The sequence below is a fragment of the Eurosta solidaginis genome, chromosome 1 (assembly GCF_040869045.1).
Source record: "Eurosta solidaginis isolate ZX-2024a chromosome 1, ASM4086904v1, whole genome shotgun sequence".
NCBI classification, from domain to species: Eukaryota; Metazoa; Arthropoda; class Insecta; order Diptera; family Tephritidae; genus Eurosta; species Eurosta solidaginis.
The window spans coordinates 167,714,057-168,002,414 of NC_090319.1; the positions used below are offsets into that span (position 1 = coordinate 167,714,057).

Sequence of the window (288,358 nt, forward strand, 5' to 3'; positions counted from 1 at the left end):
ATGACCAGCTAATCACTGAAACTCAAAAGTGGAAAGACATTTATATGGAATTTTGGACACTATTTTATTTTTGGGTGAAAGAGGCGTAGCTTTCAAAGGCGAAAGTATATATTTTGGTGAACGAAACGATGGAAATTTTTTGGGCATCTAAGATCTCATAAGCCAATATGATCCGATACTTAGAGATCATTTGGAGAAGGTTAGGATTCCACAACAGCAGCACAAACGTTTACAAGTTCACTATCTTTCCCTAGACATTCAGAACGAGTTTATAGAAATTTGTGCAAAGCACGTGAGGGAAACTATATTAGATCAAAGCAAGAAAGCCAAGTATTTTGCTATTATCCTTGATGCTATGTCTGATGCTAGTAACGTTGACTACGTTCATTTGTGCTAAATCCATTTCAATTCGAAAAAACAAATTTTACAATTCAAGAACTGTTTTGGCTTTCGTGAATTGTAACCAAAAAACTGGTCAGAGAATCGCTGATCTAATTTGCCATATTTGATTGAAGATTGTCGTGCACAAGGGTACGATAACGGTCCCAATATGAAAGGAGCTTACAACGGAGCACTGCGTCACATTCTCGACAAAAACTCGAATGCTGATTACTCGTCTTGTGCAACCCACAGTCTCAATTTATGTGGTGTTGATGCTGCAGAATGTTGTACGGCTGCAATTACTTTCTTCGGAGTTGTACACAAATGTTTTACTATTTTCAGCAGCACTCCACAATGATTGGATATCCTCAAAAAAAATGTACGGAGCTCTCTTCATAGTCTTTCAGCCAAAAGCCAAATTTGACTGCGCAAGCAACTTGTTGTGTACCGGCATTCTCAAATACATCAACAAGTTCGAAAGTATCTTGCTGTCCTCAATTTGGTTCAAAATACTGACTACCGTTAATGAAAGAAACGTGGTCCTCCAAGCTAGAAACGCCACCATAGATGTTGAGGTCCGACATATAGATGACTTATTAGCTGATTTGAAGTTGATCAGGAACCAATGGGAAACAATTTTAAACGAATGCAAAGCAGTTGCTATTCAATTGAACATCTCGCTAAAGTTTCCGGACATTCGAAAGATAAAACCCAAAAGACGTTCTGAAGATAATTTAAATTAGATGGTTACGAATGATTCAGAGTCTGATTTTAAAAACAATACATTCCTGGTGATCGTTGATTCGGTAATCACTGGCATTACTGATCGATTTGTAGCTATGAGAAAGTTGAGCGAGACGTTTTCCTTTTTGTGGCAATTTGAAGATATGGATGAAATTACGGCTCGGGAAGCTTAGAATGCAAAACAATTCACTTCAAACACATTTACGAAGTAAATTTTGATAAAGGCCTGTCACCATTGGAATTGCTATATGCCTTCTATGTTCAAAATCTGTATACGATTTTCCCCAACATTTGTGTTGCTTTACGTATCTTTTGCACTATACCTGTCACTGTAGCTAGTGCAGAACGTTCTTTCAGCGTCCTTGCAAGAATCAAAAACTCTCATAGATCGTGTTCATCTCAAGAGCGAATTTCAGGACTTGCCATGCTTTGTGTTGAATCTGTTTTGGCAAGACAGTTAAATTTTGATATTATTATAAAAAAATTTGCAGCGAAAAACGCAAGAAAAGGCACTCATTGATATCCGAACCTTCTATATTCAATAATTAAAATTTATAGTCATCATTATATTTATCACAAATGTACTAAAATGTTACCAAATAACTAGAAAAGATTATTTGAAGCAATATGTGACTGTTAAAAGAGAATTTTATTTCTACGTTACAATAAAACAGTTTAAATAGTAAATATTCTGTGCTAATTTTATTTTCGGCTCTTAGTCCAAAAATCATTTAGTTGATGTGGCAAAAATTTTGTTTGATGTAATCCAAATTAATCAAATGTATTGGTGGAATTTTTACAGGGGGCCCGTAAATTGTTTAGTCCCAGGCCCGGATTTTCTCTCTACGACCCTGGCCAGGACTGGGCTTTTTACTAACCTAGACTTAAGCTCGTGAAAGGCATCGATGCATTTTTCGTCAAAGTCAAAGTTTGAATTTCTTCTAAGCAGGTTTTGCAATGGCGATCTGAGAGAAGGACGGCACAAAGCGACGGAAGTATGAAAATAAGCCAATACATGATTGCAGTTGTTTTGGATTAGTAGGTATCGGGAAATTCTGTATGCTTCTTATATAGGAGCCATTTGGTAGTATTACCGTACGAGTCACAGTATACCCTAAGTAGTCGATTTCATCGTATCCGAATTTGCATTTCTCTACATTGAGTTTCAAGTACAGATTTCAATAAATCTTTGTGGTTTTCAGTTGCAAGAAGAATGTCGTCCATGTAGATGATGATCTTTTTATCGTCGATTATATCTCGAAAAATGCTATTTATGAAACGTTGGAATACTGCGGGTGAGTTTTTCAGGCCCAAAAGCCATTTTTAGATACTCGTATTGGCCATTTGGAGTCACGAATGTGGTGAGCTTGATTGACTCAGGGGCCATCTTCACCTGGTGGAATCCGCTCTTCAGATCGAGTAGCGAGAAGAACTTCTTGTTCTCCAAGTAGTCGATGCAGTCGTCTATCAGAGGTAATGGGTAGTTATCCCTCACGGTTACTTTATTTAATGCACGATGGTCCACACACAATTGTATTTTGCCGTCCTTCTTTTTGACTAGTGCAATAGCCGAAGCGTATGGCGAGTCACTGGGTCTTATTATCCCATCGTGGCGCAATTCGTCTACGATAGATTGTACCTGGCTTCGCTCGGCGTAAGAGAGCCTACGGGGGCGCAATGAAAGGGAACATCACTAGTCAAATGTATTTTCATTTCATAGTTCAGTGGCTCAGGTATTAAGTTATTGTTAAGGTAAATATCGTCAATGATTCGTATTAACTCATCCCGCTGACATTTGGGCAGCTTGGTGTCTATGTCAACGTCTTTAGCATCGTGGGAAATGTCGATGCTGAAAATATCGTACACTTCAAAAGCTGTGAAGTCAGTTGGCTCCTGAGGTTTATAGGAATTTGGTTTACTTTGGTGGAGTTCATCGACAGGATGTATCGGTATAACGGCAGGGTGTACATCGGAACTAATTGCGAATTGAGCTATCATAGATTTACTAGGTTCATAACTACCTCTTATTTCTAATAATTTTTCCTTGGTATATTTCCTTACGCTAGTTTTTAATTTAATATTGAAAATATACAGAAAGTCACGTCCCAAATTACTGGTATGTTCATACTCTCATTTGGTATAATATTTAATTCAATTTCGTTTAATTTATTTAAAAACCGTATTTTACATTTCACCTTTTTTTATAATTAAATTATTTCCTCCAATGCCTTTGTAATTGGATATTACTCTATCGGAATGCTCTCCTATCAACTCTTTTGGGACAAGTGACGCCTTTATAAAGCTAACCGGACTGCCGGTGTCAAATAAAGAAAGTACTTTATCACATCTTGTTTCCTTAGCCAATTTAAATGTTATACTTACAGAATTAAATGCGCTAATTGCCCTCTAGGTCTGCTTCGTCTGCAACAAAAGCCACGTCATCACGTGGTTTCAAAACTTTAGCCGGATTCGGGCAAGAACGATGGTCATGGCTCATGTGCCAACAGCGGAAGCATGCCCCATCTGGGCGTAATGGATACGGGCAGTTGGGCTTTATGTGCCCACGTCGCGAGCAATTAAAACATAGCGTCGAATCTACCTTCGGTTTCGTTGTTCGTTGTCCAGTGTATATTGTTGATTGTTGTTTTAAGTTTGCTGTGATGGGCTGCTTGGGAGTAATTCCAGTGACGTTGGTCGCAGTAAATTCGTCAAGGGTGCGTGCCGTCATCAAGAGCTGAATGTTCAGAATCGAGTTTCCCATACCGTCGATGATGAGATCTATTAGCTCAGTTTCGGCAATATTGGCATGCTTTGCCAAAGATTGCATGTGTGGTATATGGCACTGAATTGACTCGTCTTTTCTCTTCCACGTGCGCTGTGCTAACATCCTATAAATGTCCTGCCGGGTATTGCTTTGTCAAATTCGGCAGTCAGCGCCTTCTTTAGGGTGTCGTAATTTGGTGCAGTTGTTATTGATAGAAAGACTCGTGCTGTCCCTGTTAGCGAACGGCGGAGAGCCAGAAGCTTGAAGCTCCTGAGGAATCCATAATTTCCTCGAAGTAACGTAAGAAATTAAGTACTGAGTATGACACGTCATCTCCGTTGAATTTAGGGAGAGCGTGCTCGATATCTCCAAAGTCTAGACAGCGCTTATTCTTGATGGGGACCCGACCTTCAAGATCTTCGATTCTCTTGATTAGTGTCAAAATTTCAAGCCTCTTCTTTAATGCTACGACCTCTTCGTCTAGGTCCCTAATGCTTGGTATGGCTCGTTGGCCTCTAGCACTGTTGATAGTAGTGGCTGTAGCTGCTGTAGCGGCATTTTGGGGGTATTATTGATATTGGCGGCATCGGCAGTAAGAGTGGCGTTGTAATACTAGAATCGGAAATGACAGTATTAGTATCTGCTATATTGGCGGCACCGGCAACATTAGCGTCTACTATATTCCCAGCATCGGCAGTGAGACTGGCGTTAGTTATACTAGAATCGGCAACGGCAGTATTAGCATCTGCTATATTGGTGGCATCGGCAGCATTAGTGGCATCAATATCGAAGGCATCGCTAGTTTCGTTAGAATCTGTAGCGTTTCCAGGGGAAGAGGCTATTATATTTGCTCCAACTCTCACTGCGCTCTGCAATAAGTTGCGCAACTGTTGCGTCGTAGCTGATGGGGGATACTCCACCCGGCTTCTTTTAATGCATTCGTCAATTTTTGTTTTGGGTCGGCCATTTTAGTTGTACAATAATGGGTATGTGGTTGAACCCCACACAACCTCCAAATTTATGAGTATTGTTATGGTAACGCATTTACGATGGAAGCAGTAAGGAAGGCGGTCGGCATGATGTGTTGGTGCACAGTGGCTAGTCATTGTCGGCTGGGGCGGGTCCTTGCCAACCTTACTGTTCCTGCGCCATAAACAGAAAAAAAATTCCTATCATGCCTATCAAAACGAACAGCTGTCAAATTCAAAAAAAACCTGGCAGAAGCGCAGAGACCGACTCAAAACGGTTATAAATTCAAACTGAAACGACATCCGGGATGCCACGGACAGACCGATAACATTCAAAAAATTCAAAAATCTAAATTCAAAAACTGACGCAAGAAAAATTACCGAACCGGACATGACTGGTTACCAAACGATAAAATCAAAGAGAAAAAAATGCTGAAATTAAAATAAAAGAACCAAAAGGGAAATAAACAAAAAGGGCCGAATATATAGAGGGGCGCCGCGGAGGATGTTGCGACGCCCGGTGCTATGCCCACCCTCAAAATCCATGGCCACCGACGCACCTATTTTTCGGTGGCCCCTTTCCTGTTCACCCTACGTGCCTTCTAAATCAATAATGATGCCAGCATTCCCATATTGTTAACAAATTTATTCAATATTCATTATTACCAACATAGCTTTCTTTTTCTGTTCTTACTGCAAGGTTTTTGAATATGTTTAAGCTTATAAATAATTTTATAAAAAAAATATAGCAATCGAAAATGCGAGCCTAATTAAAGAGGAACTCTATTCCTGTTTGTAAGTTTTTAGAAAAATTTATTGTGAGCCGCGTTTTGCGACGGTCCATTGAAAGTAATAATAATTGGTTTGTTTTATAATCTACTATACTATATGTGTAATAAAAAAAATCCTTTTTTTGTAGAAATTTGGTTAAATGCCCCTTTCTCTTTTTTTTTCACAAATCTATTTTAGGGCTATACAGTTTGGATACAACTTCTGATAATTGGGGCCCCCTTACAAAATTAGTAGGTTGTTGTATTAGATTTACTTTGAGTTTAACAGAACATCAATTTGGTATTACACATAGTATAAGGACATTTATTATAAACGCAACTAGGACTAAACTTGGGGTAAATCCTACCCCTCAAAAAATATTGTTTCACAAGTTCAAGTAAAACGTATGCTTTTAAATTCATGGAAAAATTACGGGAGTCATACACCTGTTCAGGTAGAACGTGAGCTTTTAAATTTATTGTGAACTCAACGAAATTGTTTTACAGGTTCTGGTAAAGAATGAACCTTTTAAACTTATAGTACAATTAATGAGATCGTTTTACTTGTTCAAGTGAAACGTAAACTGTTTTACATGTAACAGTCAGGGTTGGTATTGTTTCGGGCTTAGTTCAACTCAGTCAACAAAAAATGTATACAAAAGAAGTTTTTGTTTTGATAATGCAAGCTAATCCGCATTACTTGTTATTTGCGTCTCTTAATATAGATTAATGCATTTTAGCTGATAATGCAACTGAACTTGAATTACCAATAAAACTTTATTCCTTACCGAAACAATATCAACACTTTTGCTCATTCCAAAATCATATTCGCAACGATTGCATCAATTAAAAAAAAATGTAATGGTAAAATTCTACCGTAACGCAAAGCAAATTTTAGTACCTGAAACACCTTTTTTTCTTGTTTCACAGGCAGTATAAATGGCACACCTATGAACATTAAAATATGCTTTGTTTTTTTGTTGGGTAATTTTTTTTTTGTATGCAACAATTTTGAACGTACAACAAGAATTGCTTTTTTTTTCTAAACTTTTCATTTCCTTTGGTCATTGTGCATATTGCATTCGTATTCACATTCGCTTTAATTCTACACTAGGGTGATAGCCTTAAACTTGAGTATGTTGGTATATTGACATTATATAATGTTGCGGAGTCAAAAATATAATTTTAAAAGACAAGGTTAAGGCTACAAATACATAATTTTAGTTCAGTATTGGAACGAACTCACCGCTTTAACCGCTGATGTTCGTTGTCGCAATTGGAATCGCCGCAGGCCTATATTCGCTGCCCTGTGGTTGTCATTGTAGCTGGTTTATTGTAGCCCATATGGTCGTAGCGGATAAGGGTTGCGCTAGTATGGTTATAGCCGGTATGGACGCAGCTAATAAGGGTGCGCTAGTAGTATTATTGTCGGTATGGACGCAGTTAATAAAGATGCGCTAGTAGTATTATCGCCGGTATGGACGCAGTTAATAAAGATGCGCTAGTAGTATTATCGCCGGTATGGACGCATCTAATAAAGATGCGTTAGTGGTATTATCGCCGGTATGAAAGCAGCCGATAAAGATGCGGCTAGTATTGCGGTCGGTGGTACCGCCTGTTGTTGGTGTTAACATTAATGGCCGCAGGCCTATTATACGTGGCCCCGCTACGTGCGTTGCAACTGGTGTGGCGGTACGTCTGGTGGTTGTTGCGCTCGTGGTTGGCGCTTATGAAGGATTTGGGGGAGGTACTACCGATGGTGATGCCCGTGGTAATAGTAGGCGCCGTTGGTGGTGGTTGGCGCTTTGGTCCGAGGTAACCAAATGACCCGGGTGGCGATAAAGCTTCGTGCTGGCCTTTACGCCGGTGGTAGTGTCCTTAGTAAATGTAGAGGAAAAGGTTTATCTCGCTAAGTATGCTGCAAACGCCGGCCTGCTTCCATTGGATCTTGTGTCCACTCAACATAACCTGTACGCGTTTATGATCACCACAAAAAATAGCCGTGCAAAGCGAGATTTGTCGCAAAGAACTGTTTCGGTGCTTTGCGCTATTGACTCTTTCCTCGCTTTTTTTTACAGATCCTCGGGTAAGTGCACCGCCGGCGAGGATGTTTTCCGATTTTTTTTTTTTTTTTGTAAAAAAATTGTACGTACCTCCACACCTGTTCTTGCCGGAAACTTAATTGCCTTCTTTTCTTCTTCCTCTAGTGATGGCCGGTGTGTTTTTTCCTTGTTTTCGATATTTTTTTATCGCAACTTTCGCCACATCGCTAGGTGTGTTCGCGTGAACACGCTCCCAGGTGGATGTTAGCCGTAGACCGTAGCGGCAGACCGTAACAGTATTCAACGTGGACTATGAGGGATATTATTCCTTTCTTAAATGAAAGACGTGTCACTCTGTTAAACGTTCAACCGGAAGTGACTCTTCCTCTTTTCTTTTATTGCTCATCCTCATCACTTGTCAAGTTGGCTGTGGTTATCGATACTTATTATCTATGAATGTAATACAATATTTAGCTTTTGTTAGAGCTACCATATGTTTACAGTACGTTTACAATTTGCTATCTTTACAATATTAAAGCAAAGGCCACCTTAGCTGCACTGCGCAGCACTGCGCTTCACTGCAAAATATTCTTTACATATGCACTACCTGACACAGTGCGTCAAATTTGATCAAATAAGCAAAAAAAGCAGCTGCTGTCGCTAGGTTTGAATTACTTCGCTACATTACCCCGCGCGGCAAAATATATTTGAGTGACTATAACAACGCGGAACACACCAAAATTTGCTGTCCAGCAATTTTTATGTGTGCGCGTCAGGTGCTTGACGTTGGCCGCAAACGTTAATGCAAAACAATGACGTGCGCCATTTGTATTGATTGTTCGTAGCGTGCGCGAGTTATATTATTATGTTAATTTTCAATTATTGTTGATTTCTACTATAAATTGTTAAACAACTTTGTACCAAAAAGATATTTCTTGTATCAAAAGAAAAACTTATTTCATATATCAATTCAATACATCAGAAATTTTCATTCTAAGAAATATTCTTGTAACATACGTATCAACACTTTTCTAAATAAAAAAGAAATATATCTTTGTTAAAAATAAATTGAATATCGGCTAGTTTTACATATGAATATGTAAATTATTTAAAAACATATTTGGCGCAGTCTATTCGAACCGATGCGAATTTTAAACCGAAGTTTAAATATAACAAAATAAACGCGAATTTTTATATTTTCAAGAATATAAAAAGTGAATATCAATGTTAAAATCCAAAACTAAAAGGATTGGTTTTTAAACCTTTACATCGGAAGGAGTACAACAAAAAATAACCAGCAATAAAAATTAAGGACGAAATAGAACGATCTCTTCAATCAAATAAAATATAATAAAGCTGCAACAAAACAATTAGACAAGAGAGAAATTTAAGGAAATAAATTGGCAACAAAAAAAAAGCTACAACAATAATTAACAACAACAAGGTAACTAACAAGGTACCCCTGCGAAGACAGGCGCTTTGTAGTGGTGCAGGGGCTTACGCCGATCTTAAGTTGTTGCCAGCCGGCCGGATAGGGGCAGCCTGGCTACTAACATCCGGCTGATTCGTCGCGCATGCGAGCGGTAACCAGGAACTGTCACCTCCTAATCCAGGGTGTTATACGACACCGTGCCCATTGGACTGGTTCGCAGCCAGGAGGTTTACAACACTGGCTGTATTATATCGGCGCCTCCCTGACACCGGGCCCCCTTGGGGAGTAACTATGGCCTTACCGCGTCAAGGGGGTCTGCCGCGGTGGACGGACCGACTTCCCCTATATATTAAAATAGATCACTACGCTTGCCAAGTCAAGCATGTGATCGTACGAACAAGATGATGAATACAAACACGAACAACAAAAACCAACAACAAAAAAAAATTGAAGGGAAAGAAATGAGGTTAAATGCTAAAAGCTGCGGTAACAACAAGCGCCGAAGAGAGAAACAGGGCGAGAGAACTTACTCCCTGAGTCATCTAAACCTGACGGTGGAACAACTTGCACTTTTCGAGGAGCATGCCAGAGACGACGATGACCAAACGTCCGGGAGCGAGACGGTTAAAAAGGTAAAGAAGGACACGGCAGCCAGACTCCAGCGACAGAGTGGGCAGAGCACCACCAAGACGGTCAGCGAGGACAAACAACACCACGGTGGGTCAACCACACCGTGAATGCTATTGCCAGCAAAATTGAACAACACAGTGGGCATAGCACCACGAAACTAGAGAGCAGCGCCAAACCACACCATGGTGGGTTAATCAGTGGCCTAAGCCGAGCAGAGGCTAGGAAAATCGACAGGAGCCGGGAAAAGGGGCACTCATCGGTTTTGGCACCGGTCCTATTTAACATATATATAAATGATATATCTTCGGCGCTAAAACATAGTAAAATAAGGCTGTTTGCGGATGACGCACTGCTCGAAGTAAGTGAACTTGATATCATGTTAGCTAGGAGCAAAATGCAGGAAGACTTGAACACCCTATACAGGTGGCTTTGTAACAATAAGCTTAAACTTAATGTTAATAAACCCCATTTTATGGTCATATCTAGAGCGATGAATAAGGAATCTTGTAATATCGAGCTAAAAATAATGAACTCAAACATTAACGAAGTTAAAACTTTCAAGTACTTAGGGGTTCAGATTTATAATAAATTAAAATTTAATGATCATATTGATTATATAGTTGCCAAAATAGGCAAGAAAATTGGTTTTTGGAAAAGGTCATGCAAATTTATCAGTAGAAAATACAAACTGAAAGTGTATAAATCCATCATAGAGCCGCATTTCATATATTGTCCCACAATATTCTTTATGGCCAATGTAACTCAGGTAGATAAGCTAGAAGTTATGAAAAATAAAGCTATGAGATTTATATTAAACATGAGGTATGATACTCCCATTAATAACATGATAGAAGCACTAAACTGGTTTGTATTTAATATTAAGCACGGTAAATTACCAACATACCTCAGCGAAAAGCTTAGATATGTCAATGATGCACATTCATACGTAATCAGAGAAAACAATAATTTTAGATTAACTCCTTTCAAAACAGAAGTGGACAAGCAAAATATTTTTTATAAGGGCCTGAAATATTTCAATGAACTTCCTAATCACATAAAAAGTAGTAATAACTTCAATACCTTTAAAAAAGTTTATTGGAGCATTGTAAAACCCTTCCAATAAGATAAAGTTTTTTTTCTTTTATTTTTTACATGACATACCGATACTGGAGCGCGAAAAGGGAATGGTAATACTGGTAGCTGCAAAATACAATGCACCCGGCCCTATGGAAAAGAAAATCAGTCGCCACCTGTAACTCCAGACAGTTCCAACAACAAATTTCGCTGGAATTCGGTATTTTCAGCCTATATTTACTGTTGCTAATCGGGATCACTCGCATTCCGACAGCATTAATATAACAATAAAATTATATGATGTGTAACCAAAATAAGTTCAAACAAAAGTTGGAGCAGGGGGGATTGGAAACACGTCCTTTTCAACCTCCCAATATATTTTGAGATGTGCTGATCGGAATCTTCATGCGTCTTTACTAAACAAAGTTGAGGGGTGATTGGGTACACTTCAATTTCCAACATCCAAAGACATGTTTAGCTGTGTTGATCGGAGACCAATACATTCCGACAGCTTAAAATACAAATATAATTGAAAAATATAAGTTCCAAATTTTGTTGCCTTAAGCTGGGAGCCCTGGATGATTGGAAACGCGTCCTTTCCAACCTTCCTTAAATGACTGGCTCCCAGACTCGTCCGTTTGTTACGCCAGTAAATATGCTGATCGGAATCACATGGCATTCCAACAGCATATTCAATACAAATAAATGATATAATAATGAATTGTACTTAGTAGTTTAAGTTTTAGGCCTAAACAGCCGTAATAATAAATAAATTAAATTTAAAAAAAATTTCATCCAAGAAAAAAGCGCACTCACCTACAGCCATTGCGTAAACCGGCAAAGGAGACCCCGAGGGGATATGGAAGAGCGGCGGGAGAGTCGCAAACGCTCACCCTCAAGAGAGAGGCATCGACACAGCATCAGAGAATCAGCGGCCAAAAGACATCTGGACGAAGAATATGACCGCGAGTACCCAGGAGGACGAAGACGATCCAATCCAAGGGACGGCAAGGCCGAGCGAGACAGAGGAAGGAAGAGGTTATACTCGGGACATGAAAGACGATCGCCGAATAAGAACGCAAATGTCAGAGCAAGATCATCGTCGTTCGAGGACTCTGGCACAGAGCAGCATCATGGTGCAAGCTGGCCCGAACTGGGAGAGCCAGGTGGCTTTCACGACCCTAGAAGAATCGGGCTAAGTGGAGCAGGTAAGAAGTGGTAATTTCGGTACCTGAACAGGGAAGGACTCCGGACAGTGCACGCGAGAAAGCTATGCAGCACATGAGGCCGAGCAAGAAAAACCCACCCGCCTGGAAATCAAGGCGTGGCGAGCGAGAAACGGCGAGGGGCGATCATGCATCGCATCACCGCGGGTCACATAACAGCGGGCACCAACAAAGCCGTAACAGCAAACAGAGCATCCCCCTGACAACCTGAGAGGAGATCAGGCAAGACGGAAGGACGCACTACAGTCCAGGAGACAGAGGGCCCACCCCACACCGTCTACCTCGAGGAGGGCGAATGCCCCGCCGTCAGCAGCTGGTGCATCAACCTCGCAAGTGAGGCCAAGAATGCAAGGCTACTCGGATGCCTTAAAGGGCATACGAATGGCGGTGTTTCCAAGGCAATATCCGGCGGAGGTCCTGAGCCAGGAAGAGCGGCTGCAGGATACCATAATGATTGAGGTATCGAAGGGTTGGGGAAAGAAATCTCTAGCCTTCTGCGGTGTATATTTTAGACCAGGATTACTCCTTGTAGACTGCAAGGATGAGCAAACAGCCGAATGACTGACCAATATCACACCAACTCTACAGGGTTGGGAGGGCCTGCCCTTATTACGAGGAAAGGGGATGATATACCGGCGACGCATACCGTCACTATGAATCTCCCCAGGAGCAATGACCAGGAATTCGCGCTTGAACTGCTGAAGGCACAGAACACATTCTTAAATGTCGCGTTGTGGCGTATAATCAGCAGCAGTGCGGAGGAGGGAGGCTTACGGGTAAACGTAGCTATCGACGAGGCATCGTTTATCAAAATAAAGGAAGCTGGTTTCAAGGTGAACTACCGGTTTAGCTTTGTCCCGGTGAGACCCTGGAAAAAAAACGCCCCAGCTAGTGTGGAACAAACCCACTCACAATCGCAGAGCACTGGGGAGCAAATCGCAAAGGCAGCAACAACATCCACCCAGTGCCCAGCCAGCGTATACTCAGCCACAGGCGCAACACCCGGATTAATCACCGGTCAGCAGCCTACGCAAGCTCCCTTAACACTTCCAGAAGAAGGGCAAAATTTAGAGAACCTACGGTTGGAGGAAAAAGGAGAGGAAACCCTGCGGCTGTCCGGTGAGGGCGAGCCGTTAAGATTTCAGCTCTGACCGACCCACACACAAAGGTTGCCCAGATCAACCTGCACCATGCTAAAGCTGCTTCGGCAGTAATAGTACGCAGGTTCGCCTCGGAAGATCTGGGCATAGTACTCATCCAAGAACCATGGGTGTATAAGGGTCAGGTGATGGGCCTAAAAGGGAGAAATAATAAGGTAATTTGGGAAAGACCAAGAGCGTGTGTAGTGCTTAACAATTCCATTAACTACTTATGCATTACAGCGTTTATGAGTCAAGACCTCGTAGCAGTTCAGACGATGATGGAAATACAAGAAGAGTCAAGGAACATCGTCTTCGCAGCGGCCTATATTGCAGGAAATAGCCACGAGGTCCCTCCAGAGGGTGTGAAGAAACTGGCGGAATATTGTACACGGGCAAAATTACCGTTAATCATGGGATGCGGCGCCAATGCGCACCACGAGGTATGGAACAGCTCAGACACCAATTCAAGGGGTGAGTCCATTCTTGAATTTATTATTAGTAATGACCTAAGTATGTACAACGTTGGGAATTCACCAACCTTCATCACTAGATCTAGAGAGGAAGTCCTGGATATAACCCTGGGTAACGATCTGGCTGATGAGCTAGTCTCTGAATGGGGGGTTTCCTCTGTCATCGGGGCTATACCTCTAGAAGAACCACCAAAGCGAAATCCCAGGAACACAAACTGGGATATGTTCAGAAATACAATACAGGAAAATCTTGCTACTTTAGAGAGTAGGAACAGAGGAACAAGTTATATGGAATTAGAGACCAGGATTAATAACTTCAACAGTGTGATTATTGAAGCGTACAACTCTAGCTGTCGTGAATCAAAGGGCCCAGGGAATAAAACCCCCTGGTGGTCGAGGAAGCTCTCCGAAATGAGGAAAACCGTGCTGAAGAGTTTAACCAAGCGAGACGGACGGGAAACTGGGAGCAGTACACAGCAACTGTAACAATATATAACAAAGAGATTAGGAAAGCTAAAAGAGAGAGTTTCAGGAAATTTTGCGAGGGTATAACAGAAGTTCGAGAGGCAGCAAGGCTTCACAAAGCCCTAGCCAAGGACCAAAGGTGACGCGATTATCGATGAAACTCCCCGATGGAACCTATACAAGGACAGAGGAGGAAAGAGCACATGCCCTGCTTGCAGCACATTTCCCGGACGCATCCTCGGAAACATCGCCGGAGGTGGTTCGAGAGGTAAGACCGACACCCACAGATTGGAACCTCGTCCAGAGCTACAAATCTCCGGGAATGGATGGCATATATCCAGCCTTTCTTCAGCAGAGAGAGGAGTTGCTCCCACACCTGGCCAGGATTATGAGAGATAGCCTCGCACTGGCATACATCCCAATAGTGTGGAGAAGAGCAAAAGTGGTCTTTATACCTAAGGAGGCAAAAAAGAACTACTCTAGTCCAAAGTCCTTTAGGCCTATAAGCCTGACATCCTTTGCTCTGAAAGCAATGGAGAAAATTGCAGACGACGAGATTAGATCAAAGGCTCTCGATAGAATGCCACTACATAGATATCAGCATGCATATAGGACAGGCAGGTCGACAGAAACTGCATTGTATCAACTGTCCACAGAAATCCAAAGTGCGTTCGAGTGCGGGGAGATAAAGCTATGCGCATTTTTGGACATAGAGGGAGCTTTCGACAACACGACACACGAAAGTGTGAATCGGGCACTCGAGAGAATAGAGGTACAACGTCCAATCCGTGTGTGGATAAACGCCTTATTGCGTACGAAGATTGCCGAAACCTCAAGTGGGGACGGTACAGTAGAGATCAAAACAACGAAAGGATGTCCACAAGGGGGCGTCCTGTCACCCCTACTGTGGAGCCTGGTAGTAGATGAACTTCTACAGAGGCTCTCAGGAAACGGAATCCGATGTCAGGGGTACGAGGATGATATTGTTATCATTGTAAGGGGCAAATTTGAGAGCACCCTTTGCGACATAATGCAAAGGGCATTGAGGTTAACGAAAGAATGGTGTAATGAGGGTCAGCCCTAACAAGACATCCATTGTGCCCTTCACCAGGAAAAGAAAACTGGAAGGGATTAGGCAAATCACAATGGATGGAGTATAGATGGAGTACACGACTGAGGTGAAATACTTAGGAGTCACGCTTGATTCTAAGCTGTTATGGAAGAAAAACGTCGACAATACCATATCAAAGGCTACAAGAACAATAATAGTGTGCAGACGTATTGCAGGAAGATCCTGGGGATGCAGCCCAAAGCTCCTATGATAGTGAGACCTATCATAGTGTACGGAGCAGTTGCGTGGGCATCAAGGACAACCATGGTGACCGTACAAAAATCACTCACGAAGCTTCAACGCTTAGCGTGTGTCTGCATTACGGGAGCCATGAACATGCCCGACGGCAGCAATAGAGGTGCTGCTTGAGTTAACGCCTCTACATATAATAATTGAGCAGGCAGCCAGGAGAGCTTTAGTAAACATAGCTAAAGAGGGATGTGGAAGAGGCAAAGTGATACAGTCACTTCCCAGAGATGATACGAGGAAGATAATTAAGTTTGTGAAGCGCTTCAAAATAGAGCTGGGGAACAAATGTACGTGGGACAACTCCAGGATTGAAGCCTTCGCCAGGAACATACTATAATATGGTACACCGATGGCTCGAAGACACCGGAGGGCATAGGAGCGGGGATCTTCGGCCCGAACCAAAATATCCCTACCCCTCGGAAAATATACGAGCATCTTCCAAGCCGAAGTTGTCGCCATAAGCCGGTGTGCAGAAATAATTTTACAGCGGAGATATACCAACGAGAAAATCAAATCGCTACTCGCGACAGTCAAACTGGACTCAAGGCATTATCTTCAATTGAGATTAAATCATCAACAGTCCTTGAGTGCGTAGAGAGGTTAAACAGTCTAGGAGTTAATAACACCATCCGCTTAGCATGGGTACTGGACACAGAGAAGTAGATGGTAACGAGTGAGCGGACGAGCTTGCCAGGTTGGCAGTGGCCAGAAAGCCAATAGGTCACGAGCCTATGGTCCCAATAGGGTCATATACAATAAGGGAAGAATTTAGACAAAAGGAGGCGTGCCTCAGAGAACAACACTGGCGTGAAAGTCCAGGACTTCGGCAAGCAAAGGCACTAATAGGAGGGTACAACTCAAAGCGATATAAGGCTATGATTAATCTCCCAAAAAGTAGCCTTAGGATTTTAACAGGTATACTCACAGGTCACTGTAGGCTAAAGAGCCATATGCATAAATTGGGCATATCGGCTAGTAGCCTCTGTCGATTCTGTGATGCCGAAGATGAGTTTGCAGAACACATCCTGAAGGAATGTGATGCAGTCGCGAGACGAAGGCTTAGGATCCTAGGGTCATCCAAATTAGAAAATAGTCACATACACTCTTTGAAGCCGAGAACCATTCTGGATTTTCTCAGAGAACTCGGCTTGGATGAAGTGTTGTAAAGAGAATGAGGGCACAATAGACCAATAGGTCGCAGTGCTTAACCTCACAACATCTATCTATGTATCTAACAACTAGGTGCAACAACAACGAGCTACTACAATTAGCATCAAAAACAAAGCACAGTAATTAATAACAACAACAAGATACAACAATTAAGAACAAAAACAAGCTACAAAAAACATCAGGCAACAACAAAAAATTTAAATATAAGGGTAATATTATAAATTGAGGAATATTTATTGAAATGTGATAAAATTTCAAATAAATCCGATTTAAAAAATGGCAATTCTACTAACATTTAAGGACATTGTGAAAGATGCCCAACATATAAAAGAATTTAGAGGTGATGTTTCTTATGCACTAACATCTTTTATTCGAGAAGTCGAATCTGTTTAACATTTGACAAAAAGTGAGCAACAATTTCAGGATTATATTCACCATAGGGTAATTTTAAATAGAGTTCAATAATCAGCCTTGAATACGATAAGGACATTAGGGCCAACCCCATCTTGGGATGCTACTAAAAAAATTTTAATAAATAATTTCGGTGTAAAAGAATCTTATTATAATTTATACCTACAAGCGCTTTCTTTAAAAAATTACGGGATAGCTAACTATTTTAATAAACTTTGCGAAATTTTATGTAAAATAAATGAAAAATATGAATTTGATGAGGCTAAACTTATTGAATTTAGTACAGTTAATGTAGAAAAAATTATTTTAAAAACATTTTTTAAAAAAGATATATTTAAGTTTGGCATCTATTATAGTTAATAATAAATTTACTAGTTTAAGGGATGCTTTCAATTTTCTTGATAAAGAGAGTTTAATAAGAAATGAAAATAAAATTAACTATAATTTTATAAATAATTCAAATTTTTTAAGCAAAGGAGTGAATAATAATTATACTAGTAGTAATAGTAATCTAAATATAGCCGTGTTTTTTTACACGCTTATATCCGTTTACGCTTAAGACTGCTTAGAGACAAGTTTTTTTTGTCGCTTATGAAATAGTAGAATATAAAATCAGTACTTCCAAGTTACAATAAGTAGTTTTTATCGACTTTTTTAGTCTGTTTTAACATCCCTAATTAAAAAACAAAATGTCATCATGAGAAATGTAAGTATTTTTGTGTAAATATTATAAAAAATTTTAAATAATTCATATTTACTAAATTTTTTCAGAAAAGAATCATGGAAACGTTGGACGAGGGAGGAGACGCTTCTTTTGTTGCAGTGCTATAGTGCCCGAAAGGACTAGTTTAAGCATAGCAGGAAAAATAAGTATACTTGCGTGAACGTGGTGGAAGATATGTTTGCACGAGGCTTTTTGGTATGTTTATTTTACTAAATTTTGTATTCAAAAGGTTGATTATGTTTTATATTGATTTTGTAGGATACCACTGTAACAATAAAGGCGTTGGAGGCGAAGATGCGCACGCTTTTGATCGCTTATAAAAGCGCCAAAGACAACAACAGCCAGACCGGTTCAACATTGCCAAGCTCCATTTATGGAAGAAATGGATGAGATTTTTGGCGTGAGCCAATAATCTCAAATTCTCACACCCTCAATTTAGGCTCAAGAATGCAAAGGCCATTATCTGAGAGGTGTTCGTTGGCTGCTGTTGGTAAATATTTCACTAATTGGTCACCTATTAGTTTCTCTTAAATACAATATTTGTTTATATTTATTGATAGAATCATGTTTACTTCCTGATACCCTGTTGTTCAGTCAAAACTCATCATCGAACACAGAGTCTCTGTGCAATATGGCTTCCATGTCAAGGGGTTTGTCGAATTGCAATCGCGATCCTTTAGGAGATGTACCATCATCCAGTGGAAACTCATTTTTCAGCCCAGAGTCATTGTGCTATGTAGCCTGCAACCAAGTACCTTTGAATATTGGAACAAGCAATCCCCGAAAAAGAAAGAGTACAAACAAGAATTATTATGAAAAAATGTTGGAGTTGAAAAAACAATTTTACGAAGATATAAAAAGTATGATTTCGGAGAAATTAAATGCTCATTAAGCCAAGGATCTCACGCTTTTGTGTACTCAGTGCATCTGTTGTATAAACTTGGGAGAGCGTGAGCCTAACGTGTTGTGAAGCACCTGAAAAATGCTGAAATACATTGAATCAAATTCATTTGCTTAAATGTATTAGTATACAACTTGTACGTATGTTATGTATGATTGAATTGAGGAATTTAATTTTGTGGTACTTAGACAAATATATTTTGAATCTGATAATTTAATTTTGTTACAAAAAACAAGACTATATATAGACTACTGAGTGGAATACCTCGACTGCTAGTTCTAAAACGACCTGTTTCAGAATTTGTTTGGAAGATGCCATGCTTCTGAAATAGGGCGCTTTCGAACTGGCAGCCGATGTATTCCACTCAGCAGTCGATATACTAATAAATAAATGTATATACATGAAGTCAGCAAATTTAAATGAATCATATGAATTAATTTTAATTTTTGTTAATCGTGTAACACAGTACCTGTTTTAAGACAGCATACAAAACAGTTAATTTAATAAAGTATACAAGTTTAATTTTATTTCTGTTATAGCATTCAGCGCTGTATCAATGTTACCGGGGCCATTGGGAAACCATTCTATTTTGCGATAGGTCGTTTTTGGGCCTTAATACAAAGATCCATCAGCTAAAAATGACTACATTAGGAATGGTATTTTCGAATGAAGTTAAAGACAATGGTGGATAGGGTAGATGTGTTTGTTCAATATTACAGCTTTTGTTTCTAGATGGCGACCGCATCGGAAATTCGCCAGGCCTGCTTTTGAATCCGTAATAGGGACGTTACCCTGACGTTAATATTTTCTGTCTCCCTCCATCACACTAATGTCTTGTTACCCTTTTCCTTTCTAGGTTTGCCTAAGTTCCTACTGTTGCCCTTACCATCTACGTCTACCTTTAATCTCGACCCCAGTTGAGGCCAATACCTCCAGAGCAGAATAAGATATTGAAATAAACACCATCATTTGTTCATATCTTTCGTTTGAAACCCATATCGTTAAAACAAAACAAAAATTCTTGGTGGAACATCTGGTTTATATATAGCTTTCTATCTCCAGAGCAGAGCAAGGGTATATAAAGCCTCGCTGTATGGTCTTCGAGATCCATATTTAGGTAGATATCGCAAGCCTCTGGTTGTGGCAGTATGAAATATATTTAGCTACGTTCTCGCATAAAAAAAATAAAAAAAAAATAAATGTAAGGCGCGATAACCTCCGAAGAGATCTAAGGCCGAGCTTCTCTTCCAATTTGCGTCGTGCTGCTCTTGATTTTTCCCTACAAATTGGCCGGACGGGACCTACATGTTTTATGCCGACTCCGAACGGCATCTGCAAGGCAGATGATTTTTCACTGAGAGCTTTTCATGGCAGAAATACAATCGGAGCGCTTGCCAGACACTGCCGAGGGGCGACCCCGCTTAGAAAAATTTTCTACTAATTGAAAAATCTTATTTCTAAAATTTTGATGTTGCTTTGCCGGGAGTTGAACCCAGGGCATACGGTGTGATAGGCGGAGCACGCTACCATCACACCACGGTGGCCACGCATACCTACCATATATACATACAAAATTCGGTTCAGTAATTTCTGAAGGAGTTGTTCCAGTAAAACCATGACACGAGATTATTATATATAATAAATACATTTGAATTCTGATTTTTAATCATATATTAAGCCAGTAATGTATATTATTTATGGCATTCAAAGGTTTTTAGTGTAGTAAGGAAGTCTCATGTTGGGTCTCTTGTTCTCTAAAACTCCAGGCAACGGAATCATTGTGTCCTTAGCGATTAGCTTATATTCCATTCCCGGATGAACATTCCTTCGAGACTCCCTACAAGGGATATTTATTGCTTTCGTCATATCTTTATCGCTTCAACGTACTGGTAGGGGATACACGTATTGAATTATAACTATTGTTACGGTGATGTTGTAATAGACAAAAAAAACTTATTAAAATAACAATATGGTAATGAGTGGTAGTTTTGACTTTAGGGCACTATTAACTTTGTTGTTTTCAACATCAATTAAAACAAGGAAGGACGGCACATACCTTTCATGAACGTAGCTGAACTAAAGAAGCGAATTTTTAGATAAAAATTAAATTAAAAGTAGGTAATTTGTGTGAGAATACAAAGTTTCACGTTTCTTGTGGTCTGCATGACATAGCTATGAATCACTTATCTGAAGAACATATGACGTATACGTAAGTATTTGATGAAATTTTAAACTTGTAGCTTTTAAAATGGGGCGGAAATGACGTAAAGCTTCTTATCTGAACCATCGGTTAATATGGGGCATAGACTATATCACCATCACAGGGCGGTGCTCGCGGCACTTTACTTGTCAAAAGCTTTCGACACAGTCAAACACAGCACGCTACTCCAAGACATACATATATATTAGGCTCACACATGTCCCCCTTTCTAAAGAGATGGACTGCTAATTATCTGAATGATTAGCAAGCGTCGGTTCAATTTAGCAACGAAATCTCAAAGCTAAGGAAAATTAAAAAGAGGGTTGTTGTTGTAGAGATAAGGTTGCTCCCCGAAGGCTTTGTGGAGTGTTATCGATGTGATGGTCCATTGCCGGATACAGATTCTGTACGCTCCGGTAACACAGCACCATTAAGGTGCTAGCCCGATCATCTCGGGAACGATTTATGTGGCCACGTTAAGCCATCAGGCCATCCTTCCCTCCCCACCCCTAAGTTCCATGAGGAGCTTGGGGTTGCCAGAGCCTCGTCTGTTTGTGAAACAGGATTCGCCGCGGATAGGTGGGGTTGACAATTGGGTTGGGAGAAGCTATATATTGCGCTGGCAACCTGAAGGCTTGCGCTGTACAGCCCCTTGAATCTGGTATTTTAGTCGCCTCTTACGACAGGCATACCTACCGCGGGTATATTCTGACCCCCTGGGGGTCCCGCTGGGAGTCCCACAGAATGGTGTCCAATCCCCGCCTAATCTCATTTCTACATATCAAGGTTCCCTTCCCACCAGAAGGAGTTACAATCATTTCCTATGCCGGCGACTGCACGATTATGGCAATGGAACCTGGCCCTTCAATGGATGAATTAGTTTCTGCGGTAAATAGCTATCTCCTCGATCTTTCTAGTTTCGATCAGGATCTATATTTTGATGAGCATGCAGCCGCAATTGTACCGAAAATCCAGAGCCGTAATAAAACGTCAAATCCCTAGCTGGTAGTACTTGGGGAAAATACAAAGAAACGCTCATTACCACATACAAAGCAATTGGCCAGCCAATTGCATGTTACGCGTCCCCTATATGGTCGCCAAGCCTAAAAAATACTCACTGGAAGAAGCTACAGGCCTGCCAAAATACTGCTTTTAGAACCGCAACGGGCTATCTTCTTATGTCCCCAGAACACCATCTACATAATGAGGCGAGAATACTCCCCATTAGAGAGGGAATTGAAATGCTAACCAAGCAAACCCAGAAACCTGGAAATCCCAACAGACATCTGATTGATGAGCCTACACCGCCAAGTGACTTAAGGAGGCATCTCCGTAAGCATTATGAGGAAATACGGCATCTGAGAACGCAGCCGTAGGAAGCGAAAAAACACAAGCAGGTCCTCAGTGAAATCCACAAATAGGCGTCGGACACCTATGACAGGAATTGTCCATTGAATCATGTACTCAAAAAACAATACCCAAAACTAGCAGAGGAAACGCGCGTCACTCTAGCTCAGCTTCGATCTGGGTACTGTAACAGGTTGAACTCTTACCTATCCAGAATCAACCCTGACATACAAAACATATGTCCTGCTTGTAACGTGTCCCCACATGACACCGACCATCTCTTCAAATGTATTGTGGAACCAACGCCTCTAACACCCCTCTCATTATAGTCCACCCTGTTGAAACAGAAAGTTTCCTTGGACATTGATGACAATTTGTGATCGGCCGCACCTATTGGATGGGGCGAAGCACAGCTATAACAAAAACAGCAGGCGGACAACCCGGAAAGAGAGACAGCAACTGGGCGGACAGTAGGGGTGAGATCTTGGCGGATCAAATAGAAGAAACGACGTTTTGCACAATAAACGGAGACGCCCCCCACACGTATGGTAGGAAGCTGTCACAGTTCGCCGGATATTTCAATCGTGAGCGCAGAACTCGTAAACTGCGTCAACTGGCAGCCGATGGTAACATTGGCATACGACCACCTGCCTATACTTATTTCGCTCGAGCGTCCTGCCGACTTCATCGTCACAGAAAAACGCACTTTCATTAACTTTAAAAAAGGAAAGTGGGACGAATCCAAATCCTTTACAGACAACCGCTTTGCTGCCCGCCAAGGGGAGCGTGCTTTCCGCAAAGTCATTGAATACGCCTCGGCTCGTTTCATTCACGCCGGTAGAATTCCCGAAATTCGGCCCCACTTCCCGGCGGAGGCCGCAAGTTTAGCGAGAGAACGTGACCTTATAAGACAGCTCGATCCCGGCGACCCCAAATAAGGGATTGTTTGTGGATGAACACAAGCGGGCGAAATGGGAGGAGCACCTAAGCGGTTGTAACCTCTCTGCCGGTGTAGGTAAAGTTTGGTTCACCTTAAGTCCCTATCGAATCCGTCTAGGCACAATGACAAAGTTTCCATCGCCTTTGGCGATAAAGTGCTGTCGGATGCAAAAAAATGCGCGAGCGCTTTCTGCCGACAATATATAGTGCATTCCACGGTCGACAAAGATAGACGAAGGGCCAACAGATACGCACATAAACATAATTTCAGCGCGTCACCAATTACCATCACCGCCAAAGAGGTTCAGGATGCCATCGGTCAGGCTAAACCATCCAAAGCAGTCGGCAAGGACGGCATAGCCATGCCGGTGCTTAAAAGCCTAGGGAAAGAGGGTTTCAAATATTTAGCACATGTCTTCAGCCTGTCTCTTTCCACCCTTGTCATACCCGAAAAATGGAAAATGGCCAAGGTAGTCCTGCTACTAAATCCTGGGAAACCAGCTAACATAGGAGAGTCAAATCGCCCGATATCTCTCCTATCGCCAATAGCCAAGACGCTTGACGCCATTTTGCTCCCCTACTTCAAAGCAAATTTGCAGCTAGCCTGTCATCAGCATGGCTTCATAAAACTCCATAGCACCACCACTGCGCTAAATGTCATCGGCACCCAGATAAATTGCGGTTTAAATCAAAACCCCCACCATAGAACAATACTCGTTGCGCTAGACCTATCAAAAGCTTTTGATACGGTCAACCATGGCACATTACTGCAAGACCTGGAAAAGTCTACTTTTCCCCTATGACTTAAAAGGTGGACCGTAAATTATCTGGGTGGTCGGCAGGCATCGGTGCAATTTAAAAATGAAACATCTAAACCAAGAAGAATTAAACAGGGGTGCCTCAGGGTGGTGTCCTATCCCTACTTTTGTTTAATTTCTACATATCTAAGCTACCTTCGCCACCAGAAGGAGTTACTATCGTTTCCTACGCCGATGACTGCACAATAATGGCCACAGGCCCAGGGCCACAGATTGATGAGCTATGCAACACAATACTCGTTTACTGCTAAACCCTTTCTCTAAACTGAAGTTAAGTGGCACATCCTTGTTCTTATAGCGCATAATCCTTTTTTTGTATGTCGATCCTAATCCCATGGTCAACTAAGAAGTCCACTCCCAATATGACTTCATCAACGATCTCCGCCACAACGAATTTGTGTAGCACGGTGATCTTTCAATCAAGACTTCACATAACAATTCTCCCTGTACTTGGTTGTACTCGCCAGTGACCGTAGGCAATCTTGCTCCATGTAATGGCTTTACCCTCCTGTTAACCAAATTAGATCGAATTATGGAATGAGATCCGCCCGTATCTACAGTCGGTAAGCGCTCCTTGCCATCCATATTTCCTCTGACAGTAAGACTGCTCGATTTTCTTCCGATTTGCGATACAGATATCATAGGACGTTCAATAGCTGGAGCAAGTACTCGATCTTTACATCTGGATCGCTCCTACTCATCTCCTCCAGATTCGTATTTAAGACCACCCATGCTGTTGGAACCGCTAGGGTCAAGCCCGCAATGACGTGCAATGTGACCTGGCTTCCCGCATTTGAAGCATTTGATAACTCTTTCAATCCGCTTTTGCGATCCTTTCAGTGCCTCCAATATTGTGTGGACTTCTACTTCCACACGGCGTGCTTTGAAAGCTGGCTTACACAGTAGCGATGCTGTTTCCTCAATCAGAGCATGTGATACTGTTTCTGCGAATGAAGGTTTTGGGTTAGCGTATGTCGCTCGCTTCGTTTCGACATCCCGTATTCCATTATAAAGCTCTGAATTTTTACCCTTTTGGTGTATTCCACGGGTGCGTCCGCATTCGCTGAATGTGCTAGCCTTTCAACATCCGACGCAAACTCTTGCAATGTTTCACCAGCCCTCTGGAAGTAGTTCAGTAACTTCATTTGGTATATCTGTTTCCTATGCTCGGTTTCGTATCGCCTGTCTAAAGAACTCATCAATGTTTCGTAGTTGTTCCGCTATCCCTCGGGCATAGTCTGTATGATTTCAGCGGCAGATCCTTTCAATGCCACGAATAGTGCAGCAACTTTATCTTAAGCATTCCAGTAGTTCACTGTTTCAGTCTTCTCAAACTGAAGCTTAAACAACTGGAAAGGAACATAACCGTCAAAGGATGGTATTTTTACCTTTGGGTTAGTCGCTGAAACTGCTAGGCGATTTAGTTTCAACTCCTGTATATCACCCCTCAATGTTTCAATCGCGACATCGATTGTAATATTTTTGGATCCTGTGCCTCCAAATTCGAGGAAATACGCCCTTCTTCCTCTTCCAGTTACGCAGAGATCTGCGATGATATTTGTGCTGAAATTTGCGATGACGTATCGGATATTCGTGCCTCTTGTGCTTCAATCTTGTATTTTGTACGGTTCTCCTGCTATTCCAGTTGGGATCTTATATTTGTCTTTTGTTCTCCCATCTTGGATATTAAACGTGTCTCCTGCAATTCGAGCTGTGCTGACATATCGGTTGATATTTGTGACGACATTTGCTTAAGCACTGCTAGTATCGCGTTAGTATCCGTGTTCCTTTTACACGTATATAAAAAAAAATTGCTCATCGTCACTTAGATAATGCTTAGGAGACCCATCTAGCGGCAACTAGCTAAAGAACATGGTACACCGAAAAGGGCAGACATAAACCCCTGGTGGCCATAATGTATAACATATATCTGAAACGGTTGCGATGGATAGTGGATACACACCGTTTATAGAGGTGATACATAGAATTAGTGTAGAAGTGAAACATATACACATATTTCAGTTGCATCTGAGTATAATGCGTTGTGATATTTAGTAGTACTAATTTTATGCGCAGCAATTTCAGAAGAGTGGATAAAGTTTGACGCTTAGCATTCCTTATAAAGTTGAAGCGTAAACGTCTATAGATGTAAAAAAAAACACAGCTAATGTCCACACTTGCCAATGGATTCGGAGTCTCTATTTTCTCCTCCATTTTAGTCGCCGACTCTTCCACATCAGGATAAAAAGTGTGTTCATCAACGTCGATTCCTTCCGATTCCATAAACTCTCGTCGTCGTTCCTGAAGTTCGGATTTATTGTCGGTTGTATTCAATCCACGGCTCTGCAGCTCCTTCTTCAGTTGCTGGATTTTCAATTCACTCAACTTTGCCATGTCCTTGTTGTGCTCTGCAACTCTGGAATTTATTCATCAATTCCCCTTCTGACACCAACTGTAACGAATTCTGGGGAAATCGTGGTTATTATGCACAATCTGCTAACGTTCGTATTGATGAACTGTTGAATAAATAACTCCAATATTCAGTATTGCAATATGATATTTATTTAGTCTACTTTGGGAGTAGTACAATTATACTTCGATATCACGTACTTCACAACTGCGTCTTTAAATCAAACTGATTAGTCATTCCTCCGTTTGCGCTGCTTTTATACTCTCTGTTGCCTCGTCCGCATATTTCTCCTAAGGTCTAGACGTTTCACCTTCTAGAACTGTTGTATACCCTGCTTGGTAATTGAGATATATGCGTGTGTATGTGTGAGTAACAACTTTGGCTCATAACTACATGTGTGTGTGAGATATCTCTTCACTTCGAGCTGCTGGTTATGTGTGTGCATGTACATTAGTTTGGCTGCTTGTTGTTGTGATTATTTACTAACAGCATAGTGATGCTAATATTCGCCACAATATTAAACTATTAAAGTACCAAACTCTATGTCGTCCATTTTGCGAACAAAAATAAGCACAAACTTCTGCGGCAATGTAACGCTCGATTGCCGCTTAATGTGTTTTCCCACTGGTTTGTTTTGGGTGAAAGTTCCAATGTAGCGTGATCCAGATACGAATAGAAATTCAACATGCAAATTCAACAACAAATTGATCCACATGTCTGTCAAGATTGTTATAAAAATAAAAAAAATGAATGTAAGGCGCGATAACCTTCCAAGAGATTTTAGGCCGAGCTTCTATTCCAATTTGCGTCGTGCTCCTTTTTAATTTTTCCTGCAAATTGGCGGGACGGGACATATTTTCTTTATGCCGTCTCGGAACGGAATCTGCAGGGCAGATGAGTTTTCACTGAAAGCTTTTCATGGCAGAAATACACTCGGAGTGCTTGCCAAACAGTGCCGAGGGCCGGCCCCGCTAGACAAATTTTCGTGTAATTAAAAAACCTTATTTCTAAAATTTTGATGTTGCTTTGCACGGGACGTGAATCCAAGGGTAGTAGTGCTGGGCCCGTATTACGTGTTACGATCAGTGACTGAAAACTATTTTCACTCAGGCTATAACTATGCACCTGTCAAACTATTTCTAAAAATTATAAAAAGTTATGGATCTTACGTGTACTATTTGCCGCTAGTTCGCATATGGCATTAATCCGATCCACCATTTCAGAGCTATTGTTATTTAAAAAATTAGTTTCGATCACGGATCGTAACCCGTAATACGGGCCCTGTTTATGGTACCCACCGAAATTTGGGCCAAAATTTTCGAGTGAGGTATCAAAAGACGCGTATTCACGTCTAGATTAAGAATCCGAAATCGGAAGTTGACTTTTTTACCCGTTTAAAAGTTATCCGCGAAAAACCGGTTTATGTGATACATATTGTTCCCGCAAGTTTACAATCTTTTAAGCGCACATATTACTTTACTTTTTATATTTAGTATATTAACATAATCTAACTTATAAAATATCAAAACAATTATTGCAACAAATTTCTGTCCAAATGAAAACACATAAAAGTGAACAGTGTTGCCAGCTCAGCAACGCTGGTGATTACTTTTGTTGTTCTCTGTTAGGATTAATACAAGGCGGTTGCGGCTCAACATAAATTTAAATAAACATAAAATTACATTGATTTTGTAATTTACTGATTATGTTGCAATTTAATAAATCAAAATAGAAGAGAATACGTCTTCAATTTATCGAAATAAAGAGATGCTGGCAAATATTTGGATTTTCATTTTGGAACAAGTGCAGAATACATACATTTGTCAAAAAAAAAAAAAATGCATGGCGTAGCCGGTGTTGGATCGGCTAAGGGTTATTTTTTTAAAGTGCGGCCAAAGGCCGTCTACGCAGAAAGGTGGAAGTGAAGAAGGACATCATATACCACACACCCGGACTTGGCATGGCGTATCCCAGGGTTATTTTTTATAAGCGCGGCCGAAGGCCGCCTATGCAGAAAAGTGTTCTACGCAGAATTACTGTGCATGGCCACCAAAAAAGAGCTTTTTCAAATTTTTGGTAAATAAAGACTAGAAAAGTTAAAGATATAAATACATCAGATGAAAGGTATTTTTATAAGTTATTTTTCATTTTTTTAATTTTATTCTAAAATCCATCCACTAGTTTCGGAGATATTTTGATTTAAAAAATTCATAATTTCGCCGTTAGACATGGAATTACCCCCAAACCTTTCATTTGCACCAAAAAAGAAATGTACCGTTGGAATCAGCATAAAAATATCTATAAAGTCCGATTTTTTATTTTTTTGACAAATGAAAATTCCAAATATTTGCCAGCATCTCTTTATTTCGATAAATTGAAGACGTATTCTCTTCTATTTTAATATATTGTAACGATTTAACTTGCAAATCCTTTTATTCGCAACCCTCTGCTAAGTTCGTATCGCTAAACTGTTGAATAAATAACTCCAATATTGAATAATTGAAAAACGGCCTTTATTACAGTACTTCACAATAACACTTATACTTTGCAACGAATAGCAAGCTTAATAACCAAACTGATTGATATCTCAAATGAAACTCTACTATTCAAAATAATTCTGCTATAGCTCGCTAGATAGCGCTTAATCGAAATCTCAAATCAAACTGAATTACAGCGCCTCTTCATCTGTTGCCTTTTATACCCTTTGGTTTCCTCGTTCGCAGTTTTCCAGAATGTACTAGAATTGTCCATGAGCTCTCAAACTTCTCAGCTATAACTAAAATTGCACAATTTTATACATTTTTTAGGCGCTTCCAGAATCTACTAGTCCAGTAGCTCTCAAACTTCTCAGATATATGCATGTGTTTGCGCATTGACTCTCCGCTGCTCGTATTCGTACATGGTACATATGTGTAGACGCAATTATTTATTCGTTTATGTAGATACATAAAGATTGAATTATTGATGTGAATGTTTGTAGTTTACAGTCTCTCGCGCGCACATAGGTGTATAAGTAAATGCATCTGTGTGTGACATCTCTCTGGGCTGCCTTATATATGTGTATACTTGATTTGATTATTAACGTAAATACTGCTTGGCATGGCCTTAGCATCGCCTTAGTGATGGGATAACTTAGTGCTGCTAATATCCGTGACAATATTAAATTGCAACATATTCAGTAAATTACAAAAACAATGAAATTGTATGTTTATTTAAATTTATGTTGAGCCATCACCGCCTTGTATTCATCCTAACAGAGAACAACAAAAGTAATTACCAGCGTTGCTGAGCTGGCAACACTCTTCACTTTCAAGTGTTTTCATTTCGACAGTAATTTGTTGCAATATTTGTTTTGATATTTTATAGGTAAATTAGTGAAATAATATAATTTTTTCGTTGTTTCGTACAAGTTAGATTATATTAATATACTAAATATAAAAAGTAAAGTGATGTGTGCGTTTAAAAGGTTGTAAAGTGCGGGAACAATATGTATCACACAAACCTGTTTTTCGCGGATAACTTTAAAACGGTTGAAAAAAAGTTAACTTCCCCTTTCGGATTCTTAACCTAGACGTGAATACGCGTCTTTTGGTACCGCACTCGAAAAAAAGGCCCTAATTTCGGTGGATACCATTAACTGCTCATTTACCAATCCAAGGTATTAGGTGAGGTAGGCGGAGCACGCTAACATGACGCAAGGGTGGGGCTATTTGATTTAGAGCGCAGATTGTTTTAAAAGTACAACAATATTTATTGCACGTATATCTTTGCCCTCAGGGTGTGGTAATATTTCTTGTTTATGCAAACGCATTAGTGCTTTTGAGATAAAACTTGTATCTCTAAAAGGTTTTCCTTTTCCGGTGATATTCCTCTATTAAGTAGTACGTGTCTGTCCGTAACAATATTGCAAGCGAGGATTAAAAATGGGTCGAAGACCAGCTAGATGGTAAGCAAAATTCTTGTATATGACTCATTTCGTTAAATCGATTCATATTGTTGCAGTTACCGCTATTGTAAAAATAAGCCTTACCCTAAGTCAAGATTTTGCCGTGGTGTCCCAGACCCCAAAATTCGTATATTTGATCTTGGTAGAAAAAAGGCATCGGTTGAAGATTTTCCACTATGTGTTCATTTAGTATCGGATGAATATGAACAATTAAGTAGTGAAGCTTTAGAGGCTGGTCGGATTTGTTGCAACAAATATTTGGTAAAGTATTGTGGAAAAGATCAATTCCACATACGAATGCGTCTTCATCCCTTCCACGTTATACGCATTAATAAAATGTTATCATGTGCTGGTGCTGATCGGTAAGAAACAATTTTTGGTGACGTTTTACAAGACTGTGCACAGAATTGATTCCGGGAGAGTCCAAAACCGTTGGCCCGATCCATATAGTTATTTTACCCAGAGGGGGTGATCCCCCGATCCTATATACGGTAATAGTCTAGTTGAGGGGTCGACTGCTAATACGCTACCAAAAATTTTGCGAGAGGTGTCAAACGACGCGTCTTGACATCAGTATTAATAATTCGAAGGCGCAAAATAAAAATTTTAACTCGTTCAAAAGCTATTAACGAAAAACCGAAAAAAGACCCGTGTGTACCTCCGAAACAGGGGTGGGATCCATAGTATTTTTGCGGGTAATAGTGCAGTTTACGGTACCCATCGAAATTTGGGCCAAAGTTTTTGAGTGAGGTATCAAAAGGCGCGTATTCACGTCTAGATCAAGAATCCGAAAGCGGAAGTTAACTTTTTTTTTACCCGTTCAAAAGATATTAACGAAAATCCGAAAAAAGACCCGCGGGACCCTCCGAAACCGGGGGTGGGATCCATAGTATTTTTGCGCAGATCACCTTTCTGCGTTGGCGGCCTTTGGCCGCGCTTATAAAAAATAACCCTGGGCTACGCCATGCCAAGTCCGGGTGTGTGGTATAACCGTGGCTACCGCCACGGTGATGCACAATTTTTTTTTTGTGGGTACAAACACAACACAACCACATTAAAATCGCCAACTTCGACTGCAAATATCTCCGGACTGAGATACAATTTTTCTTTGCCGCCTTCGCATTATTGATCTCGAGATTAATACGCGTCTTTTGATACCTCACTAGAAAATCTTGCCCAACTTTAGGGTGGGTACCGTAAACTGCACTACTACCTTTTTGCGGAGACCATCTCTCTGCGTTGGCGGCTACAGCCACGGTGATGCACAATTTTTTTGTGGGTACAAACACAACAACAACCACATGAAAATCGCCAACTTCAACTGCAAATATCTCCGGACACAGATACCGTAAACTGCACTATTACCGCTACGGTTATACCACACACCCGGACTTGGCATGGCGTAGCCCAGGGTTATTTTTTATAAGCGCGGCCGAAGGCCGCCAACACAGAAAGGTGTTCTGCGTAAAAATACTATGAATCCCACCCCCGATTTCGGAGGTACCCGCGGGTCTTTTTTCGGTTTTTCGTTAATATCTTTTGAACGAGCTAAAATTTTTATTTTCCGCCTTCGGATTATTATTACTGATGTCAAGACGCGTCGTTTGATACCTCTCGACATTTTTGGACGCGTATTAGCAGTCCCTTGCAATCGTAAAGAATTACCAAATTGTGAACATAAGTGTTTTGCGCGGATATAGTTTTGGTCTCCAAACCGTTGTTGGACCTACCCAGGATAATTTTGGTAATTCTATACGACAGCGTGGCACTGCTAATACGCGTCCAAAAATATCGAGAGGTGTCAAAAGACGCGTATCCGCGCCGGAAAAGAAAAATTGTGTCTGTCCGGAGATATTTGCAGTTGAAGTTGGCGAATTTCATGCGGTTGTTGTAAAGTTGGTGTACCCACAAAAAAAAAAATGAACATAAGTGTTTTGCGCGGATATAGTTTTGATCTCCAAACCGGTGTTGGACCCACTCTGGGTAATTTTTTTATAAGCGAGGCCGAAGGCCGCCAATGCAACAGGTGTTCTGCGCAAAAATACTGTGGATCCCACCCCCGGTTTCGGAGAGACCAGCTGGTCCTTTTGCGATTTTTCGTTAATATCTTTTGAACGACTTAAAATTTGTCTTTTCCGGTTGCGGGGTATTAATACTGATGACAAGACACGTAGTTTGACACCTTTCGATATTTTTGAACGCGTATTAGCAGCGTCATGCTGTCGTATAGAATTACCTAAAATTTTTCTTTTGACACCTTTCGATATTTTTGGTAGCGTATTAGCAGTCGACCCCTCAAGTAAACTTTTACCAAAGTTACCAAAAAATACAAGAAAACGCAGTGAATTGATCAAAATATGTATAAATAAAAACGAGTATGTGTTTAATTGCGCGACTTTTTATTACAAATTTTGCGCAGATTTGTTAAATTTGTATTAGCATTAGTAATCAATTAATTAGATGCCTATTTTAAAGGCACATAATTATTTCAATTGTTTTCCGAAAAAAGCTATTACTAATTGATTACCATTAGAAAAAAAATCAATATTTCCAATTATTGAAAAAAATCAAAAGTAATCTAAATTATTAATTTTTATTTTTGAATTTTTCGATTTTTTCGATTATTTTAGATTTTTTTTGATTATTTTTATTTTTTTTTTTATTTTTCCGCTTGGTTGAAAGAAAAATTCTCGTTTGTTGCATGCACGGGATAATTTCTACATACAAGTACATTTTAGGATGCAATAGTAAATCGTAAGCGCTTATTTATTTATTTATTTATTTGTTAGTCTACAAATTTTACAATTAATCAGACTAAATATGAATGAATGAATGAATATAAATGCGGATTACAGTGTAAAATTAACAAGCATACATAGTGAGCAAAATTATATTATAAAATATGTATATACATATATTATTGAATCAGTTATCGGGATGGACTGTGATGCCGAGCAACAGAATTGATTATCAGTGCTGTCGGAATAGAGCTGATGTATATTTAACACACAATAGTAGAGCTGCGATGTGTGGGAGGTTGGAAAGGACGTGATTCCAAGCCACCCGCCCAAAGTAACTGGAGCAGGTAACATATTTAGTTTAACATGTGACTTTGAAACAGTTATGAGTTCAAGGCAGTGAGTATATATTTATTTATACTGTAAAGTGTGTCGCAAGTATCAATATTATTGCAGTGATTATTGAAATCTTGACACAGACAACGAAGATGTTCATGCATTTGAAAATTCGATCTACATGTATTTAAATATAGCGGTTGGAAATACCGAGAGGGCTTAAAAGGGACATTAAACATCACCTCGCCAAGCAGAAATGGATTGTTTATCATCCCCCTTAATAGTTTTACCATAAGTAAAACGCCAAGCATCTCCCTACGTCTCTGTAGTGAAGGCAGCTGTAAAAGTTTTAACCGGCTGCAATAGGGCGGCAGGTTCCTTGATGGATCCCAGGCCAAATGATTTAAAGCAAAGAGCAAAAATTGCTTCTGGACCGATTCCAATTTTTCGCTATGAACCTGATAACGCGGGTTCCAGATAATGGAAGCATATTCCAATATAGGTCTTACTAACGATAAAAAAAAGAGTTTTAGTGACATAGGGGTCATTGAATTCCTTTGACCACCTTTTTACGAAAGCCAAAGTGCCTCTAGCCCTATTCACACACGATTCGATATGTAATTTGAAGTCCAGTTTAAGGTCCATTATAACGCCAAGATCAGTAAAGTTTGTGACTTGCTTAATGATATAATCGCCTATCATGTAGTGAGAGGTTTTAAAAGATTTCCTCGTAAAACACATAAACTTGCACTTCGGTAAATTTAGTGACATGACGTTCACGTCACACCACTCAACCCGGTTATTCAGATCCGATTGAAGAAGTGCCCTATCTTCAGGTGAGCGAATGGGCATAACCAGTTTGACATCGTCAGCGTATATCAGCGGTATGCAGCGCTTCAAAACATTTGGGAGGTCATTAATGAAGAGCAGAAACAACACTGGACCAAGGTGAATGCCCTGTGGAACTCCAGAAGATACATTGATGAATTCAGACCAGCAATTGTTAAACACAACTGTTTGCTTTCTACCTACCAAGTACGAAGAGGCCCAAGAGAGAAGCCGTGATCGCTTCCCAAGGCAGTCGGTTCTATGTACCGGAGCGACTCGGGATTTTTCCCGCCAAGGACTGTCATTTCAGTGTGACCGCATTTAATTTGTTGCGTCCCTCCCACAAATTGTCATCCTCCCAGTAGCTCCTTGCAGCAGGACTGCTCCATATTCTCTTACTACGGGAAGGCATCGAATCCAATCCGGGTCCGTCTCCTGACCCCGGTCCTGAGAAATGGTTTTGTTGCTTCTGCCGGAAAAGAATCTTTTTAGGACGGTCATACTCTGTTCAGTGTGTCTCGTGTAAGGGATGGTTGCATCGGACAGGTTGTTCTGGGCTTGATCCCAAAACCCGACGTCCACGTAACTTTTATAAATCTTTTGTGGCTCCTTGCTGCTCACGCCCAAGGGCGTCCCGTAGTCCTATCGCCAGTAGCAAAGACGCTTGAAGTCATTTTGCTTCCTTATTTCCAAGCAAATTTGTAGCTAGCCTCTCATCAGCATGGCTTCAGAAAACTCCATAACACTACCACCGCGCTAAATGCCATTAACACCCAGATAAATTGCGGTGTAAATCAATACCCCCACCATACAACAGTACTCGTAGCGCTAGACCTATCAAAAGCTTTTGATACGGTCAACCATGGCTCGTTACTGCAAGACCTGGAAGGGTCTACCCTTCCCCCATGTCTTAAAAGGTGGACCGCAAATTATCTGGGTGGTCGGCAGGCATCGGTGAAATTTAGAAACGAAACATCAAAAACAAGGAGAATTAAACAAGAGGTGCCACAGGGTGGTGTCCTATCCCCACTTTTGTTTAGTTTCTACATATCTAAGCTAACTTCAACACCGGAAGAGTCACAACAACTGATTCAAATAGCTTTGGAATAGCACAAAGTGTTTGTGACGCAAGATCTACTCCCACTTTTATAAAGTGGTATTATAAACGACTTCCACTTCTTAGGGAATATCCCTTGCCTCAAAGAGGCATTAAATAAGCAGGTAAAGGGTTGACAAAGAAATTGAGCGCAAGTTCTCAGCACAACAGATGGTATTTCATCAGGTCCACTGGAGTAGGAAATTTTCAGACTTTCCAGATGCCTTAGTACCTCATCTGTATGAACATATGGGATACCTACTGAGTTAAGCGAAGGTAACATGTATTGATAATCGAGCGGAGGGAAGTCAGGGATAGTCGAGTAATTGGATTTAAAAAAGTCAGCAAACATATTTGCAATCTCGGAGTCAATACTAGAAATCCGATCGTTATACTTCATTACAGAAGGAAACCCTTTTTAGAGCCAGATAATTTGAAACGCTTGAAGAAGCGTGTTTTTTGTTTTTTTTAGATAATTAAGTTCTTTAGAGCTCCAAGAAGTAGCTGGAGATGCTGAGGAGGTTTTGGAAAAAGGCACACATTTTAGGAATATCGCATGTAAAACGTTGGTGAAATGGACGGAGCCCGCTTCAATATCTCCGTCGTACTCAGGCCACTTTATTTTAGAGACTTCGTCGATTAGTAAAGACAAATTGGCCTTTCTAAACAGAAACCGGCGCGAAGACGCATTCGGATTGGTAGTGTTCCGCACCGGTAAGCTAAGACAATCCAGGTAAATTGAAAGTGCTGGATGATAAACATCCTCAGGCAATACCACTGGATCACATCGAGTAACAGAACAATTCGATGTGTCGTCTGAAAAAATCAAATCAAGATATTTGCCAAATTTATTATGAATTCTGTTAGGTTGATAAAGACCAATGTCTGCAAGGTCATTTAAAAACTCGTAGAACACAACATTACAAGCAGTGGGAACTAGCATTCCGTCAATAAAATTCCACGACACAAAGGGCAGATTAAAATCGCCAGCCACTAAGACAGAATCAACAGACCTTGACATAGCAAATATAAATTACAATTGGGAAGAATGTTTTAAGTATACAGAAATGTCTGACTGGGGCGGAATATAAGACGCAACAAAATATTTATAAGATAAAAGTTTAACTCGCACGCAGAGGATTTCAACATCAGAAGAATCATCGAAGTACACTTCCTCAGCAGAGAACCTGGTATGTACGGCGATTAACACGCCTCCACCAACTCTGTTTCGTCGGTCTTTTCTAAAGATCTCATAAGAATCTGCTAATATCTCAGAGTTAAACAAAGTTGGTTTCAACCACGTCTCAGTAAAAACCAAAACGTCATAACAGAGTTCATGACTACGGAGAAAAAGATCAACTAGTTTAGTATTTATACCCCTAACATGACGTTGAGGCCATTATGAAAGGTGTCGGACAAATCTATGACTCCGCGGGAATTTCTACATCTTTTCGAAAAAAACGGAAGGGCTTAATTTATACGTTACTGGGCCAAAGAGGAGCATTGAAAAGTTTGCTATATTCACTTTCAATCACTCGAACTTTAGAAGCGACTCTCACTAAAGTGTTAATGTCGACATCTCTCTTTACTAACTTAAAACAAGCGACATTAGAAGCACCAATACCAAATTGATCAGAGATGTATTTAACAATACTCTCCTAAGTGACCGATGGCTTAAATGAGGACAAATGAATCCATTTATACCGCACAAACACATCTAATTCAGCATTGTCATTGCTACCACTACCAACACGCGATTTTTGCGTAATTTCTTTTGATGCACTCTTTCGTTGTCTGTCGGAAACATCAACAGATGGCACATTTGCATTAACTAGCTAGCTGCAGCATCTGCATACGATACAGTGCCAGCAGAGCGCGACACTGCACTAGTATTTGTCACATTGTTGACAACCATTTGAGCATCAGACTTATTGGAATTATCAGAAAGCAAATTTGAATTATTTTTATGATTGTTAGCTTTAGTTGATTTAGATGTGGATGCAGTAGATTTAGTTTTAGATGTAGAATTGGAACTAATTGATGTTGATGTATTTCCAGATGTAGACGTAGTTTTAGACGAATGAGAGACTGTAGAAGATGAGCCGTTTTTAAATATAGATATAGATCCAGGCAAAGTAGAAGTTGTCTTTGTAGTAGAACTAGTAGAGAGAATTATCGATGTTTGCGGCTGAGTAATACCCTGCAAAAATCGCGAGTACTCCATGCATGCATGTATGGAGTACTCGCTATGGACCAACCGAGTACTCCAAAATTATCCACAATTCATACAAAAAATATGGTCCAATTAACATTGCGATGTCCTAGGACTGGACCATATACTCCAGCTTCGCATTACATCAGTGTAATCCATGGAGTACCCACAGTCCAATAAACATCGTGTAGTGATTACAATCGTTAAAAACGAGCAATGATCGGCTTAGAATGTGTTCGTGTAGAAACATGAGTTGGTCCATTGCTGCATTACAGTGGAGTATAATGGTAAGTACTCCAGTGGACCACATGATCCAACGATTTTTGCAGGGTAATAGCAGCAGGTTTAGATGTAAGAGTAGTAGTAGGTGCAGGTGATGAAGCATTAGCTCTCAGATTATCGATAGGGGAATTAGAGAACTCCGTGCCAAGCGGGGTAGCGGGAAAATCCATTAGGTTGCTTTGTATTAAGTTGTTGTTATTGGATGCCATGGGGAGACCAGAAATAAATAGCGCACTATTTCTGACATTCGGACAACCGTATTACTCAGCAACATTTAAGTTTTTGTTGGATGACTTCAAAGAGTCCATTATATGATTTTTTAAATCATCGAATTTTTTAGACACAGCATTGGAAATTATGTCAAAACCTTGTTTTTGAGCCACAAGAATTGCGATCAAAATATTAGATAGCTTGTCCGGCATGTTCACACACTTTTCACACAAGTAAAGCAAATGCGGGTTAGCCTTGATTAGCTTTACTTCATAGTCCGATATACCCTCACTACAGGCTCTGTGGAAAATCCTCTTGCAGAACCCATTACACGGCACTAGACTATAGTCACCAGATCTGGAAATAGTTTATTACACTTTCCACAATATTCATCCATTTTGGCAATTTAAAGTAAAAGAAAATATAAGAATACGTGAAAATATGAGAGCGATTAAAAACACGTCCGTACGCGGCGAGAGAATGATCTATGTATCGAGGCGAATATATACATGCAACCTATAGGGCGAATAGTATGTGAGCGTTGATGTAAATTCTCCGGTAAGTATACACACGTGCATATTTTACTACACTCATTAGGTATATAAAATAATGTGGGATCGAAACGGCGGTTTTTCTAATTGCCCAGACAATATGTAAAAAAATGTTGGATTCATAGGTTGGCATCCAAAAGCTTTTATTTAGCAACGATCCTTTATGGTTTCATCCTTAAGTCTAGCCAATTTTGTTATATTCAAAATAAATATATCCACTATTTTGGATTACGTTATGGCTATGCACTGATTATTTTGTACATACAAGAACATTGGTGGATGTAACGGTAACGGTAGGAGTCTTTCGAGTGCTTTAAGCAGAAAAGAAGATAAGCTTATAGCCCTATAAACATTTGGTTTAGAGGGGGAGGTTTTCCCTGCCTATACGTAATTGAGCCTAAGACAACCTATAAACATCCCTATTATCCAGGGCCTTATAAGTTCGGCAATATACTGTAGATGAGCGGGGAAAATTCCATCCGGCCCGGCGATTTATAGGGCTTGAAGGTCTGTAAAGCCCAATCAATCCCTTTATCATCTTTGATTTCGCTTATTAGCTGATCATTAGGTGAACCTCCGCTAACAATATTTGAAGACACGCCCGCGCTTGCTGGGAAGTGTGTATCCATAAGCAAGTTTATGGTTTCAGCGCTGGAGTCCGTCCAGTGCCCATCCTGCTTTTGAACGTAACTTAGCTGAGTTGGAGATTTCGATAGCACCTTCCTTAAGCGGTAGGCCGCGAATGTGGATTCACTCTTGCCGCAGAAATCCCTCCGGGAGGATCGCTTTTCGTTTCGGATTGCTTTTTTATATATATTTGTTTTCGTTTTATAAGCAGCCCATGAGGATTCGTGTCCGTCATGCTTTGCTTTATTAAAGGCCGCCTTACATGACTTCCTAAGCTTATCAAGATCGGACGACCACCATGGTGGTTTGTGAGTTTTTTAGTCGGGCAAGCGCTATCTAAAGCATTCCTACATTTTTGACTGAAATTATTTACAAGCACGTCCAGCTCCTCCTCGCTCCAGTTCGTTCTTATAATATTTTGTATGTACTTAGGACCTGTGTGCGCCTGCGGTATAGAAAAGCTTAAATATCTATGGTCAGAAAAGGAGTGCTCCTTTAGAACTCTCCATGAAACGATCAGGTTACTGAAAGAATCTGTGACAAGGGTTATGTCAAGGACCTCTTCGCGGTTCCTCGTAATGAAGGTGGGGTCATTTCCCCTATTACATATACTTAGATTAGTGCCTAAACGATAGTTAAATAAAGACTCACCTCGTTCATTTGTATCAATGCTGCCCCACTGGGCATGGTGAGCATTGGCATCGCCTCCGAGTAGGATGAAGTCATTTCGTGGAATTGCTGCTCTCACGAACTCTCTGAAATTCAGCACCTGATGACAGGTGCAGTATGAGTGCAGCTGATGCTGCTTTACAATGATGCTGGTTAATTTGGAGGACCCTGATCATAAAACGTTTGCGCTTTCTTCCGTGAGCAACGCATCCGGTTCGCCATCCCCCAGAAGCTTACCCTCATAGTACAACCTCCTGAGAGCCAAGCTTCCAGCCGAGCCTGACGAAGCGTAGCCACTACCTTCCTCGCCCTCGTCTACCTCCATCTCGTCTTCACTGGGGGGGGGGGGGGGGGGGGGGGGGGGTAGTTCAACCACCTCCGTGGGAGACTGAAGGTTGACCAAGGCTTCGACATCAGTCTTATAAACCTTAAGGCTTATATTTTTGAAGCCGTAGCTTACTTTGAAGTTCTGCTTTTTCAGCGCTTCGACTCTAGCGCTGTCGAGCAACAGGACTATCTGCATCGTGGCTCGTTCAGATTTCTCCACGTTGACCACCTTCCAGTTCTTGGTCGGTAGATTCGGGTTGTACTCTTGGAGCAGCCCCAGGATGTCAGCTGGATCCGTTGGCGTCACTGGAATCCAGGCTCGAGCCCTTGGTCGTGAGGGGATATCACGCGCCTCCACTACCTTGAGGCGCGCGCCCGGATATACCTCCCCTATCAGAGTGACGGCGGCCTGGCGTCGTCACAGGCAATTAGCTTGACATTGCCCTGGAACCATCCTGCATCGGTATAAGATGGCGGTGGACCAGGGTTGTCTCTCTTAACCTTAACGGCCACCGTAGCGAGCGCGGCCTCGATCCACTTACACTGTTGTTTCGGGATCCTGCCATGTTGTTTTGTAGCGATAAGATTGCTCCCCGAAGGCTTTGGGGAGTGTTATCGCTGTGATGGTTCTTTGCCGGATACAGATCCGGTACGCTCCGGTAACACAGCGCCATTAAAGTGCTAGCCCGATCATCTCGGGAACGATTTATATGGCCACATTAAACCTTCAGGCCATCCCTCCCTCCCCACCCACAAGTTCCATGAGGAGCTTGGGGTCGCCAGAGCCTCGTCTGTTAGTGAAACAGGATTCGCCTCGGATAGGTGAGGTTGACAATTGGGTTTGGAGAAGCTGTATATTGCGCTGGCAACCTGAAGAGTTGCGCTACACATCCCCTTGAATCTGGTATTTCAGTCGCCTCTTACGACAGGCATACCTACCGCGGGTATATTCTGACCTCCTAACCCGCTGGGGGAGGGATCCTGCCATCTTTGCTGCTCTCGTCTATAATGCCAATGAACTGCGGACCCTTGGCAATTGCGGCGTCCGTAATCCGCGTCCAGCCTCCCATTGTCTTGGCCCTTTTCGGTGCCGTGGGGTTGGATTCATCCATGGACCTTTCGAGGTTTCATCAGTCCGGCAACATTTGTCTCGCCGAAGCAAGATCACGCTGCGGCTTCGCCCAGTCCTCCGCAGACACTTCCCCCCTACCTAATCGGCGAGGAGGCATTCCTGCGCAGGATGGGCATCCCAGCGCTTGTCTTGGTGACTGGGCTTTTTAAGTCCCTTGGCCCTAGAGCCGGCCATGAATGGGAAACTATATCAAACGCCTTACTGACATCAGTGTAAATGACATCAACTTCGCAGTTCGTCCTAAAGTTATTGGATACAAGGGTAGTGAACTCCAGCAAGTTAGACACAGTGGACTTACCCTTGCAAAAGCAATGTTGTGACAGGTCCACTGCTGAAGATACTGTAAAAGCCAGTTATTTTGTGACAATTGATTCAAATAGTTTTGGAATAGCACAAAGTTTGGCTATTCCTCTATAGTTTGTGACACAAGATCTACTCCCACTTTTATAAAGTGGTATTATAAATGACTCCTTCCACATCGTAGGGAATATCCCTTGCCTCAAAGAGGCATTAAATACAGGTAAGGGGTTCACAAAGAAATTGAGCGCAAGTTCTTAGCTCAACAGATGGTATTTCATCAGGTCCACTGGAGTAGGAAATTTTCAGACTTTCCAGATGCCTTAGTACCTCATCTGTATGAGTATATGGGATACCTACTGAGTTAAATGAAGGTAACATATATTGTTAATCCACCAGAGGGGAGTCAGGGATAGTCGAATAATTAGATTTAAAAAATTCAGCAAACATATTTGCAATCTCGGAGTCATTACTAGAAATCTGATCGTTATACTTCATTACAGAAGGAAACACTATTTTTTCTTTTGGAGTTGACGAAGGAATAAAATGATTTTGGATTGGAAGAGATCCTGTGCTTAATCTTCATCAGATAATTCTTATAGCATCTTATCTGTAGCGTGTTGTACTTAAAGCGCAAGATGGAATATGCAGCATAATCACTATTAGAACCAGATAATTTGAAACGCTTGAAGAAGCGTGTTTTTTTGATAGCTAAGTTCTCTAGAGCTCCAAGCAGTATCTGGAGGTGCTGAAGAGGTTTTGGAAAAAGGCACACATTTGAGAAATGGTGCATGTAAAACGTTGGTGAAATGAATGGAGCTCGCTTCAATATCTCCGTCGTACTCAGGCCACATTATTTTAGAGCCTTCATCGATTAGTAAAGACCAATTGACCTTCCTAAACAGAAACAGGCGAGAAGATACATGCGAATCAGTAGTATTCCGCACCGGTAAACTGAGGCAATCCAGGTATATTGAAAGTGCTGGATGATAAACATCCTCAGGCAACACCACTGGATCACTGATAATAGACGTTGAGGTCATTATGAAAGGGAGGGGGGGGGGGGGGGGGGGAGACGCGCTGAATTTATGTTTATGTGCGTGTCTGTTGGCCCCCCGTCTATCTTTGTCGACCGTAGAATGCATTATATATTGCCAGCAGAAATCGCTCGCGAATCACATCCGACAGCACTTTATCGCCGAAGGCGATGGAAATTTTGTCATTGTGCTTAGACGGATTCGATAGGGACTTTACGGTGGACCAAAGCTTACCTACACCGGCAGAGGGGTTACAACCGCTTAAGTGCTCCTCCCATTTCGCCCGCTTGTGCTCATCCACAAGCAATCTGATGCGTTGGTTTATATCCCTTATTTGGGGGTCGCTGGGATCGAGTTGTCTTATAAGGTCACGTTCTCTCGCTAAACTTGCGGCCTCCGCCGGGAAGCAGGGTGGAATTTCGGGAATTCTACCGGCGGGAATTAAACGAGCCGGGGCGGATTAAATGACCTTGTGGAAAGCACGCTCCCCTTGGCGGGCATCAGTTGGGATAGGGAGGGCAGCATAGCTGCTGTCTGTAAGGGATTTGCATTCGTCCCACTTTCCTTTTTTAAAGTTAATGAAAGTGCGTTTTTCTGCTACGATGAAGTCGGCGGGACGCTCGAGCGAAATAGGTATAGGCAGGTGGTCGGATGCCAATGTTACCATCGGCTGCCAGTTGACGCAGTTTACGAGTTCTGCGCTCACGATTGAAGTATCCGGCGAGCTGTGACAGCGTCCTACCATACGTGTGGGGGCGTCTCCGTTTATAGTGCAGAACGTCGTTTCTTCTATTTGATCCGCTAACATCTCACCCCTACTGTCCACCCGCAAGTTTGAATGCCATAGATCATGATGGGCATTGAAATCGCCTAAGATAATGCGATTGTTTCCAGTGAGTACGCCGCTGATATCAGGGCGGTATCCACTGGGCCAACAGGTGACAGGAGGGATGTAGATGTTGATGATTTCTAGATTTGCATCGCCTGACCGGATAGATAATCCTTGTCGTTCTAAGACACTGTCCCTGCGGCCGATGTCGGTATCAAATAAATGATATTGCACAGAGTGATATATGATAAACGCCAGGCCACCTCCATTTCCGCTCTCGCGATCTTTTCTGTGGACATTATACCCAGAACAAATCTGCAGAGCAGATCTTGCTGTGAGTTTGGTCTCTTGAATCACAGCAATGCGGATGTTGTGCCGCTTCATGAAATCGACTATATCCGTGATCTTCCCAGTTAATCCATTACAGTTTAACTGCCGAATTCTGAAGTGCAACGGGGAAGACGTCGCTACTCTAGGAGTAGATAGATAATTAATTGAGGATCGCACTGCGACTATTGGTCTATTGTGCCCTCAACTGCTTCACAGCACCTCATCCAAGCCGACTTCTCTGATGAACCCTAGCAGTTCACCTGGCTTGAGGGATTTGATGTGAGAGTGCTCTGGCCATGGTGAGCCCAAAAACTTAGCCCTACGTCTTGAGATTGCGTCACATTCCAGGAGTATATGTTCCGCCGTCTCCGCTGATCGATCACAAAATCGGCATGTGTTGTTCGATAGGATGCCCAGCTTCTGCATGTGGCTGTTCAGTCTGCAGTGCCCTGTAAGAATAGCTGTTAGGATCCTCAGGTTATCTTTCGACAGACCCATTAATGCTCTATATCGAGTTGTGTTGTAGCCCCCCAGCAGTAACTTAGATTGCCTCAAGCCTGGCATATTGCGCCAGTGTTCTTATCCCTTTCTTCTAATAGTAGATGCCCTCTGATTTCCTGCGGGCCTACTGGCAGGAACGGCTCAGGACCAATAGGTCGTGTCATTGCTGCCTCCTTTGCCAGGCTGTCCGCTTGCTAATTGCCCTCCACTCCCCGGTGGCCAGGAACCCAGGCCAACAACAGTTTTTTTGTGTGCTCCTAGTCGATTTAGCTTTTCAACGCACTCAAGTACTAGTGCTGATTTTATTTCAGACGCCGAGATCGCCTTGAGGGCGGCCTGACTGTCACTGAGTATGGCAATTGTTTCGTTGGAGTATTCGCTTGAAAAATGCTCGGGTGTGCTCCCAGAGGCGTTGATATCTTGGCTCTGGGTCCAATGACTCCAGATCCAATCCCCTCTGGCGTCTTCGAGCCATCTGTGTACCATACTATTTTATTTAGCTGATGAATGTACACAATTCTGCTTTCCTCCCACGTACCCTTGTCTCCCAATTCTACTTTGTACCTTCTCTCATAGACTATCTGCCTGATATCATCCCTCGGGAGTTGAGAGATTGGGATCTTCTCTCTCAATTCCTCCATGTTTCGGGACGATATAACTTTACCTATGCCCGAGCCCTTCTTAGCAATATTCAGGAGGGTTCTCTTGGCTGACTGCTCTATTGATATATGCAGCGGGGTCAGATCAAGGATAGCCTCCAGCGCTGCTGTAGGGCATGTGCGCATAGCTCCCGTGATGCATACACATGCCAGTCGCTGAAGTTTTGACAGCACTTGCCTCGTCGTCGCCCGAGTTGTTTTCGATGCCCAGGCTATCGAACCGTATGTTATCATAGGTTTTACTATCATGGTATACATCCATCTTAGCACATGCGGGCTACAGCCCCATGATTTGCCTGCTAGACGTTTGCATATCATGATGGACCTCGTGGCCTTAGCTCTCATGGAGTCGAAGTGCTGTTTCCATAGGAGCTTGGTGTCAAAAGTGACCCCCAAGTATTTCACCGCGGTTCCCTGTTCTAGTGCCACGCCATTTATTGTAATTGCTCTCAGGGCCGGTAGGGCCCTTCTTCTGGTGAAAGGGATGATGGTCGTTTTAGATGGGTTGATGTTCAGCCCCACACTGGCACACCATCCCTTCGTAATATTCAGTGCTCTCTGTATTATGTCACAGAACGTACTCTCGAACTTACCCCTTGCAATTATGACGATGTCGTCAGCGTATCCCTGGCATCTTATGCCACTGTCAGATAGCTTTTGCAGGAGTTCGTCCACTACTAGGCTCCACAGAAGGGGTGATAGAACACCTCCTTGAGGGCACCCCCTCGTGGTATTAACCTTAACTGCGCTGTTGCCTACATGGACTTCAGCGATTCTTGTGCGGAGTAGATTGTCAATCCATCTCTGGATAGGCATCTGAATTCCTCTTCTCTGCAGTGCTATATTTACGCTTTCATGAGATGTGTTGTCAAAGGCACCCTCAATGTCAAGGAAAGCGCAAATCACTGTTTCCTCTGTTTCGAATGCTCTCTGTATTTCAGATGTTAATTGGTACAGAGCTGTGTCCGTGGACCTACCCGCTCTGTACGCATGCTGGCTATGATGTAAGGGCCAGCTCTTGAGGGCGTTCGACCTGATTTCTTGGTCCAATATCTTTTCCATTGCCTTCAAGACAAAGGAAGTTAGACTTATTGGTCTGAAGGACTTTGCCTGCGAATAGTCCTTTTTTCCTACTTTTGGTATGAAAACCACTTTTGCTCTTCTCCACATCATGGGTATGTATCCCAGTGCCAGACTATCTCTCATGATCCTGGCCAGATGTGGGATGATCTGTGTCCCTTGCTGCATTAGCACCGGGTAGATGCCATCCACCCCCGGAGATTTGTATTTCTCAAAGGATTCCACTGCCCATCTGTCTCTGGCCTCAATGAAGAGGGAGTTGGCCAGTTGCCAGTCTGATGGGGTTGGTTTCACTCTGGGGAACACAGGTTCCGATACTTGCGGAGAGGCACCCGGAAAATGCGTGTGTAGCAGGGCCCTCGCTCGCTCCTCCACCGTTCCGGTATAGGTACCGTCTGGAAGCCTAATCGCTAAGTTAATCTCCCTCTGCTCTTTGGCTAGGGCCTTGTGGAGCCTTGCCGCTGCAGGTGTGCTAGAAATTCCCTCGCAGAAATTTCTGAAAATTTCTTTCCCTCTTAGCTTTCCTTATCTCTTTATTGTACTTTGTTAGATTCTGAGTGTATTCCTCCCAGTTGCCGGTTCTTCTTGCCCCGTTAAAGAGTTTCCTGACTTTCTTCCTTAGTAGTGTCAGGTCATGCGACCACCAGGGGGTTGCCTTCTTACCCTTAACTAAGGAGACTCGGCAACTGGAGTTGTAGGCATCTATCATTATCTGATTTGCCCTATCTACCCTGCCCTCTAACTCAGTACAGTTAGTGCTTCTGCTCTTATTTCTGAGACTATCCGTGTTAGCCTCTATGATACTTTTATAGCTGCCCCAGTCTGTTTTCCTGGGATTTCTTTTAGGGCTGTATTGCCCCGATACAGCACCCAGCTCAAACCTTATGATCCTATGATCCGATAGGGAGGGTTCTTCTGAGACTCTCCATTTCGAGATCATATTCTCAGTCAGGTTGTTGCCAAGTGTTATATCTAGGACCTCTGCCCTGACTCTCGTGACAAACGTCGGTTTGCTCCCGACGTTATATATATTCAAATCGTTGCTGACTATACATATATTCTAGTAAACACTCACCCCTTTGGTTGGTATCATTGCTGCCCCACTCCGTGTTGTGGGAGTTAGCATCGCTTCCTATGACCAACGGAAGTTTCGCTCTTCTGCAGTGTTCCACTAGCTTCTGCACGTTAACTGGAGGGACTGTGCTGTCGTCCCCCGGGAAGTAGGCTGCGGCCAGCACAATGCTGGTGTTGTCTCCATTCACCTTTGCCTCGATCTGCACCGCCACCAGATCCCGGCTTAAAAATTCTGTAATGCAAAAATAGTTAATGTTTGACTTAAGCATTACACATGCTCTTGGTCTCTGCTGTGAGAGATCCCAAATAACTTTGTTATTACTTACATTAAGGCCCCTCACCTGTCCCTTGTAAGCCCAATGTTCTTGTATGAGGGCGATGCCCAGATCATCCGAGGCGAACCTCCTCACCAGTACAGCCGAGGCTGCAATGGCGTGATGGAGGTTGATCTGGGCTATTTTTATGCTTGTGCCGGTAATTTTGGCCCGGCCGGCCTCATCGGATCATCTTCATCCGATAATCCGCTCTCGCTTTCGTCCCGCCTATTCAGCTCCAGCTCCTGGAGGTCGAGGCCCTCGAGCTCTTGTGTGGTGGGGATTTCTTTTTCATCCCCAGGCTGCACGATTTTGTCCTTGCTTGCTGCGGTGGGAGGGTTTGTGGTCTCGCGAGCTCTGATGGTATCGGTGCTCGCGTCCGTCATGTTTTCGTCCGACAGCTCGCCTCTGTCGGTGCCCTCTGCCTCCGCCTTGTCTTCCGGCTGCACACTATTCCCTGGTTGCCTCTGCCTCCAGGGTCTCACTAGGACGAGGACGTACCTATAGTGCAGCTTAAGCCCGTTCCTGCGTATGATTTGATACGATTCCTCGTCTATGCCTACGTCGAGACGTAGGCCTCTTTCCTCTGCGCTACAATTTATGACGCGCCATCTCTGCGTCCTGAGGCCCTCATTTTGGTTGGCGAGGAGCCGTAACGCAAACTCTTTTGGGCGTTCCGCACTTCTGGGGAGGAACATAGTCACATTATGCGTTGGCGGTATTTCATCCCCGCGTCTCGTGCATAATTGTGGCCCTGTCCACTCCTCAAGCGTCGGTATTACTTCAACGAGCCATTTAACTGTTTTTTCGTCCTCGCAGTCCACGAGGAGCAGCCCTGCTCGGAAGTATACCCCGCAAAAAACTAGGGCATGCCCACATCCCCTGAACACTCCGTCCATTATGAGCTCTTGGATATTCGTCAGGTCTTCTTGACTTAGGGCCTCCGCCGGGTAGTTACTGGGCAGAACAGCCATTCGGATACCCCTAAGGGCTTCCGAATAGCTCTGCTGCCTTGGTGCCATCCCAGCAGGTACCCCAGTCGACCTGGCTTGAATCTCCCTGCCCGTGGGTGCAGTGTTCCTGGGAGCGTGGGCCCGTTGCCTTTTTGAGCTCGGAGTTTCCTCCGGCGTAATTTGCCCAATCCTGCGCTTTTCAGCGGGAGCGGGCGCATGCTGGTCAGCTGCCGCTGGCTGTGCTCTCCTTCCTTCTTTGCTTCCACTTTGAGCATTGGCTTTTCTCTGCCCGTGGTCTAGCTCATGCCTGCGCTCATCTGCCCTGGCTCTTGCCTCCCTGGGCGACAGGCCTTCCTCTAGATATCGGAGGTATCTTTTTACCCCAGCCCCACTAAGTCCAAAGCGTCTCTTGTCATCCAGCGCTCCTGGACTGCCCCGTGGTGGAAGTGCAGGTTGCTTGCCTCTGTTGTGCCTTCTGTTAGGCCGCTTCCACTCCTCCGGGTTCCGCTCTGTATTTTTCCCTTCGTGGGACCTTTCATAGGTGCTCTGTGAGCTGCTATTGGAGTCATGCTCCGACGGTGAACGCCTAGACTTACTCGTTCCTCTAGAGGGACTGCTAGGGTGGTGGTTTTCGTGCTTGGATGCACCGTCGTAGCCTCTCTTTGTCAGCTTTTCTCGCTCTCTTGCAGTTAACTCTGTTGTTTTCTCTTTCGGCCCGCGCTGCGCAATGGAGGTACTGCGCCCTCCATGGATCGCGGGTTTGTTTCCTGCCGCCGCCTTCTGCTCACCTTGTTTGACTTGCCCGCGCTGCTCACCAGTGGATAGGGGTCCACTGGGGATCGCGGGTTTCTCTGCTTCCTGGTTGGAGTGCTCTTCGGGGTTCGCGGTTTTGAGAGCCGGTTCCCTGTATACTCCAGTGCTAGTGGAGGGAGATTCGTCCCTCTGATGCTCTAAGAAGAGCATTGCCTACTCTCTCGTGAGGCTTTCCAGGAATTGCCTGGAGTACGTGCGTGGCCTGCTGCTTCTCTGCCCGCTGCTCTTCCTGGAGCCCGTTTTTTTTGTTGTGCTTTTTTGTTATTGTTGTTGTTGGTTTTTTTGTTGTTGTTGTCCATCATCTTTTCCTTACGACAACTTGCTTGACATGGCAAGCGTTGTTGTCTCTGCTTTAGTTTGGGGAACTGGGTTGGTCCGCCGCGGCAGAGCCCCTTGACGCGGTAAGGCCATGGTTACTCCCCAAGGTGGCCCGGTGTTGGGGAGGCGCCGTTATAATACAGCCGGTGTTGTGGACCTCCTGGCTGCAAACCAGTCCAATGGGCACGGTGACGCATGACACCCTGGATTAGGAGGTGACAGTTCCTGGTTACCGATCGCATTCGACCACATCTGTCAGGTGAGCGCGGTTGACCCGCTCCCGTCTGACCAATTAGTATCGAATGCGATCGGCGTAAGCCCCTGCACCGCTACAAGGTGACTGTCTTCGCTAGGAGTAAGTGACGGACTACGCCTGGGTTGTGAAAGGCTAGGCCGCGGCTGCTGTTGTGGGCCTGGGACTCTACTCCTTGGGTAAGCATTGGAGTACCCGGTGTATTTGGCTTTGCGGCCTGGCAACATGGCGCTATGAAACCCGTCGGGGGTTGTCGTCGCGGAGACCAGAACATCTAGGAAAGTTGCACCGTCCAAGGAAGGAGCTGCATTGGGCGGATGTCGCAAACATATATATTCTGTGCTGGCAAACGGTGCAAAAGGAGGTAGGGACCAAGAATCTGTTCCCTGACCTACACGATTGCTGCCGGAAAAGAAGGGGAAGAAGACGGGGGCAGGGGCTGATGCTCGGCATTGCTCTCGACTATACTACGGAGGTTGTAGGTATGAGTGGGAGCGGCCGTTTGAGTTGGTGGTGCCGTGGGGTGCGGGTAGCAGTGGGTACTTGTGGCTTGCTGAGCAGTGGGGCTGCTGGAAGGTAGGGGGCGCTGAGGCGCAGACTACGGGACGTCCTAGGACGTGAACAGCAAGGAGCCACAAAAGATTTATAAAAGTTACGTGGACGTATGGTTTTGGGGTCTAGCCCAGAACAACCTGTCCGATGCAACAATCCCTTACACGAGACACACTGATCGGTCGAGCTTTTTGTTCGCGTAAATGTATTCGCTAGTGTGGAGTTGGATGTGTATGCTAGGGCTATGTTTTGGTTATTTTTTGTTACTGCTTTGCTGATGTTTTGAGAGAGTTTGCGAAGTTAAGTTACACCGAAATATTGCATAATTTGATTTTCTCTATATAGGGGTGGAGTTTAAGCCCAGCTCTCTGGCCAACAACACACACTTTGCTATCGTGGAGGGTTGCCTTAGTTACCTCTTTCTTTTGGCTTCGGCTGCTGATAAATTGTAAATCAAACAGTTATTGCCGTACAGTACTTTCGGGATGAGTATTAGCGTGCTGTGCTTTACTCGCTCACTTATAGATGGAAGTCCTGCTTCTGTCAGTATGCAGTTTAGTGGTGACGTAGGAAAAGCAGGGATACTTCTTCGAGGTGCTGTGTGGTACGGTGGTGTATCTAGTTTTAGGTTACTTTTTGTGCAATGTCCGTAAATGGCTAGTCCGTAGTCTAAGATTAGTGCCTTTGTGATATTTATTAGTGTTGCAGTGTGTACCAAGCAGTGCTTGGACGAAATATATTTTATAATATTGAGACGTACTGTTAGACATTCTTTTAGATATTTACAATGGTCCTTAAACGTAAGCTTTTTATCAAAAATAACTCCAAGGCATTTTAGACTAGAACTATTGGAAATATTTACATTATTTAAGCTTAAAGTTATAGATGGGCAGATGTGCTTTCTACAAATGTGGAATATCTTACATTTTCATGTGCAAGAGAGGCACCTGACGACTTTGACCAGATGGAATTGTCTACAAGGATGTCATTAAAATCTTTCTGTACTAGAGAGTGTTCTTTGCATTTTGTGAATAAAAGCACATCATCAGCGTAGATGACGTGAGATATCATTTTGTAATTAGTGAATATACTATTAATTTCATCAAATGCTATAACACATTAAACAACGGATAGGGAAGAGAGTGAAAACATGATTTTTGGTTGATACACCGTTAGAGATAAAGTTGTCAAAAACAAGGAGTGCGTCCATTGTTCCTTGCTTTTCTTTGAACGCGGTCTGGTGTGAGCTAATGCACTTATTTCTAAGTGCAAACCACATAATCCGCTTCGGGATGACTCGTTCTAGCACCTTGCTTAAACAGGCAAGGATCGGTCTATATCCAGAAACCTTCGTGACGCAGTCCTTTTTTTTGAGTATTGATATTACAACTGCATGTTTCCACATCTGATTGATCGATTATACTATTGTAGAGGTCGACAACTCTTTCTTTGACCTGGATAGGGAGGTTTTTGAGCATAGGGTAAGATATTCTATCTCTGCCAGGTGCTTTACCAGACATGGTGGCAATTGTGAGGTCATATTCAAAAGTTGTTACAGGACATTCAATTTGTTTATTAATTGATGAATAAGGCATATGATATTTTCGTTTACAACAACATATTTCTGGTCCGTGAAATCTTTGTGAAAGTTCGAGTCTTTCGAATAATCTGACCATAAAGTTGAGAAATGGTTTGCAATCTTATCTGATTCGTAAATGGGCCCACTGTTAGTTTCTATAAATTTGATGAAGTGTGAATCTGTAGACTTTTCGAGGCTTTTGCGCTTGGCTTCTTTCATTTTTCTTTTAAATAGAGCATTGGCTCTTTTATAGTTCAACAAGTTGGCTTCTGTTCGGCTTTTACGATAAATGTACCACATATTCTTTTTTTGTTCCCTTAGTGTGGAGAGGGTGCTAGACCAGTATGGGACAATCTTTTTAAGAGGCTTTGAATGTGTTTGCGGAATTGAAAAGTGCGCAGCTGTACGAATGGCTCTGTGCAGAGTAGCGGCTTCTTTGTTGACGTTATTCGACTTTTTAGCTTCGACAATGGTTTGGCAGGCTATTGTTTGAAATTTGGACAAGTCTGCTTTATCCGTTTGGAATTTCGGTTTGGGGCGAGCAGAGGTTGAGCTGCCGACCATACATTTTGTGATTACAGGGAAGTGGTCACTACCGTGTAAGCACTCTAGTGTTGATGAAGTGAATTTTGGGACAATTGCGGCCGAGCACATTGTAACATCTACGTTAGTTAGAGTTTTGTGCGACGAGAAGTGGGTTGGCGCATTGTCGTTCAGGACGACGAGGTTCTCTGTGAGAATTAGATCCTCTAGTATCCTTCCCCTCTGATTTGCTACATCTGAACCCCATAGCGGACTCCACGAGTTAAAATCACCTGTTATAATGACGTGGGTGTTGAAAGTAGGAACTAATCCCCTTAAGTCATCTAGATTGAACGTTTGCTGTGGAGGGATGTATACACACACCATAGTAAATCTGAAGCCGAAATCGATTTCAATGGCGATTGAACAAAGTCGCGATTGAACAGGGATATATTTGTGTGGGATGCCTTTTTTGACAAGAACCGCGATACCTTGTTTGACAGAGGTGTTATAGGGTAAATTGTGGAAATAGTGTGTATACGAATTCGAGATATTTGCGGTTTTGTTGCATGGTAGGTGCGTTTCCTGCAGCGCTATGAATGATGGGGAGTGCTCTTTGATTAAGAGTTGTAATTCGTGTGAGCTATTGAAAAGTCCTTTGATATTCTATTGCAGTATGCCAAAGTGCATTTGGTAAAAATGAGCAAAGGTTTTAACTAAAAGTAAAAAAGAAAAAGAGGGGAGGAGGGGGTTATTTCGACATCTCAACATCCGAGTCCGAAGATCCCGGGTATGTTGAGTAATAGTCGTTTTGATCTACAAGTTGTTTAGTGAGGTTTGTGATGGGAGAGAAAGTAGATGGTGCTGACTGAGCCCAACTAGCTTCGTTGTTTGCCGTTGTTGATATTGAGGGTGAGTTTGTGGAGGTAGTTGTGGTGGTTTTGTCTCGTTCGGACAGTGATAGTGCGGTTGTTAAGGTTATGCTTTCATTCGAGATGATGTTAGCTGTTGTTGGTTTTCTAATATATTGGGAGGTTTGTGCTGCCGAGGTGTTGGAGAAGGTGGTGGTTGTGGTGTTGCTGCTATCGGATGATAATGGAGCTTCTGTTTCGTTGGATTTCAGATTAGTAAAGGAGAGCCTCTTGTTTTCTTTAGATAGGGTGCTAGAGGTACCTGGCTTATCTTTGAGAGTCGAGGTTACTGGAGGAGTTCTAGTTTTATTTGCGGATGATGGGTTTAATTTTGTAGGGTGGTTTTTGATTGCTCCAGCATAAGAAGTGGGTGATGAAGTTTGTGGGAATTGTGCGAGTTACTGTGACCTTGCCTGCTTTAGTGTGCATTTTTGTCGAATTTTTATTTTCAGAATTTCTTTCTGTTGTATAAATTTGGAACACTTGTTTGAATTGGAGGGGTGCTCCTCTTCACAGTTGGCGCACTTTGTGCGTGAGCAATTCTTGTCGCTATCGAGAGGTAAACTGCAATTTACACATAAGGGATCGTCTTTACAGTACTTTGCTGTATGTCCTAATAACTGGCATGTTTTGCAGCGCATGGGGCTGGGGATGTACTCCCTAACTTTCACTTTATGCCACGTGACATCGATAGACTGGTAATTTATACAAATCAAAGGTTAGTAACACCACACCACTTTCTTTTGACTTATCGTCGAACTTTCTAAGATTGTAAACAGAGACCCCTTGGGGCTCCAAGTTTTTCACAATTTCATCTTTTGGCACGTGGCTTAGGTAAGGAGCATGACTGTACCTTTTACGAAGTTAAGTTCTCGTGATATTTACATTTTATTTCACAAATTCCTGCTAATTGTTTAGCTGCTAGGAATTTTTGGGCTACCTGTATATTTTCCACAAGGAGCAGGAGACTTCTGTCTCTAAGCTCTGATACGCTGATGATATCTTTGCTTATGATTTGGGGCGATTTTTCAACTGCAAAGCATGAGAAATCCGTAAGTGGTTTGTTTGTTTTCGTTTATTGCGGATACCACAATGTATTTCGGATTTTTTCTAGCCTGAACTGGATCAGGTAGAGAGGAAAATTCGCTAAATTTTTCTCGCTTTTTTCAGAAGGGGGACTATTTGCCAACAGGGAAAACCTGTTGTCCCCCAGGTTAGAGGCCCGGCGGGCCATGACGATAAATCTTACACCAGCACTTGATACCCTTAGCACGTGTAACTTGAAAAGTTATGTGAAAGAGAATAGAGATAACTGTTACCTATGTGTGTTAATGCACTAGTGTACATAGGTCAAACGAATTGAGAGCACAGAAAAAATTAACAACCGTTCACGCTGAAAGCTAGTCAGAGACTGATAACTTCTCTTATATTTTTCTTTTACTCCACAAAATTTTAATTCTTCAGTTTGAATATTGAAATCTTTTACGTACTTGACCTCGTCGGTGGTGTTGATAACTTTTATAATTGGGTTTTTTGTATCAACGATACATTTTGCTGTGAAAACACCGTTACAAATTTCATGCGAATCCACGAAAACTGAACTTGCAGAATTTTTAAAACTAAAAACACGAAAAACTTCGCATCTTGGTGGAATTACAAGAGTATTTGTTGAAGTGCTATGCAAAATTTAAATATTTACCTTTTCTGTCACTTGTCCGAATGTAATTGTGTCATTAGCATAATTGATTATGCATTTCTTCGTTTTTAGAAAGTCTTTCCCGATTATACCGTCCGAAGGAATATTGAAGTTGTCATTGAAACGTGAAGAGTCAGAGGAAAAAAATGTATTTGATGCTATTATACTCGTACTAACTGTGCCTAGTGTTGTTACCGTGTCTGTTGTTACGCCTGTTATATTTATTACGTTACTGTCGTCTACTATTACATCGTTTGCCAAACTGGAAATATTTATTAATGAAATGTCTGTCTGTGAGTCTACTAGAAAAGAACATATTTTATAAGAATCGCTACAAGCGACTTCGACGAAATCGGAAAAATTTAAATGTAGACAATATATTGACTGAGAAGTATTTAGTCGAATTACTCCTGCTCCCTCAGCGTTCGAACCTGAGGGGCTTCGGCATTTAAAGAATGAACATTGGCTGAATTTCTAGAATTTGAACCATGATAATTGGAATTTCTGTTATTTACGGACCGATTATTATTGTTATTGTTGGAATTGCTATTGCCTCTATTGTAATTGCGATTATTGCCTCTGTTGTTGTTGTAGCAATGTTTCGCCCCACCTAATAGCTGCGACCGATCACAAATTGTCATCAATATCCTCTAACGGGAGTCCAAGGAAACTTGCTGGTTCGACAGGGGTGGACCATAATGAAAGGGGTGTTAGAGGCGTTGGTTCCACATTACAATTAAAGAGATGGTTGGTGTCATGTGAGGACACATTGCAAGCGGGGCATACATTTTGTATGTCGGGGTTGATTCTGGATAGGTAAGAGTTTAACCTGTTACAGTATCCAGAACGAAGTTGAGCTAGAGTGACTCGCGTTTCCCTGGGGAGTATGCGTTCCTCTTCCGCAAGTTTTGGGTACTGTTCTTTGAGTACTGGTTTCACCGGGCAATTTCTGGCATAAAGGTCCGACGCCTGTTTGTGGAGTTCACCAAGGACCTGCTTGTGTTTTTTTTTGCTTCATACGGCTGAGTTCTCAGGTGCCGTATTTCCTCAAAGATGACTCCTTAAGCCCTAGGCGGTGCTGGCTCATCAATCAGATGTCTGTTGGGAGGCCCAGGTTTCTGGGTATTCAACAGGAACTGTTTGGTTAGCATCTCATTTCTCTCCCCGATGGGGAGTATTCTCGCCTCATTATGTAGATGGGGACCATATAGGGGACGCGTAGCACGCAAACGGCTGGCCAATTGCTTTGTATGTGGTAATGAGCGTTTCTTTGTATTTTCCCCAAGTACTGCCAGCAAGGGATTTCAGGATTTTATTACGGCTCTGGATTTTCGGAACAATTGCGGCTGCGTGCTCACCAAAATGTAGATCCTGATCAAACGTCACATCCAAGATTTTGGGGTGTAGGGCAGTCGGTAGCGTAGTGCCATCGACGTGGATGTTCAAAATGGTCGACATTTGGGTCGTCCAGGTTGTAAATAGGGTCGCGGATGATTTAGCCCGTGATAATGCCAGGTTTCGCGAGGCGAAAAAACTGGAGAGATCAGGGAGGTAGCCGTTTATTTAATTGTCTGATCAACGCCCTAGATTGATAAGGAGTGTGATGACTAGTACCTAGGACCTACCTAATTATTTTCTAGCTTTTCGTATTATTATTATTTCATGTAAGTATTGTTTTCAATAAAACCGTTTAACTTAAACATTTTTTTTAAATTATTTTATTTTCACGTTTTTAGTCTTTATTTAATTGCCTATTATTTCTCATTCTATTTAGTTCATTTAGTGACTCATTATTACAAGGACTCTTTCCTGACAATTTGTTACAACCTAAGACCTAAATACATAATCCTTCCAAAGACTTTACTCGACTCTGCGCCACGTATGCTTGTCCCTCCTCCAACTCCAAAATATTTTGATTTCACTTCTACTGGACTGTATGCAATATTTGTTCCAAATATGAGCCAAATCGGGCATCATAGGTCGCTTTCTATTCATGTATGTATTATGTGTTCCAAATATGGACCAAATCAAATCGGACCACAAATACGATTTTTGTGAATATCTCGATCCTTGCGCCACCTAGCGGCGATTTTTCTTCACAGGTCGCTTTCTATTCTTGTATGTATTATGTGTTCCAAGCATGAGCCAAGTCGGACCACAAATGCGAATTTTGCGAATATCTCGATCCTTGCGCCACCTAGCGGCGATTTTTTTCTTATTATTGCATTGTCATCGGGTTCTGAACTATATTCCAAGTTTCAAGCTTGTAGCTTATCGGGAAGTTACTTAAATTTCAATTACAAGATTCGTCACAACGGCCATGTGGCCGTGCATGCGGCCTGCCTGTCAACCAGGCATGCTTAACGAACGAAACGATATCATTTCGTTACGATAATCAACGCTAATAAACGAAACGAAGTCATTTCGTTTCGTGTATTAACGTCAAGAACGTCAAATTAACGTTAATTTGACGATCTTAACGTTAATAAACGAAACGAAGTGACTTCGTTTCGTTTATTAGCGTTGATTATCGTAACGAAATGATATCGTTTCGTTCGTTAAGCATGCCTGCTGTCAACTCAAGCTAAATAAAACCGTTTAAAAATTAAACAAAAGTGGGGATAGGACACCACCCTGAGACACCCCTTGTTTAATTCTTCTTGGCTTTGATATTTCGTTTCTGAATTGCACCGATGCCTGCGGACCACCCAGATAATTTGCGGTCCACCTTTTAAGACATGGGGGAAGGGTAGACCCTTCCAAGTCTTGCAGTACCGTGCCATGGTTGACCGTACAAAAGCTTTTGATAGGTCTAGCGCTACGAGTACTGTTCTATGGTGGGGCTTCTGATTTAAACCACAATTTATCTGGGTGCTAATGGCATTCAGCGCGGTGGTGGTGCTATGGAGCTTTCTAAAGCCATGCTGATGACAGGCAAGCTGCAAATTTGCTTTGAAGTGGGGGAGCAAAATGGCTTCAAGCGTCTTGGCTACTGGCGATAGGAGAGATATCGGGCGATATGACTCTTATGTTAGCTGGTTTCCCAGGCTTTAGTAGCGGGACCACCTTGGCCATTTTCCATTTTTCGGGTATGACAAAGGTGGAAAGAAACAGGTTGTAGACATGTGCTAAATATTTGAAACCCTCTTTCCCTAGGCTTTTAAGCATCGGCATGGCTATGCCGTCTGGGCCCACTACTTTGGATAGTTTAGCATGACCGATGGCATCCTCAACTTCTTTGGCGGTGATGGTAATTGGTGACGCGCTGAACTTTGTTTACGTGCGTGTCTGTTGGCCCTCCGTATATTTTTGTCGGCCGTATAATGCATTATGTATTGTCGGCAGATAGCGCTCGCACATTTTTTCGCATCCGACAGCACTTTGTCGCCGAAGGCGATGGAAACTTTGTCATTGTGCCTAGACGGATTCGATAGGGACTTTACAGTGGACCAAAGTTTACCTACAGCGGCAGAAGGGTTACAACCGCTTAGGTGCTTCTCCCATTTCGCCCGCTTGTGCTCATCCACAAGCAATCTGATGCGTTGGTTTATATCCCTTATTTGGGGGTCGCCGGGATCGAGTTGTTTTATAAGGTCACGTTCTCTCGCTAAACTTGCGGCCTCCGCCGGGAAGTGGGGTCGAATTTCGGGAACTCTACCGGCGGGAATGAAACGAGCCGAGGCGGATTCAATGACCTTGTGGAAAGCACGCTCCCCTTGGCGGGCATCAGTTGGGATAGGGAGGGCAGCATAACGGCTGTCTGTAAGGGATTTGCATTCGTCCCACTTTCCTTTTTTAAAGTTAATGAAAGTGCGTTTTTCTGCTACGATGAAGTCGGCGGGACGCTCGAGCGAAATAGGTATAGGCAGGTGGTCGGATGCCAATGTTACCATCGACTGCCACTTGACGCAGTTTACGAGTTCTGCGCTCACGATTGAAATATCCGGCGAGCTGTGACAGCTTCCTACCATACGTGTGGGAGCGTCTCCGTTTATAGTGCAGAACGTCGTTTCTTCTATTTGATCCGCTAACATCTCACCCCTACTGTCCACCCGCAAGTTTGAATGCCATAGATCATGATGGGCATTGAAATCGCCTAAGATAATGCGATTGTTTCCAGTGAGTACGCCGCTGATATCAGGGCGGTATCCACTGGGCCAACAGGTGACAGGAGGGATGTAAATGTTGATGATTTCTAGATTTCCATCGCCTGACCGGATAGATAATCCTTGACGTTCTAAGACACTGTCCCTGCGGGCGATGTCGGGATCAAATATATGATATTGCACAGTGTGGTGTATGATAAACGCGAGGCTGCCTCCATTTCCGCTCTCGCGATCTTTTCTGTGGACATTATACCCAGAACAGGTCTGCAATGCAGATCTTGCTGTGAGTTTAGTCTCTTGAATCGCAGCAATGCGGATTTTGTGCCGCTTCATGAAGTCGACTATCTCCTTGATCTTCCCAGTTATTCCATTACAGTTTAACTGCAGAATTCTGAAGTGCATAGGGGGAGACGTCGTCATTCTGGGAGTAAGTGACGGGTGACTACGCCTGGGTTGTGGAAGGCCAGTGGGGCGCGTGCAACAGCGGGTACTTGTTGGGGCTTGCAGAGCAGCGGGGCTGCTGGAAGGTAGGGGGCGCTGAGGCGCAGACTACGGGACGTCCTAGGACGTGAACAGCAAGGAGCCACAAAAGATTTATAAAAGTTACGTGGACGTATGGTTTTGGGGTCTAGCCCAGAACTACCTGTCCGATGCAACAATCCCTTACACGAGACACACTGACAAGAGTATGACCGTCCTAAAGATTATTTTCCGGCAGATGCAGCAAAACCATTTCTCAGGACCGGGGGTTCGATACCTTCCCGGAGCAAGAGAATATGGAGCATTCCCGCTGCAAGGAGCTGCTGGGAGGATGACAATTTGTGGAAGGGACGTAACAAATTAAATGGGGTTACACTGAAATGGCAGTCCTTGGTCGGGAAAAATCCCGGGTCGCTCCGGTACATAGAACCGACGGCCTTGGGAAGCGATTATTGCCTCTCTTTAGTTGTTATTTCGGAAATTTGTATTATTGTGTTGCATATTTGCATTACCGTTAAATCGAAAGTTACTATTGTTGTTATATCTGAAATTACTGTTACCTCTGGAATTTCCACGGAAATTACTGTATCTTATCGGACGTGACCGAAACGCTAACACTTGCCGCTCTTTAACTTCCTGTTCTCGCTCTATAATCATTTTCGCTACAACGTCCTTTGAATCTTCGAAGGTTGTTGACACAAGGATTGATTTCACCATATCTGACCTACTATTTAATCTACAAACGCTAATGGTTTGCTCAACCGCCATCTCATGGGCTTTTGCCTGCGTCATACGTTCAATGATTAAAGAGCGCTCTAACGAGTCAGAAAGCTCTTCTACCTGCTTGGAAAATTCTGAAAAATTGTTATTGGTTACTAGTAAGGCTGCAATTTTACCCGCGACAACTTTCGAGTTGTCTGGCCTAATTTTACTACATAGCGCTTCTTTAATTTGGCTAACTGATTATATATGCGTTGGTAAGGCTTCGCGAGCTTTGCCTTCGAGCTTTGATTTTATAAAAGCGATAAAAGTATTGGTTAATGTTTCATCGGAGACCTCTTCTATTAGGTTAATTTTATCAATAAATGCGGCAAGTGATAACGGATCGCCGCTGTAATTTTCTTGCCTAATCGAGGCACAACTATTAATAAATGATTTCTTTTGCTCAGCTGTAGCCATTTTTGGATTGCTAATGTTTAAATTGGGACTAACCGTTAAATTAAAATTTGAATCAGAGTCTCAATTAGAATGAGAAGTTGGAATTTGTGATGAATTGGTGGGAGTGCCAAATCCTAAAAACTCTTCAAGCGAGGAATATCTAGGCTTAGGAGATTTTATTGTGGCAACTGAAGAATTAGAAGAACTATCCTAATCTGACATATATAGGGGAGTGAGGCGAAAAATTTAACTAACGCTGTATTTTAGAAAAAAATATGTGAAATCTAATTTGAATGGAAGGGTATTAGATTATGCCAGTATTCGTTGAAAAATGATTTTACTTAGCTGTATATATATCTGAAAGCCTTTAGATTTTATAATTATACAATTGGTCAGCGAATACTTATTGAAAAAAACTTTAGTTAGTGAATTTTATTGAAATGCAAAAGTTAGTGATTAGTTATGAAAGGTTAGGTTAGGTTGAACTGGCCGGTCCATGAGGACCTCACATAGACTGAATAAGTCCATAGTGTTACCAGAAGTTTGTTTTAACGACCAAACTGAAAAACCCTATCAAAAACCAGGAACTATGTCATAAAATAACTCCGTCCTCTTGGCAAATACTAGAAGCTTTCTAGGATTTAAGCCACTTGCTGCTTCTAGATCTGACAGCTGTATCACTCCTAATAGCTGGAGTCTTAGCCTGGGAAGCGCAGGGCACGATCACAGAACGTGCTCGATCGTTTCCTCCTCCAGCCCGCACTTCCTACATCTGCTATCACTGACCAAGCCTAATTTAAAGGCATGTGACGCCAGAAGGCAGTATCCAGTCAGAATAGCCATCATGAGTCTACAGTCCTCTCTTTTTAATGATAGAAGCAAACTTTGTTAGTCTAAGGTTGTAAGACCTATACATAATCTTCGACACTTTACAGCCCCGCGTTTGAACCCGCGCTTTTCCCGCTTGGTCGCCTTCGCTTAATCCCGCCCAGTCTAATTGGGACGTCTACGGAGCAAGCTTCAAGGGATGCCCCCTTTTTAGCTAGTTCGTCCGCTTTTTCATTCCCATATGCCCTGGGACCCAATATAGATGTATGCTTCTCCCTGTCCCGATTCTCTCCAGAGACACTCTAACACGCATTTAGATGTTGTGCTATGCGAGATTATTGCCTTAATTGCTGCTTGACTGTCAATATAAAAGTTAACACCGTTGCAGCTTAAGCTATTCTCTTCCAGAGTTTCTACCTCTTTGGTTACGGCTAATATTTCTTGTAGGATCTGCTTATTTCCGGATCAGCACAGTATACCGCAGACCCTACTCCTTCCACTACTTTGGAACCATCTGTGTACACATGTATGGCCTCGTCCGCCATTTGCGCACCCTTGCGCCAACCGTCCACCTCTATTGTGGCCTTAAGATCGCCCTCGAAGCGCAGATAGGGAATCAGGTAGTCTGTTCGTCTTGTAATTGATGACGCTATACTACTATGGCCGTATGATCGGTGCTCAAGCTGCCCCGAGGCACCGAGCCTGGTTGCAGTTGTTAACGCTATGTTCTTTGCTACCAGGTCTACAGGTGGAATGTGCAGAATGGCATACAGTGCAGCTGTCGGTGCATCGTATCGGCATACGAGTTCATGATGGCTGGCAACCTTATATGTATTATATTTCTTAATAAACCTAGTATGGCAATACTGCGCTTGCCAGACTAGAAGTTGACATGTTCATATTGACTTTAGATGTGAAAGAATCCTGTTGTGATTTGAGTGATAGAGAAAGAATTGATTGTGACAGTTTCTGATTAAAGTGAATAAAGAGTTGGCTTTTTTTGTAACCATTTTTTCCCAACTATAAACGTTGGCATTTATATTCTTTATTGTGAGAAAGGGTAAGTTCCAAAATATACAGTCGGGGTTGTTTTCAGGGCTCCCGTAGTGCTAAGCATTGATAGTTTGCATACCCCCTCTAATTTTTTGAGGTAGGTTGCTTTTTGTGTGGCTTTCCACCAAACAAGAACTCCATAGTATAGGATAGGACTTACAATCGCTGTAAAAACCCAATGAGAAAGAGAGGGCGATAAGCCCCACGTACACCCCAGCATTCTTTTACATGCATAAAGTGCCGTTGAAGCCTTCTTCACCATCTCCTCCACGTTGAGCTTCCATGACAGCTTACTGTCTAGGATGATTCCTAGATACTTTGTGCAGGATTTCTCCTGTAGGGTCACCCTTCCTAACTGATCCAATTTGGGACCTTGTACCTCTTTGTAAACAAGACCATATCCGTCTTCTCCGCATTGACTTTCAACCCGACATTTGATGCCCAGGTATGAATATCCTGAAGCGCCCGATCCATCATAGAGTTAATGAAAAGAAAGATTCAAAAATATTTACTTTACGCTGTTGTTGTCCGCAAATCCAAGCCCAATGATTGGAATTAAATGAAAAATTTCCATGCAAACGGGAAGTGAGAATTGGGATTCGCATGCAATTTAAAAGATGTTGAATACTGTTTATGAATATATTTATTGAGATTTAAGAAGTAAAATTTTTGGTAATTTTTATAGCCTTATGGGTTTATGTTATGTTAATAATAATGAGCTTAAAGGCCGTGGTTAAATAAAACACAATGTTTAAAATTTCATTTCTACCTTAGAGAAATACATTAGAATTCGATTCGCCTACTAATCGTTTTCTAACCTAAATGTTTGTTGGGAAAGGACAGAATTCCAAAGGATGAGAAATGAGGGGGATTCAAGGGGTTGTGTAGCGCAATATATAGCTTCTCCAACCCAATTGTCAACCTCACCTTCGAGCGGCGAATCCCGTTTCACTAACAGACGAGGCTCTGGCGACCCCAAGCTCCTCATGGAACTTGGGGGTGGGGAGGGAGGGATGGCCTGAAGGTTTAATGTGGCCATATAAATCGTTCCCGAGATGGTCGGGCCAGCACCTTAATGGTGCTGTGTTACCGGAGCGTATCGGATCTGTATCCGACAAAGGACCATCACATCGATAACACTCCCCAAAGCCTTCGGGGAGTAACTAATCGCTACAACAACAACAACAACAACATGAGAAATCCAACGTAATATACAGAATCCCATGCAACGGTGACGGGTCTCACTTATGCGAGAAGATATATGTGGGGACAACAAAATTAAAATTAAAGACAAGGACTTACGGCCATAAGTCCAATATTAAACTTAGGAACAACGCTTCGGAAAATAAAACGGACCTACGGCCCACTGTAAGGATACGGGCCACTATCCCGATTTCCACAATGTTACTATATTGGACATAGAGAAACAATATAATAAGCGCTTCACTATGGAAATGTTCCACATTATGAACACGCCTAATGATAAGAGAATTAATTTTAAAAACGACACAGACCAATGCGCATATGCATATCGCAATTTATTGCTTAAGCAACAACACAAAATGCAAGTCTCACGGCGCACATGAAAGAAAGCAGCGTACAGAAATTATTCCGCTAGCAGCATATTTAGGATCAACAAATCATAATGTTGGATGACGACGTATTCTTTGTTCTATTGTTTGTATCCCTACATATTTGTTTGTGCATATTTTTGTTAACACTTCCTGTACTTTAAAATTGTATACATTTTTGATGTTTATTTTACTTTTGTTTTCCGAACATATGATCAGTCGATCAAGAATAACCACAAGTGTAAGTTGTGTCTCGTTTATATGTATACCTAGTTGCAAAACGTAAATTTTAATGACCATGTATCTGAAATGAATGTCCCCTTTTTATACATTTGTGTTTACTTACAGTCCTGAAGATGGATTCAGACTGAAGCCGAAATATTGACAAATTAAAAAAACCAATGAAATTTTAAACATTGTGTTTTATTTAACCACGGCCTTTAAGCTCATTATTATTAACGTAAAGTAAAATTTTTAGTTTTACAAAATGTGAAAAATATTTGAATTTGAATTTTTGATGGTTTGAATTTGAAACGTATGGCAAAAATTATAATTTTAATTGAATTTAAATGCAAAAGTTATAGAATGACAAATGTTTTTGCATAGGCTTCAAACGGCCGCACCGCTTTTTATTAAAATTGTATGGTTTTATTTTTATAGATACGGGCGCACCGCAAACTTGTAATATAAGTATCCTCACATGCACCGGGATTAAAAAATATTTATATTTTTATTAATATTTATTCACGGACGCACCGCTTTAAGGAAAAATTGTAATTATTGGTTTTTAACCGTTTTAACGCGGAAAAGTATGAAACAAAAATTTTTTTTGTATATATATTTTTTTTTTGATGGAGCCCACTGTAGGGCAGAGTGGGACTAAAACCAAAAAATTTTATTCAAACTGTTAATAATTAATTTTCTCAACTTTTTTTTTGAAATGACCAAATAATAAAGCTTAAAAAAATGTTTCCGTTTTGGTCCGACCCTTTCCCACAGTGCCTACCTGTAAACTTACGCATATACCTATTAGAGGTTTACGCCGATCACTTTATCGGCGGCGGCGGCGTAAGCTCTATTATATACGCCGGTGTTCTTACTTTAAAATCTTGATTTTTCTATTTAGAAAAATAATATTTAGGAAGGGTTTTGTTTATATGTATTTAAGGAAATCAACGTGTTGGCCATTTCGGAAAGATCCGGGGTTTTTGCATCAAAAGACCGTTCAAAATAATCGTCGCGAACACAATTTCTTTAAATCATTTGTCGCTCCTTAGCGGTCACGCATAAAGGCGACTTAGGGTTGCTATTAATGGTCTATTAATACTCATGACTCTCGTGGCACAGGGTGCTTCCAGTTTTTTCGGCTCTTTTTAAGAGCTATAATTCCCGATGTGCGAACAGTAGGGATCCCTACCACCAGTCGCTACCACGCCTCCTGAGCCTCACACCATATGCCAGCACAGAAGCTATAGCACTGCGGCTTCGAACTCATACCTTCGCCGACATCACTTTCCTAGAAGCTCTAAGCGTAGCTCCGAAGACTCCAACGGATGCTTTTGTCGAGCTATGCTTCCGAGCTACACCACAGAAGGACCTTGAAACATTAGGGAGTGACTATTCGGCCAAGGATGCCGCCCTCGTCTAAGTGTATGTCATTGCGGAATGGGTGAAAATCGTATAATCGTATTACAAAGACCCTGGATAAAATTTTTAAAATGTAGACCAAAGATTGCAGTTGTTTGTGTTCACAACATTGACTTCAATAGTCTTCGTTAAATCAAATTTAGAATGAAAGTCGACGGATTTTAAGTTGAAAGTTGTTAACTACTGTTTTCCGGCCTTACGATATAGGAGGTCATTATGGATGACCGCGTAGCTTCAGTTTTCAGACAAGTTCGACTGTCCACTACGTTAGGGTAGTATCACACACGGTCATTAGTTCCACTGTCTTGGGAAAGCTTTTGCTTCACCCCTTTGAGTGTTCTTGCGAAGGACAAAGCCTCACCTGATAGATATATGTGCCTACGTATTGACATTTGTAAAAGGAACCGTAACGTGTAGGTGATATTTAAACTTGGTTGATAGGCTATAATCAATGCGATTTACTCCAAGGGACTAGTATATCATATAATTATCTTAACTAGACTAACGTATTCTAAACTAGTTATATCTATGTGCTACTGAGACCTCCGAATCATGCCAACAATATTTTGATGCCAGTTATCTCTGGTATGAATGCCATTTACGCATAAGCACGAAGGCGACATCCGAGCGACGATGCACTGATATGGTCGAGCGATGCGCTGCAGTATGTGCTTCGGCGACTTATTGTATACGCACTAGAGCTTGGAAGGCGCTTCATATCAGAATATTTAACATACATCCATTTGTATTGATGTTATGGAAGCCTGCCTGTACAGTACTCAATTGGCAGTGTTTTACAATGCATATAAAATTTTTTTGAACCTATTGGCATTACATGATTTGATATCATTAGGTAGCTCGTTATAGCATTTTAATCCCTTATAGTACAAGTTACATTTATCTGCTTCGATTTTATAAGCAGCTAGATTGAAGTTATTTTTGCTTCGAGTATTTACAGAATGCATATCTTTTACATATTTGATGTTACTCTTTAAGTACGCAGGCAAATTACCGTCTGTTATGTTCTTAATAAATTTCATAGTAAAAGAAAAAAGTTGCTGTTTAATGCTTAGCCAATTTAGAGCAGAGAGCATGTCTCTGATAGGTGTGTCATAGCGTTTTTTGAGAATGAATCTCATAGCTCGGTTCTGTTGCTTTTGTAGCTTATATATCTGGCTATCTCGTAATATGAAAAATATAGGCGGGCAGTAAATAAAATGTGGCTCGATTATTGATATGTAAACCATTACCTTGTATTTATTATTTAAATATTTGCAAATTCTTTGTGTAAAATATATTTTTTTAGCTATTTTTCCTACTGTATAATCAAAGTGCTCATTGAAATAGAGTTTCTCATCTATTTTTATTCCCGAATATTTGATGGTGTTGACTTTTTCGATTAGTTCGCGGTTAATATTTAAATTTTGCGGGTCGCTATTACGGAAATTTCGTCTGGAAATTACCATAAATTTGGTTTTGTTGACATTCAATTTAAGTCTGTTCACGTGTAACCAATCATAAACACTATTTAGATCTACTTACAACTTAGTAAATATTTCATTTATATTTTCTCCAGTAAGCATCACTAGTGTATCATCCGCGAAGAGTTCAATATCACAGTACTTTATGGAGTTAGTTATGTCATTGATATAAATATTGAACAGTATTGGTGCCAGCACCGATCCTTGCGGAAGGCCAACCGGAACCTCTCTTTTCTCCGATAAGGATTTTCCAACTATTGTTCTTTGATTTCTATTAATGAGGAAGTCTTCAAACCATTTGGATTCATTACCAATGACACCTATGTTGGCTAGCTTTTTTATTAGTAGCTTTTGGTCTATCGTCTCAAATGCAAGTTTTAAAGCTAAAAATACCGTTAATATATGTTTATTACTACTTAAATCTTCTTTCCAGTTCGCTACAATTAAATTCAAAGCACTTTCACATGACTGCTTCTTCCGAAAAACAGATTGCTGGGGGATAATAATTTCATTATCTTCTAAGGATTTTAAAAGCTGCTTTTTTACGACTTTCTAGAATTTTCTCGTCACATTGTAACGTATTATTGGGTCTGATCTCATCCGCTCTAATGGTATTTTTAACCTTTTCTATCGGCACTACTACGGAAGATTTCCATAAATTAGGAACTATACCTGTTTCTAAGCTTTCATTAACAATTTGAGGGTAAAAAACCCTGTATAGGTTATGGAGTCTTCAATAAATCCTTCCGAAAGGAGATTTTTCCCTCCAATTTTTTTTTTGAACCTGCTAACTATTTGAAGTACGTGAGTTGTAGAAACTTTTTGAAACTTAAAAACATTGGTGCCATTTTGCACACTTCGAGTACTAATTAACGGAGATAACCGGGATATGCAGGCTGATCTCCTATATAATGTCAATAAAGTACATAAGCTTAACACTGACTCCTTTAGAATATGTCAGTGTGGCCATTGCATTAGACAGGGTATTATGTAGCAAGGTAGCTTTATTTTCAATGCTCAAGTTTTCAAAGTCAGTGAAGTTGAACTGTCGTAATTGGTTAATAAGACTGTCACATGTACAATTTTCCCAAGAAATTATCGTTTTCCTAGTTCTCATTTGAAGTAATGTATCTAACTTGATTTTAAATTGATTAGTTTCATGATCTGAAATCTGATATTCTTCTAGTTTTGCGCATGATATTGAGCTACTATCTGTAAATAATAGGTCTATCAATGTTTCGGTGTTATCGCTCTTTCGTGTATAAAAATCTATTTTTTGTTCCATAAAAAAGGATCGAAATAAGTCAACTAACTGTCTAGTATAGATAGTGCTCTAAAAGAGGTTTATGTTGAAATCGCCGACAACGATAGTATTATCCTGTGTTAAGCAACTATTATTTAAAATATCCTGCAAATACGTAATAAAGTCCCCATCACTCGAGCTTGGTGAGTGATAGATCACAGCTATTTTATATTGAGGAAAAATATTTTTTACTTTTATAATAATGCACCAGATATTTTTGTTCAATGATTTGTTGTAGCCTATTGCGTATTCAAATGAGTCTTTTGCATATATTAAACCTCCACCCGTGTGCCTCCTATGTGAATCGCACCGTATAAGTTTATATGATTGTATTTCCAACTCTTGATTTGTGATTTCATCAGTGGAACAAGTCTCCGAGCAAAAGATAAAATGAGGATTTTGTGATTCTATCAGACACTCTAGTTCAGATTTGTTAGCGACGATACTACTAGTATTCAAATATATACAACTCCGTTCCTTAACTATTCGTTGCTAGACTTGTGTCTTATTTTTCGACTGCGTGTGTTTAGCATCGACGTCAATAACTTTTTTTTACTAATTCGCTACAATTAACACATTTGGTTATGTTTGAGGTGCATTCTTTGCTGTCATGGGCTCCAGCACATTTTCTACACGCTACTTTATTTGTACACTCATTGGCTTTGTGCTTATATCCCGAGCATTTAAAACATCTCAAAACGCTTACATGCTCGTAAGCGATACAAGTGTCCCACTCTATATACAATTTTCTTGTAAAACATGCTCAGATGTTACTGCATCTGTTTCTACCATCGCAATATAACTTTCTTCTCTACGATTTGTGTTTTCATACAGCTTTAAAACTTTAAAATCTTTTCCAGCGTATGAATCGTTGTGCTTAACTAAACATTCTACCAAACGTTCATTGCTAATTTTGTCTGTGATCCCAACTATTTTAATAATTTTCTTTAATTCATTCTTATTTTTAGTCTTCTCTGTATCATAATCATTTCCAATCGCTTCCCTTGCTTTTAATTGAACTTTCTCACAAGCATCTTTATTTCTCATTCTACTATTATGGCTCCACTATTTATTTCTTTAACATTTCTTACTAGACCATCAGTATGCTCAACAACTTTAAAATATATAATATAAAAACCTATTCTACCGTGGTGGCAGCACTGGTACGTAATTTATTTATCTTTGTGTGCCTTTCACTTTGCTTCTTCTATCATTCGCTAGTATCAATAGATTAGGTATTTACAGGCGCTAATATTTTGCGAGAAAAAGCAAAAAACAAAATAGAGAGGGAAATTATCGCGACAGCGCAGCAAGAAAGTCGTTTGACAACCTTTGGTGTTCTCACCCGTGCTCAGCTTATCTGCAGGCGTCTGTGTGTATGTAGGAAGGATAATTTTGTAACATTTTTTTTAATTTTATTTTTTGTTTAATATTAAAAGGGACTGAGTACTTTAATTGAAAAACAAAGGAAAAAAATATGTTTAAGTTTTTTGATAAAAATTACGTTATTATGCAGCCTCGGTTTTGAAGTCCCCGCGTTCTTCCCCCAACTCATTGAAGATATTATATTATTTGATCCGAACTACGAAGAGTCCCCTTTGTTGGATGCCCAGCTTTTAATCGCAAAAAAGAGTCTTAGTAATTTCTCGATTTCGCTGCAAAAAGCCCGTTGTTTTACGAACTCCTCCACAATTTCGAGCAGTGGCGTGGCTGCCATGGCGTGAATGTGCCTATTCCGTCCTTACAGTAGCTACTCTGTTTTGCGGTCGTTAATCGCAATACTCACTTTTTCTGCCTCTTCATCTAGGCCAGAAAAGCCAAACCTTACGTCGCGTTTGTTAAGCCTAGTGATATTTCTAACGTCAGACTACGCCAGGAGTTTTAAATATAATGCGTCATTGTGGTTTAGATCTGCAGCTGGAAGTATGGCCTTGTGTGGTTTCCTCGCTGGGTTTTATTTGACTCGGAAAGATCTCCGTCAATCCTTACTATACTGATGCCGTTGCTCAACGTCATTTGGCAAAGACGTTTACGTTTTGCAGGAAACACAAACTCAGTTAACTTATATCAGCATATATAAAAAGTTTTAAAAATTAAGCCTAGCCCATGTTACGACAAGTTGGGTAAATATTTCCATTTAAGAACAAAATGTTATGGTTTGGATCAATACAGCGTTAATAAGCTTGCATGTGTCGGAAAAGAATTTACCTTAGATGGTCATATTCTTGCCAGTGTCACGACCCCGAAATTTCTACAAAACTTTTGTGGCTTCCTGCTGTTCGCGTCCAAGGACGTCCCGCGGTTCACTTTCAAGCGGGCCTCCGCCCCTTCTAGCAGCAATGCTGCCCAGCAGGCCACATCAACAGTCCGCTGTTGCTCGCGGCAAACGGCGCCTCCAGCTGACGCGGCCGTCTACGTAGCATGGACACACGCACTCGCGTAAGGAGTCGTCAACTCCTAGTCCCCCACAACATTTGCCCCGTGTGCCAGCTAAGAAGATTTATAATCGCAAAATCGGTCCAATGCAGTTCATGCCTTGGCCGATGCCACCTTCATAGATGCTCTGGTCTAGGAAATGACAACCGTCCGACCGGTGTCTCGTTACACCGTGCTGCCAAAACACAAGTACCAACCCATCGACACCAGGTGTACTCCAGCAGCAATCGGACATCACACTCGCCAAAGCCTATATCCTGCAAGGCGCATCCACCCATTTTTAACTCCCAGAGTCACGACTATGAAGTGGAAAGAGTCATTTATTCCTTCTCTCTATAAAATTGACAGCAGATTGTAGGGTATTAGTAATAGATTATTTGTATTAATTTAATTTAACTTTGTAAATTTATTACTTTGAATTTTTATATATTTTTACAATCTTAGTTGTAGTTCACAATTGAAATTTTTTTGATAGAAAATGTATTTTGGTTTTAAGTTTATTAAAAATCTTTTTTTTTTTAATTTCAAAGAATGAAAATTTTTGATGTTATAAAATTCAATATTGAAAAATAAAATTTAGATAAATATTGAAAATTATAAAAATTCAAAGTAATAAATTTACAAAGTTAAATTAAATTAATACCATTAATCTATTACTAATACCCTACAATATTCCCCATTCCTGAGGTTTATTGTTAAATAAATTAAAAGTAACTCTTCTTTGTTTTTGTGTTATTGAAATGTGTAATATCAACCATAGCTGGTTTCCGTCGATCAATTGGAAAACTTTTAATTGCCCTATTTATTTCTACTTTAAAATGTTTAACATTTTTTTCAATAACTCTATATGGTCCATCATATGGATCTTGTAAAGAGCGTTTGTTTAAAACTCGGACAAAGACAAATTTACAATCACCCCCTAATCCAGGGTGTTATGCGGACCGTGCCTATTGGACGATTTGCAGCCAGGGGATAAATTCGGCTGTATTCGAACGGAGCCTTCCCGATACCGGGCCACCTCGGGAAGTATTAATGGCCTTACCACAGCAAGGGGCGCTGCTGTGGCGGACTGTTCTTTCCCCGTATATAATACTGGACCGCTGAGCCCGCCTTGTCGGGCAGGTGGTCGTACGACCAAGATGAACGACTCATTAACTGACTGTAATAAGGACGATGTAAAGAGGAGGACTGAGTCGCAATCCAAGGACGACAAATACGAATTAAGCGATGCGTCGGACTCGGGGAGCGAGAGTAGTGCTAATTCAATGAGCTCCGTGTTGGAGAAGCACACAAATGAAAACGGAGTAGAAGAGTGGAGAAGGGTACGGAGCAGAGGAAGTAAAAGAGCTCTCTCGCAGTACCGTGCAGCACTAAGAATTGTTCAACGCTTGGGAGCAGTGGTCGACCCAACAGAAGTGGAGATCGAGCGCTTGGAATGGGCCCATGAAGCGGTAGAAGTAGGTCGAAGGCAGTTCAAAAGGTTTGCTGTGAGAAACCCTCGGTTCTGCAACCGGTACGAGGAGGAAGAAGCGTCGAATGGCAGAATGAAGAGGCAGCGTTCGGCGGAAGGCGATAAGCCTGCTTTCAAGAGGCAGAAAGGACCCAGTCCTAGAGCCGCGAGGCATGGCAGTCGCATAGACAAGACAAGTAGGCCCAAAGCTGTAAGACAGATGGGCTCCAATAGCGAGGTAGCAACTACTGCGAAAGCTGCGAGTCAGAGGGAAGTTCCAATTAAGGAAGTAGGAGATAAGCCAAAGGGAGATAATGCTAAGACTCCGGCTTTCTCGGAGGCGCTAAAGGGAGTTAACGCTAAGACTCCGGCTTTCTCGGAGGTGCCAAAGGGAGATAACACTAAGACTCCTGCTTTTCCCGAGAAGATGAGTGATGTGGCAAAGCAGTCACTGACTGTGGCGCTGGTTGATCGTAGCAGTCCTTTCGGACAAATGACTACTGAAAGGTGGAGATCTGTGGAAATGGAGCTTTTTAGCTTAATGCTTAAGATGATGCGGGAACAACCAAGTAAGCCCCTTCCAACCTTTGATTCGGGGGGATGGTATAACGGTGTGAAGATGATAGCGTGCGACAACATCGCGAGCTTGCAGTGGCTGGAGGAAGTGGTTCCAAACCTCCAAAGGCAAGGCACGAACGCGCGGTTTGAGGTGGTGGATAAAGCGCAAATCCCCACGGTACCAAAAATTAAGGTATGGATACCATGCGTGATGAAGTCGGAGGATACACTGCGACTTCTGCAAAATCAGAATCCGAACATACCGACACAGGATTGGAAGATACTTACTGTTTCTCGGCCTACCGAGGATGGTCAGTTCTACATCTTCCAAATAAACAAGCAGGCGGAGGATATTTTGTACACGCAGCTTGGTAAAATGTCCTTTGGCACTGGCAAAATTTACATGCGACTCAGGAAAAGAAGTCCCGAGGATAAAAACCCTAACACGCTAGAGGTGGGCGAAGTCGAAAACGACCTAAAAGCCTAAGGGAAAAAAGACAGGTGGAGGTCCCCGACGTCACCACGAACGTGCTAGAAGAGGACCAACCGCTAAATGGTGCTGTGACTCGCACAGAGGAACACCCTGCACAACAGTCACGAGAGGCTGAAGGGGGCCTCGAATACTCTAAACCAAAAGGGCAAGGGGAGGACGACGACGTCAAGACGAAGGTGCTGGAGGGGGACAAACAGCCCAATGGTGCTGCGAGTCCTACAGATAAACCTCCAACACAGTAAAGTGGCGTCGAGCGAACTCCTAACCCTTGAGGAGGGTTCGTTTGACGTGGCGCTGATCCAGGAGCCGTGGCTCTCATCGGGAGGAAAGGTTTCTGGACTTAGCGCGCGCGGGTTTGGCGTTTACTACGCGCAAACGGAAGGACGAGTGCGAGCTGTAGTATTGGTAAGGAAACAGCTGCATTCATATATGCTGCCTAATTACACCACTGAGGATCTCGTAGCGGTGGCCGTTGAGCAAAAGAATAAGCAGGCATTTATCCTGGCGTCCTGCTACATGGCCCATGCTGCGGAGGTCGCACCGATGGAGTGCAAAAGGCTAGTACAGGAGGAAGGGCGCAAAGGGCGGTTGGTCATAGGCGCAGATGCAAATGCGCACCACACTGCGTGGGGAAGAGCAGATACGAACGAGAGACGCGAATCTCTGTTTTGTTACATCCTGCAAACCAATTTGCAGATAGCCAACAGGGGAAATGTCCCTACATACATTGGTCCAACATCCAGCAATGTTCTGGATATTACATTGAGCTCCGAGCGTGATATATCAAGGTATGATTGGATGGTTCTTGATAGACCATCCTTCTCCGACCATGCGTATATCAGCTTCAACATCCCCTAAAGAGGGTAGAGAAGGGAGGAACCTTTAGAAACCCTAGGTCAACGAACTGGACTAAATTCCAGAAACATGTAGAAACAAAACTGGGACAACCCAAAGGGGTTGCTAATGTAGAGGAACTGGAAGAGTCGAATGAATTCCTAACAAGGACGCTTATGACTGCGTATAACAAAGCTTGCCCTCTAAGAAGATTCAGAGGAAAAGCAAAGCCGCCATGGTGGAGCAATGAGCTGAGTCTTCTAAGAAGACAGGTTAAAGAAATGTCTAAGCTCGCAAAGACCGCGGAAAGCGAAGCGTGTCGGGACGAGTACAGGGATCTACTGAGGATCTACAAGCGTGAAATTACCAGGGCGAAGAGAAACTCATGGAAAAGTTTCTGTACGGACATAGAGTGCTCCAGCGAAACAGCACGGTTGAAAAAAGTCCTAGCAAAGGGAAACATAGTCCAGGGACTAATAAAGAAAGAGAACGGGGAATGGTCACGTAATAGTGAGGAATCCCTTGAGGTGCTTCTCGATACACATTTCCCATCGGGAGACGGTTTAGAGGAGCCAGCAGACATCACTCACACTCCGATCACGGAGCTAGTAGTGCCGGGCTTGGTGACCGATACCAAGATCGAGTGGGCAGTGAAGACGTTTTCTAAGTTTAAATCGCCGGGCCCAGATGGTATATTCCCGGCCATGCTACAAGTCTCAAGTAGGGCGGTCGTGGAATGGCTTAAAATAATATTCGATGGGTGCATACGACTGAATCATGTACCGCACTCTTGGAGAACTGCTCGTGTAGCTTTTCTACCAAAGGCGGGGAAGATCGGTCACATGTATTCCAAAGACTATAGACCCATTAGCTTAACATCATTTCTGCTCAAAACCTTTGAGAGGCTGATAGATGTGTACATAAAGTCCAACGTGGATGAAAAGCTGCTCTCCACAACACAGCATGCGTACACCAAAGGCAAGTCGGTAGACACCGCATTGCATAGGGTGGTAATAAGCATAGAGAAATCCCTGGAATATAAGGAGTATGCTCTAGGAGTCTTCTTGGACATTGCCGGGGCTCTCAATAATGTTGCAAAATGGGCGATTATGGATGGTCTTAATTACTTAAAGTACATCCTGCCTTAATCAGATGGATCGGCTGCATGTTAAATTGCAGAAAGATTACATCACAATGGGGATTGTACGAGGCCACGAAATCAGTGGACAGGGGCACGCCGCAGGGAGGGGTGCTATCACCTCTGCTGTGGACGCTGGTCATCAACCAACTGCTCAGGCAATTCGATGAGGGACCCGTAAAACTTACGGCTTACGCAGATGACGTTGCAATTGTCACAAGTGGAAAGTGCCTTCCAACGATTAGTTCTTTGATGGATCGGGCGCTTCGCGATATTCATACCTGGGCATCTAATGTCGGGTTGAAAGTCAATGCGGAGAAGACGGATATGGTCTTGTTTACAAAGAGGTACAAGGTCCCAAATTGGACCAGGCCTAAGTTACATAGGAGGAGTGACCTTACAGGAGAAACCTTGCACAAAATATTTAGGAATCATCCTAGACAGTAAGCTGTCATGGAAGCTCAACGTGGAGGAGAGGGTCAAGAAGGCCTCAACGGCACTCTACGCATGTAAAAGAATGCTGGGGTGTACGTGGGGCCTATCGCCCTCTCTTTCTCATTGGGTTTTTACAGCGATTGTAAGCCCTATTCTATACTATGGAGTTCTTGTTTGGTGGAAAGCCGCACAAAAAACAACATACCTCAAAAAATTAGAGAGGGTATGCAGACTATCGATGTTTAGCATTACGGAAGCCCTAAAAACAACCCCGACGGCTGCACTGTATGCCATTTTGCACATCCCACCTGTAGACCTGGTAGCAAAGAACAAAGCGTTAACGACCGCAACCAGGCTCGGTGCTTCGGGGCAGCTTGAGCGCCGACCATATGGCCATAGTAGTATAGCGTCATCAATCACAAGACGAACAGACTACATGATTCCCTATCTGCGCTTCGAGGGAGATCTTAAGGCCACAATAGAGGTGGACGGTTGGCGCAAGGGTGCGCAAATGGTGGACGAGGCGATACATGTGTACACCGATGGTTCCAAAGTAGTGGAAGGAGTAGGGTCTGCGGTGTACTGCGCTGATCCGGAAATAAGCAGATCCTACAGGCTGCCGGATTACTGTAGCGTTTTCCAAGCGGAAATATTAGCCGTAACCAAAGCAGTAGAAACCCTGGAAGAGAATAGCTTAAGCTGCAACCGTGTTAACTTTTATATTGACAGTCAAGCAGCAATTAAGGCAATAATCTCGCATAGCACAGCATCTAAATGCGTGTTAGAGTGTAAGCAGTCTCTGGAGAGAATCGGGACAGGGAGAAGCATACATCTATATTGGGTCCCAGGGCATATGGGAATAGATGGGAATGAAAAAGCGGATGAACTAGCTAAAAAGGGCGCATCCCTTGAAGCTTGCTCCGTAGATGTCCCAATTAGATTGGGCGAGATTAAGCGAAGGCGAGAGGTACACATGATCGACCAAGCGGGAAAGGCGTGTGTTCAAGCGCGGGGCTGTAAAGTGTCGAAGATTATGTGTAGGTCTTACAACCTTAGACTAACACAGTTGCTCCTATCATTAAAAAGAGAGGACTGTAGACTCATGACGGGTATTCTGACTGGACACTGCCTTCTGGCGTCACATGCCTTCAAACTAGGCTTGGTCAGTGATAGCAGATGTAGGAAGTGCGGGTTGGAGGAGGAAGCGATCGAGCACGTTCTGTGCTCGTGCCCTGCACTTGCCAGGCTAAGACTCCAGCTATTAGGAGTGATACAGCTGTCAGATCTAGAAGCAGCAAGTGGCTTAAGTCCTAGGAAGCTTCTAGTATTTGCTAAGAGGACGGAGTTATTTTATAACATAGGTCCTGGTTTTTGATAGGGTTTTTCAGTTTGGTCGTTAAAACAAACTTCTGGTAACACTACGGACTCAATCAGTCTATGTGAGGTCCTCATGGACCGGCCAGTTCAACCTACCTACCTTGGAACAAAAATACTTGTAGGATTTTTATGATGTTGTAGATTTGATTTAACATTGTTGAAATGTTCACGTAAACTACTTAAAACTTCTGATGAAGTTGTATTCTCAGATGTTGAGACAACAAGTTCACCAGGTATTCTCAAATTTTGTCCAAAAAACATTTCTGCTGGAGTAGCCGAAATATCTTCTTTAAAAATTGATCGCAAACCAAACCTCGGTAACTCTTCGTACCAATCTCTGATCCCATTTCTAGCCATTATTGAAGACTTAAGTTGCCTATGAAAACGTTCTACCATTCCATTAGCTTGATGATGATAGGAAGACGTTATTTGATGGCTTCCAAGAAGTTTAGTTAATTCTGAAAATAAATTCGACGTAAATTGAGCACCTTGATCTGTAGCTATTTTCAATGGAACCCCGAAACGTGAAATATATTCATTAAAAAGAATTTCTGGCAATCGTTGTCGCAGGCCAACGTGCAAACCTTTCAATTATAGTAAAAATATAACCATATCCTCTTGAAACAGGAAGAGGGCCCACAATATCTAAATGAATGTGTTCGAATCTACTCTTGGTATTGCAATTTTTGTAATTGGTAATTTTGTATGACGATAAATTTTTGACTTCTGACAACTTATGCACTTCTTAGACCACAAATTAATTTGTTTATTCATATTTGGCCAAAAATATTTCTTACCTATTAATCTACACGTAGCTTTTGTACCAGGATGTGTGATTCATTGTAATGTATCAAAAATTGGTTTCCGCAAATTTTTTGGTAAAATGGTCTAGGATTTTCTCCTGAAACTTCACACCATATTCTAAAACTTAACAAAAGAATTTCTATCAATTTAAGATTTCGGAAAGTTTGCCCAGATATTAATTCTTTAAGTTCGTTACCTTGCTGTTGCTCTTTTTGTAAAACTTTAAAATTTAGATTAGCATTTTTGATTGCATCTACCTCAAAAGCTCGTGTCAAAGTGTCAGCTACTATTTTATCTTTTCCTTTAATGTACTGAATATCGTTAGTGAACTGTGCAATGAACTCGAGGTGTCTCGTTTGCGTAGGACTGCGTTCTGTTTTCGAATTTAAAGCAAAAGTCAATGGTTTGTGGTCTGTATATACCGTAAACTTTCGTCCTTCCAAAAGATACCGAAAATGCTTAACGTTTAGGTATATGGCTAACAATTCCCTATCGAATGCACTGTATGGCTAACAATTCCCTATCGAATGCACTGTATTTAGTTTCTGAAGAAGAAAGCTTCTTTGAATAAAAACCTATTGGCTCTGATTTGCCCTTGAAGTTTTGTATGACACCACCTATCGCTGTATTCGATGCATCAACATTTAAAGAAAGTTTTGAAAATTTTTCTTTAATACATTCAAAAGCCTTATTTGATGTGTCGTCCCAAATTAATGTTTTGTCACGTTTCTTATTCGTTTTATTAATTAAATTGCATAAACAGGTTGTGTACTCAGCAAGATTTGAAATATATCTGTGATAGTAGTTTATCATACCAATATATTTTTGTGCCTGTTTTTTTGTGCCTGTTTGATTTTGGAAGTTCAAAGTTACGTATGGCTGCAATTTTCTCATCTGATGGTCTAATTCCAAAACCAGAAATATTGTGTCCTAAGAAATCAATATTGGTAACTCCAAAGATGCATTTATTAGGTTTTATATTCAAACCGTACTTACCTAAATGCTTGAAAAGTATGCTAAGATCCTGTAGATGTTCTTCTTAATTTTTATCATGCTTTTATTAGCTTGGCCTGTATGTAACGGAATCTTTGATCGGTTTCTAGAAGTCTGATTAATTTGAAACTTTGCATACGTATCAAGGACCGATGACAACGCATTAATGTGATGGTGTGGTGACATAAGGTCAACGGCCATAAGGTCAATTGGCCTTATTACCACTTTGAATGGCCATAAGTTTGATGGAAACTTTGCACACATATCAAGGCTCGATGACAATGCATTAATGTGATGGTGTGGTGCCATAAGGTCAACGGCCATAAGGTAAATTGGCCTTATTACCACTTTGAATGACCATAAGTTTGATTGAAACTTTGCACACGTATCAAGGGTCAATGACAATGCATTAATGTGATGGTGTGGTGACATAAGGTCAACGGCCATAAGGTCAATTTGCCTTATTACCGCTTTGAATGGCCATAAGTTTGATTGAAACTTTGCACACGTATCAAGGCTCGATGACAATGGTGGGGTGACATAAGGTTAACGGACATAAGGTCAATTGAACTTGTGACCACCCCAAATGGCCATAGATTTGAAACTTTGCACATAATGCGAAAAACGCATTCATTTATTAATGATAGAAGTGGATGCATGGCACATCTACGAAAGAGCATACTGGATCCCTTTTTAACACGCTTTTATTAGCTTGGCCTGTATCTATCTATGTATCCATGTATGTATGTAACGGAATCTGAAGTGGAGCCGAGAGCCCCGGTAATGCAGAGCTCTGAACTCCGTTACACCTTTTGAAGCATTTTAAGATAGGTACTTTTAGCTAGTGCAGGCCACCAGACGAAGGCACCATAAAGAAGAATCGGGCGCACATTGGCTGTGTAAATACAGTAGGTCACCTTAGGGGAGAATCCCCAGGAGGTGCCAATTGCCCTCTTGCAGGTGAACAGCTCTGCTGCTGCCTTCTTGGATTGCTCCACTATATGGTCACTCCATAATAGCTTCCTATCCAGAATGACTCCCAAATACTTGACTTGATCGCTAAACGCTAAGAACGTACCCCCAATTCTTGGCGGTGTAAGATTTGGCACTTTGTACCTCCTCGTGAAGAGAACAAGCTCGGTTTTATCCGGGTTGACTTCCAAACCTGTAGCGAGTTGTACTCCTGGAGCAGCTCCAGGATGTCAGCTAGGTCCGTTGGCGTCACTGGAACTCAGGCTCTAGCCCTTGGTCGTGAGGGGATATCACACGCCTCCACTACCTTGAGGCGCGCGCCCGGATATACCACCCCTATCAGCGTGACGGCGGCCCTATAGAGGTTGACTGGCCTGGCGTCGTCACAGCTTGCCATTGCCCTGGAACCACCCTGCATCGGTGTAAGATGGCGGTGGACCAGGGTTGCCTTTTTAGCCTTAACGGCCACCGTAGCGAACGTGGCCTCGATCCACTTCCACTGTTGTTTCGGAATCCTGCCATCTTCGCTGCTCTCGTCTATAATGCCAATGATCTGCCGACCCTTGGCAATTTCGGCGAAAGACTGCGTCTTGGCCCTTTTCGGTGCCGTGGGGTTGGATTCATCCATGGACCGCTGGCGTTTCGAGGGTTCATCACTCTCGACTAAAACTTTTAAAATTACTTGAACTAAAAAACTAAAAATAAATAATAGTTTAAAAAACACACTTGTATAGCAAACCGAACTATGAAATAGAAAATAATTTTCAATTAAAAAGAGTTTATATAACAGTAGTAGAAGGTCAAACAATCGTTTATAGTTAATCACCTCAAAATAAAATTATAATGAAATTTAAGTTATTAACAGAATAATTTAATTCACAGTAAAAAGCGTGGGGTGCTTGATATTGAATGTTACAATCATTCTATTGGCAACTATCTGAGAGGAAAGATATGAAATGTAGTCAAATGCACCCCACGCTTTTACTCTGAATTAAATTATTCTGTTAATAACTTAAATTTTATTTTGAGGTGATTAACTATAAACGATTGTTTGAGCTTCTACTACTGTTATATAAACTCTTTTTAATTAAAAATTATTTTCTATTTCTTAGTTCGGTTTGCTATAAAAGCGTGTTTTTTTAGTTTTTTTTTTTAACTATTATTTGTTACTTGCAATAAGCAAATCATCTACGTAGGCAAAAACAAAGTCTAGTCCGCTAATTACCTCGTTTATAAATCTCTGAAAAGTTTGGGCTGAGTTCCTTAGTCCGAAAGGCATTCGCAAAAATTCAAACATCCCAAAGGGGTTGTTATTGCGGTTTTGTATATATTCTCTTCAGCCATTGGTATTTGATGGTACGCTTTCACTAAGTCAATTTTAGAAAAAATGCTTTTGTTTCTAAGATTCATATTAAAATCGTGGAGATGGGGTAAAGGATATCGATCAGGAACTGTTACTACATTAAGTCTAGGAAAATCGCCACAAGAACGCCAGCCATTAGCTTCTTTTTTGGGCACTTAATGAAGAGGGGATGCACCGGATGAATTTGATGTTCTACAAATTCCAGTTCTTAACACCAAATCAAATTCGATTTTGGCCACTTTGAATTTAATCGGATCTAGGCGACTGAGCTTAGAAAAAGGAAAGTTTCCTTCAGTAACAAGTCTATGGACCGTAGTATGTTTGACTGGCTTCGAATAATGTGGATCGGAAATCAAGGATGGAAAAGATTTAAATAATTTTGTATATTTATTATCTACTGAAAAAATTTTGGAGGAGGAACATTACAAAAACAAGAGATGGTGTTGACTGAAAGGCTTGTCAACGGGTTTACTAAACGTTTGTTTCTTATATCGATTAGCAAGCCATATTTAGACAAAAAATCAGCTCCTATAATTGGTTTCGCGATATCGGCTATTAAAAATATAAATGGAAATTCACGCCTTAAAAAAATAAAAAATAAAAATAAATTTAAGGCGCGATAACATCCGAAGAGATCTAAAAGGCCGAGCTTCTCTTCCAATTTGCGTTGTGCTCCTATTTTTTTCCTACAAATAGGCGGGACGGGACCTACTTGTTTTATGCCGACTCCGAACGGCATCTGCCAGGCAGATGAGTTTTCACTGACAGCTTTTCATGGCAGAAATACACCCGGAGTGCTTGCCAAACACTGCCGAGGGGCGACCCCGCTTAGAACAATTTTCTTCTAATTGAAAAACTTGTTTCTAAAGTTTTTGATGTTGCTATTTCCGGGGCGTGAACCCAGTATCTTCGGTGTGGTAGGCGGAGCACGCTACCATCACCACGGCGGCCACCAATTTACGCCTTAACGCTAAGTTAATATTCAAAAGTTTTTTACCGTATGTAGAAATAGTAGTACCATTAGCCGCTGTCCAAATAATATCGGAAGATTTATTTTTACTTACAAATTTTGAAACTGGAAGTTCCCAAATTTCTGCACCACTGTCAATTAGAAAATTTAACCTATTATCCCTGTCAAATATAAATAAGGGACGGGTTGAAACTTCTAAATTTCCGTTGTTCGTTTTTGAAAAGACACATGGTTGTTCACATTTTCGAGCTTTGTTCCCGAATTTATAATGATATTTACAGAGCCAATTATGATTCTCACGAGAATTGGACCTGTATCTGGAAGGACTTCTAAAACGATTTCTACTTATAGAACGAGACCTTGAATAATTAATTTTTCTAAATTTTTACACATAAGATTAGTCGTTTGAACCAAATTAGATATTAATGTATTTTCGCTTTTTGAATTTTGAAAATTATTAACAGAAGCTATTTCATTTTTATTGATAACCTCCCAAACATTATCTGCTAATTTCATTAATTCGTTTATATCATTAGAATTTAAACTAGCTAAAATTAAATTCAAATTATTGGGCAGTTTTCTCATCCAAAGTTTCTTAAGAACTTCTTGGCTGAAGTTAGTACCAGAGAGTAATACTAAAGACCGATAATATTCAGATGGTTTACGATCTCCCATCTCAGAATCAGATAAAACTTTGGCAAATTTGGCATTCTCACTCAAAGAATGTCGTTCAGTTAAAACTTTCTTTAATGCAGTGAATTTATTATTTTCAGGGATGAAATCTAAAATTGTCATAATGACATTCCGTGGAAGAGCAGTAATTACATACTCATATTTGTTTATTTCCTGACTAATATTTTTTTTATTAAATTGCATTTCGGCGTGGATGAACCACGCTTCAGGACAATTTGTCCAAAACTGAGGCAACTTCACTGAAGTGGCAAAAATTTCATTGTTATTTTGATTCTCATAAGGATGTACAAGATTAGGATCTCGTAAATAAATAATTGATTAATTTCTATTATGTGTTGGTGTAGATGAATGTCTTTCGTGTGGTGGTGTATGATACATATTTAATGAATATTAAAAATCTCTGAAGAAGGAGTTAATAGAAGGAAGAAAAAAGCAGAAGCAGAAAGGCGTGAGTGCGTGGAGCTTGAGCTGCTAGCTACCAGGAATAACGCCCGAAAATTCTACCAAAAAATACGGCGACAGAGGGAAGGTTTTAAGACCGGGGCAAACTCCTGTAGGAACGAAAACGACGACCTTGTAACTGATGTCCAGAGAGTGCTTGGATTATGGAGGGAAAACTTCTCTGCTCTCCTTAATGGAGGCAGCGATTCACCGCGCAGAGATGACGAACCCGATCTCGCAATCGATGATGATGGAATATATGTCCCCCCGCCCGATTATGACGAAGTTAGAATAGCAATAACCAGATTGAAAAACAACAAGGCCGTGGGCGCTTATGGATTGCCTGCGGAGCTATTCAAGTACAGAGGCGAGGAGTTGGTAAGGCGCATGCAGCAGCTTCTTAGCAAAATATGGGCGGACGAGTGCATGCCCGACGCAGGTAGATTTTCAAGTTTTAGGCGGCCAAAAATATTTTATTGCCTATATCTTCTTAAAACTGTTTATTAAATGAAAAATTATAATAATTTGTGTAATTAATCGGTTATATTAAAAAAATAGATATTACACTGTGTAACATTAAAAAATTTCTTGTTGTACAGCAAGAAGTGTAATAACACAGTTCTGTCTTTATCTAGGGTAAATTTTTAATTGGTTTTGTGTAAAATTACAATAGTTTGTGTAACTAATGGGTTATATTGGAATAGATATTATACTGTGTAACACCAAAAAATACCTGCGCAGTGAGGCTATTTTTCATGTTGTACAGCAACAAGGGTATATCAAACCCTCTATCTAACCCCTATCTGCAAGTATCTGCAGCTAAATTTAATGCAGTTGGCAAGCTAATTGTGCCAAGTACCATGTTCAAAACCAATTTTCACTGGGACGGACTTGGAAACATAACAAAACTGGGTTTGAAAACTAAAAATTAAAAAAAAATTTTTTTTAACATCCTAAATAAAATAGGTTCCTTATCAATTTATAACTTCTAAAAATCACAAACACCATTAATAATGTTAGTATTTACCTGAAATAACAGAATCCATCACGTTTCAAAAATGACGAAATTCCTATTACTTGCAGCTAACGCCAGGTATGCGATGGATGGGAAGGGGATGCGAGTGCTTTTTTTTTGTTATTGTGGCAACTTTCAGAAATTCAATTATGGCCGCCTAAATGTCTAAAATCTACCTATGTGCGATTGAAATCTAAGTGTTATTTGCCCGGTCCACAAGAAGGGGGATACTGCAAAATGCACCAACTATCGTGGAATCAGATTGAAGCCCACCGTGAATCAACTGATTGGACCTTATCAGTGTGGCTTCAGACCTGGTAAATCTACCATCGACCACATTTTCACAATGCGCCAAATCTTGGAAAAAACCCGCGAAAAAAGAATCAACACACATCACTTCTTCGTCGAATTTAAAGCCGCTTTCGACAGCACGAAAAGGAGCTGCCTATATGCCGCTATGTCTGAATTTGGTTTCCTAGCAAAACTTATACGGCTGTGCAATATGACGTTGAGCAACACCATCAGCTCAGTCAGAATTGGGTAGGACCTCTCCGAGCCGTTCGAAACTAAACGAGGTTTCAGACAGGGTGACCCCTATCGTGCGATTTCTTTAATTTGATGCTGGAGAAAATTATACTAGCTGCAGAACTTAACCGCACTGGAGCAATATACTATAAAAGTGTGCAATTACTGGCATATGCTGATGACATTGATATCATCGGCCTAAACACCCGAGCTGTTAGTTCTGCTTACTCCAAACTGGAAAAAGAAGCGGTAGAGATGGGTTTGATGGTGAATGAGGACAAAACGAAGTACTTGCTGTCATCGAGCAAAGAGTCAGCGCAAACGCGCCTTGGCAACCACGCGACTGTTGGCAGCCATAATTTAGAAATAGTAAAAGACTTCGTTTATTTGGGAAGCAGCATCAACACTAGCAACAACATCAGCCCTGAAATCCAGCGAAGACTCAATCTTGCCAAAAAATGCTATTTTGGACTGGGTAGGCAATTGAAAAGTAAAGTCCTCTCTCGGCGAACGAAAATCATACTCTACAAGTCACTTATCGTACCCGTTCTGCTATATGGGGCAGAAGCATGGACCATAAAAACAGCAGATGAAGCGGCTTTGGGAGTGTTCGAGAGAAAAGTTCTTCGAATGATTTATGGACCTCTACGCGTTGGCGATGGCGAGTACCGAAGAAGATTTAATGATGAGCTGTACGAGCTATACGCAGACATCAACATAGTCCAGCGAATTAAAACACAGCGGCTGCGCTGCCTAGGCCATGTTATGCGAATGAAAGATGATGCTCCGGCCAAGAAAGTGTTTCTATCTGAACCCGCCTATGGAAGCAGAGGTAGAGGGCGGCTCCTACTCCTTTGGAAGAACCAGGTGGAAAACGATTTAAACTCCCTTGGTGTGACCAATTGGCGTCGGTTGGCGGAGTGAAGGAGCGACTGGTGCGCCTTGTTGGACGGCCATAACCGTTTAGACGGTTAAGCGCCAATTATGTAAGTAAGTATAATTAAGATCTCTATTATTTATGTTTACAACTTTTTTAAATTTGCTTGATTTTTTAATATTTTAAATTTTGCGCGCTCCTTTTAATAGTGTATAAAAATTCCCCTTCGTCACACTTCTAAATTTAATTTGCTATTTTCTTCTTGATTGAATTTTCGTGGTTGCCATATATGTAATACTCTATTAGTGCTACAAAAGGCTAGGTACATTCCCAAACATCAGAGTGCCGATATATTGCTGTTTAAACGTTTTTGTTTTTGTATTCAATAATCGAATGCATGATACAAAAAAGAAGGTAGTTCCACTCAAAATTTTTTGACGTATTTGGGGATTTTTGAAGTTTCATAATGTTTGTTGTTTTGCCAGAAGCGTTGTTTAAGGCGAAATTGTGGCTTTTCCGGATGAGAATTTCCTTTAGGATGAAAACGCAATGGTCATCTGAGACAATAATATGCTTTAGCACGATTTATGTGTATACATATCTATTGAGAATACATTAAAACATGCATTTTTATTGAAAAATAGTGGATAGTGACTCATACATTGGTTAATGACTCATATCTTATACAGCTTGACCCCTAGACAGAAAAAAAAATACACGAAAAATCCTGTTGTTCTATCATAGCCCAATTATCATGCCCCCCAGTGAATATTTCTCAAGGCATGTTGAGAAAAAGTGTACCTCCAAAGTCTGCACATCTATGTCAATGCTAAAACTACACAGAATGTGTATAGGCGGGGCTGCCCCAAGATGACCCCTGGTACAACGGGCAAAAACACTCTCATAACTGGAGAGCTACAGGGTAATGTTCTCCCTAAAAATGGTTTAACAATTCCCTCCTAAAGCGCAACGCTTGAATTATACAATAAATAAAAAAATATAAAATGTGGACCTGTAGCCAATTTATCTAGAAATTGCGGTGTCGGTTTATAAAGACCTCCTTTGAGCAAGCAATTGGCAAACGTGTATGTTCTGAGCAAGCCTACGGGCTATATTCCCTTGATTTGCATACTTCGATCCATGTTTCTTCTTGGTAATGAGATTTGTTGAAGATATGCATATGACCGTATGATCGCTTGTTTATATTCAATTTTAATTTCTTATCGTTATGTTACAACTTTACTCACTGCGTTACCAATAGAGGGATGAGATATATGCAATGGCTTTTATTGATTACTTTTGTTGCAATGTGTAGATTGATATAATGTGTGTAGATGGTAATTATAAGATGATTTCAATTGAGCTCGATGAATGTGGCATAAATGAAAATACATATCCATAACAATTTTTACCAATAAGCTTGAATGCCGTCAAAAAACTGATACTTCTGCTCCTTGTCTCTACTAAACTGTATTATCTGTTGACTCTTAATCAAATAATTAAATAAATAGCGCAGATGTCATACACATCACGAATAAATGAAAAAGCTAATTGTAGTTTAATAATAAATGAAGTCTTCTTGTAAAAAAACACAGTTTTTAAATAGCAACTAACAGCAAAAGTTGATCGATGATATTCCACATTGATAATTCAATAGAACAATATTCAAATAATTATTAACTTCAATCACTAGGACGAAAAATTGATACTGCTGACAAATTCCAAGACAATAAACACCGACTTGAGGGCTTCCACAATAACAGTAGGAATGTAGTTTTTGGATGTGTTGATAATATTGTTGTTGTTGTTGTTGTAGCAGTGCTTCGCCCCACCTAACAGCTGCGACCGATCAAAAATTCTCATCAATATCTTCTAACGGGAGTCCGAGGGAACTTGCTGTTTCAACAGGGGTGGACCATAATGAAAGGGGTATTAGAGGCGTTGGTTCCACATTACAATTAAAGAGATGGTTGGTGCCATGTGGGGACACATTGCAAGCGGGGCATATATTTTGTATGTCGGGGTTGATTCTGGATAGGTAAGAGTTTAACCTGTTACAGTATCCAGAACGAAGTTGAGCTAGAGTGACTCGCGTTTCCTTGGGGAGTATGCGTTCCTTTTCCGTAAGTTTTGGGTACTGTTCTTTAAGTACTGGATTCACCGGGCAATTCCTGGCATAAAGGTCCGGCGCCTGTTTGTGGAGTTCACCAAGTACCTGCTTGTGTTTTTTTGCTTCATACGGCTGAGTTCTCAGGTGCCGTATTTCCTCAAAATGCTTACGGAGATGACTCCTTAAGCCCTAGGCGGTGTTGGCTCATCAATCAGATGTCTGTTGGGATGCTCAGGTTTCAGGGTATTCAACAGGAACTGTTTGGTTAGCATCTCATTTCTCTCCCTGATGGGGAGTATTCTCACCTCATTATGTAGATGGTGTTCTGGGGACATAAGCAGACATCCCGTGGCGGTTCTGAGCGTAGTATTTTGGCAGGCCTGTAGCTTCCTCCAGTGGGTAGTTTTTAGGCTTGGCGACCATATAGGGGACGCGTGGCCAATTGCTTTGTATGTGGTAATGAGCGTTTCTTTGTCTTTTCCCCAAGTACTGCCAGAAAGGGATTTGAGGATTTTATTACGGCTCTGGATTTTCGGAACAATTGCGGCTGCGTGCTCACCAAAATGTAGATCCTGAGCAAACGTCACACCCAAGATTTTGGGGTGTAGGACAGTCGATAGCGTAGTGCCATCGACGTGTATGTTCAAAATGGTCGACATTTGGGACGGCCATGTTGTAAATAAGGTCGCGGAAGATTTTGTCCGTGATAATGCCAGGTTTCGCGAGGCGAAAAAACTGGAGAGATCGGGGAGGTAGCCGTTTATTCTGATGCAAAGCTCATCGATCTGTGGGCCTGGACCTGTGGCCATTATTGTACAGTCATCGGCGTAGGAAACGATAGTAACTCTTTCTGGTGGCGAAGGTAGCTTAGATATGTAGAAGTTAAACAAAAGTGGGGATAGGACACCACCCTGTGGCACCTCTTGTTTAATTCTTCTTGGTTTTGATGTTTAATTTCTAAATTGTACCGATGCCTGCCGACCACCCAGATAATTTGCGGTCCACCTTTTAAGACGTGGGTGAAGGGTAGACCCTTCCAGGTCTTGCAGTAACGTGCCATGGTTGACCGTATCAAAAGCTTTTGATAGGTCTAGCGCAACGAGTACTGTTCTATGGTTTTGATTTAAACCGCAATTTATCTGGGCGCTGATGGCATTTAGCGTGGTGATGGTGCTATGGAGTTTTCTGAAGCCATGCTGATGACAGGCTAGCTGCAAATTTGCTTTAAAGTGGGGGAGCAAAATGGCTTCAAGCGTTTTTGCTACTGGCGATAGGAGAGATATCGGGCGATACGACTCTCCTATGTTAGCTGGTTTCCCAGGCTTTAGTAGCGGGACCACCTTAGCCATTTTCCATTTTTCGGGTATGACAAAGGTGGAAAGAGACAGGTTGAAGACATGTGTTAAATATTTGAAACCCTCTTTCCCTAGGCTTTTAAGCATTGGCATGGCTATGCCGTCTGGGTCCACTGCTTTGGATGGTTTAGCATGCCCGATGGCATCCTCAACCTCTTTGGCTGTGATGGTAATTGTTGACGCGCTGAATTTATGTTTATGTGCATTTCTGTTGGCCCTCCGTCTATCTTTGTCGACCGTAGAATGCATTATATATTGTCGGCAGAAAGCGCTCGCGCATTTTTTCGCATCCGACAGCACTTTATCGCCAAAGGCGATGGAAACTTTGTCATCGTGTCTAGACCGATTCGATAGGGACTTTACGGTGGACCACAGTTTACCTACACCGGCAGAGAGGTCACAACCGCTTAGGTGCTCCTCCCAATTCGCCGGCTTGTATTCATCCACAAGCAATCTGATGCGTAGGTTTATATCCCTTTTGGGGGCGCCGGGATCGAGCTGTCTTATAAGGTAACGCTGTCTCGCTAAATTTGCGGCCTCCGCCGTGAAGTGGGCCGAATTTCGGTAAATCTACCGGCGCACAGTGTTTCGTGTAGAACAAGCTAGCTGGACAAAAACAAAGTTCTTATTCCATGAAAAGTGTAATGAGAAATGAAAGAAAACAAACAAAATAACGGGATTTTTGCCTTTTTTTGATATTTTTGCTCATACATATTGAGTAATTGAAGTAAGAAGGCAGGAGTGGCCGTAAAATGCATTGATTAATTTGCAAAATTCTTTTTGAATATTAAGCTTCATATTTCTTTTAAGTGAACACTTTTATATAATTTTTTTGATGGATTCTAAGCTCGAAGGTAAGTAAAATTTTTTAATAGTAATTCTTTCTCAATTAGAGTATTTTCAATATATTTAACATTCCGTTATTAAGCAGAAAAGTTATTTTTTCTCTATATTTTTAACTTTAGGGACAAAAAAGTTACATACATCCGCGGACATCCGGGCTAAATTTTACATATGTTATAGTCGCAAGTATTCTCTAATAGTCGAAAGAAAAAACCATTGCGAATTCTTTGCACATCTATTTAAAATTTTTTTTTTGTAGATTTAGTTATCTCTACATGTAAAATAGGACGTATGTACGTACCAGCTCCGACGAGATATTTGAACCTTTAAAGCCGATCTACAAACGGCAAAACCAATTTCCAGGTACAGGGAACAAACACGTAGCCATACATGAAACACACAAAAATAAACGCGCAAGGTCAACAAGAGCACACCAAAAGCAAAAAGGTGAAGATCACTGACTTCAACCTACCACAACCTACCGCACCAATCACCAAGGCATAAAAACAGGTACATACAAAGCAATCCTAATGCAGGTATAACCACACAGGAACGCTACACAAAACAACCCCATTTGGTAGCATCTACGCCAATACCTGAATGTAATATAAATATTGCACAACTGATAACAAATCAGAAAGATCAACGACACTTAAGATGGCAGCACAACAATCATCAACTATTCACCCTGTCGGAAAATCAGCAACACAAAGCAGTTTAGTTATAACCGTACCAAGAACGGAGTTTTTTGACATTTGGTTTCAACATTCGAAGGAATTTGGAAAGAATTATTGAGTCTTGTTGTACTTAAGTACGATTTAAGCGAAGCAGCCGAGTATTCGATAAAAAGTTTAAGCTTTCAAATATCGGTAATTCGTCGAAGCTGGATCAAAAGTGGTCCAGACTTCACATTACATACATAACGGTGGATTCAAAGTTGCCATCAGACCAACCAACCACTTCTTCAGGTAACCCCGGTCCCGGAAGACGAAAGAAGGACTTTGTTAGCTGCAGTGGAAAAACCAAACGGCGTCGAGTGGATGACCTCTTGCAAACTAGAAGTCCTGGTGAGTTACTTTATGCGGCAGAAGTATCAACGCGTATGTCCGGCAACAGAAATGTCGCTAACATTATAAAAAAATCACAGGAAACCACTCAAATATCCGGCAAAAAGATGACATGTGAGCCAGATGCAATATGCTTGAGCAATGTAGAAGCTTTAACATACTACGTTGATAGCAAGTCGACGACTCATGGGTACAAAACGGCTCGGAAGTGGAACACCAAGGCAGGCCATAAGGTTTATCCATCATTTTATAGTCTAAGAAAAGCTAAGGCAGAATGCTATCCAAATGAAATTGATGTGGGTGAAACACGTGCGGAAATTAAAGTCCAGTCCGTATTAGATAAAACTGTTGTGCGTTTAGTTTTAGCAAATCAAGAAGTTTTTGTTAGTTTATTACCTACAAACTTGACGTATACTTTAATCAGCAAGTGGGGTTGCGATGGAAGCTCTGGCCATAGCACATATAAGCAAAATTTTACATGCAGTTCTGACACTGATCAGTTTTTTATCAACAGGCCGATAAAAACAAAAACAATTGATCAGTTTTTGTTTATATTTTCTTTCGTTCCTCAATTACAGGATGAAAAAGGTAACATTGTTTGGCAGAATCCTCGACCTTCTTCTACCATGTATTGTCGTCCAATTAAATTTATTTTTTCTAAAGAAACAAAAGATTTTATTGTTTTTGAAACGAACAAAGTTTTAGAGGAAATAAATGCGTCCTTGCCAGCAAAGTACCTGCTCGAAGAATACGAAGTTTCCGTAAATCACAATATGCTTCTAACAATGATTGACGGAAAAGTTTGCAATGCTTTCACTGAAACTTCTTCCGCACAAAAGTGTTATATTTGTGGTGCCACTCCAAAAGATATGAATAATGAGTTACGGGACTTTACGCCTAACCAAGATAATCTTGGTTTTGGTTCGTCTACTCTCCATGCATGGATAAGATGTTTTGAATGCTTGCTTCACATAAGTTACCGCCTCGAGTAAAAAAGTGTACTTGGATTGATAGTAGATAAACCAAAACCAGGTTTCGGCAATACCAATGACGGCAACACTGCTCGTAGGTTTTTCGAAAATTCTGAGGATATTGCTGAGATTACGGGATTGGATGTAACGCTCATCAAAAGATTCGACACTCTCCTTCGCGCATTAGCATCTGGGTACAATGTAAATATCCAAAGATTTAAAAAATTTGCGGTCGAGACTAAAAAACTATACATAGATAGATCTCTATCCATGGTTTAATATGCCTGCTACAGTTCATAAAATCTTAGTGCATAGTACTGATATTATACAGCCCAATTCTAAACGAAAATTCTGTGCGAGTTTTTTCCCTTGTCCCATTCCTCGTATTCTAAATAAAAATTCCTTGTGAGTTTTTTCACTTCTCCCTTTCCTCATATTCTGAACAATGTTCCAAAAAAGAGGAAACCGGTTACGGGAGAAAAGTAGGTATTATGAATGTGAGGGAGAGGGAGATTTCTTTGCCATTTCATAGGAGTTTTTTCAGTAGTTAAATTAAAGGGAATGCATCTAAATACCTAGTTAAAGGAAATTGGTTCTTTTAAGAAAGAACACTTATTTGTACAAATTTGTGCTAAAATATGTATTTACATTCTACCACAATATTCTCACTGTTAATACAACAACCACAATATTCTTTATTTTAAGTCGAAAAGTATATCATAACCAACGGAAGAGCTCTTTGTATATTTGTTGCAGCCATCTAGAAATTGCGCAAGGATTTTTTAAGAAGGCTTAATTAGATTTTGGCATATGGCGAAAGGCGAACTCAACTCGACTTGGCCGCCAGAAAATTGCTTTGCAGAATGAAAGCAGGCAACTCCGGCGGATTTGTGTTATCCCGCCGTCTTCTTCTTATGCTCCTCTGTTGATGTTGCTGTGGCACCAATTCATTACTCATTTCAGTGAATACCACATGAAATGCAATAATGTGCATTGTTTATACCTTATTTCTTAATTTCAAACAAATTCGCAACAATAATTAAACTTTTAAATTTTTTAAACAAAATAAGAAATGCGCAACGAAATTTCAATTGACAAAACAGCTGACTTCGAAAATTCGAAATTCCTATTCCCCAATTTTTCTTCTCCCTAGGAGAAAAGAATTGGAGGAATTTTTCCGCGGGAATAAAAAAATCCGCGAGAACAAAATTCCGCGTGAATATTTAGAATTGGTCTGATAAAATCAGCAATTTTACCTATTGGTCAACTTTCTGAGGAAGCACAGGAAGCCCGTAACAAAGATTTGAGACGATTCAGGGATGATAACACACAAAAGCAGTCTCGTGAAGCCACGAATAGAGATCTTATGAATATGTTGCTTATAACATCGGATCCTTAAGTTAACAGTTTTAGGGAAATACCCAAGAAACAATTTAAAAGTTTGACTTCAGATGTCTTAAATTTACTGTCCCCCGATAATGTTGAGGAGTCAATAAATACCCCAGTTGTTTCAAGCTTTCACAGTAGTGTTGCTGATGCTCATGACTATTCCACAAGTGACTCATCGAATGAAAGTGATGATAGCGAATAATAATATAATTATAAAAGATAACCTAATAACCCTATAACTTTTTGTTGGATCAGGTTTTATTTAATTTAAATCTATTGTCTTTTCTACTTTGTATGATACTTTACTTTTAAGTTTTTGTAATAATTTTCACATAATTTAATTATTTACACTGTTATTATTATTGTAATTCACTTTTACATTCCTGACTGGTACTAAAAAATAATTTTGTAAAAATTGTAGAGCCAGGATAAATACTCAAATAAATACAAAATATGTATGTACATATGTACAGTCACTCACATAAATAAGTAGGCACCCCTTTTTGGCCAATTCTTACAATTTTCGCTTTCGCAAATTTATTTTAACTAATTTCCCATAAGAAAATTTGTCACGATCTATAACAAAAACTAAATTATATTTAAAAAATGTTTGAAAAATTCGACGAATTTTCATATTTTAATTAATTTCCCATAAGAAAATTTGCCACGATCTATAACAAAAACTAAATTATATTTAAAAAACGTTTGACAAATTAGACGAATTTTCATAAAAAATTTTAATTTTTTTTCCGAATTTTTAGAATTTTTTAGAGTATTGAGATTTGTAGTCCATTCAATTTAAGTACAATAAAGTAATATTCTTAAGTCCTTAAATTTTTTTGGATCTATGTCACTTATTCACATGAGTTACTGTATATGAAATAAGCAAATGTATGCATATGAAGTAAAATTTTGGAAAAAAATAAAAAAAAGAACATATGGCTGAAAAAAATAACGTAGTTGTAATAAATGACTGCATATGAAACGGAAAATCTCATAAAATAATTTTGTCCAGCTAGCTTGTTCTACACGAAACACTGTGCGGCGGGAATGAAACGTGTCGAGGCGGATTCAATGACCTTGCGGAAAGCACGCTCTCTTTGGCGGGCATCAGTCGGGATAGGGAGGGCAGCAAAGCGGTTGTAAAGGATTTGTATTCGTCCCACTTTCCTTTTTTGAAGTTTATGAAAGTGCGTTTTTCTGTGACGATGAAGTCGGCGGTACGCTCGAGCGAAATAAGTATGGGTGGTCGGATGCCAATGTTACCATCGGCTGCCAGTTGACGCAGTTTACGAGTTCTGCGCTCACGATTGAAATATCCGGCGAACTGTGACAGCTTCCTACCACACGTGTGGGGGCGTCTCCGTTTATTGTGCAGAACGTCGTTTCTTCTATTTGATCCGCCAATATCTCACCCCTACTGTCCGCCCGCAAGTTAGAATGCCATAGATCGTGATGGGCATCGAAATCGCCCAAGATAATCCGATTGTTGCCAGTGAGTAAGGCGCTGATATTAGGGTGGTATCTGTAGGGATTTACTACACGTTGTTATGAAATACTTGTTGTTGTTAACACTTTAATTATTATTTAAAAATCGAGTTTCAAGTTTTTTATATTTCATGTTCAGACCAATTCTAAACCAAAATTCCGTGCGAGTTTTTTCCCTTCTCCCATTCCTCGTATTCTAAATAAAAATTCCGTGCGAGTTTTTTCCCTTCTCCCATTCCTCGTATTCTAAATAAAAATTCCTTGTGAGTTTTTTCACTTCTCCCTTTCCTCCTATTCTGAACAATGTTCGAAAAAGCGAAAAACCGGTTATGGGAGAAAAGTAGGTATTATAAATATGAGGGAGAAGGAGATTTCTCTGCCATTTCTTTTTTGTACAAATTTGTGCTAAAATATGTATTTACATTCTACCACAATATTCTCACTGTTAATACAACAACAACAACCACAATATTCTTTATTTTAAGTCGAAAAATATATAAGCAACGGAAGAGCTTTTCGCATATTTGATGCAGCCATCCAGAAATTGCGCAAGGATTTTTTAAGAAGGCTTAAATAGATTTTGGCATATGGCGAAAGGCGAACTCAACTCGACTTGTCCGCCAGAAAATTGCTTTGCAGAATGAATGTGTTATCCCGCCGGTCTTCTTCTTATGCTCCTCTGTTGATGTTGCTGTGGCACCAATTCATTACTAATTTCAGTGAATACCACATGAAATGCAATAATGTGCATTGTTTATACCTTATTTCTTAATTTCAAACAAATTGGCAACAATAATTAAACTTTACAATCTTTTAAACAAAATAAGAAATGCGCAACGAAATTTCAATTGACAAAACAGCTGACTTCGAAATTCCTATTCCCCAATTATTCTTCTCCCTAGGAGAAAAGAATTGGAGGAATTTTTCCGCGGGAATAAAATTGCGAGAACAAAATTCCGTGAGAATATTTAGAATTGGTCTGGTTATTTTTGATGTGAAAATTTGTATATTGGCTGTTGAATTTATATTGAACAAATATAATTGAATTGTACGTGATTGTTGAATAATATAGTTATTAACAAATATAATCGTGATTGTTGAATAATATAGTTATTAACAAATATAACTGAATTGTGCGTGTTCATTATATCCAGGAATTTCATGAAATATGGCGATTCTACCAAATCAGCTAAATCTGTAACTTGTAGCCGAAGAGCGTAATCCTTGCGCATTTAAGCCGAAATTTTACTCAAAGCGGAAAATTAGATATGTACAACAAACAGCCAGCAATCCAAACAACCAAGTATTTTTTAGAAAAGCGAAGAAATTAAGCAAAAACAGCCAGCAATCCAAACAATCAAGTATTTCTAGAAGGCTTCTCGGTGTTACTCTGTCTTCAGACTATCACATGAAATCGTTAAGTTTAGGCAGAAGCCAAAGTATTCGAGCAGCACAACAAACATCTTACTGACTGCGCCAATGCATCTTCACTCTCTTCAGCTGCTTGATGTATGATATTAACAAGTTTCTCCAGCAACACTATAAGATATAGTTCTTCCCAACTAATTTGTATACCATAAGTTAAATCTTGCAGCAGTGTAAGTATCTTTTGTATTTTTTCTTGTTCATGTGAACGTTTGAGGATGAATGCTAGCAACGGTACAAAGCGGAAATCGTCAATTAGAGCACGTCGTACAGTCAAGTTACGACTTATTTGCTGTAGGAATATAACACTAGCCCAAAGTGCATCTGAGTCAGCAGTCAAATTGCCCAATACATACACACATACATATCCCCAATTATACTCACTGCATCTTGAATCATTTAGAAAGTTCTGTACATTTTTGCTCTCAATTGGTCACCAACAGCGCAGTTATCTATAGAGTATTCATCACTGCAACAGCAAACGACGGCGCGTATGAGTTACCTTTACAAATAAATTAAATACATGCCATTCTACTATCGTCATCGTTTGAAGAGCTATGACTTGACATAGGTAGATATATGTATATATATATGTGAGCCCATCCAACTTATACCTAATAAAATAGCAACAATTGCAAAATATCAAGCAGTTCATAATATTTAAAAACACAATTTAAAGGCAGAAGAAACACAATAGGAAGCGCATATGTTAATACGTGGATCAAAGCGTCGCTAAAGTGTGTGGTAATGACTTCAGTCACTGCACTTCCTGAGCAGTCATTCAGCTGTAACGTTACAACATATCCACATCAACTACTAAATATTTATATCTATATATTGATTATATAATTTGATTTTAATTTTATAATATATTTATAGAAGTCTATAGGATTATTGTTAATTTTTATTTTTGTGAACCTTTTTCAAAATGTTTCATTCTCCGCGTGAAACGGGCGCGGGAGATATGCAAAATAGGTCTCTTATAGATATAGAGGATACATGTGAGTTCTCGTCAGAAAATATACGCGATCCTTACGATAGGAATGAAATTTGTGCCACTTCGGGAAAATTACCGCAATTTTGATCGAACTGTCCAGAAGGATGGTTCGTACATGATGAGACGCAATTTGGTACAAAAGGCTAGAGATTTGACTAAATACGAGTTTGTAATAACTGCCTTGCCACAAGACATTATTGCAAATGTATTAGATGTTATTCAAAATCCACCTAAAAGTGGAAAATATGACAATTTAAAGAAAACTCTTATTGATAGGCACTCCTTAAGCGAACAGAGAAGATTGGATAAAATGGTATCAGATACTTATTCATTCGACAGTTCATCATATTATAACAAATGGAGTATTACCTTTTTGTAGGCCAAGGCGTTTAGATCCTGTCAAATTTAAAATAGCAAACACTGAATTCGATTTTTTATTAAAATCAGGAATATTTCGTCCATCTAAATCACATGGAACATCGCCTAGCACATTTAGTACCTAAAAAAGACGCAAATGACTGGCGTTCTTGCGGGGATTATCGTAGGATTAATTTAATCACTGTACCTGATCGATACCCTTTGCCACACATACATGATTTACATATTGAATTCAAAAATAAAACGATATTTTCAAAGATAGATTTGGTTAGGGCTTACCAACAGATACCTGTTGCGGAAGAAGACATTCATAAGACTGCCATAACCAGACCTTTTGGAATGTTCGAATTCGTCAGGATGCCTTTTGGATTACGAAATTCAGCGCAAACATTCGAAAGGCAACATCTTAATATACTATTTCAACGTTTAGATAAGTACGGATTGAATATCAAGCCATCTAAGTGCATTTTTGGAGTAGGTAAAATTAGTTTCCTAGGTTATAACATATCGTCTGAATTCAACCATCAGCGGAGAAAATTCAATCAATTCTTGATTTTGGACGGCCAATGTCAATCAAACAAACGCAAAAGTTTGTGGGAATGGTTAATTTTTACCATAGGTATATACCAAAGCTTGCTGAAATGCTAGACCCAATACACAGCATGATAACGAAGGCATCAAAGAGCAAAGATAAGGTACTTGATTGGTCTGATGAAACGTTGCAAGCATTTGAGAAAGTAAAAGAGAGTTTTGCTAAGAAAACATTGTTAACACATTTCAACAGTGAAGCAATTCTCTCTGTTGCTTTAGACGCATCAAATAGGGCTATTGGAGGAGTTCTTCAACAAGAAATCAACAATACTAAAGAACCGTTAGCCTTCTTCTCTAAGAAACGTAGTCCGTCTAAATGTAAATATAGTACTTTTGATAGAGAGTTACTCGCTATTTATTTAACTATTAAACACTTTAAACATTGGTTGGAAGGTAGATCTTTTACGGTTTATACGTATCACAAGCCACTTACATTTGCATTGAATTCAAAGGTAGATCGAAGTCCAAGGCAGACAAGACATTTGGAGTTCATATCCCAATTTACTAGTGACAATAAATACATAAAAGGGGAATTAAACTGTGTTGCGGATGCGTTATCAAGGATACCCGAAGTTTTAACGTTAGAAACCATTGATGTAAATTTAAAAGAGTTATTTATTGAACAAGGAAAAGATGGTAAAATTAAATCATTAGTAGAAAATCCAAATTGTAGACATAAATTGGAACTAATATTAATTGCATTTTTAAATATTCAAATTTGGTGCGATACGTCACTTAATTTAACAAGTGTTCGAGAAATTACATGGTATAGCCCGTGTTGGTATTAAAGCAACACGCCGGTTAATCACTAATAGATATTTTTGGCCAGGAATGAATAAAGATGTAAACCAGTGGGCGAAAGAGTGCATTAATTGTCAAAAAAGTAAAATTTATAGACATACAAAATCGCAAGTTTCGAAAATACCAATTCCAAAAGGGCGTTTTGAGCATGTACATTTAGATATCGTTGGACCTCTTCCTCCATCACATGATTTTAGATTTATATTAACTTTAATAGATAGGAATTCTCGTTGGCCGGAGGCATATCCTCTTCAAAATATTTCCGCGAAAAATGTGGCATAAACTTTCTTTCGTGAGTATATATCACGATTTGGAGTTCCATTGACAATTACAACTGATCAGGGAGCGCACTTTACATCGCAGGTTTTTACAGAGCTCTCAAAACTATTAGGAAGTCATAAAATCATAACCACTGCTTATCATCCGCAAGCTAATGGAATAGTTAAACGCTTTCATAGGCAACTTAGAGCTTCAATTGTGGCAAGTGGAAGTGCAGCTGAATGGTATGAGGAGTTACCTATAGTGTTGTTAGGTTTGCGATCATCCTATAAAGAAGACATTCAATCTACAGCTGCAGAGATGGTATATGGGGAAAATCTAAGACTTCCTTCGCAAATGGTAGTTCGATCTGAAAATAACTTTGACTCATCTGTGGTCTGTTAAAATTAAAACAAAATTTCAAGAATTGTGCATCAAACATATCTCACCATAAAAATTCCCTAGTTTATGTTCCAAAAGATTTAAATGATTGCAAGTTTGTTTGAGTTAGAGTTGATAGAAAGAGAACCGGTGTACAGGAGCCATATGAAGGACCATTTGAGGTAATAGAGAAAACACCAAAGTGGTTCAAAATTAATTATTATAATGAATTTATGAATATTTCTATAGACATAATTAAACCTGCATATTTGGATGCGAGTAAATATAGTTGTTTGGATAAAACAAAAATAGTTACATTTAATTTGTTAAATATTGTTACGAACATTAGCAAAACTAAGGAGTGCTGCCAGCTCTAAGCCGATCTAAGCAGTGACGTGAATGCACATCAATAATTCAATCATTATGTATCTACATAAACGAATCAATAATTGCGTCTACACATATGTACACATTCCGACGAGCAACATTTACATACAAGGCAGCGAGAGATGAGATGTCACACACCGATGAATTTACTTATACGCTTATGTGTGTGCGGGAGACTGTAAACTACAAACACATGCATATACCTTATCTGAGTTGTCACAAGAGAGAGCAATAATTTGTGCACGTAGTTGTGGCTGGCGATTTTGTAGCCGAAACAACTAGTAACTTCTGGAAATCGAAGAGCCTAGAAGTATGCAGCGTAAACTATAAAAGCGGCGCCAGCGAGTAAGAAGTAATTCAGTTTGATTTGAATTGTCAAGCAGTTACGAGTAAGACGATATCTAGCGAGCAATAGCACTATTATTTTGAAAGTCAGTTTCCTTTAAGATATCAGTTTGGTTATTAAGCTATTCGTTGCACAGTTGAGTGTTATTGTGAAGTACTTAATAAAGGCCATTTTTCCATCATTCAATATTGGAGTTATTTATTCAACAGTTTAGTGATTCGAACTTAGCAGAGGATTGCAAGTAAGAGGAATTGCAAGTAAAATTCGTTACAATTGGTGTCAGAAGAGGAATTGTTGAATAAATTGCAAAGGACAACAAGGACATGGCAAAGTTCAGTGAATTGAAGATCCAGCAACTAAAGAAGGAGTTGGAAGCCCGTGGGATGAATACAAGCGGCGTTAAACTCGAACTTCAGGCACGGCTACGAGAGGCAATGGAAGCAGAAGGAATTGATGTGGACGAGTATGTTTTTTATCCTGATGAGGACGAGACAACAACAAAAATTGAAGAGAAAAATGAAACACCGCAGGCAATGGCGAACACAGACCTGAACATGATATTGGTTGCAATATCGGCACAAATGTCCGAAATGTCATCACAAATATCTACCAACATGTCATCACAATTGGAAGAACAGAAAACGTATATGTCATCACAGATGGAATCCCAAGAGACACGAATAACATCGAAGATTGAAGCACAAGAAACGCGAATGTCAGAAATGTCGACACAGATTACATCCAAGATGGAGACACAATTGGAAGAACAGAAGACATATTTGGCATCTCAACTGGAAGCGCAAGAGGCACGTATATCTGAAATGTCGGCACAAATTTCGGAACAGGTATCAGCGCAGCTCTTTGTGAAACTGGAAGAGCAGGATGCAAAAATTTTACAACTCGAGGACAAAATTGATGCCGAAATAGAAGCGTTAAAAGGTCGTATGGAGCAGTTACAACTAAACCGCCCAGCTGTTTCAGCGAGTAATCCAAAGGTAAAGACACCATCCTTTGACGGTTCTGTTCCTTTTCAGGTCTTTAAGCTACAGTTTGAGAAGACCGCAGCAGTGAACCAATGGAATGCTGAAGATAAAGTTGCAGCTCTGTTCGTGGCACTGAAAGGGCCTGCCGCGGAAATCTTACAGACCATCCCAGAGTACGAGCGGAACCACTACGAAACATTGATGAGCGCTTTAGAGAGACGTTACGGAAGCGAGCATAGGAAACAGATATTCCAAATTGAGTTGCAAAACCGCTACCAAAAAGCAAATGAAACATTGCAGGAGTTTGCTTCAGATATTGAAAGATTGGCTCATCTTGCAAATGCGGACGCACCCGTGGAATACACTGAAAGGGTAAAAATCCAGAGTTTCATAAATGGCATACGGGACGTGGAAACGAAGCGAGCTACATACGCAAACCCAAAGCTGACATTTTCTGAAACGGTATCACATGCATTGACTCAGGAAACGGCCTCACTATTGAGTAAACCAGCATACAAAGCTCATCGTGTAGAAGTGGAAAGACCAGATTGGGTAGACACTATTTTGGAAGCACTGAAGGGATCACAACAGAAAAATGCCGGAGTTATTAAATGTTTCAAGTGCGGCAACCCAGGTCATATTGCACGACAATGCAGCAGCGGTCCCAATAGCTCCAACAATGTGGGTGGTCGTAAACGCAGAGCAGAAGGTGATGAGCAAATATCCAAGACCACTCAGTCGTTAAACTAAATCGAGTCAGCCGCAAGGGGCGACAGCTGGCTCCCGCAATTGAATGCCCCATAATCTCTATCTCGCAGATTGGAAGAAGATCGAGCAACCTTACTGTTGGAGGACATGTGGACGGAAAGGAACGGTTATTGACTGTAGATACGGGTGCATCTCATTCCATCATTCGAGCGGATTTAGTCAACAAAAAGATAAGACCATTGCTTGGAGCAAGATTACGTACAGCCACGGGAGAGGACACCCAGGTAATTGGAGAAGTAGAATGTGAAGTCGCAATTGGGAACGTCATGGTAGTACACAATTTTATAGTGGCAGAAATTGTTGATGAAATCATAATTGGAGTGGACTTCTTAATCGACCAGGGCATCAAGATCGACATGCAAAGCAAGACGATGCGATATAAAAACATGGATGTACCACTTAATTTCGGCTACGAGAGAGGCTACAGCAGTAAACGAGTGCTGGTGGAAGAGAGTCAGCAAATACCACCAAAATCCGAAGCAGTCATCTGGGCAAAGGTTGATGGAGATTGTGGGACAAACAAATTGTGGGTTGTCGAAGCAGCAAACAAATCAGCACTAAACATACTTGTAGGAAAAACCCTGGCTATGACAAAACAAGATGGACGTATTCCGGTAAGAGTACTCAATGAGTTCAAGTCACCACTCAAACTGACTAAAGGAGCTATTTTGGGAAGATGCCAAGAGGCTGAAGTGGTTATTAACTGTGAACAGCTCCAGGAACACGTTTCAGCTAGTAATACTGATCTTTCAAATGACATCACGGCATGGATGCAGGGACTAGAGGAAGCATATCAGAGTAAGGCAAAACAACTGCTCCTAAAGTACGCGAACATATTTGACCAGGATGATTCTAAACCAGGCCGCACCAACGTTGTGAAACATCAAATTGACACTGGAGATGCGAGACCGATCCGTCAAGCTCCACGTAGTGTTCCACTGGCGAAGCGGGAAGTTGTGAGTCAAATCATTCAAGAAATGAACGACAGCGGCGTCATCGAACCATCAGCTAGTCCATGGAGCTCACCGGTAGTACTTGTAAAAAAAAAGGATGGAAAAATGAGGTTTTGCGTGGACTACCGGAAGTTGAATGACGTAACGAAAAAGGATAGCTACCCATTGCCAAGAATTGACGACACTCTGGACTCGCTATCTGGTACGAAATGGTTTTCCACGCTGGACTTGAAAAGCGGCTACTGGCAAGTGGAGGTGAAGGAGGAAGATAAAGAGAAAACAGCCTTCAGTGTCGGTGATGGTCTTTGGCAATTTACAGTGATGCCTTTTGGACTTTGTAATGCACCAGCTACTTTTGAGAGACTCATGGACCAGGTACTGAAAGGACTACATTGGAAAACATGCTTGGTGTACCTGGACGACATCATCGTATTGGGCAAGAACTTTGATGAACATCTTAAGAACTTGGAGGAAGTTTTCCAGAGAATAGCTGGCGCTGGTCTGAAGTTAAGTCCCAAAAAGTGTGCGCTGTTTAAAAAGGAAGTCAATTATTTGGGTCACAAGGTAACGACAGAGGGCATCTGCACTGCGAACGAAAAAATAGAGGCTGTACAGGATTGGCCAAGACCACAGAATCTACATGAATTAAGAAGTTTTCTTGGGCTGTGCACATATTACCGCCGATTTGTACCAAATTTTTCCAGCGTAGCCCATAGCCTCCATGAGCTTACAAGAAAAAACAAAGCTTTTGAATGGAAGAAGGAGCAAGAAGTGGCTTTCCAAACATTGAAGGAGCGTTTGTGCACTGCCCCAATGTTAGCATATCCGATTCCAGGAGCAACATTTATTCTAGATACAGATGCAAGTGGATATGCTATAGGAGGCGTTTTATCACAACTGGTCGATGGACAGGAGAAGGTAGTTGCATATTACAGCCGTTCGATTGGGAAACCAGAGAGGAACTACTGTGTTACGAGGAGAGAGCTGTTGGCATTGGTAGAGTGCATTAAACATTTTCACAAATACCTCTACGGCCAGCGATTCCATGTCAGGACAGATCACGCAGCATTGAAATGGCTTCTGCAGTTCCGTAATCCGGAAGGACAATTGGCACGGTGGATCGAGCGACTTCAAAGCTATGACTTTTCCATTGAGCATCGAAAAGGTAGTACCCATGGAAATGCCGATGCAATGTCACGAAGGCCATGTAGTTTGGAATGCAAGCACTGTTCAAAGGCCGAGGCTAAAGAAGACATTATAGATGTCCGGCTAATGACTATAACGTGTACGGATGAATGGGACAAGGAACAACTAAGAAAGTGTCAGCTAGAAGATACAGATCTGTCACATGTTATGCAAGGGCTCGAACGAAACGAAAGACCAAGCAGAGAGGATATGTCAGCAGAGAGTCTCATTGCGAAATCATATTGGGCACAGTGGAACAGTTTGGAATTGATATCCGGTTGCTTGCATCGGGTATGGGAGAGTGAGGATGGTCAGTGCAAGAAGAAACTTATAGTTGTTCCCAGAAAGAGGATTCCTGACGTGCTCAGCGAGTTGCACAATGGTCCAAGTGGAGGCCATCTTGGAATCACGAAGACACTCGAGAAAATTAAGCAGAGATTCTATTGGGTTGGTTGCCGTCAGTCGGTCACCGAGTGGATTGCCAATTGCGAGGTATGCAACAGAGCGAAAGGGCCCAAAACCCGAAGTCGTGGCCAGATGAAGCAGTATATTTCAGGTGCACCATTTGAAAGGATCGCCATGGATGTCGCAGGTCCATTTCCTACTAGCAACCGCGGAAACAAATACGTACTGGTGGTTATGGATTATTTCAGTAAATGGCCAGAGGTATACCCAATCCCAAACCAAGAAGCAGAAACAGTAGCAGAAGTGGTTAAAAACGAATGGGTTGCAAGGTATGGTGTACCAATGGAGTTACATTCTGACCAAGGCAGGAATTTTGAATCAGCTGTGTTCCAAGAACTGTGCAAGAAGTTGGGCATTCGAAAAACACGGACAACTGCATTGCATCCTCAGTCCGATGGTATGGTGGAACGTTTCAATAGAACATTGGAGGAGCATTTAAGGAAAGTAGTCGACAAGTACCATAAGGACTGGGATACACACATATCATTATTCTTGATGGCCTACCGATCGGCAGTACATGACACAACGGGCCAAACTCCCGCAAAGGTAATTTTTGGCAATGACCTTCGACTGCCAGCTGATTTGAAGTATGGGATAGATGCCGATGCGGAGAGGAATGTCAAGAAATCCACTGATGTCTTAGAAGAAGAGCTGAGAGAGATACACGATCTGGTAAGGCAACGAGCAAAGATTATGAGTGACAAGATGAAAGCGAGGTACGATAAAGCAATTAATTCGGAAGGGTTTCAGGAAGGAGATTTGGTGCTGCTATACAACCCACAACGAAAAAAAGGTTTGTCCCCGAAATTGCAGTGTAACTGGGAAGGCCCATACAAAGTTGTAAAACGGATCAACGCTGTAGTGTACCGCATACAAACCACTACCAAACCACGAACCAAAATGAAAGTGGTTCATTTGGAGAGATTAGCAGCGTTTAGATCGAGAGATTTGTCTGATCGGGACGATCAGACTTAGGTGGAGGGCAGTGTTACGAACATTAGCAAAACTAAGGAGTGCTGCCAGCTCTAAGCCGATCTAAGCAGTGACGTGAATGCACATCAATAATTCAATCATTATGTATCTACATAAACGAATCAATAATTGCGTCTACACATATGTACACATTCCGACGAGCAACATTTACATACAAGGCAGCGAGAGATGAGATGTCACACACCGATGAATTTACTTATACGCTTATGTGTGTGCGGGAGACTGTAAACTACAAACACATGCATATACCTTATCTGAGTTGTCACAAGAGAGAGCAATAATTTGTGCACGTAGTTGTGGCTGGCGATTTTGTAGCCGAAACAACTAGTAACTTCTGGAAATCGAAGAGCCTAGAAGTATGCAGCGTAAACTATAAAAGCGGCGCCAGCGAGTAAGAAGTAATTCAGTTTGATTTGAATTGTCAAGCAGTTACGAGTAAGACGATATCTAGCGAGCAATAGCACTATTATTTTGAAAGTCAGTTTCCTTTAAGATATCAGTTTGGTTATTAAGCTATTCGTTGCACAGTTGAGTGTTATTGTGAAGTACTTAATAAAGGCCATTTTTCCATCATTCAATATTGGAGTTATTTATTCAACAGTTTAGTGATTCGAACTTAGCAGAGGATTGCAAGTAAGAGGAATTGCAAGTAAAATTCGTTACAATATGAAACAATTTGGAAGAGGTGAGTACTGTAGGGATTTACTACACGCTGTTATGAAATACTTGTTGTTGTTAACACTTTAATTATTCTTTAAAAATCGAATTTCAAGTTTTTTATATTTCATGTTATTTTTGATGTGAAAATTTTTATATTGGTTTTTGAATTTATATTGGTTCTTGAATTTATATTGAACAAATATAATTGAATTGTACGTGATTGTTGAATAATATAGTTATTAACAAATATAATTGAAGTGTGCGTGTTCATTATATTCAGGAATTTCATGAAAGTATCCACTGGGGCAACAGGTGGCAGGAGGGATGTAGATGTTGATGATTTCTAGGTTTGCATCGCCTGACCGGACAGATAAGCCTTGGCGTTCTAAGAAATCGTCCCTGCGGTCGATGCCGGGATCAAATATATTATATTGCACAGAGTGGTGTATGATAAACGCGAGGCCGCCTCCATTTCCGCTCTCACGATCTTTTCTGTGGGCATTATAACCAGAACAGGTCTGCAGTGCAGATCTCGCCTGGAGTTTAGTCTCTTGAATCGCAGCAATGCGGATGTTGTGCCGCTTCATGAAATCGACTATCTCCACGAATTTCCCAGTTAATCCATTACATTTTAACTGCAGAATTCTGAAGTGCACTCTGGGAATAAGTGACGGGTGACTACGTCTGGGTTGTGGAAGGCTAGGATGCAACTGCTGTTGTGGCCCTGGGACTAGACGTCCTTGGGTAAGCATTGGGGTACCCGGTGTATTTGGGTATGCGGGGTTGCCGTCGCGGAGACCAGAACATCTATGAAAGTGGCACCGTCCATGGCAGGAGCTGCATTGGGCGGATGTCGCAAACATATATATTCTGTGCTGGCAAACGGTGCAAAGGGAGTTAGGGACTAAGAGTCTGTTTCCCTGACCTACCCAATTGCTGCCGGAAAAGAGGGGGAGAAGACGGGGGCAGGGGTTGATGCTCGGCATTTTTCCCGACTCTACCACGGAGATTGTAGGTATGAGTGGGAGCAGCCGTATGAGTTTGTGGCGCCGTGGGGCGCGAGCAGCAGCGGGTACTTGTTGTGGCTTGCTGAGCAGTGGGGCTGCTGGAAGGTAGTGGGGGCGCTAAGGCGCAGACTACGGGACGTCCTAGGGCATGAACAGCAAGGAGCCACAAAATATTTATAGAAGTTACGTGGAGTTCTGGTTTTGGGATCTAGCCCAGAACAACTTGTCCGATGCAACCATTCCTTGCACGAGAGACATACTGACAAGAGTATGACCGCCCTAAAAAGATTCTTTTCCGGCAGATGCAGCATACCATTTCTCAGGACCCGGGTCAGGAGACGGACCCGGGTTGGGTTCGAAACCTTCCCGGAGCAAGAGAATATGGAGCAGTCCCGCCGCAAGGAGCTGGATGACAATTTGTGGGAGGGACGCAACAAATTAAATGGAGTTACCCTGAAATGGCAGTGCTTGGTCGGGAAAAATCCCGAGTCGCTCCGGTACATAGAACCGACGGCCTTGGGAAACGGTTGATAATATTGATTTATATTAGCCGTGTTTTTTTTATACGCGTATACGTTTCCTTTGCGAGTGAAAAAAACGCTTATCCTCGATTAGGTAATGCTCAGGAGACCCATCTAGCGGCAGTGGTTAAATAACTACAGCTATATATAGCTGAATCAGTTGCGCTGAATTGCTGACGCACATAGAATACACAGAATTAGTGTAGAGGGTGAAACAGAGACACATATTTCAGTTACATCTGAGTATAATACGTATTGAAATTTAGGAGGACAAATTTTATGCGCAGCAATTTCAGAGTTGTGTTTAAATTTTGTCGCTTAGCAGTCCATATAAAGTTTAAGCGTTAACTTATATAGAAGTAAAAAAAACACAGCTGTTGTTGTTGTAGATGTTTTTAAAATATGCTTTTTTAATGCTGCTTATATTTTGCACCACACTATTCCATTTTTTGTTTTTAAAATTGTTCTTTTACCTGATTTTAGGCGCACTAATTAATTACATTAATTTTTTGTATCACAATTTTAGGTGTATAGGCGGGATCGCCAGTTTGAGTTTACAATCTTAGTTGTAGTTTACAGTTGAAATTCCAAAGAATGAAAATTTTTGCTGTTATAAAATTCAATATTGAAAAATAACATTTAGATACATATTGAAAATTATAAAAATTCAAAGTAATAAATTTACAAAGTTAAATTAAATTAATACAATTAATCTATTACTAATACCCTACACAGATCATGTGTCACAAATCATAGAGGAATAGCTAAACTCAATGCCATTCCCAAGCTGTTCGAAGCGACTGTCACAAAGCAACTACCGTTAGTGTATCTTCGGCTATTGACTTATTACAGCGTGGCTTTTGTAAGGGAAAGTCAACAGTGTCTAATTTACTTGAGTTCACGACCCTTGTATCCAATAACTTTAAATATAAAGGCGAATTTGATGTTATTTACACAGATTTTAGTAAGGCATTTAATAAAGTCCCCCATTCTCTACTCTTACACAAACTCGGTCGGTTAGGCTTTCCACCTTTACTTCTGTTCTCTCTTGGGTTTCTTCTTATTGGAATGAACGTAAACAAACAGTTATATGTAACAACTGTTGGTCCAAATATATCAATGTAACTTCTAGTATTCCACTGTTCCTACTGTTCATTAATGACCTACCAAGTGCTTTGAACCACAGTAAGCCGTTGATGTATGCGGGTGACGTGAAACTTACTATGCATATCCGCTCATTCAGTTGGACCTAAACAGCCTAGTTGTCTGGTGTAATGAAAGTCTCATGTCACTCAACCTTCCAAGTGTAAGTTCATGTGTTTTACACGGAAAACCTTCCAATCCCATGAGTATGTGATTAGAAATTATGTTATTAAGAAAGTCACCATAACCTAGGTGTTACAATGCACCCTAAGCTTGATTTTAAATTACATATTGAAACTTGCGTTAATAGGGCTAAAGGTACTTTGGCGTTCGGAAAGAGGTGGTCTAAAGAATACTATGATCCGTACGTTATAAAACTCTTTTTGCATCATTGGTGAGGCCAATATTGGAATAAATAAATAAATGTAAGGCGTGTTAACATTCGAAGAGATTTTAGGCCCGACCCCAAATGTCGTCTGCAAGGCAGATGAGTTTTCACTGAGACCTTTTCATGGCAGAAATACACTCGGAGGGGCGACCCCGCTTAGAAAAATGTCTTCTGATTGAACAAACTTGTTTCTTATATTTTGATGTTGCTTTGCCCGGGATGTGAACCCAGGACCTTCGGTGTGGTAGGCGGAGCACGTTACCATCACACCACGGCGGCCGCTTAATAATCGATAATCTGGAGCCCAAGTTATCAGATTCATTGCGATAAACTGGAATCTGTACAAAAACAGTTTTTGCTTTGAAACACTTGCCATGGGATACGTCAAGAAATCTTCCGTCCTATTGCAGCCGGTTAAAACTATTACAGTTGCCTACGTTACAGAGCCGATAAGAGAGATGATAGCTAGCCAATTTTTGCTTGGAGAAATGAAGTTCAATGTGCCAGTCAGGCCGTCTAGATATTTTCAACAACTGCATATAATTACATGCCGATCGATCTTCGAAATGCATGACCCACTTTGTGACAATTGTCATGATTTCAATAACCACTGCAAAACCTTAGATGTTTGCGACCCGATTTTCAGAATTAAAAATAATAAATATAATCAAAATATTTTTGTAATTAGTATTTAAATGATGTATATTGGAACGATTTTCCGTCATCCCTTGTCAAATTTGGTTTCGAGACAAACCGGTTTCGGCGTTGTGCCATCATCAGTGTCGATTTTTGTTCTGATCTGTTTTTGGCGTTTGTCCTGTATTTATACTTCCTAGGTACATGAACAGGTATTGTCAAAATTGATGCTTGTGTATATTTAGGTATGTGTATGTGCTCATTCACAACCGAGGGTGGGTTTTACTGATCGATTTGTGTGGCTGACTGAGGCAGGTAAAGTCCGTGATTTTAGTCGTTTGACCTTCTTTGTGGGTTTGTTCTTTTGGAGCGTTGTTTTGTGTTTATTTATTGTTGTGTGTCTATTGTAATTGTGTGATTACTTTGTTTCTTGTAAACAAGTTTTAAAGGCTCGAATATTGTGTCAGAAATTGTGTTTATCTGTTCTTTTATTATTCTACCATCGAATGTTTTCTGTTTGTAGATTTCCATGTTTTCGAGAATGTTGAGACGTTGGCCTTTTCCTTGTATGTGAAGAACCCTAACTGTTTTATTGATGTTGGCTGGGGACCATTCACTTTCGACCATGTGATTCGCGAAGTTAGACCAGAGTCTAACTATATAATGTTTGGAATCCGCTTTTTTTTGTTGTAATCTCTAATGTGCTCTCTGAACTTCTTTCTATTAGCCGTCCTGTTTGTCCAATGTAACTATGCTGGCATCCGCAGGTAAGCTTGTATACACCTTGGCTGCTAAACGGATCCTCTGAGTTAGTGCTAGTTCTTAGTTTTCGCCCTAGATTGTTCGATGTTTTGAATGCTGTGTTAATGTTGTATTTTTTAAAGAAGTTTGCCAAATTATATGTTGCTTTTCCAGCTATTTCGTTTTGGTTCACCATGCACCCTTCTGACCTTATCTACTAGTGTTTTTTTATATCGGTTGTTTGCAGCAATGATATATATGACTTCAAGCTCTCTCTTATATGCCTCTTGTGTAAGAGGTGTGCTTTCAAGTCTATGTACCAAATGCCTTAATGCTGCATTTTTATGCTGTTGGGGGTGATTTGAGGTGTTATGTATTATTTTATCGGTGGCCGTTGGCTATCTATATATGTCGTAGTTAAATCTGTTGGCAACTTTATCAATATTTATAGTTAGAATAATAAACGAACAGATAAACACAATTTCTGACACAATATTCGAGCCTTTAAAACTTGTTTACAAGAAACAAAGTAATCACAAGTACAATAGGCAAACACACAACAACAAATAAGCACAAAACAATTAACTCGCCAAAACAACAGACCCACCAAGAAGGTGAACCGACTAAAATCACGGACTTTTACCTGCCTCAGTCAGAGACACAAATCGATCAGTAAAACCCACCCTGGGTTGTGAATGAGCACACAGCACATACACATACCTAAATATACACAAGCATCAATTTTGACAATACCTGTTCATGTAGCCGAACTATAAATACAGGATAAGCGCAAACAAAAACAGATCAGAACGAAAATCGACACTGATGATGGCACAACGCCGAAACCAGTTTGTATCGAAACCAAATTTGACAAGGAATGACGGAAAATCGTTCCAATATACATCATTTATCCACCCTGTCGGAAAATTAACAAAACAAAATAAGTTAGTATTTAAATGTATTTAAGTCGCCAAGACTTTCTAATCAACTCCTTGTATTGTGTAATTATTATATTTAATTTATTTTGTTCTGTTGTATTTGCCTATCTGTGGGGACTTTGTCCTGTAGATATATATAAAACTAAATAAAAATCAGCCGCAGGGATAAAACCTTAGAAAGGCAACGCATAACAATCCGGTCAGGCGATGTTGACCTAGAAATATTTAACATCTACATCCTTCCTGCCATCTGCGCCCAAGTGGCTATCGCCCTGATATCAGTACCCTACTCTGTGGCGAAGCCGCTTTATTCTTGACGATTCCAACGCTCACCACGACCTCTAACTTTGCTTCCCAAAGCAGCTGGTTCTATGTACCCGAGCGACTCGGGATTTTTCCTGACCAAGGGCTGTCATTTCAGTGTAACCCCATTTAATTTGTAGCGTTCCTCCCACAAATTGTCACTCTCCCAGCAGCTTCTTGCAGCGGGACTGCGCAATACTCTCCTGTTCCGGGAAGGCATCGAAACCAATCCGGGTCCGTCGTGGTTTTGCTGCGTTTACCGGAAAATAATTTTTTTAGGACCGTCATACCCTTGTCAGTGTGCTACGTGCAAGGGATGGTTGCATCGGACAGGTTGTTCTGGGCTAGATCCCAAAACCCGATGCCCTCGTAACTTTTATAAATCTTTTGTGGCTCCTTGCTGTTTACGCCCACGGGCGTCCCGTAGTCTACGTCTCAGCGCCTCCACTACCTTCCAGCAGCTCTGCTGCTCAGCAAGCCACAACAAGTCTCCGCTGCTGCTCGCGCCCTACGGCGCCACCAGCTTACACAGCCGCTCCCACTAATAACTACAATCTCCGTAGTAGTCGGTAGCAATGCCTACCTTTTGCACCGTTTGCCAGTACAGAATATATATGTTTGCGTCATCCGCCCAATGCATCTCCTGCCTTGGAAGGTGCCACTTTCCTAGATGTTCTGGTATTCGCGACGGCAACCCCAAAGGGTTTCATAGCACCATATTGCAAGGCCGCAAACCCAAACACACCGCGTACCCCAATGCTTACCCAAGGACGTCCAGTCCCAGGGCCACAACAGCAATTGCGTCCTAGCCTCTCACAACTCAGGCATGGTCAACCGTCACTTACTCCTAGAGTGACGAGTCTCCCCCGCTGGACTTCAGAATTCTGCAGTTAAACTGCAATCGATTAGCTGGGAAGATCACGGAGATAGTCGATTTCATGAAACGGCATAACATCCGCCACGCTGCGATTTAAGAGACTAAACTCACAGCAAGATCTGCTCTGAAGACCTGTTATGGGTATTATGTCCACAGAAAACATCGCTAGAGTGGAAATGGAGGCAGTCTCGCGTTTATCAAACACCACTCAGTGCAATATCATATATGTATTTGGTCCCGACATCGGCCTGCAGGGACAGTGTCTTAGAACGTCACGGCTTATCTGTTCGGTCAGGCGATGTAAACCTAGAAATCATCAATATCTACATTCCTCCTGCCACCTGTTGCCCCAGTGGATAGCAACCTAATATCAGCGCCTTACTCACTGGCGATAATCGCATTATCTTAGGCGATTTCAATGCCCGTCACGATATATGGCATTCAAACTTGCAGGCGGACAGGAGGGGTGAGATGTTGGCAGATCAAATAGAATTAACGAGGTTCTGAACAATTACGGAGACACCCCCACTTGTATGGTAGGAAGCTGTCACAGTTCGCCGGATATATCAATCGTGAGCGCAGGACTCATAAACTGCGTTAACTGGCAGCCGATGGTAACATTGGCATCTGACCACCTCCCAATACTTCATCGTCACTGAAAAACGCACTTTCATAAATTTAAAAAAAGGAAAGTGGGATGAGTACAAATCCTTTTACAGGCAGCCGCTTTGCTGCCCTCCCTATGCCGACTGATGCTCGCCAAGGGGACCGTGTTTTCCGCAAGGTCATTGAATCCGCCTCGGCTCGCTTTATTCCCACCGGAAGAATTCCCGAAATTCAGCCTCATTTTCCGGTGGAGGCCGCAAATCTAGGGAGAGAACGTGACCTTATAAGACAGCTCGATCCCGGCGATCCCCAAATAAGGGATATAAACCAACGCATCAGATTGCTTGTGGATGAACACAAGCGGGCGAAATGGGAGGATCATCTAAGTAGTTGTAACCTCTCTGCTTCCATCGCTTTTGGCGATAAAGTGCTGTCGGATGCGAAAAAATGCGCGAGCGCTTTTTGCCGACAATATATACTTGCAATTCAATTAATTATGCCGATCATATTCTACTTAGAGCTAGTCTACAGTAAACTGAGCTCCCAGTCTGCTCATAAAATTGATGTAGCATTTAATCATGTTACACGTTATTTATTCGGCTTAGCTAGATTTGATCATACATCCAGCTGGAGAGCGCGTCTACTGGGCTGTGAAATCTCCGAATATCTGAAAGCTAGAAGCTGCATTTTTCTTTGTCGACTTATCATGTATAAAGAGCCTAGTCACCTATATGATAAGCAAATTTTCAGCAGCTCTGCTCGGATCAACGACCTAATAGTACCAACTTATAACTATCTAACATCTGGACGGCTATTCTTTGCCAATGCTATTCCCTTTGGAACTCTGTTCCGGTATCCATTCGCAGTAGTCTAAATAAAAGCAACTTTAAAAATGTTCTTTATGCCGACTTTAGTGGAAACCATTATAGGTCTTGAGTTTTCGCCATCAATATGTATGAGTGTAAACATTGTTTTATTATTGCATTTAATTGTTTATTTTAGATACTTTCTTAATTGACTCCTCTATATTTAATATGATAAATTAACCTACATAACCTTCTGTTATTACTTTTGTTTTTTCTCATTGCTATTTATCTTTTTGTTGTACTATAAAAGATCTTAGACCTTATTGTATTAATACTCTTTTTGCAATAAATGAAATGAAGTGAAATATATAATGCATTCTACGGTCGACAAAGATAGACGGAGGGCCAACAAACGCGCACATAAACATAAATTCAGCGCGTCCCCAATTACCATCACCGCCAAAGAGGTTGAGAATGCCATCGGTAATGCTAAACCATCTAAAGCAGTGGGCCCAGACGGCATAGCCATGCCGATGCTTAACAGCCTTGGAAAAGAGGGTTTCAAATATTTAGCACATGTGTTCGACCAGACCCTTTCCACCTTTATCATTCCAGAAAAAAGGAAAATGGCGAGATGGTCCCGCTACTAAAGCCTGGGAAACCAGCTAACATAGGAGGTTCATATCGCCCGATATCTCTCTTATCGCCAGTAGCCAAGACACTTGAAGCCATTTTGCTCCCCTATTTCAAAGCAAATTTTAACTAGCCTGCCATCAGCATGGCTTTAGAAAACTTCGTAGCACAACCACCGCGCTAAATGCCATTAGCACCCAGATAAGTTCCGATATAAATCAAAATCCCCACCATAGAACAGTACTCGTTGCGCTAGACTTACCAAAAGCTTTTGATACGGTCAACCATGGCACGTTACTGCAAGACCTGGAAGGGTGTACCCTTCCCCCAAGTCTTAAAAGGTGGACCGCAAATTATCTGGGTGGTATTCAAGCATCGGTGCAATTTAGAATCGCAACATCAAAACCAAGAAGAATTAAACAAGGTGGTGGCCTATCCCCACTTTTGTTTAACTTCTACATATCAAAGCTACCTTCGCCACCAGAAGGAGTTACTATTGTTTCCTACGCCGATGACTGCACAATAATGGCCACAGGCCCAGGCCCACAGATCGATAAGCTTTGCAACAAAATAAATGGCTACCTCCCTGATCTCTCCATTTTTTTCACCTCGCGAAACCTGACGTTATCGACTAAATCATCGGCGACATTATTTACAACATGGACGTCCCAAGTGTCGACCATTTTCAACATCCACGTCAATGGCACTACGCCACCGACTGTCTTACACCCCAAAGCTTGGGTGTGACGTTTGATCAGGATCTACATTTTGGTGAGCATGCAGCCGCAATGGAATAGAAGTAGCAATTTATCAGTCAAAAACCACCGCTGTATAGCTAAATGGTTAGCGCAGCGTGCCCAAAGCGTACTGATGATGAAGGCTTAGCATCCTTCGAAATGGATCTATCTGCGCAGCTATGGCAGATTGTCTGAAAAATTTTCTACTTACTATTCCAAAAACAAAATACAATTATTCAATTATAGAAAAATTAAAAAAACAATAATCATTACAAAAAATTATTGTTCTATCCTTGAGCTCGTTTCGAACCTTGAATCCTTTATCAATAGGCCGGTAAAACAAAAACAATTGTTAATAAACCAAGAGCACGTGGGAAATGTCAAACAAAGCAATTGACAATAAACAAATCCAATATTATCAGTGTCTTGCAACAGATGGTGCAACGCTGATTAAATATAGTTGGTAAAGAGGAATAGAAGTAGCAATTTATCAGTCAAACAAACCACCGCTGTAGAGCTAAATGATTAGCGCAGCGTGCCTAAAGCGTACTGATGATGAAGGCTTAGCACCCTTCCAAATGGAACTATCTGCGCAGCTATGGTAGGTTGTCTGAAAAATTTTCTACTTACTATTCCAAAAGCAAAATACAATTTTTCAAGTATAGAAAAATTAAAAAAAAAAACAGTCATTACAAAAAATTATTGTGCTGGCCTTGAGCTCGTTTCGAACCTTGAATCCTTTATCAATAGGCCGATAAAAAAAAAACAATTGTTTTTCTGCCGCGTTCGAAAAGGCTTCGGCCCACGGTCGCCATATAAAGTGGACATTTAACGCCACACATTTTTGGGCATGCATCCCCACACCAACACGCACGCATTCACTAAGTTTTTCTTTCCTTCTCTTAGTTTTTCTTTTATTTAATAAAACTTATTTAATTTTTCAAAATAGTTAGTCTGTATTTCCAATTTTAGTTTTTACACTTAGTTTTTGATTTACACACTTAGTTTCTTCGGTTTTAATTCGTAACGCATGTAGCGCGACGGCCGGCTCATTTCAAACTCAACTCGAATGCAAAAATTCTTAGCAACCTTGTCGGTATGTATTTGCAGTACAATGGCGTGATGGAGTCCAATAACGGAGGATTCAGCCAATCAGAATTCTTTCCGTCATTCGACTCCTTCACCAAGGGCATACATGCAGGGTTGCCTGATAATGTGTTGCATTCTTAATTTGGGGCGTTGCCAGCTAGTTTACCGCAACGTAACTCTGACACTACAGGTCGTACGTAAAAATGGGGATAAAAACAGTCCTCCACAACAGCGCCCCTTGCTGTGTTAAGGCCATCATTACTTCCCCAGGCGGCCCGTTATTGGGAAGGCTCCGTTCAAATACAGCCGAAAAACCCCCTGACTGCAAATCCAATAGGCACGGTCCACATAACGCCCTGGAAACGGCGTATATTCAGGCCCTAAACGCTCAACCACATAGTCGGGCGCTATGGATTTCGACTAAACACTCACACCAGCAGGGATCCGTACGATATGTCGAAACACAAAAGGCCGAATCGTTAAAAACTTTATACAGAACATTTTTTTTATCGAATTAAAAAATGTCCAAAAAAGAAAAATGACCGCAAATGGCCGAAAAAAGTCGAAATTGGTATACTTAAAGCAAAACTTCAAAAATAAAATTTTAAAGCAGTGTGTTATTATTATGGTTGTAAATTATGACAGCATCAAAAAAAACTATTTGTACAATGAATGGTGGGCGCTAAGATGGCACCAATATAAAAAATCTGTTTCCTAATCACAATAACGTAATTTTTGGAAAGAGTATTCATATATATTATATTCATATTATATACTAGCAGAGTACCCGACAACGGGTATAAATAAAAGCAGTACTATATAGACTAATATATAAATTAGATGAGGAGGTATATAAGACTAATCCATACCCCTCGGGAAAAATTGGGGATAGCGAAAAAGGGGCGTGGCATCTCCCATACAAATGGGGGTTGGGATTAGTCTTATATACCTCCTCACCTAATTTCAATCGTCTAGCTTTAATACTTTCAGATATATTGACAACGAAAAATTCCAGTTGTATGGGAGGTGCCACACCCCCTTTTTCGTTATACCCAGTTTTTCTGGAGGGGGTAGGGATTGGTCTCATATAACCACTCACCTAATTTCAGTCGTCTAGCCTTAATACTTTCAGATATATTGACTATGAAAAATTCCAGTTGTATGGGAGGTGCCACGCCCCGTTGTCGAAAACTTTTTTATATAGCCTACCATAGATTGACTCACTCAGGGTATGTCAAAGCAAAATTTCGTTCGATTCCATTCTGCGGTTTAGGCTGCAAGTCCAAACATACATACAGACATACTTTCACAAATATATAGTAGAAGATATGAATACAAAAGAAAAGATTAAAGAGTTATACCTAACTCACTAAAACTTATCAAACTTCGAAAATTGTTTGCCAAAATTTATAGCTTATAAATATTTGGTTCATTCTACACGGTATAGCTATTCATTGCTTTCATTAATTTCAAATAAAAGACAGATTACATAACCTAATTTCGGATTTACTAAACAAACTAAATTTATTTCAAAGTTACATTTTAACAACCATGAATATATCTAAAGTTACAAATAAATTACGGACGCGCTAGCATAGCGAAGTGGAATATGCTAAATTTCTCAAAACTTCAACTTTTGTATACTCTGTCTTATCAAGAATATTTCGAATGCGTTATTTTCTCTTTTGATATACTTTTCTAGGTTTTGTTGTATTTTCAGTACTAATTAAGCTGATTTTTTTGAGAAAAGCTGATGATTTGTTGTACATATTTAGGTTTACCGTGTTCGCGCGAATTTGCCACATCATTCATTACATTGTTTCGACATTTTTTTTCGGCTATTAATTTTTCGATATTTTAATTTTCAACATTTTTGGTTTTCAATATTTCATTTTTCGGCATTTATAGTTTCGAAATTTAAATTTTCGGCATATCGTACCAGACCCCACCAACAACGAGTTGCCTGCTATTGTCAGGGCCACACTTAGGTCAATGTTTTAAGAAAAAATTTAAATACTGAAATAAAAACCATAAAAGTCATAATTGAAAAAAGACTGAAAGTTTTAGTCAACGGACAAATTTTCCAGGCTAGGACATCAAAAAATGATGAGAATCCTTTGAGCACTGGGATATGATGCAAATGATTTTTGACAACATCTGAGAATTTGATGGATGCATTTTATAAAACTATATATATAAATAAAGAAGAATCCTAAAATAAGTTAAATTGTATTTCTAGGCTCCAGACTGGAATGCGCGGTGCCTTTGGAAAACCGCAAGGTACAGTTGCTCGTGTTCATATCGGACAACCTATAATGTCAGTTCGCTCTAGTGATCGTTACAAGGCTCAAGTGGTAGAAGCTCTTCGTCGTGCGAAATTCAAGTTTCCTGGACGCCAAAAGGTATTTGTGATTGTTTATCGTCTGTATGTATTTTGTAAAATGTGTATTTCGTTCACCTTTGGGAGTGGGTTACGGACGTTTTATCTGGCACACTCTTTTGAGTATAAAAAATATAACACTATTTTATTAACTATTGTATTAGTACTTGACCATTTTTTTATACGGAAGGTCCTAACGAGCTTACATGAAACCGCGTGCTTGTACCCACAAATTTTTTATTTATTTTTTTTTCCATTGCTAATTAAGTCGATCGAACATATTTGTATGAGTAAGTCGCTTGTTATATGTATATTCGTAAATATTGTAATGAATACTCTCTAATGGTTTTTTTTTATACCCCTAGTCCCGAAGATGGTCCTATTAAGGTGGCAGACACACTATAGCAAACAATATTATATATTAAATAATTTATACCTCATTTATTGGCAATTTATTACCCGAAAAAAAATTTAAAGTTGCGTCCGTTTCCGAGAAACGGGAGTGTCTGCTAGCTTAAAACTCAAGCTAGCAGACACTTCGTGAAAATACGACCTACAGCTTCCGAATGACTTGAATAATTGATATTACATTTATTGGCAATTTATTACCGCAAAAAAATTTAAAGCTGCGTCCGGTACCGAGAAACGGGAGTGCCTGCTAGCTTAAGACTCAAGCCAGCAGACACTTCGTGAAAACAGACCTACATCTTCCAAACGACTTGAATAATTGATATTACATTTATTGGCAATTTATTACCGCAAAAAAATTTAAAGCTGCGTCCGGTTCCGAGAAACGTGAGTGTGTTCTAGCTTAAGACTCAAGCCAGCAGACACTTCGTGAAAACACTACCTACAGCTTCCGAACGACTTGAATAATTGATAATACATTTATTGGCAATTTATTACCGCAAAAAAAATTTTAAAGCTGCGGCCGGTTCCGAGAAACGGGAGTGTCTGCTAGCTTAAGACTCAAACCAGCAGACACTTCGTGAAAACACGACCTACAGCTTCCGAACGACTTGAATAATTGATATTACATTTATTGGCAATTTATTACCGCAAAAAAAGTTTTAAAGCTGCGTCCGGTTCCGAGAAACGGGAGTGTCTGCTAGCTTTAGACTCAAGCCAGCAGACACTTCGTGAACGACTTGAATAATTGATATTACATTTATTGGCAATTTATTACCGTAAAAAAAAAAATTTAAAGCTGCGTTCGGTTCCAAGAAACGGGTGTGTCTGCTAGCTTTAGACTCATGCCAGCAGACACTTCGTGAAAACACGACCTACAGCTTCCGAACTACTTGAATAACACAGGCCGACAAGAAATTTGACCATAAACCAGACCATACTTTCCTAAAGGTTTTCGGTGCGCTGAATTCAAATCTGGACGCAGAATTGCTCTATCACGTCAGGATTTTAAGATATCCTAACCTAAATGTGCAAAAAACACCGCTTTTGCCTATTTTTGAGATTATATATAAACGACAGATTTTTTTCTTTTAAAGCACACAGCATCTTAAAGAAGAAGTCTTTCTCTTACGAATGGCGTTGAGTTTGCTCAAATATCTTTTTTCGCTAAGATAGAGCAATTTAAAGTTTATAAATTTGCTAATTTTCCTATAGCTGAAAAACCACTGAATCAACGTAGGTATGATGTAGTAGAACACATACCTCTTACGATAAGTCTACAAATTTCAAGCTTACACATCTTAAGCCCAAATAACTCGATCCCACAAACCCCAAGCTCACAGACGCCAATCCCACATACCCCAAACCCAAAAACATCTAACCGGCAATTTTAAATCTATAAACCTAATGCTTAAACACCACAAGCCCACAAAACACAATCCCACAAACTATTAACACATAAACACCAAGCCCGCAAACCCCAAGCCGAAAAACCGTAATACCCGAAACCCCAAGCTTATATACCCGTAGCCCACAAAGCCAAGCCTTCACCTAGAGTCACGAAACGTGGACGTGGCGGTGATGATTCCATGTTTTTTTGTTTTTTTATGTTTTTTTTTTATTTTCTGTCTTTTATATTTTTGATTGTATTTGAACTTTTTGTGGTTTATTGATGATTTTAGGTGATGACTCCATGTTTTTTTTTTGTTTTTTTTTTTATGTTTTTTTTTTATTTTCTTTGTCCTGTTGTTGTCCCGGGTCCTGTAAAAATGCCTTCTTTAATTTTTGCGTCACTAAATGTAGGAAATTTTGAATGAAGATACTGAAAACAATTACCATTTTCATCCAGTGCTTTAACAAATTGCTTCATCAAACCGAGCTTAATGTGGAGAGGTGGCAAAAAATATTTTGTCTACAAGACTCTCATGGATGACGTTTTCTCCACCAATGTCCAATTTTTTCTTTTTGGCCAATTCTTTTGCGTATAATGCTTTGTTCGCGCACGACCATCCCAAAGGCAAAAAAACATGGATGTTTTGTAAATCCTTGCTGTAGACCGAGAACCATTTGGATCATTTTAAAATCACCACAAATGAGCCATTTGTGAGAGTTGTAATGAATTTTTTCTAAAAGAAATTTAAAACTTTCATAAGATTCCTTCATTATAACTCAGTGAGCAATTGGGATCGCTGCAAAATCATTGCCGTTATGGAGTAACACTGCTTTTAAACTTTCCTTAGACGAATCTATTAACAAACACCAGTCTTCTGGTTTATACATATCTGGTTTATATGAATTTATAAGCCCTTTGATATCATTACAGTATACAAGAGAATTTTCTTTTGAAAAAAATTTTACAAACTTCTCATCTCTTTTTCTATACGTCGTTATCTTTGTCCCAGGTAACAACATATTTCTTTGTTTAAGCCTTGAAGCCAATAGTTCAGATCGATCTTTTGGAAGATCAAGATCACGAATAAGGTCATCCAAACCTTCTTGGTCGAAAAGTTTTAGATCGTTCTCGCTTGATGAACCTTCAGAAAATCTCGTTGTTTCTTTCTCAGCTTCATCTATACTTTCAATTGAAACTACATTATTTTCTTCAAATCTTTCTATTTTTCCTTTCTTAGCAGGCGTTACACTCTCTACATTAGGATATTTCATTATTCTTTTGTTCCTTTTGTTAAAGCCACTTACATTGCTTAAGCAAAAATAACAGTCATTACCGTGATCTACAGGCTCGCGCAAAATAGCTGGTTGAATGACGACCTCTGTTTTAACTTCGTCCCATCTCCCCATATTTGTTCTACAAGCATTACAAATAGATTGGGGTACCCATGATTTATCTAAGTTTCTCATTGGCTTATTATAACATTTACGATATGATTCTTTTATCGAGTCATTTATTAATCTACGAAATTCCTGTTGTTGAAAGTCTCCACAAACATTGCAAAATTGGTCTTTCTTATTGCCACAGGGAGTTCTGTCGATTTGCATTTTACTTAACATTTTTATTAAAATTTATTTAGTTTAAGATAAAATTATATATTAACTATAAGGTGACGTATGTATAGTGATGAGAAATAAATTTAAAGTGATATAAAATATATTTCAAGTGATGTAAAATTAAAAGTTTTGCTTGAGCTTGTATTGTAACGAAACAAAATATAGAAATAACAATAAAACTCAACAAATCTACGTCCACTAACCCTCAAACTCATAAACCCTAAGTAAAGCCAAAAAAAATAAGTATCAGTAATGATTCTAGATAGTGTTAGAAACAAAATTTATTATGTGTAAGCTTGAAATTTGTAGACTTATCGTAAGAGGTATATGTTCTACTGCATCATACCTACGTTAATTCAGTGGTTTTTCAGTTATAGGAAAATTAGCAAATTTATAAACTTTAAATTTCTCCATCTTAGCGAAAAAAAAGATATTTGAGCAAACTCAACGCCATTCGTAAGAGAAATACTTCTTCCTTAAGATGCTATGTGTGCTTTTAAAAAAATTATCGTTTATATATAACCTCAAAAATGAGCAAAAACGGTGTTTTTTGCACATTTAGGTTAGGATATCTCAAAATCCTGACGGGATAGAGCAATTCTGCGTCCAGATTTGAATTCAGCGCATCGAAAACCTTTTGGAAAGTATGGTCTGGTTTATGGTCAAAAAAATCGGTCTCATTTTGTCGGCCTGTGTAATTGATATTATATTTATTGGCAATTTATTACCGCAAACAAAAATTTAAAGCTGCGTCCGGTTCCGAGAAACGGGAGTGTCTGCTACCTTAAGACCCAAGCCAGCAGATACTTCGTGACAACACGACGTACAGCTCCCTAACGACTACAATAATATATACCATATTGATTGCCTAAATGTATCGTTGTCGTATATGTCGGTGACATATATATATTTTTTTTTAAAACTGCAATTACCACCGTCTTTAGCGCATGAATTAACTTGTGACTAAGAAAAAGTTTATGTCCGATCTTGACGATTTTTTCAGACAACCATCTATGCCCAATACATAAGCTTGTGGTAGAGGCAGAAATGGGGCAGAGATGGCGAAAACCCTCTTATTGAACAATCGATTGTATGGGAGGTATATGCTATAGTGGTCCGATCCGGTCGATTCCGACAAATGTCAAATCCCCAATCAAAATATGCCTGCTTACTAAATTTCATCAAGATATCTCAAAAATTGAGGGACTAGTTTGCGTTCAAACAAACGGACGGACGGACAGGCGGACATGGCTAAATCAACTTAGCTCGTCCCCTGATCATTTTGGTATACTTATTGGTGGGTCTAACGGAAACATATAGATACATTAAAAATGATTTGGAGCCTTGAAAATGAAAAAAATCGATTTCGACCAAAACAAGTCCCAAAAACAAAAAAAAAAAAAAAAAAAAATTTTTTTTAATAAACTGTTAATGCCAACGTTTTTATCGCATAATTTTAAGTGGGATAGGAACTATGACACAAATTCGTTTTCATCGGTAACACTTTTGCACGTTTCTGAAGAAACCCTTAAAAAAATGGCGAAAAAAAATGTTCACCAAAACACTCTTCAAAACCCAAAAAATATTTTTTTTCAAAAAACTGTTATCGCCAAAGTTTTTAGCGGACAATTTTGATTCGGACAGCGTATACATGCAAATTTTTTAAGTAGGTCATGAAAAAAACCTTAAAAATCAAAAAAAAAAGTCAAAAAACTCAAATTTTTCAGGCTCGAAAATTATTTTTTTGGGTATGCTTAGTGAAACTTTTTCCTGAGCCCAAAACCTATCGAAAATTCGATGGCGCGATATGGGTTAACTTTCGTACATGCAAATCAACCCAGCTTAGTGGACATATGTATGTATGTTCATACGTGTTTTCGCGAAGCATCTGCTGGCTTGAGACTTAAAGCACCGTCACATAAGCAGTTTTCATATACACATACAGATAGACAAAGGTGTTCGTCATTTAACGTATGTGCTCTTTAATAATATGCCACGCCCATAAATTTATTGAAATATTTTTAATTCAAATCTTATTAGTTATTACAATGTATTAGCTTTGTTATAGTACTGAAAAGCTTTTAATCACCGCTTCAATATTTTAAATAAATACGATTTAAGTAAAATAGGTACTAAATTATGTGGACAAAAGTGTTCGTCACCTTGAATTAATTAATAAAAATAATGGAATGTACTAGTTTCTGATATCTGTTTTGTCTTCCTTTGGACTTTACGGCTTCTTGAAGCCGATTCGGCATTGAATGTACCAATTTTTTTCTAGATGCGTTTAACGCAATCCTATGCATTTTGCGAGAATGTTTATAAAAATGATTCGCAAAATTTTGAATGTGAATGGGCAAGGCGAAATAAACTTCAACTGCCAAGTCTTTCCTTCATATTAATAAACGCAACATCTTGCTTGATTGTCGCGATGTTGCTGGAATGCATAAGCTTGTGCAAAACGCGGCTATATGAAAAATTTCATTGTGCCACGGACGCAGCTATTTTCGAATTTCGTTAACATGGGAAAAATTATTTTTTGTCCTAACTTGAATTTTAAATTTGCCAATAAATGTAATATCAGTTATTCAAGTCGTTCGAAAGCTGTAGGTCGTGTATTCACGAAGTGTCTGCTGGCTTGAGTCTTAAGCTAGCAGACACTCCCGTTTGTCTGAACCGGACGTAGCTTAAACATTTTTTTTTGCGGTAATAAATTGCCAATAAATGTAATATCATTTATTCAAGTCGTTCGGAAGCTGTAGGTCGTGTATTCACGAAGTGTCTGCTGGCTTGAGTCTTAAGCTAGCAGACACTCCCGTTTCTCGGAACCGGACGCAGCTTTAAATTTTTTTTGCGGTAATAAATTGCCAATAAATGTAATATCATTTATTCAAGTCGTTCGGAAGCTGTAGGTCGTGTATTCCCGAAGTGTCTGGTGGCTTGAGTCTTAAGCTAGCAGACACTCCCGTTTCTCGGAGCCGGACGCAGCTTTAATTTTTTTTTTGCGGTAATAAATTGCCAATAAATCTAATATCAGTTATTCAAGTCGTTCGGAAGCTGTAGGTCGTGTATTCACGAAGTGTCTGCTGGCTTGAGTCTTAAGCTAGCAGACACTCCCGTTTCTCGGAACCTGACGCAGCTTTAAATTTTTGTTTGCGGTAATAAATTGCCAATAAATGAGGTATAAATTATTTAATATATAATATTGTTGTTTGCTATAGTGTGTTTGCCACCTTAATAGGACCTTTTTATTCCTGCTCTCTTCATTTATCAAAAACTCGGGAACCATTTTCTCATCGTTTACAGCAAAGTCTGTTTGATCTCTTTCAGATAAATTATCAGTATCTTTTTTTATTCTTTACAAAAACGCAATTTAAAGGGAATTCGGTATATTTGAATCAGTTTTCTTAAAATTTGTTCCTGCAACCTCTACCTCATATATGTAAGTGAAAGACTTCAATGATGAAATTGGAAACGAGCCTGATTGGATCGATAGTCCCTTTATTCTAAATAATTTATATAAGAGAGTATGAGAACTTTAGGACTTTGGATGACACGCGTTCGTTCATCACTGAAAAGGCTGTTTCTTGGCGGCTATAGAGCCATAAAACTTAGCAGCTTGATGCCTCTACTCTTCCTCAGGATTAGTTAATATCTTGACATAGCTCATTGTATCAATTGTGTAATTAAGAATTATCCTAATGCACACATGTATATGTGAAAATAATGCATATTGCAATAAAAAAAAAGAATAAATATTTTCGGTAAGCAAGTACGACAAGTATATTTGATCATTCTCTTGAAATTTAGAAAGAAAGGTATTGATGTCTACGAAGTGTTTCCCCCTTCAGTGGCAGTGAAAAGTTAATATAGAAACGTTACACTTAAATAGTGAATCCATACTAATTTATATAATTTTTTTTCCCACAACATACATTCTATATGCTTACATCATAACCTTTAAATTACCGGTAAATTATTATTTTTATTATTATTGCTTATTTATTATTACGGCGTTTTAAGCCTTAAACTTAGATTATTACAATTTATAAGTTCATTTTAATAATAATAGGATTTGTAAAATTTGGGCTGTCGGAATGCATGAGATTCCGAGATTCCCAGTCCCAGAGGGTTGTATGTATTTTTGAATGCTGTTTCTAAAAAAATTAAATTAAATTGGGTGCGTGCACTTATGTACGCGCGTGAGAAGTTTTTTCTCTTTTTCACCATTAAAAAATAGTTTTTAATTGCATGCAAATAATTTATTACAATGAAATAATAAGAGGACTTCTTCGCGAATTAATAGAATGTTATGTTGTTGTTGTAGCAGTGCTTCGCCCATCCAATTTGTGCGACCGATCTAAAATTGTCATCAATGTCCTCTAACAAGAGTCCAAAGAAAACTTGCAGTCTCAGTAGGGGTGGACCATAGTGAGAGGGGTGGTAGAGGCGTTGGTTCCACATTACAATTGAAGAGATGGTTGGTGTCAGTCACATGGGACACATTGCAAGCAGGACATACATATTGTATGTCGGGGTTGATTCTGGATAGGTAAGATTTTAACCTGTTACAGTATCCAGATCGAAGTTGAGCTATAGTGACGCGCATGTCCCTAGGGAGAGTGCGTTCTTCTTCTGCAAGTTTTTAAGAACTGGATTCGCTGGGCAATTCCCGACATAGAGGTCCGACGCCTGCTGGTGGATATCACTGAGGACCTGCTTATGCTTTTCTGCTTCATACTGCTATGTTCTCAGGTGCCGTTTGTCCCCATAATGCTTACGGAGATAACCTTTCAAGCCCCTGGGAGGTGTAGCCCCATTAATCAGATATCTGTTGGGATGCCCAGGTTTCTGGGTATTCAACAGGAACTGTTTGTTCAGCATTTCATTTCTCTCCCTAATGGGGAGTACTCTCGCCTCATTGTGTAGGTGGTGTTCTGGGGACATAAGAAGGCAGCCGTAGCGGTTCTGAGGGCAGTATTTTGGCAGGCCTGTATTTTCTTCCAGTGAATAACCTTTACACTGACTTGTGTTACCACAATTAAGGGATGCGGCCAACCTTTTCAACTGGGAGATGCACCACCTGCCTTCAGACCACCATTCTTAAACGACCCGTCATCGAGTACCAAGTATCTGGGACTAACAATTGACTGCAAGTTGAATTGGAAAGTATGCATCGAAGAGCGGGTACGGAAGGCCTGCATCGCCCTCTATGCCGGCAAATCAATGTTGGGTAACAAATGGGGGGGCAAGCATGGTACTTTGGATGTACAAGGTGGTGGTGCGACTGGTGCTTACCTATGGTTCCATAGTCTGGTGGGAAGCTCTAAGTAAGAGCTACAATCTCAACAGCCTGCAAAAAGTCCAGCGCACTGCGTGTGTTGGTGCCATGGGGGCCGGACGCACTTGCCACACAGCGGCCTTAGACCCCATTTTGAACCTGCTTCCGATCGACTTGCATATACTTTATACATCGTCACAAACCGTACTGAGACTCATGGAGTCTGCGTGTTGGGAGGATACTCAGCAAGGGCATAGTAGCATCCTAAATAAACTTACGGATGGTACATGTAGTACCGAGACATATTACTACCCTCGCTTCCCAAGGCAGTTGGTTCTATGTGCCGGAGCGACTCGGGATTTTTCCCGACCAAGGACTGTCATTTCAGTGCAACCCCATTTAATTTGTTGTGTCCCTCCCACAAATTGTCATCCTGCCAGCAGCTCTCTTGCTCCGGGAAGGTATCGAACCCAATCCGGGTCCGTCTCCTGACCCCGGTCCTGAGAAATGGTTTTGCCGCATCTGCCGGAAAAGAATCTTTTTAGGACGTTCATACTCTTGTCAGTGTGTCTCGTGTAAGGGATGGTTGCATCGGACAGGTTGTTCTGGGCTAGATCCCAAAACCAGCCGTCCACGTAACTTCTATAAATCTTTTGTGGCTCCTTGGTGCTCACGCCCAAGGACGTCCCGTAGTCTGCGCCTTAGCAAGCCACAACAAGTACCCGCTGCAGCTCGCGCCCACGGCGCCACCAACTCATACGGCTTCTCCCACTCATACCTACAATCTCCGTAGTAGATTCGGGAGCAATGCCGAGCATCACCCCCCCCCCCCCCCCCCCCCCCCCCCCCCGCCCCCTCTTTTCCGGCACCAATTGTGTTGGTCAGGAAAAAATACTCTTGGTCCCTACCTCCCTTTGCACCGTCTGCGAGCACAGAATATATATGCGACATCCGCCCAATGCAGCTCCTGCCATGGACAATGCCACTTTCCTAGATGTTCTGGTCTCCGCGACGGCAGCCCCCCTACGGGTTTCATTGCGACATGTTGCCAGGCCGCATACCCAAATACACCGGGTACCTCAATGCTTACCCAAGAACGTCCAGTCCCAGGACCACAACAGCAGTTGCGTCCTAGCCTTCCACAACCCGGGCGTAGTCACCCATTACTTACTCCCAGAGTGACGACTTTTCTCCCTATGTACTTCAGAATTCTGCAGTTAAACTGTAATGGATTAACTGGGAAGATCACGGAGATAGTCGATGTCATGAAGCGGCACAACATCCGCATTGCTGCTATTCAAGAGACTAAAGTCACAGCAAGATTTGCTCTGCAGACCTGTTCTGGGTATAATGACCACAGAAAAGATCGCGAGAGCGGAAATGGTGGCGGCCTCGCGTTTATCATACACCACTCTGTGCAATATCATATATTTGATCCCGTCATCGGCCGCAGGGACATTGTCTTAGAACGTCAAGGCTTATCTGTTCAGTTAGGCGATGCAAACCTAGAAATCATCAACATCTACATCCCTCCTGCCACCTATTGCCCCAATGGATACCGCCCTAATATCAGCGCCTTACTCACTGGCAACAATCGCATTATCTTAGGCGATTTCAATGCCCATCACGATCTATGGCATTCAAACTTGCGGGCGGACAGTTGGGGTGAGATGTTGGCGGATCAAATAAAAGAAACGAAGTTCTGCACAATAAACGGAGACGCCCCCACACGTATGGTAGGAAGCTGTCACAGCTCGCCGGATATTTCAATCGTGAGCGCAGAACTCGTAAACTGCGCCAGCTGGCAGCCGATGGTAACATTGGCATCCGACCACCTGCCTATACTTATTTCGCTCGAGCGTACCGCCGACTTCCTCGTCACAGAAAAACGCACTTACATAAGCTTTAAAAAAGGAAAGTGGGACGATTACAAATCTTTTACAGACAACCGCTTTGCTGCCCTCCCTATCCCGACTGATGCCCGCCAAGGGGAGCGTGCTTTCCGCAAGGTCATTGAATCCGCCTTGGCTCGTTTCATTCCCGCCGGTAGAATTCCCGAAATTCGGCCTCACTTCCCGGCGGAGGCCGCAAGTTTAACGAAAGAACGTGACCATATAAGACAGCTCGATCCCGGCGACCCCCAAACAATGGATATAAACCAACGCATCAGATTGCTGATGGATGAACACAAGCGGGCGAAATGGGAGGAGCACTTAAGCGGTTGTAACCTCTCTGCCGGTGTAGGTAAACTGTGGTCCGCCGTAAAGTCCCTATCTAGACACAATGACAAAGTTTCCATCGCCTTTGGCGATAAAGTGCTGTCGGATGCGAAAAAATGCGCGAGCGCTTTCTGCCCACAATATATAATGCATTCTACGGTCCACAGTGGTGTGAAGGGCTTCGCTAGCGCGAATTAGTTTGTAGGAATACCAGTTAATTTATTGTGTTGAAACGCATTCTGCATAAAATGAAAAAGATTTAAGTGGTTTTTATAAAAAACTGCTGGAAAAATTGGTAAATTAGGCTGGGTCAAAAAAAATATTTTTTTTTTTTTTATATAGTGAAAATATTGTTTTGGACGCCGATATTTTGGCCTGTAAGAAGTCCACCTATTAATCGTAATACAAAAAGGGAGGTCAAAAATACGTGCAAGGCGTTAATTGAACCCCAGTAATCAATAAAGTAATTTTTCTGTAACAGAGTTATGTACTTTTATTGAAATTCATGAAAGAGATATGTACATTGAAAACACATGTTTAAAATTGTATAAGAGTTTTATTCTGCATCGGAATCTGGCATAATATTACATACAGGCGATTTGAGCAAATCTATGGCATCACTCTCGAGGCTAATATTTTGTTTAGTTCCTTTCTCTTTCAGCGAAATACCCGAAATAATAGGATCGGAAGATAGCAAAAAGTAATTAAATAAATCTTCATTAGTATGGGTTGCAGAATCTTTCCTGGTTCTGTGCTCTCTAATAAATTTAAATTCTTTATTTTTTGCTTCTTGTGCTCCTTCTCCCAGCTGTCCGATTGGCAAAATTGCATATTTAATAATTTCAGCTCCGTGAACTAGCACTTTATGTATTGTAGGAGGCATATAGAACCATGGGTAATTAGAAACAAACTTTTTAGCAGTGTCCATGGCATATTTGCTGAATCTTTCAATATCTACTTCATGGCCACAAGATATTCCCCATATTCTGCATTTCGATTACGTTCCCGTTCTACGCTCCGCTTCAATCGAAGTTTGGTATTCTGCATTACGACGGAATCGTAAAGAGAAGAGGAAGAGCAAATGATTTTTCGAAATCAGCTGTTGGTACGGAATGTGTGAACATTGCAACAAAATAAATTAGAGAAAATTTTTAAAAAACACTGAAAAACGTTTATATTTTATTATCCACGCCATTTTGTACAAAAAAAAGCAATATAATAATATATTGCCGCAGTGTTATATTTTTTTGAGTGAAGTGCTTTCATAATTGTAAGTGTGTTTTTGTCGTTCTTTTGGCCAAGTCCCTGCCGTAGGCACCGAGTTTTGTTAAAACGGATTCCTGCCCGAATATAGTTGACATTTTCTGAATTTTAAGGATGCTAATTTCATTGCACTGGCCTAAAGTACTTTATAAAGGTTTATTTATTCTTTCCGCAAGGATTGTTTACGTTTTCGCTTCACCTTCCTCTACGCCGGCAGCTTGCTTTGGCATATAATGCTTGCTTTGGTATTATAATGGAATCAATAGCCGCGGCATTATTTATGGAGTTGGAAAGCAGCGCATACGAAAATTGCCAGGCGAGAATGGAAAGGCAAATATTGCGAGATTTGTGTAATCAATTTGAGATGATTGTAAGAAATTGAACTTAAAAGTGGTAAAGTTTAATGACTTATTTTCTTATTTAGGTTCAAAAAAAACTTTCGACTTAGCAAGGATGCTTTCAAGTATGTGTTAGATACTTTTGCGGGGCAAATACGTCCAAGGACTTCGACATCGACATGTTGTGTTTGACCTGGAAACATATAAAAACAATCATCATCAAACCTTCTACGTTTCTTAATAAGTTTTACTTACATTTTTTGTTAAAATTCTGTTATAAATTAATAAAAAAATAAAAAGAAAATGTTTTTCCGCCAACTAATTTGCAACTTAGAAAAACGGAACTACTATAAGGTTCCGATGGAACCTTCGAGCAAAAATCTGCTACTGGTGCCCACACACCCACTCCTGGGCACCTTTGTAAGGTATCAAATATGTGCTCGCACGCGCAAGCATCCCCGCACTCAATCATAAAACACATGTATCTTTTAGTTCGTGTACTTTTCTTTATGTACTTATCTTTAATGGAAATTTTTAAATAAATGTTTATTTGTTGTTTTACACAAATTCTTAGTTTGAACTTAAATATTTTAGTTTCACAAATTAGTTTTAGTTTTCGCACTTATGTGTTGCGTTTTTGTTGAGTTGCCGAAATTAATTGATGGCGGTGAAACATGAAAGTGCCGATGTCACTCTTGCCACTCGTCATTTTCACGTTTCACCCCACATATATCGTACTCTCTTTTACATGCTATATTTCAATGGCTGAGAATATATTACAATGTTTTATTCTTTTTGTTTTACGTTATTCACAATTAAATACGTCATTGTGAACGACACTAATGCGACGTTGCCAGATGAAAGAATAAAAGCTAATTTGGGGGATTTTATCCTTACATCACCCTTTTTGGGTAAAAGAAGAATTGACAAAGTGATCAATTTTGTCACATTCTTCTTTGGCCATAAACTTATAAAAATTGTTGCGAACAAACGAATATATATTTATATTAGGGTGTTCCTCCCCTTTTTAATTCGTTGGTTCGGGACCATTTTTATGACTGATTATTACAAATGAACTTAGAAGTAAAAATACTCAAATTTTATTTACATTCATGTTTGTTTTGTTTGAATTTTCTTTTGTAAATAGTTACATTGTAATATATATTAGATTTGTTAAAGTTTTACATTTTTAGTCTTTGCTGTTTTGAAATATGTTTTTTGAATATACAAAATTTTGTGCTTTTTTTTTGTTTTTTTTGTTTAACAATTTTTTTTTTGCCTTCGTGGCTGCTTAAATGCTAATAAGTAAATTTTGGATTTGTTTTTTAATCAAATTTAAGGTTTCGTGAGAGTATAAAAGTAATGTTAATTTACTTTACTTAGGCGATTTTTATGTGCTACTTTTTCTTTGTTTTTGACTTCATCGAAAATAGTTACGTTGGGTTCGTTAATTTAGTAATGATGAACGGACCTTGATAAATATTTTCGTGTGTATGATGTGGTTCTTTTTGTAAAAGTACTCTATTTCCGATTTTTACAATTAAAGGTCGTGCCGTTTTATCGTAAAGATTTTTACTTTGTAATTTATTTTTATTAATTAGGTTTTGTGCCATTTTGTGCGTTTTCTGCATCCTAAACTTAACTTCTTTGGCGTAGTTTTCGACATTATAAATTGGGTCAATTGTTTTTTTTGTCAATTCATTAGGCAAAGTTGCCTTTTTCCCAAAGACTAATTCGTAAGACGAAAATTGATTGTCGAAAACTGTGCTACTCGTAGTGTTGTGTAGGAAGGTAAAATATTTTAAATAAACATCCCAATCAGAAAAATTGTCTTTTAAATATGCACGCAAGTATTCATTAAAAACTCTATGATTACGTTCAATCGTGCCAACAGTTTCATGATGGTATGCAGTTGAAAAATTATGTTGGATATTTAAAAGTTTAGTTAATTCTTCGAATAATTCATTTTTAAATTCAGTACCTTAATCTGATTTTATGGCATTCATTGTGCCGTTAGTTAAAATGAATCCTTCAAAAATAGCTGAAGCGATTGTTTTTGCCGATTTGTCTGGTACAGCGATTGTTACCAGGTATTTAGTCATGTCGCAAATCATGGTAAGTGCGAACTTGTTACCATATTTGGACTCAGGTAGGGGTCTATTGTGTCAATTACTAGTATATCAAATGGTTTACAAGGAGTTGGTGTTAAAACAAGTTTTTCTTTTGTTTCAGGTTTAACCTTGTTTAAGAGACAATCCTTACAATTTTTGATATATTTCGATATATCACGAGTCATGTTCTTCCAATAAAATTTTGTTCACAATTTTGCGTAAAGTCTTTTCATTCCACAATGTCCACCGGAAATGGGATCATTATGGTAAATTTTCATAAGTTTTAATTTTGTATCCTCATCTGTTACTGTCTCCACTGGATCTGTTAAAACAATTTATAATGATTTTAAAATTTTATTTCCAATATTTTTGAAATTTGTAATAGTGTAATGTTCGAACATAATATCGTTTTTAGGCCATTCAATCTTCTTAATTTTGCGTTTGCCGGCTTCTGATTCAAGCCTCGAAAGTAATTTCTCTAAAGTCATTATTTCGTTAACAAGCTCAAAACTAAGTAACTCGAGTTTCTTATGTTTAATATGCGCAAAAATTCTTAAATTTGTTGTTTTATTATTTTTATCGTACGTAATTGCGGATCTTATTCGTGGGACTTTTTTCGAAAAATTAAATGAAAATTTGTCGTAGACGTGTAAAGTAATTTGTTTTTCGTTGTTTTTGTCTGTTTTCCTATGTAAATTTTTGTCGTTTGCCTTGTTTGTCATGGCTCTTGTCTGTACTGCCAAAATTTGTTTGTTATGCTATGTTCAAACAGAAAAATAAATTGAGGCAATATCAATTCAAATTGAGTGGTGTTCATACAACTCAATTTAGCTTACACAATAGTAATTTGATGGCCGGTTGGCTCATCTCTACAGCAACAACATACCTCTGTTCAGAATGTCAAAATGTGCGTGTTGGAATTAGGTGAATGGAATGGAATTAAAACATAAAACTTTAAAATGTTTGTGTGTTGTATGATAATGTGTTTAATGTTTTGGTTTCATTTTGAGTTTGCCATCCTCTTTTGACAATTCCTACTTCAGTGAAATGAAAAGATAATATCAGCTGATGAGATGAGCCAACCATATAGTTGAGCCATGCGCAGCTGACGTTTAAATCTACTCAATAAACACACTTTACAAGGTTGTATTTACAGTTTGAAACAATTTATTACGCAATTTTTTTTAAATTGGCAATTTGTTATTACAATTTATTATATGATAAATTGCGTAATAAATTGCCCAAATGGTATAAATTGCCAATATGGCGTGTGTTTGTACCTAGTATTAGCTTCTTTAATCTCATGGATTGTTATACGCGATAGTGCATCAGCACAAACGTTTGATTTACCTTTTATATATACAATAGTAAAGTTATATTCAGATAGTTCCAGTCTTATTCTGGAAAGTTTTGAAGATGGGTCTTTCATGTTGAATAAGTATACTAGAGGTCTATGGTCTGATTTTACAATAAAATGGGTACCATACACATATGGTCGAAATTGCTTGATTGCAAAGTAAATAGCTAAAAGCTCTAATTCTATAATAGGTTTTTTCTGTTCGGCTTTATTAAATGCTTTAGAAGCGAAACAAATTGGTAAATCACTACCTTGCTGTTCTTGACTTAAAATAGCGCCACATCCAGTTGTGGAAGCATCAACAGTGATAATGAATTGTTTAGTAAAATCTGGATATTGAAGTAATTTTGGTGAAAGTAACGCTGCTTTCAAAGATAAAAATGCTCTTTCGCACTCAACATCCCATACGAATTCAACTCTTTTTCTGCTTAATCGGTTCAGAGGCGCTGCCAGAGACGCAAAGTTAGGTATAAACCGTCTGTAATAGTTTGCAAACGCGACAAATCGTCGTAGCGCGTCTTTGTCAGTCGGTTTTGTATACTTTTTAATTGCGTTTATTTTAGAGTCGTCTGGCAACAAACCTTTGGCTGAACATTTATGACCTAAAAATGTAACTTCTGGTCGTAAAAAGTTGCATTTATTTGGGTTAAGTTTGAGATTAAAAGATCTACAAGTATCGAAAACTTTTGAAAGATTTTTAATGTGGTGTGCTTCGCTACACCCTATGACGATAATATCGTCGACGTACAAAAATGCGACATTGGGTGGTATACCCGAAAAAGCTATTGTCATCATTCGTGAGAATGAATTTGGTGCTATATTTAAGCCGAATGGAAGCACTTTCCATCTAAATGCGCCACGGTCAGTGCTGAAAGACGTAATATCACGAGAGTCAGGATGCAAGGGGATTTGATGAAATCCTGAAAAAAGATCTAAAGTGGAAAAATACTATGCTCTACCGAGATTGTCTAAAATATCGTCAACTCTAGCTAGTGGGAATTTATCAGCAATAAGTTTTTTGCGCGAAAATCTACGCACATACGATATGCTTTCTGACCATTAGTATCCTTCTTTGGGACTACAATCAAAGGACTATTGTAATTCGAATAACTGATTTCAATCAAATCGTTATCTAACAATTTATTTACTTGGCGATTTAATGTGATCTTGCATTTAAGTGTAGGTTTCCTCTGGTTTTGGCATATTCTGAGCTGAATCGCACCCCGGCAGAGATGCTGTCTATTAGAATAATATAACATTTTCTTTTTTATTATTTAAAAATGCACATACGTATGAATGAAAAGCAGAAAGTAAATAATGTTGTTGCTGTTGTTGTAGCGATAAGGACACTCCCGTTATCGACTTTGTTGGTCCTTTGCCGGATGCAGATCGGGTTCGTTCCGGGAACCATTAAAGTACTAGCCCGACTATCTCGGGAGCGATTTAGCATGACATAAAACCTTCTAGGCCATCCCGTCGATTCTATACAACTTAATATGGTAACGTTTTACAAGACGGTGCACCACCTAATTTTTATCAAAAATTATCAAAGGTGGAATCAAAAGACGCGCCTCGAGCTCCGTTTTTAGAATCCGAAAAGAAAATATAAATTTTTATTTCTGTCAAAACATAATTTTGATAATTTTTAAATTAGGTGGTGCACCGTCTTGTAAAACGTTACGCTTAATATTATTTTGGGCGAAGGCCGCCTACGCAAAAAGGTGTTCTGTGCAACAAAATTTTTTATTTCCGCTTTCGAATTCTAAAAATGGAGCTCGACACGCGTCTTTTGAAAACCACCTTTGTTTAGGTTGTGCACTGTCTTGTAGAAGGTTTCCTTTTTTGGCTTTGGAAATCGAATCTTCCAATTCCAATTGGTGGCAAGAGGACTTGGTTGCCTCTAGTTAAAGCACCAGGTTAATTTAGAAGTGCCTAAACAGCTAACACATGTCACAACTTAAAAGCCCGTAGCACAAGATTTTTTTCATTTTACACACCAGGTTAAGCGAGAGCTTGTAAGAGTTCTATTATCACAATTATATTTTTTCTTCGTTTCAATGTTTTCCCGGAATAATTAATAAATTGTCATTAAAGGTGACAATGTCACTTCGATGACAGCATGAAACGTGGATGTGTTAGTGGAGAGCGAAAAAAGGTTTGAATGTGTGGGTGAACTAGTCACCTCCGTCTTGAAGGGTGTTTTGTTGCTTATCATAAAGAATAAAAAAACAAAATAACTATACGAAGTAAATTTATAAAATATTTTCACTAATTGACTTTATTTATGTAAATATGTACACGTATTTCCTTTGATTTGAATACACTGAAATATAATTTGCCTATAAAAAATATTCACAATGCATAGCGTACCATATAAGGTACAAATAAAAAAAACGCATTTTCCGATTATACGCCACAACGCGACATTTAAGAATGTGTTCTGTGCCTTCAGCAGTTCAAGCGCGAATTCCTGGTCATTGCTCCTGGGGAGATTCATAGTGACGGTATGCGTCGCCGGTATATCATCCCCTTTCCTCGTAATAAGGGCAGGGCCCTCCCAACCCTGTAGAGTTGGTGTGATATTGGTCAGTCATTGGGCTGTTTGCTCATCCTTGCAGTCTACAAGGAGTAATCCTGGTCTAAAATATACACCGCAGAAGGCTAGAGATTGCTTTCCCCAACCCTTCGATACCTCAATCATTATGGTATCCTGCAGCCGCTCTTCCTGGCTCAGGACCTCCGCCGGATATTGCCTTGGAAACACCGCCATTCGTATGCCCTTTAAGGCATCCGAGTAGCCTTGCATTCTTGGCCTCACTTGCGAGGTTGATGCACCAGCTGCTGGCGGCGGGGCATTCGCCCTCCTCGAGGTAGAAGGTGTGGGGTGGGCCCTCTGTCTCCTGGACTGTAGTGCGTCCTTTCGTCTTGCCTGATCTCTCAGGTTGTCAGCGGGAGCGCTCTGTTTGCTGTTACGGCTTTGTTGGTGCCCGCTGTTATGTGACCCGCGGTGGTCTATCCCCACATCTGTTTAACTTCTACATATCGAAACTACCTTCACCACCAGAAGAGTCTTTATCGAACCCTATGCCGATGACTGTACAATAATGGCCACAGGCCTGGGCCCATAGATCGATGAGCTTTGCAACAGAATAAACGGCTACCTCCCTGATCTCTCCAGTTTTTTCGCCTCGCGAAACCTGGCATTATCACCGACTAAATCCTCCGCGACCTTATTTACAACATGGACGTCCCAAATGTCAACCATTTTGAACATCCACGTCGATGGCACTACGCTACCGACTGTCCTATACCCTAAAATCTTGGGTGTGACGTTTAATCAGGATCTACTTTTTGGTGAGCACGCAGCCGCAATTGTACCGAAAATCTAGAACTGAAATAAAATCCTCAAATACCTTGCTGCCAGTACTTGGGGAAAAGACAAAGAAACGCTCATTACCATATACAAAGCAATTGGCCAGCCGATTGCATGCTACGCGTCCCTTTTATGGTCGCCAAGCCTAAAAATTACCCACTGGAATAAGCTACAGGCCTGCCAAAATACTGCTCTCAGAACCGCCACGGGCTGTCTTCTTATGTCCCCAGAACATCATCTACATAATGAAGCGAGAATACTCCCCATCAGGGAGAGAAATGAGATGCTAACCAAACATTTCCTGTTGAATACCCAGAAACCTGGGCATCCCAACAGACATCTGATTGATGAGCCAACACCGCCTAGGGACTTAAGGAGTCATCTCCGTAAGCATATTGAGGAAATACGGCACCTGAGAACTCAGCCGTATGAAGCAAAAAAAACACAAGCAGGTCCTTGGTGAACTCCACAAACAGGCGTCGGACCTTTATGCCAGAAATTGCCCGGTGAAACCAGTACTCAAAGAACAGTACCCAAAACTTGCGGAAGAGGAACGCATACTCCCCAGGGAAACGCGAGTCACTCTAGCTCAACTTCGTTCTGGATACTGTAACAGGTTAAACTCTTACCTATCCAGAATCAACCCCGACATACAAAATGTATGCCCCGCTTGCAATGTGTCCTCACATGACACCAACCATCTCTTTAATTGTAATGTGGAACCAACGCCTCTAACACCCCTTTCATTATGGTACACCCCTATTGAAACTGCAAGTTTCCTTGGACTCCAGTTAGAGGATATTGATGACAATTTGTGACCGGTCGCAGCTATTACGTGGGGCGAAGCACTGCTACAACAACAACAACTACCCCCGCAAACTGAAGTTTGAGTACGGTTGTATTACCGGCATTCCAAGCAGGAACGAGCTGAAGAGAAACCCGGGCATAAGGGTCGACGACATCCAAATCTACACTGACGGCTCCAAGATGGAATCGGGAGTGGGGCCGGAGTCTTCTCTGAGTCCCTAGATTTGTCTGCATCATTCAGACTCCCATCGCACTGCAGCGTGTTTCAAGCAGAAATCCTCGCGATTTGGCAAGCCTGCAAATCACTGGATGGCTTGAATGTAGCTGATAAAGTTTGCATCCTGTCGGATAGCCAAGCAGCTATAAAAGCGCGTTTCTCGTCACACTTTAACTCAGAATTAGTGTGGGCTTCTAAGCGACTCATAACCCAGTTATCCACCAATCTAGAACTACGCGTTATCTGGGTCCCGGGTCATAGGGGGATAGAGGGTAACGAGAAGGCCGACGAGCTAGCACGCAGGGCTCATCGGAGGTGAACGAGGAAATAACCAGTGTCGAAATAGGCATACCCTAAGCAGTAGCCAAGGTGAATATCCAAAGCTTCTACTTGAAGAAAGCACAAACAAAGTGGAATAACATCACCACCTGTGCAATATCAAAATCCATTTGGCCAAGCTATGATGGAAAGAGGACGAAAAGTCTTCTGAACAAATCCAGGGCTAACACACGCAAATTGATAGCAGTCTGCACAGGTCATTGGGCAGTAGGTACGCATGCGCAAAAGATGGGCATTCCGTATAACGAATACTGCAGAAGCTGCAAAGATCCAAATGCCAGGGAGACAGTAGAACACTTGATGTGTAAATGCCCAGCTCTAGCTAGATTCCGGCGAAGGTTCCTTGGAACCCCGTTTCTAGAAGACCTCAGAGAGTTATCTGTTATAGCAATCCAATATTCTTAATTTTATCAACAAATCTGGCTGGTTGTAATACATGGCATCAAAACGGCTTTAAATAGCTACTTGGGCGACCAGGGTCGCAGCTATTACACATACCTCCTACCTACCCAACCTTTATGCTTTGCGACGATATCGGGGACACATCGCCGACCAATTGCTTTGTAAGTGGTAATGAGCGTTTCTTTATCTTTACCCCAAGTGCTGCCGGCAAGAGATTTGAGGATTTAATTACGGTTCTGGATTTTAGGAACAATTGCGGTTGCATGTTCTCCAAAATGTAGATCCTGATCGAACTTGACACCCAAGATTTTTGGGTGTAAGACAGTCGGTAGCGTAATCCCATCGACGTGGATCCTCAATATGGTCGACATTTGGCGCGTCCATGTTGTAAATAAGGTCGCCGATGATTTGGTGGGTGACAATATCACGTTTCGCGCGGCGAAGAAAGGAGAGATCAGGGAGATAGCTGTTAATTTTATTACAAAGCTCATCGATGTGTGGGCCTGGGCCTGAAGCCAATATTGTGCATTCATTGGCATAGGGTTCGATAAAGACTCTTCTGGTGGTGAAGGTAGTTTCGATATGTAGAAGTTAAACAGATGTGGCGATAGACCACCGACCCTCTGGTACCCCTTGTTTAAATCTTCTGGGTTTAGATGTTCTGTTCTTGAATTGCACCGATGCTTGCCGACCAGACACAAAATTTGCGGTCCACCTTTTCCCTTCCAGGTTTTGCAGTAACGTGTCGTGGTTGACCGTACCAAAAGCTTTTGATAGGTCTAACGCAACGAGTACTGTCCTGTGGTTGGGTTTTTCATTTAATCCGCAATTTGTTTGCGCGTTAATGGCGTTTAGCGCGGTGGTAGGGCTATGTAGTTTTCGAAAGCCATGCTTATGATTGGCAAGACGCAAATTCACAGTGAAATATCAGAATGGTTTCAAGTGTCTTGGCTACTGGCGATAGGAGAGATATCGGAGGATCTCCTATGTTTGCTGGTTTCCCCGGCATTGAAAGCGGAACCACTCCGGCCATTTTCCATTTTTAAGGGATCACGAAGGTGGACAGGGACAGGGTGGAGACATGCGCTAGATAGTTAAATCCCTCTTTGCCCAGTTTTTTAAGCATCGACATGGCTATGCCGTATGGGCCTACTGCTTTAGATGGTTTAGCGTGAACGATGGCATCTTCAACCTCTTTGCCAGTGATGGTAATTGGGGACGCGTTGTATTTATCAACCGTAGAATGCATTACGTAGTGTCGGCAAAGGGCGCTCGCACATTTTTTTCGAATCCGACAACACTTTAGCACGATGTTGATGGTCCTTTGCCGGATGCAGATCCGGTACGTTCCGGTAACAAGCACCATAAAATTACTAGCCCTACCATCTCGGGAACGATTTGGTATGACCACATGAAACCTTCTAGGCCATAAAGCAGAGGCAGTTTATTAGTCCTGCGCTCACGATTGATAAATCTTGCGAACTGTGACAATTTACTTCCATACTAATGCGGGCGTCTCCGTTTATCATGCAAAACATAGTTTCTTCTATTTGGTCCGCCAACATCTCACCCCTGCTGTGTGCATGTAGGTTCGAATTCCATAGATCGTCGTGGGCATAGAAATCGCCTAAGATAATGCGATTATCGCCAGTGAGTAGTGCGCTGATGTCAGGCAGTATCCACTCGTCAACAGGTGACAGGAGGAATGTAGATGTTGATGATTTCTTAATTTACTTCGTCCGACCGGACAGATATGCCTTGACGTTTCAGGACACTGTCCCTGCGGCCGATGTCGGGATCAAACATATTATAATGCACTGAGTGGTGTGCGATAAACGCGAGACCACCACCATTTCCACTCTCGATCTTTTCTGTGGACGTCATACCCAGAGCAGGTCTGCAAAGCAGATCTTGCGTGAGTTTGATCTCTTGGATCGCAGCAATTCGGAGGTTATGCCGCTTCATAAAATCAATTATCTCCGTGATCTTCCCAGCTAACCCATTACGGTTTAACTGCAGTATTCTGAAGTGCAACGGGTGAGACGTCGTCACTCTGGGGGTAAGTGACGGGTGACTACGCCTGAGTTGAGGGAGGCCAGGACGCAAATGCTGTTGTGGTCCTGGTACTGGACGCCCCTGGGTGAACATTGGAATACTAGGTGTAGTTGGGTTTGCGGCCTGGAACCATCGCTTGATGAAACCCGCGGGGGGGGGGGGGTTGCCGTCGTTGAGACCAGAACATCTGGGAAAGTGGCAACGTCCGAGGCAGGAACTGCATTGGGCAAATGTCGCAAACATATATATTCTGTGCTGGCAAACGGTGCACAAGAGATGCACCGCAGGGATTAAGAGTCTGTTTCCCTGACCTACTTGTGTGCTAGAGCCGAAAGAGGGGTAGAAGGGGCTGATGCTCGGCATTGCTACCTACTGTACTATGGAGATTATAGCTATGAATAGGAGCGGCCGTATGAGCTGGTCGCTCCGTGGGGCGCGAGCAGCAGCTGATACTTGTGGCTTGCTGAGCAGCAGGGCTGCTAGATGGTAGTCGGGGGGGGGGGGGGGGGCGCTAAGAGCAGGCTACGGGACGCCCTCGGCGGTGAACAGCAAGGTGCCACAAAATATGTTTAAAAGTTACGAGGACGACGGGGCTTGGGTGTGACAAGAGTGTGACCGTCCTAAAATGGTTCTTTTCCGGCAAAAGCAGCAAAACCATTTCTCTGGACTGGGATCAGGTAAAGGTCACGGATTGGGCTCGATAACCTCCCGGAGTGGGAGAATATGACGCAGTCCAAATGCAAGGATCTGCTGGGAGGAAGACAGTTTGTGGAAGGGACGCAACAAATGAAATGGGGCTACACTGAAATGACAGCCCTACAGTTATGTGTAAAATATGTCGACTACCATAGCATCTTCCAGTAATGACTGAATCTGAACTTCAGTTATCAGTGGCTTATGATAAAAAGGGCTACATAATAATTGAATATTCAGTTGTTATAAGCTGGTGTTAAGCTTATGAATTCTTAAATATTAAGTATAAAAAGGGCAACCTATATACCAAATGGCGGCCGCCTTGGTGTGGTGGTAGCAGGCTCACCCTAGCACACCGAGCATCCTGGGTTCACGCCCTGGGCAAAACAACATCAAAATTAAAGAAACAAGTTTTTTCAACTAGAATACAGTTTTTTAAACGGGCTCGCCCCTCGTCAGTGATTTGGCAGGCACTCTACTTATGTAGGCAAAGGGCTACCTATGTACCAAATTGCGGCAAGATGTACAGTGTATAGTTTAATCGAATAGATCGGTTCTTGGTCCACCTCCCTAAAAGAAACTTCACCGGAACACTCTCCGCGTTCGCTCAATAAATACTATTTATTACAATAGATCAGACACTGTTCCACTTTCCGAAAAGAAAGGAGGTTTCCCTATACCCAGTTCCAAGCAAATCTCACTATACACTATTTTATATAGAATATGTCGGACCCTGCTCCACTTCCCAGAATGAAAAGTTTCTCAAATACTATCTTTGTCAAAGTGGTACCCCTGTACAAAATTTCGATCGAATCGCGCCATAAATATGAATATTTCGCATATGTCGGCCTTGATCCATTTCCCGGACCAAGTTGTAAATCTAAATTCAGTGTGGTCTCTGCTGTGTACGGACGTGTTTCACTAAGTAGAGCTCTGTGTTTTTCGTTTAACGATATTTTTCTATTTGTGTAATACAAATGTATTTTGTGCTTAAACAAATATTAACGTATATTATCAAATATTAACAATTTGTGCGAAGCAGATTTAAATCTATTCCGTGCAATTCATTATATATATAAACAATATAAATTATAAAGCAGTGCATGTGTATGTTGATTTGAGCTGTTGACAGTTTGTCTGCTTCGTATATTCTTTGCCTTGTCTACACGTTGTTTTTGTCTTCATAGCTGTTTTACACAAACAATATGCCCTGTTTCTGTGGACACAGAGTTGAACGCGCTCAAAGCAGTGTGCAGTGTGAAAAATGTAAAAAAGTTTATCACCTGCAGTGTGTTGTTGGCACCTTAGCTGCCGATTTGGATCACTTTAAAAATTCGGACGAAATGTATATTTGTGGCGATTGTGCTGTTGATGACAATGCTATTGCTGTACAAAAACAACAGCAACAACATGTAAATGATAATTATCTAAATTTTATGTTATCGTCTATTCTTGCCGATTGCCGGTATACACTCTCTGCAAGCGGACAAAAACCGGTTATTAGGCGAATTAGAAATTTTACGTTCTGAGCTCTATAATTTACATAAGCTCCATGATGAAGCGGTGGGTGGTGTACTGCGTGGTAGTGCTGGCAAAAAAAAAGAAACGAAACAAAGACAAAGGCACAATCATGGTTAACAATCTGCCGACGCTAACATTGAAAAGAGTTCTGGCCCCGTTTCTGCTGCTAATGTCCAAAGCAATTTCAATGATGCTGTTAACTCTGCCTAAGTGCCTTGCGCTACTAACACTGCTAATGCCGGCGCTAACATTTCTATGAACACTGCCTCTTCTCATGCTGTTAATAACCAAAATATTGTAAATGATTGCAACACTGCGCGTAATTTAAATGGTAATGACGCTGTATCGAATAACGATAACATTGTTGATGTTGCTGGAAATTTGGGTGATACTAATTTAGATCCGGCTAGTCCTAGGTTGGTTACTGCCGTGCCGCCCGACGGGCTATTTTCGTATCAAGATTGCATCCATCTCTGACGGAGTCTGATGTGGTTAATTATATCTTAGCTGAGATTAATAGTACAGGTTCTATTAACATTAGTGCACATAAATTTGTTTTTAAGTATGTGAGGGATTTTTCTTCATTTAAAATAACAGATCCAGATGTATATTTTGATATGGTTCTTGACAAATCTTTTTGGCCTATACATTCGGTGGTATGTTTGTACACCACAAAGTCGAAGGTTGAGCCTCGTGCACGTATAGTTTCAAAAAACTTGATTATCAGCCCTGCCAATACGATTCAAAAGTAACTATTCACTGTCAGAATGTTCGTGGTTTACGTTCTAAATTAAATGCGTTTTACCTCAACAGTTTTACTTTTACAGCGGAAGTGATTGCTTTCACAGAGACTTGGCTAAAACCTGATAATTTAAATTCAGAGTTATTTTCAAATGACTACGTTGTTTTTCGGTGTGATCGTCAGTCGAGAGCAGGCGGTGTCCTGATAGCTGTATTGTCCAGTATTTCTACTGATTTGTTGAGCTTTGAGGAGTTGCTTGACATTGAATTCATAGCTGTAAAGCTCTTGTTCCCGAATTTTTTCTTATATATTTCTTGTTCCTAGATACCGCCTCGGTCAGATATATACGTTTATGATTGCCATAAAGCAGTTATCCACAGCCTACATTCTCGTTTGCGTGATAACGATCGCCTAGTGGTTCTTGGGGACTTTAATTTACCATACGTTAGTTGGATTGGCAACGATCATTCAAACTTTTTGACTCCTGTTACTCTGCATGATTTTATTGGTTCGCTTATGGAATTGCCGCTAGTTCAGATTAATAATGTGGTGAACTCTAAAACTAAGTTGTTAGATTTAGTTTTTGGTGATAGTTCAGTAGGTACTGGTCTCAGTCGAATCCCTGAAGATTCTTTGCACCCCACACTTGAGGTTACAGTGGACAATTTACTGCCCACGATTAATTTCATGGAAGTATCATGTCGTTCTCGATCGAGATGTTTTAAAAAGGCTAACTTTGATTTGCTTAATCAACTGTTAGCTTCCCACGATTGGTCTGACCTCTATGCTTGTACTGATGTTGAGGCTGCCACGTCTATTTTTTATAGTTACCTAAGTGACTATTAATCGTTGCGTTCCGGTTCATTTTGTTAAAGCTAAAAGTAGTAAACTACCTTGGTTCTCGAGGCAACTTGCTAACCTGAACGATATTAAATCGAGGCTCTATAAGTGTTTTAAAAGATCTGGTTATTCTGAAGATTTTTCTAAATATTTAGTTGCCCGTTCTAATTTCCAACTCCTGAATCAAAACTGCTACAAGTCGTATTTAACAAGATGCAAAATTGAGTTTTTTAATAATCCTAAAAAATTTTACGGGTTTGTTAATTCAAAGCGCAAATCTTCGGGATTTCCATCATCTTTGTCTTTGGGTGACAAGAATGCTAGCCTTGACCATGATATTGCCGACTTATTCGCAGACTTTTTCAAATCGACCTATTCGTCAACCTGTACCCAAACCGGTAGTTATCCGTTCGAAATAGTTAGTTATAACTGTAATCTCAATCCAGTCATTGATAGTGCCACTGTAATTCAGAGTTTTTTAGCTCTGAAACCGATTTTTTCTCCAGGGCCCGATGATATTCCTGGCTGTGTGCTTAAGTTCTGTGCTGTGAACTTAACAGAACCGATCGTAAAATTGTTCAATTTGTCTTTGCAGTCAGCGTCATTTCCATCAATTTGGAAACAGTCATTTATCATACCTCTGCACAAGAAAGGTAGTAGATCTAATATTGAGAATTATAGGGGAATTGCTAAGCTTTCAGCTATTCCTAAAACCTTTGAACAAATAATTACCTATCAGCTTCAACATTCGTGTACTTCCATATTATCACCCTTTCAGCATGGGTTTGTGAGTTGTAGATTAACCACCACAAACCTACTTGAGTTTACCTCTTTAGTTCGGGATGGTTTTTTGGCTAGCAAGCAAACAGATGTGATTTATACGGACCTTAGTAAAGCTTTTGATTCAGTGAATCACGAACTTCTGATTGTGAAGCTTGATTTACCGGGTTTTCCGAAGAATCTGACTTCATGGCTCTCAAGCTATCTTTCTAATAGAACCCAAAAGGTGCTTTATAAAAATATTATTTCAAAATCAATTAATGTTACCTCTGGTGTATCTCAGGGCAGTCATTTAGGCACATTGCTTTTTACTCTTTTTATTAATGATCTGCCACAGATTTTGAATCATTCACGAGCTCTAATGTATGCCGATGATGTAAAAATTTGCTATACATGCTTGCCTTCGGATTTAACTCACTCAAATGTACTTCAGGTTGATTTGGACTCATTTCAACGTTGGTGTACAATAAATGCATTAGTTCTAAACTGTTCCAAATGTAAGTTCATGACATTTCATCGCGTGAAGCCTGTCCTGTCGTCTTATGCACTTTATGGCACTCTTATGGAGCGTATATCTTCGATTAATGATTTAGGGGTTCTGTTTGACTCGAAACTGAGCTTCAATTCACATATTTCAGCTATTACTAATAAAGCAATGGGTACCCTTGGTTAAGTTAAACGCTGGGCTAAGGAGTTCAAAGATCCGTATCTGACCAAAGTCCTCTACACTTCGCTGGTCCGCCCAATACTTGAGTGTGTTTGGTGTCCATTATATATTACTCATATAAAGCGTATTGAGTCTGTGCAGAAACAATTTTTAATTTTTGCTCTACGGGCCTTTAACTGGGACTCAAATCTTCATCTTCCGTCTTATAGAAGTAGACTTCTCATTAATTTGCCAACTCTGGAATATCGTAGAATATTACTCGGGGTAATGTTCCTGCATAAGCTAATTCTAGGTGAGGTTGACTCCTCTGAGCTGCTAAGCCGATTGAGCTTTGCAGTTCCTGCTAGGGTGTCCAGACACTACGTGCCCTTCCATTTACCCCTGTGTCGTATACATTTTGGCAAAAATTATCCTATACGTGTTTGGTGCTCGTACTATAACGACTTGTATAATTGCATTAGTATCGAATGTTCGTTTGTTGCCTTACGCAATGCTATACTTTTCAGTCTCAACTGATATTTTAAAGTTTACTTCTTCAATTTGTAATGATAGTTTAATTTTAGTTCTTGTTCAAAGTTAAACAAAATTGTAAAATAATTCCATTTTTAATTCTATACTTGTATATATTTTTACGCTATATTTTTTTTTATGTTACTTTCCTTTGTATTTTGTTAGTTGTTGTTGTTGTAGCGATAAGGTTGCTTCCCGAAGGCTTTGGGGAGTGTTATCGATGTGATGGTCCTTTGCCGGATAAAGATCCGGTACCACAGCACCATTAAGGTGCTAGCCCGACCATCTCGGGAACGATTTATGTGGCCACATTAAACCTTCAGGCCATTCCCCCCTCCCCACCACCAAGTTCCATGAGGAGCTTGTGGTCGCCAGAGCCTCGTCTGTTAGTGAAACAGGATTCGCCGCGGATAGGTGAGGTTGACAATTGGGTTCGGAGAAGCTATATATTACGCTGGAAACCTGAAGGGTTGCACTACACAGCCCCTTGAATCTGGTATTTTAGTCGACTCTTACGGCAGGCATACCTACCGCGGGTATATTCTGATCCCCTAACCCGCTGGGGCGTATTTTGTATTTTGTTATTCGACCACTCTTGTTAGTTGACTTTAAATAACTAAATAAATAAAACATCCTCGAACCCCCTTTAAAACACCACAAAATTTTATCTACATCGGTCCAGTCGTTTAGAAGGAGTTCAGTGACAAACACACATACAGAAGAAATATGCGTGATGGAAAAAATAATAGGGACAAATTGCTGCCAAATATTAAATACATTACATATATCAGCAGTAGTTCAGTTTTTTTCTTGGCATGATGCACCCACCCTATAAAAATAACAGTTAAAGGATGTTCCATTCCTATAGATTGTGTTCCGCCAGTTTGTCTTATTTGCGTTTTAATTGCAAAAACTGAGCGATTCCAGGTTTGACTTGGGAAAATAAATAGGGACAAAACATGTTTTGTGAACGCGAGTCACTCTAGCTCAACTTCGATCTGGATACTGTAACAGGTTAAACTCTTACCTATCCAGAATCAGCCCCGACATAAAAAAAAAATATGTCCAACCAACGCCTCTAACACCCCCCTTGTTATGGTCCCCCCTGTTGAAACAGAAAGGTTTTCTTGGACTCCCGTTAGAGGACATTGATGACAATTTGTGATCGGTCGCACCTATTGGATGGGGCGAAGCACTGCTACAACAACAACAATAATGGATTTAATATTTGGAAGCAATTTTTCGCTATTGTTTTTTCCATCACTGTAGATATATTAAATCTCCTTAGTGCACATACACTAGTATATACATATGTACGTAATATCTATTTCATTAATAGTTTTGTTTCGGATACATACATACTGTTATGTCTCACTTTAATTATTATTCAAACAGTCTGGCAACAACACCAGAGTACTAGCGAGTTTTGCATATTGCTTCACATCCGGTACTTTATCTTCCTTAGAGTTAACTATATAGAATAATAAAGAAGATTGAAGAATAACGCGTGCATATTTATTTGAAGTGAAATTACATCACAACAAGTGGCGACGAGTGAAAATAAGTAATACAGCAAATAAAATTCGAAAATACAAGTTGCAATACAATCCTTAATCATGGACAAGGACCAATTTGAGCAATTATTACACGTATTTACCAAAACTCAGCAAGAGTTACTTCAACAAGTAAAGGCAAATTCTAACCTTCCACAGCAACAAACGCCACCGCAGCCGACGTCGCATATTATGCTGCCGCCATTCGAGACTTTCGATGAAAAGAAAGAAAACTTCAAACTTTATTTACAAAGATTCGAAAATTACCACCAAATGAAAGGAGTATTTACAAATAAAACCTTATGTCATCAAATGCTGGTCAATTCCATTGGCTCTACACACTTTAGATTATTAGTATCGTTGATCGCGCCTAAAAGCATAACAGATATAAAGTATGAGGAGGTTGTGGCGAAGCTAGAAACACATTTGTGTCCCAAGAAAAACATATTAGTAATACAGCACCGTTTCCTCTCAACATATCAAAACGAAGAACAATCCGTGGCAGATTTTGTAGCATTACTCCGGCGGGACATAAATAATTGTGCGTTTATATCAGCATGTCAATGCAATGCTGACATTTCTAACATTTTTCATCGTGCGCAATTCATTAGAGGAATAAAATATAACACAATTCGTGAACAGCTTCTTCAATCAGAAGAGTCAGATTTCGAGAAACTTGTACAAAGGGCACTTGCTTTAGAAGCGTCCAAAATAGATAGCCGCGATCTAAATTCAAAACCACAAACTGTCGTGAAGGAAGTAAACAAGGTGCACGGTAGGCTCGCAGGTGCAAATCGTAGTAGGCAGACGTCAAGAAATCGTTCATCATCAAGACACTCGAAGTGCGCAAATTCAAAATTAAAGTACAAGCAATTAGGCATCGGCAACTTGTGTATTCGCTGCGGTAAGGACAATCACAAAACGAAAGAGTGTCGAACAAATCGACATAACCTCAAATGCAACTCATGTGGCAAAAGAGGCCACGTTCAACAAGTGTGTATAAAAACGTTAATGAGTAATTCAAGCGACAAGTCGAGTCACAAAGCCGTTGATGGCGATGAGGCAATTCACCAGGTATACGGAATAAATCAAATAGTTGATCTTTACAAAAGTCATCATGGCGAATTGAAGGAAGACGTGGGTAAATATTACATTACTGTTAAAATTAATAGTCAACCACAAAAATTTGAAGTAGATTCGGGGGTAGGCTATACATTAATTCCTCGAATTGAGTTCCAACAGCTCAATATCAAAACAAAACTTCAACCATCCTCAATAGCATTCCGTTCATACACAAAAAACGTAGTAGTCCCAGATGGCAAAGTAAATATAGAGGTAGAATACAATAACCACCGATCAGTAGAAGAAATTTACGTAGTACCAAATGGGTATGATGCTCTTTGGGTCGAATTTGGATTAGACATCTAAAAATCAACTTACAGCAAGTAGACAATCAATGTGCAAATAAGTTATCCAACTACCAAAGGCGTAATATTTGTTCAATAGAAGACATAATTCACAAATTTCAACAAGTTTTTATACAAAAAGTAGGGTGTGTGCCAAACCTTGAAGTCACACTTCAACTTCGAAAAGACGCTAAACCGAGTTTTATCAAGGAGCGAGAAGTTCCATATGCACTACGCGACCGTGTTGAGACGGAGTTAAATGATTTAGAAAAATCGGGGATCATATCAAAAGTTGAAAGAAGTGACTGGGGGTCACCCTTGGTAATTATCCCTAAAGCAGACGGCGGAGTGCGACTCTGCGTTGACTACAAAGTCGGAGTTAATACACAGCTCGTGTCTGCAAACTACCCCATACGTCGCATTGACGAAATTTTGAACAATCTCAAAGGTTCCAACTATTTTTGTAGGCTTGATTTATACAAGGCGTATTTACATCTTCGAGTAAGTGAAGAATCTAGCATTATCCAAACAATATCTACGCATAGAGGCACGTATAAGGTAAATAGGCTTTCATTTGGTATCAAAACAGCACCAGCTGAATTTAATCGCATTTTTTAGCAAATATTATCTGGATTAAAAAACACAATGTCGTATTTCGACGATATCATCGTACATGGAGCCACAAAAGAAGAGTGCGCAACTAATCTAATCGAATGCCTTCCACGCCTTAAGGAACATGATTAACATTTAAATAAAAATAAATGCTAATTTTTTCAAACTAAGATCGAATATTTGGGTCATGTTATTCAATATAATAGAATTTCAAAATCACCATCAAAAATTCAAGCGATAATAAATATGCCACGACCAGCTAAGCAAGACGATTTTTAGGAATGGTTACGTACTTCAGATTTATTCGAAATTTTTCTACAATAACGTTTCCACTACGACAACTACTACAAACACACACAAAGTTTTTTTGGTCTTCGGGTTGCGAGGCAGCGTTTTTTAAAACTTAAGAAATTATCGCCAGTGATACAGTGCTAATGCCTTTCAATCTCGAACTGCCAGTAATAGTAGCATGCGACGCAAGTCCTACGGGAATCGCAGGTGTGCTTTCGCACATGAAGGATGGCCTAGAGCAGCCCGTCGCTTTTGCATCCAGATCATTGACTGCCGCTGAAAGGAATTACAGGCAGTTAGATCGAGAAGCTTTAGCCATTGTATTTACCATCAATCACTTTTTTATGCATCTATACGGTAGGAAGTTTAAACTCATTACCGATAATCGACCACTTACGCGAATTTTCCATCAGCACAGTAAAATTGCCGTAATAACAGCATCACGATTACTACGTTATGCTGAATTTCTATCTAGTTTCAACTACGAAATAGTCTACAAAAAGGATTCAGAACAGACTAATGTCGATTGTTTATCCCGCGCAGCGCCAACTCTAACAAAGCCGTCTACAAACAAAATTATCAATGAAGAAATAAATGAATTATGTTCAGTATAAATTTTTGAAATTTCAAGTGAGCTCATAAATGCGGAAATTCTAGCGTCAGAAACTGATAGAGATCCAGACCTATCTAAACTTAAGTCAAGTTTACTTAACAAATATGAAAATGAAGATGTATACACACTTAATAATGGAATTATCTTTAAAGGTCAAAGAGTATTGATTCCCAAAAAGCTACAACCGCAAATACTACAAGAACTTCACCATACCCATCCGGGAATAACTAGGATGAAACAGCTTGCTAGAAGATATTCAGCCCAATTCTAAACGAAAATTCCGTGCGATTTTTTCCCTTCTCCCATTCCTCGTATTGTAAATAAAAATTCCTTGTGAGTTTTTTCACTTCTCCATTTCCTCCTATTCTGAACAATGTTCGAAAAAGCGGAAACCGGTTATGGAAGAAAAGTAGGTATTATGAATGTGAGGGAGAGGGAGATTTCTTTGCCATTTTATAGGAGTTTTTTCACTAGTTAAAGTAAAGGGAATGCATCAAAATAGTTAAAGGAAATTGGTTATTTTAAGAAAGAACACTTATTTTTACAAATTTGTGCTAAAATATGTATTTACATTCTACCACAATATTCTCACTGTTAATACAACAACAACCACACTATTCTTTATTTTAAGTCGAAAAGTATATCATAAGCAACGGAAGAGCTCTTCGCATATTTGATGCAGCCATCCAGAAATTGCGCAAGGATTTTTAAAGAAGGCTTAAATAGATTTTGGTATATGGCGAAAGGCGAACTCAGCTCGACTTGGCCGCCAGAAAATTGCTTTGCAGAATGAATGCAGGCAACTCCGGCGGATTTGTGTTATCCCGCCGGTCTTCTTCTTATGCTCCTCTGTTGATGTTGCTGTGGAACCAATGCATTACTCATTTCAGTGAATACCACATGACATGCAATAATGTGCATTGCCTATACCTTATTTCTTAATTTCAAACAAAAATGGCAACAATAATTAAACTTTTCAATTTTTTAAACAAAATAAGAAATGCGCAACGAAATTTCAATTGACAAAACAGCTGACTTCGAAAATTCGAAATTCCTATTCCCCAATTATTCTTCTCCCTAGGAGAAAAGAATTGGAGGAATTTTTCCGCGGGAATAAAAAAATCCGCGAGAACAAAATTCCGCGAGAATATTTAGAATTGGTCTGATTGCTTTTGGGAAGGCATCGATCGTGACATTGAAACAACAGTCAAGGCTTGCGAAGCTTGCATGAAAGTCCAGTCTAAACCCGCTAAAGCACCACTCCATTATTGGGAGGAGCCAGATGCAAACTGGGACCGAATACACATAGACTATGGAGGCCCATTTCAAGATAATTGTTTCCTAATTGTCATGGATGCGAAATCCAGATGGGCAGAAGTACGAGTGTTACGCGATGCTCCTACGACCACAACAACAATAAATCTACTTTCAAATATATTTGCATCTCACGGTTTTCCTTCGATAATGGTATTCGACAATGCAACCAACTTCACGAGCGATCAATTCAAAACATATTGCAGTACCAACGGAATTCTTCAAAAACTTATAGCACCAGGGTACCCTAGCACAAATGGATTAGCGGAACGCAATGACCAAACCCTCAAACGAAAATTGAAGGCGATGTCAGCAGAGCCAGGCTCTGTACACCACAAAATTAACGAAATTATGCAAAGATACCGCGCAACACCACTTAATTGCGGAAAAAGTCCAGCAGAATTATATCTCAATCGACGAATTCGAATCCGGTTGGATGCGTTAAAACCAAACACGGAAAACAAATCAACTAACCCTATTCCAGGCGTGCGTCAACTAAGCGTGGGAGAAAAGGTTCAGGCATTATTCACAAGAACTAACAAAATGGCATGGAAAACAGGTACCGTTCTCAAAAGGTTTGTTAATCTCCATTACTTAGTTAAGCTAGATGACGGCTACGAAATAAAACGACACATTGATCAATTAAAATCCACCAAGGTTCAACAACGAAGAGTTCATTTTTCTCCAGATATTGAAGAAGACACTTCAACACAACCGTTCCACGATTATAGTCAATGCAATTTTGAGCCAATTATTCCACAAGTTCAACTCGAGTCAAACAACCAACCAACTGAATTGTCAAACAATCAAGGGACGCCTGATGAAGCGCAAAGAGGTCAAGAACTAGTCGTCCGTAGATATGCACGTTCGAAGAAGAAACCTCGACACTTAATAGACTACGTATAGAAACAAAATTTCAATATTTACTCGTATTCATGTACATATATATTTAATATTCAGATATGTGAATCGATAATATATTAATTAATTTATCACATAATGAGTCCAATTAAGCGTGGGAGATTGTTATGTCTCACTTTATTATTCAAACAGTCTGGCAACAACACCAGAGTTTTACATATTGCTTCACATCCGGTACTTTACCTTCCTTAGAGTTAACTATATAGAATAATAAAGAAGATTGAAGAATAACGCGTGCATATTTATTTACATACATATGTACATCCAACTCAAAGCAAGTTTCCGGGTACAATTCGCCGCGAACATACACACAAACTGCAGTTCCAACCATGTGACTTTTTGGCACATTTATTAGTTTCAATCTCATTAATTTTTCATAACGCGCCTAAGAAAGCATAACTTCTAAAAAAAACATTATTTTGTGGGAAATGGAAAAAATTTAATTCAAAATTAAAAAATAAAATTTTAATTTTTATCATTTTGGGATATGAAAAATAGATAAGATCAAATTCTCAAACCTACTAAATATTCTCACAAAATTTCATGAGAATCTGTCGAGCCGTTTCTTTATTGACCGTCCAATTTAACATCTAGGGGTCGAGCCGTTTCGAAGGAGTTGAACCACTAACACTGTAGATATAAGACTAACAGACCCGGCAGACGGTGTTCTGCCCTAACTTTGGTATATCTTCTTATATTTTAAGAAGTTTTTACCTCTTACTCTGATTCCCCATTTTCCTTGTCCTTGCATTCGCTCCCCCCTCTGCCCTTCTTTTTCTATACGCCTCTCTCCCGCACGACCGTTAATGATTATATTCAATAAATCATTGGCATCGGGTATTTTTATTGATGTTTGGAAGCAAGCATCCGTCGCTCCCATAATTAAGTCTGGCAACAAAATTAACTGTTCTAATTACAGACCTATTTCTAAACTGTCTACAGCCTCGAAGTTTTTGAACGTGTAGTCAAAGACAAGCTTTATTTAGTATTAAACACTTGTTTTGATCCAATCAACATGGTTTTGTCCTAGCTAAATCCACGATAACGAACCTTGCTGTCTTTGTTACATGGCATTTAGGCGGGGTTTTCAGTTTGATACAATACACTTAGACTTCCTGACTGCTAATGCTCAGTCTATGTTAGCCAATTAATTAATTTAATTAGTTAATAAATAATAGTAATAATAATTTTAGCACTCACGTCAGCTTCACAATTTCAATGCTTGCATATGTGAGACGCCATTCGGCAAATTTCTCTCACTTCACACTCAAAGTTTTATATTCGTCCTTTGTGCGGTCCAAACTTGAGTATGCGGCTTTCATTTGGCGGCTGTTGTTGTTGTTGTTGTAGCGATTAGGTTACTCCCCGAAGGCTTTGGGGAGTGTTATCGATGTGATGGTCCTTTGTCGGATACAGATCCGATACGCTCCGGTAACACAGCACCATTAAGGTGCTAGCCCGACCATCTCGGGAACGATTTATATGGCCACATTGAACCTTCAGGCCATCCCTCCCTCCCCACCCCCAAGTTCCATGAGTTCCAATATTCCAAAGCCGAAATAATAATTATTTTATGTTTGATAATAAGCTTTATACGCAAACGTTTGGAATGCCTATGGGCAATCCAATTTCACCTACAATAGCTGAATTGTTATGGATGACTTACTTGACAATGCTATTTTGGAACTTAAGAAACGATTTGATATAGACATAAAATTTATATGTAAATATGTAGACGATCTCTTGGCGATAATTAAACGTAACGACGCGAACATTATTCTAGATATTCTGAATAAATATCACAAAAAACTGCAATTTACAATGGAAATAGAAGCCAATTCCAAAATACCTTTTCTTGATGTCTGCATCCATAGGGAGAAACACAACCTCTTTCTTGACTGGTATTCAAAACCTACCTCTTCAGGACGCCTAATAAACTACCTTTCCTCGCAGCCGACCAAATATAAGATTAATACAGCAAAAAATTTCATACATAAAATTTTGACGTTAAGCCACAAAACTTTTCATAATGCCAATATACAAAAAATTTATAATATTTTACGCAGCAACAATTATCCTAATAATTTAATACGAGAGCTAATAAACCAAGAAATCATGAAATCCAGCAACCAACCTAACATAAGAACAAATTTAGAAACGAAAGCAGCGAAAAAGTTTTACAGCGTCACATACATACCCAAGCTTACCGAAAATATTGATCACAGCATAATAAAAACAACTAACACAACACTTGCCTATAAGTCAAACCGCACTTTGTCAACGATATTTACAAAAACAAAGTGTCCTGTAGATCTCCATCAACAAAACAACGTCATTTACGAAATTACTTGTAAAGGAAAACCAAACGAAGAATGCGGCAAAATATATATTGGCACAACAAAGCGTCCCTTAGGTGTTAGACTGGGCGAACATGAAGCGGATATATGAAAACAAAAGAACAGTACAGCGTTATCACAACACATAATATCAAGTGGACACTCAGCTGACTTTACTAATGCGAAGATTATTGACAGGGAACGGAAAGAAACAACAAGATACACTTTAGAAAGCCTGAGAATCATGGAAAGAAGAGAAAAGACGATTAACAAGAAAGAAGATACAGACAATATAGCATCTGCTTACATTACGTGTTTAGGAAAATAGTTGTTAGTATTGACGAGATTACCATAGCGTTAAGTTGGTATTGATTTACTGTCCATAAATGTTCAATGTTTTTATGTTTTTCAAAAGTGTTGTATGTTCAAAGACAATAGTTTTAAATAATTTCAAAAGAGGAAAACCCATCGGCAAGGTGCAATATTGTAAGTTGGTTTTTCATGTATTATTATCTGTTTTTAGTTGATTTTTCATACGGATTTATCAAACTCAATAGAATTGTATGTAATTTAACATTTTTGTATTTTGTTGTTTGTAACAGATTTAACAAATAAACACATACCCCTGATGATGCTAAAAAGTTATTAGCGAAACGTTGGGTTAGAAAAGTGGAATAATTTAATTTTATTTCGCACTTAAAAACAAAAACTTAGACCGGAAAAGCCTAATAATATACCTTCAGATTCAATAAGAACTGGTCGGAAATACATAATATTTAAACTCGGAAGGCCTGCCGAATAATCTGTTTATTTTTTCTGCTACGAACAACATTTACAAAGCCAACCAAAATGAAGCATTTTTACAAGCATATAAGCTATAGGCATGGAAATTTAGCATGCATATCCCTCAAACACTACAGCAAACAAATACAGAAACTATCTAAGCATAAAGAAGATCTAAAAATTCTCTTAGAATGCAAACGATACGGACTTATCCCTTATCACCTAACAAATTCAATCAGACACGTTGAAATTAACACCACTTCTGAAAAGATAAGACAACAGATTGATAAGTCAAAACAAAGTTTTCTAATGAAAATATTAAATTTAGAAATTACGCAAACCAACATTAACATCAAGCTTACAAAATATCTATTAAATCAGGCTCAACAGCAATTAAAATATACTTTAAATGAGGTAGAATTTAACACATTTGTCAATAAGCAAGGTTTCCTCAGTCACAGGATCGCAGAAAGAAAGAGAACTAAACTTACGTCGAAAATAAATAAACTTAAGAACGAAAAAATGAAGAAGCTTAAAATAACAACAAACGATAACTGGTTCGTAAATAAAACAACGATTGATTTCCCTAACGAAGTTAAATGGATATTGTCACTTGGTAAAAAATTCACAGTACCAACAACAAAATCAAATTTTTCACCTATACACATCATAGCTGAAATTGAACAAATTATACAATCATTAGAAAACGAAAAGGATAAGGAAATTGCGCGTAACAAAGTGAGCAATAGAATTCTTCAATTTAAGCGTAACATTAAGCATAATGAAGCCCAAAAATTCATATTAGCGGCATTGTATAAGGCGAAAGCGTTCGTCGGCAAATACAAGAACGAAATTGTTTTAACAGAGGCTGACAAGGGAAAGAAAACAGTAGCAATGTATAAAACTGAGTATATAGAGAAAATTAGTAAGCTAATCGAAGACAAAAGCACTTATAAAGCAACAAGAACTGACCCTACAAATACTTTACAAAAGAAAAACAACAGAATAGTGGACGAGCTTTACAAAAACAAACATATCAATTATAGAGAGAAACAACTGTAGGGTTCTTATTTTTATTTAACTTTGTGTTTGGCTTACTTTGAAATTTGTATTTTAATATGTTCCATCAATATTTTAATTTTCAATTTTGATATTTCAATTTTCAAAAATTTTCAGTTAGATTCAATTTTTACCTTCAAGAAGTTATACTCTTTATATGTGAATATTCTTAATAAAAATATAAATAATAAAAAAGGATACTACAATTGGCGATCCTGCCAGGAGGATTTAACTAAACATCAACCTTTAAACAAAAAAGAATGTGATATTTTAAATATTTATTGTACGCATAAAAATTTACTACCCCAAACAAACATAATTTATTAGTGCGCCTAAAATCAGGCAGAAATTCGAACAAACCAAAGATTAGTGTGACCATCAGTTCAAATTCAGTTCTAAAATTTTTGAATTTACAATATATAATTTTTATCAGTTACACCATATTGTTGAACGACAATTGGCAATAAACATTTAAACTAGAATTACAAAACAAAAGCAATTTCAAAGCAGAAATTATAGAAGAAAGGAATATTAAAAAAAAAAAAAAATATTGGTTTTGGCGTAAAACTACATAAATCCGATAATTTCAACAAATATTTTATGTATTTAGTCTAATTTTCAATCTTGAATTTTTTGCTTTCAAAAATTTTCAGGGTTCTTATTTTTATTTAACTTTGTGTTTGGGTTACTTTGAAATTTGTATTTTAATATGTTCCATCAATATTTTAATTTTCAATTTTGATATTTTAATTTTCAAAAATTTTCAGTTAGATTCAATTTTTACCTTCAAGAAGTTATACTCTTTATATGTGAATATTCTTAATAAAAATATAAATAATAAAAAAGGATACTACAACAACAACTCACTTGCTCTGCGGCTTTGGCACCTAGAATATATGGATTGCCAAAAATACATAAGCCTGAAATGCCTTTACGTCCTATTGTTTCTTCAGTTATGGTCCCCTGCTACAAATTGTCAAATTACGTTGGAGATATTCTACCAGCTTTAATATCGGAAAAATACAATGTTAAGAATTCGTTCAACCTAAAAGATAGATTAGCCAATATAAGGTTATGTGATGATGAAGTTCTATTGTCCTTTGATGTCGTTTCATTGTTCACTAACATACCAACAATGTTAGCCTCGAAAATAATTCTAGGAAAATTGAACCAAATAAAAGAAAAAACCAATATTCCAAAGCCGAAATTCCAGGAGATAATAATTATTTTATGTTTGATAATAAGCTTTATACGCAAACGTTTGGAATGCCTATGGGCATTCCAATTTCACCTACAATAGCTGACATTGTTATGGATGACTTACTTGACAATGCTATTTTGGAACTTAAGAAACGATTTGATATAGACATAAAATTTATATGTAAATATGTAGACGATCTCTTGGCGATAATTAAACGTAACGACGCGAACATTATTCTAGATATTCTGAATAAATATCACAAAAAACTGCAATTTACAATGGAAATAGAAGCCAACTCCAAAATACCTTTTCTTGATGTCTGCATCCATAGGGAGAAACACAACCTTTTTCTTGACTGGTATTCAAAACCTACCTCTTCAGGACGCCTAATAAACGACCTTTCGTCGCAGCCGACCAAATATAAGATTAATACAGCAAAAAATTTCATACATAAAATTTTGACCTGAAGCCACAAACCTTTTCATAATGCCAATATACAAAAAATTTATAATATTTTACGCAGCAACAATTATCCTAATAACTTAATACGAGAGCTAATAAACCAAGAAATCATGAAATCCAGCAACCAACCTAACATAAGAACAAATTTATAAATGAAAGCAGAGAAAAAGTTTTACAGCGTCACATACATACCCAAGCTTACCGAAAATATTGATCACAGCATAATAAAAACAACTAACACAACGCTTGCCTATAAGTCAAACCGCACTTTGTCAACGGTATTTACAAGAACAAAGTGTCATGTAGATCTCCATCAACAAAACAACGTCATTTACGAAATTACTTGTAAAGGAAAACCAAACGAAGAATGCGGCAAAATATATATTGGCACAACAAGGCGTCCCTTAGGTAATAATAAAAATATAAATAATAAAAAAGGATACTACAACAACAACTCACTTGCTCTGCGGCTTTGGCACCTAGAATATATGGATTGCCAAAAATACATAAGCCTGAAATGCCTTTACGTCCTATTGTTTCTTCAGTTATGGTCCCCTGCTACAAATTGTCAAATTACGTTGGAGATATTCTACCAGCTTTAATATCGGAAAAATACAATGTTAAGAATTCGTTCAACCTAAAAGATAGATTAGCCAATATAAGGTTATGTGATGATGAAGTTCTATTGTCCTTTGATGTCGTTTCATTGTTCACTAACATACCAACAATGTTAGCCTCGAAAATAATTCTAGGAAAATTGAACCAAATAAAAGAAAAAACCAATATTCCAAAGCCGAAATTCCAGGAGATAATAATTATTTTATGTTTGATAATAAGCTTTATACGCAAACGTTTGGAATGCCTATGGGCAATCCAATTTCACCTACAATAGCTGACATTGTTATGGATGACTTACTTGACAATGCTATTTTGGAACTTAAGAAACGATTTGATATAGACATAAAATTTATATGTAAATATGTAGACGATCTCTTGGCGATAATTAAACGTAACGACGCGAACAATATTCTAGATATTCTGAATAAATATCACAAAAAACTGCAATTTACAATGGAAATAGAAGCCAACTCCAAAATACCTTTTCTTGATGTCTGCATCCATAGGGAGAAACACAACCTTTTTCTTGACTGGTATTCAAAACCTACCTCTTCAGGACGCCTAATAAACGACCTTTCGTCGCAGCCGACCAAATATAAGATTAATACAGCAAAAAATTTCATACATAAAATTTTGACCTGAAGCCACAAACCTTTTCATAATGCCAATATACAAAAAATTTATAATATTTTACGCAGCAACAATTATCCTAATAACTTAATACGAGAGCTAATAAACCAAGAAATCATGAAATCCAGCAACCAACCTAACATAAGAACAAATTTATAAATGAAAGCAGAGAAAAAATTTTACAGCGTCACATACATACCCAAGCTTACCGAAAATATTGATCACAGCATAATAAAAACAACTAACACAACGCTTGCCTATAAGTCAAACCGCACTTTGTCAACGGTATTTACAAGAACAAAGTGTCATGTAGATCTCCATCAACAAAACAACGTCATTTACGAAATTACTTGTAAAGGAAAACCAAACGAAGAATGCGGCAAAATATATATTGGCACAACAAGGCGTCCCTTAGGTGTTAGACTGGGCGAACATGAAGCGGATATAAGAAAGCAAAAGAACAGTACAGCGTTATCACAACACATAATATCAAATGGACACTCAGCTGACTTTACTAATGCGAAGATTATTGACAGGGAACGGAAAGAAACAACAAGATACACTTTAGAAAGCCTGAGAATCATGGAAAGAAGAGAAAAGACGATTAACAAGAAAGAAGATACAGACAATATAGCATCTGCTTACATTACGTGTTTAGGAAAATAGTTTTTAGTATTGACGAGATTACCATAGCGTTAAGTTGGTATTGATTTACTGTCCATAAATGTTCAATGTTTTTATGTTTTTCAAAAGTGTTGTATGTTCAAAGACAATAGTTTTAAATAATTTCAAAAGAGGAAAACCCCTCGGCAAGGTGCAATATTGTAAGTTGGTTTTTCATGTATTATTATCTGTTTTTAGATGATTTTTCATACGGATTTATCAAACTCAATAGAATTGTATGTAATTTAACATTTTTGTATTTTGTTGATTGTAACAGATTTAACAAATAAACACATACCCCTGATGATGCTAAAAAGTTATTAGCGAAACGTTGGGTTAGAAAAGTGGAATAATTTAATTTTATGTCGCACTTAAAAACAAAAACTTAGACCGGAAAAGCCTAATAATATACCTTCAGAATTTATATTCTCATTAAGGATCGAACTGGCAAGGATCGCCAAACAAACGTAGTTGGTTGGCGTCTGAAAATAATTGTTCTTTATTGAAAAATGGTTTCTCTTTTATACTAATCTTACTTTACATATACGTAATTACACTAATACTTACAGACTAAAAGTATCTACTCACGCGTGTATGCCAAGTCAGCATATTGTAACGAATACTAGCAACACTAAGGGGTACTATCATCTCTAAGCGCTTCCCAAGGCAGTCGGTTCTATGTACCGGAGCGACTCGGGATTTTCCCGACCAAGGACTGTCATTTCAGTGTAACCCCATTTAATTTGTTGGGTCCCTCCCACAAATTGTCATCCTCCCAGCAGTTCCTTGCAGCGGGACTGCTCCATATTCTCTTGCTCCGGGAAGGTATCGAATCCAATCCGGGTCCGTCTCCTGACCCCGGTCATGAGAAATGGTTTTGCTGCATCTGCCGGAAAAGAATCTTTTTAGGACGGTCATACTCTGTTCAGTGTGTCTCGTGTAAGGGATGGTTGCATCGGACAGGTTGTTCTGGGCTTGATCCCAAAACCCGACGTCCACGTAACTTTTATAAATCTTTTGTGGCTCCTTGCAGTTCACGTCCAAGGGCGTCCCGTAGTCTACGCCTTAGATTATTAAATTATCTGGGTGGTCAGCAGGCATCGGTGCAATTTAGAAACGAAACATCAAAACCAGGAAGAATTAAACAAGGGGTGCCACAGGGTGGTGTCCTATCCCCACTTTTATTTAATTTCTACATATCTAAGCTACCTTCACCACCAGAAGGAGTCACTATCGTTTCATACGCCGATGACTGCACAATAATGGCCACAGGCCCAGGCCCACAGATCGATGAGCTCTGTAACAGAATAAACGGCTACCTCCCTGATCTCTCCGGTTTTTTCGCCTCGCGAAACCTGGCATTATCACCGACTAAATCTTCCGCGACCTTGTTTACAACATGGACGTCCCAAATGTCGACCATTTTGAACATCCACGTCGATGGCACTACGCTACCGACTGTCCTACACCCCAAAATCTTGGGCGTGACGTTTGATCAGGATCTACATTTTGGTGAGCACGCAGCCACAATTGTTCCGAAAATCCAGAGCCGTAATAAAATCCTCAAATCCCTTGCTGTCAGTACCTGGGGAAAAGATAAAGAAACACTCATTACTACATACAAAGCAATTGGCCAGCCGTTTACGTGCTACTTGTCACCCATATGGTCGCCAAGCCTAAAAATTACCCACTGGAAGAAGCTACAGGCCTGCCAGAATACTGCCTTCTTATGTCCCCATAACACCATCTACATAATGAGGGAGAGAAATGAGATGCTAACCAAACAGTTCCTGTTGAATACCCAGAAACCTGGGCATACAAACACAGCTGATTGATGAGCCAACACCGCCTAGGGGCTGAAGGAGTCAAAACACAAGCAGGTCCTTGTTGAACTCCACAAACAGGCGTCGGACCTTTATGCCAGGAATTGCCCGGTGAATCCAGTACCCAAAACTTGCGGAAGAGGAACGCATACTCCCCAGGGAAACGCGAGTCACTCTAGCTCAACTTCGTTCTGGATACTGTAACAGGTTAAAATCTTACCTATCCAGAATTAACCCCGACATACAAAATATATGCCCCGCTTGCAATGTGTCCCCACATGGCACCAACCATCTCTTTAATTGTAATGTGGAACCAACGCCTCTAACATCCCCCTTGTTATGGTCCACCCCTGTTGAAACAGCAAGTTTCCTTGGACTCCCGTTAGAGGATATTGATGATAATTTGTGATCGGCCGCGGCTGTTAGGTGGGGCGAAGCACTGCTACAACAACAACAACAACATCATCTCTAAGCCGATACTAAGCAGTGACTCGTATGCACATCAACAATCAATCATTATGTCTACCCATATGTCCACACGAGCGGCGGAAAGTAACGCACAAACACATGCATATATCTGAGATACTCCCAAAAGTATGCAATAAGTTGTGCAAGTATCACTTACATATACACGCGCATGGGCTAGGAGAGAAGCTATAAAATCGTGCATCTGTAGTTATAGCTGAGAATTTTATAGCTGATAACTAACTAGTAAATTCTAGAAATAGAAGCGCATAGAAATATGTCAACGAGGAAACCAAACAGTATAAAAAGCAGCAACAGTTGAGGCACGACAATCAGTTTGATTTAAGCAAGCTTTCAGTTGCGAAGTATAAGTGTTATTGTGAAATACTTTAATAAACCATTTTGCATTATTGAATAGTGGAGTTATTTATTCAACAGTTTAGTGATTCGAACGTTAGTAGAAGATTTGGAATAAGCGGAATTTCAGTAAATTCGTTACAATATTATTACATTGACCTATTTATGGATACAATGTAATTATATACATATCACCCTGGCCGATAAGTGTATTGGTCAATGTGACGGGTTGGCAAATAGGGTTGATAAATGTAAACAGATATGTGCCTTGTGTGTCGGCATGTTTATATGATATTGAACTCCTGCTGTGTTCAAAGTAATTTATGTAGGTCGCTATGACTTGAATGTATGGTCAATATGTTTATATGCATAAAAAATGCATTGAAAGTGAAGCGCATTCTGAGTAATGCTACAATAATAATGAATTAAATTAAATATAACAAATAATAAGTAAATATGTATGTAGATACTTTCACCTGGTCTTTCTTCGCTACACTTTGCACTCGAAAATCAAAAGGTTTATATTTTTTGGTTTTTTCAAAAACGTTATAAAATGCTTCGATTACTATTTATTAAATAATTAATTAATTCCTTAATCAATAAAAAATGTTCAAAACTCATTCAACTTCACAGTTTAATTTTTACTTTTTTACACGATGTGCAAATATGTATATATGAAGATGTAAATAAATATGCAGAAATGTATCGCGTGCGCAGTTGCCGGCTATTAGTTCAAGACTGATCGTGTCGGGGACGATGGTAGTTAAAGCGTGTGCGATGGTAGTGAAAGCGCCTTTCCACTCGCCGCGCATGGGAGTTTCGCCGCCGTCTAAATATTATTGGAGGCGGTTTAAACAGTATGTATGTAGGTATATCTAAATGTTAAAACTAAAGAAAAGTGATTAATAAATAATAAAAGATAGCAGTAGTGATTATAACCATTGGCTAATTATAGAAGATAGTATTTAACAAATAAAGAAGCAAAGAAGACATAGAGAAAGGAAAAGGGAGTTGGAAATGAACCTTTTAACAAGAAGTTGAGATCCAGCTTAAGAGTCATTTAAAAATGATGTTAGCTCTTTTTTAAAGTGCAGAGCATTACTTAAGAGTCGGAGACTTGTAGGTAGGGAGTTCCAAAGACGTATTCCAGTAATAAAGAATTGGCGTTCAGAGGTTAACGTGCATTATCTAATGTGCGTAAGAAGAAGTACTGATCTTGATGATTGCAGAAAAATAAGCTTACGATATAGTCAAGTCAGGAAGGACATTGTTTTGACTTAAAAGAGTTTTGAAAGAAATGTTTAGGGATGTAGAAGAATAAGAACTAGGAGAGGAAAAAGAGGGAAGGGGGAAGGAGAAAGATACTGAGAATGAGTTCGACGAAGATGGTGAGATAGGGATAGATAGAGCGGAAAATATGTGAGGGGAAAACCGGGTAGGGAGAAAGAGACACATAGAAAGAGATTCACTGGGTAATTCCTGGCATAGAGGTCCGACAGCTGTTTGTGGATATCACTGAGGACCTGCTTGTACTTTTTTGCTTCATACGGCTGTGTTCTCAGGTACCGTATTTCCTCATAATGCTTACGGATATAACCCCTAAAGTACCTGGGCGGTGTAGCTCCGCAATTAGACGTCTGGTGGGATGTCCAGGTTTCTGGGTATTCAACAGAAACTGTTTGGTTAGCATTTCACTTCTCTCCCTAATGGGGAGTTGGTTGGTTGGTTGCTGTGCTGCTCGGCAATGGTGCCTGGCCCCAGTATCGCTCTAGGCGCCATTTTCATGCATTTCCTCCTGGAACCAATTACATTTTGGATTGATGTACCCTGCGTATAGTCTTACTCAAACCCCTTGGTTAGATCAATAAACCTACTGATGTCCTTAATTCGGCATTTTGACCCCGCCCTTAAGTCCGGAAACACATAACTGCCTAGAGTTCGGGACCGAAAATTCGCGAGGGCTGGGCACTCGCAGAGAAAGTGAGTAACGGATTCCTCGCCAGCCTCCTGTCTACAGCTCCTACACCTCTCATTGTAGGGGATACCCATTCTATTCGCGTGTGTACCCAACGGCCAGTGCCCTGGTATAATGGCCGTTATTCTGTATATTTCACTCCTAGACTTATTTAGTAGGTCATCGATTCTTTTATGGTTGTAGTCTGGCCATATTAATTTGGTGATTCTACAGGTGTCCGTACAGTACCAATCGCGGATTGCTATTTTCCTTAGATAGGTGAGAATGTCTTTTTTAACTGATATGAGTGGTCGATGCACCGCGACTGCTTCCGTGATGTCTAACGATGTTCCTTCCTTTGCTATCTCATCCGTTTTTTTGTTGCCGTCAATGTTCCTATGGCCGGGTACCCAGCAGAGTGACAGCTGCCTGGTTGGCTGCTTCACGTAGCACCATCTTACAGTTATCGACGGCTTTACACGACTTGGCTGTCGGAGTATATAACTACCTCACCGTCTAACCGGTTCTGCAAAAGGAAGATGCAGGCCCTCTCTATTCCTTGCCGCTCTGCTTGGAAGATGCTGGCTGTGTTTGGAAGACGGATGGGGATTGCGACTTTTAGTTGGTTGGAGAAGATACCTGCACCGACGCCACAGTCCATTTTGGACCCGTCACTGTCGAGTGAGGTGGCCTCCTCCCTGCCAACTCTGTCGTCCGACCCATCCGTTCTAGACCTTGTAATTTAATCTTGCGCCTTGTAATTTTTGTCGAAAATCAGTGTTTTTGAGGTAATCTGTTGTTGAATCCACATCGGTGAGCCTTGTTAGGATGTCACTGTGGCCATAACCTTTTTCTTTCCAGCATTTAGACTCCCTTAGTCTTATGGCTGTGCTGATCGCTGTATATCTGATGTGGAGGGTTAGTGGCAGCAGGTTAAGTATAACGTTTAGTGCATCCGTCGGGCACGATCTAAGTGCACCTGTTACCCCTGCGCATGTTGCCCTTTGTATTTTGTCCAGTTTTTTGGATGGGCCTTATGACTGCCGTGTAGAGCCACATCATAAGTTTTGGCTTTAGCCCCAAATAAGTATGTGATATACGCCTTCTCTACTCTTATTTCGATATTGGTTTTCCAATTCAACTTGTTGTCTATTTCGACGCCTAGGTACTTAACTCTAGTAGAGAGCGAGAGTTCCGGTCCATCTATTGAGGGTACTCGAAAAGTTGGTATTTTTTTTTCTGTTACTGAACAGTACACTTCCGTTTTGCTGGGGTTGATGTTGAGGCCGCACGATGCTGCCCAGGTGTGCAGTCTGCTTAGCGCACCCTGAAGGATGTCGCTTAGCGTGGAGGGAAAAGCCCCTGAGACTGCAATGGCCACATCGTCTGCGTATGCTACTGCCTTAACACCTTATCGAGTTCGAGTAGTATCTCGTTCAGTGCAATGACCCAGAGTAGGGGCGAGAGGACCCCACCCTGGGGTGTACCTCTACTCACTTTGCGGGTCATTGTCACTGAGCCCATTTTCGCTTGCATGGTTCTGTTTTCCAGCATTGATTGAGTCCATTCACAGATGTTGTCAACTCCGGCCCTTTGCAGGGCTTCCACAATTGTGCCGGTTTCGATGTTGTTGAAGGTGCCTTCTATATCTAAGAAAGTTGCTAGTGTGAATTGTTTGTAGTTTAGTGATCTTTCTATTGGAATATTTTACGAAACAGTAAGTAAGACCCAGGGATGCACCTTAACGTTAAGCTAATCGTTTATCAAAAAATTTCCACCGTTTCCGTTGAAACACTTCGAAATATTATCGATAAAGAAATTATCAAGATAAATTGTATCTCGTTTTTAACCGAAACGAAAAGCTTTCGTTAACGTTAAAAACGTTAACGAAAACGTGATACTTTATGTTTGAATTGTGCTGGCAATGCTATAGCCATGGTGAAGCCGTAAGGTGGCAACAACGAGCGCACATACACACACAAACTCTATGTAATTTGTTTGTGTAATTCGTTGGTGGTAATGTCAAAAATACGCTGAGAAATGTTCGTACTGTCAAAATTCATGAGAAAAGTTGCAATCAGCTTGGATAATGCTTTCACCTTTAATGACTCCGCCATCAATCAGCTTTGCCAGCATAGTTTGAAATTAATAATCAACATAAACGATTTGATTTCGTTTTGATATGGCAGAAAACGAAACGAAATCATTTCGTTAATTTGACGATCTTAACGTTAATAAACGAAACGAAATGACTTCGTTTCGTTTATTAACGTTGATTATCGTAACGAAATGATATCGTTTCGTTGGTTAAGCATGCCTGGTAAGACCAACTTGTCCGCTTGAGCGAAAATATGCAACTCGTCTTTATTCATACAAAATGGTAGATATACAGTAGACAAGGTTTGAGGTGCTTTTCAGCGTACTTATATTAATGTTTTTACAACACTCCTTTTCATAAATATATGTATATAATTTATAAATTCTTTAAGTTATTTCATTTCAAGTCCAAGTAATTTTTTACATTTTTTATGATTTACTTTACAAAGGTTTTTGGTAAATACATCCGCTACCATATCTTTAGTGGAACAATATTTCAATTCAATTATTTTATTCTTATAACTTCTCTTATATGATGGTATCTAACATCTATATGTTTGCTTCTATTATGGTAAATAGGACTTTTAACCAGATTCATTGCGCTTAGATTATCTCCATAAATATCAATAGTATCAAGTTTTAACTGTAAATTTATTTCATTAAAAGGTTTTTGTAAATATATAGCTTCTTTTGCCGCTGCTGAAAGGGACATGTACTCGACCTCTGTGCTGCTTAGTGCAACAGATGTTTGCTTTTTGCATTCCAACGAGAACGCTGCACCGGCTAAGAAGAAAACGTAGCCCGTAAACGATTTTCTGTCCGAGGGGTCTCCAGCCCAATCTGCGTCCACATAACCTTTGATTGGTTTACTAGTTTTCACGTATTTGAGCTTAACATTGGACGTCGCATGTAGGTACCGTAGTATGTGTTTAGCCGCTGTCATGTGTTCTTTATGAGGATTTGCATTTCTCTGTGACAATTTCCAAACAGAGTGAAGAATATCTGGTCGTGACGAAATTTCTATGTTCATTAGAGAACCGATGATAGACTGGTACTCGGTAGTGTTAACGCTTTCACACTTATCACTACTGCAGTTTACTTGGTAACTGACCTCTAATGGTGTAGCAACCACCCGCATTCGCTCATACCAAACTCCTTCAAAATGTTGTTTATATGCTGCTTATGCCCCAAATATATCGTACCAGTTTCTTTTTCCCGCTCGATCTCAAGTCCCAAAAAATGATGCGCTGGACCTTTATCGAATATCTGAAACACATTTGCAATAGTTTCTTTAGTTTCGTTTAACTCACCAAGGTTCGAACAAGCTATCAGCAAATCGTCGACGTAAACTGCGATAATATTTGTACTAAATTTGGATGCATTGCTGTATAAGCATGGTTCACTCTCACATGCTTTGTAACCCATATTTTTTAGAACTGAGTCCAATTTCTCATTCCAGTTATGCCCTGATTGTTTGAGGCCATAAATAGATTTTTTCAGTTTAAGTACTCTTCCTGTCTCATCGTTAAATGCCTCCGGTTGGGCCATATATACGTTTTCATGCAAGTCTCCATTGAGGTACGCTGTCTACACATCTATTTGGTGAACGTGAAGTTGATATTCCGCTGCTATCGCCAAGACCATCCTTATAGTTGCGTAACGCAAGACTGGTGAGTACGTTTCTGTGTAGTTCACACCAAACTTTTGGCTACATCCCTTGGCAACCAACCGGGCTTTGAAACTTTCAATTTCACCACATTCGTTCTTCTTTAACGAAAGTACCCATTTGCAACCGATTACTCTCTGCCCGTGCGGAAGATCAACCACCACCCACGTATTATTTCGTACCAGCGCCTCGTACTCCTCTTGCATCGCCGTTTTTCATTCACCCGCCTCGTTGATTGACACTGCCTCACATACTGTCATTGGTATATTAACATCTGATTTTCGTAATAAAATTATCAGAGTCCTCTTCTTCCCTCTGAAACTTATTCATTGGTGATTCAAATGTATCGGAGTCTACTTCTTTTGTTTCTGTATCATTGCTGACCGTTTTTATACTTTCCGCTTTGTTTAAATCTACTGGGACAAGTTTCATTACCTTATCAGCGCTGTTGCTCAAAATCTCTTCTTCTACGTTAATAACTTCTTTTTGCTCAATATTTTCAATAAAATATACGTCTCGGCTCAATATTACGTTGCGTTTGATCTTGTCGCACCATTGTATACTCTTTCCCCTTGCTACGGAATTTCTTGGTTTGCGTTTTGTCGAGAGCTATGGCATTAGAACCAAAAATTCTCAAGCAACTAACGTCGGGTTTCTTGCCCATCCAAACTTCGTATGGCGTTGTGTTCAACAATGCTTTTGCAGGTGATCGGTTTCTTAAGTAAGCTGCACATGCAATAGCTTCTGCCCAAAAACTTTCATCCATAGCTGCACTTACCAACATTGTTCTAGCCATTTCTACCAAAGTTCGATTAAACTGCTCCGCAACGCCGTTTTGTTGCGGAGTGTAGGGGCCCGTCAATTGCCTTTGATGCCATTACTTTTAAGAAATTTGTCAAATTCACATATTCCGCCCCATTATCGCTTCTTAATGTCTTTAATTTTCGGCCCGTTTGACGCTCAGCCATAAGTTTTAAATACATCTAACACCTCGCTTTTACTTTTGATAAAGTACACGTGAACATATCTACTTCTGTCATCAATCATAGTAACAAAATACTTTGCACCACCAATCGAACATTTGACGTGAACATATCTACTTCTGTCATCAATCATAGTAACAAAATAATTTGCACCACCAATCGAACATTTGACGTGAGCATATCTACTTCTGTCATCAATCATAGTAACAAAATACTTTGCACCACCAATCGAACATTTGTTTATAGGCCCACACACATCAGTATGCACTAATTCGAATAACTCTATTGTTTTTGTTTGAGAACTCTCATATGGCTTTGCATGACACTTGCTTTTCATACAATTTATACAACTTTCTACTTTTGCTGCTGCATCAAATTTTAATCCACGTTTATTTTGCAGTTCTCGTAAGCTTTGCAAATTTAGATGTCCGTAGCGTGCGTGCCATTTCATAAGCTCATATTTGCCACTGTTAGAGAAAAATAACTTATTGCTGGGCATCTCACTCAAAAACAAATTCTTAAATGGAATTGCTCTGATTAACATTTTACCTTCGTGCATAATAAGAAAATAATATAATATAATATAATATGAAAAATTACCTTACAACCATTTGCAATATCTTTTCCAATTGATACAAAATTCCTTCAAAATGAATTTGTTTCCAGTCATATTCAACACGAGGTTTCCACGGCCACTCGACTTTAATGTTTTACCGCCGGCGATCTCAATTAATTCGCTGTGTGACTCAAAGCAATCAAACATATTTCTATGAGCACACATATGAGCCGAAGCTCCACTGTCTAAACACCATGCAGATTCACTGATACCATTATTGGCTGCAACAAATGCGGCGAATGAACTTACTCTTGAGTGATTTTCGCGATTTTTCTTTGCGTGAGTGTTTGTTTGCTTTTATGGTTACATTGTGCTGCGTAGTGTGCTTTTATTTGTAACACCTAACGTTATTGGTTCTCATATCCCTCTTTGACCCGCTATTACTTTTCTTATTGATATTTTTGTCTTCGCCATGTGCTACAAAAGCTTGAGTTTGAGCACTTTCAAAGTTCTGCTCATTGTTCTCACGTCGAGCAAATTCTTCCACGAGTTTAATTTTCAAAACTTTAAAGCTTGGCAACTGGTCACGCGATTCCAGCGCTACAACAAAGTTTTCGTACGAACTTGGTAGGCTGGCCAACAGCATTATTGAACATAGCTCCTCTTGGAATGTGATCCCGTTTTCCGACAATTTATCAGCTACATCGCTAAAATTCATTATATGCTGTTGAATGCTGTCACCTTCCTTCATGCGGAGATTTAATAATTTTTTGAATAATGTTACTTTCCGCACAGGACTTATTGGTTCGTGTATTTCTTTCAACACTTTCCAAATTTCATTAGCTGTAGTACATTTCTTCACAATGTTAATTTGCGATGCACTTACGGACAATATTAAAACTGGCATTGCTTTGTCGTTCTTGCTGTTCCATTCCGCCAAACCCTCGTCGGATTCTGGTTTCACAAACTCACCATATGTTACCATCTAAAGCTCTTGATGGATTAAGACATTGCGAATCAGCGTACCATAATTGCTTCCATCCAATTTGTCGATATTTTTCATCGAACTCGCCATCTTATTCATTTCTCGAATAATAAAATTATCAAATCAAATTATATATAAATTTAATATGGGTAACGACTGGGCCCATAACCTATTGGAATATTTTACGAAACAGTAAGTAAGACCAACTTGTCCGCTTGAGCGAAAATATGCATCTCGTCTTTATTCATACAAAATGGTAGATATACAGTAGAAAAGGTTTGAGACAATTCACGATAGAAAAGAAACACAGGTGCTTTTCAGCCTACTTATATTAATGTTTTTACAACACTTTCCACAAAACCCGTTAGATCATGGAGGACGGTCTCCGTAGATCTACCCATCATGTAGGCGTCCTGTACCTTTGACAGATTAGGTGCTGTTATTATTGATCTAATATAGATATCCAGAAGCCTCTCAAGGACTTTGAGCATGAAGGATGTGAGGCTTATTGGCCTGTAGTCTTTGGGGTTTTCGTGTGTGCGTCTTCCCGCTTTTGGCAGAAAGATTACTTTTGTTTTTCTCCAGCTTTGTGGAATATAGGTCAGGGCGATAGTCGCTCTTTATACCGTTTCCAGCCAGAGGATCATTTGAACACCTAGTTTTTATAGCATTGCCGGGATAACGCCATCCAGACCGTTCGATTTGAATGGAGAGAAGCCATTGATAGCAAACGTGATCTTTTCGCTGTCTATTATCCTGTCCAGTAAGCCCTCTGAGGACTGAGAGTCCCTGCAGAGAGATTCTTTTACTGGTGCTAGATCACATCAAAGGAAGTGAGTATAGATGAGTGTGTCGAGGGAGTCCTCTGCTGAGTTTGTCCATAGGCCTACCTCGCTTCTTACGTGATTGTTGTGGTGTTCTTTGGACAGAATTTTACTCAGTCTGGAGGACTCGCGAGTGGATTCTATTGAGGAGCAGAAGGATTGTCAGGATACAGCCTTCGCTACCCTTATAGCTTTTTTGTGTGCTTTGAGCGCCTCCCTGTATGGCTGATGTAGGGATTTACTACATGTTGTTATGAAATACTTGTTGTTGTTAACTCTTTAATTATTCTTTAAAAATCGAGTTTCAAATTTTTATATCGGTTTTTGAATTTATATTGAACAAATATAATTGAATTGTACGTGATTGTTGAATAATATAGTTATTAACAAATATAACCGTGATTGTTGAATAATATAGTTATTAACAAATATAATTGAATTGTGCGAGCTCATTATATCTGGAATTTCATGAAATATGGCGATTCTACCAAATCAGGTAAATCTGTAACTGGGAGCCGAAGAGCGTAATCCTTGCGCATTTAAGCCGAAATTTTACTCAAAGCGGAAAATTAGATATGTACAACAAACAGCCAGCAATCAAAACAATCAAATATTTTTTAGAAAAGCAAAAAATTAAGCAATAACAGCCAGCAATCCAAACAATCAAGTATTTCGAGAAAGCTTCTCGGTGTTACTCTGTCTTCAGACTATCACATGAAATCGTTAAGTTTCGGCAGAAGCCAAAGTATTCGACCAGCACAACAAACATCTTACCGACTGCGCCAATGCATCTTCACTCTCTTCAGCTGCTTGATATATGATATTAACAAGTTGCTCCAGCAATACTATAAGATATAGTTCTTCCCAAGTAATTTGTATACCATAAGTTAAATCTTGCAGCAGTGTAAGTATCTTTTGTATTTTTTTCTTGTGCATGTGAACGTTTGAGGACGAATGCTAGCAACGGTACAAAGCGGATATCGTCAACTAGAGCACGTCGTACAGTCAAGTTACGACTTACTTGCTGTTTCGCCCAAAGTGCATCTGAGTCAGCAGTCAAATTGCCCAATACATACACACATACATATCCTCAATTATACTCACTGCATCTTGAATCACTTAGAAAGTTCTATACATTTTTCCTCTCAATTAGTCACCAACAGCGCAGTTATCTATAGAGTAATTCATCACTGCAACAGCAAACGACGGCGCGTATGAGTTACCTTTACTTTCGATAAATATGTATATTACAATGTCTGCCATTCTACTATCGTCATCGTTTGAAGAGCTATGACTTGACATAGGTAGATATATGTATATATATATATGTGAGCCCATCCAACTTATAACTAATAAAATATCAATAATTGCAAAATATCAAGCAGTTCATAATATTTAAAAACACAATTTAAAGGCAGAAGAAAAGCAAAAGGAAGCGCATCCGTTAATACGTGAATCAGAGCGTCGCTAAAGTGTGTGGTAGTGACTTCAGTCACTGCACTTCCTGAGCAGTCATTCAGCTGTAGCGTTACAACATATCCACATCAACTACTAAATATTTATATCTATATATTGATTATATAATTTGATTTTAATTTTATAATATATTTATAGAAGTCTATATGATTATTGTTAATTTTTATTTTTGTGAACCTTTTTCAAAATATTTCATTCTCCGCGTGAAACGGGCGCGGGAGATATGCAAAATAGGTCTCTTATAGATATAGAGGATATATGTGAGTTCTCGTCAGAAAATATACGCGATCCTTACGATAGGAATGAAATTTGTGCCACTTCGGGAAAATTACCGCAATTTTGATCGAACTGTCCAGAAGGATGGTTCGTACATGCTGAGACGCAATTTGCTACAAAAGGCTAGAGATTTGACTAAATACGAGTTTGTAATAACTGCCGTGCCACAAGACATTATTGTAAATGTATTAGATGTTATTCAAAATCCACCTGAAAGTGGAAAATATGACAATTTAAAGAAAACTCTTATTGATAGGCACTCCTTAAGCGAACAGAGAAGATTGGATAAAATTTTATCAGATACTGAGATAGGTGATCGGAAACCTTCTGAATATTATAGGACCCTTGACCAACTAGCAGGTAATACTATCGATTGAAATTTCCTTAAAAATCTTTGGTTACGTAAACTTCCAAAAAATCTTTATGTTGCATTGACTAGTGCTAATTTAAATAATATTAATGATATTTTGCAACTGGCAGATAAAATTTGGGAGATAACCAGTAGTAATGAAATTTGTGCAGTTAGAAATAGAGGTGTTACATCTTCGATTAATATTGATGAATTTGGAAAATTTGTAGAGAATTTGGCGAAGGCTACAACAAAAATATGTGAAAGTTTTAATCATTTACAATTAGACATTAACGAGATTAAAACACAAATTAATGACAGACAGTCACGTCCAAAAAGGCGGAATTTTAGTTGTAGAAATTCTCAGTCGCGAGGTAGATCAAAGTCTCAAAATTGGTTATGTAGGTATCATTACCGTTTTGGCAGTAAAGCTCGTAAATGTGAAGAACCGTGTGCTTTCCAGAAAAATAGTGCTAGCGACTAACAACATCATTTTGAATTTTTCAACACGTCACTTGTTTGTATTAGATAAAGAAAGCAAGCTTAAATTCTTAATAGATAGCGGTGCTGAGTTTTCAGTTGTTCCTTCATCTAAATTCAAAATTTACAAAAAATCTTCAGATATTATTTTAACGGCTGCTAATGGCAGCATGATTTCGACTTATGGAAAAAAATTATTAAAACTTAATTTGGGACTCCGTCGAGAGTTTCCATTTGTATTTCTTATTGCAGATATTTCAAAACCTATCATAGGTGCAGACTTTTTAGAAAAATATGGACTTTTAATAGATATAAAGAATAAGAAATTAATAGATCCTCTAACTAGTTTATCTGTAGACGCGATATCCGGATTTTGCAATATTTCATTGCCTAAATTATTTTCAGTTGAAAAGCAATATACAAAGCTTTTGAAATATTTTCCTTCTTTAACTTCTGAGCGAGATTAATAAAAAGGTTAATAATTCGACAGTTCATCATATTATAACAAATGGAGTATTACCTTTTTGTAGGCAAAGACGTTTAGATCCTGTCAAATTTAAAATAGCAAAGACTGAATTCGATTTTTTATTAAAATCAGGAATCTTTCGTCCATCTAAATCACATGGAACATCGCCTAGCACATTTAGTACCTAAAAAAGACGCAAATGACTGGCGTTCTTGCGGTGATTATCGTAGGATTAATTTAATCACTGTACCTGTACCCTTTGCCACACATACATGATTTACATATTGAATTCAAAAATAAAACAATATTTTCAAAGATAGATTTGGTTAGGGCTTACCATCAGATACCTGTTGCGGAAGAAGACATTCATAAGACTGCCATAACCAGAGCTTTTGGAATGTTCGAATTCGTCAGGATGCCTTTTGGATTACGAAATTCAGCGCAAACATTCCAAAGGTTTATAAATGAAGTGTTACACGATTTAGATTTTATATTTTTTATTTGGGCGACATACTGATAGCTAGTAAAGATGAATCACAACATTTACAACATCTTAATATATTATTTCAACGTTTAGATAAGTACGGATTGAATATCAAGCCATCTAAGTGCGTTTTTGGAGTAGGTAAAATTAGTTTCCTAGGTTATAACATATCGTCTGAAGGTATTCAACCATCAGCGGAGAAAATTCAATCAATTCTTGATTTTGGACGGCCAATGTCAATCAAACAAATGCAAAAGTTTGTGGGAATGGTTAATTTTTACCATAGGTATATACCAAAGCTTGCTGAAATGCTAGACCCAATACACAGCATGATAACAAAGGCATAAAAGAGCAAAGATAAGGTACTTGATTGGTCTGATAAAACATTGCAAGCATTTGAGAAAGTAAAAGAGAGTTTTGCTAAGAAAACATTGTTAACACATTTCAACAGTGAAGCAATTCTCTCTGTTGCTGTAGACGCATCAAATAGGGCTATTGGAGGAGTTCTTTAACAAGAAATCAACAATACTAAAGAACCGTTAGCCTTCTTCTCTAAGAAACTTAGTCCGTCTGAATGTAAATATAGTACTTTTGATAGAGAGTTACTCGCTATTTATTTAACTATTAAACACTTTAACATTGGTTGGAAGGTAGATCTTTTACGGTTTATACGGATCACAAGCCACTTACATTTGCATTGAATTCAAAGGTAGATCGACGTCCAAGGCAGACAAGACATTTGGAGTTCATATCCCAATTTACTAGTGACATTAAATACATAAAAGGGGAATTAAACTGTGTTGCGGATGCGTTATCAAGGATACCCGAAGTTTTAACGTTAGAAACCATTGATGTAAATTCAAAAGAGTTATTTATTGAACAAGGAAAAGGTGGTGAAATTAAATCATTAGTAGAAAATCTAAATTGTAGACATAAATTGGAACTAATATCAGTTCCATTTTTAAATATTCAATTTTGGTGTGAGATGTCACTTAATTTAACAAGGCCATATATACCTCAAGTGTTAAGAAAATTAGTGTTCCAGAAATTACATGGTATAGCCCACGTTGGTATTAAAGCAACACGCCGGTTAATCACTAATACATATTTTTGGCCAGGAATGAATAAAGATGTAAACCAGTGGGCGAGAGAGTGCATTAATTGTCAAAAAAGTAAAATTTATAGACATACAAAATTGCAAGTTTCGAAAATACCAATTCCAAAAGGGCGTTTTGAGCATGTACATTTAGATATCGTTGGACCGCTTCCTCCATCACATGATTTTAGATTTATATTAACTTTAATAGATAGGAATTCTCGTTGGCTGGAGGCATATTCACTTCAAAATATTTCCGCGAAAAATGTGGCAGAAACTTTCTTTCGTGAGTATATATAACGATTTGGATTTCCGTTGACAATTACAACTGATCAGGGAACGCAATTTACATCGCAGGTTTTTACAGAGCTCTCAAAACTATTACGAAGTCATAAAATCATAACCACTGCTTATCATCCGCAAGCTAATGGAATAGTTGAACGCTTTCATAGGCAACTTAAAGCTTCAATTATGGCAAGTGGAAGTGCAGTGTTGTTTGGTTTGCGATCATCCTATAAAGAAGACATTCAATCTACAGACTTCCTTCGCAAATGGTAGTTCGATCTGAAAATAACATTGAATCATCTGATGTTCTGTTAAAATTAAAACAAAATTTCAAGAATTGTGCATCAAACATATCTCACCATAAAAATGCACTAGTTTATGTTCCAACAGATTTAAATGATTGCAAGTTTGTATTAGTTAGAGTTGATAGAAAGAGAACCGGTTTACAGGGGCCATATGAAGGACCATTTGAGGTAATAATGAAAACACCAAAGTGGTTCAAAATTAATTATTATAATAAATGTATGAATATTTCTATAGACAGAATTAAACCTGCATATTTGGATGGGAGTAAATATAGTTGTTTGCATAAAACAAAAAGAGTTACATTTAATTTGTTAAATATGAAACAATTTGGAAGAGGGGAGTAGTGTAGGTATTTACTGCACGTTGTTATGAAATACTTGTTGTTGTTAACACTTTAATTATTCTTTAAAGATCGAGTTTCAAGTTTTTTATATTTCATCTTATTTTTGATGTGATAATTTTTATATTGGTTTTTGAATTTATATTGAACAAATATAATTGAATTGTACGTGATTGTTGAATAATATAGTTATTAACAAATAAAATCGTGATTGTTGAATAATATAGTTATTAACAAATATAATTGAATTGTGCGTGTTCATTATATCTGGAATTTCATGAATGCTGCCACTCCTTGGTTGTAAGGCACTCATTAAATGCCTTCCTTACTATCTTTCTAAGTTTCCTAAGGTACCCGCTCCACCAGGGTGGGGACTTCTTTTTACGAATACTAAATGGGGTGCACTTGTTGTAAGAGGTAGTTATCGCGAGCTCTACCTTGCCGACTAGCTCATCGAGCTTTTGAGGGCAGTTTATGTTTGGTTCGCTTATTTCGAAAGCTGGCGTAGTTAGCCTTACAAATTTATCCCACTTTTTTCTTCTTGGGTTTCTATAGCGGTGAGTCTGGCCAGATCCAAATTTGATGTCGAAGAAGATCCAGCGGTGGTCTGAGAGAGAGGCTTTGTCTGACACTCCAGTTTTGCACTAACGTCGGGTCATCGTCGGTTGTCAAAGTTAGATCTAATCTGCATACACTTAGTGTTTTGTTGTGTCACCGTCCTTGATGTTGGCACCCTGCAGCAGATTACCTGCCCCTTCAACTTCATCACGGTCGTCTTCAGCATGGATTGTGTCGCCGCGGAATACCTTTACCTTGGCCATGCGAAACGCAAAGGCGATTTTGTAGAGTTCGCATTGGCCAGAGCCTCTAGGGACTCCTCGCAGATGCCCACCAGGCTTGGTTTACTGGTTTTCGGCGGCGTTTCCTCTTTTATCAACTGTCATTTGAAATGGCCGGAATGCTGCTGTTGTACAGTTTGATGCAGTCCAGCAACTCCTCTCCCGAATCCTCCAGGGGCGAGCCAGATGCGCGCTGGAGGTTGTTTACCTCTCCGCTAATTTGTGCTACACACCTTGTCAGAAATTCCAACGAGACCTGGTCCGCGCACCTGATGATCCTGTATCCTCTCAGGGTCTCGAAGGAGTCAAAGACTGGAAGAGGTCCATTCGGGTTGTCGCGCACGTGCGGCATAGCAAGTTTCGACAACCCGACCTCGATCTCCACCCAGTTCTGTTGGATCGTTGCTCCCTTTGGAAGCCTTCGTACTCCACCACCGATGTGAGGAATACGACGTCCGCGGAACCGCTGCGACCTCCCCAGTTTGGATCCTCCGTAGAGTATACTGCGCTCGCTGGTACCTATTACGCCTAATCTGTCCTTGGCTTTTCTTTTTCTTCTTTCTTTTGGAGGCCTGAGTACTGTGGTTTGTACCACCAGCCTCCTTGGAGTTAGGAGTTGGTCCCTGGGTTCTGTGGTTAGTACCCATCTGAACCTTTTTTGCTGTTGTTGTCACTGATTGCGCCTTTGGTGTACTGTGGATGGTACTACTGCAAGCGCTGTTTATCGTCTCCTGACTGGAGGCGAGAAGCGTCTACTCTTCAGACTCCGTCGCATGTGGCAACGGGGCCCTGTGAGTGTCAAAGTCCTTAGTCGTTGTCCTTATCGTCGTCGCCGTCACGCTCTCCGTCAGCGTTACGTCCGTTGGGGAGTCGATTATGTGCATTGTTATATCCGAGTTTATGTTTTTTTTTTCTTTTGTTTATTAGTTATATATGTTTTCGTTCATGGTGGTCACACTAGTAAGCCGGATAGGGTTGGTCACTCGTCCGCAGAGCCGGTATGCGTTGAGAAGGCACTTATACAACCGACCTTGCCCGGGCGTCGGAGGGGACCGTTCGGGATCAGCAATTCTAATTCCTTGGATTGGGGTGGTGCTGGTGCGGCAATCCTCCCCTCACTTTCAGTCGCAAGAGACGTAAACTAACCTGTTCAGATCTGTTTACAATCCCACGGTTGCAAGCCTAGAGAGGCTTTCCTCTTAGTTCACCACCGTCTGAGGTTTTCTAATAGAGAGATTCCTCAGACAGTCGTTTAAGCCCCCTCGCCAGCGACAAGGCGACCAGCACGAGGAGTACTCTCGCCTCATTTTGTAGATGGTGTTCTGGGGACATAAGAAGACAGCCCGTAGCGGTCTGTTGATAGTCATATATAAGACCAACTGAACCTTAATAAGGTTATGCTACGCCTCACATTTTTAGAAATTTGACGCGTCCAACGCTTTTATTTAATTGTCTGATCAACGCCCTGGATTGATGAGGACTGTGATCACTAGTGCTTAGGACCTATCTAATTATTTTTTAGCTTTTAGTATTATTATTACTTCATGTAAGTATTGTTTTCGATAAAACCGTTTAACTTAAAAATGTTCTTTTAATTATTTTATTATCGCTTGTTTCGTACCGATTTCGTTATTAAAAGTGTTTCTGTAACGAAAAAATTCACCATGCAATATGTTTGTTGTGAGCTATGTGAAAATGTTGATTAAGCAGTGTACCACAAGGCCTAGGTACTAGAGGTTTATGCCGATCACTTTATATACCGGCGGTGTGGCGGCGCACCAGCGTACGCCGGGCTTTTTAGTTTAAAAAGTTTGATTTTTCTATTTAGGAAAGGTTTTGTTTATATGTATTTAAGGAAATCAACGTTTTGGCCATTTCGGAAAGATCCGGGGTTTTTACCTCAAAGTCTCGCGGATTGTTCAAAAAGTTTCAGGAGTAGCTCCTTACGAAGGGACTTGTTCTTCGTTCCCTTACTCCAGGTAGGCTTCGAACCTAACCCCGGTCTAAGGGACTGGCATTGCTGCGTCTGCCGAAAAAAAAATTAAGTACTTAAAATGATCACACTTTTGTCTGTATGTCTCGTACAAAGCGTAGTTTCACCGAAGGAAATGTCCTGGGCTAAATCCTAATACTCGTTGTCGACACGATTTCTTTAAATCACTTTTGGCTCCTTGCTGGTCACGCACAAAGGCGACTTACCGTTGCTATTAATGGTATTTTAATACTCATGATTGTCATTGCACTTTTTTAACGATTAGCACCAACGCTGGCCTATTGTTGATCACGTCAAAGGGCGCCTCTAGTTTTTTCGGCTTTTTTAAGAGCTTTAATTCCCGATGTGCGAATAGTAGGAATCCACCAGTCGCTACCACGCCTCCTGGCCATCACACCGCATGCCAGCACAGAGGCTATAGGACTGCGACTTCGAACCATACCTTCGTCGATGTCACTTTCCTAGAAGCTCTAGGTGTAGCTCCGAAGACTTTCTAACGTGGTTTTCGTGGTATGCAGGCGAGCACTACCAGAGAAATACCTTGAAAGGTTAGAGAGTTACTATTCGGCCAAGGATGCCGCCCCCGAAATCATAAGCAGTCTAAGTGGATATCATTGTGTAACACATGGGTGAAAATAGTATAATCCTACATAATTTAAATTTTACAAAGACCCTGGATACAGTTTTTTTTTTGAAATGTAGACCAAAATTTGCAGACGTTTGTGTTCGATATATTGATTTTAGTAGTCTCCGTTAAACCAGAACGATATTTTAGAATGAAAGCCGACCGATTTTAAGTTGAAACATGTTAAGGTTATATGCTCAGCCGAAACTGTTGTTTTCCGGCCTTTTTATACAAGAGTTCATTATGAATAACCGCGTAGCTTCAGTTTTAAAACTCCACTTTCTGTCAAAAAAAAAAAAAAAAGCCGAGGAAACTGTTTTCCCCTGTTACCGCGTTTCTACAGTCAAAGCAGCTGCGTAACGAAACGTTTTAGTTATTGTGGTTAATGTCGATAATTCCTTAACTAATTATGTATCTTACGGCGGAAAGTTAGAAAGTTCCTAGCAGTTTTCGTAAAATCAACTATATTTCATATAATTTTATCCTTAAAGAAAAAATAAATATAATTGTCTAAAAGAAAAAAAATCAGGCAAAATATGGGAGGCGTCAGCGAAGAACATTATAATGAGTTATCCCTAAAGAGATTCTGGACGAAATATATTGAATAGATGAATTTATTCACACGTTATCAAAGTGGACGACCACGAAAGCCACTGAACGCGTTAATAGGAATATCGTCAGGATAGCTCCTCTGAAACATTTAAAATTGTTCCAGAAACTTTCGCGGAATTGAAGGATAGTATAAACATGAAAACTATAATATTGTTGGTCCGCCGTCACTTGAGGTAAAATAATTAGATGGTCCCTGGCTAGAATTAAACCGGCTTCTTAGCGCAAAAATCCTTCCTCCCTACTAAGCTGCGAAAAAAGAAACTGGCCTTGGAGCGACTGGGGACGAGTCATATTCTCTGCATAGCGCAAAATAAATAAATTCAATCAGTTTTGTAGTGGTTAGCCCCAAAAATACAAAAATATGGATTCACAGCTGCGTTCATATTGCTGTGCTCGATTAACCCCCAATTCTTGGTGAGATGCCGTATTGAATGATGTCAATGTAGACGGCGGAGTTAGTTTAACAAAATCTAAGCAACTCTCACGGGTTTTAATGCGTTCCACACCATTATATACGGAGAATCCTATACTGTTGCCTTAACGCAGTTTTGACTCAATCATCCTGATTTTTGGGACTTACTACGCGTCGCGAACCTTAACTGAATAAAACCTATTTTGTACTCATAAAAGAATATGAATTATGGCCAATCCTTCCCTGGCCAATTAATGTTATAGTAATACCAGTTAGCGCGCGGGATCGCTTTTTTGTGGTGGAAAGTGGGTTTTTATTTTAGCTATGGGACATCAAATTATTTTTTCTCAAGAGACAATGTGCCGTTGCTACTGTAGTTTTCATGTTTATATTATCCTTCAATTCCGCGGAAGTGTCTGGAGCAGTTTTAAATGTATTCAGAAGAGCCATGATGACGATATCAACGCGTACATTGGCCTTTCGTGGTCGTCCACTTCGAAAATGAGAGGATAAAGTCACCTATTTAATATATTTCGTCCATAATCTTTTTAAGAATAATTTATTTTAATGTACTCCGCCTACTATTTCCATATTTTTTATACCTTTATATTAAGTCGTTGTCATGTTTGTCCCCTCATTTCCATACGAATTTTTGACCCATGGAAAAGTCTTTTTCGGTAACTTCCCGTTGCGCTAGGCACTTGATACTTAGAGCATAGTTCAGATTTGGGAGACATTACAATGCAAGTGAAAGAAAAATTCGCTAGGTTGCGCACGGATCGAGATATACAGAAAATTAATTTTAAAATGGAAATTTTGCGATCGACTTTTAACTAACTTCTCGCTGATCCAGAGACTTGAAACTTAGCACATAGTTCGCGAGTCGATGGCACTACAATTCGTGGAAAACAAAATGCCGCCAGGTGGCAGACGAATCGAGATAAACGAAAATCCATGAAAAAACGCAGGGAATCTTGCGATCGATTTTTAAGTACTTGCCGCTGAGCTAGAGACCTGAAACTTGGGCCATGAGTCAGAACCCGGTGACAATGCAATATTTGATCAAAAAAATTTCGCTAGATGGCACATGGATCGAGATATTAAGAGAATTAGTTTTGATTTGGGAATCTTTCAATCCATTTTTAACTAACTTCCCGGTGACCTAGAGACTTGAAACTTGGCACACAGTTCGAGGCTTGGTGACAATACAATGTAGAGAAAACAAAATTCCGCTAGGTGGCGCGCTAAGTGAGATCTACAAATCTCTGAAAAACGAGGGGAATCTTGTAATCGATTTTTTAGTAACTTGCCGGTGAGCTGGAGATATGAAACTTGAGCCGTGAGTCAGAACCCGATGACAATGCAATATTTTATCAGAAAAATTTCGCTAGGTGGCACATGGATCGAGATATTAAGAAAATTAATTTTGATTTGGGAATCTTTCAATCCATTTTTAACTAACTTCCTGGTTACCTAGAAACTTGTAACTTAGCACATAGTTTGCGAGTCGATGGCACTACAATTCGTGGAAAAAAAATGCCGTCATGTGGCAGACGAATCGAGATAAAAGAAAATCCCTGAAAATCCTAGAAAAAACGCAGGGAATCTTGCGATCGATTTTTAAGTAACTTCCCGGTGAAGTAGAGACCGGAAACTTGGACCGTGGGTCAGAACCCGGTGACAATGCAATATTTGATCAAAGAAATTTCACTAGGTAGCGCATGGATCGAGATATTAAGAAAATTAATTTTGATTTGGGAATATTTCAATCCATTTTTAACTAAGTTCCCGGTGACCTAGGGACTTGAAACTTGGCACACAGTTCGAGGCTTGGTGACGATACAATTTATAGAAAACAAAGTTCCGCTAGGTGGCGCGCTAGTCAAGATAACTGCAAACTTTTAAAAACGGGGGAAATCTTGCGATCGATTTTTAAGTAACTTCCCGGTGAGCTAGAGACCTGAAACTTGGGCCGTGAGTCAGAACTCGGTGGCAGTGCAATATTTGATCAAAAAAATTTCGCTAGGTGGCGCATGGATCAAGATATTAAGAGAATTAGTTTTGATTTGGGAGTCTTTCATTCAATTTTTAGCTAACTTCCCGGTTACCTAGAGACTTGAAGCTTGGCACTTAGTTAGAGGCCTAGTGACAATACAACTAATAGAAAACAAATTTCCGCTAGGTGGCGCGCTAGTCAAGATAACTGCAAATCCTTGAAAAACGAGCGCAATCTTGCAATCGATTTTTAAGTAACTTCCCGGTGAGCTATAGACTTGAAACTTGGGCCGCGAGTCAGAACCCAAAATTTCAAATGCCTTTTTGTAGGCAGCACTAAAAAGATGATAAAAAAATTTTACCTTTATATAAATGGACTAAAAAATAGAAGGCAATTTTTTGAATTTTGACTAAAAAACTTTAACATAACTCTTGTAAAAGAATTTTGGGATTTAAAATTATAAAGGTAGGGTGCGTGTTGAAATTTTAAATAATCAATTAGTTAATCCCAAGTACATAGTTTGCCTTAAATTGAAAGATTGCGCTCCACCTTTATAAATTGCCTTCTATTTTTTGGTCCATTTATATAAAGGTACCCCTTAAAATTTTTTTATCATCTTTTTATTCTTATAATTATCTTCTTCAAGGATAAAACTATTACTTTCATGAAACGTTTTTGATTTTACGCAAACTGCTAGGAACTTTCTAGCTTTCTCGCCTTAAGATACCACATAATAGGTTAAGGAATTGTCGATGTTAATCACAATAACTAAAAAGTTTCGTTATGTAGCTGTAATGACCGTAGAAACGATGTGACAGCGAACATATTGTCGTCGGCTTTTTTTATGACCTAAAGTGTACGCATGAGAAGGGTTTGAAAAATCACTTGGGCTTATATTCAAACATGTGTTGTTTACTTGCGAAACTTTAAAATAGCGTCACGTTACGGCTCCGGTTACAAATGTGATTACGTAGGCACATTTATTTTCTATGTGAGACTTTGTCCTTCGCAAGAACTCTCTTAATGGTGAAGCAAAAGCTTTCCCAAAACAGTCGAACAAATGTCCGGGTGTGCTACTACCCTAACGTAGTAGACACTCGAACTACACTTACGGTCATAAAAAAAGCCGACGACAATGTGTTCCCTGCTACATCGTTTATACGGTCATTACAGCTACGTAATGAAGCTTTTTAGGTATTGTGATTAACATCGACAATTCCTTAACTCATTAGGTTGTATCTTAAGGCGAAAAAGCTTGAAAGTTCGTAGCAGTTTGCGTAAAAGCAACTGGCTGACTAAATTACAAAAACTATAATAATCCAAAATGTACTGGCTTAATTTAACAATAGTGTAACGAATTTAGTGCAATTCCGCTTATTCCAAATCTTCTGCTAACGTTCGAATCACTAAACTGTTGATTAAATAACTCCAATATTGAATAATGCAAAAATGGCCTTTATTAAAGTACTTCACAATAACACTTATACTTCGCAACTAATAGCTTGCTTAAACCAAACTGATTGTCGTGCCTCATGATTCAATTACTAGAGGTTTGTTCTCCAATGACGACAGATCTTTGACACTCCCAAATTTAAAAATCTGGACGGGTTGCTTTTACGAAGTAATGAAAACGAGGAATAATTCAATCCCCATCAGTGAAAATTGTAGTAGAAAATTATCTTTGGTAGTATAATATTAGTAGTGATAATAAATTTGTAAATGCCAAAAGTTTTTGGGGAAATAATTCTTTTTCTACTAAATATTTCGTGAATTGATAAAGTTATGTTGGTTTGGTCATTCTTTCAGAAATTGTTTGAAGAATGCCGTACGTTAGAATTTTATTCAAAAATGCACTATCTCAAAATTTTTTTGAAATACCCTTTATGAGCATAAATTCAATGCATTTTGTCATAAGAGGGAGTTAATGAAAATCATTCTGAGTTGAAGCATTCTTCAATCTAACTCTAATATAGGGCGGTTTTGTGACAAAACTTGAATTGGGAAATTTTTGAAAAATATTTTGAGATAGCACGATTTTCAACAGGCAGCCGACATGGGGTGATACGCTACTCAGCAGCCGCAATGAACTGACAAAAACAAAACTAAAAGGAAATGGCTTATTGTCTTAGAACCTTATATTCCTACCTTGACTTTGACGGAAGAGGTAAGCTTTTGTGCGGTCCTGCTACACAGGGAGTATTCACCTTTTTATTCTGAAATTTCGGAAAGTTATTTTCCATTCCATGGAAGCGTTCCGGATAAACCGTTAATTTAGAATATTCGGAATACGTTCATTTGATACTACCTCACGAGATCCGAATATATCAAATAAGTATATACAAAATATTCCAAATATAAACCGATTCCCCAAATTCTTAAATGGCGACGAATGTTCCGAACATACGGAATTAATAGAACAGAAGGTCGACTTTTAATACGCGCCTAAAATATCGAGAGAATTGTCAAAAGACGCGTATTGACCTCGATAACAATAATTCGAAGGCGGAAATAAAAAGTTTAACTCGTTCAAAATATATTGACGAAAAACCGAAAAATGACCCCGGGTTGCGTTCGCGGCCTTCAGCCGAGCTTATAAAAAATTACCCTGGCCGGTCCACCAATGAGGTGGGATCAAAATTAAATGCGCGCAAAATCCCTTTATACACAAAATCTTTTTCAGTGCACAAAAACATTACAACAACCACATGGAAATTGCCAACTTCAACTGCAAATATCTCCAGACAGAGATACAATTTATCTTTTCCGCCTTCGGATTATTGTTGTCGAGGTCACCTCTCTCGATATTTTTATACGCGTATTAGCAGTAGACTCCTGTTCTAGACTTTTACCTGAATAAGTTAACGTGCCAGATGAATACATTTCGTTATGTCATCTCCATTATTTACTAATGACATTTTTACGTGAATCGATTTAATAGTCGAAGTTTTGACGTTGAACGATGTATTTTGAATTAGTTTAGGGTTCTTATATTCATAGGTTTACGGAAGTGCACGATTTCTTGGTGTCCTCACTTTTCATAAAATTACCTTGGTTCAATATTCAGCCATACTAATGGATCGAGGCATAGTTAATAAATTCACTATAAATATAAAATAAATAAAAAATGTTGTAAGGAATTATGCTGTTCAGTAATTATCCGGTATTTGTAAACTGATTGCTTCCTATTTCTACTACTATTTTTCGAAAATTCGCAAAGAAACAACACAGTTAACGGATGTCAATTCGATTTGTCGAGCAAACCTCTTGTGATTGAATCATGGTCGTGCCTCTACTGTTGCTGCTTTTTATACTCTTCGATTCCCTCGTTCCATACTTATAGGCGTTTCCAGAATTTACTTAGTTACTGCTATAAAATTATAACTACAGATGCACGTATATAGCTTCTCATATGCGTGTGTATATGTGAGTGACACTTCCAAAGATAAGATATATGTATGTGTTTATGCGTCTCTTCTCCGCTGCGTGTACGTACATATGTGTAGGCATAATGATTTATTCGTTTATGTAGATACAAGTGACTGCCTGCTTTATTGTTGTTGTGGCTTCATTTACTTAGCATCAGACTAGTGATATGAGTATCACTTAGTGTCACTAATATTCGTCACACTGCCCTCCACCTAAGTCTGATATTCCCTATCAGACAAATCTCTCGATCTAAACGCTGCCCGCCTTTCCAAATGAATGACTTTAATTTTGGTTCGTGTTTGCCAATGGTTTGTATGCGGTGCACTACATCGTTGATCCGTTTTACAACTTTGTATGGGCCTTCCCAATTACACTGCAATTTCGGGGACAAACATTTTTTTCGTTGTGGGTTGTATAACAGCACCAAATCTCCTTCCTGAAACCCTTCCGAATTAATTGCTTTATCGTATCTGGCTTTCATCTTGTCACTCACAATCTTTGCTCGTTGCCTTACCAGATCGTGTATCTCTCTCAGCTCTTCTTCCAAGACACCAGTGGATTTCTTGACATTTCTCTCCGCATCGGCATCAATCCCAAACTTCAAATCATCTGGCAGTCGAAGATCATTGCCAAAAATTACCTTTGCGAGAGTTTAGCCCGTTGTCTCATGCACTGCCGATCGGTAAGCCATCAAGAATAATGATATGTGTGTATCCCATCTTTCCTGCTCCTCCAATGGTCTCTTGAAAGTTCCACCATACCATCGTACTGAGGATGCAATGCAGTTGTCCGTGTTTTTTGAATGCCCAATGATTTACACATTTCCTGGAACACAGCTAATTCGAAATTTCTGCCTTGGTCAGAATGTAACTCCATTGGTACACCATACCTTGCAACCCAATTGTTTATAAACACTTCTGCTACTGTTTCCGCTTCTTGATTTGGGATTGGGTATACCTCTGGCCATTTGCTGAAATAATCCATAACCACCAGTACATATTTGTTTCCGCAGTTGCTAGTAGGAAATGAACCTGCGACATCTATAGCGATTCTTTCAAATGGCGCACCTGAGTTATATTGCTTAATCTGGCCATGACTTCGGGTTTTGGGCCCTTTAGCTCTGCTGCAAACCTAGCAGTTCGCAATCCACTCAGTGACCGACTGACGGCAACCAACCCAATACCATTTCTGTTTAATCTTCTCGAGCGTCTTCGTGATTCCAAAATAACCTCCGCTTGGGCCGTTATGCAGCTCGCTGAGCACGTCAGGAATCCTCTTTCTGCGAGCAACTATCAGTTTCTTCTTGCATTGACCATCCTCACTCTCCCATACTCGATGCAAGCAACCGGATATCAATTCTAAACTGTTCCACTATGCCCAATATGACTTCGCAATGGGACTCTCTGCTGACATCTCTCTGTTTGGTCATTCGTTTCGTTCGAGCCCTTGAATAACATGTGACAGATTTGTATCTTCTAGCTGACACTTTATTAGTTGCTCCTTGTCCCATTCATCCGTAGACGTTATAGTCATTGCCGGACATCTATAATGTCTTCTTTAGCCTCGGCCTTTGAACAGTGCTTGCATTCCAAACTACATGGTCTTCGTGACATTGCATCAGCATTTCCATGTGTACTACCTCTTCGATCCTCAATGGAAAAGTCATAGCTTTGTAGACGCTCGATCCACCGTGCCAATTGTCCTTCCGGATTACGGAACTGCAGAAGCCATTTCAACGCTGCGTGATCTGTCCTGACGCGGAATCGCTGGCCGTAGAGGTATTTGCGAAAATGTTCAATGCACTCTACCAATGCCAATAGCTCTCTCCGTGTAACGCAATAGTTCCTCTCTGGTTTTCCAATTGAACGGCTGTAATATGCAACTACCTTCTCCTGTCCATCGACCAGTTGTGATAAAATGCCTCCTATAGCATACCCACTCGCATCTGTATCTAGAATAAATGTTGTTCCTGGAATCGGATATGCCAACAATGGGGCAGTGCACAAACGCTCTTTCAATGTTTGGAAAGCCACTTGTTGCTCCTTCTTCCATTCAAAAGCTTTATTTTTTCTTGTAAGCTCGTGAGGCTGTGGGCTACGCTTGCAAAATTTGGTACAAATCGGCGGTAATATGTGCACAGCCCAAGGAAACTTGTCAATTCATGTAGGTTCAGTGGTCTTGGCCAATCCTTTACAGTCTCGCATCTTTTCGTTCGCCGTGCAGATTCCCTCTGTCGTTACCTTGTGACCCAAATAATTTACTTTTTAAACAGCGCACATTTTTTGGGACTTTGTTTCAGACCAGCGCCAGCTATTCTCTGGAAAACTTCCTCCAAATTTTTAAAAAGTTCATCAAAGTTCTTGCCCAGTACGATGATGTCGTCCAGGTACACCAAGCATGTTTTCCAATGTAGTCCTTTCAATACCTGATCCATGAGTCGAAAGTAGCTGGTGCATTACATAGTCCGATGGGCATTACTGTAAATTGCCAAAGACCATCTCCGACGCTGAAGGCTGTTTTCTCTTTGTCTTCCTCCTTCACCTCCACTTGCCAGTAGCCACTTTTCAAGTCCAGTGTGGAAAACCATTTCGTACCAGAGAGCGAGTCCAGAGTGTCGTCAATTCTTGGCAATGGGTAGCTATCCTTTTTCGTAACGTCATTCAACTTCCGGTAGTCCACGCAAAACCTCATTTTTCCATCCTTTTTCTTTGCAAGTACTACCGGTGAGCTCCATGGACTAGCTGATGGTTTGATGACGCCGCTGTCGCTCATTTCCTGTATGGTTTGACTTACAACTTTCCGCTTCGCCAGTGGAACACTACGTGGAGCTTGACGGATCGGCCTCGCATCTCCGTTGTCAATTTGATGTTTCACAACGTTGGTGCGGCCTGGTTTGGCAACATCGTGGTTAAATATATTCGCGTACTTTAGGAGCAATTGTTTAGCCTTATTCTGATAGGCTTTCTCTAGCCCCTCCGTCCATGCCGTGATGTCATTTGAAAGATCAATATTAATGGATGAAACGTGTTCCTGGAGCTGTTCACAGTTAATAACTACTTCAGCCTCTTGGCACCTTCCCAAAATAGCTCCTTTGGTCAGTTTGTGTGGTGACTTGAACTCATTGAGTACTCTTACCGGAATACGTCCATCTTGTTTTGTCATAGCCAGGGTTATTCCTACAAGTATGTTCGGTGCTGATTTGTTTGCTGCTTCGACAACCCACAATTTGTTTGTCCCACAATCTCCATCAACATTTGCCCAGATGACTGCTTCTGATTTTGGTGGTAAAGAGTTAGTAAGTAAGAGAGTCATACACCAGCACTCGTTTACTGCTGTAGCCTCTCGTAGCCGAAATTAAGTGGTACATCCATGTTCTTATATCGCATCGTCTTGCTTTGCATATCGATCTTGATGCCCTGGTCGATTAAGAAGTCCACTCCAATTATGATTTCATCAACAATCTCTGCCACTATAAAATTGTGTACTACCGTGACATTCCCAATTGCGACTTCATATGCTACTTCCCCTAGAACGGTGGTGTCTTCTCCAGTAGCTGTACGCAATGTTCCTCCATGCAATGGTCTTATCTTCTTGTTGACTAAATCTGATCGAAGATGGAATGAGATGCACCCGTATCTATAGTCAGTAAACGTTCCTTTCCATCCACATGTCCTTCGACAGTAAGATTGCTCGACCTTCTTCCAATCTGCGAGATAGAGATTATGGGGCATTCAATTGAGGTAGCCAGCTGTCGCCCATTGCGGCTGACTCGCTTTAGTTTAACGATTGAGTGGACTTGGAGATTTGCTCATCTCCTTCAGCTCTGCGTTTACGTCCACCCACATTGTTGGAACTATTTGGAGCGCTGCTACAATCACGTGCAATGTGGGCTGGGTTGCCGCACTTGAAACATTTCATATCTCCAGTTTTTCTGTTGTGACCCCTTCAGTGCTTCCAAAATTGTGTCGACCCAGTCTGGCCTTTCCACTTCCACGCGATGAGCTTTTTACGCTGTCTTGCTCAAAAGCGAGGCTGTTTCCTGAGTTAGTGCATGCGATACCGTTTCAGCAAATGTTAGTTTTGGATTCGCATATGTAGCTCGTTTCGTTTCCACATCTCGTACGTCATTTATGAAGCGATTTAATTGTAACTCCTGTATACGACCTCTCAAAGCATCCACCTCGGCTTCGATTTTTTCCTCAAACTGCGTTATTTTCTCGTCTATACGCGCTTCGAGTTTTGAGGATATACGCGCCTCTTGCTCTTCGAGTTGTACTGTTATGCGTGCCTCTTGTTCTTTCAGTTGTGTTTCCATCTTTGATGTTATACGTGTCTCCTGTGATTCCAGTTGGGATGCTATACTTGGCGTTTGTTCTTCCAGTTGAGATGACGTTTGCGACGACATTTCTGATATACGTGTCTCCCGTGTTTCCATCTGGGATGCCATATATGTCTTCTGTTCTTCCAGTTGGGATGACATTTGCGACGACATTTTTGAAATGCGTGCCTCCTGTGCTTCCATCTTGAATGTTACTGTCGATGTTTGAGCAGATATTGCAGCCAATATCATGTTCAGGCCTGTGTTCGCCATTGTCTGCGCGGTGTTTCATTTTTCTCCTCCAATTTTGTTGTCTCATCGCCATCAAGATGAAAGACATACTCTTCCACGTCAATTCCTTCTAATTCCATTGCCTCTCGTATTCGTGCCTGAAGTTCGAGTTTAATGCCGGTTGTATTCAATCCACGGCTCTCCAACTGCTTCTTCAGTTGCTGGATCTTCAATTCGCTTAGCTTTGCCATGTCCTTGTTTTCGTCTGGAATTTATTGAACAATTGCTCTTCTGACACCAATTGTAACGAATTTAGTGCAATATTGAATAATGCAAAAATGGCCTTTATTAAAGTACTTCAGAATAACACTTATACTTCGCAACTATAACCGCACTGCGTTACCCGCCTTTACACAAAAACACACCCCTGCGTGCAAGTGGCATCGCTGTCAGCTGTTGCTGAACAGCAGTGCCAATTGCACTCAGCAGGACCAATTGCATTCAGCGAAATAGCAAAATGACATTCAATTCGTTGCGGTAAGAAAAAGAGGGCAGTCGTGTTAAAAGAAAGGTAGATTAAAAACTGAGTGAAAATTTAAAAAGAACAAGTGTTAAAAAGAACTTAGTTATTAAATAGAGAAAAACTATATTCTAAAATATTAAAACAACATCTATCTATTTATTTAAAAAGAAACAAAGGAAAAAAGTAAGTGTGGCGTACAATAGCAGCGAGTGTGTGTGCACAACAATTTTAATGGTGTCTAAAATGGACACCTTTCATGGCGACCGTGGGCCGAAGGCCTGCAAATGCGGCGAGTGGCCATTCAAGCCTCCCAACAGGCACTAATTAAAGTGAAAAAAAAAACCTACAAAAAATTTAAAAATCGTAACAACTTAAAATGCAAACATTTAATTAAAAATGAATTAAACAAATACAGTTTTTTTCCTAAAGAATTAAAATTTAATTTTCAAAAAAAAATCTACAAAAAAAAATCATGAAACCAAATAAAAATCCAAAAAAAAAATATAAAAATGCAAAAATCTTACAAAAAAATTTAATTACAAAAAAAAAACTAAAAACTACACAAAAAAGAATGTTCTTTCGAAAACATTTACATTACAAAAAAAAAAAAATTATAAAATTCAAAAAAAAAAACCATTACAAAAAAATTACAAAATATTAAAAAAAAAAATACAAACATTTAAATCAACAACGAAAAATTACTAACATTTTCAAGAAAAAGCAGTGTTGGTGGTGTATGGCTGTGGCTAGTGGAAAATTATTATAATTTAAAAGACATATAAAGAACATATAGACACGTATAATACAAAAACTAATTAAAAGACGGAATTAATAAGAAATTGGTTTAACTAATAATAATGAAACTAGCAGAAAACAGAGATAATACATTAGTTACAACAAAAACACTCAAGTATACTTTTGAAAAAACTGTACCAAAAATTGGTGAAGAAAAAAAAAAACGGCACTAGCCACGCCACTGATAACGGCCCTAGCCACGCTACCAGCATAGCGGCAAACCACCGTAACCCAAAAAAAAAAAAAACCACAAAACAGCAAACACCTTTCATGGAAAGCCAACCTTTCATGGCAGAACAGCAAGCACAGCAGCAGCAGCAAAACAGCAACCGAAGCAGCAGACCAGCAACATAACGGCAAGCGATCAAGCGGTAACGAAGCGCAGCAGCAGTTGGTATGAAATAATTTTTGCATTGTATACATTATATTAAAATAAATTAAACTTACATTTTTGTCAATTTCCATTGAATATTCATTATATTTTCTATCAAAAAAATTATTTCATATTAACCTTTTTCTGAGGTTTCGACATCTACAAAATAATACATTTCAAATTATATTTTAAATTTTCAAAATTACCATACTTATTCAATTACATTAAACAAAGAAAAAAAAATTTTTTTTAATACAAACATACAATTTCCTGAAATATACATACATATATATGTGTAAAGGTAGGCACTGTGGGACAGGGTCGGACAAAAACAGACACTTTTTAATCATCATTAATTGCTTTATTGGTATAACAGTTGCTGAAATTAAATAAATTTTTAAAAGTTTTCTAGTTTTAGTCCCACCCACTCTGCCCTACAGTGGGCTCCATCAACAACAATACAAACAAAAAAACAAAAAAACAATTAATATTTTTTTTTGCACAAAGCGGTGGTTCCGTAAATAACCAAAGATTTTTTTTTGCGTAAACGGTGGTCCCGTAAACAAGAAATGAAATTTTTTTTTAATCCCGGTGCGTCCGAGGATATTCGTATTACAAATTTGAAAAGATGCGATGCGCCCGTATCTATAAAAATAAAACCATACAATTTTAATAAAAACGGTGCGTCCATAATAACACAAACACTTTGAGATCTTTTTAATAAAGCGGTGCGTCCGTTATCAACAGCCAAGTCCTTTTACCAAAATAAAATATTTTCCTTTGAAATCAATTTAAATTAAATTACTTCAATATACCTTCAATTCATCATTAAATATTTAGTCTTTCATTAAATTGCCGGATAATTCTTTCAATTTCACATCAACATTCAATTCAATTTCATTTCTGTTAAATTTTCGTAAGCAATTTCTACAAATTCGAATTTAATCAGTTTAAATATTTCTTCTTTGCTTCCTACTACATATGTTTCTTAGAAACCAAAAAGTAGTTCCCAGAATTTCAGAACAAGACTCAGATTCCGAAAATTCCAAAAAGTCAAACTCCAATTCCAAAAATTTTAATTCCGAATATTCCGATTCCGAAAATCTTTATTTTAAAAGCCCAGTTTCCGAAGGCTCAACCACATATTCGCCCAGTACAATCAAAAACCTTGTTGTTAGACTTTCTTTGTCCGGAGAATTTCACGGATTTGAGGAATTGCCTGAAACAAATATTTCAAATCCTCCTAATTCCGATACAAATATGGCGACTCCTGAAGAAAAAAGGACGTTTATCAGCATGTGTGCTGGTATTATGCGTGAAAATTATAGCGGTGAGCCCCTAGGTCTCGAAGCTTTCATTAATAAAATTGAGTTAATCGAACAATTTGTCGACGAAAATTTAACTGGCATTTGTATTTCATATATTAAATCCAAAGTCGATGGTAAAGCTCGAGAAGCAATACCAACTCAAATACTCTCAGCTAATGATATAAAAACAGCACTACGTAACCGCATAAAACCCGACAACTCCAAAGTTGTGGCCGGAAAAATTGCAGCTTTGCAAGTTAATAATAATAATTACACCGATTTTGCAAAACGCGTCGAGGAATTGTCTGATGTTTTAGAGCGTTCGCTCATTATCGAAGGGATTACTCAGGCCAAAGCCCATGAAATGGCCATTGAGCAAACAGTTAACGTTTGCCGATTGAACGCAAAAACCAGTTTAGTCAAATCAATCCTCCCTTCAACCAATTTTTCTGATTCCAAGGACGTAGTAGCCAAACTGGTTGTAGAGCAATCAAATGAAATAAAAGAACGTCAAGTTTTAGCATTTAGGGCGCGGAACAATAACAATTTTAGAAATTTTCAAAGTAATAACCGAGGTCGAAACTTCCAAAATCAAAGTCGTAACTTTAACAATTATAGACAAAATAGACCATCTTTTAGTAACAGTAACTGTGGCAACAACTTCAATCGCGGCAATCAAAGGCAAAATTTCCGTTCCGGCGGCGGAAATCGGAATCAGCCTAATAATAATAGCAACAATAGTCGTACTAGCAGTAATAACGGTTCTAACACATCCAATAATAGAGGTAGAAATGCAAGCGCCCGGGCTTTAAACAGGGAAGCCCCTCAGGAGCGAACACTGAGGGAGGACGAGACAAATTACTAACTGATTCAGCTCACAGTTTTTCATCTAAAAACGTTTATTGTCTTAACTTAAATTATTCCGATTTTATACAAATAAATATTACTGGTTCTAACAAATTTTGTACATTTCTAGTCGATACAGGCCGACATTTCGTTAATTAAAATTTCTTCTCTTAATAAAAATTTGTCAATTAATAACAATGATACAATTAATATTACTGGAGTAACTACAGAGACAGTTTCTACATTAGGCACTTTTACAACTAACTTACACTTTTCAAATTTTTATATCAAACATACGTTGCACGTGGTAGACAATGATTTCAACATTCCATTAGATGGAATACTTGGTAAGGATTTCCTAAAAACAAATAAATGCGATATCAGCTATGCAACAAATTGCATTTCCTTCTGGATAGGCAATGAAAAGATCGCACTTCCCATCCTTCACGGAATGGAAAGCGTAACGAACGTACCGCCTCGTTGCGAAGTTTATAGAATTTTCGCCTTGGAAAAAGACTCAGAACCACTTTTCGTGGATTCTGAAGAGATTTCTGACGGTGTTCTCACAGCGAAATGTATAGTTGATACTAGTAATCCGATCATCAAAGTAATAAACACCACAAATAGCGTAAAATACGTAAATAACTGCAACATCCAAACAGAAAAACTTTCTAATTATTACGTTTATAAAATCAATAACCCAGTAAAACAAGATAGTCGTATTAAAGAACTTAAAAGCATTTTAGAAAAACAAATACCTAATTATGCTGAAAATAAGCTTATTAACTTATGTTTACAATATTCCGATATTTTTGCGCTAGACAATGATAAAATGCCAATAAACAATTTTTATGAACAAAAACTAAGACTAAACGATACGACGCCAGTATACATTAAAAATTACCGCCTACCGTATTCTCAACGTGAAGAAATAAATAAACAGGTTAATAAATTATTGGAAAACGATCTGATCGAAAATAGTTGTTCGAATTATAACAGTCCCTTGATTTTGGTACCGAAAAAAGACTTAAATGGCCAAAAATCTTATAGAATGTGCGTTGACTTTAGGGCTGTAAATAAAAAGTTAATTGCTGATAAATTTCCTTTGGCACGTGTAGACGATATTTTGGATAACCTTGGCCGTGCGAAATTCTTTTCTACTTTAGATCTTTTTTCGGGTTTTCACCAAATTCCACTTCACAAAGATTCAAGAGACATAACATCTTTTAGTACTGACCGCGGAGCTTTCCGATGGAAGGTGTTACCATTTGGTCTAAACGTAGCTCCAAATTCATTTTCAAGAATGATGTCAATTGCATTTTCTGGTATTTCACCCAACCAAGCCTTTATGTATGTAGACTATATAATAGTAATTGGATGTAGCGAAGCACATCATCTCAATAATCTAAAAAAAGTTTTCGAAACCAGTAGGAAGTTCAACTTGCGACTTAACCCAAAAAAATGTAATTTTCTTCGACCTGAAGTAACTTTCTTAGGGCATAAATGCTCAGCAAATGGTTTGCTACCAGACGATTCAAAAATTGAAGCAATTAAAAGGTATCCTAAGCCACGCGATATAGATGCTGTCCGAAGATTCGTGGCATTTGCAAATTATTATAGGAGATTCATTCCAAATTTCGCTTCTTTAGCAGCTCCATTGAATCGTTTGAGTAGAAAAAAGGTTGAATTTAATTGGGATACGGCATGTGAGTTAGCTTTCGAAAAACTAAGGAAAAGTCTGAATTCTCCAAAACTATTACAATATCCAGATTTCACCAAGGAATTTATAATTACGGTTGATGCTTCAAAGTTAGGTTGTGGTGCGATAATGAGTCAAAATCATAACGGTAACGACTTGCCAATATGTTTTGCTTCAAAATCCTTTAGCAAATCAGAACAAAATAAAGCAATAATAGAATTAGAACTTTTGGCAATATATTTTGCAATAAAGCAATTTCGTGCATATATTTATGGCACTCACTTCAAAGTTAAATCAGATCATCGTCCACTAGTTTATCTATTTAATATGAAAGATCCGTCGTCAAAACTTTCCAGAATCCGTTTGGAATTGTCCGAATATAATTTTACCATAGAATATATTAAAGGAAAATCTAACGTAGGTGCAGACGCATTATCGCGAATTTCAATTCAAGAACTTAAAAATTCCAATAATCAAATTTTAGCAGTACAGACGAGTAGACGAGGTCTATGACGAAACGTCACGAACAATTACAACAATCGGCTGAAGACATAAACGAAGGAAATGTCAAATTACAGGTATTCGACAAATTTTCATATAATTTTTCCAAGAAAATCCATAGGATAAAAAGCCAAATATGTCATGACAACGATAATGATAAAATCAATTTAAAAATATATGCGCATTTAAAACATAAAAAACTCGAGTTACTTAATATTGTGTGTACTAACAAAATATGCAATTAGATGAATTACTTTTGAAGCTTGAAAAAGAAGCTGGTAAACACAGTATTAAGCAAGCAGAATGGCAAAAAGATGATCAGTTATTTAAATATTTTTCTATTTCAAATTTTAAAAGTACAGGGAATTCAATTTTAAAAAATTTAAAAATACTATTAATAGAACCTGTCGAAACAGTTACGGACAACGACAAAAAACTTAAACTAATGGAAATTTACCACAATGACCCGATATCAGGTGGTCACTGCGGAAATAAAAAGCTTTACGCAAAAATACGTACAAAATATTATTGGAAAGGTATGACCCGTGATATTGCCACATACGTCAAAAATTGCATAAAGTGCCTTTTGAATAAAGTCAAGCCAAAAACCAAAGAAAATTTGGTGCTTACACCAACACCCTGCAAACCTTTCGATGTCGTAGTTATAGATACAATAGGACCTTTGCCTGAGTCGATAAATGGGAATAGGTTCGCGGTTACCATTATGTGCGACTTAAGCAAATACCTAGTTACAATATCAATCCCTGATAAGACAGCAAAAACAATTGCGACATCCATTTTTGAAGGCTTCATCCTCATTTATGGCATAATGAAATCAATTAAAACCGATTTAGGAACCGAATATAAAAATGAAAATTTCTCTGAATTAACTAAACTCCTAAAAATCTAACATAATTTTTCTACAGCTTACCATCACGAAACCCTAGGTACAATTGAAAGAAATCATCGGGTGTTTAATGAATATTTACGAGCTTTTCTAAATGATAACTTCCCCGAATGGCACGTTTATTTGAAATATTTTACATTTTTGCATAATACAACACCTAGTACAGTTTTTGACAATGGATTTACTCCATACGAATTAGTATTCGGTAGAAATGTTACCTTACCAAATGAAGTTCAAAAGGAACAAATCGATCCAATTTACAATGTTGAAAATTATGCAAAAGAAGTAAAATATAGACTACAAAAAACACATAAAATAGCAAAAGATTTAATTAATAAACATAAAATTAAAAATAAGGATATATATGATAAAAGGGCGCGTCCGTTAGCAATTAATATAAACGATAAGGTAGTAGTACAAAAAGAAACTAGAAATAAACACGAAAGCATTTACCAAGGACCATATATAGTCACAAAAATTGATGGTGTTAATGTCACGGTTTTAGATGAAATGAATAAAAAGGAAAAAACCGTTCACAAAAACCGAATCAATAAGGTAAACTAAACTTTTCTTCATACAAATTTACAAACTAGCTTGTAACTAATTTATATTTTCATTACTCTGTTATTGAAGCATGAAATCTCAAATTAAAATTTATATTAATATACGAAAACAAAAATTTCAATTTGCATGTAAATAAAACCAAATGTTAATATGCACGCACTATTTGTAATAAATATGTATAATACATTAATTTAATGCAATAGAAATTAGAAAACAATTTACACATAAGTATATAGTATAATATTAACAAAATTCCATATGTAAAAGAAAAAAATGTTCTGATTGAACGAATGAGAAAAAAGGGAAGGAACACCCTAATATCGTACATTCATTCAACCAAAACAATTTAAGTCATAGCAACAAGAAAAAAATGACAAATCTGATCAACTTGTCAGATTCTTCTTTTTCTAAGGAAGGGTGGTATAACCGCACTGCGTTACCCGCCTTTACACAAAAACACACCCCTGCGTGCAAGTGGCATCGCTGTCAGCTGTTGCTGAACAGCAGTGCCAATTGCACTCAGCAGGACCAATTGCATTCAGCGAGATAGAAAAATTACATTCAATTCGTTGCGGTAAGAAAAAGGGGGCAGTCGTGTTAAAAGAAAGGTAGAGAACAAGTGTTAAAAAGAACTTAGTTATTAAATAAAGAAAAACTATATTCTAAAATATTAAAACAACACCTTTCTATTTATTTAAAAAGAAACAAAGGAAAAAAAGTAAGTGTGGCGTACAATAGCAGCGAGTGTGTGTGCACAACAATTTTAATGGTGTCTAAAATGGACACCTTTCACAACTAATAGCTTGCTTAAACCAAACTGATTGTCGTGCCTCTACTGTTGCTGCTTTTTATACTCTTCGATTTCCTCGTTCCATACTTCTAGGCGTTTCCAGAATTTACTTAATTACTGCTAAAAAAATTTAACTACAGATGCACGTATGCATGTATAGCTTCTCATATGTGAGTGACACTTCCACAGATAATTCCTATTTTGGGGAGCATCTCAGATAAGATATATGCATGTGTTTATGCGTCTCTTCTCCGCTGCGTGTACGTGCATATGTGTAGGCATAACGATTGATTCGCTTCGATTGATGGCTTCATTTACTTAGCATCAGACTAGTGATGTGAGTATCACTTAGTGTCACTAATATTCGTCACAATAGCTAAGGTTTTCTATATAAATCACCTGATTTAGCGGTGCATCTCTTCATCTAATATATTTTAACATTGAAATAATATGATCATATACATAAGTACAAACAACAAACCAGCTGTTTTTACGGTACATGATTTAGCCTAATACCCGTATGACGGTGTAATCGTATATTCAATGCAATATAAGTAAATGATTTTGTACACATTGTATTAAGTATGGTAATTGGAGTTAAATAAAACAATCTTTACTTCTAATTGAACTAGATAGTGCTTTTTATTTGCAAATCTTTTTCCGTGTAGATACGATACAGGTAGACGTCCAACTGGGGGAACTTGTTCTCAGCTGTCAAATACATTGATGGGTGCGTTCAGTGCTAAGTGACATCTAGTGGCAATAATCTTATTACACTAGTGGCTAACAATATTATTACACGCTTTCTTTTTATGGTGAGTGTTCAATGTAGACTGAGCAGAAAGTATGCGAGTTTCTTAAATTAATTCCAACCACCTCTGAGGTGGACGACTAACACGACCACTACGCGTCCTATTAACTGCTGGATCATACCCGTTCACCACTTCTGGTGTCTCTGCATCCCTTACCGACTCTACTTCTGACTCTGAACTACCAGCGGTTTGATATTCATCCGATGAGGCATTCCTATCGTTCAGCACTGGTAGAACTTGTTCATCAACATTACACTCAATTGGTGCATTGCGATTGTTAACATTGTGTTGTACGTTTCGCCCCGGTGGCGGAATTATTTCAATTGGTTTCAAATTATCTGACTTGCTTCTATGACATCTCACATTTTCCTCAAATATTGCTTCTCCCCCATTCACCTCGTTATTCTTTATTTTAGCAATGCACCATCGGTTACGTCTAAAATGATTCTCAAAATTATCCTTAATAATGTATGATCAACCATTTACATTGCTGACAATGGTTCCATAATTCCATTCCTTTCCATTTTTCTTAAAGATAACGAGATCACCCAAATTTAACTCGGGCAGTGCTTTTGCATTCCGGTCATAATAATACTTTTGCTTTTCTTTTTTGTTTTTAATTTTTTCTTGAAAAGTTTCCTAACTTAAATTGCTTCGAGTCAAAAACGAATCTGCAAATGGCATTGTCGTCTTGAACTGCCGCCCAAAAAACAACTGAACTGGTGCCAATCGCATGCTTGCAACGCTTCAAAATATTTTTCGCAATCGCAACCCCTTTTTCAGCTAATCCATTACATTGTGGATACCGAGGGCTAGAAAATTTCATTATGATATCATATTCATTTGTAAATTCCTCAAATTCACGCGAATTAAATGATGCATTATCCGATTTAATTACAGTTGGATACCCTAACTTATCAAAGTTACACTTTAACTTCTCGATGATGTGCCGCGACATTTTGTTCTTTAAGTTTTCCGCAATTATATAACCCGAATATGCATCTATCACTGAAAAAAAATCTTGTCCTGTATACTCGAAACACCTCCATCGACACCGTCTGAAACGGATACCTCGGTAGTTCTTCCTGAACCAGTTCTTCTTTTTGATGGTTGCGTGTAAATTTTTCACAAATGGTACAAGATATTACCATTTCCCTTATCTGACTGTTCATGCTAGGCCAATAATAATGCATTCTTGCACGTGCAAGAGTCTTTTCGATTCCTAAGTGGGCTGCATGTAACCATTTACTCAGTTTTCCTTGTAACTCTTTTGGAATTACCAGCCGATGATCTCGAAATAACAGTCCATTCTCAAAATGAAGTTCATTCTTGAATTTGTGAAACACACGACACAGATCGTCCAGTCGATGATAATTTGGCCACCCGTCTTCTACATATCGACAAATTCGCACAGAGGTTTCATCACGCTCAGCGATTGAACGGTATACCTTGTAGTTTTGTTCCGACCATGACGCTGATTTAGTAACCGAATGTATAATTTTAGTTAATTCTGGCTCCTCTGTACACTCAGACAATTGGGCCCGTGACAGGCAGTCAGCCACAAGCATTTCTTTATCCGGCTTGTAAACAACAGTCATCTTTGGGTATTTCAAAAGTGACATGAGCATTCGTTGAAGCCGCATTGTCACATCATCTATATCCCGCTTGACCAATGTTTCCAACGGTTTATGATCGCTTTCAACCACAAATTCACGACCATACAAGAAATAATGAAACCGTTGACATGCGAAAACTATTGCCAACAGCTCCTTTTCGATCTGAGCCCATTTTTGTTCGCTTTTACTTAGCGTTCGAGACGCATATGCCATAGGATACCCATTCTGAACTATAACAACCTAATCCATCCTTAGATGCATCAGTTTGCACAATGACTAGCAACTTCGGATAATACATAGCCAACACCGGTTCCGACGTTACTCTTTCAAGCAGACTTTTAAATTCTGGATCATGATTTTCTTTCCACTCAAATCTTACATCGTTTCGCGTAAGATTCCGTAAATGCAGATTGTTTTGACAAATTTGGAATAAATTTAGCCAAATATTTAAGAATACCCAAAAACCTCGACACGGCGGCCTTATCCGTCGGTTTTTCATGTTTAAAATCACTCTTTGCATTACTTTATTCATAATTCGATCATGTTCTTCTTCCGTTTTTGCACAAATACCGACATCATCAAAATAAATTATCACTCCTTCCATATCTCCCAACATTTTGACCATTTTGCGCTGAAACAATTCGGGTACAAAATTCAACCCAAATGGTACACGATTAAATTTATATCGACCAAAGGGAGTCATAAATGTGGTTAAATCGGAACTCGCTTCGTCCAATTTCATCCGCCAATAGCCACTTTTCAAATCTAACACCGAAAAAACGCGTTTATCCGCTAACCCAGACGTTAAATCATCTATCGTCGGAATCAAAAAGTGTTCACGCTTGATACACTCGTTGAGTGGTTTCGGATCTAAACAAATACGAAGTTCCTCCGAGCTTGGCTTTTCGACTATTTGCAAATTATTGACCCAGTCAGTTGGGTAATTAACAGGTGAGATATCCCTTTCTTATAGTAGAGAACTGGTTTCGAATTTTCTTTCATGTTTATCGAAAACGTTCCCGGTAATCTACACAACCCTTCGAAGACATCGCGATTGTTTTTTAGGAATTCCTCCTTTGTTTGTGACAAACTAGCTACAGACCCTACATCCATTCGTTTGACTAATCCAAATCGTTCGCTTGATTCGAGACCGAGTATCGGTTCAAATACATCATCAACAACAATAAAATGAGAAAACTGTTCACTTTTTAGCTTTTTATCTACGCATTTTAATCTCACTGTTCCAAAAACATTTACTTTATTTCCATTTTAATCAAAAATTCAATATTTTTCATTTTCATTCTGCAATTCAACTTTCAGTTTTTTGAATATTTTTGCCGGAATGCAGTCCACATCAGATCCCGTATCTATCTTAAATCTAACCGCTTGATTTCCTATTTGATAATCTTTATACCACCGCTTCGTATGGTTTGCCGAGCTATTCGAGTATTCTATAAATTTGATCTACTTTAATAACCTTATTCGCACTACCATCAATGATTTGTACATAATTATCTGAGTTACCCTAGTCGATTGAATGTTGTTGTTGTTTTCCGTTGCTGTTGTTGTCTTGTTTGCGGCTTCCACTTCTGCTTTTGCTTGGGTTGCGTTGTTGTCGGTTTGCCTGCTTTTTGGCCTGCAAATACGCTGAAAATGGTGGGTACAGAATTATGGCATTTTTTCATTTTTCGTAATTTTCGATATAGGAAAAGTGGGCGTGGACATAGTCGGATTTCGGCCATATTTTATACCAAGATAAAGTGACTTCAGATAAGTACGTGAACTAAGTTTAGTTAAGATATATCGTTTTTTGCGCAAGTTATCGTGTTAACGGCCAAGCGGAAGGACAGACGGTCGACTGTGTATAAAAACTGGGCGTGGCTTCAACCGATTTCGCCCCTTTTCACAGAATGCAGTTATCGTCATAGAATCTATGTCCCTACCAAATTCACATAGATTGGTACATTTTTGTTCGACAGCATGCATATAGTAATAGGAGTAACATGCCTACCAAATTTCATCATGATATCTTCAACGACTGCCAAATTACATCTTGCAAAACTTTTAAATTACCTTATTTTAAAAGTGGGCGGTGCCACGCCCATTGTCCAAAATTTTTCTAATTTTCTATTTTGCGTCAAGGTCAACGCACCTATCAAGTTTTATAGCTTTGTCCGTCTTTGGTAATGAATTATCGCACTTTTTCGGTTTTTCGAAATTTTCGATATCGAAAAAGTGGGCGTGGTTGTGATCCGATTTCGTTCATTTTAAATAGCGATCTGAGATGAGCGCCCAGGAACCTACATACCAAATTTCATCAAGATACCTCAAAATTTACTCAAGTTATCGTGTTACAGACGGACGGATGGACATGGCTAAATGAATTTCTTTTTTCACCCAGATTATTTCGATATATAGAAGTCTATATCTATCTCGATTAGTTTATGCCGTTACGGATTGCCGTTATGTGAACAAAGTTAATATACTCTGTGAGCTCTACTCAGCTGAGTATAAAAAATTATTTTTTGAAGTGTTTCGAAGATTGGAAAAACCGTTGGCACAAGTGTATAATATCTTAGAATCTCCTTAGGGATTACTTTGAAGGAGACAAAATACATATGAATAAATAAATAAGTTTTGAAAAAACAAAATTCGCGATACTTTTTGAACATACCTCGTATATCTCTACTAGGTACCAAACGCGCATTTGGTACGCGCAGCGCATTGGTTGCAGTAGTCTACTGGTTACGGTGTTGCGCAGGTCAGCGAAGAGTAGGTGGTCCAAACATTTTTGTTTTATCTTTTTACTTTTTATTAAAAAAAAAAAATACTTTTTATAAAACTAAAAATTAGCGGATAATGCAATTATTTTTGTTTTTTTTTATAGGCTTTCGTTATTATTATCGCAATCTATAACTACGAGGAAAGGTTGCTTTTTGCGTTAAAATTCGTATCGCAAGGATACAGAAACGGATACACAATTAATTAACCTTTAATATTACACCAAAATTTAGACAAAACACTTGATTTTTATTGAGGTATTTTGCAACATACTACTCTAAGGCCCACTTGCAGAATGGCAAGTTAACTTTTAAACTCAGAGTTAACCAGTTTAACTCCTCATGACTCATATATTTTTCTACTCAGCTGAGCAGAGCTCACAGAGTATATTAATTTGTTTCGCATAACAGTACCCCTTAATGGCATAAACTAATGGAGATAGATGGACTTCTATATATCAAAATAATCTGGGTGAAAAAAGAAATTCATTTAGCCATGTCCGTCTGCCCGTAAACACGATAACTTGAGTAAATTTTGAGGCATCTTAATGAAATTTGGTATGTAAGTTCCTAGGCACTCATCTCGGATCGCTATTTAAAATGAACGAAATCGGACTATAACCACGCCCACTTTTGGGATATCGAAAATTCTGCCTTAGTAAGCGTATTGTGCTGAAGAGAATAATTCTTCATTCATATTTTATTTTATATACACATCAATTAATCTCTGGGGTTTTGAGAAAAAATGATGTCAAATTAATAGGTCTGTAGTCTTCCGGGTGCAGATGACTGGCTTTTCCCGCTTTCGGTATGAAGACTATTCGAGCCGTTACACATATGTATCTGAAGTTTGTACCAATCCGTTGCTCTAAGATTTTTGAAGGTTTTCCCCTTTTCTACCCTTTAAAGTGGAAGCTGAAGCTGATATATGGATGGTCTGAGAAGGATGGCCTGTCAAGCACCCTTCATTCATACCTTAAAATTAGTAGTATTATTTAAAAAAAAATGTTCGATGTATTATTTCAAGTTTTAGACTTAAAGCGTAATAATAAATAAATAAACAAATATCCCGATGTATCATGCTCAGAGCTCAATGTCATATCAAGCATTTTGCTTGACGTTTGCCCAACATATGTAGCAACACTACCCTCCTGTTCGCCATTTGTAGATAACTCTGTAATATAAAACAGAAAAGGGACTCACCTCTATCGTTAATAACGTCATGTTGTTGTAGCGATAAGGACACTCCCCGAAGGTTTTTGGGGAGTGTTGCCGATGTTGATTGTCCTTTGCCAGATGTAGATCCTGTACGTTCCGGTTACAAGCACCATTAAGGTACAAGCCCTACCATCTCAAGAACGATTTAATATACCACATTGAACCTTCTAGGCCATCCCTCCCCCCACCCCCTAGTTCTATGGAGCTTGGGGTACCCAGAGCCTCGGCTGCAGGATTCGCCACGCGTAGGTTTGGTTGACAATTGGGATGGAGAAGCTATAAATTGTGCTGGCAACCTTGAATTATTTGGTCGCTTCTTACCCTAACCCTCCTCTGCACCCTTCTTGATCTACCAGCTTTTTGAACTCTTTTGGTGGGACTTCCACGTTATGGGCCATGTAGCAAGTTAATTGACCGTTCTTTTTTCCCCTCTATTGCGATCACCTCTAGGTCTTCGGTGCTGAAGTAGGTAAACAAACCTGAGTATAGGTGTTGACTGCAGCTCTAACCCTGCTTTCCGTCTTCGCGTAATAAACGCTGTATCCGCGAGCGCTGAGCCCAGAAACCTTTCCTCCAGATGAGAGCAATGGCTCCTGTATTAGCGTTACATCGAACGAACCCTCCTCAAGACTCGGGAGGAGTTCGCTCGACGTCACTTTACTGCGCTGGAGATTTATGTCTAAGACTCGCAGCACCATTTTGCTGTTTCTCTCTCCAAATTCCCCGCCGCAGAGCTCACCTAATGCATTTTCCGCTGTTTCCAGGGTCTGAAAATCCTTTTCTCCCTCCGCTCCTCGAAGCGTCTTTGTTAGACTCGCGGCATCATTGAGCTGTTTACCCACTTCCAACACCTCCGCCTCTACGTTTGTTTTTTACTCTACTTCTCCGCCACTGCGCTTATGCCCCCCTTATTTGCCTCTACTTTCAGGTTCTCGAGGTCCCTTACCACCTCCCTTGCTTTTAGCGTATTGGGGTTATTGTCCTGACTCCTCTTTTTAAGGCGCATAAAAATACTACCTGCGCCCGGCCATTTTCCCAAGCTGTGAGCGCAACATATCCTCCGATTTCTTATTAGTTTGGAAGATGTACATACTATCCCCCCTCCACCGGTCGAGATACATGAAGAACCTTCCAATCCCGTGTTGTTATATTCGGGGTGTGACGCTGCAGCATGTTAAGCATGTTCTCCGGCTTCACCACTCAGGGTCCTTGGCCTTTGGTATCGTGGGGATCAGTGCTCTAGCCACCACATTCAGCCTTGCGCTTCCTTGTTTTTCGATGTGTTAAGCAGCTCTCTGCAGCCATCGCGTTATTGGTGCAAGTCATCAGTTTAACCCCATTGTGCCACCCAACTTAAGGATGGTAACGGTGGTTCATCATGCATCATGATGCTAATTAGGTCCCCTTCTACGTATCTCCACCTTTCGGTCGACATCGGGGTTGCTGCAATCTAGTAGTGCCAAAGTCAGGGACTGCTTTTCAACTTCGTTCATATTCTTTTCTCTTAAGTATCACTGAATAAGCTGGAGTCGGATCGTTACATCCCTTTAGCTTATTAGCATTTGCGTCCTAATTTCTTATTTTCTCTTCCTGTATATGTACAGCTTTTGAGGTACATGGCTTTCCATTACTTCCCTCTTCTCTCCGCTGAAGATTTTGAGGTCTGGTTCTTGTTGTTGTAGCGATAAGGCTGCTCCCCGAAGGCTTTGGGGAGTGTTATTGATGTAATGGTCCTTTGCCGGATACAGATCCGGTACGCTCCGGTACCACAGCACCATTAAAGTGCTAGCCCGACCATCTCGGGAACGATTTATGTGGCCACATTAAACCTTCAGGCCATCCCCTCCCTCCGAACCCCCAAGTTCCATGAAGAGCTTGGGGTCGCCAGAGCCTCGTCTGTTAGTGAAACAGGATTCGCCGCGAATAGGTGAGGTTGACAATTGGGTTTGGAGAAGCTATATATTGCGCTGCCAACCTGAAGGGTTGCGCTACACAGCCCCTTGAATCTGGTATTTTAGTCGCCTCTTACGACAGGCATACCTACCGCGGGAATATTCTGACCCCCTAACCCGCTGTTCGCCTTTTGGATCTGGGACTAGGGCGTTTGCCCTCCCATTCTGCCTCTTAAAAGCAGGCTTGAAAAGTTCGGCCCATTGCTGTCTCTTGCCTCTCGGAGATTCTTCCTCTTCCATGGAGATGCAAAATTTAGGATTGGCTGTAGCAAAGTTTTTGTGAAACTGAACTGTCTCCTAGCCCATGTCAAGCGATCGAGAAGTTATTGAGTTCATCTTTGTCGTACGACCACCTGCGCGACAACACTACATTTTTACAGAATTGTCATTCACACTTGACTGATTTCAGCAAGCTTCGTACATTCGGGATCCAATATTTAGCTCGAATCGCGCATAATAAAACCTTCCTAGATTTGGCGATAGAATGCTTCATGGAAATGGCAGACTATGGGCTGTGATAGCATAGGAGCCTTTGGCAAAATCACTGGGTTCCTGGTACAGGCAGGTATACCCGCAGTCAAAAGCCAAAGTAGTCAGCCAACATTGTAGTTCATCGACTAGAATTTTGTGGAGTTATTCATACTAGTCAGCTTTTGAATAGTTCATTGACTATAAATTTTGGTGTTATTCATACTAGTTAGTATTTGAATAATTTATTCGACTAGAATTTCGTCTGTCGGACTCGAGGCAATGCGCGAGTGCTTTCTGTAGCCAATTTGCAACACATACTTCATTGGACAATGCTAGATATCGTCAAAATCAACGGGTACATAAACACAATCATGATGAGTCGACCTTCACCGTTATATCAAGAGAGGTTAAAGGAACCATTGAAAAGGCCAAGCCTTCCATATCAATAGTCCCAGGCGGAAAACCCATGCCGATGCCAAAACACCTTTGCCATGAGGGCATGAGCAGCGTAGCACATTTTTTCGACTTGTCGGTAAAAGCCTTTGCCATTCGAGAATAACAGAGAATGGCAAAGATAAACCCACTACCAAAGACCGGAAACCCAGACAGCATCTACTGATATCGCTTTAGTCAGTAACGAAAACGGCAAAGCCGTTTTGATTCCCTCAATTAAATGATATTCTTCGGTTATCCAGCCATCAGCATGACTTCCGTAAAGTGCATATCACTACCACCATTCTGAACTTCATTAAAACTCATCAGAGGACGGTGCTAGCCCGTTGCCCGTTTTTATTTAGCGAGATAAAATTTAATGTTCCCATGAGGCTATCAAGCCATTTCCATCCGCTTTTTTTGAGCACATGTAGGCCGAATTTCGAAATGCACGAAGCTCTTCGTTGCTTGTGCTTGGATTTTAACAAGCATTATAGTAATTTTGATACGTCGAACTCGCTTTTCAAAGTAAAGAGGTGTATTTTATTTGAGTTAAATTAGTATATATGTATACATATTTCAAATAACTAACTATAACTTACTGTTACTCCATTTTATGTATATATAATATAGCAGCTCTTTCTGAGCGGTTCGCGTCAGCTCCCTTCTGAGCACCTCTCGGTAGCCCCCTACTGGGCAATCAGCTCCTTTCTGAGCAATGCGCGTCAGCTCCCTTCCGAGCACCTTCGCCTGCCCCTTACTGGGCATACGTATATAAAACTCATACCCCCTTGTAAAGTTAAGTTATTTATTTAAATTATCGCGCATATATTTATACATTTCACCTCTTAATATCGAATATGTAACTATAACCCTTAAGATCGTTTACTTAATGTTTTACACTGAAAATTCGTTTTGTATAAGACATACTATTTTTAAATGTACTGCTATTTAGTCTTTGCTATTTATGTATTTGTATTTGCTATTTAGTCTGTTTAAATTGCTCAATTTGTAGACTAATAAATAAATAAGCCACCTTTTCATAGACCGGGTCACATATACATACTTTTATATATATATGAAATATAATGAATTTAAGCTAATTTATCAATTTTCAAGTAATTTTTCAACCCTACTGAGACTAGTAGGATGCTGATGCAAAAATCGACTAGTATGTCACCTGGTGTTACAATGATGCATAGACTGAGTAGTATGCCAACTGGTATGTTATATATAATGACTAGTTTGTCAATTGGTATGATGCTGACGCAGAGACTGGCAATTGTTATTTCGTAGGACATCGCCGTGTTAAAAATACCAGTTACTAATATGGAAAAATTACAGAACTTATATACTAGTTGGAATGTTTGGCAACTTCATATTCTTCTAGTATACAACTAGTTAGTAGACGCAAAGCATTGTCAGTACGACCACCAAAGCTCACCAATCATCTAATATAGATGTCAGAGTAAATACCGAACTCCATATTGGGGTATGTTTTCCTATTCGCTGTACCAGAAGTTCATCCACTACGAAAGCCTTCTGAGGCAACCGAACTAACAGTTCCGCAGTGTCTTTGATTGCACCAACTTACCGTTGATCGATATATTGCAAGATTTCGTAACGGCGAATCGAACTCAAGTCATAACTGACGAAATTATTATAATTTGAAAATTTGGCGAACGGCACAGAATCCATGTGCAATCGCAAAATGTACAGCAGCTTCGTCCTATTTCAGAAAGTCTGGAACATACATAAATAAACTTCAAATATAAAAAACAAACCTGTGGTCGCTTTGCGCTGTCAAATTCACTGTGCTAACTCAGATTCATGAATAATTTCAGAAATTCGTTTACTTACGAACTGCTTATACTGGCGGGCTTCAGACCGAATCCACTGAATGACCGTCATAGAATTTGACCAATAATTTATTTAAAAAATAAATACAGGCGCGAAGTTCATTAGAAGAAACATATTCCTATATGGTGGGAGATGAGGACTTCGTGCTAAATCCTCGCAATGCAATTATTAAAAACTGTTTGGGCGATAATACAACTTCCGAACAAAAAAAAAACAAACCTAACAATTTCAAAAGCTGTTCTTACAGGACATTGTAGACTCAACAGCCGTATGCAGAAATTGGGCATAGTTACAGTCGAATAACACATGCCGATTTTTTTTATCGGTCCGCGGTGACGACGGTACATATCCTCTTGGAATGCGACACAACTGAAGACGTAGGGCTACGCTTCCCAAGGCAGCCGGTTCTATCTATGTACCGGAGCGACTCGGTATTTTTCTCGACCAAAAGTTGTTTCAGTGTAACCCCAGTTAATTGTTGTGTAAAGCCTGTGAAACCATAGGAGATTCTTATCGTCCGATATCTACATGCGATAGCCAGTAGCCAAGACACATGAAGCCATACTGCTTCCCTATTTCAATGCAAATTTGCATCTTGCCAATCATCAGTATGGCTTCCGGTTAAATCAAAACCCCCACCATATGACAGTACTCTGATACGGTCAACCACGGCACGTTACTGAAAGACCTGGAAGGGTTACCCCTTCCCACAAGTCTCAAAAGGTGGACCGCAAATTATCTGTATGGTCGGCAAGCATCGGTCCAATTCAGGAACATAACATCCATACCAAGAAGAATTAAACAAGGGGTGCCACAGGGTGGTGTCCTATCCCCACTTCTGTTTAACTTCTACATATCAAAGCTACCTTCACCACCAGAAGGAGTCACTATCGTTTCTTATGCCGATGACTGCACAATAATGGCCACAGGCCCACAGATCGATGAGCTTTGTAGCAAAGTATACAGCTATCCCCCTGATCTCTCCAGTTTCTTCGCCTCATCGATGACCTTATTTACAACATGAACGCGCCAAATGTCGACAATGTTGAAGATCCACGACGATGGCATCACGCTACCGACTCTGTTACACCCTAAAATCTTGGGTTTGACGTTCGATCAGGATCTACATTTTGGAGAGCATACAACCGTAATTGTACAAAGAATCCAGAGCCGTAATAAAATGTCCATAACATTATGTCCCCAGAACATCGAAGAGTACACAGAAGAGTACTCCTCATTAGGGAGAGGAATGAAATGCTTAACAAACAGTTTCTGTTTAATACCCAGAAACCTGGGCATCCAAACAGACATCTGATTGATAAAGCTACACCCCCCAGGGGCTTAAGGGTCATCTCTGTAAGCATTATGAGGAAATACGGCACCTGAGAACACAGCCGAACTCTCGACCATATGTACTGTATTTGCATTCTGTAGAGCTAAGCTTACGTGAGAAAAAAGAATGAGCGGTTACCATAATACATTTACATGTTGTTTCACTACTGCTCCAAAGGCCAGATTTGATGAATCTACTTTAAGTGCTAATTTTTCATCTCTAACTGGATGAGCGAGAAGAGTGCCATTTGCAATAAAATTTTTGCATTTGTTAAAAGCTAATTCAGCTTCAGTGTCCATTGTATGAGTCGCTTGTCTTTTTGACTGCACCTTTTAGGTATCATTAAGTGGGGGTTGATGGTGTGCTGCTTGAGGTAGAAATCGTCGATAAAAATTTAACATACAAATGAACCGTCGCAATTCGAAAATTGTTTCGAGGCTTTGGAAAGTTGAAATTGCTTGCACTTTGCCTACCATTGGTGTACTCCCCGTAGATGAAGTGTGAAAACTAAGGAAAGTCGATTTCTCGTACTCCAAATTTACTCTTCGCCGGATTGATGGTCATCACAAACTCACGAAATCGCTTAAAAAGTATTCTCAGATCTTGAAAATGTTGATCTTCGTTGTTAGACGCAATTAAGACATCGTCAATATATACAAAAACGAAATTGAAGCCACGTTTTTGTGCAGCATTCCTCAATCCAAAGGGCACAGGGTCTCCACTCTCAATTAGCTTTGGGAGCCATATAAAGAGTATTTGGACCAACAGCTTTTTGATGCTCGAATAACATAATAGTCTAACATAAACTGAAACTAGTTTTTTGCAATTGCTAAACGTTTTGAATCCAGTGGTCTTACTTTTACCTGAACTGGAGGACCTGTAGTCTTGATATGATGAAAGACGTTATTATTCTTGATACATTGCGAAAGTGCTACATTGAGAATCTCAGGAAATTTTTCTAATAATTTATGATAAGACAGTGTTGTCCTTTAAGATTGTTGTTATACCAACTCAATAGTAATTTTGGCAGGTGCTGTCAAAAGTATCTTTTGGTCAACTTATTTCCAATTTTTTAAATCAGGCAACATATGAAAATGTTTGAGGAAATCAGACCAAATGATGCATTTAGTAGCATCTGCTACAACAAACAACCAAGAAAAAGATTTGTGGAGCCCAAGATCAAGTTGAAGTATTTTGGTACCAAAAGTTTTAATTTGTGTACCATTTGCAGCGAAAAGTTGGATGCCACCTCCTACACACTTGTGAAAAAGGTTTATCCATAGGGATTACGGAGATATCAGCTCCAGGGTCAATCAAAACGAATAGGCGGCCAGACGTAGAATATGCGATATCAGTGGCCGTGAAATCCGACACGCTATTTAGTTTTTTGTTACAAAACTACAAGGTGCTATGCACTTTGAAGCTTTATCACCATTAGTTCAATATGAACAGTAGTTCGGATTGTTACTCCGAGTTCCAGATCGATGGCGTAATCGAGATGTTGGACGATAATTGTTTTCACTACGCTTAAGAGATGGAAATTATTTTTCAAGTGCTTCAATTTGTTTTGAAATGCCTTCCAAAAGCGATTCACTCTGTAGTTGGTCTAAAGTGGCAATATTTGCTGGACGAGCCATGCCCATAATTTTGTCTGCTTGTTCCGCAAGTATATTAATATCTTGCTGATCACTCATACTGAGAATTGCCCGCACGTTTTCAGGCAACTGTTCTAGCGATTTCAGAACGTTATCACCAACTTGTCCGTGACCTAAGCTCTGCATCGTTCGGAAAAAATGAGAAGCTTGTTGGTCCCCCATAACTTGACCACTTAAGAGGCGTTTAAGCTTGCGTCCAGAAGATTCGCTGAAAGTGGCAATAATACGCGACTTGAAAGTTTCGTACTTCATCCCAGGGGATGCAGATTCCAACACATCACTCACTAAATCTAACGTAGCGGGATCAATATTTGCAACGAGATATTTGAACTTTGTCTCATCCGCAGTTATGCGTTGTAATGAGAAAATGGTTTCAACTTGAAAAAATTACACTGCTGGATACCACTGGTCCAAAACGACTTTTGCAACAAAAAACCACACGTCCGTCCTTAGCATAGACTTCGAGAAAGTATATGATAGAATCGGCTGCATGTAATCCTTCAACAACTTTCGAGTTGGAAAATCGGAAAAAGAATATATGGCTTTGTTAAAGATTTTTGAACCAACCGTTTCTTCACAATACAAGTCAATAATAAGTTCTCAAACACGCAAATTATTGAATGGCATCCCACAGGGATTGCCATTATCAGTAGTCCTCTTCATAATCACTTTTGACGAAATAAACAATATTATATTAAGTCACAAAAAAATCAATCATTATGTATATGCCGACGATTTGCTGCTTTTCACGAAATGTAAAGATTTATCGGTGGTTAAAGATGACTTCATGAAAATTTTAGTAGATATAACAAAGTGGGATCAAGACTAGGGAGCAAAAATATCGTTCAGTAAATGCAAACATTTCCATACATGTAATAAAAAGCTTTACCCATCTTTAAATCTATATTTTAACAATGTAAACATAGGTTCTTGCACTACATTGAAAATGTTAGGCACTATATTTGATTCTAAGCATACGTACAAAGATCATTATGTGTGTCTTAAAAAAACCATTTTAAGAAGATTGGACGTAATCAAATATTTATCATCAAAACACTGCCTTGTTCATTCAACAACCCTCGTCAAAGCTACCAAAGTTATTATACTGTCGAGAATTGACTCCCGTCTACGGACACTGTGCGAAAGACAACATGAAAGTCATTCTGCCCGCATATCAGCAGCCGGAAGATAAATACGTGCCTTTCCGGCCTCGCCTACGGTAGCCACTTTAACCGCGTCCATCAACTGTCGCTAGCTGCAGCTAACGTACTAGGCATTCTTATCAAGTTGTCGGCATGCAATCGAATAAAATGAAGCACAACTACTCAAGTAGTCTATCAGCAAACCTTTCAGCACATTTTTACAAACCTTAAAGATCAAGGATGGACGTTTTTATACACGGACGGCACAAAAACTATGAGTAACACAGCTTTTGCTGTTATAGAACCGAATGATGAAACCATTTCAGTTGGACACATGCTAACTTTCTATTCAATCTACACGACTGAAGTCTATGCTGTTCTGCAAGTAGCACAATATGCTCTCCATTTTGTCGTGAAACACGTTATATACACCGATAGTTTATCCACCATTCAGTCAATATCCAACACATCTAACAAAAACTGGCTAAGCTCCTCCATTCGCAGCACTTTGACACTAGGAAACAAAAAAAAAAATTATGTGGGTTCCAAGCCACGTTGGAATACCAGGTAATGAAGCTGCTGACGAAAGATCCAAGCTAGCAGTCAACCTACCACTTATAACAATACCTTTCATGTTGAAAGAGGACGTCTATAGACTTGCGAAAGCACGTATTTCAGAAGGCTGTTCGTGACGGGTCAGAAACTTGGAGAGATATGAGAGCGAGGAAACAGATAGTATATCAGTTTGATTTTAAACGCTATAACGAGCACGAGTATTGTGTAATTGTACTACTGCCACAGTAGAGTTGTAAATAAAGAAAATTTTGCCATACTGAATATATGAGTTATTTATTCGACAGGTTAGCGATTCGAACTCTAACAGAAGGCGCATAATAATCAGCATTTTCCTATGTACCTATATACCTATAAATGTACGCGCGAAGTTAAATAACGCCAAAGATTTTTGAAAAATAAAGATGTTGCATGCGCGAACTTCAGTGGAAAGCAGCGGAACTTCACAAAATTCTAGTAGGTCACTTCCACCACACCACAAGCTTTAACACAATTTTTAACATAATTTAAGCAAACAAAATACACTGATTTGTGTTTCAGAAAGTAAAATTTAAAATTCTGAACATATTAGCTGAATAAAAAATGTACAAATAATTGTTAAATAATAAATACAGAAAGTGGTAGTTTAACACATTCTGCTGTGGTGAGTGGTGAATGTGACCTACTAGAGTTTTGTGAAGCTTGCTTCACAATATTTTTCGTTCATGCAACATCTCTACTTTAAAATTGTCTCTGATAACGCTAGCGAACGCTATATATGTACATATGTATGTACGTATTAGAGGTTTACGCCGTTCACTTTATAGGCGGCGGCGGCATAGGCTCGGGGGCCGGCGCGCCGACAACTTGATCGGAGTAAACCTTTAAACTGAATGGCTGTACTTCAGAGTATCACATTGTCCACAACTAATGAATATGGAAACATACTGCAGACGTCAATGGTATGCATCACGATCTGGAAAAAATATCATGAAGTTGTAGATGAGTATCTGGGAGGCTTGTGATACGAAAATTTAAAAAAATAACATTTGGAAATGTTTTGTTTATATGTATTCAAGGAAATAGACGTTTCGGCCATTTCGGAAAGATCCGGGGTTTTCGCCTCGAAATCTTGCGACTAGTTCACAAAATTTCAGGAGTAGCTCCTTGCTGAGGGAGGGGAAATACTTAAAATAGTCACACTTTTGTAGCGTAGTTGCACCGAAGGAGATGTTCTGGGCTAACTCTAACACTCGTCGTCAACACAAAGGCGACTTACGGTTGCTATCAATTATCTACTATCGGCTGTTCTAAGAGCTACAATTCCTGACGTGCGAAAAGTAACAATCCCGATCACAAGTCGCTACCATGTATCCTGGCCCTTATACCATATGCCAGCACAGAAGCTATAGGACTGCGACTTCGAACTCATACTTTCGTCGACGTCACTTTCGTAGAAGCTCTAGGTGTAGCTCCGAAACCTTTCTGACGGATGATTTTGTCGCGCTAGGCTGTCGAACTACACAAAAGAAACACCTTGAAACGTTAGGGAGTTACTAGTTCTACACTAGTTCGACTATCCCCTACGTTAGGGTAGTAAAACACCCGTTAATTACTTCGACGTCTTGGGAAAGCTTTTGCTGCGCCACTATGAGTGTTCTTGCAATAGACAAAGCCTAACCTGGTTAAAATATGTGCCTAAGTATTTACATTTGTAACAGGAGCCGTAACGTGTAGGTTATATTTAAACACGGTTGATAGGCTATATCCAATGTGATTCACTCCTAGGGACTAGTTGGGGATAAGGCTGCCAACTTTAGGCAATGTAAAACCGGGAGACTTGGGTGTTGAACGCTGAAGTGTCAAAATAAAAATTAGTATTTCAGACGCTATTTTATAGTTAAGCAAATAAAGTGATTTTTCCAACCCTTCTGATACGTGCAGATATCTTCGACTTAAGTATGGGCTCAGAATCATTTCAAAGGAGTATTTAAACCCCTGAAGTCTACTAAAGGATTTGGTGTCACTTATTTGGATTATTCTTTCAGCCAATCGGGATATAGAATTTTTGAAAAAATCGGCACAATCTCATTTAAATTCATTGTTCTTTATTAACTTTTTGTAAAAATTATGCGAAGTGGGCATATCAATTTATTATATAACTTTTTGTTTAGTGTTTTGTTTTAATAACTTCGTGAATTCGGTGATGCAAAATCCGTCTTAAGCTGGCATTGAAAGCGCCTGTTTTCTCAAACAACTTTTGAACGCTTAGAAAGTGCTAAATATCCCAATTGGATTTTTATAACTGGCAGTTATGTGCATCCATTGATACCCCTTTCGAACATATCGGGCCAATTTTCGAAATGAACAATAAATGACCCATACAGTCGTAAATGAGTAGAAAATATAATTCTGAAGTGCAGCGGGGGAGAGTCGTTACTCTAGGAGTAAGTGGCGGGTGCTACGCCTGAGTTGTGGGAGGTTAGGACTCAATTACCCTGGGACTGGACGTCCCTGGGTTAGCATCCAAAAATCTCTTGCTCGCAGAAATCCAAAAATCTCTTGCTCGCAGAAATGGGGTAAAGATAAAGAAACGCTCATTACCACTTACAAAGCAATTGGCCAGCCGATTGCGTGCTACGCGTCCCCGATATGGTCGCCAAGCCTAAAGACTACTCACTGGAAGAAGCTACAGGCATGGAAAAATACTACACTCAGAACCGCCACGGGTTGTCTTCTTATGTCCCCAGAACACCATCTACATAATGAGGCGAGAATACTCCCCATTAGGGAGAGAAATGAAATGCTAACCAAACAGTTCCTGTTGAATACCCAGAAACCTGGGCATCCCAACAGACATTTGATTGATGAGCCAACATCGCCCAGGGGCTTAAGGAGTCATCCCCGTAAGCATTATGAGGAAATACGGCACCTGAGAACACAGTCGTATGAAGATAAAAAAAAAAACAAGCAAGTCCTCAGTGAACTCCACAAAAAGGCGTCGGACCTCTATGCCAGGAATTGCCCGGCGAATCCTGTACTCAAAGAACAATACCCAAAAGAGGAACCCCAGAAGAGGAACGCACAGTCCCTAGGGAAACGCGAGTCACTTTAGCTCAACTTCGATCTGGGTACTGTAAGAGGTTAAACTCTTACCTATCCAGAGTCAACCCCGACATACGAAACATATGTCCTGCTTGTAACGTGTCCCCACATGCCACTAACCATCTCTTTAACTGTATTGTGGAACCAACTCTAAAACCCCTCTCATTATGGTCCACCCCTATTGAAACAGCAAGTTTCCTTGGACTCCCGTTAGAGGATATTGATGACAACTTGTGATCGGTCGCACCTATTGGATGGGGCGAAGCACTGCTACAACAACAACAGTAGAAAATATAGTATAGTCTTTTTTTTTTGCATTCGGCGGCTGCGTGCGAAAAATGACGAAAATCGGCGGCGTATATCTCTAGATTTTTGTCGTTTTTCGCACGCCGCCGCCGAATGCCAAAATATCGGCGCGGCGGCGACCGGCGCGTTACTATATTTTCTACTCGTTTAGGCCATTTATTGTTCATGTCGAAAATTGGTCGGATATGATCGAAAGTATTATCAACGGATGCACATCACTGGCAGTTATAAGAAACTAATTGCGAAATTTAACTCTTTCTAACTGTTCAAAAGTTATTTAAAAAAACAGGCACTTTCGATGTCCGCTTAACACGGACTTTGCATCACCCAATTCACCAAGTTATTAAAACAAAACACTAAAAGATAAGTTTGATAATAAATTTTTCTGCTCACTGCATATTTTTTTCAAAAAATTAATAATCACTGCTGCTCAAAATTTTTATATGGAAGTGCAAATAACAATATGTACAAAATTATATGTGCACTGAAATTTTTTTGTACTCAAAAAAAAAAAATAAAATAAAAAAAGTTTTAATTGTTTGATGTCGGCAAAAGTTGAAGATTTGGTTTCATGTTACAAAATGTTTGCTTAAAATATTACGTAAATAACAATTTTTGTTGTTATTTCGGCCTACTGACTTGTAAAATCGAGGGTTTGAATCGAGCTCAAGACCTAACAATAATTATTTTATCATTATTATTGTTATGATAAATTTTTTCTTAATTGAAAAATTTATTAAATTAGAATAGAAGAAAGGAAAAAATTTACACAACTGCCAAAGCTCGTTGTATAGATCCATTTCGGGAACTGCTAAATTCCTTCATCGGCAACGTTTAGGCGCCACTGCTATAACCATTCAGCCATCACAGCGGTTTTTTGTTTGTCTTCATTATTCTTACTTCTATTCTGGTTCTTGCCAATTGATATTTACAGCACTGCGACATCTGTTTGCAGAATGGATGTGAAAATTGGACTTGTTTGATGGCAATGATGCCATAGTGTCATATTTTATTGACACTTTTTCCCCGTGCTCTGGGATGTATTAACAATTTTTGTTGTTATATCGGCCTACTGATTTGTAAGATCGCGGGTTTGAATCGAGCTCAAGGCCTAACAGTAATTATTTGATCATTATTATTGTTATGATAAATTTTTTCTTAATTGAAAAAATTATTAAATAGAATAGAAGAAAGGAAAAAATTTAGACAACTGCCAAAGCTCGTTGTATAGATCCATTTCGGGAACTGCTAAACTCCTTCATCGGCAACGTTTAGGCGCCGCTGCTATAACCATTCAGCCATCACAGCGGTTTTTTCTTTGTCTTCATTATTCCTACTTCTATTCTGGTTCTTGCCAATTGATATTCACAGCACTGCGACATCTGTTGCAGAATGGATGTGGAAATTGGACTTGTTTGATGGCAATGATGCCATAGTGTCATATTTTATTGACACTTTTTCCCCGTGCTCTGGGATGTATTAACAATGTTGGTTGTTATATCGGCCTACTGATTTGTAAGATCGCGGGTTTGAATCGAGCTCAATGCCTAACAATACTTATTTTATCATTGTTATTGATATGATAAATTTTTTCTTAATTGAAAAAATTATTAAATTAGAATTATAACCAGAATAGAAGTAGGAATAATGAAGACAAACAAAAAACCGCTGCGATGGCTGAATGGTTATAGCAGCGGCGCCTAAATGTTGGCGATGAAGGAATTTAGCAGTTACCGAAATGGATCTATACAACAAGCTTTGGCAGTTGTCTAAATTTTTTCTTTCTTCTATTCTAATTTAATAATTTTTTCAATTAAGAAAAAATTTAACATAATAATAATGATAAAATAATTATTGTTAGGCCTTGAGCTCGATTCAAACCCGCGATATTACGTAAATAGTTATATCGTCAACATACAAGAGCCAATAAATTTAATTCTGAAAGTTGCGAAAAATTACATTGACCTATAGCCTCAGTTTTTGTATTTTATATATGTATATCGTCGGAATTTGGTTTTCAATAATCATACTAAAAGTGAATGTGGAGATTTCCGCGAATGTTGCATTAAATTGAGTTTGATAGCTTTCGAAATGCTTAATTAGACGGCTCCGCGTGGTTTGTTTTAAATTTGTGTTTAAATTTACATATATTAGCAACAGAGATTACTGAGGTGCTGAAATACGACCTGAATTTAATAAAATGTTTAACAAGTAAATGACAGGCAGGGTTATAGTTCCCCCCACTTTCAGTCAAGAAATTTCTCATAACTACGAAAAATAATATACCGAAATAAAATACAAAATCACAGAAACTACACCGTAAGAGAACCTCTAGTTCAAAACTAGTGCACTTCTACTGCATTCTGAACATTTAATAGTTCGCCATCTATCTCTTACATGCTTTTAACTGGCGAATTTAACATTGCGATGAGGTAGTCGATGGAAATTGTCCCCACAACTATATACAAATTTCCACTTTAGAACTAGGTCTTTATTGGCAGTTTTTGGATAGTTACGAATTAGTGTAAAATCTTACAGCTGTTTTCTAGTTCTTTCTCGGTAATATTTCGTTGGCCCTGGAAGGACTGGTGGAATAGTGTTGAAAAAAGGCATACTCATATGTAGTCATAGCTTGTTAAAACTGGTAGCAGTATTTTTGTTGGTGGCCTATTTATAAATATATGTTAAATATGAAATATAAAAATTCAAACTGTCGATTTTATAATTGCAAATATAGCTACTAACAAAATGGTACTTATTTGGCACTCTAGGTGTAGTTCCGAACCAGAAATTTGTATCACTAGTTACTGACTTCCCTTGAGGATAATTAACCATTATCATATGAAGTTAGAAGAGGCTCCTATTCTTTTGGTACAGTTTTGCTTGTATTCTTTTGTCATATGCCCCATATATTTCAGCTCTGCGGTCAGTTGTCTATTTTAATTTTATTTATGAATCTATTTTGATTACAAATTTTTTTCAGTGCTATTATATTTTTGAATAAATTTTAGTTGTCAAATAATTTTTAGTGTAAATTGTTTTCATCATACACAAGTGCCCGAGCTTCATACGGGAGTGCTTTTTCTTGACACTTTCATGATAAATTCAAGCATTTTCAATGATTCAAAATTATATGGAGTGCTATGAAATTTTGTTTTTTATATTTGAAGTGTGAATTTGTATCTGTGCCTATGATTCAGGGCAAAACAAAAACAAAAGTGCTACAAGTGTATAGGGGTTGAGCAGCCCTGTTAACAATGAACAATGAATTCAAATAAAAGACCCAAGGCGAATATGTTTTCAAATTGTCTTCAAGTTTTAAAAAAAGCAAATTACCCAAAAAGGTGCCGATTCTTTAAAAAATTCTATATCCCGATTGGCTGAAAGAATAATCCAAATAAGTGATACCAAATTCTTTAGTAGACTTCAGGGGTTGAAATACACCTTTGAAATGATTCTGAGCTCATACTTAAGTTGAAGATATCTGCACGTATAAGAAGGGTTTGAAAAATCACTTTATTTGCTTAACAATAAAATAGCATCTGAAATGTTAATTTTGATTTTCACACTTCATCCTTCAACACCAAAGCCTCCCGGTTTGGCATTTCCTAAAGTTGGCGGCCCTATCGAAAACTAGTCTCTTGGAGTGAATCACATTTATTATAGCCTGTCAACCAAGTTTAAATATCACCTACACGTTACGGCTCCTTTTACAAATATTTACTAGACCGGGGTTAGGTTCGAAGCCTCTCTGGAGTAAGTGAAGGAGGGACAATTCCTCCGCAAGGAGCTACTCCTGAAAATGTTTGAACGATCTGGGGGCAAAACCCCGGATCTTTCCGAAATGGCCAAAACGTTGATTTCCTTAACTACTTACAAACAAAACATTTCCTAAGTATTATTTTTTAAATAGAAAAATCAAGTTTTTTAAAGTAAGAATACCGGCGCGCCGCCCACGCCGCCGCCGTTAAAGTGATCGGCGAAAACCTCTAGTACGTATGTGACGCATAACGTCCCGTTTCTGCGTTAACCTCGTATCTACAATAGAACAATTTTTCAGAAACTGAAAAAAAAAAACGTTTGTTTTTCTTCAGTAAAACAAAGTTAACTACTTAAATGCTTTTTCGTTTTCGTTTTATTGCAATTGATAGCTAGCCACTTTATCTTGTTGGTTCCTAATGACTAGTTAAACGTAAAAGCTCTTTTTGTTAGTTACGAGTTTGCTGCCTGCATATCTTGGTGCATGCAAACAGCAGATACGAGGTTACTGCATACTTAGAAATATACATATGTGTCTAAAATTTTTGTGCATATAAAGAGTATATTTATTTTACTTCAAAATATAGTTTTATTCACTAAAAACAGAAAAAAATTATTTCAACATAACTTAATCGAGACTTAATTTAATTTATAAGTACTTCAAAACCAAAAGCTTAATTTCTTCTTCTACCTTTGACATGAGTAAATAGACATAGCTTAAATTGTCATAGAAGCTGTGATAATCCTGAGGAATTTACTTTTTCATGCTTTGTAGATCTTTATATTTCCTAATTGGTATTGGTAATGAGTTAGAATAAAGAGGCGAAATATTTTTAGATATATCAATGTTTGCTTTTCTTTGAGTGGACATAGTCCAATCGTTGTCATTATCCAATTTGAAGTATATACCAGAAGAATTATATTTTAAGCATTTTAAATCTGTTACTTGGGGATCGCCTGCATTAATACCTGGTCTAATCGATTTGTAAAATTGTACTCCAGAAAAGAAAAGTGATCAATATAGAACACTTTAGCGTCTGTCACAATCCGAACGAAATCAGCGGGAACATACATTTCTTTTGATTTATTTTTCCTTTCGATCATTGAGTGTACCGAGTCACATTCGATCTGAGTATGACCAACAGTTAAATATTTCTGATAAATGGTCGTGTTATATTTCATCGCAATTAATTGCAATGCTGATTTTTTTTGGGCTTAAATAAGCCGATGTTGAGAGAATGTGTAATTTTAAGAAATGATAAATAAGAGGACTTTTTGCTTAGTGGGATATTTTTATCTTTGATATATTGTTCGTAAGCCTTAAAATTTTCTTTATAAGTGCTGTAAGTGAGGTCGACATACTGTTTGACTGTTTTTTGTCTACAATAATGAGACTCCATCTTGGGAAGGCTTTGTATGAAATCTTTCATATGCTTTTCTTTTTTAAGGTTGAATGCGGATAAATTTTTTGGTTGTTTTGTTTTTTGACGGCACGCCGTTATAATTACACTTCCCAGTCCACTTACTTACAGTACATTCTATTATGCTAAAGGTATTTAAATCTCTGATTAGCGGTGAATAAATTCAACACATCTTAGCGCTGTCGTCTGGCCAGACGAAATTTTACACTTTGAACTTTATCCACAAATATTTGAATTTTTATTTAAATTTTGAAGAAAACTCGTCGCACACTGTGATAAGTTTGAATTTTTATTGATAAATTTTGAAATGAATTCTATCTATGAGGTTTTATAAGCTTAAAAATATGTTCGTCTACCCAGATGACAACGCTAAAAAGTGAAATAATGAAATTTGGTACAAAAAAAAGATAAAACAAAATCCACAAATATTTGAATTTTTACTAAAATTTTGAAGAAACTCGTCGCACACTGAGACTACCCAGAAATAAGTTTGAATTTTTATTGATAAATTTTGAAATTAATACGAACTATGAGGTCTTATAGACTATGTTCGTCTAGCCAGACGACAACGCTAAAATGTGACATAATCAACTTTGGTACAAAAAACAGATAAAATAAAAAGAAAAAAATATCGATTTCGGAATTATTTTAAACACCGCCTCTAAACTTAAAAAGTCAATAAAGCTTTTCATGATCGGGTGGGTAGCAGTAAAGTTATTCACAAAAATAAAGCCGGGTTTAAGAGCACGTTTCTTTCTTTCTTGTTTTCCCATTACCTTACCTTTTATTTTTATTTTGTGCTGCAATACGCTTTTCCTTGCTCTCTGGCTTTTCTGACTAAGTTTTTCTCCCATTTATCTGGTTTTTCTTGCCCTTTCTTCCTATTTTTTCTAGTGATCACACCTGAACTTGCATCTACTTCGTTTCTTCGCAAATGGCAATTGGTTGAGTCGTTAAAGTATGCAGTTGTAATTGGTTCAGAATTGCAGATAGACTCCTGGTCGGAATTTTTCTCACTATCCAAAACGTTGTGGCTATCTTTTTCAATAAACCTTCCGGTTTTCTCATCTAGAATAAAGCCTGCGTGGTCTAGAGATACTCTATCACTTTCAATAAAATTAAACTCGCCCGTGCTTTCATCCAGGATTAATACTTGTTCACCGTCCATCGAGTTTTGTGCCTAATTATAATTTAAAGTATAGCTAATGGCGAAATTTAATTAATTAAATGGTTTATCTTACGGGCTGTTCTATCATTACAAGTAAAGGATCTAAACTTTCTTTGAAATTTTCTTTACTTGACATATTTAGTCTGTATGTATAATATACGCGTCTACTAAAATAAATTTAGGTTAGAAAAATGTACACGCTTCTAATTATGATAAAATGTACATACATATATATACAGCATTAATACACGAACTGCACCACTTTAAGAAAAAACAAGTAAGGACGGGACTGTCTTCAGCTGTGCCGAAGACTTCATACCTTTCATGAATGGGGCTGAACAATAATCTTATCCCGTTCGTAATCTCCAAATAATAGGATGTATAAGATAGGAAATATATAGTGAACAGATGTACATACAACATTATCCCATTACATACAAGTTATCCCATGCACTGACTCAGGAAACTGCCTCACTTTTGCGTAAGCCAGCGTACAAAGCCCATCGTGTGGAAGTAGAAAGGCTAGATTGGGTGGATACAATTTTGAAAGCACTGAAGGGATCACAACAGAAAAACTCTGGAGTTATGAAATGTTTCAAGTGCGGCAACCCAGGCCAAATTGCACGTCATTGCAGCACCGGTCCTAATAGTTCCAACAATGTGGGTGGACGTAAACGCAGAGCTGAAGGAGATGAGCAAATCTCCAAGTTCACTCAATCGTTAAACTAAAGCGAGTCAGCCGCAAGGGGCGACAGCTGGCTCCCTCAATTGAATGCCCTATAGTCTCAATCTCGCAAATTGGAAGAAGGTCAAACAATCTTACTGTCGCAGGACATGTGGATGGAAAGGAACGTTTACTGACTGTAGATACGGGTGCATCTCATTTGGATGGAGCAAAATTGCGTACAGCCACTGGAGAAGACACCACGGTTCTAGAGAAGTAGCATGTGAAGTAGCAATTGGGAACGTCACGGTAGTACACAATTTTATAGTGGCAGAGATTGTTGATGAAATCATAATTGGAGTGGACTTCTTAATCGACCAAGGCATCAAGATTGACATGCAAAGCAAGACGATGCGATATAAGAACATGGATGTGCCACTTAATTTCGGCTACGAGAGAGGCTACAGCAGTAAACGAGTGCTGGTGGAAGAGAGTCAGCAAATACCACCAAAATCAGAAGCAGTCATCTGGGCAAAGATTGATGGAGATTGTGGGATTGTGGGTTGTCGAAGTAGCAAACGAATCAGCATCGAACATACTTGTAGGAAAAACCCTGGCTATGACAAAACAAGATGGACATATTCCGGTAAGAGTACTGAATGAGTTCAAGTCACCACTCAAACTGACCAAAGGAGCTATATTGGGAAGATGCCAAGAGGCTGAAGTAGTTATTAACTGTGAACAGCTCCAGGAACACGTTTCATCTAGTAATACTGATCTTTCAAATGACATCACGGCATGGACGGAGGGGCTAGAGGAAGATTGTCAGAGTAAGGCAAAGCAACTACTCCTAAAGTACGCAAACATATTTTACGAGGATGGTTTCAAACCAGGCCGCACCAATGTTGTGAAACATCAAATAGACAGAGGAGACGCGAGGCCGATACGTCGAGCTCCCCGTAGTGTTCCACTGGCGAAGCGGGAAGTTGTGAATCAAATCGTACAAGAAATGAGCGAAATCGGCGTCATCGAACCATCAGCTAGTCCATGGAGCTCACCTGTGGTACTTGTGAAAAAGAAGGATGGGAAAATGAGGTTTTGCATGGACTACCGCAAGTTGAACGACGTCACGAAAAAGGATAGCTACCCATTGCCAAGAATTGACGACACTCTGGACTCGCTTTCTGGTACGAAATGGTTTTCCACATTGGACTTGAAAAGTGGCTACTGGCAAGTGGAGGTGAAGGAGGAAGACAAAGAGAAAATAGCCTTCAGCGTCGGAGATGGTCTTTGGCAATTTACAGTAATGCCCTTTGGACTATGTAATGCACCAGCTGCTTTCGAGAGACTCATGGCACAGGTATTGAAAGGACTACATTGGAAAACAAGCTTGGTGTACCTGGACGACATCATCGTACTGGGCAAGAACTTTGATGAACTTCTTAAAAACTTGGAGGAAGTTTTCCAGAGAATAGCTGGCGCTGGTCTGAAACTAAGTCCCAAAAAATGTGCGCTGTTTAGAAAGTAAATTATTTGGGTCACAAGGTAACGACAGAGGGAATCTGCACGGCGAACGAAAAGATGGAGACTGTAAAGGATTGGCCAAGACCACTGAACCTACATGAATTGAGAAGTTTCCTTGGGCTGTGCACATATTACCGCAGATTTGTACCAAACTTTTCCAGCGTAGCCCATAGCCTCCATGTGCGTACAAGAAAAAATAAAGCTTTTGAATGGAAGAAGGAGCAAGAGGTGGCTTTCCAAACATTAAAGGAGCGTTTGGGCACTGCCCCAACATTTATTCTAGATACAGATGCGAGTGGATATGCTATAGGAGGCGTTTTGTCACAACTCGCTGATGAACAGGAGAAGGTAGTTGCATATTACAACCGTTCAATTGAAAAACCAGAGAGGAATTACTGCGTTACACGGAGAGAGCTGTTGGCATTGGTAGAGTGCATTAAACATTTTCACAAATACCTCTACGGCCAGCGATTCCGCATCAGGACAGATCACGCAGCGTTGAAATGGCTTCTGCAGTTCTGTAATCCGGAAGGACAATTGGCACGGTGGATGGAGCGACTACAAAGCTATGGCTTCCATTGAGCATCGAAAAGGTAGTACCCATGGAAATGCTGATGCAATGTCACGAAGACCATGTAGTTTGGAATGCAAGCGCTGTTCAAAGGCTGAGGCTAAAGAAGACCATATAGATGTCCGGCTAATGACTGTAACATGTACGAATGAATGGGACAGGAACAACTAAGGAAGTGTCAGCTAGAAAATACAGACCTGTCACATGTTATGCAAAGGCTCGAACGAAACGAAAGACCAAATAGAGGGAAGATGTCAGCAGAGAGTCCCCTTGCGAAGTCATTTTGGGCACAGCGGAACAGTTTAGAATTGATATTGAAATGCCCTCTTGCTGATAAGTGCACTCAAAGTTTTGAAAATTTTGTACGGCTAATTGTTGGCTACTGCAAATTCCACAAGAACACGATTAAAAAGTTTAACATGCGCGAACGAATTTATTTAATTTTTCGCATATTTTTTCTCTTTGTTATTTTTATTAATTGTATGTTTTGCGCTCTTATTGTGTTAAAGTTTAGTTTATGCGAAAACTTTATGCATTTTCAAGCACTTTTGCATATCTTAAAAGAAGGAGTACATTCATCGTTTACTTTTGAGAAAAGCGTACTTTGTTATTAATATTCCGGTGGCAAGAGTTGGGATATTAGAAACTTGGCTGCAAACAATTTTGAAGGATTCTGTGTAATATAAAGTGAGTTAATTTTGTCTTACGAGGCTTTTATATTGCTGTAATTTCGGGCAATTTTTCGTGATTTTTCGCTACTTCTTAGAAAGGTCAAGTTTTAGCAGATTAAACGGTTTACATAAATAGTAGTAGTAGTAGTAATTTGTTTTATTAAACAGAATCTTGTTTTTTACAAAGTTGATTACAATATACAATTTTTTTTTTTTTTTAACTAAACTTTGGCGTATTGCCGTCAGTTTATAAGTACTTGTAGTAAGTTTTTCTGTACACTATATAATAAAATATTTCTTAAATATAAGTTTCAGAATTCCTCTTCTAAAATTTGCTTCCTATATTTTAACGCTGATTTAACGTACTGATTCAATGTGATCCAGTTTTTACCATTTAGGTATTCATTAATCTCTTGGTGTGTTAATACACTTTTTAAAAAATAATATTCAATATTCCATAAGTACGGGACAACTACCCAGGAAGTGTAAAACGTTTTCTTCGTTTCCTGAGTTGCAAATTGGACAGCGATTATCTGGATGCTGAAGATGAGGTTCATAATTTAGTTTCAATAGTTCTCCTCTTACTTACTTAATTGGTATACTTACTTAAACCGTGTAAACGGTTATGGCCGTCCAACAAGGCGCGCCAGTCGCTCCTTCGCTTCGCCAGCCGGCGCCAATTGGTCACACCAAGGGAGTTTAAATCGTTTTCCACCTGGCCCTTCCAACGGAGTGGGGGCCGCCCTCTACCTCTGCTTCCATAGGCGGGTTCCGATAGAAACACTTTCTTGGCCGGAGCATCATCTTTAATTCGCAGGACTATGTTGATGTCTGCGTATAGCTCGTACAGCTCATCATTAAATCTTCTTCGGTACTCGCCATCGCCAACGCGTAGAGGTCCATACATCTTTCGAAGAACTTTTCTCTCGAACACTCCTAAAGCTGCTTCATCTGCTGTGAATTTACTTTTCAATTGCCTACCTAGTCCAAAGTAGCATTTATTGGCAAGATTGATTCTTCGCTGGATTTCAGTGCTGATGTTGTTGCTAGTGTTGACGCTAGTTCCCAAATAAACGAAGTATTTTACTATTTCGAAATTATGGCTGCCAACAGTAGCGTGGTTGCCAAGGCGCATATGCGCTGACTCTTTGCTCGATGACAGCAGGTACTTCGTTTTGTCCTCATTCACCATCAAACCCATCTTTACCGCTTATTTTTCCAGTTTGGAGTAAGCAGAGCTAACAGCGCGGGTGTTAGGCCGATGATATCAATGTCATCAGCATATGCCAGTAATTGCACGCTTTTATAGTATATTGTTCCAGTGCGGTTAAGTTCTGCAGTTAGTTTATTTTAGCTAATATATTGCGGTGCCAATGTCTCCACAAAGTGTTATCATTTATTAGAATTGGTTCACCGTACTCATTGGCAAGCGCATCCCACTTTTGGCAACATTGTGACCTAGTTTCAAGCAAGTGCATTGCGATTAGCTTTGGAAGACGGTTATTACCCATTTCCATAACCCTGCAAATATAATTGAAATGTGTTTTCAAGAAGTAAATATACAATTCTGGGAGTCCGGTTTCGAGATGAATCATATAGTTCGGGGTGTTGCGCGGTAATCTGAACAGCCTTTTAATAAAGTACCTGAGCAACTTTTCCACTTCTTCGTAATATTCAATTCCCCATACTTCTGATGCATAGCCCAATACTGTTCGTATAGCTGCTTCAAATAGTTTGTACTTATGACTATGAGGAATGTATTTTTTAGACAAAAAAGATCTCCAGGTGCTGTTTACAGCGTATTTTGCTGATTTAAGCTTACTTGACAAACGTTTATGGTACGATGCATTTTACGTTATAACTATTCCTAGATACTTGTATTCCCTAACCTTCTCCAACTCTTGTCCACACAAATGCCACTTTTCATCTCTACAGTATCTACCTTTTGAGCCCCTGAATATAAGTACTTTTGTCTTATTCGTATTTATTGTAAGCCCCCCGTCACTACAGTACTTTAGTAGTACAGTAGTTTGTTGATAATTTTCTGTAATTGTTTTGGGGTTTCTGCTAAGATAACTACATCACCGGCATACTTAAGTATCTTTATATGGATGCCCCCAAACGTAATACCCTTTGGCAAGTGATTCACCAAATCGTCCAGGAAAAGAGCAAACAGTAATGGGCTAATTAGGCAACCTTGTTTAACACCCGTTTCTGTTGGAAACTATTCTGAGGCAGTGCTACCATCCCACACCCTTGCAATGTTATTTTTGTAGAGACTGCTTATTATTTCTAGCATTTTCGTTGAAAGACCTAAATTACTTAATTTGAACAAAAGAGCATTTCGTATTATAGAGTCAAAAGCGGCCTTAAAATCCACGAACAAAGCATACAGTTTTCTCTTCTTTGAAATGTAATGCTGAGACATGCTTGATAAACTAAAAATGTGGTCGATTGTAGAGTATCCCTTTCTAAATCCCGCCTGGAACTCACTTAAAAGCGAATTTCTCTACCCACGCCGCTAACTTTTCATACAAAATGGAGGTAAATATTTTGGCAATGGCATTCTGAAAGGAAATCCCTTTGTAATTATTTGGGTCATTTATGTCTCCTTTTTAAAAAGTGGGAATATAATAGCTTTCTGAAACAGCGAAGAGACCGAACCAGAGTTGTACATACTATTAAAGCAAACTGTAAGCTGTTCTATAAAGTTAGGAGGGGCATGTTTAAAAAAATCCGCGGATATGCCGTCAGGCCCTGGTGCCTTATTATCTTTAGATCTTTTAAGTGCGGTCTTCACTTCATACGCCGAAATTTCGCAATCCAATTCCCGTACAGCCACGAAGGGCAGTGCAAAACTTAGGGTAGATACACTACTGTTTTGGTTTAGCAGAGAGGAAAAATGTGCTCCCAAAGTTTCCGCATCTAACTGTGCACTCTTCGCGAACCCCGAACCATTTAGCTTCGTCACATACCCCCAGTACTCTTTACCGTCTTTAATATCGCCAAGTTTCATGGCCATATTTTTAAAATATACGTGTTTTTTATGCGTGCAAATTTCTTTAAATTCTTTGTTAAGATTTTGATATTCTCTCAAACGTTCTTCCGTACCAAGCCTTTTAGCTTTACGTAAGGCTGAAAAGGATGTCCTTCTGGCTTCTTTGCACTCATAGGCAAACAAGGGGTGCACGTTCTTTGTACACACTTTTTTGTTTTGACAGTGTTCCGCTGCCTTTCTTACACAATCTACTAGATCACTCAGTGAGTAGCTGCTGCTATTTATAGTACTTAACATTTGATTTAAATTATCTTTGTATTTCTCGGTTTGCTTATCATACCATTTACGCCTAGGGAGTGGGTTCATAATGTTTGCGTTTACATTTGGTTGTGCCATAGTATTCAAAGTGACTGATATTGGTTGATGATCAGAGTATAACATATCATCAACCTTAAAGGAATATATTAATGTAAACAAATTGCCCCTGATTAAACAATAGTCGATCACTGAACAGGCAGTTCCTCTTAGAAATGTGAGATCTGCTTCTTTATCACCAATTACGCGACCGGTTAATGCAGTTAACGAAAACGAACTACAGAATTCAGCAAATTTTTTACCGTTCGCATCAACATGCTTTACCCTTGAATCCCTTTCGAATGAAATAGGGGAAGTTGCTAGTGTTGGACTACAGCTAAAAAGCTGTTCTTCTCCACATCTCGCATTAAAATCACCCATCAATATAACGTTCTCAGTGTCCAGCTCAAGGATAGTCTCATACAGTGCATTAAAATCACTTTCCCATCTATTACAGTTTAAATAAACCGGTAAGATATAAATTTGTTCTCGATAAAGACTCAATTAAATACACAAATATCTCTTTCTTTACAAACTGATCTGACCAATTTCTGTTTACACGTTTTTTAATTCCAAACAGAGCTCCACCGCTCGCCCTGCCTCTCACATAATTTCTTGTCGCATAAACCCAAAATAACAAATAATCTTTGAAAATATTTTCAACGCTGTCCAATCGCTCTTCTATAAATGTTTCATACAATAAAAATACCTTGAACGTTTTAATATAATTTATAAAATCGTAGTTAGATAATTTTGCTCTTAAACCTGCCATATTATATGCCAGCACCTTTAAATTGCAAGCCAACGCTTCTACAACATCCTTGCTACTTAAACTGCTTAGTTTTTTGTGTTCGCATTCAAAAGTTGCTTATAATCAATGAAGACTGAGCCAATTTTATCGCCATAAATCTTCTTCAACTCGGTGAGACCATCGGCTTTACCACATACAAGGCGTTGCTCATGATTCCATGAATACCATTTATTGTTGACCCTAAGTTTATGATCACGCACCAAAACTAGAATGTCGCTCTTGATTGCCGTCAGACGTTTTTTAAGTTGCACCATTGCCTTCTTATGCTGTTGTTTTACACTACTTAGGTCCCTTGAGATTGAGATCGCTGTGCCTGCCAGATTTTTTGTGTGCATCAAAATTTCTGATGCTTCGTTTTCTGTTACAAATTCGGCCGATACCGTAATTTTAGAGACTCTTTCGGCCAACCATCTGGTACCTGCAATTTCAATAGGGTTTTTCAATTCTAAATTTTCTTTGCATACTGCTTGAACTGCTTCATTAATCGAATTTTTAGCCGGGATGTTTCTAAAAATGAGTGACTTTCTTCCACTGTTCTTCTAAGTATCTCGGCTTCTTTCTGTCTGCCTCTTGCGAATTACATACTTTAACAAGCGAATCTTTTAGCTCTGCGTTTTCTTCTTCTAGCTTGCATACTTGAGCTTTAACAGTATAAAGTTCCGTGGTTAATCTCTCTAAATCTCCTTTCGTTGCAACATTTTCTATTTTATTGTCCATGCTAGCCATTCTTGTAGATAATTCTGAAATACCTTTATTAAAGTCGGCATGCATTTTTGTCATCAGTTTTACTACCTCGGAACTTCCACTTGGCGCAACTGTTATCGTGTCCGTGACATTTCGGAACATAAACGTTTTGTATTGCCTGACAACGGAGTTGTTTTTACTAAAGCGGGCAAGTTAGTAGGACTGCTCTGGTTGTTTTCACTAATTTTACCTCTTTTAGAGTGCTGCCCAAAAGTATGCAACTGTTTCAGATGGCTAGACTAATCGAGCTTTCAGATTCGTTAAAATCTTGAGCTTTGACTTCGCAGCCTCTGTCGTTAAAAAAAGTAACTACTTTGAATTGCAACTTGTGCGGTGAAAATTGGTTTTGACAGCTGTCAATTGTTCCCGCTCATAAATGTAACTTGATGCTTTTTGGTTTTTGTTTGTTTTTGGTGCTTGTTTTACTTTTTTATTAATATAAATATATTGGCATATAATTTTAAAAATCGGAATTTAAATAACCAAGTTACAGTAAAAAATCGTTTTCGATTGTATTTCAAAAGATAAAAAAGTCCTAAAAATCAGAAAAAAATCTAGTTTTAATTTAGTGTGTGTGCATAAGTGATCCTCTTTTGACTTTAAAGGCTGACATTTCTTTTCGCTGTTAAGACCGATTCCTAGATAAACGAAGTCCTTCACATATTCGAACTGTAAAAAAAGGACAGAGCTGATCAAGCCGCATTTCTTCATTTTATTGATAGCAATCGACTTGCGCGCCTTAACTGCAGGGCCCACTTTTTTCGTCTGCTTATCCACGCCAGAGGAGCCTGAGCTTACGAGCGTTTATTTAGGCCAATGATATAAACTAACAGTTTGCATCTGTAATATCCAGCACTTATTGGACCACTCAGGGCAGCAGGAACGAAGGTAGTTCCATACGCCGACGACATAAAGATCCTAATCACAGGTAAACTCCACCATACGATTATCGAGTCTATGGATCCTTTGTGGCATTTTTTGATGGACAGGGTAAAACGGGCTGAGGGTAGATCAAATAAAACCGAAACTTGTCCTACCCACAAGCAAATCAAAAATTTCCGTTTTTGGGAATAAATCAAACAAAAACTGAATTTGTTCTGTTTACAAGAAAAACAAAAGTTTCCTCCTTCAACTTACCGAGGCTAATTAGCACAAGGATACATCTCCTGGCTAAAGCCAAATGCCTTGGCATGACCATATAAGGCAGGAAAAGGAACGTTGAGTTGAGATCAAAGGAAGCCTTGGTAGCATACTGCACCTGAAAAGGGGGTTTTAGGGAGGAACTGGGAACTGTTAATGCATATCATCATTGGCATGCAAGACACAGTCATTCCACCGATACTAATATATGGAGAGCTCTCCTCTGGTTGAAAGTGATAGTTGAAAAGAAAAAATCAACCAACTGCGAGCACGTGGCGATGTAAGATGGCATGGCAAGGTGGTGACTAAAGGGGATCACAGCTGACCTTACCTTCGATACCGACCATATCACGGAAGATGTCTACTTTCAAGTAGAATAAAATATCTCTCAATGCAAGAAAAAGAGGAAGACAGCGATAGGAAATGGAGGTACTCAAGGCATCTGCAGGTAAATCAGTCGTACTGCCTAACTTAAGCCGTGTCTTCCAGCCAGAGGTCTATTCCATAGAGGGACCAACTAGACTAATCTAGGAAAGTAAAGTATTATAGACCAATGCATCGATCCCTGTCGACAGCCAGTGCGCCTTAAAAGCATTAAAATCCAACGTGATAAATTAGGATTTCGTTTGGAGGTGTCCAGTCTCGCTGCCATTCATAAGGCGTCTTAATATTTCCCTTTGCTGGGTCTCTCTGCACAGTTATGTTGAAAGAAAGAAATTTGCAGATTGGATGGCCAGGAAAGGTTCAGAAGTGGATGTGAACGGGCTAATTTCGGAGGACTACCAAGGGTACTTCCACTCACGGGAGAAACTTTGGAACCGTTGCGAGAGTTAAAGGGAGATTATTGTGAAGTTTTATAGTAACATTTTCCTTAAACCTTCATGTTCCCGTTTTTTATTGATTTGCGCATGATCTTAGACATTTTGCAGCCATGCTTTATTGATGGATCATATGCAAGTGCTGTCTCCCTTTGATTTCTCCCCAACGAATTGGGACGTCTAACGTCGATTGATCAAATACTGCGCCCTCCGGACAGTGTGATACTCGATAAAGGAATTTATTTGTGAAAGAATCGAAAAAATTCACGAAGTTAATAAAATCAAATGAAAAGCCGCTATTAAAATTATCTATACAATCGAAAATCATTTTAGGTAGCTCAGGTAGATCGTCAAAAATGTGGTGAGATTTAAAACTAAACCATGAAAAGGAGAAAATTAACAAACTTGAGCTCAGAGGCAAGCGAATAGCGGATAACGGAACTCCAAAAAAAAAGAAGGAGAAACATATGCATTCCTTTGCAACATTTCTCTGTATAATAAAGTGGCGACGACATTTAAAAATAAGTACGCGTTGGGTTTTGACAGCGTTTCGAACAACCAGTTTATTCTGTACTCAAGGGAGTTCAATGAGCTCGATTAGGTTAAGAACCATCCTCGTACTTCAAGGAATATTCTAAAAAAAAGAATTGGCAAAATCAGTCCAATCGTTCTCGAGTTTTGCACTTAGAAACAGGGACTCATTTTTGCTTACAATAAAACGTGCATCATATCGCTAAGGCTAGAAGATCGACTCTAGACCTATACATTTTTCAAAGATTAGAAAATAATTGGTGAATATTTTCAACTCGAGAGATTTAAGTTTCTCAAGATTTTTAAAAGGTTTGAGAGTAAGAAATTTATTTTTTTAGATAAATAAATTTCTCGAACGTTTGTAGAATTTGGTTTTTAAGATTTTCGGGTGTCAGTCATTGCAAGCTAGAAAATCGCTCCCGAGAAAGTGGGGCTTCCTATATCCGCAAAGGACCATCAACATCGATAATGCTCCATAAAACCTTATTTTTTTTAATTTGAAATTCTGTAAAAATATTGTGTAAAAAACATGTTTGACCTCTTTTCTTTTTTCTTTGTAGATTTACGTTTCTAAAAGATGGGGATTTACTAAATATGACCGCGATCGGTACGAACAGCTTCGTGACGAGAATCGGTTGGAACCGGATGGCTGCAATGTCAAATATCGTCCGGAGCATGGACCAATATCAGCATGGGAAAAAGCCCAGCGCGACATATATGCATAAATCATTTTAAAATCAACAATAACATGATAACATATAATAATAATAATAATAATTTCATCTAACTATTTCTCATTATGGTGTATCACGTTTGTGAACGGTATTTGACATGTGTACGTTTGTTCTTCTTTATTTCGTATGTTATATAGTACTTTTTTTATGTGGGACACTTCGAGAATTGAAGCGGTCCACCAGGAGCACACTCTATATGGTAAACCCATGGCTCGAAAACGCCGGAGGGCATCGAAGCGGGGATCCTTGGCCCAAAATACCCACACTACTAACAAAATGTCCGGGAATTTTTCAAGCCGAACATATTGCCATAAGCCGGTATACAAAGGTAAATGTGCAGTGGACATACACAAATGAGGGAATTGTTATACTCAGCGACAGTTAAGCCGCGCTCGAGGCAATATCTTCAGTTGATATTAAATCATCAAAAGTCCTTGAGTGTGGAGAGGTTCAACCGTCTAGTGGACGGCCAACAACACCATTCGTTTGGCTTGGATACCTGGCCACTGAGGAGTGAATGGACACGAGCACGCTGGGCTGGCAAGATGGCAGCGGCCGAAAGGCTGATAGGGCATTAACCTATCATATACGGTTACACACTATAAGGGAAGAGTTCAGCTAAAAGGAGGCGTGCTTCAGAGAACAACACTGGCGCCAAAGTGCAGGACATAAAATTCTACTCACAGATCACTGCAGACTAGAGCAACATGCACAAGCTCGGTATATAGTAGCCTCTGCCGATTCTGTGACAGCGAGGATGAGACCGCAGAACGTATCCTGATAGAATGCGATCCAGTCGCGAGAATAACTTGTTGTTGTTGTAGCGATAAGGTTTCTCCTTTGCCGGATACAGATCCGGTACGTTCCGGTAACACAGCACCATTAAGGTGCTAGCTCGACCATCTCGGGAACGATTTATATGGTCACATTAAACCTTCAGGCCATCCCTCCCTCCCCACCCCAAGTTCCCTGAGGAGCTTGGGGTCGCCAGAGCTTCGTCTGTTAGTGAAACAGGATTCGCTGCGGATAGGTGAGGTTGACAATTGGGTTTGGAGAAGCTATATATTGCGCTGGCAACCTGAAAGGGTTGCGCTACACAGCCTCTTGAATCTGATATTTTAGTCGCCTCTTACGACAGGCATACCTACCACGGGTATGTTTTGACCCCCTAACCCGCTAGGGGATAATAAGAGAATAAGACTCAGGATCCTTGGATCACTAAAATTGGAAAGAAGACACACACGGTCTGAAGCCGAGCATCATCCTGGATTTCTCAGATAACTTGGTTTTTACGAGGTGTTGTGCATAACCTCACAACAATCTATCAATATATCCCTCCAACCTTCGGGTGCTAGTATTTGAATTGCCTCTACGATAGGAATGTCTACCATAGCAATATTTGGTTTCGGTTAACTTTAGGGTTCGGTTCAATGTCGGCTAAAAAATCATCGATTATTTATATATGTATGTACCCTAGCAGACCCTAAAGACGTTTGGCATTAACTTTGGTTTATCTGCGCCACTTTTAAGAGGCCGTACTCCCTTTTTCACCACCCACTTTTTTCCTCTTCCGTCTTTCTTTCCCTTTCTATGCCTTATTCTCTCATTCTATAACTCCTCCCTCCCATGATTTTTCGTCTAACTAATTCTCCTTCCCTACTTTTCGATCCTCTCGATCGGCCCTTAATCTACGACCCGTAGAAATAGTGTCCTAGGTTATATTAGGTTGAACTGGCCATTCCACGAGAACCTCACATAGAGAACCGTAGTGTTACTAGAAGTTTGTTTAACGACCAAACTGAAAACCTCTTATCAAAAACCAGAGCCTATGTTATAAAATAACTCCGCCATGTTGGCAAATACTAGAAGCTTTCTAGGACCTATGCCGCTTGCTGCTTCTAGATCTAACAGCTGTATCTTTCCTAACAGCTGTAGTTTTAGCCGGTCGTTTCCTCATCACCCACACTTCCTACTTTCCCGCTTGGTAGACCATATGTACCTATAGCCCAGGGTCGGATCCAAGGGGGGAGGCGATCGCTCACCTCCCCCCCCCCCCCCCCCCCCAAGATCTGCAATTTATAATACTTCGATTGATATATTTTATGAAATGAATAGTTTAGCTATATATTCATTTCCAATTTCCATTTGTTTCACCGCGGGTAAAATCAGCAGAAAAACTGTACCATTCTGGTATTTGAAGAAAGAATTGCGTACTTTTCGCTTAAATTTGGAAGCCTTGGTCACTATTTCATGATCACGGTTGCCACACCACATCTTTTTTCTGAACGAAAATTCCTTTTGAAAAACAAAAGAAGGACCAATATTTTTAAAATGTCACAAACAAATTATTTATATAGGCCATCGCGAATTTCAGTCCCTACATCGCGTTAATGTGTTACTATTTGGCAGCAGTAATACATTTACGCTAGGAAATCTCCATTATTTTGGGAATTGGGGCACGCTCTGACTTATACTATACATAATTCTACATAAAGATAAAAAAGTATGTAAAATTAAGTCAACCTATAGTTCTTTGGGCAACTCTTAGTAGTTGATGGAACCTATCTTCCTCCGGTCCGAAATTCCGTTAATTCAGCATAAATTCTTTGAAAGTCGAGGGCTCGTACTTTATGAAGCATGTGGAGAGTTGCTTAAATGTGGATAAACTTTTAAGATTTTTCATCTAAGATAACTAATAAAAATAGTCGTGAATTAGCCTAATTGACACATTTATAATGTTTCAAAACCTATATAAGAGCTTTCAATACACGACCCGAAAAAAGGGAATAATAAGATATCTGTTCCAACAGGTTAGGGCTCACAATAAGCGTAAATTTTCCATGAAACATACAATTTCTCATCAAGATCAATACAAAATTAGGGTTTTCCCAAAACAAAGTGAACACTTGTTATTTCCATCTTATAATTATTTAACCGGAATTTGAGCTTAACTTATTGCTTTTGCTGGTTCAAGACTGGCGGCGCCGTGGTGTAGTGGTAACGTACTCCGCCTACCACACCGGGGGTGCTGGGTTCAAGACCCGCGCAAAAGCAACATCAAAATTAAAAAAAAAAAGTTCATTCAATTACAAAAAAGCATTTTTAAGCGGGGTCGCCCTTGAGAGTGGTTTGGAAAACACTCCGTAAAGTTTCTGCCATTAAAAACCTCATTGAAAATTCATCTGCCTTCCAGGTGCCGTTCGGAGTCGGCATAAAAAATTTAAGTCCCGTCCCGTATATTTGTAGGAAAAACTAAAAAGGGACAAGCTGCAAACTAGAAGAGAAGCTCAGTCTAAATATTTTCTGAGATAAATCGTGCCAAGTATATATTTGATTTTATTTATTTTTTATCACGGTTCAGGCCTGCTTATTCAGTCGTTTATTTGTCAATTTAGCAATGTCTGGCTCCGTCTTAAAATGCTGTGATAATTATTTCCTGGTGCTAAAAAATCTGAGAACGTATGTTAAGTGATCCTATTGCCCTACTATGAAAAAAGATACACACACATAAAAATAAATCTTTTATTTCATAGTTTTGATATCGGCTGACACTTCGGCCAAAAAGCCGCCTGAATATGCATTGCAATTGGAGAAAAATCTATAATTTGTTAATCGGTCTTGGTTTAAGTATATATTTTAGTGGCGCAAACAAATCTATTTTTTTTTTATCAATTTTGCTCTCGATTCCGTACAAAGAACCAGACTGGAGTAAAAGTTGCCTTCAGACCAAACCTAAACAAAAAGCACCAGTTTTGTATACATGGATCGAAGTGTTAACCGTAGCCGCTATGTCAAAAGTGCCGTTGTTCGAATTTTCTGTGAACAGTGTTGTCGTTGAAAATTTTCAAAAAGCGTTCAATAGGGATTTTACTTTTTTGCTACACTTCCACACAGAAGCGTGTCACAAACATTGTGTAGCAAGACCGCACCAAAATTATACATTGAACTGATCCGTTAAAGTCAAGCTCTTAGCAATGCACCTTTTAATTGAAATTTTTTAGTTCTAAAAATATTTGAAATAGTTTTCAAAGAGCAAAATGTTATAAAAAGGATGAAATCTCCGCAAAGCGACACAAGGGCAACACTGTATGTATGTACATATGTATTTCAAAAAATCTCTCTTTGATTGCCCGCAAACGTTCATGCAAAACCCCATCTGGGAGATAAATTCTAAAAATTCTTACTGAATACTAAAAATTTACATGAAAATGCGTGGAGTTTTCCGAATTTTCTAAAAAGTCTTGAGTGTATATTTGGATTGTTGGTGTTATATAATAATACATATTTTTATAAAAATATCGAAAATAATGAAGTTCGAAGCAAAACTTAGTAAAAACTGGAAAAAACTGAGTGATGATGACTTTTGTAGATGAGTGTAGATATGTATGTGTGTTTGTATGAAAAATTTTAAGGTCACTTTATCTTACTTAAAAACTTGACTTAAATCGCCCCCTCCCAAATCGTGCTGGATCCGCCCCTGCTATAGCTTTGCCTTAATCTCTCCCAATCTACGGAGCAAGTTCGAGGAATGCGCCCCTTTCATCCTCTTTCATTCCCATCTAGTCATATATGCCCTGGGAACCAATTTATATGTATGCTTTTCCCTGTCCCGATTCTATCCAGGGATTGCTTACACTCTCACACACTTTTAGATGCTGTGTTATGCGAGACTATTGCCTTAAATAAAATATAAAAGTTTACGCGGCTGTAGTTTTAGCTATTTTCTTCGAGTGTTTCTAATGTTTTGGTTACGGCTACTACTTCCGCCCCAAAAACGCTACAGTCATCTGACAGCTTGTAGGATCTCTTTATTTCCGGATCAGCAGCAATATCCCGCAAACCCTACCGCTTCCATTACTATGGTACCATCAAAGTACACGTGTATGACCATTTGGTTACCCTCGCCCCAAACATCCATCTCTGTTGTGGCTCTTAGAGCCCATTTGAAGTAGGCTGAGCTCGGGCTTGACTGGCACCCGGTTAAAACGACTTTCCGGCTGATGTCACATTCGTTTCCGTCCCGTTAAAAACTTGGCAGGCCTTGAGGTATGTTCGAAGTTCGTCATCATTAAGATAGTGGTACAGGTTCGGTTCAAACCCTCTCGATTAACGCTGACCTTCACGTTAGCTCTCTAGAAGGGCCAGGCCTATCGGCCATAGGTCAAAATGTCTCGTCGCACACGGGATGAAATCAAAAGGAGCGGAAGTCAACGGCAGTTAAGGAACATCTCCGACTGTTATTCCAAGGGCAAGACAGGAGAAGGCTAAAGGCTAGCTTTCCTCAAAAGCAGTGCCTCACAGCAAGTGACCTCATTAAAAGGGCGGCGGAAGCTCTTAGAAAACTTCAGGCCTCAGGAAGGATTGCAAATAACATGACCAAAGTAGAAACATCGATGATCTGTTTGAGTTTTTTTAAAGGGAGTAATAATATACGCTGAAATTAAGCGCTTAGCCTCCATAATCAATTCATTATAAGAAATTAAAGAATGAGATCGAGAAAGAATACAACAGTGGAAAATCAAGTAGCCAAGACTGCGGTCTCATCCAAGGACGTTACGTCAGGAAATGGGGGAATCACAGGCGAGTAAAATCGCAAGCACCACTGAACCAGAAAAAGGTCGAAAGGAAAGAAGACGCCACAGCTCACAAGTCGAGAAAGCGGTGGGCAGCGAACCCAAAAAAAGGCGAATAGGAAGAAATTGATTAAAGCCAGGCCAGGTGCGTTCACAATTTCGAATATGGAAATGCTACGTATGCTGACACACTGCCAAAAGTCATAAGCTGCGATGAATTAAAAGCCCTAGGGTGTGACATCCAAACTCTTAGAACGGCAAAAGGAGATCTGTTGTTTTCGCTAAAAAGATCTCAGGAGGGAAAAACAAGCAGAGATTGAAGCAACCCTAAAGGAGCCAGCGAATGTTACTGCAAACGGCCAGACTACAGCTCAGAGACTTCGACGATATTACACTGAAAGAAATGGTGCTAGTAAAATCAACAAATCGGTTCTGTTGTTCTTGACTTAACGGAGATTCGGTGAAATTGATCGAATTGTGGTTAACTCGATCGAGTTCTTTGTCAAGCGAACAAATTAGTTTAGTCATTTCAACAAAAGAGAAATTGTCGCTCTTAAGTTAACAAAATTCTGTAAAATTGACAGATTCCTAATCAATCTAACTGATTTTTTTGTTAACACAACTGATCTCACTGGTCATTTCAACAGCCATCAACAGTCAATACATGAGCAAATTTCAAAGAAAATTTTACGCTCACTGCGCTCTCTACTTAGTACTTATGTATGCTGTGTACTATATGTATGCACATATTTACCTATGTATATGGCGGCCGCCGTGGTGTGATGGTAGCATGCTCCGCCTATCACACCCCCGGGCAAAGCAACATAAACATTTTAGAAATAAGGTTTTCCAATTAGAAGAAAATTTTCCTAAACGGGGTCGTCCCTCGGCACTGTTCGGCAAGCACTCCGAGTGTATTTCTGCCATGAAAAGATCTCAGTGAAAACTCATCTGCCTTGGAAATACCGCAACATAGGTACTTTCGTACAAATACTTTCGTTCAATTACGAATCAGCGATTTGTGCGCAGTTGGTTTAACATCTTGTTGTGATGGATAAAAATTTACAGAAATTTCGGTTGAATTGACGCGGGCTTCGGTTGATTTTACCAGTCTTTTTCTTTCAGTGTACTACTCCCGATGGGATTTGTACTGCGATACGCAGGTTTATATGCTTTTATGTGCTTATCCCATAAAGGGCGCCTGTTTTGCACACAATTAATTAATTTTTCACAGTCCATCGCACAGTTAATTAACTTTTCACAGTAAATGCACGCAATTGAACAAAAAAAAACCGAACGATAAAATAGAACAGGCGCAAATTTATCGGCAGTGAAAAACGACAACGGCCGATAACATTTCGGTGTTCGGTTGAAATGTACACGCTCATATAAAAGCATGTGTTCATTTGTATCGCAGGACTACGACCGACATCGGTCGATCAAAATCGGTGGCTGTGTTAGCGTTCCCTAAGTATGGCGTGTGATGCTGCCATGCCCAGAAGTCGCGCGAAATTAAATCAAGGCTCCTGTATATTGGTGGAACGAGGAAACAGCGGAGGAGCGTTAAAATGCCATAAAGCTCGACGAAACATTTCCGACACGAGATAACATTACCAATAAAAGGACGACGCATTATTGAAATCCCAGGAATAAAGCAGGAGGTACTGGATGCAATACAAAGAGTTGCGTATAATAAGTCCCCAGGACCGGATGAAGTGCCCAATATAGCCCTTAAATTAGCGATAAGTTCCATAACATTAATATTTACGGATCTCATCATCGTCTGTATCCAAGTAGGCGTATTTTCCCGCTCTTTTTAATTTTTTTTAATTATTTAAAAGCTGAAACAAACTAGTTTTACGGTGCGTCTAACTCGCGAGTGAGCTGTTACATGTTGACTCGCCTTCAAAATCGAACTCATTTTGATTTTCACGCGTCAGCCAGTCATGTCTGTGTCACTAATACTAAAATATTTTTACTAACACATCAAAACTTACTATTGACTCGGTCTCGCTGTATGTTGACCCTATAAGAGGCTGTACAACAGTTGCTAAGATAAAAAGTATGTTCTTACCAAAATTCATAAAACTAGGTCGAATTGGAAAAAAGTTTTTACAAAACGCGGTCGTTCCTTGGCTGGTAAGGCTAACACTCCGAGTGTATGTCTGATATGAGAAGGTTGTCACTGAAAATTCATCTACCTTGCAGTTGCCGCTCGGAGTCGCGATAAAATATGTTGATTCCGTCTTTCCAAATAGTAATGAAAATTAAAAGGAGCACTATGAAAACTAGAAGAGAATCTTCTCAGAGCTAAAGTATTTTTGGCATTACACATTTTGTGGATCAACAATAAAAATTTTTTTTAACTTTTGAACTTTACATTTCCATCTCTCACTGGTAGCGCTGTAACGTACCATACATAAATTGCAAACTTTGTTTAGATTAAACGTTAAAGAAGGTTTTTTAACGGCGTCCTCATCCGATTCTGCCCAGATCTTAAATGAAAGGCCAGCGATAAAAATTGAATTTATTTTAGGAGTGAATAAGAGCGAAATTTATAAAAATATCTGTAAAATTGCGGTACAAAAATAAAACTGCAATAAACAAGGACACATCTGCAATTCACGTATGTGCTATGCATTAACAAAATTGTATATTGGAAACAATGGAAACAACTCAAATCGTAAAATTTTACAAGATTACGCCACTTGTAAATTGCTCAATCGATTTATACAATAAAACATGAACTGAAACATCGTTTCGGGTACACTTCGGAATTTTTTTAGGTATAATTTCGGAACAACTTCAGGATAATTTCATGACATCGGTCCCGGGATAGTCTCGAAATGATCCTGAAGTAGTCCCGAAATAATACTTAAAATAAGCCAGAAGCAATCCTGAAATTGCTCCGATATTCTCTCGAAATGTTCATTAAAACGCTACCGAAGTAGCACCAAAATGGTTCAACAATATAAAATACAATTCCATCCCGTCAATTTGTCAATCCTTTACAAATGAACAAAGGTGGCACTTAGCTCGATATAAATCATTGAATAGCATTGCCCCTATTACGGTTTACAACTCAACTTTCTTTCAGTTGAAATTCTGCAATTTGGTATTACATATTACAACTCAACCTGTCAAAAAAATGTCGATTGAAGTTATCTAGTCTTACAACTTTTTGTGATATTACCGTTTACAACTTTGCGTTGGTGTGGTTGTCAAAGACATCAAAATCTGACAACTGTTTACTACGAGTTGTCTCAGAAAATTTTGAAGTTTGGAAAAATAGTATAAAAAATGGAAAGAGAGTAATTAAACCTTTTAAAATTAATTTAAACAAATTTTATAATCGACAATTTTATACACATTTATTGAAAAAACGAGGTTTTATCGAAGGATTACATTGAAAACCTTATAGACCTTATGGAGCGACATGCCGAAGATGGACGAGACAAGCCGCAGATCGGATGCAGCCAAAATATGTGAACGTGAGTTCCTTCGATACTACCCAATACTCCTGGGAATCCTGTTTTACAGTAAAATGCGATTTTTGAAGCGCTTTGCTCCTTTGCAGTCATTTTGGTTTTAATCCACTTCGCAGAAATATGCTTCTCAATAATACCTAAAACCTCCGCTTCTCAAGGCAGTCGTTTCTATGTACCGGGGCGACACGGGATTTTTGCCGACCAAGGTCTGTCATTTCAGTGTAACCCCATTTAATTTGTTGCGTCCCTCCCGTAAATTGTCATCCTCCCAGCAGCTCCTTGCAGCGGGACTGCTCCATATTCTCTTGCTCCGGGAAGGTATCGAATCCTATCCGGGTCCGTCTCCTGACCTCGGTCGTGAGAGATGTTTTTGCTGCGTATGCCGGAAAAGAATCTTACTCTTGTCAGTATGTCTCTCGTGCAAGGGATGGTTGCATCGTATAAGTTGTTCTGGGCTAGATCCCAAAACCCGACGTGCACGTAACTTTTATAAATATTTTGTGGCTCCTATCTGTTCACGCCCAAGGGCCAAGGCTACGCCTTATCCCCGTCCTAAATCTGATTTGATCGGTTTCATAGCACCGTATATTAAAATAAAGCTTTCGAATATTGCTGAAGCTATGGTTTTTGCACTTTTATCCGGTATTGATATTGTAAGTATTTTGTTAGATCACAAATTATGGTAAGCGCGAACTTATTACCATATCTCGATTGTGGTAATGGGCATATTGTATCAATTACCACAATGTCAAAAGGTTTATTAAGAGTAGGAGTTAGAACGAGTTCTTCTTTATTTCCTATTTTGACTTTGTTCAAAAGAAATTTTTCGCATTTCCTAACATAAATTGCTATGTCCTTTGTACTGTTTTTCCAGTAAAATTTGTTTCGTAATTTGGCATATAGTTCTTTCGTCCCATAGTGACCCCCAGTGATGGGATCATTGTGATAAATTGCTAATAATTTTAATTTTTGTTCCTGATCAGTGATTGTTTCAATTGGATCCATTAAAATAATTTTTAAAAATTATAAAAGCTAATTTCCTCTTTCTTTAAAATTTGTATTGTAATATATTTGAAAATTAAATCTTTTTTTGGCCATTCTAATTCTTTAATATTGAGTTTTCCGGCTTATTTTTCTAGCCTCGAAAGTAAAGTATCGAAATTCTTTATTTCGTTAGAAAATTCAAAATCAAGTAAAATTCTTCTTATATGCTTTATATGCGCGCATATTCTTAAAAATTGTTTACTGTTTTTATCATGAAATATTTCGGATCTAATACGAAGAATTTTTTTTGAAAAGTTATGAATAAACGTTTAATGTTTGTATATTTTCACATAAGTCTATATTTTCGATAAAACCAAATTTATCCTTTTTCTTACTCATAGCCCTAGTCTGAACTGCAAATATATTTTTGGTCGATTCTTTTATTTCGCCAATAGTGATACGAGAAAGAGCATTAGCTCCTATATTTGATTTTCCCTTTATGTACTCTATTGTAAAATTGTATTCTGCCAACTCAAGTCTAATTCTAAAAAGTTTTGAAGATGGGCCTTTCATAGTAAATAAATAAACTAAAGGCCTGTGGTATGATTTTATAATAAAGTGATTTCCATATACGTACGGTCTGAATTGTTTAATAGGAAAATAAATGGATAATAATTCCAACTCAAGGATGGCTTTCTTTTGTTCTGCATCATTAAACGATTTTGAGGCATAACATACGGGTAAATCGCTGTCTTGATGTTCTTGGCTGAGTATTGCTCCACACCCCGTTTTAGAAGCGTCTACTGTAATGGTAAACTGTTTGGAAAAATCTGGTATTGTAATATCTTTGGTGACATTACAGGAATATCTTCTGACAAAAAATAGCTACTAGGGGGACTCATGTAACCGTATAAATGCCTTATAAAGTGTGTAAACGTATAAATTTATCTAGTTTACGCACGAGCTGTCAAATTTTGTATGAAAAATCATTTACACAATTTGTATAAATTTACGCGCACATTTCATTGTGTAAACGCGGTAAACTCAAAGGAATGCAACCTTGCAGACATTACAGCAGGCATTTTCATCAAAACTCTCCAACATCAGCAAGTAAAGGCGTTTTAGTTTTGATTTTTCACTTAGTCTTGGCATTTTTTAATTTGTATAACAATCAAAAAATGTTGTTCGGCAATAATACAGCTGATAAACAACCAAGTTTATCAAGAATATTACTAGGTGCGTTCATATAACAGCGTGTGTAAATGGATATAATTTTACACCTTATAAGTTTATATGCTATCATGAGTCCCCCTACTATCATGAAATTTGGTATGTGTATAAAATATTTCTTGAGCCTACAATTAAGACTTCGGTTTTTGACCACACTGTACCGAAAGTCCTGTTATCTGTACTTACGTTTTTTTTTTGCTGTCATGTTGGCTCCAAACACTATTTTGTTGGTTACCTTAAATTTTAAGTTATTCAATTATATTTTTCAGAGGACATTAAAGGCGTATTTATTGTAATTTTTACATACATACATTTGAAATTAAAGGAAACTTATACAATTCCAAATTTGAACACAATATATTAAACAGTATTGTTGTAAACAAAATAATTCAGTCATCTTCGTCTGTCTCAGGCAATGTACCTATTATCTTTCCAGTATGGGATAAGCTAATATATTCATAATGAAATTTTTTTGGTACGATATTCTTTTCGCAAAGAGCTTTTAGGTCGTTATATTTTGAAGATGAAATGTGTAAGAAGTGATCAGTAACAGGACCCTTACTAAGTATGAGGGAATTTCGTCTTGACCGCACAATTGTACTGAGATCGTATACCTTTTTTTCGTTATCGTCAAAATAACCATAGTGTAGTTTAACCAATGGAGAATTTTTTTCGAAGATAGCGCAACGCAAAGACGTAAATGATATTTTAACTGAAGCTGGAAGAAAAGCTTGAGAAAAGGTTTTCCAATCTTTAAAATCCGAATTATGAATTGAAATGCATGTATAATTTTCTGGTATAGTTCTTGCCTTCGAATAATCATTCACTCGGAGCCCAAACATTTCTATCGCGAATAAAAGACTCAATAGTGCTATGTATGGAGTACACGAGCATCATGGTATGCCCAGGCAACAGGTAAGTTATTTTAATGTGTTTTATGTTAGCAGCCTTCTCTAAGAAATATGTTATCATTGCTTGCACAGCTCTGTTCCTATTCTGCCCAACACAACTATCACAATATAGACTTATATCAGAATGAGTCCCCCTTTCATCCACGATATTTAAGTATTGGAAAATTGCACTGTAAATTTCGTTACATCCACGTTTTCCATCCGATTCACCCCATAAAAAGCAATAACCGTTTCTTGTGCCGTTTTCGTAAACGCTTTCATTATAAAAAGCATATTTTGTTGAATAGAAAAGGTTTACGCTTTTTCCGTGTGGTGTATTCAATACTTTCTGATGGTCGAAGCTGGCGCAGATATACGTCCCATTCTCTTTGCTCTTTGATTTATCTCTGTCCCGTATGTGCATTTTATGTTCCTTAGTTTGTTATAAAAGGTTTTGTGCTTCTTTGTCCGAATTCTTATACTTTTCACAAATAAAAAAAAATCTTAGGGATAACTTGGCTTGCTCCTGATTTGTATTTATAACTGGTATGTGCTGCCCTATGCAATCGCACCCTTATGTTTATCTATACCTATTAACAAACATATGCCTATACCTATTGACTTATCTTTATACATCTATTGACGTATATTCGTATGGAGTTCATGTCACTAAATAAAAACAGTTGCTAATCGAGCTTGCAATAAAGAGCACGTCTTTTGCTTTACACCGGTATACAACAATTGGCGACGAGACTGTCAACCAAACGTGTGCAAAGTAGTGTACATACATAATTAAACGTCAGTGCAAAATAAAATAAATTATCGAAGTGCATTAAATTCGTAAATACGAATAATTAAATGCACATATTAAATTCGTACATAAAAAATACATACATATGTGCCAAAAGAAACAAAAAAAAAAAAACTATTGTATCATACTAAAGTAAAGGTACTTAAAATAAGCAACAAAATACAAGTTCGCGTATATTAAACAAATTAAAAAGACGTCAATTAAGTGCGTATAGAAACTGTACGACAGTGTAAATACACAAAATTGTTATATTGTAACAAAATTAAATGCACTTTAAATAAAGTACATACAAAATACAAAGTTGAGGGTTACATAATAAGTGAAGGTCAAAATGACACCACCAACTGACAATAATGCCGTTACCGTTTACCAAGCCACAAATGTACAACAATTTTCGCCGCAAAATGAGGCATGGCAATTATGGAAAGAGAAACTTGAGATCCACTTTTGCGAAATTAATTGCTCAGATGACAATATTAAAAAAGCCATCTTACTAAAATCTATTGGCGCTGCACCGTATGCAGTATTGCATAGTTTGTGTAGTCCAGAATCTCCGGTGAGCAAAACATTTAAAGCATTATGTGAAATGCTACACACATACTATACTCCACCTATGTTAATTTTTCGCGAGAGAAAGCTATTTTATAGTGCAAAGAAGGAAGACAGTGAAACCGTCTCTGAATGGTATGCAAGAACAAAAAAGCTTGCTCTCAACTGCAAATTTGGCACGAATCTTGAGGCTTTCCTACTCGATCGTTTTATAATGGGATTACCTGACAAAATATTTGAGAAATTATGCGAAGAAGATGAAAAACTCAAAGCTAGATGAAGCTCTCCGCAAAGCTTTAATTATGGAAATGAAACTCTCTAATAAAGCAGAAGACAACACTAGCGTAAATTATATCAACAAGTCCAAAGCAGGCAACAATCTAATGCAAAATTCGAAGTCATCAAGCAACAATAGCAAGAAACACAACAACAACAGCAATAAAAATAAGCAGCAGAATAAAGGCAAGGCATGCAAACATTGCGGGTGGCGCAATCACCGGTCAAATGAATGCAGATATAAAGAAAGCAGATGTAATATTTGCAAGAAAGTTGGCCACTTGGCGAGTACATGCAGAGATCAAAATAAAAGTATAAATTATGTATCAGATAATATTAGTCAGAATAACAACAAGGAAAATTCTAATAATCAAAACTTTTGTATTTACAGCATTTCAAGTGGAAATTCAGCGGATTATTATTATCTCTCAGTAAAACTGGATGGCCGACAAATGAAAGTAGCTTGCGACTCTGGTTCACCCTGCAGCTTAATATCAATAATGTTATTTAAAAAATTAAACAAAAGTGTAAGTCTAACTAAGTGCTCATTACCGTACGTAGATTATGGGGGAAATGCAATGCAAGTCATGGGTGAATATTTAGCAACTATTGAATATAATGGTACCATAAGAAAATTGAATATCGTAGTTACGGACACAAATAATATGCCCTTGCTTGGTTGTGATTTTTTAAGATTATTTAATTTTGATTTAGTGAAAACTGTGAAAGCTATTGATTTAAAGTGTAATATTGAGGATATTACAAGTAGTTTAAAAAGCGATTATAGCGAAGTTTTTAAAAATGAGCTTGGTACCTACAAACTAGGTAAGGTCTCCTTACAAATTTCTAAACAAGCAAACCCTATATTTTTTAAACCGAGATCGGTTCCTTTAGCATGGAAGAAAAAAGTTGAAACCAACTTACAAGAATTAATAAATATGGATGTTTTAGAGCCGGTAGATAATGCGGATTGGGGAACACCTTTGGTGCCAATACTTAAACCCAATGGTGATTTACGAATTTGTGGGGATTATAAAGTTACCATCAACAAACATCTCATTGATTTTCATTATCCCTTACCGCTGATAGAGGACATTTTCGCATCTTTACAAGGGGGTCAATTGTTCACAAAACTTGATCTTTCCAATGCTTACAGCCAACTTTTATTGGACGAGGACTCGCAACGATTATGTACCTGGTCTACTGACATAGGTTGTTTTAAAATGAAACGTTTGCCGTTCGGGGTTAAACCGGCAGCAGCAATTTTCCAGAAAACTATGGAAAATTTGTTGCGAAATGTACCCTTTGTAGTAGTATATCAAGACGACATCACAGTTTCAGGCAAAGACTTAGCCGAACACGTTCGAAATTTAAGATCAGTCTTGAGTAAACTGCAAAGTGCAGGTTTACGTTTAAACATTTCGAAATGCGAATTTTTTAAAGCACAAGTGTCTTATCTTGGATTCAAAATTGATAAAGATGGTTTGAGTAAGACAACAGAAAGAATTTGGTCTGTTTTGCAGGCACCTATTCCCAAAAATGTTTCGGAGTTAGGAGCATTTGTTTGGCACGTAAATTATTACTCAAAATTTGTACAAAATTTTGCCGAAAAGATGGCATCTTTGTACAAACTCTTACAAAAAGATGAAGAGTTTAATTGGTCTCGTGAATGTCAAGAGGCATACGAAAATATTAAGCGGGATATCACTTCTGATTCAGTTCTGGTTCATTTTAACCCTGAAATCCCTATAGTCCTTACGACGGATGCTTCTAACAATGCAGTGGCGGGAATTTTGTCTCATAAATTTCAAGACGGAAGCGTAAAGCCTATTGCATATGTATCAAGAGCCCTGTCAAAAAGTGAACTATAGCACATTAGAAAAAGAGGCACTTGCCATAATCTTTTCAATAACCAAACTAAAACAATATTTAGTTGAACATAATTTCGTGTTGCGCACGGACCATAAGCCACTTTTATCAATATTTGGGGAAAACAAGGGACTTCGTCTGATGGCTGCAGCGAGAATGCAACGATGGGCATTCATATTATCTGGTTTCAATTATAAAATTGAATACATAAAAGGATCATTAAATGAAGCTGACAATTTGTCACGACTTCCACAGCATGACTTTGAACAATATTATGAAGAAAAATCATACATATGCCATATCAAAGCGGAAAACGCTCTTAGTATTAATTTCAAAGATATAGCGCGTGAAACACGTCGAGATCCGATTTTATCAAAAGTATGTACTGCTGTAACAATGGGGACAATGCAAAGCCTGAAAGGCAGTGAGTTTGCTCCATTTGTTAACAAAAGCACTGAGCTAACTGTAGACCAAGAGTGTTTGCTATGGGGTTACAGAGCAGTAGTTCCATCTAAATTGCGAAAGTACTTACTGTAGCAGCAACATGACTCACATTTAGGGGTCGTAAAAACAAAAGCCCTGGCAAGATCATATGTATGGTGGCCAAAAATTTATAATGACAGAAAATTTGATTAAGCAATGCATTCCATGTCAGGAGCTTTTACCGAGTTCTAACAAAAGTGTATTAATTCCATGGGAGCCGGCTGACTCAGTTTGGAGTAGAATACACATAGATTTCGCGGGGCCTATAAAAGGTTTTCAGTTGTTAGTACTCATTGATGCTTGTTCGAAATGGGTTGAAGTTTTTAAAACTAAAGACATGACTTCTAACTTTGTCATATCAAAACTTCGCGAAACTTTCTGCCGCTTCGGTATTGTCAAAACAATCGTTAGTGACAACGGTCGTTATTTTGTATCTGAGGAATTCAAAACTTTTTTTAAAATTTAACAATATCAAACACGTACTTACTTCGCCGGGACAACCATCATCGAATGGTCAGGTTGAAAATTGTATAAAAACTTTAAAGAAATCTTTAATTACAAACTTCAGCAGCGGCAGCGCAGAAAATTTCGATATGTATCTGAATAGATTTTTAATGGATTATCGAGTAACGAAACATTGTACTACAAACGAATCACCAGCTAAGCTCTTTTTAGGTAGATTTATAAAAACTCGGTTTGATTTTGTCAAACCACCTATAATCAAAGAAAATATATTACATAGTCAAGAAAATAGTAAAAAAAATTATCCAGGAAAAAGATCTGTAGAGTTTAGTTCAGGAGATAAAGTATACATCAGAGATTACAAAAATCCTAACAAAGCAAGTTGGTCTCCTGCGACAGTTCAATCTCAAATTGGTCCACGGTCTTATAATTGTATATTTGATCATAACAATCGATTAATTAAAAGACATACTGATCAAATTAAAAAAGCGTCAGAACGGGGCATTGATATTGAGTTGCCGGATAAGGAACCCAGAAGACCTGAAGCAGATGAATCGGCGGTTGCTGAGGAAAATAACGTATCTTCTGAATCTCTGCATGGAACTGAATGTAATGAGAATGAAAATAAGTTGGACAATATGTCAAGTGGTAATGAAAATACTCATGAACACAGGTCATTACGTCCACGAAACATTGATGTTAGATATAAGTTTTAGATTGTACAAGTTGTGAGGTAATAATGAATTAGTAATCACAAAATCACAATAACAAAAAAAAAAAAAAAAAAAATTTTAAAATTTGAATTAATAATTGCCATTTGAATTAATATATATTCGTATGGAGTTCATCTCACTAAATAAAAACAGTTGCTAATCGAGCTTGCAATAAAGAGCACGTATTTTGCTTTACACCGGTATACAACAATAACTTATTAGTACTTTTGTTCCTACAATAGTGGGAAGGAACTGCTGGTAGGAGCTCAATAAATGATTTCAAAAGAGCCACATTTATTTCGTCAAACTTATCATGGGGAGGGGGTCTTTTTTGGTCAGGCAAGAGGTATTTGAAGAGTTATGTCTTTTTCTAACACATATTAACGTGGAAGTTTTCTTTTCTTCTTGTACCCTCTTGTTCCAACGCATATCTCGTTTTCTAATTCCCCAGAATATGTCTTTTCAGATTCAGTATCGCTATATGGCACCAGTGAGTTATCCTTGATCGTTCATTGGTATAAAAACACTGTTTTGTTATTTTATTTTAAAGATAATAAAAATAATTAGTCACCTTATTTTGTAAAAGCTCCATATTAAAAAAATAAAATAATTTTATTGGATTTCACGAACTTAAGTAGAAATGATTTGTATCAAACTCAAATATTTATTTCCGTTTTCAGCCATACTTTTTTCTTTTTGCAAAATATACAGTATAATTGCAACAAGTGCTTTTGCGAACAATATAAATATACACGATAAAAGTGAAAATAAGCATTACTCACTCGTAAGATACCACAGAGAAGCACTTTTGAGGTAAGTAGCAATTTGCGGTCACAAAAAAAGTAAACAAAAATCAAAATTCACTTACACTAAAATTTCTTTTTGATTTAGCTTGATAACGGTACAATTATCTATTATAAAAATTTTTCAGATGATTCAAATCATGCAAAACTATCGGTTTTCAGCAAAAAACTGATGAAAACTGATTTTTGTTGGTTACACTTAAATTGCGGGAAGGGCTCGACATGTTGTGTCCCAGTTAAATTCTACTCTTTTTCTATTCAGTTTATTCAAGAGTGCTGCCAGAGATGCAAAGTTTGGAATAAAGCGTCTGTAAAAGTTAGCAAAAGCTACAAACCGTCTTACAGCGTCTTTGTCTCTTGGCTTAGTATAGTTACGAATTGCATCTGTTTTCGAATCGTCTGGTGACAGACCTTCAGCTGAGCATTTGTGCCTAGGAATTTACTTCCGGTCTTAGAAAATTACATTTATTCGGATTGAGTTTAAGGTTGAATGATCTACAACTATTGAATACTTTAGACAAAGTTTTAATGTGATGGGATTCGTTACAGCCGATGACTATAATGTCATCTACATAAAGAAAAACTGCGGTAGGTGGTATTCCTGAAAATGCGATGGTCATCATTCTTGAAAACGAATTTGGTGTAATGCTCAAACCGAATGGCAATACTTTCCATCGATACGTTCCGCGATCAGTAGAAAATGAAGTTATATCGCGTGAATCTACGTGAAATGGTATTTGGTGAAATCCAGAAAAAAGGCTAAGGTTCAGAAAAATGTGGCTCTGCCAAGATTGTCTAAAATATCATCGATTCGTGCTAATGGGAATTTGTCTGCTATTAGCTTCTTGTTAACTGCACTAAAATTAACACACATCCTGTACGCTTTTTTCCATTTATTTTCTTTTTAGGAACTAGGATAAGAGGACTGTTATAGTTAGAATAGATTTCTTCGATTAAATCGTTGTATAGTAATTTTGTAACTTGTTTGTTAATTTCTTCCCGCTGAGGAAAGGGTAGACGATAATTCTTAATATACACTGCTTCTTTGTCAGTTAACCGCAATTTCTGCTCATAAAAATTGTTTAACGTCATTTTGTCATTGTCAAGCGGGAATATGTCAGCATATTGTATGCAGAGAATTTTGGAATTTGATTTTTTTTAATCGAAGTTATTTCATTAATTCGTTTCTCGTCTGACTTAGTTTCGTCGATTACATATACGTGATAATTTGATGGGTTTTCTGTTTTAATAGAATTTTTGTGTACGAATTGTACATCACTTGTGGTATTGATTAATTTTATGTCTGGGTTATTGGAGTTTGTAATGCATCTTGCGGTAAAAACGCCTTTTTGTATTTCTTGAGATTCAACGAAAAGTGGAGTTGTTGAGTGACCTAAGTCGAAAATTCGAAAGACTTCGCATCTTGGTGATATAATACACATGTTTCTTTCCGTTCCATGTAGGATTGGCATAATGACTTTTTCTTTATTTGCCCAGAATGAACTATTTGAATAATTTATTACACATTTGTTATGGTGAAGAAAGTCTTTGTCTAGTGTACCGTCTGATGGAATATTGAAGTCATCGTTTACCACATGTAAACTATGTTCGACTGGATTATTAGAAAAATGAAGGTCAATGTTTATTTTACCCAAAGTAGGAACAGAAAATGATGTAACGCCAGTGATATTAACTATCAACCCTATTCTTGAATCCATCGTATGTTCTATTTTCGTAGATTCTACGAAAGTCCGTTCACTGAATCCATCGTCAGTTCGAAATTCGTAGAAAGCCTTCACTGAACACACTCGAACTGTCAAATCGTAGAGTTTCGTACAAATTTTCTACGACGCGTATCAGCTTGCGGAAAAAAGTGAAATTATCTCAAATTCAGAATAAAAAGGAATATTAAACAAATAAAATGTAAGTATATTATTAAAAGTGATATTTATACTAATTAAATTGCAATATATTGTTATAATAGGTCCAAAATTGTGACAACTCGCCAACAATATTCCCGCTTACTCGAGCTATTGCAGCAGCAACCTGAAATGGCACAAGGCTTTACAAAGTGCCCAAAGGAGGATGTGCACACATTTTGGGAAAACGTAGCAAAGGAGCTAAATAGTCTTGGGCCACCAACAAAAGATGTAACTACCTGGAAAAAAGTAATGCTTTTGTAATAGGTACATATGTATCTATGTATGTATGTAATTTCATTGTTTGCTTTTGGTTTAGGTATATTTGGACTGGAAGGGTATGTAAAACGCAAACTCGTGGAAAATAAAAGGGAGCAGACAGCCACAGGAGGCGGAAGAAATCGGCAACATAGCTTCACAGATTTGGAAGAAGGCTTAATAGAGTTGGTATCTCTAGAAACTTGCACTTCGGGCTGCCTAAACACCATCAGTGTAGGACTTCCTCAAATTCATTCGGAAAATACTCCTGAAGCAGACGCAGATGCTTCTATGGCGTCAGCAACCGGTGGCTTTTCCCAACCGAGCCGGCGTTCAACTCCTCAAAAATCGGCAAATTCCCCTACATACAACCTTCTTAAGGAACAAATTGGTTTGCAGGAAAGCTTTTACAAAGAGAGTATACAGAACTTCAAAACTCAAGAACAAAATTTCCAGGATATTGCCGCAGGAATTTGACGATTGTATCGAGCCACGGGAAAATTATGCGACCTGAAAATTGCTCAAGTTGAGGAGAGTCGCGAACACAACAGACTAATAGCCGAAAAAAATGAAATAAAAAAAACAAATGCTGGAGGTGGAAGAAAAAAGTCTTAAATTACTTAATAAGTAAATTAAATTTAAATTACTAAAATATTTATGTTTATTTTTAAGTGCCTTATAAGTACATTTATAAAAGTGAATTATTATTAAAATAAATATTTGTAAAAGTGAATTGGAAATCGATTGTCTTATATTGGCAGCAACACTATTAAGCTCCGTGGGCAAAATTGCCAAACTGTCGCTATCAGATAATTGGTCTATTAATTCCGCATCATAATTTAGAACCCGATAGTGCAAACAAATGTTGTGAAAAGCTGCCGCGACATTTACAATCTGGCTTACTTTGTACGGTTCGTAATGGAGCTCGCGAGACATCTAAAACAATTTTTGAAAACGCCAATAGTCCTCTCAATAATATTTCTTGCTTTTCCGTGGACTTTATTATAGTTACTTTCAGAGCTGCCCGATTGTGGGGAACGAAACGGTGTCATTAGCCAAGGCTCCAAGGCGTATCCAGCATCACCTATAAAAAATAATATTTTACTTAACCCTGGAAAATAACTTATATCAGGAACATATACACACATAAAATCCAAGTATTCCGTTCACCTTCTGCATCCTTTCTCTCAAAATAGGATCTCGCATTACTTACGTTCCATATGTGAGAATCGTGATTACTTCCTGGATACTGCCCATTTACATAACGAATCCTCATTTTGTTATCACACATCTGCATAAAGTAAATCAATTAAATATTTTAATCATTGTCTTAGAGTCCTTACAATCATCGCATTGATGCTATAGTATCCTTTGCGATTATAAAATAAAAATTTATCCTTGTTTGGTGATACTATTTTTATGTGGGTACCGTCCACACATGATTACACCCGGGAACCTATATTTTTCGTAGAAATGCTTTTTGCGCTACATTTCTCTTCGTTGGTCATATCTAAATGTATCCATTGTGGACATAGCCGCGCTTGGAAAATTAGCAGGGCCTCTTTCAAAACTTTGGAAAACGTGGATTGAGACATCGCAGCATCAATATCTTTTACAACTCCGCGCTGATAGCTACCCTCCGCAAAAAAACGTAATACCGATGCCAACCGTATTAAAGGGCTCATTGAAGATGACCTTCCGAACGGTGCACTTACTTCATTTAATACACCGAGCACGTACGTAAACGCAGCCTTGTTTAGGCGGAAATTTTTTATAAAGCTAAATTTTTGAAAACCTTTATAAGTTCATTAAAACAAGTATACGGATCCTTTCACTTACATAACCTCTTCTAAATCAAGAGGATTACTGGCATCTCTCAAGACTCCTCGCAATTTTTAAATTACGTCTTTCTTGCTCATTTTCTTCTATCAAAACTGCAACCGCTACGGAATCCATTTTAAGCACTAATCTTTTTTTAAATACTATAATGCAAAATTTAAACTAAAATTTAAGCTGAAATATTTTATTTAAAATCGCTCAGCTGACTTCGAATAACCAAAATTTGACATTATGTGTTGGCAGCACTTTTTTCGGTTTCACATGAGTTCAGTGATAGCAAATTCTTCGTATTCGTAGCGGAGGGTTGTATTCGTAGATTTTCTACGATGGATTCAAGAATAGCAGTGTATATCGTCAGAGTTAATGGGAATTTGCTTATTAAAGCTTGAAATTTTAATCAGAGAAATGTCAGCTTGTATATCTAGTAAAAATATACATAATTTGTTAGATCCGGTTATATAAATTTCGATGAAATCTGAGTAATTTAGGTTTAGACAAAAAATATTTTTAGTATTTATTCGCTTATCTCCTCGTCCCTCAGTGTTCGCTGCTGTGGGGCACTCAAGTTTAAAGAGTGAACGTTTGCGTTAATTCGCGTATTTGAATTTCCGGTGTTAGTGTTGGTTCTGTTCTCTAACCTATTTTAACTGTTGCTAGTGTTACGCGAGTTACAATTGCTTCGATTGTCGTTGTTTTGCCTATAATTGTTGTTTTGCCTATTTTGATTGTTATTGTTGTATCTACCGTTATTATTGTCGTTGTACCTATTGAAATTATTATTGTTATTGAATCTATTGAAATTGCTATTGTCGTATCTATTATTGTTGTTGTAGTAGTTATTGTCTCTATTGTTGTTGCCAAAATTATTTTGATTGTTAAACCTTGATCGAAAAGCTAATACCTGTCTTTCTGTAACCTGATTGTTTTGTTTCGACTATCATTTCTGCAACGAGGTCTTTTGCGTCACTAAAAGAGGTTGATGCGAGAATTGCTTTGACTAAATCTGAGCGCGTATTTAGCCTACAAACGTTTGCTGACTGTTCGACTGCCATCTCGTGCGCTTTGACTTTTGACACGCCCTCAATAATTAGAGACCTCTCTAACGCATCCGATAATTCCTCTACGCGTTGAGCAAACTCAGTTAAATTATTATTTGCAACTTTTAGTGAAGCTATTTTTCCTGCAACGAGTTTTGAATTGTCTGGCTTTATTCGACTTTTAAGCGCATCTTTAATTTCTTGGATTGATGTTATATTTGTCGGAATTGCTTCTCTTGCTTTCCCTTCGAGCTTCGATTTAACAAATGAAATGAAAGTTGGCATAAGATCTGGATCTGTATAGCCTTCTTCTAGTGCAATTTTATCTATGAAGGACTAGCGCTAAGGGGTCACCGTTATAATTTTCCCTGAATACGGGCGCACACGACCCAATAAACTTTCCTTTGTTCTGATGTAGCCATTATTGTTGGTTCTAGATATTGGTTGGAATTTGAAAAAGTTGTTAAAAGCCCTAAAGAATTGTTTGATGTAACGACTGGGTTATCGAAATCAAAATCTGTGGTTTCTTGTAATGAAATATTATCAGCATGAGATAAAGAACAACTTTGTTTACCGATACGACTATCGAGTGTGTCTGGCTTTGCTGGGTCAGATAATTCTTCTTCTTCCTCAGAATCGATTTTGTGTGCGGCGAAGGATTCTTTTTCTTCCCGGTCAGTATCTGACATAAAAATGTTATCTTGGACTAAGTCGCTGTAGTTAGTTGGTACTTTAACTGTGCAGTACCAACAACGTGATAAACTTTTATTGACAGCAACTGGCCTAGGTCTGTTTTCGAAATGACCATTTACCTCTACTAAAATGTTATTATATGCCTCAAAGAATTTTTATATTCATCTAACTTCTCTTGCCTTGTCTTGTCGGTAAAGAATGGCCTCTATGTAAAACGCGTTTTTTTATTTTAAAGAAATTTTCTCTCAATTTGAATTTTGTTTCGAAATTTGACGTTAGTAGAAGAAAAAGGTGTGAGAGCTTTGGATGTTTGTGCATTAACAAATTTGAATGAGAAAAGTTGAAATGAATTTATAACTTAAATTGAATTAAGAAAACGTTGCAAGTCTGAGTTATGAATGTGAATTAATTTCAATGGGCAGGAAATTTGAAATGATTTTATCACCTAAATTGAATCCGTTTTACTTGAATTGTGTATTGAATGTTGGCATATATTTGATAGAATTACTTGAAAGTGAGTTGAATTGTATTCCATGTGAACCATCAATTAAATATTGACTTAAAAAAAATTTTGTTTTGTGCCGGGTGTGCTACCATATACGGTATACAAGAGAGAAGGCTGATCTATTTTTCCGATTTGCGCAAGACGATATTAATTTTAGACGGAATATATTTATTGCATTAAACTATTTGTTACAATTGTTTAACGTGACGGCCGCACCGTCGCACAAACAAAAATCATTAAATTTTACGTGACGGCCGCACCGTTGCACTAAAAAACATTCAGCCTTATTGTAAACTTCATGTGAATAAATCAATCCCATGAATTTTTTATTTCCCATGAACAAAAAATTCGTATCGTCAATTTCATGTGAATCAATCCTTATATTCGAATTTCGAATATGCTATTGTGAACATCACCCATGTTTTGTTTACAAATTTTTGCAGAAAAGATTGCTGTTGTGTAGTGAAACATTTTTATTTTTGCGTTAAATATTAAAATTGTAATGATTAGTGCTTACTCGCGCCTTTGTTTAATTGAAGAAGAAACTAATACCAGCCAGCAATTGGCTGAACGAGTGTCCAGGAGCATATTACGCGACAAGTGTAATCCCCTTGAATTACCTAATGCAAGGTAAACATGCAAATAATTATACTCGTAAACCAAATAAATGATCGCGTTTTAACTATTTATACATAGCTTTCAACGCCGGCTTATTTATTCTATACAATTGATAAATAAGCCGGCGTTCAAATATTTGTTGGATGTATTGCACAGTGGTCTGCCAGTGGCACGTAAACGTTTTGCAATAGACACAGTCGTAAAGCTTTCAGCTGCTCTAAGATTTTTTGGTGAAGGAGCATGCTAAAAAGGAGTAGGGAGGCAAGTGGATGTTGGCTTATCGCAGTCAAGTTTTAGCCACGTCTTGTTTGAAGTATTGAATGTTTTTGAGGAGTACTTTTGCAATCAGTGGATAAAATAACCTACTAAAGACGAAATGCGTCAAATTGCTTTGGATTTTCATCAACAATTTAATATCCCAGGCATTATTGGCTGCATAGATGGCACACACGTTAGAATTATAGGCCCTAGGAATAATAAACACTTATATTATAACAGAAAGGGTTACTATAGTAGGAATGTTTTGCTGGTAGATTGGTAAAATTTGTGTATGCTTTTACGCATGTTAATAATTTTATCTGCAGGTATGTGATAAAAAAATGCAATGAGATACGTCGATGCTACATACGCTGGAGCCTGCCGTGACTCATTAATTTGGAATACAAGTGAATTGAGGGTTTCAATGGAGCAGGATTACTTGCTAGGCACTAGAAATCTTTGGCTGCTAGGTAAAATTTTAATGAAATCTGTAAGTCCCAAAATCAAATTTTGTTCATAAGCGACGCTGGATATCCACTGGAGCCTTGGTTGCTAACACCCAACAGATCAGCGGAAGAGGGCTCCACAGAAAGCAAATTTAATGAGGTTCATGCACGTGGACGTAACATTGAGGAAAGGACCAATGGCGTCTTAAAAAATAGATGGAGGTGTGTACTAGGAGCCAGGGAGCTACATTATTCGCCTACGAAAGCAGCTCAAATTACTAATGTCTGTTGCGCGTTGCACAATATATGCTTAAAGTATCGGTGCGATGAAACACCTTTTATTTCAAATAGAGCTTCTCAACCGGAAATTTCTGAACACGTGCAGTTTGAAGAATCTGAATCGCATTCATCATACCTCAATGAAGCTAAGCGTATTAGAGCAAATATAGGCAATTGCCTTATGTAAATTTATGACAAAATGTTTTTATAATTGAATGACACTCTTCAAAGAAATGTCTGATTTGTATTAGCTCAAAAGCGGCTTTATTGTTAATCTTGCTTTACCAATTTGAAAAAATAAAGTACATAAAATTCATTTTTTTTACAAAAACGTTCGAAACATTCTAATTAATGCCTAAGCTTTTCTTTGCAGCTAGTATTTTCAAATTTTGAACCTCGATTTGGCTGTTTATAAGTATGAGTTTACGGTCAACTTCAATTTTTCTGAGCCGTTCAATTTCCGAATTGTGGCGTTTTGTTTCCTTTAGTAAACTGTTTTGAATATTTTGAAAGTTTTCGAGGCCTTGGTTTAATTTCTTTAAGTGGCCTTCTATTTCAGTATAGTGATGACTCTGGATTTCCAAGCCCTTTCTGACGTTGCCATTCATTTCTTTTTGAACATCTAGTTCAATGTTTAATAGCTCCGAAGGGTTAATTTTTTTGCGAGTTTGCTGGCTGGTTTTTTGTGCAGGCAAAGCACTTTCCCTTTGCGTGTAACCGGCAGTTTCGGTGCTATTTTCGTCCAAGCTATTGTCCATGCACCTAAGTTCCACTTCAGAGTCCTCACTAGAGCTGTTGTCTTCATCACTACTGTTATTTTCACGTTGCTTACCAGTTGATTTCGTTGCATTCAAACCAAAAGGCTTGCCATCTTCGACACCTTCCGCAGCTGCTACTGACGCAGTTATATCCAAAATTGACTGTTCTAATACAGAAAAAACATATTGCTTGCAAGGTCCTCCAACGGTCTTTTTCCTATTTTTGGTATTTTCGACAGCCTTGTTTCGTACGTATCGTTTTTGATCAATCCAAACCTGTAAGCAATGGCTATATAAATTATGGCACATTCCATAGCCACATTGCATTGATAGTCACCTTTTTCCATTCGGAGATTGATTTTGATGGTGGGCCCATGCTATTGAGGGAATTGTTCAATTTCTTCCAAAAAGCCAGCACTTTATCTTTATTTTTTTTTTTTTTTTGGAAGCCCTTTCCTATTTCAGGATTTTCGGTCATAGTGCTTACCAAGAAAGTCAACTGAGTTTTGTTTATAGACCTAATGTGATATAAAATAATTCTTAACTAAGTTTAATAAGCAATAAACAATCCTTACATTTTATCGAGTGTTGCTCCCCACTTTCAGTTTTGCGAACAAATTCTATACATTCACGTGGAAAAAAATTTGTTGACGGTTAGGGTAATTTTTCGAAAATGGGAAATTTTTCACATGTGAAGTTCACAATGCAAACAGAACAAATGTGGGAATTGCATTCACGCGAAGTTTACAATAAGGCTGATTAAATTTTAGGGTTTTACGGACGCACCTTTTTTATCAAAAATATATTCATTATTTAACGTGTCGGCCGCACAGTTTCACAGCAAAATGTTCAGTGATTGAAAAAAATTTATTAAATTTTCATTAGTTTCACAGCAAAATGTTTCTTCTTTTTTTTGTATTAAATTTTTTTTTTTTTTTTGTATTTGAAAGTATTTCAAAAGTATAGAATGTAATAAGGATAAAGTTTTTAATGTACTAAATTTTCATACAACGTATTTATGTATATGCATACTTTGTTTTAAAAATTCAGTATATTCGATTTATTATGTTCATATACCGAGACACTTTATACAAATTTTATTGTTTCCAAATATAGACTTCGCATATGTAATTTGTTATGCATTACTGCAAGTGTTTTGTAAAGAAAATATAAATTCCGTTGTTATGTGTGTCACCAGTTAAGTTGTATTAATTTTTTAAAGTATTTTAAAAGTATTAAATGTTTTCAAAATTATTAAATTTTTATACAATATATCTGTGGATATGCATACGTGGTTTTTTGAAAATGCAACATACTCGCTTTTAGCCATAATTTATGTATTATATGCATATACACACATTCTATAAACATTTATTGTTTCCCAGTATAGAATGTATATTCCGTTGTATTTTGCATGTTTTATAAAGAAAATATATGTATCACCAATTTCACTTTTTCACATTATATCGGATTCTGCATTTCGATCGTAGTTCCGTTTTTCTAAGTTGCAAATTTGTTGGCGGAAAAATATTTTATTTTTATTTTTTTATTGATTTATAACAGAATTTAACAAAAATGTAAGTAAAACTTGTTAAGAAACGTAAAAGGCTTGATGATGATTGTTTTTTATATGTTTCCAGGTCAAAGACAACATGTCGATGTCGAAGTCCTTGGACGTATTTGCCCCGCAAAAGTATCTAACACATACTTGAAAGCATCCTTATTAAGTCGAAAGTTTTTTTTGAACCTAAATAAGTCATTAAACTTTACCACTTTCAAGTTCAATTTCTTACAATTCGTCACTCATGTAAAATGGATTACACAAATCTCGCAATATTTGCCTTTCCATTCTCGCCTGGCCATTTTCGTATGCGTTGCTTTCTAACTCCACAAATATTGCCGCGGCTATTGATTCCAGTATAATAGCCATATTTTGTGTCTGTTCGTTGGGTCCAGTTATATGCCAAAGCAAGCTGCGGGAGTAGAGGAAGGTGAAGCGAAATCGTAAACAATCTTTGCGGAAAGAATAAATAAATATTTATAAAGTATTTTAGGCCAGTGAAATGAAATTAGCATCCATAAAATTCAGAAAATGTTAACTATATTCGTGCAGGAATCGGTTTTAACAAAACTTGGTGGCCACGGCAGGGAATTGGCCAAAAGAACGACAAAAGCACACTTACAATTATGAAAGCACTTCACTCAAAAAAATATAACACTGCGGCAATATATTCTTTTGTTTTTTTTTTTTTTTGTACAAAATTGCGTGGATATTAAAATATAAACGTTTTTCAGTGTTTTTTTACAAATTTTCTTTAATTTGTTTTGTTCCAATGTTCGCACATTCCATACAAACAGCTGATTTCGAAAATCGTTTGCTCTTCCTCTTCTCGTTACGATTCCGTCGTAATGCAGAATACCCAACTTCGATTAAAGCGGAGCGTAGAACGGGAACGTAATCGAAATGCACAATAGGGGTGATAATGTGTAATGTGTTATGCGGACGCACCGCGTTTAATCAAAAAAATTGTAGAGTTAAGTGCACATATATGTATTAGAATCCCTATGCAAACGTAATTTATTAAATACATACATACTTATATTTTTTGCCGCTACATCTGCTGCCGCTGGTGGCCGGTATTTATCGCTGCTGCTGATGTTGATGCTGCTGCCCTAATTCGCTGCTGCTGCTGATGTTCATTGGAGCTGGCTGGGCTTTTACATGCCGTTATGGCGTGGTACAGTTTTTTGGTGTTATATGTTGGATTTTTGGCAGTGTGAAAATTTGTAAAGAATTTTGTGGATTTCTGTGCCGTAATATGTATATTTTTTTATAGGTTTTTGTTTTATATTTTGTAGTTTTTTGTTTTAGCAAAAATTGAAATTTTTCCGCATTCCCAATTAGTGGCCTTTTGTAGGTGACCTGGTTCTCCATTCTGCATCCGGTTTGGCAAGCTGCCTCACGGGCGCCATGGGAGTTCAATTTCGGAACCTCTGAAAAAGTGTTCTTGTGCGCTTGCACACTCAACGCGCACGCACTTCTCAAAAACCAAACGCACTATTTTTAGTTTAAGTTCTTTTATTTAAGTTAGTTTTATAAAGAAAATATATAGTTTTAAATTTGACTTTCAGTTCCTAATTTTATTACTAGGCTTAATTTTTACTTTGACCAATTAAAAATAGTTTTTAGTTTTTTTTTTAATTTATTCGTGTGTCTTCTTCGTGCCAACTTATAATAATGATAGCCGCTCTTATTTTTCGAGCCGACCTCCCCGTTTCCAAATTGTTTCAACACCTGTTGTCCATTCTCAATAGACAACAGGGTTACAGCAACTTGGAAACAGGGTGAGACTATAAGGCTGCTGTTACAGACGTCTCCCCCGTTGCACTTCAGAATTCTGCACTTAAACTGTAATGGATTAACTGGGAAGATCACGAGATAGTCGATTTCATGAAGCGGGACAACATCCGCATTGCTGCGATTCAAGATACTAAACTCACAGCAAGATCTGCTCTGCAGACTTGTTCTAGGTAAAATGTCCACAGATAAGATCGCGAGAGCGGAAATGGAGGTGGCCTCGCGTTTATCATACACCACTCTGTGCAATATCATATATTTGATCCCGACATCGCCCGCAGGGACAGTGTCTTAGAACGTCAAGGATTATCTATCCGGTCAGGCGATGCAAATCTAGAAATCATCAACATCTACATCCCTCCTGTCACCTGTTGGCCCAGTGGATACCGCCCTGATATCAGCGGCGTATTCACTGGAAACAATCGTATTATCTTAGGCGATTTCAATGCCCATCATGATCTATGGCATTCAAACTTGCGGGTGGACAGTAGGGGTGAGATGTTAGCGGATCAAATAGAAGAAACGACGTTCTGCACTATAAACGGAGACGCCCCCACACGTATGGTAGGAAGCTGCCACAGCTCGCCGGATATTTCAATCGTGAGCGCAGAACTCGTAAATTGCGTTAACTGGCAGCCGATGGTAACATTGGCATCTGACCACCTGCCTATACCTATTTCGCTCGAGCGTCCCGCCGACTTCATCGTAGCAGAAAAACGCACTTTCATTAACTTTAAAAAAGGAAAGTGGGACGAATGCAAATCCCTTACAGACAGCCGTTATGCTGCCCTCCCTATCCCAACTGATGCCCGCCAAGGGGAGCGTGCTTTCCACAAGGTCATTGAATCCGCCTCGGCTCGTTTCATTCCCGCCGGTAGAATTCCCGAAATTCGACCCCACTTCCCGGCGGAGGCCGCAATTTTAGCGAGAGAACGTGACCTTATAAGACAACTCGGTCCCGGCGACCCCCAAATAAGGGATATAAACCAACGCATCAGATTGCTTGTGGATGAGCACAAGCGGGCGAAATGGGAGGAGCATGTAAGAAGCTGTAACCTCTCTGCCGGTGTGGGTAAGCTTTGATCCACCGTAAAGTCCTTATCGAATCCGTTCAAGCACAACGACAAAATTTCCATCGCCTTTCGTGATAAAGTGCTGTCGGATGCGAAAAAATGCGCGAGCGTCTTTTGCCGACAATATATAGTGCATTCTACGGTTGACAATGCTATACAGAGGGCCAACAGACACGCACGTAAACATAAATTCAGCGCGTCACCAATTACCATCACCGCCAAAGAGGTTGAGGGTGCCATCGGTCATGATAAACCATCCAAAGCAGTGGGCTCAGACGGCATAGCCATGCCGATGCTTAAAAGCCTAGGGAAAGAGAGTTTCAAATATTTAGCACATGTCTTCAACCTGTCTCTTTCCACCTGTGTGATACCTGAAAAATGGAAAATGGCCAAGGTGGTCCCGCTACTAAAGCCTGGGAAACCAGCTAACATAGGAGAGTCATATCGCCCGATATCTCCTATCGCTCCTATTTCTCCCCTACTTCAAAGAAAATTTGCAGCTAGACTGTCATCAGCATGGCTTTAGAAAACTCCGTAGCACCACCACCGCGCTAAATGCCATTAGCACCCAGATAAATTGCGGTTTAAATCAAAACCCCCACCATAGAACAGTACTCGTTGCGCTAGACCTATTAACATTTTTTGATGCGGTCAACCATGGCACGTTACTGCAAGACCTGGAAGGACCTACCCTTCCCCCTTGACTTTAAAGGTGGATCGCAAATTATCTGGGTGGTCGGCAGGAATCGGTGCAATTTAGAAACGAAACATCAAAAAAAAAAGAATTAAACAAGGGGTGCCACAGGGTGGTGTCCTATCCCCACTTTTGTTTAATTCCTACATATCAAAGCTACCTTCGCCACCAGCAGGAGTTACTCAGCCCTATTCTTGAATCCATCGTATACTCGATTTTCGTAAGTTATACGAAAGTCCGTTCACTGAATCCATCGTAAGTTCGAAATTCGTAGAAAGCCTTCACTGAACTCACTCGAACTGTCAAATCGTAGAGTTTCGTACACATTTTCTACGACGCGTATCAGCTTGCGGAAAAAATTGAAATTATCTCAAATTCAGAATAATAAGGAATATTAAACAAATAAAATGTAAGTATATTATTAAAAGTGATATTTATACTAATTAAATTGCAATATATTGTTATAATAGGTCCAAAATTGTCACAACTCGCCAACAATGTTCCCGCTTACTTGACCTATTGCAGCAGCACCCTGAAATGGTGCTAGGCTTTACAAAGTGCCCAAAGGAGGAGGTTAAAAAATTTTGGGAAAACATTGCAAATAGTATTGCGCCACCAACAAAAGATGCAACTACCTGGAAAAAAGTAATGGTTTTGTAATATGTATGCATGTATGCATATCGGCAACAGAGCTTCACAGATTTGGAAGAAAGCTTAAAAGAATTAAATTAAAATTAAATTACTAAAATATTTATTTAAATTTTTAAGGGTCTTATAATAATGACAATTATTACAAAAACTATAAAACATGATTACACATTGAAACCTATATTTTTCGTAGAAATCCATTTTTACGCTACGTTTCTCTTCGTTGGTCATATCTAAGTGTATCAGTTGTGGACATAGCCGCGTTTGGAAAATTAGTAAGGCATCTTTCAAAACTTTGGAAAATGTGATCTGACACATCGGATAGTCAAAATCTTTTCCAACTCCGTGCTGATAGCTACCTTCCGCAAAAAAAAAAACGTAATACCGATGCTAAGCGTATTATAGGAGTCATTGAAGATGACCCACCGAACGGTGTACTTCCTTCATTTATAACACCGAGCACGTAGGTAAACGCAGCCTTATTTAGGTGGAAAGTTTTTATAAAACACAATTTTTTAAAACCTTCATAAGTTCATTAAAACACAGATCCTTTCACATACATATCCTCCTCTAATTTCAAGACTCCTCGCAATTTTTAAATCACGCCTTTCTTGCTCATTTTCTTCTAACAAAGCTGCAAATGATATGGAATCCATTTTAAGCACTAAACTGTTATTTTAAATGATATAATGCAATTTTAAATTAAAATTTAAGTTGACATTTTTTATTTACAATCGCTCAGCTGACTTCGAATAACCAAAATTTGACATTTTATGTTGGCAGCACTTTTTTCGGTTTCACATGAGTTCAGTGATAGCAAATTCTTCGTATTCGTAGCGGAGGGTTGTATTCGTAGATTTTCTACGATGGATTCAAGAATAGGGCTGACTATCTTTTCCTACGTCAATGACTGCACAATAATGGCCACAGGCCCAGGCCAAGGCCCACAGATCGATGAGCTCTGCAACAGAATAAACGGCTACCTTTCTCTTTTCTCCAGTTTTTTCGCCTCGCGAAATCTGGCATTATCACCGACTAATCCTCCGCGACCTTATTTACAACTTGGACGCCCCAAATATCGACCATTTTGGACATCCACGTCGATGGAACGACGCTGCCGACTGTCCTACACCCCAAAATCGTGGGTGCGACGTTTGATTTTCCAAGTACAACTTCGTGTTCGGTATCTTAAGTAAATGCTGACGGTTTCTTCGGTACAATGCCCCTTCAGAATCCTGAACTATATATGACCGAGGCTCTCCACATTTATTCAAAATGACACCAGGAAACCAAACTGAGCTTGGATTTCTTTTGAACATTACTTTTTCCCCTTTTTGAACAGGTTTTAAATTTCTGGCTCGTATATTGTAGTTGTGTGCAGCTTTTATGTTTTGTGATCTACGTTTTTCTTTATACTTGCTTTCTTCAACTACCTTCGGAGTAAGGTTTTTTAGAATTGTCGGTATTTTTGTTTTAAGTTTCCTTGACATGAGCATTTCGGCAGGACTTGGCATATTCCCCTTGTGTGAATTGCGAAAATTAAGCAAAGCAACATCTAACCCGTTAGACCTCGAAATATATGTACTAGAAGTTTGATGTTTAATACCCCAATCTTTACAAAATGATTGAATGTATTCTTTGGAATTATAAGGTGGTCCATTATCTGAGACCAATATGTGTGGTATACCATGTCTTGCAAATATTGATTTTAATCTGGTTTTGACCAGACCTGTTAAATTTGAATTAGCATTAGTAATCAATTAATTGGATGCCTATTTTAATGGCCAATGATTTTTCCGATTATTGAGAAAAATCAAATATAATCAAAAGTAATCAAAAAAGGAATTTTTGATTTTTTTAAATTATTTTTGTGCTTCGTTGAAAGAAAAATTCTCGTCTGTTGCATGCACGGAATAATTTCTACATACAAGTACATTTCCGGATGCAATATTAAATCGTAACCGCTTATCGAAGCAAATATATACATGCAACATATAGGGCGAATGGTATATGAGCGTTGATATAAACATATTTTCCGGTAAGTATATACACGTGCATAATTTGCTACACTCATTATATAAAATAATAACGATCCTCTATGGTTCATCCTTAAGTCAAGCCAATTGTACCGTAGTACAAAGCCGTAAATATAATTTCATTTTTTTTTTTTGTTCCAACTTCAATATTCTACCTCTGTTAATGTCAACAACGAACATAAATATATATATGTTAAGTCTGCATATATTGTTCTAAAACGGATCCCCTTTTTTTATTTAGTATGTGTGCGAAGTTTTCAAAACTAAATCCCTAACAGTGTGGTGTCTGTTTCTTCCGAAGATATTTCCACAAATATACAACAAATTTTTCGATAAATTCACTATTTGCAAAATTTGTAACGTTTGCATGTGGGTTGCTTGTGCGAACCACAAGCAACCCTCTACCTGGCCCCTCCGCGTTTCGGCACCACTCCAAAAATATTCATAAAATGCTTCCGAAGTTGCTGTAAACCAACTATCTACAAAACGCCCACCTAAGAGTATCTAAATCTCGACTCCAAGCAGATTTCCCAAGCGTTGGAATCTTCAAAAATGACTAAAAATTATTTTGCAATCTTAAATTATGTTAATTATAAAGTAGTATATACTATATGTACATACATAAAATGAAAATATAATAAAGTAAATGTTTGTATACTAAAATGTAAAAGCAACAAAGCATCAGAAGATGTTGCTGGAACCAGTGTATAGAATTTATATAGACACAATGTTGCGGAATTAAAATCATTATCACTACCAAATAAGAAAGGAAGTAATAAATAAATTTAATTTATATTTTCTCATAACTTCTATAATATATTACAATAATTATGGTTCCTATGCATTTTGTAAGCACTGTAGGTTAGACTAAAAACCTAAAAGATTTTCATAATCCCTTCAAATATAATTATTACTTAAAATATGTAACTAGCTATTATCAACATATTCTTGTGTTGTTGTTGGTGTACAGCTGTCTCTCGAACCTGTGCCAAATAGAAATTGTATGAAATGAGAAGCGTTGGACATATTTGAGAGAGAGAGTTGTATGACGTGGTCTGAACCAAACTTACAGCTTTGATAATTTTTATTTGTTGCGAGCTCTCAATAATATATTTATATTTATGGTTACCACCAGTTTATATATTTTTTTTATTGAATAATTTTTTGATTGACAAACTTTAAATATTTTTTCATTGGCTTGTACAAGCCAAGATTAAGGAATCTTTATTAAAGCAACTACAAGCGAGGAGGCCTTCGACGCATCGTAGGAATGCAATACATACGCATATACATATATACATGTATATCTACTTTTTTTTTTTGATTTCCTAATTATTTAATCACACCACGTATATGTGCATATTTAGTTATATGCTTTTATTAATTTTTTTTGCTAACACCTCTAAATTGTTTCTTTTACTGTACATACATACTGTATGTATATATGTGTATACATGAAGATATACATACATAAGGCCGATTAAATCGAAGATGACATTTCCTAGTAAATCTTTTCTTTTGTGTAAATTGATTCTTATATACGCTCGCGCATACATATTTACATACATATGTATAATACTTTTCGTTAAAGTTTAAAGATACGAACTAAGCGGTGATAGGTATAAATTAACATAAAATCTAACCCCAAATCTTTTTGGAACTTTATAAAGTCTCAAAAATCTTGTGCCAGCGTGCCTAAAGGGGTTTTCCTTGATGGCAATTCTGCACAAACCCCAAGTGATGTAGCCAATTGATTTGCAGATTTTTTCAAATCAAATTTTACTCTGGATGTTAACAATCAACCGCATGATTTTTCAAACAATCAGGACACTTTCCTTAATTTTGGAGCTCTCTGCTTTTCTTCTGAGGATATAAGTAAAGCCATTGATAAACTTAAATCCTCCTCTCAAACAGATGTCGACGGGTTTTCCCCCGTCTTGCTAAAAAATTGTCCGGCTTTGATTAATCCATTGAGACTGATATTCAATAAGTCTCTTATATCTGGGACTTTCATTGATGATTGGAAGCTCACTTCCATAACGCCCGTTTTCAAGAGCGGTAACAAGAATGATGTCCGAAACTATAGACCTATATCCAAGCTATCTACGATTTCAAAACCTTTTGAACATGCGGTCAATGCAAAGTTGAGCTTTGCTGTTAAGTCTCTCATTTCTCCCTATAAGCATGGATTCATCACTGATAGGTCAACAGTTTGTAATCTAGCTGTATTTTGTGAATACTGCATTGACTCCTTTTCAGCAGGTTCCCAGGTAGATTGCATTTACACAGATTTTTCAAAAGCTTTCGATAGGGTGTCTCATAGTGTTTTAATTAACAAATTGCGCCATATCGGGTTTCATTCTTCATTTCTGCTGTGGATAAGTTCCGACTTATGCAACAGGCATTGTGTTGTTACTATTGACGGCGTATCATCCAGTCCCTTTATAACGACATCTGGTGTTCCCCAGGGAAGTATTTTAGGTCCCTTACTATTCGTTTTATTTATTAATGATATTGTTAGTTGTTTTTCATTTGCTAAGTGTTTACCGCATGCTGATGATTTAAAGTTATTTTCAATAATTAGGGCACCAGAGGATGCCGTGATGTTACAAAGTGACATCAATAAGCTACATCTGTGGTGCGAGAAATATCGTCTCTCTTTGAACACGTCTAAATGTTTTCAAATGACCTTTTCTAAGTCCGTTAACATTTTGAATACAAGATATTGTATATCTAATTGTGATCTTCAATCCGTTAGTGAGATTAAGGACCTTGGCGTTATCTTTGATACGAAGTTTTCTTTTACCAGCCATATAAATTACATAACTTCCAAGTCCATGCTTGGTTTTGTTAGACGCAATAGCTCGAAATTTTCTGATCCCTATACAATCAAACTGCTCTATACATCTTTTATCAGGTCTCGTTTAGAATATGCTGCTTTTATTTGGAGACCAAGCAATCTTACAGCTATAAACAGAATTGAGAGAATACAGAAAGTTTTTCTGAAATACGCCCTTCGGCCGTTAAACTTTTCAGAACCCATCCCTTCTTATTCGGATCGTCTTACGCTCTTAAGTTTGAAGTCTCTTGAAAGTCGAAGATCCATACTTTGCTTATCCTTCACGTATGACATTATTAACGGGTTCATTGACTGTCCAGATTTGTTGGGAAAGATTCATTTCAATGTCCCGCAACGCACCAACTATGCTAATAATGCCCCTATAATTCGCGCTATTCGTGAGTTTAACTCGCTGAGTAGCACAGTTGCTTTGGACTTGTCGCTCCCTAAAGCAAATTTTTTGACAATATTGTATTCAGTTCTATAAGTAGTTGGATTTATACGGAACCATAAGTAGATTGTTCTTAATATTTTTAAGTAAATTTTATATTCTAGTCTGTAAGGATGGTAATCCAAAGGCTTACACAACAACAATAAATAAATAAACAACAATAAACAACAGCAAGTATAGTTCTACTTTTAATACAAATATATGATATTTAGTGAGAAATGTTTTCTTTAATTGAAATTTAAAACTTCATACATAAATAGGTCAACTAGACTTTTAAGAAGTATTTGCAATGGATTGAATTTTGTTTCAATAATAATACTTGTTATAATGGGTAATTAGTTTGTTTTACTTTGGTTTGAGACACAGGAGTTAGTGGTAATGTATCGGGGCCTCAATAACATCTATGAGGCCAATGGTAAGGCGGGTACAGAGGCAGCAACCCACCATTGCAACAATGAGCTGCCATGCATAAAGGTAGGTATGTGTGTCATATTGATGTAGTGTGGCATGCAAGTGCGTTTGTTGTTTTTTTTTTATTTTCTTATGCTAGTGTATCCCAGTGTGCAAACTAAATTATTCTGTTTGACCATTGACTGGGGAGAGTAGTGCTGTGCACTGATCACGTTAAGGAATCTACGAAGCTGAAGCTCCGGGCCTGAACGCCTGTGAACACGCCGTGGTCATTGCACCTTGCCACAAGCACTGCTGCTCTTTTGTCCTTGAATGTGCCTATCGCACACTCAGTCAATGGATATCATAACACAATTTTGTTTTGTATACAAAATTAATATATGTGACCCGGCCTATGAAAAGGTGGCTTATGACTCAATAAAAATTACTACTACTAAGAAACTGAAGAAATGCATTGTTTATCTTTAACAGCTGTTTCTCGCAATTTCTTTTTTGAGTCATAAGCCACCTTTTCATAGGCCGGGTCACATCCACTATTTTCGATTACGTTATGGCTATGCACTGATTGTTTTGTACATACAAGTACATTGCAGGATGTACCGGTGTATCGTGAGCGCTTAGCTAGGCATATGGGTACATATGTATGTACATTACGGTGGTCCTTATTTGCATGAAGAAAATTTTATCAGCAGATTTCCAAGGTCTCAATCCCTAAATCGATATTAATATAGCCGAAGATATCACACAAAAATTGAGCCTCCATCGGTTAATCTGGACTTTCACCCCCCTGCGACACGCCTTAGGCTTTTCGAATCGAAACAAATTTTGTATGTGATATCTCCGACCATAGTGATATCTATTTCGTGTATTAGATAAAAAGAAAAATCACTTTATTTTTCGAGTCTACAAAGGGTAGTCTGAACTTTTACCCCCCTGCGACACGCCTTAGGCTTTTCCAATCATAACTAACACCCCTATTATGAACACATACGATACACGATAAACGCTTGCAATCTGTTATACAGTATTATGAAATAAATTCTAGCGTGTGAAACCCGATCGGTAGCGTTTATCGTTTATCGTGGTATTGCCATACGCTAACTATCGCATCAGCTGTTCAATTTTCTACGCTAGCTATCGTTGATAAATTTTTCCACGATACGTTGGGAGATATTTAAATAAAAGTAAATATAAAATTATTACACAATTCAAAAGAATCCAACTAAAGCCTCATTCCCAACACTCTGTTGCAACCCCTGGGCAAGAAACCTTAAAGTGGCACAAACCTTCAAAATATTTGGGAAGGATGGCGCAAACTGCCTTCTATTTCTGTTAAGACATACAAGTTATCACACATGTAATCCCAATACTAACTAATGACGCACCCTTTACTCACGTTGCCGTGCATGTGACTTCTTGCTTGCCCCAAATAGCACTTTCGCTGACTCAGTACACGCGCAAGCGATCGGTAACACTACAACCAATAAGGCCTGAGAAGAGCAGCATAAGCAGTATTGGCCTATACGCGCAACTCATCGATTGTGAAATGTCGGTTGGTGGTGGGATCTGCAACGTAGGCATAAGTAAGTTAGACTTAAAAGTTAGTTGGTAACAAAAGAATATGTTTTAGATCAGTCGTATTAGTGAGTGCGACGAGTGCACAATAAATCAAGCTCAGTATCAACTTAACTAAATTTGTGTATTTCCTTTGGTCGGTGAACAGTGAGTTCACCGCAACTTTAATTTTTTAACAGTTCCCCTTTTGAGAACTGTAAGTGGCGCCCGAGACAGCGGGTGCAAAGTGGACAAAAAGTGTTTAAGTGTTTAGTTGAGAATAGACAAAAAATTAAACGCCCAAAAAACTAAGTGAACTATTAAAAAAAAAAAATAAAAATTTTCAAAAAAGCGTTTAAGTGGAGAAAAAAAGGGCAAAGAAATTAAAAGCCCAGTAATTAAGTGAATTATTTTAGAAAAAAGGGACAAAACCTCTTCAAGAAGAGAAATATAAAAAAGCAAATAGTTTTAATCCAATGAGAAACTGGCTTTTGTGAGTATAATCTAATCACATTATATTTCCCTTTTCTTCTTCTATTTTTACAGTAATAAAATCATGGACTCTGAAGAAATCAGGAAGTCACTAACGGAGACGAATGGGACTATCAATGCCATTCTCTCCCAACTGAAGAAAATGGACAAAAGGCTCAAAAGTGTCGAGTCGAAAAATAACGACGAGTTTTTGTCAGGGCTCAGTAGTAATCTGGAGAGGCTAGAAGCCCAAGTAGAGGAAGTGCGCAGGCAGTCATTGGATAGCAGGCCAGAACCGGCTGTAGAACCGCTAGTTAGTCCTCGGACGGAGGTCGAGCTAGCGGAGGTGGCTAAACTGCCGGACTGCGTAAAAGAGTTGCGGGTATTCGATGGATCACGGGAGCACTACGGCTCCTGGGTCCATAGTGTAGAACAGGTAATAAAGGATTACGAAATAGTGCGGCATAAGCCGATTTACGCAGCCATCTTGAGGCACATTAGGGGGAAGATTAGGGGCGCAGCAGACTCTGCATTACTTGCGCACAATATACTAGATTCCGACTGGGGCAGGGTAAAGGAAATTCTTTCCCTGCATTACGCTGATATAAGGGATAGAGAAACGTTGGAGCAGCAATTAATACTATAAAGGGCGAAAAGTATGAACACGGGGAAGCAGTAGAGGCATTAGCAGAGGCACATCGTCGAACAGCATTAGATGTCTTCATTAGGGGCCTAAACGGGGATCTACCTGCCCTTCTCCTAGTTCAGAACTTGAAAACACTACCTGAAGCATATTCCGCATGTCTGAAAATTTTAAATGTAGACCGCAGGAACTCTATTTACCGCGCAGGGATAATAGAAATTTTAAAGACAACTACCAACCTTCGGCCCCAAAATTTTTTAAAAGGAATTATTCCAACCACGACCAGGGTTATCCCACTCAAAGAAATTCAGTTCAACCAAATGGCAACCGCGTGTGGCAGAATGGCAACCAAAAAAGGCCTAGACCTTCCTACTCAGGATCAGCGCAAACCCGAATAAGCAATCAGTCTACCCAAATTTGGAGAAGCAACAGAACCCATTGGCGGTGGTAAGAGCAGAAGCAGAACCATCAACTCAAACCCGCCAGCCAGGCGGCACTCGATTTTCAAGATATGACAGCACCAAGAGGGGTACAAGCTCCCCAGGATATTCAGACAGAAACCCTAGCAAGCAGCAGAAACTTTTCCATCTAGTACCAGTTGATGAAGAAGAAGTCGAAACCAACAAAGAACAAACCCAGGGGACCAAGTAAATTTTACCATGGGAGCCTCGTGTCCGGCGTACCTTATCTAGAGTACGCAATGCAGGATTTAGGTATATTAGAATTTCTAGTGGATACAGGGGCGAACAAAAATTATATAAGCGAACGCGTAGCTCAAAATACTACGCCAGTAGAAAACCCGTTTAAGGTAACTTCCGCAGGAGGAACTATAAATGTAGAGAGGAAAATATGCGGACATTTTTTTAAATTCGTAGGCATAGATATTCCAATCACATTTTTTGTTCTTCCAGGGCTTAGATCATTCGATGGGATAATAGGGGATGACACACTGTCGGAAATTAAAGCAGTCCTAGACAGGGAGCTCAACACTTTCATTTTAAAACCAGATATTGTGCTGCCCCTTAAGCGGAAGGAGGCGCAGCAGGTCAACAGCATTACCTTAAACATTCCTTTCGGCAATGACATCACGAACCTTACAAAAAATAAACTCTACGAGATCCTAAATCGATATGAAAATTTATTAGGCCCACTTGACCGAGGCATGGAAATCCAAACCAATGTCCAGGCAGAAATCAGAACCACAACCGAAAACCCCATTTACACTAAAAGCTACCCCTACCCCGTTAATATGCGCGAGGAGGTGGAAAAGCAAGTCCGAGACTTACTAGCAGAAGGCATAATTCGTCCTTCAAAAAGTCCCTACAACTCACCCATATGGATTGTGCCAAAGAAATCCCAGGCAGATGGGGAAAAAGTATAGAATGGTGATAGACTTCAAACGGCTAAATGTCGTAACCATCCCTGACACCTATCCCATACCTGACATTAATGGCACCATTGCGAGTCTCGGTAGCGTAAAGTATTTTACGACACTGGACCTAACTTCGGGATTTCACCAGATCCCAATGAAATAAAGTGATATACCAAAAACGGCATTTTCCACCATGAATGGAAAATACGAATTTTTGTGGCTTCCTTTCGGTCTCAAAAATGCACCCTCTATCTTCCAGCGCATGATAGACGACGTGCTAAAAGAATTTATAGGTCGTATTTGCTTTGTATACATCGACGACATTATAATATTTAGTAAGGATGAAACCACTCATCTAAAGGACATTGAGACTATCCTTGCCAGGCTCCTAGCCGCGGGTCTCAAAGTTAACCTTGAGAAGACGCAGTTCTTGAAAACAAGCGTAGAATTTCTTGGCTATATTGTGATCTCTGAGGGAATACTTCCTAACCCAAAGAAAGCAAATTCCATTAAAAAGATGCTGCCTCCGTCTAACTTAAAAGAGCTTAAGAGCTGCCTAGGACTAACATCGTAAATTCATTCGAGATTACGCAAAAATTGCAAAACCTCTTACCAACCTCACACGAGGAGAACACGCACAGGTAAGGGCAACACAATCGAAAAAGGTACCCATTAACTTGAACAAGGAAGCACAGGAAGCGTTCGCAAATCTCAAAGAGATACTAACTACCTCCGAGGTTTTGACTTTCCCTAACTTCGACAAATCTTTTAACCTTACGACCGATGCCTCCGATTTCGCTATTGCAGCGGTGCTATCACAGGACTATGATGGCAAAGACAAGCCCATAGCATTCATATCAAGAAGCCTAACCACTACAGAAGAGGCGTACGCAACAAACGAAAAAGAAATGCTTGCTATCGTGTGGGCTTTGGATAACCTTCGGAACTACCTGTATGGAGCAAAAAAAATACGAATATTTACAGATCACCAACCGCTAACCTTCTCTTTAAGTAACCGAAACTACAACGCCAAGCTAAAACGTTGGAAAGCCAGGATCGAAGAATATAATTACGAAATAATTTATAAACCTGGCAAATCTAACGTCGTGGCTGACACACTGTCCCGACTCAAAACTCATACAAACCCCATTACAACGTTCACATACGATGCCGCTAGTCAAAATGCAACCACAGGGTCAACAGCAGATTCTGGAAGCGAGGCCGGTGATACCGTACATAGTGCAGAACAGGACAACTCCGACCTTATATCCTTCGTTGAAGTTCCCATAAACGTATTTAGAAACCAGATTTTATTTGGGGGTAGGCTAGAAATATTTGAAGAACCCCATCCAGGTTACTCGCGACATTATTTAAAGATAGATGGAGTCGGCGAAGAGGAGCTCAATAATGTTCTGAAGGAAAAACTTAGGCCAAACGTTATTAACGGAATTAAAATGCCAGAGAGTAAATTAGGACTTCTTCAGAAAGTATACCTGGAAAATTTCATGCAGTATAAGATCCGAGTAGCTCAGTGCATTGTAGAGGAACTGAGAGATCCCGACAGAATCTGTGAAGTAGTATGGGCGGAGCACAAAAGAGCTCATCGCAACGCCAGTGAGAATAAAAAACAAATTATGGAGAGGTAATACTTTCCAAGAATGAGCAGCATAATCAGGGGCTATGTCTCGTCTTGCGAAACTTGCAAAATCAGTAAATATGATAGACGTCCCAATAAACCGGAGTTACAAAACACACCTATCCCATCGCGTCCTTGCGAAATAATTCACGTCGATATATTCGAAATACAAGGAGAAACATTTCTGAGCTGCATTGACAAATTTTCTAAGTTCGCAAAACTCTTTCACCTAAGAAATAAGTCCACTTTGCACCTCAAGGACAAAATAGTCAAACTCTTGCACTATTTTACGACCCCAGATATCCTCGTGACCGACAACGAGCGCGGTCTTATTAGCCCAATAATAAAAAATCTTTTAGAGTCATTGGGAGTTATGCTGTATCGTACACTTTCTCAGAGAAGCGAGGTGAACGGTCAAGTCGAAAGGCTTCATTCCACCTTAATCGAAATTATCAGATGCCTGAAGATAGATAGCCCTAGGTTAAAAATCAAGGAGCTAGTAAATATAGCAGTAGATCGCTATAATAACTCCATTCATTCCGTTATAAACCGGAAACCCACTGAGGTATTTTTCAGTAGCGCAAAAGCGGCTAATTACCAGGAACTCCTCGATAAAAGCAGGAAAACAAATGAATATTTAAAAACCTTACTGACTCAAAAACAACTAGAGTATATTGAACGGCACAATAAAAGAAGATCTCTACCGCGTTATGATGAAAATGATATCATATACGTGAAGGACAAACAGATCAAGGGAAAACAAAAACCCATATACAAAAAAGAAATTGTCGCAAAAGACAACAAGGTGTCCGTAACCACAGTTAGTGGGAAAAAATCCACAAAACCCACATTAGAAATGTCAAACGCAGGAATACACATCCTAGCACTTGAAACTGAAAATGATGTTTATTGGTTTGAAAAAAAAAAAAAAATATTAAAAAAACCAAAGATACAGGGATAAATTAATTCTCAGAAAAACCTTTTTTTATTGAAACAAAAGACATGTTCATTACTACAAGAGCCCGGCTTATTAGTGGGACAAATCGTGCCTTAGTAGCGGGTGGCGCCATCGAATTTGACAAATGGCTACGCTGCCTTCAAAACGGATCACACGATCCCCCATAGCTAGTTCGAGAACAGTATGGACCTCTATCCTACAAACGAATTTAAACTGAATTTTTGCAAACTTGCGCCTAATCCGCACGAAAAAAGAGAAAATAGTTGTGCGCCTAATCCGCATAACATATATTGATACTTAATCCTTCGCCTAATCCGGAGGATGAAAAAAGAAAAAAAAAAAAGAAAAAAAGACAAAGAAGAAAACAGAATACAACATATGAAAATTTTTATTGCAAACTTGCGCCTAATCCGCAAGAGAAAAGAGAAAAATAGTTTTGCGCCTAATCCGCATAACATATATTGATACTTAATCCTTCGCCTAATCCGGAGGATGAAAAAAGGAAAAAACAAAAAAAAAAAAAAACAAAAAAAAGACAAAGAAGAAAAAAGAATCCAAAATATGAATAATTTTTATTGCAAACTTGCGCCTAATCCGCAAGAAAAAGGAGAAAAATAGTTTTGCGCTTAATCCGCATAACATATATTGATACTTAATCCTTCGCCTAATCCGGAGGATGAAAAAAGAAAATTTTATAAAAAATACTAATAAAAAAGAAAGCAATCAAAGATAATTGTACTTGCAAGCTTGCGCCTAATCCGCATGAAAAAAGATAAATATAATCCGCAAAACACATCTTGATACTCCTTGCGCCTAATCCGCGGGAAAGAAAAAAAAAAGTTTAAGAAAAGAATAAAAGAATATTAACAATATTAACCTGCGCTTAGTCCGCAGGACAAGCAGGAAAAAGAAAAAAAAAGAAAATTTTTTTTTTTTGCTTTTCATTTACTTATTTTCATTTCACTTTATTTTTAATTAATTTTTCACCTTTTATTTAGTTATTTGCATCTAACTTAAATTTTTTATTTCCCTCTTTTTATTTAAATTAACACTAACATACTAACCGAAACTAAAGCAATTAACAATCGTAAAATGTAAAGTATAATCAAAAATAAACAAACATAAAATTGTTCCTCTCTTACAATCTCATAAAACTAAAATTCTGAAACAAACATATTCATTTGAAATTAACTTCAGTTTTAAACTTAGAGGAAAAAAGAAAAAATACAAGCAATCTTGTAAAACAAATATTTGTGATTAAGCTAACAATTACTAACACACTAACACTAATAACATCCTTCCAGATTCCCACTGCTGGCATCAGCCATCAGCGCCCTCCATATATTTCACTATAAAACCCCAATCATAGCTATCCAAAACGGGAATGGATGGATCATTGGTGGATCCTTCAAGCTGGTTCACGTTATTAATCTACAGCAATACGTTACAATTATGACGCAAATGGAAAGTTTGGCAAACCGTTTAATGAAGAGCGCTGACGACCAGATTTTAGCGAATCTCTACATCAATCAAACATTGGAACGACTTGAAGAACTTACGGGTAGCACAGGTAAAGCAAGGGTCAGTCGCTCTATAGACTGGATAGGCTCAGCATGGAAATGGTTAGCAGGATCACCAGATGCAACCGACTGGAACTACATTCTCCACAGCCAAAATGAAGTCATTCAAAGCAATAACCACCAATATAAGATCAATGAAAAACTCTTCGCCGCCACCCAGGAAGTCCTAAAGAAAATCGACGAGGTGGTGAATCGCACTAACTACATAGCGAAAGACAATGAGGCGACGGAATTTGATCGAAATGCACTACACAACATCCTGCTCATTCGCGAAGAGGTAAACGAAATTGTGCGGGCATGTCAACTGGCAAAACGGGGCATTGTCAACAGGAATCTACTTGACACAGATGAGGTCAACCAAGTACTGTCAGAAGTAGAGACCCTTCCATACCAGAACGTAATCGAGGCTATTGAATACGGTCAACCATCAGTATACACGAATGGGACACTTCTGCTCTACGTGCTCTCGATGCCAAAAGTAACAGCTAACAAATATAATTTTCTGATCACTCGCGCTGGCATCTACGAACATAAGCAACTTGATCTACCGTTTGACAGGATGCTCGTAAACCAAGAGGAAATATACGGAGTGACGGGAAATTGCATGGTAATCAGTTCATCTACAATATGTAAGTCAGAATGCTTGTCGAAATTGGAAGAGGACAGCAGCATTCCACGACTACTAAAAGGTGGAGACGCTAGCTGCCAGTTCACGAGACGAAACGGATCAATTGTAGAATTGGTAAACGACAACAAAATATTCCTCTCAAACTACCAAGGCATGATCAGTAGCAGCAATGCCTCAAGCACTATTAATGGCACCTACATCATCCAACTAAGCAACGAAACAGTCAAGATAGGTGACCAAGTATTTTCCAGCAACGAGGTAATGACAGCGCAGGCGTTGCCAGCCGTCCTTTCGAATGTCAGGAATCACACAATGAAGGTCAACCTAGAATATGTGCACGATATCACGATGGAGAAGGTTAAGTATCTAGGATACGTTAATAAGAAGATCAATTTTTCTATCGTTACAGAAGCCCTAACAATATGCGCAATAATCGTGGTCGCTGTTATCCTATGGAGATGGTACAAACCAGAACCTCCAGAAATCTCTGAACAGTGGGGCTGTGGCACGAACACCAATAAGATCACGAAGGGCATATCCACATATAAAATTGATTACCCAGAAGCTAGCCTACCAGCAGAAAGTAATAGCCATTCGGTACATACCATAACCCCCTCAGGTTTTTCATTTGAGCTGCGAGACGCAGATCTTTACAGGGGGGGGGGGGGGGGGGTTATCACACATGTAATCCCAATACTAACTAATGACGCACCCTTTACTCACGTTGCCGTGCATGTGACTTCTTCATTGCCCCAAATAGCACTTTCGCTGACTTAGTACACACGCAAACGATCGGTAACACAATACAACCAATAAGGCGTGAGAAGTGCAGCATAAGCAGTATTGGCCTATACGCGCAACTCATCGATTGTGAAATGTCGGTTGGTGGTGGGATCTGCAAGGTAGGCATAAGTAATTTAGACTTAAAAGTTAGTTGGTAACAAAAGAATATGTTTTAGATCAGTCGTATTAGTGAGTGCGACGAGTGCACAATAAATCAAGCTCAGTATCAACTTAACTAAATTTGTGTATTTCCTTTGGTCGGTG

The 288,358-nt window shown here is 39.1% G+C and overlaps 3 protein-coding genes and 1 long non-coding RNA gene across 5 annotated transcripts; 3 read left to right on the top strand and 1 right to left on the bottom strand.

Moving 5' to 3' along the window:
* Positions 1-17,754: 17,754 nt before the first annotated feature.
* LOC137239569 (uncharacterized) lies at positions 17,755-19,147 on the top strand. The gene is made up of 3 exons (XR_010949419.1): positions 17,755-17,968; positions 18,032-18,263; positions 18,334-19,147. It is a non-coding gene; the product is annotated as an uncharacterized lncRNA (long non-coding RNA).
* Positions 19,148-30,175: 11,028 nt separating this feature from the next.
* Positions 30,176-240,281, top strand: RpL10 (ribosomal protein L10). Its single transcript, XM_067760018.1, has 4 exons — positions 30,176-30,334; positions 30,391-30,696; positions 119,520-119,682; positions 240,045-240,281. Exons 1-4 carry the CDS (start codon positions 30,312-30,314, stop codon positions 240,207-240,209), a joined length of 657 nt encoding a protein of 218 aa, XP_067616119.1. The 5' UTR covers positions 30,176-30,311; the 3' UTR covers positions 240,210-240,281.
* LOC137239589 (uncharacterized) lies at positions 149,469-156,892 on the top strand. 2 transcript variants are annotated; one of them, XR_010949427.1, is made up of 2 exons: positions 149,469-152,106; positions 152,167-152,228. XR_010949427.1 is itself a non-coding variant. In XM_067765055.1 (2 exons), exons 1-2 carry the CDS (start codon positions 150,206-150,208, stop codon positions 153,773-153,775), a joined length of 1,158 nt encoding a protein of 385 aa, XP_067621156.1. In that variant the 5' UTR covers positions 149,469-150,205; the 3' UTR covers positions 153,776-156,892. The 2 variants fall into 2 exon arrangements, 1 of the variants encoding a protein (XP_067621156.1); XM_067765055.1 differs by lacking the exon at positions 152,167-152,228 and adding an exon at positions 153,696-156,892 and having other exon boundaries at positions 149,469-151,283.
* A 26,012-nt stretch (positions 240,282-266,293) lies between the features above and the next one.
* On the bottom strand, positions 266,294-267,515 carry LOC137239595 (uncharacterized). Its single transcript, XM_067765069.1, has 2 exons — positions 267,297-267,515; positions 266,294-267,235 (listed from the first exon to the last, which is right to left on the bottom strand). Exons 1-2 carry the CDS (start codon positions 267,435-267,437, stop codon positions 266,546-266,548), a joined length of 831 nt encoding a protein of 276 aa, XP_067621170.1. The 5' UTR covers positions 267,438-267,515; the 3' UTR covers positions 266,294-266,545.
* Positions 267,516-288,358: the final 20,843 nt, after the last annotated feature.

Excerpts from the sequence above, each read along its gene's own strand:
- LOC137239589 (XM_067765055.1), top strand. The coding sequence starts at position 150,206 with ATGGACAAGGACCAATTTGAGCAATTATTACACGTATTTACCAAAACT. Across the intron at positions 151,284-153,695 it reads CGAATTGAAGGAAGACGTGG|TCGAAAAGTATATCATAAGC; the intron begins GTAAATATTACA and ends CTTTATTTTAAG.
- LOC137239595 (XM_067765069.1), bottom strand. The coding sequence starts at position 267,437 with ATGACCGAAAATCCTGAAATAGGAAAGGGCTTCCAAAAAAAAAAAAAA. Across the intron at positions 267,236-267,296 it reads CAATCTCCGAATGGAAAAAG|GTTTGGATTGATCAAAAACG; the intron begins GTGACTATCAAT and ends CATTGCTTACAG.
- RpL10 (XM_067760018.1), top strand. The coding sequence starts at position 30,312 with ATGGGTCGAAGACCAGCTAGATG. Across the intron at positions 30,335-30,390 it reads GGTCGAAGACCAGCTAGATG|TTACCGCTATTGTAAAAATA; the intron begins GTAAGCAAAATT and ends ATATTGTTGCAG. Across the intron at positions 119,683-240,044 it reads AGTTTCCTGGACGCCAAAAG|ATTTACGTTTCTAAAAGATG; the intron begins GTATTTGTGATT and ends TTTTCTTTGTAG.